Here is a 288358-nt window from a genome sequence, read left to right on the forward strand (position 1 = left end):
AGTAAATGACTGCTATAGAAACTAATCAGATGAGAGACCCCCCTTTTGACGACGACCATGGCAAACGAGGATTACGATCTAAGGACATGCACCTGGAATGTTTGGTCCTTTAATTGAGAAGGTGCCGCTGCCCAGCTGGTTGATGCCTTCATGAAAATAAAGCTTGATATCACCGCCGTCCAAGAAATACGATGGACAGGACAAGGGCTGAGGCGAGTAGGTCTTTATGGCATTTACTACAGTGGCCATATAGAGGAGCGCAAGTTGGTTGTGGGATTCATGGTGGGAGAGAGACTCCGTCGCCGAGTACTGTCATTCACTCCGGTGGATGAACGTCTAGCAACAATCCGAATAAAAGCGAAGTTCTTCAACATATCGCTGATTTGCGCTCCACTCCGACGGAAGAGAAGGACGATGTGACCAAATATACCTTCTATGAGCGCTTGGGGCGCACCTATGAGAGCTGCTCCCCCCCCCCGTCACGATGTCAAAATCGTGCTTGGCGACTTTAACGCCAGGGTGAGCAAAGAAGGTTTTTTTGGCACAACAGTCGATAAATTCAGCCTCCACGAGGAAACATCCACAAATGGGTTGAGGCTGATCGACTTTGACTTCTGGTCTCAGTAATTTCTAGTTAGAAGCTATGAAAAAACATAGCAACATATGACATTCAACAAGATTAAACTTAGCATACTGAAGTGCTTCCACTAAGGCTCCCTCTAGGAGTCCTCAAAGTTGATCATACAACGCAGGATCAGTGTACATAGGTTAAGGACTCGCGATTGAATAAAGCAAATTGTAATCTATACTTGACAATAATAAATTCAGATGCGCTGGTTAATGGACGTTTGGATAAAAATATTTACGAGCCAATAACGCCAATTAGCGAGTAGAGATACGACTGTCGCGCTATTGCCAATTTAGCCATCAATAAATAATCAAATGAAGCTGTTTATTCAATTATCGAAACAGCTGTATAAGCAAATTACGTCTTTTTGTGTACTTAGAGAGCTAGAAAGACAGGTTCGTTGTAATGAAAAGACCGTCGCATATCGAGGGCAAAGCGCCTTGTTCTCTCAAAACTTTGTTGAGGTGGCCAATATGAACTCCATCCGTTTTGCCTGGTTCGTAGAACCAAAATAACTTAGCAAAAGTTAGATAGTGAAAGAAAACCATTTAGAGGTTTCCAGCTTACCAGCAAGTAAAAAAAAGGACCACTTAGGTTCCTCTTTGGACCAAAAAGATCTCGCTATTCCACAGATGCTGGTTACTAACCAATGTTTACTGAGCGCAAACAAAGTCTACAGATCCACTGCTAGAATGTAAAACGACAACGAAACACACATCCAGACTGATGAGATTATGGTAAGGATACTTTGTAGTTTCCATCGATTCGATCGTTTGGATTAGAAGCAAACCTTTATCAATGAAACAGTACATCTACTGCTACCTTAAGTGCAATCACTTCTGTTTTACAAAGAAAAATGCCGAGAGCCCTCAACAGAAAACTTCTTTGTTGAAGTATGAGAACAATTAAGAACAAACTTGACCCCCTAATTCACACCGCAAAGTGAGGTTAGAGCATGAAAAATGCATATTTCGGAATTTTTTTTAAGGTATAGACAAGGTTATCCGAAATTTTGGTTCAAACCAACCAACAATGAATCCTAAATTTTACATTGTAAGATCCGAGCGTAGAATTAATATAAATCCTACCTATTTCGTAGATGCATTTCTGACATTAATGAATAAATGATTTGAAAAATTTCAAGCTACATGCCGGAGCATACGATTTGAAAATAACTACGGTTACGTGCTTACACGGTATCGCTGCGGCATAACGCGGCATTAACGGTGAGCAGCGAGCGAAAGCACCGAAATAGCACAGGAAACTGGAACAGTGAAAAATGAACAAAACTGTTTGCATTACCAGTGCCGTTGCTTTTGTTTTTGTTGTGCACATATCCGAATTCAACGTGCTCGATGAAATCGAAAGACGCAGTGAAAAGCACTCGACCAAAAATTAAAAGTCGTGCCAGCGCCAAATGCGTGCGACCAGCAGCGACGATGGCGGCTGTGATGTCAGCGCGGCTCGATGACTTAGCGCGTGAGTGCTGCGTCATATCGGCAGGGTGTCTATCTACAAGCAGAACGAAGCCAACAAAATGGCTATCCAGCCAGTCGGTCTGGCAGCAAAGCGGCCGCGTTTATATGTACAAAATTTCGCCGCTGGGCTACGCGTGAGTTTGTGTGACAAGCCAAAGCCGGCGCTGATGACTTCGCGGTCGTGCGTTGAATTGCTATGGCAGTCATGTGTGCTGGGGCAGTAGGAGAGGGTGGAGCAGTGAGGCAGGGCGGTATGACTTGCTTGGGAGCTTGACACAACAGAGCTTTGCCCCGTTGACTGGTTGGCTGGCTGTTTGACAACTCATTCCGTCGTTAATGCACTGGCATGCCGATAAAACGTGTTCGATGGCCAAAAATTCCATAAAATTGCCGAAAAATTCTAAATGGCACATTTCCCATTGCCAACGAGCACGAGGGCAATAACAACAACAACACCGGCATATCTCTTTTGGCATGCAGCACACACTCACTGCAGTGGCAGTAGGTGGCGACGGCATTCGGCTTGAGGACAATGGCAATCATGCTTGACTCATCATTGTGATGCCTGGGTGGCTGGCTCTGCTGGCTGATTGCTGGCTGCCTGTCGGAAAGCTCGGGCGCGGTGAAGTGTGCGATTCAATGATGCGCGCACAAATTTTGTTATTGGGGCTCGCTGTTGTTGTTGATTTGCATACGCGCTGCCGAAAAATCCGAGCCCCAATACACACTCCAGCACTCACATAGCAGCAGCCGTCCCAGCATCGCGCGCGCGCTCGTCTCAATCGAATCAGAGCAGGCGAGTATTAAGATGTGTCGCCGTCACCGTTAATGTTGACACAAAAGCCAAGTCAGTGGATGGGATCTTTCCTTTGACATGATTGCTGTGTCTAAGTAGCGACTGCTGCCCGGCAAAGGCCTAGCAGTTGTGTTGACAGCGCGGGTTCAGAGAGCGCGCTTAAAAGAGAATTGAATATTTGCCACGGTTCGGCAGCGGTGACCAGCTAATACTTAGGTGAAAGACTTTTGCTTTTTGACTCGTGCTCATTTAACGGTGCCTCAATTTGCACGGCATCACGGACGGACGATGTGTCGTCGTTGGCTTAGCGCACATCGATGCTATCTGGTCGGCGCGGTCGGTACTGCAGGCGGCGGAGTAGCGACTATGCGGCGCTGCTCGCAACCAAATACAATATGCGTTCGTTTTTTATTCTTTTCGCTTGTTTTTTTTTGGAGGAGGGTCGCGCACGCAAAGTGAAAATCGATTTTGGTTGCGCCTTCTAAATCGGTATCGTGTTGCGTGTGCTTGTGTGCGTCCATCTAGTGATATGTTGTTTTGTTTAGTTGTTGTTTTGACATTTCCTCGGGCGGTGGGGGTTAAATGTGCTAAAATGTCCTCCATCCATGCTCGGCTGGTTAAGGCAGGAGGGTTGGTAGTTCGTGGTATAAGAGCAGAGAAATTGAGAGCATATTTGGGAAAATGTTGAAGCATGCGCAATTTTGGATAGGCTTAGCAACTTGTAGCATACACTGAGAAAACGCTAGTAAAGTAAAATATTTCTGAGACAGCAGTTTGTGGCCTAATACGACCAAAATGGCTGTGGGAGGTCGGTGATGAAAGAATTTCGTTTTCGGCTAATGATTTTTCTGTAATTCTTCGGCAAATGTAAACGCCGGCAATCACTTTTCTGGATAGTACTTGCTTTCTTGGGCGCAGTCAACTGTTTCGACTGATCCTTGATCTCGGGTGTCACGATACGACGAACAAATTCTATCGAAACGCTTCAACAGCGTCAATAATTATTGTGAAGTTACCTCACCGTTGCCCAGTACTTCATGTGCGTTATGATTCTTGCGTTCTTTTGAGACGCCTACTGTTACAGTTATTCACGCCTTTACAATCGGCCGTCTGCCAATATCAACTTTTTCTCGTACTTTAATACAAATCTTTATTATCACCCTTCAAATTGGATTATGTGCCAATACGAGCATGCCAACGCTCAATCCAAATTTACATATACTTGTTAAAAGCCTTGGATGGAATGGTCCTTACTGCCTTCAGCGAATTTTTATTTAATCGGTTTCGGTTCATTTTTTGAGCGCCATTCGCGAGATTGTTGGACCGTTCCGGATTTTTTTGACAAACCCGCATCTCCTCACCAGTAAAGTTGCTTTTGGTAAATATAGAGCCCTCAGCTATGTTATCAAGCTCGCTTTTGTGATCCCTATTCCTCGCTGTTTTTGCAAAAGATTCAGGTCTTTTTTTTTGTTGTGTTCATCCATAAGAGATATTGAGATCCTCTATTGATGGTATAGTCGCTAATTGTAGTTGAATGGACGACTTGCTTGGGTGAACTTATCTATGATTTTATTGTCCCTTATATTATCCCTTTTTTCGTGATAAATTTTATGCAAGCTTTTTAATCACACGGTCTCGAAAATATTACAGGACGGTTGTTGGTCCACAGGGTCCAGAAATTAATAGGACTGATTTTTTTTCGCCGCAACTGTACATCGGAGCGTGCGCTGGATTCGGTAGAGGGCGTTCCCAGCTAACGTACGATCAGCACCTGGAGAGTCTGGACAAACATTTTCGAGCGGCGTGTTTCTGTGAGTGGTGCAAGTCGAAAATGTTGTGTTCGTTAGAGCAGAGGTACGCAATTAAAATTAAAATTAATTAAAAAATTAAAATCAGAGACGTTTGATATGATCAAGCAGGCTTACCCAGATGCTGCTTTAGTCATAGATCTTTGAGTATGATCCCGAGACAAACAAGCAATCTTCCGAGTGGCACGCGCCGGCGTCTCCTCGCCCAAAAAAGGGAAGAGTGAGCAAATTCAAAGTGAACGATGCTCATTGCCTTTTTTGAGATCAAAGGAATCGTCCACCATTAATTTGTTCCTCCTGAACAAACCGTCCACGCCAAGTTTTACGTGGAAGTTCTCAAGAGACTCAAACGAAGGGCCAATCGGGTCCGACAAGACATCGAAATCGATTGGAAGTTGCACCACGACAAGGCTCTGGCTCACACCGCTTTTCTTGGGAATAGCTACCTAACCAGGGCCGGCATCCCAACGCTTTCGCACCGGCTATTTTGAAAGTTTTTAAAGAATTGTAACGATTGGTTAAAAAAATTTTCTTAAATCGACTCAGTCCTACTACTTCTGGACAAACCCTGCAGATCACATCTTATTGGCATCGTATGCGAGCCGTATGGTATGACACATGTGGAAAGTGCAGAGCTGTAGGCATGAGAGAGACGCTGGAACATCTCCTCTGCTTATGTTCGGTCTTATCTAGAACTCGGCTTGAATATCCAGAAGTTTCACAGTTTAAGGGACTGGAGGATGTATCAGAATAAGAAATCTAGTCTCTATTAAACTTTGCAAAAACCGTTGACGTATTGCACGATGTTCAACTCGTATTAAAAATAAATCTCCAACTGGCGTTATAAAAGACCTGCAGCTCTATGTATGGCGAGAAAGCCAGCCAGTGTGATCTATCCTAACCTAAAAAAATATCGTTCACGATATTTGAAATATCATCTGATTGCTAAAGGCAATTGGAAATACAAAAACTCTCTCTGAAAGTGAATTAAATCTCATGGGATTTTTTTATCTAATTTTTCGAACTGCGGTGGATGCCAAGCGTCGGCTGCTATTAAATAATTTATTTCAGATTTTGTCAAATCGGTAGTTTGAAGGTACGATATATGCAATCGGTCTGCCTTTTTAGAGGCTAGTGAGGAGTTTCAATGTATAGAAATGTTCTGAATATTGGAAGTTGAAGAGTTCAAATGCACATATTCTCCAAAATAAAGCAAAAAGTTTCGCAATAAGTAGGCAAGTTAAGTTATCCATAGATTGGTTATGGAGAGTATATTTTCTTTTGAAATTGTTAAATGATTGCAAAATTTCATCAAACTTCGACAATTTGAATTAGTAAAACTGACTGAAAAATAGTTCCTGAATTTTTCCAACTGACCACTTTTTACGATTTATTGACTATTTGAAAAAGTGCTCTCACCACTTTCGAAGAGTTGGCACCCGTGCTCCTCATTTGCGCGCTCACACTCATGCCGCATGCGTCGCACAGCTAACCGAGATTCGTTTGAACCACCAAAACGGCGACTTGACAAAAGAATTCCGTACATTCCAATAGGGACAAGTCCATGCAGTCAGTTTACATTCGGACGCGGCGGTGGCTAAAAGTGTTGCAAATTGTCAAGCGGATGAAAAAGGACTTTGCTTTCAATAAAATAGCAGCACATAGCAGAGCATAGTAGAGCATAGCAGAGACCAACTAAGTGCTCAGTGTATACATACATACATATGTACATTGCGTATGCGTGCTTGTGTGCGTGTGTTTTAAAGTGTTAGTAATTTAAAACAATAACAACAAGCTAATAGCGAAGAAGGCAGTTCAAATACACAGTTATACACATAAATACTGTTATATAGTTGCACATACATATATACAAACATATACGCAGACACAAATGAAATTTAGTTTTTACAACTATTTACCGTTACTGTAACTGTGACTGCACAAATGCGTTTGCGAATGCGGGTGGAGAGCCAAAATTCCAAGATGAGCAACATTTTCGCTCGTCCCTTGCGCACGCATTCACAGCAGATGCAGTGACAGTTGTGTGAGTTGTATACTTACATGTGTGTGTGCGTGTGTGTATGTTTGGTAGTGTATATGTGTGTATATGTTGCTGTACTTTTGCTGCCTTGCCTTCGCAGACAATAACAAATGCGAATGAAAAATTTCAAAGCAAAATTTTACGGCAAATATATCACTCGTGAGCGTTGTACTTGCACGCAACAACAATAAAAACAAAATAAAATAAATTATCGTTTAATCAAATTACGAATTCTTGCAGTGTAAACTCGTAATTTGCGTGCAACAAAGGAAACGGAAATTGCAAACGTAAATTACACAGGTCATTAAAGCGTTTTTCAGCGAACGAACGAACGACGGCAAAGCAAACGCAGAAAAATAGCGAAAACACACATTACACGAATATAAACAAAAAAAAAGCATATAAAAGCAAGCGAAAAATAATCGAAACAATAAAAGTCTTGAGTGCAACTGTTACGTCTAATACGCTTTACGTATCGTTGTTGTTGTTATTGTGAAAAGTTGCAAACTAGAAAAAAAGCAGAAAAATGAGGTGTTTACTTTTGATTGCCAGCATTTGTCTGGTGTTGATGTCATCCGGTCTGAGTGGCGCTGATGCCAAGAAGAAGAAATACGTTGGCGAAAATGGCGGCGATTTCGAGTTTATCGATGAGGTAAGTGCGGAATGAAGGCGAAAACGAAGTGTGAGATGGAGGAAAGGACGAAAGAAAGCAAGAAAAAAATAAATTTCTAACACAGAGGTTGGATACAATGGCATTGAGGCAGCAATAGTAACAGATATAAGCAGTAAAAGTTACAAACACATAACAAATATATATAAGTATATATAATACATAGCTAAACAACACATATACAACATGCAAATGACAACTAATTAGCGCGACAGCAAGTTACAAACGTTGGCAACGCTTCGTACTGCGTGTGCTACACTGCGTATGAGTAACCTGAACTGCCTTTGCTTTGACAAGCCAATCAATACACATATAAACAGACTGAAATACGCAAAGCACACATTTCCAAGCGACAAATGAAGCCAAACTGCATTAACGTGCGGTCACTTCTCGCTCTGCCACATTTACCGTTACCACACATTCGTCGTGTGCCACCCACATACCTGCCACCCACTTTCTTATACACCTTTGTGTGGTAGCGCCAATGTATTGTTTTTCTTATTAGCATTTTTCTTGGATCCGTTTTTTTTCTCGTTTTTTTTTTTCAATTTCCTTTTTCACCTTTACGCTTCACTAGGCGCCTTTTGTCTGTGTCTGCTTTTGCCAATTACTCGCCCAAATCCGATTTGTTGTCGGCGTCGTGTGTGGTGTGTGTTATTGCGGTGCGTTGTTGCTTTTGTTGTTACTATTGTGGCATTAAGCGCGCTCTGCTAATTCACACCCATTGCTCATCTACGGCATCAACAACACAGTTTTGTAACAACAAACAAACGTGTCTTTGTGTTTTTAGGGTGTGGACACATGCCGTTAAAGGGTGTTTGATTTGTTGGGAGTATATAATTTGAGTTTTTATGATACAATCATTTCGAGCATTTTTCAATAAGCTGACAGTATAAGAAAATACTTTCGTATTAATTTGAAATGCATATTATTTCATCATATTGTATTTTTAGAGGGGCAGACGAACGATGAGACCACTCCAATTTGCAAGGACTTTTTGTTCTATGATAGAGATCCTTTCTCTAAATTACTATATTTAGCTTGAGTTTTCTTATACATAACTCATAATGCGACTTAATATTCTCTCCCCGATCTACACACTTCGGTTTTGTAAAATGTGTCATTTGGTAACAAAAATGTCAGTCGATCATATGTATTTACAACCGTAATTCCAATGACTCGAAAATAAGTTTAAAATTCATTGGTGAAAACCCTATGTTAAGGCCACTTGAACTGAAACTTTGTTGGTAAGGTTTCATTATTCGAAATTCTGGGCAGATCTTTTCTTGATAGTAATGCGACTTTTGTCCAAAGTAGGTAAACGATTTTCGAACTTCTATTTGATTTAATACCGTATATTTCGATCAACAAGTTAACAAAATTAACTAATGGTATATGCGAAATATTCTTTAGTTTAATGCCAAATATGTGTGAAATCGGTTCTTGAATTACCCCAGCTCCCAAACATGTACCATACAAAATATGATGATTTTTATATAATATTATTCGCCATTTCCGTAAAAATAACTATATGATTTTTTTCTCAAAATATTTTATCTGTTATTATAAATTTTTTTGGGAAAGCTAATTTCTCTCAAATTTTAAAAATATCGATTATTTTTAATTCGATTTCGATTAATCGCCATTTACATTTTTAAAAATATTGACTCATTATCTTTTTCTAATTTCGCTTTTTGATTATACTCTTTTTCGATAAATATAAATATGATATTTTTTCTCAAAATATTTTATCTCTCTTTCTTGTAAATTTTTAAGTATAAATTAATTTTTCCAATTTTAAAAATATCGATAATTTTTATTCGATTTCGATTATTCTAATTTCCACAAAAATTGCGCTGTTGTTTTTCTTAGAATATATTCTATTTACGCTTTCTTAAGATATTACCTTACTATCTTTTTCCAATTTCCAATTTCGATTTTTGATTATTTTTCATTCCATAAATATTATTATGATTTTTTTTCAAAATATTTTATCTTTTGCTAGAAATATTTATGTAAAAATTAATTTTTCTAATTTAAAAATATCGATAATTTTTAATTCGATTTCGATTATTCGACATTTCGATTAAAATAACGATTTTTTTGGTTAAACTATTATAATTTTTATACTAAAATTAAGGAAAAAATTAAGATTTAATCATCTATTTATCGATAAGTTTTAGTAGTATTGATTAATTTTATTTTCATTAAAAATGTACTTTTACATTATAGTGCCTCACATAATTCTTACGTAAAACTTCACGTTTCTTAATTTAAGAATATCGATTATTTTTTATTCGATTTCGTTTATTCGTCATTTCGATAAAAAACGGTGTTTTAGATTAGTTAGACTATTCTAATTTTTATACAAAATTTTAGAAAAAGTTAAGATTTAATTATAATATATCGATAAGTTTTAGTAATATCGATTAATTTTATTTTCATTCAAAATTTACTTTTACATTATAGCAATACCTAAAATGTTTATGTAAAACTTAATGTTTCTTAATTTAAAAATATCGATTATTTTTTTAATTCGATATCGTTTATACGCCATTTCGGTAAAGATAACAATTTTTTGGTTAGAAAATTGTAATTTTTATACAACATTTTAAGAAAAGATTTAATTATATATTTTAATTAAGATAAGTTTTAGTAATATCGATTAATTTTATTTCAAACAAGTAAGGAAGGGCTAAGTTCGGGTGTCACCGAACATTTTATACTCTCGCATGGTAAAGTGATAATCGAGTTTTCATTATACGTCATTTACAAATTTTTCAAATACCGTATTTTTGTAAAGTTTTATTCCGCTATCATCATTGGTTCCTAATGTACTATATATTATACAGAGAAGGCATCAGATGGTATTCAAAATAGCGTTATATTGGAAGAAGGCGTGGTTGTGAACCGATTTCACCCATATTTCGTACATGTCATAAGGGTGTTAAGAATATATTATATACCGAATTTCATTGAAATCGGTCTAGTAGTTCCTGAGATATGGTTTTTGGTCCATAAGTGGGCGAGGCCACGCCCATTTTCAATTTTTAAAAAAATCCTGGATGCAGGTTCCTTCTGCAATTTCTTCCGTAAAATTTTGTGTTTCTGACGTTTTTTGTTAGTCCGTTAACGCACTTTTAGTGATTTTCAACATAACCTTTGTATGAGAGGTGGGCGTGGTTATTATCCGATTTCTTCCATTTTTGAACTGTATATGGAAATGCCTGAAGAAAACGACTCTGTAGAGTTTGGTTGACATAGCTATAGTAGTTTCTGAGATACGTACAAAAAACTTAGTAGGGGCGGGGCCACGCCCACTTTTCCAAAAAATTACGTCCAAATATGCCCCTCCCTAATGCGATCCTTTGTGCCAAATTTCACTTTAATATCTTTATTTGTGGCTTAGTTATGATACTTTATAGGTTTTCGGTTTCCGCCATTTTGTGGGCGTGGCAGTTGGCCGATTTTGCCCATCTTCGAACTTAACCTTCTTATGGAGCCAAGGAATACGTGTACCAAGTTTCATCATGATATCTCAATTTTTACTCAAGTTACAGCTTGCACGGACGGACGGACAGACGGACGGACGGACAGACAGACATCCGGATTTCGACTCTACTCGTCGCCCTGATCACTTTGGTATACATAACCCTATATCTGACTCTTTTAGTTTTAGGACTTACAAACAACCGTTATGTGAACAAAACTATAATACTCTCTTTGGCAACTTTGTTGCGAGAGTATAAAAATGTTATATTGTAATAATACTTTTATTTTGGGTAGTTTCCAAGTGCTATGTATAATGTATAGGTGAATAACATATTTATGCCCGAGTTTGCCACGAAGTTTGTAAAGCCCATAGAGAAGCGTGGAAGACCTTATATGGTATAATATATATGAGGACATACAAATGGTCAAAGTGACTACTTGAGTTTATTTAACCAATCTCTGAGCAATTTCTTCGGATCGAATATCCATACAACTGCCATACAAACTAACTGATCAAAATCAGATTCTTACAAGTATATAAAAACTTTTTAATTGTGAAGGGTTCTATAGCTTTGGTATAACCCAAGTTAATATTTTTTCTTGTTTTAGATCAAATCTGGTAATTTCTATTTTGACAATTGTTATCGCTAATTGCCTTATACTTTTGGAATACAAATAATTTATTTGTTTAGTTATTCACTTCTTGATTCATTGCCTGAAACTGGTTCCGAAATTCACGGAAAAATGTCATTAATAAAAAACTTTCTAACAAAATTCCCCTAAAAGCACATACTCTATATCCATACATACATATGCTTCCAATATATATGTATATATATAAATTTTTTGTTTTTTGTATTCGTGGAACGACGTGTCTATCTCGTGTTGCAGCTACTTTTGGCTGAGCGCTTGGTCAACGGTCACTTAGTTCGGCCAGGTGTCGATTGCTTTAATGCGGGCATTAGAGTGGCTTTTGCTAGAGCTATCTGCAATCATACACATACACACCAACACATACACAAACAAACATACATACAGGCTCTAAGATAAGTAGACAGCACGTCAGTGACCATTGTGTGGGGAAAACAACAAACTTTCTCAAGTCAGACACTAATGATAAAGTTGTTGCTGTTGGTTATGCTCAGCTAGAAGTATTCCACGTAGCTATTTTGTGTATATGTGCGTGTGCACAAGCAGCATTCCACTTCATTCACACTTTAATTTGAACACAGGTACTTACAAGTGGCGCATTATATTCCACCCCGAGCACTGGTCTGCTCAAAAGTTTTCTGGGCGCGCAAGCAGTTCTCCAGCAGTTAGGTTAGCGAATAGCCAGGAGTCATACACCCACAAATACATCTCCGCTTACACAGGTTAAGCGGCTTGAGTGTGGACGTTAAGTTCTTCAGCGCCACACAACGGAAATCGACAAACGCAAAAAATCAATAGCATTCGGTTGCTTTGCAGATATACACACACATAGTCACATACATATATACATCCACATATTAACGCACACATATTCACATACATTTATTAACACACACATGCTCACATGTGTAAGCTGTGTGAAATCAGTTTCACTGGCGTTGCTGGCATGACTGTTGTCAGCTATCCAATTGAGTAAGCAGTCTGTGCACGTGGCACTCGAAGAAGAAAGGGATATATTTGTGGAAGTAGGCGGTAGTGGTGTAGTGTGAAAATAGTTAAGGGATGGCTGTGGAGAATGACGGATTAAGAAAGTAGCTGTGGACGCACACATTTATCTAAGCTAAGCGGCTAAGAATCATCAACGCTCGCCTTGATTCCATTGCAGATACTTTTGCTGTTATATGTATGGCTGATTTTGTGCTGATATTAGTTATTGTTGTTTTTGTTGTTGTTGCTGGTTTCTTGTTAAGTAATGCTGGTAAATGCGTTAGTGGTTTGTCGATTCCATTGTTTTAGAAGAAGTTGAAAAGTACCCAAGTTTCTAAATGGTTACAGAAATGAAAACCTATATAATCTATATAATATCTATGTTAATATGTGTGTAATTGTATATAGATAGAAATGTAGAATAACATACACTGCTTCTGTCTATTATAAGAAAAAAATAAATAAAAATTATTAATTAGGTGCTAATAAGTTAAAAGACTAGTTATAAGTATATATGAAGTCATAGACTTATAATTTCCCATTAGTGCCACTATAATGAATTTAGTTATTTACGTTTAAAAAACAATCAGTCAATTGAAATTTGCGTTTTCAACCAACAGACAGAAATGACATACACAATGTGATTTTCGCTGTAAAAAGCAGGAGCAGTGCAAATCAGAACTGTTCTTGTTACTTAAATACATCACGGCAAAGCTCTCCAACCATAAAATTATTTTTAAAATGCTTGCCTTTTCATCATATTGAAACATTTTTCCATATTAAGTATTAACTGTTATTAAGATGAAGCTTTTAAACTTAGAATAACAAAATATTTCAATACTGTTGCCTACCTTTAGGCGTCAAGTTGAAAATTTAGTTTAAGAGCAAGTAATTATTGTTAATGGAAATATTATGTTAGAAATTGAAGTAATAAATAGCTTTTATAAGTATTTTGTTATCGACAATTTTTTTGTTATAAATTCTATATATTATTCGTTAAAATGGTAATAAAATTTTGCAACGAACTTTAGTTGACTTTGGCTTTAATTTTTCACTTTTCATAATCGTCAAAGTAGGCTTAATTTATATAAATATTACTCATTTAAACAAAAATTAGACGCAATTCTGCGACTTTGAGGCAATAAAAATGATATATTGCCTACTAGCAGGCGCTTAATTCACATTTTTTAAATTTTCCTGAGTTTTCTGCATCTTATAGGTTTAATATCTCATAAACAACTTAAGCTATCTCTCCACAAACCTTGTCCTGCAGCTCTTTATGCTGCAATGTTAAAATAAATGAAATCGGTCATTTACGACGCGCTTTTTCATTTCAGTATTGTATATCTACGCCTGACAACCTCCTATTTTTGATTGATTTAACGAACTTACAATAAAAAATAAAGGTAATAATAAAGTTTCCAAGACAAATTTAGCAAAAAATGTTGGATTTATGGCCTACTCCACTATAGAATTTTCAAAATTTCAGATTTTTTTCGCTTAAACTTCCACGTAGGTTGCCTTTTTTTTTATTTCTGGATTAGAGAACAAAAACAAATTTTAATTAAGGAAAATCGCTTTATTTTTTCAAAATATTCTCCATTGAGAGATATATATTTTTGCATGCGTTTGGAGCAATTTTCGAAACACTTTCGCCACTCTAATTGAGCTATCTCCAAAACAAGAGTTCTAATTGCATTAAGCGCCTCTACGCACGGTAATAAAAAGACATTAATCGGTACCAAGTCAAGACTATTTACACGGTGGATGACTCATCAAATTGATGCTTTGAGTACTCGAAAATGCAGTTGTTTCAGTCGAAGTGGGAGAGTTGGCATTGTCATGGTGCAGAGTGATCTGTCATCGGCAATTGGTTTTCCTGATTTCTTAATAGGCAACTGACAAACATATGGTTGTGCATCATTCAGAATTTTTTGTTTCGCATTAAATTCAGTCTTTCCAAATAAAAAAACGTTTCGAAACAGAACTATCGTAATTTTTAACATTTTTCTCGACAAATCGGCACAACTTTTTTTGAGAAACAAATTGTGTGGGTTTCATCTTGAAACACCCTTATGTCAGGATTGAATTGCTCTTACCACTAATGCTAATTTTTGCATCTATCTCACGTTATGTCCCACTAACATCTAACAATTTTAGTTTCATTATTCTCGCGATTTCATATTTTGACGTGTTTCGAAACAGTCTACCACCACGATTGAATTTTTCGATAAACATTTTTATCTCATCGCCAAAAACTGGATTAAGTTCTCGATGCATTACTGAGTCAATCCACGAAATTGTAAAAAATAATAGCTGCAAAATGTTGGCGGTTTACTTCTATTTGTTGGCCGGAGATGCATATTTCAAGTTACTGTAAGCAACACAAATAGCGCTCGTACTATGTCAAAACTTTCTGAGTATATATAATATGAAAAATGTCAGACTTTACGATAAAGTTGTGAGTTGTCAGATTGCAACACTAGGTTTGTCAAATCTCGAAATATAAAGGCAACCTACGTATAACTCTCTAAACAGAGTCGAAAAATCACCCAAACTCAAGACTATATTCCATTAGAATGGTGAACAAGTCAGTATAATGTCTACGAGACTTGATCATATATTTATATATGTATTTTGTAAGATCACGCATCACTCATCCGTCAGGAGTTTAATATAGAATAATTTAATTCAAATCAAACCAAAAATGAGCTAGTATAAACACATATTTAGTAGCATTCAAATAGAAACGGGAAATATGAATAGCACCACAATCATCATAAGTTAGGTTAGGTGAAAAATTGTTACAGTTGCAGCATCAATTTACATTCCTTGCAATTAAGCACAATTCTCAAATTATGGTTTACTTAAACCCCCCTTGCAGATGCATCACAGTTCCCCTCCGTTCGTAAATAGCTTCTCAATTTTCATTTTAACTTTTTCATAAATCGCACTTTTAGTCGTCTCGCCATAACGAAGATGTTCGTTTAACTGGAAACGATTTTCATTTTTCTTTTCCTGCACATTTCTATATTTTTTCATGTTGTTTACCTTTGTTGCCGTTCCCATTTCTTTGTGTAATTATGCTCTGCGAATGCTTGGCCTCAACTAAATTGCTATATGCAATCAGGGGTGCTTTTAGTATGCGGATGCATGTGTGTGTGCGTGTACGCCTACAAACCGCATATAAATTCTCTTTACTTCGACCATCGACCAAACCTAACAAATGCTTTTGTAACCGTCACCCTCCACTAAATATTCTCTAATAGAATTTACAGTGTTCATGTGTGCATTTAGTAGCTACCCGCTAGGAAATTTTTGAGTGTAGAAAAAAATTGATTTAAGAGAAATACTATATACTATATATGCTGAGTATTAGTGAGGGTAGAAAAAGAAAAAAATTCAAGTTTGTGAAAATTTTAAAATTTTTTTTCGATAATTTATGGAACATACGAAAATTTAATTTATATCAGAGTTCCGAGAAAGCTGCCTTGAAAATGTTATAAAAAAGTCCTCAGCCGAGAATTAACGAATTTTCGTGTCTTTTTGCGAGTTCTTAAAGGTACTCTAGGACGAAATAATGTTCATTCTTTGAGATATAATAGAATCGAGTGAAATATACAACATTCCGCCTTCGTGGCCTTGGATTCAAAGTCGTGTTTTTATGTGATAGGATTTTTTTCTATTCTGGCCAACAGTGTGGAAACTAGCAATATTATGAGTCTTGAAAAAACAATTATAATTGTGACACAAATATTTGTTGAACTATATGCATTTAGACAGCATTTTAAGGGGTTTCAAGAAATGTAGCAGCTTACAATATGAATAAACTGGTTCAAGGATTGCTGTCTAATTGTTTTAAGAACCATTCCATATATGTTTGGATCGTATTAGATTAAAGCTTAAATTATTAAAAATTCTAATGGAACTCCATAGATCTGTCCGCCACTGTTGACTGTTTGAGAGATATCGATATGAAAATTTGCACACACCCTTTTTTCTTTACAAAGCTTTTTATTTGTCGGAAGCAGCGATATCGGACCTCTATAGGATTTAACTGCCGTTCAAACTGAACAATCTAAGCCAAAAAACTCTTTGCGTCGAGAATATTTTTATTTGACTAGATAGCTTCACGATCTATGACATGAATTATTGTCTAAACTAAATCTACGTTCACCGAATGTAATATTCAGAATGAGCCCTTATAGCATATAGTTGCTATACAAACTTACCTATACCTTCATTAACTTAAATGAAGTTCTTGTATGGAGCAGACACTAGATTAGTATTAGGACTGTGATTTAGGTTCACTTATCTTTTATAGACCTCGATTTAAAGAGTTTGATCGATTTCACTGCTAATTTAAAATTTTGTGCAGAACAATTTTGGTTCATTTCAATACCAGTTTCCCAACTGGGTGTTTTGCTCCACTAAACCGCATGCTCACCTATATACATACATACATAAGTAAGCAAGTTAGCAACGTGGTGTGCATGTGCAAGTGTATGCGTGATTGCTTGCGTGCGCTTGTTCTCATTTCCTTTGTTTGTCATACAATTAAGAAGTGAATGTATTGCCTTTTGTGTTCATATCAGCCAACTAAAAATTTGCAATGAAATCGAAGAATATCGTCGGAGAATTAGTAATATGACTATCAACACACACACACACACACAAACGTATGGGCACATAAAAACATACATACATACATATTCAAAAACCGTTATTAAGCACAGGAGAGTGGACTTTGGTATTTGCAGTTGTGTTGACCACTACTTAAATATACATACATACATACTTACGTACAATCGTCGGTTGGGAGTACTGCTAGTATGCGAAATTCGTTTGGCTCGGTCGAAATGAAGCCATTGAATGATATGAAAAATGTTTACCAATTTTCAGCAATGGTATTTTTCGATGAATATGTTATGTTTGCGAAGACACACACACACACATATGTATATATTGCTAGTATATGGTTATGTATAATATTTTGCAGTAGCTTTCCGATTTTAATTTTTTGTGTGTATTTAGCCAAGTAATTTCATTTTGAATTCAGCTCACAAGGCACAGTTGATTATATGCTTTTTTTTTTTACCCGAAACTGTTATATTTGGTAGTTTAAGAAAATTGCATACCTTTAGATTTCTATCTCATAGGTACATACACTCCGAGAGAGTATTTATCATATTTTTATAAATTATAGAAATGAATTTAATGCGTGTCTTCGAATAATTAAACTTAGTTTCGAATAGGTTCTTCAGTCGTCTAATCATTAGAGAAAGCACCATAAAGTCAGGTCGATTAAGCTTTCGTATATAACAGAGTTTCTCAATTGCTATTCGCTTCTCTATAATACTCTCTCTCTCTCTCACGAATATTATTGCATTCGATTGTTGCACGATCATATGAGGTAGGCGATAGGATGGCGATAGCGGCTGATTTTTCCTATTTCTATGACTGAATCCCGGTATATTAATTTTTTAATAGAAAGAATAATACTAAAATGTTTCCTTGGCGTGATCCTAATAGTACCAAGAACACTTTTACTTCCTCGCTAGTTTGATTTAGTATTTCTTTCGAATATTTCAAAAGTTTCCTAAAACGTAACTCTTAAACGGGTCCTGAGACGCTAGTAGCATTTTCCTTCTCACGAAAAACTTTCAGGGAGAGTAATACCTGAGTCAATTTTCGGAAATTATACAAGCTTATTTATCTAGTAAATTATAATTTCATTAATCGCAAAGACTTTGTCGAGTATCTTTTCGTTATGGTGCTGTCTTAGCCTCTGATATCATATATGAATGAGTCGATCATCGACTAATTAGTGTTAGCTGCATCGAAAAAGGCTTCTCTGATGATAGATAGACATATAGATATAGATATAGATATAGTTATAGATATAGATAGATATAGATATAGATATAGATATATAGATATTGATATAGATATATACATAAATATAGACATAAGAGCGGGTTGATATACTGCGAGGATAATAAACGTAAAAATCGCGTATACAGGAAATATTCGGTGGATCACTCTGAACAACTTTGCTCAAGAGACTACGATTCAAAACTGCTTTTTTTTACGGCGGAGCTTTACGGGGGTCATAAAAATTTGTTCGTCAGTTTTGAAATATTCGAATACAATTTAATATGTAGGTGCATTTTGATATTCCAATGATAATTTGTGGAATCGGTTAGATCGGACAACTAAAAATCGCTAGCTCGAAACCGGTTTCAGACAGCTCTTAGGCAGAATTGTTCTGAATGATCCAACGAAGATTTCCTGCATATGCGGTTTTATAGGTAAATATATAGTAGATATAGATATAGATATAAATATAGAGAGATATAGATATGTATCGGCGCAAAAATTGTTATCCAACTTTCAGGTAGAAAAGTGGTAGTCAGTGTTGTAAAATAGCTCATGATCGTCTTAGAAATGAACGGTTTTTCTATGACTAATAGATTTGCTGTCATTATACCTTTTTGAATACCATTTATTTATATTTTATTTGACGTTTGGCTTCAACAAAACAGACGGCCACAAGCAGTTACTTTTACAGCGTAAAAGCCTGTCGCCTTTAGTAGTTTCTGAAGCAGAATCATTCTGGGAGGGTTACAGAAGTGCTAACTTCAGTTTAGCTACAAACAATCGGATGATTTTACAACGCATTCTGACTAGACTATTGATGTCATACTGACCTAGACAAAGGTCGCTATCAAGTCATCAACTATTAACTAATCAAGTAGATTTGTCAAAATATGTGTGTAGGAAAATCAATCATACAGTCAAGGCTTTGTCGACAATATGCACCACCGTTGGACTTCAACTCGTCTGTTGCTTCTTCGCATTAACTATTCCTTTGAAAGCATTAACTTCCCGCTTTCTCAGTGCTCTGCATAGGCAATCCGTATGCGTTTCTTTGCAAATTCCATTGAAGAAAATCAAATTTACTTAGTCCAAGTGGAGGTCTCATTTCTTATTCGGGGAATTGCATAACGTCTTTAGGCTGATGGCAACACGCGAAACAGACGATGCTTGCGTGTGTGTGTGTGACCCACTACGGATACGGTTATACAACTATGTACATATGGAAATGTATAACAGCAGTTGTAGTCAGCAGAATATAAATCTGATTTTCGCATACTTCTCGAAGTTCGAACATCCTGCACACTTCCGACACACATCCACTCGTCCGTTCAGCCATTTCATGTTTCTTCGCTATGTGCTCGCATGTCTTTTGGCGTAGCTTAAGGTATTTACGTTTTTGCTACTTTGCCAATAAAAGGCTCATAAACTAAGCGAAGGGGAGGTGAAAAAGAGGCAAATCGAAGCCGAAATGAAATATGAAAGGAATAATGGCAATAATGGCAAGCGCATGCGACTGCTGAGCAAAGGCACTTGTATGTCTGTACACACATACACATACAGAGCACTCACACACACGCAAACAACTGTGCGAGCGTAAAAGATCGAATCTGTGTTGCTGATTTGCTGCATTTTACGACAAATTTCGATAATACAAAACCGGTGCATGTAAATGTGCAGCATTACGCCACTTATGGCGCTCTTAAATACGCACACAAACACATATATGTACAACATACCGGACACGCAAATGCGCATTCATACATTATGCACATACAATTCTGCGTCTGCGTCTGTATGCGTGCGGAACATTATCCGTAAGTGCGTCTACTTTTATTGCATTTGAGCGGATCTGGGATTGTGGCGCATCTCCTTTGCTGCTTCAAAGTGCCTCTTCGCTATGATATGCATAATTCGAATGCAGAAGCTTGGTGTATCTGCACAGAAATGACCCGGTAGGAAAAATTTGGGACTTGTGGTTTTGGAATTTAAAGTTCTGAAACTGGATGGGATAAGGCAAAAACCAGATAATCATTTCCATTTAATAAGTCCTACAACTCATAATTTAGTGCTCCGCCATAGTTCAACAGGGTCTGGTAAAGAATTTTCGAATAATCTCAAAGTTTTTATTTCTAGAACTTCAGTACGATTTAAATCAATATGGAATGTGGAAATGCAAATGACTGCTGGCAACTCTGATTAAAATATTTTTTTTTGAGTTTGTTTAAATATATTTAACTAATACAATTGTGTGGTATAATTTATATTTATTTATGAATTCAAGGGATTTTTACTTCACAAAGAGTTGGTAACCCTGTCAAACATTTTTTCTGCTTCGGTATTCTCCAAGCGCTTTCAGTTTGGCACTCATGTTGTAGTATGGAAATAATGTACATATGTATATACAATAAATCATTGGCAAAATTTCTTTATTTTTAAGTAGATGGCAACCCTGATAATTTATAATTTTTTTTAATATATATGTATTTCTATAATAATATTTATAAATATATGTAAGTGAAAGTAATTTTACAGATAGGTGGCAACTATTTCAAAAATCTCGTTCAGCCTAGATGTTTCAGTGCTGTACGCATATTGTGTTATTTGATGAAAAACAACAGATGTACTGGTAAATTTTCCTTATTTAAAAAGCTGGCAACCCTTTTTAAAACTTTTTTTGTTTAATTGTTATTTAAAAAAATTTCTCTAATATCATTGAATTCGTATCTTATTATAAAGTAAAGTGAATTTTGTTTAGTAGATAGGTGGCAACTCTTTCAAAACCCATTTCGGTCCAAGTAACCCATATATCCTCAGTTTTTTATCCATTTTGTGGTATTTTTTGCAAAACATAATAGATATACTTTTAAAATTTCTGTTTTGTAAGAAGCTGGCAACCCTATTTAAATTTTTTTTGGTTGAACTGTTTTGTAATATATTCCTCAAATATCATCTATTTTACATCTTTGATTTATTTATAAAGTGAAGTGATTTTTATTTCATACACAGGTGGCAACTATTCCAAAAAGCTTTATCAGCTAAGGTTTCTCAAATATCGTCAGTTTCGTATAATTACTGTGGTATTTCATGCAAAAATGTATATATGTATATAAGGTAGAAATTTCTTAATTTTCAAGAAACTGGCAACCCTGTTTGAAAAATTTGGTGGTTTAATTGTAATGTAATTTCTCAAATAGCATTCATTTATAAACTGAAGTGATTTTTGTATTGTACAGTACTGGTAAAATAATAATAAATAATTTTCAAGAAATTGGCAACCCTGTTTAAAAAATTTATTTGTTTTATTGTTACACGTCATTTAATATCTTTGATTTATTTATAAGGTCAAGTGATTTTACTTATTCTATACAGGTGGCAACTATTTGAAAAAAATGTCATTCTAAATCGTTTAAATATCTTCAGTTTTGTATGCATATTGTGTAAAACACAGGAGATATACCGGTAAAAAATTTTTATTTTTAAAAATCTGGCAACCCTGTTTTTGGTTTAAGTGCTATTTTATATATTTTTCTAATATCATCAACTTCATAATTAAGTTTTATTTAGGCACAGTTATGAATTTTATATTCAATACAGGTGGCAACACCATCATGAAAGTAAAAATTTCATAGAAGACTAGTTTAGATACGCAAATTGCATCAAATCGAGTGCTATTTTTCATTTTATTTATTTTTCACAACCCATAAAACAAAATAATAAAGTACTATTTCATTTAACCTGACCGTTTTGCGTGATTTACTGCCTGCAAATTGCGGCATTATTTTCCCTAATGGGCACTTGCACCTACCCGCCGTCACCAACATATTTCATCGGCGCGTATTCCCGTATTATGCCCGCATATTCGATGCCCGTCCGCGCATGTCTTCGTACGCTCGCATGCATTCATTTTCCAATTTTTCGGTGAAAAGTGCAGAATAATGCGCGAAAAGTGGTTTTCAGGCACTTCTTTCTCAGCGCCGCCGAAACATATTTACGAATTTTGCACGCTACACAGCGCCTTAGCGCCACCTCGACTCCAAGCACTTCAAGTAGAACTTCAAAGTGCGCGGGGGGAGCGGAGTATGTGCGGCGAAATAAAAGAAAAGCTGAGCGAAATAAAATATGCATAGTTACGCAATGCTGCGCGAATGGACGACAGAAAAGTAAGCAAACAAGTGTATGCCAAAGTGTGTGTGCAGTGTAAGTGTGTGTGTGGCTGTGTGTCCACACATATAGTACTTGTAAATGGCACTTTCGTGGAATTTTAATATTTCGTCTGCACTCGAGTATTACAATGCAGCGCACGTAAGCGTGTAAGAAGTGGGCATAACTTTTATGATCTACACAGATATATATATATATATATGTATGTATGTATATAGTATATTCTCGTATTTACTTGTATATTTAACGGTTCATATTTCGACTAATTTTTCTTGCACACTACAAAGTCGTTAAAGTACTTTTACTTTATGGCAATGGTGAATGCTTTTGACTCGAAAGTGAGGAAGAGTAATGAATTGCACAAAAATGGCGAATTGGATGAAGAGCGCAAGAAATAAAAAAATAATACAAGAAAGAGTGTGAAAAACGTTATCTCCGCAGCATTGCAGCTATAATACCCTTCACAAATAAAATAGTTTCGAGAAAAGTTGATTTTGAACGGTGATTTTGTATGACAGCTATGTGCTATAGTAGTCCGATCTGCACAATTTCTTTAGATATTATACCATTGCCTTGGCCAATAACTCATGATGAAGATATCTCGTCAATTAAAATAGTTTTCCATAGAAGATTGGATTTTGATCGATTTATATGACAGCTATATGCTATAAAGGTCTGGTATTGACGGTTACAATAAATAAACAGCTTCTTGGTGAAAAAAGGCTATGTGCAAAATTTCGTGTTGATATCTCAAAAACTGAGGCTAGCTCCTTGCGTATATGCAGATAATACAGATGGCCAGACGAACAGCTTATCATGCTGTTCATTTATATACGTATACATATATATATTTTTTTTTTTAATTATAAATTTTTTTAAATCCCGTCACGAAATTTCCTTGGATATACATATGTACCTTAAAAAAAATTCCCTGAAAATTTTAGCCCTTAATATTAACATTAAGAACTGAACCAAGGCATGTAAAAATTTTTCATAGAAAATACTCCTCTGTGCGTTGAAAACTTTGTTCCGTACTAAATATACCCTGTTCGGGGTAAAATAAAAACAAGAAAAAAAACAGGGACAGCGAAATCATAAAATATGTGGCAAGCGAAAAAGTGATGGGCAAGCAATAAATGTGCGGCGCTGCTGCTGCTGCCACCGAGTTGGCGGAAGGCAAACGACGTAATTTCTCATTTCCTTAACATTCGTGCTGCCCCTGTCACTGTTTCTCACTGTTTCTTCCGTCGCCACTGCGGAAGCGCCGCATTATTAGCACTTTTTCCTCCAGTGCTTCAGCGCGTAGCATGCTTTTAGGAGTTTGAAGGCATTGCAAACCGAAAAAAGCACGAAGTGCGCAACATTTAAAGACGTTTGTCGGATGTGGTCCAAAGGAAGCGCCAACCAAGCTGTAAGTTTTCGCTTAATTTCTTTAATTTTGGTTTGATGAAAAGTTTAGATGCACGTTGCCTTGCCACCAGTTTTTTCTGTGCACTCTTAAAAGCCGCCATTTAAATGCCATTTGCGCTGACGCGCTGGTGTGTGTGTTCGTGCGCTGCATGACAGCCGCAAGTGGGTAGCGAATTTTTTTTTGAATTTTTAATAACATTCGTTAAAAGCATACTTTCAGGCACTTAACGCTTTGCACATCAAACGTTTGCTAGTTTGAAATCAAATGAAATTCTACACGCATTGCTGAGTGCCGCTTGTGACTTGCATTTGCGTTTTCAGCGCAGAAATGGAGCGCGAACATACATATCTATATACATATACATACAGATATATATATAAATGTATGTATATATATGTGTTTATATTGAAATACATACAAACATACATATGGTAAGTGCAACCAAGTGTTATATTAATTTTCGCAGAGCCTTGATCTTTTGCAGGCGGCATTTTTGTCTAGTGTCGGTTCGTTTGACGCAAGTTTCACGATTTTCATATTATTTGCATGTATGTGTGCAACACTGTGTAAGCGTATGTTTGATTTTAAGTCTTTAGAAAATTCACGTGTTGAGTTTCGAAGATTGAAACTAATAAAATTTCAAGTACTATTTAATAAATGTCTCAAATATAACTTAAGATATCTGCTTCAAATTCAAAAGAGTATTGTTTTTCGAATATGTGGCAACTATTTCAGTATAGATTTCTGGAATACCTGCTGTTTCATATCCAAATTATAGCATTTGATCTAAATATGTCTACGCTGTTCAAAAAATGCCGTTTTGAAAAAAACATTGGGTAGTCGAAAAAGTCTTTTCGTATTTTGTCGATAGATGTCGTTGCGGTCATTTATCTTTAGTGCTACCAATCACATTGTACCCCACCATATAGTGTTGGGAAGGTGAGATTTTAAGCTACATTTAACCAAAAAAAATTAAATTCCGGGAAGTTGAAAATGGTTACAGCTGTTCAAAAATTAGTGAAAATAATGAAGAAATTCGCTATATTTTGAAATTTTTGTATAATAAAGTGAAAAATGCCACGCAAGCCACCAGCGAAATATATGAAGTTTACGGAGACGATGCTGTATCAGTTCGTGTAGCACAACAATGGTTAGCTCGCTTCTGTTCTGGAAATTTCGAATTTTAGAGAAGAGAGCGCCAGTTGAAAATTCGGCGATACAGTAGTCAAGATTGTAAGTGATAAAATCACAAGCAATCTAAGTAATTCACAAATGTTTAACGGCAAGCCTGCTTCAAATGTCACTGGTTAAGAGAACTTTTCCCAGTAAGCTTGCCTTCATAACTGTGTTCTCAAATCAAAACTAATACTTGTATAATAAATAATCTTTCGAGAGATAACAAGAGCGAAGTCCGACACTCTTAACTACATGAAGCTGCAACGAAAAATTTTACATTTTTAATGAATGATAGAATTTGTACGGGGTAACAAACAAGAGATAGATTATTTCAGAACAAAAACACCAAACTCTTTCACAAACAAATATCTAAGTCATGGCAGTCTAAGAGACCTAGTCTAGGAAAAAAATTTAACGCATATTATGCATTTCTGTTCCAAATCTCAATATATTCTCCAAGTTGCGTGCGTATTGGAAGTAGATAAGGACGGATTTGAAAGAGCATTGCCTCATGGAAGGAGGCCTATGTTCGCAATATTTTGTTCATACACTTTTCAAATATTTCAATCACAAAGAGCTTTTAAAAAAACTACACAGGTGTAATTGTAAGCAATTGTTTTGCCATCCTAACTTTTGATGTGACATTCAATGATCCAAGAATATAGTTATATAAACGCCCGCGGACTTCATAAAAAGCCTTCCAGGCATACAAAGTAATATTATAAAATAAGAAATTCTGACTTTATTACATGTACCCATGTAATATTCTTTAAGTTTGGAGACATATAGTGTATATGTACATATGTGTGTTTATGTACATACCCACTATATACCGATTTGGGTGTTTATAGCGGGCACTTAAAATAATTTTCGTTCGTGTGTGCACAATACTTTTACGACACCGCGCAGTAACTTATAATACAACAACTGAAAGGAAGAAACAAAAAGCGACAAAAACTACAAACGTAAACGTAAATTCAAGAAATTACGTTTCCGTCAGCAGCATCCAGCGGAAATTTTATGTTTTCGCTACGCTAACCGCTGTTTATATGATTTGTCTCGTAAACCAGTGTACCTACGGATTTGTATATGTATGTGTGTGTGTGTGTATTCCAACATCCGTAGGCAAGTGTATGTGTTTGCCATCTGTCGCTATGACCAACAAGAACAACAAAAGCGTTGTTGCAACCTGAATTCGCGCAGCCAGAACGCCGTCAGCCGCCTCAAGCCCCCGTTTGCGGGCACCCGCACGCGCTTGACTCGCTGAGTTGCATTCTTTTGCAGTTAGCGCCGAAAAATTACCACAAAGTGAAAAACTTTTCTGACAAACTCGCAATTTCGTGCGTTGTTTTTTTTTTTTTTTGCTGTTTGCCCTTTCGCCTTTTTGCGCTAAACTCTTTCCGGTTTGCCTTATACTATACACACACACACATCTCAATTTCATTTTGTTTTCTTGGCATAATTTTTGTTTCTTGGAAATCCTCCTGATGAATCGCTTTTGGCAACACGTACGTGCTTACCTGAGATACCAGCTTACCTCACCTCTAATTCCCGCTCACATGCATACATACAAATACAACTATAGAAGAAGCACACAGGCAGTAATTCGCCTCGTCTTCAAGCTGTTCATTTGCCAAAACATATTTTGGGGCGCTGAAGCGTGTATACCCGTTGTTGTTGTGCTTGTTGTTATTGTTGTTGAAGTGATGAGTTATGTGAAACATAAGATTTTAGTTGTAGAAAGAAGAGATAATGTGGACGTTGAAGCTGCTGGAATAAAGTTAGTAAAGACTGTAACGCTGACTGTCAGTGTGAGTATGAGACTGTGGCTACAGAATGCCAAGTAGCTGCGAAACGTTAGTTGAATTCATAACCATAGTTCCTACACCACTCAAATTTCTCCGACAATGAGCAGAAAATTTGGGCGTTGTAACGCTATTGTGGTCTGAAGTTGGAAAATGGAAAGGTCTTTTATTATGCAGAACTCAAAATTAAATAAAATTGTCAAACACATTGCAGTTGTAAATGGTTTTGAACTAAGAACAGTGGTAAGAAAGAATATACTGGTATCAGATAACCATATATGTACATACTTAAGTCAGGTCATTTCAGGTTAGGTTAGGTATGAAAGTTGACTTCCGCTCGGGACTATACATTTGAAGTATTTAATTAAAATGAAATACCGAAAAACTTTTACCCATGAGTTAAACTCGCAACGAAGGATATTCAGTTCATTTCTCATATGCTTAGACGGTCAATTCCAGCTTGAAGGTTTTCCCATGGCCTTAATAGTCTCGTGAATGCGTAACAGTTAAGAAGTGAGTACTGAAGTGGGTCTACTTTCATTTAGGGCCATCTTTCGTATAGTTTCCACAGTTGGCGTTCCAACAATGGCCTACCCCAACGTCAATTCAGTCGTGCAACCATTCATCTGTAAACCACAACATGTAACTCTAACCCGTTGCTAGGCTTATGATAAAGTGATTCCTTTCCTTGCAAGTTTATATGCTTAGCATACTACATCGACCGAAAAGACATAATGAAAGCCAAGGCCTGACTACTTACCTGAAGCCAATAGAAAGTGTTCAGTGGCTCGCTATGCTGGGCATAACGGGAGCTCTAAGAACCACTTCAAAGGCGGTTCTTGAATTTGCGGTAAACCTACGAACTTTTCGGTGAAAGCTGCATGATTTTCGGCGGGAGGACTATTGGCTACAGGAGAATTTACATACAAATATAGAACCTTCTGGCATTTGCAATTGGGGAAGAAGATTTGGAGTAAACTTATGTTGGTACAAAGGTATGGTATTTGCGCGCAACTCATTCAACATTTATACAAATAGCTCGAAAATGGAGGACGGAGTTGGTGCAGAGATATACTGTCTGCAGTATATTTTCAAGCAGAGGTCGTCCACATGGGAACAGCTTAGCAGTAACCAAGGATCGCATATCGGAAGCAAGTGTCTAGGAAAGCAGGACAGCAATGGAGAATGTCGCCAGAGCCAAGCGACTTCACATCTATTGAGTGCCAGGTCACAAAAGCATTGAAGGCAATTAGATATGGGACAAGATTGGCAAGAGTGGCGAACGGCTGTCAGCTGAAAACGTGATCAACAATGGAGCCTATGCATTATCTTTCCAACGATCTGGACAGGAGCATGGCAAAGTAAGCGAAACAATGGAGTATAACTTGTGCACTTGTCCCGCATTGGTAAGGCTACGCTTTAAGCGTTTGGGAGCTCCACTCTTTGAGACACTGAAAGAGGTATCATTAGTGAGGCCACAGAGTCTTTTCTAACTCGCGTCAAGCGGTCTTTGCTTACCGATTAGTATGCACTTTATGTATGACATAATGGAAATCGATTTTATATTTCGCTTTCCGACCAATCGAGGGCCCCCACATATATCTAATGTAATTAATGAATACATTTTCTTTTCAATTCAATCACTTTATTTTATTTTGAAGGAAAGTGTCACGAAGTAAGGCTAGAAGAAATCCATTAGAAACGCTAAAGCGCCGCCTCAGACATTAGTGAAAATGCTTAAGTCTCACACCCGCCAATTTCATTGGCTTCTTTCAAAACAAATCGGCAAACGTCAGCAACAAAAACAAGTCTTTGAAAAATCACCACAACGAAAGAGAGGGAAGAAGAAACACACAGAGCAATATTAGAATTGAGTTAAATAGGAACCACCACACAATTGCGGCAATGCCACAAAACCCCAACCATCCAAAACAAACAATAGCGGCTAGCAGCAGCGCCAACTAAGTGTATATGTGATATAATGGAACCACAGCCAACTGACGCCGCCAATATGTCAACGCATTTCAGTGGACCAAGTGAGGAGCGTAGCGCGTGCGGTGACACTAATAATGCCACAAATATTTTGGCCAACTTGATATTTATGTCCGTCATTAATTACGAAAAATGGTCGGAGTGTGAATGGACGTGGACTCACACATATATATTTGAATATAGCCGCTGAAAGCTCAACTGATGGATGCTTTTTCGTGCATTCCTTTTTTTGGCAGCCGAAAATAAATGAACTATTAGTGGTGAATGCATGAATTATATCAAAGCCATAAATGCACACACACACACATACACACAGGCGCCACACATACCCACATACACACAAAAGCACACACAATCTGTATACTAACTGCTTTGCCGCAAGCAAAACTATTTCAAAAGCAATCAGTCACTTGTGCACTCACTTAGCCACATACACACTAACACACGCATAGACACACACATACATGTCGACGCACACACACATACTGTTAACCCACCACATTTTGACCGCTTATTGCTGCTATCCCTTCCATTTCCGTGCTGACCAGTTCATTTCACTCACAAGCGTCATGCAGTCATGCAGTCAGGCAGTCATTCAATCGGTCAGTTCATCAGTCAGTCATTTTGTTTTTGGTTTGTCAACTTGTCCAAATGAACATTTTCCATTGCTTCATTTTCAATTACGTACAATAAATACTCGCAGTCTGTTGGAGCTTTTGTATGGTATAGATATATATATGTATGTATGTATATGTGAATACCCTGTAGGAAATTTTGTGTTAGCTTAGATTCTAGTTCAGTCAATTATGTCAAATTAGTACTAGGCTATGGAAAAAACAGTGTAGGGGCAAAATCGAAAATTGGACCTTTTTACGTAGAAATAAAGGGTGTATTTTCAGACTTGCGGTTTTATAGAAGAAACAAAAGGCAATTAATTTAATGTTATGTCCAAGCATTTAGCTTGAATATAAAGATAAACATTTGTCAGTATGTGTCAAAAGTGATTTTGGGCAAATAATTGTCGCTTTTTGCAGCAATTGGTGCCGTAAGTCCGCAATAACGCGCAGAATATTCTCTTCTAAGGAATCACTTATTTGCGTGCTTCACATAAACCCGCCGAAATTAGTCCAGCTGCGATCTTGGAGACCACGCCACAGGTCCACGACGCGAAATTTGCGCCCATCAAAAGTTTCCTTCAATAAATTGATTGTTTCGTTGGCTGTGTGGCATATAGCGTCGTCTTGTTGGAACCAAAGGTCGTCCCCATCACGAAAAATGTATTAATCATGACTTTATTGCGTTCGCCTTTGACTGTACGATTATGGCCGGTTTGGAAGAAATTTTACACATTAGACACACAGTGACTTTTTGAGAGCGTAATGGCGTCTCAACAATGGCTTATGGATTATCATCACTCCAAATGCGACAATTTGGTTCATTAAGGCACTCATTCAACCAAAAATCAGCTTCATCGTTGAACATAATTTTCTTGTGGAAATCGGTTCGGTAGCCATCTTGTTTTGGACCTATTAACCGGACATGCGACGTCTTTCATGGTCGCTCGGTTTCAAGCTTTCACGAGTTGGATTTTGAAGTACAAGATTCTACCGTAAAATTTTCCAGAAAGTTGTGTGCGATTTCGGATGGACTCTTTCGAGCTTTCTTCGATATTCAACTCCACAGCGACAATAACGTCTTTGGCGCGTACCGAACGGCGTCCCTGAAGTTGAGCAATGTCCACTAGAGAAACGTGGTGCGAAACCGATCCACTGTTACTTGAATGACCGACTCTGCTGGTCGAATTACCGACTCGACTGATTATGGCACGCAGCGCGCGATGCTTTGCTCAAACCAAATAGCAAATTAAACTAAGTATAAATCAAGTAACAATCAGAAAGAACAACTCCGAAAAAACATTTCCCGTTATAACATATATATGTATAATAAGAGGTTGAGAGGACAAGTATATTCACTTAGACGGGGTTTGTAATCTCGACCATTATGACAAGCTAAAGAATATGGGGAAAAAGCTTTGTAATACTTTAAAGTGTTTTGCTAAGCAGTTGGATTTATCTCCTCTAAGAGATACAGAATAAAAAGAAAAACAAGAGAACTTTGGAGGATCTGGAACTATATTGACCGTTTTTGATAGAGTTGCAAAAGAAAATATACGTCGACAGTATTAAAATCTATGGCTATGATACTTCAAATTAATATGCTATTATTGTTGTTATAGAATCAGAAGTGAACAGCCTTTAACCTATTTATTGATGACAAACTGGATCATCTTCGACTATGATTGTTGATAGAGAGGTAATACAATGTTCGCCATAACCTCAAATATATTCGCTGCATCGTATTCGACAATTATAACTGCTCTTTTGCACCCTCGTACTATGCTCGGTTATACCAGCTGCATTTCCCCGTGGGGAATTTCAGTATTTGCATCTCGGTGTGTCGGCTTGCAGACATACATAAATGCAAATACTCATAGCTTCGAGGCAAATATGACATGCGTCTGTGACAGCATTCCATCCCTTCGTATTTGCTTTCAGCTGCGGGCATGCATACTTCGTTGGTATTCGTTTTCGTTTTTAGAATTATGCTTTCGTTGTTGATTACATTGGGTTATGTCGTGTCTGGATTTTGTGCGCTTCAATTGCGAAAAGTGTAACTGTTATTTACGACAACTTTCATTTGAACATTCGCAAGTCGCATGTTCATTTGTTTACATTGAAAATGACCGGTATATACCGTTATGTGCAGAGCAACTGAATTGAAATAACTGCCCAGTGAAAAATGAAGTTCGACAATATTGGCATTATTAAGAAGCCCATTTCGGGGACCTAACTGAAATTTAGATCCATATAAACATAATGAGGGACGAGCAAGGGTTTACATGCATATGTGGATTTACGTAATAAGTAACAACTAGCAGTAAAGTAATGTCATAAGTATTTACATTGTCGAGGCTCAATTGATCTTCATTCCATGGTGGATATATTCGTAATTACTTGGGTGGGAACCTTTTGAGAGAAAGTTCGACAGAAGTTGATTTATTTTCTTGGTGTTACTCTTTTGATTTGAAATTTTATAGTTCATGGTTCTATCTATCTTCTTGTTCTCCAGCTGGTAATAACAAGCTTAGCGCGTAAACAGGCGTTAAAACTGTGAGGTCTTTCGCCTTCTGGTTAATACAAAGTCGCTCTCCATAAATGGGGAGATAATGGTTCATGGAAAATGAAATCTAGACTCAAAGTTCAGCAACACTTTAAGTATACGCTGTTCTTATACTCTCTTTACATGCGGTTCGGATATTAGCAGCCGATGTGGAGAAAGACGGAAATTGCTCTGACCGTGCAATTCACTTGAATTACCGCTTCCTCTTACAGATCCACGAAAAAATAAGCACTTAAATGCCGACAATTTGACCAACAAAATTCGAAGCAAAAGTTCGGAAAAAGTTTGCAGCCTCTTGTCCGCCTCGGTGGGTTTGTTTCACATTTCGCTGTATTTTTTCTGTCCATTTGCTTGTGTTGTTTTACTAATCAGCATTCTTAGAATGACTAACATGCCACACTGTTGTCGCTACCAATGTTACAATAACAATCTCTGTTATCCTTGTTGTTGTTGTGTTGCTGGTGCTGCAAGCATTTGTTTGGTTTGTAAGCGAAGCGATTTTGCAAATCTACTTTCTTTCGACATATTTGCATGCCATCATAACGTCGACAACACGCCCACTCACTTACAAACATACACACTTATAAGCATATGTATGTGTGTGCAGATGAAAGCTGAATATTTACAAATACATATTCAGGCTGTGTGTTGCACTGCGTTGCCTGCAGCATAGAAGTCTGCTCATTTGTTCATAACATTTTTGCATGCTGCCAACAAGTAGAGGGGTCTACAGTTGGGATGGCTAGATGTTGTTTGGTGCAGAGACACTACCCTTTGTACTTCAGCGCACCTTTAAATCGAATATCAGAGTGTGGATCGACCAAAGATCTTTCTCTTTCGGCCGCAACTCAAAGCTTCAGATAGGTGTGTCTCTATAAATACACTATGGAAAAGATTAACGAGTTTTACTAGTATCTGTAGAATAATATACTTCTGTCATTATTGGTGAGTTGGAATGAACTAGATTTTTTTACGGCTAAGGACTGTCAACTTGGTAAAACCAATAAATCAGTCCCATCAATGATTTCCCAGGTTTTTTATTGTCCGCAACCAAATATTCGAAAACTGAAGGAATAAGGCGAAGATGAATTTGTCATTAATGAGTAAGTGGTGTGAGAATAGTGTAAGGAAGGAACAAACAATCCGACGACTTCAAAACAGTACGCTTATTTTATCTACGACCGAACTCACATCTTTGAAGCAGAAAACATAAGGAGAAACTTATTTGAGCCACTAGTCTGAAAACTACTAACCTTCCATATCCAAATGTAAGAAAACGAAGTAAGATATCGATCTGAAATTTTGCACCCGTACTTCTCTCCCTGTAAGGTTTCACATATGTGTTGTTGTTGTATCGGTTATCTCGGTTATCGGTCCCCGTTAGGATGATAAGGTTCAGATAAGTTGTCAGCGAGATCATCCAACGATAGGCTTAGGAAACGTGCTGTTTCGACGGGGTCGGACCTTAGGGAGAGGGGTGTCAGATGTGTAGGGTTAACTGAGCATGCAAAGAGGTGGCTAGTGTCATGCGGGGACTCATTGCACGCTGGACATATTTTTACTATGTCGGGTCGATTCTGGATAGGTAGGGGTGTAACCGGCTACAGTATCCAGCACGAAACTTCGCAAGGGTCACTCGTGATTCTCGCGGCAACTCGAGTTCTTCGTGTGCAATCGGTGGTAGTTTAATTCTAAGTACTCGATTCACTGAGAGGGAATCGGTGAAGGCTCCACTGTGAATGGCGGTCAGTGCATGTCTGAAGTTTGTTGCGTCCGAAGTCTGGTCGGGGTATTGTTTTATGTCATCGATGCAGTTGAGGAAGGAACTATTGATGCTCCTGGGAGGCGGTTCCGCTACAAGCAGATGACTGCAGGGATGATTTCTACGAAAGCACCTCAGCAGAAACTACTTGGAGAGAAGTTCACTGTGCTACTTAACTGCGAGCATGCGGACCTCACTGTGCAGAAGTTCAATGGGAGACATAAGTAGGCATCCCGTTGTGGTCCGAGTTGTAAAATTCCCACAACAGCCGGTTCTACGTTACCAGAATTGACCCGGATTTAATCCGGCCAAGGGCTGTACTTTTAGAGATCTAACCTAATCGCCGATATCGGATCACCATAAAATATAGTTGTCGTACAAAGTGATCGATCAAGCTCTTGTCCTTATATGGTAATCTGTTTTGCTTTGCCAGGTATCTTCTCGAAATTCTACGCAGATATTTATTTAAGACAGGGCTACAAGCTCTGAAACAGCTATAGCATACGCCTGCTATACAAACTGATCCATCAAAAGCTCTTTTTATGCCCTTTCTGCTATAAAAAGTGCACTTTTGAAGTGTAGTCGAAAATAACGATATTTCTTGTTTCCTCATCATTACAATTAGAGCTAAAGCTCAGCCTGATACCCTTCTTGAAGCACCCTTTATCCTATATTCGTGTACGTAGAACATTTCGAGACGCCTCATAATGGCACGCTAACGCTTCATTGGCGTCAGCGTTGTCATTGCCGTTGTTTGTCTGTGCCAGTTGCATGTTGATTTATTTGTATATCAGTTCATTTGTTTGTTTTAGACAGTTCTCGTATTTGTTGTTACTGTTGATTTTTATTTCATTTTTGCTTACATGACATTAAACAGCAAAGGCAGTCAGCTAAAGACAAATGGTCTGCATGCAAGTTTTTGCTAAACAAACAAGGCGGCATAACTATGTATTATACATATATATATATATGTATATGTATGTGTTAGTGTCTCTGAAAATGTGTTTATGTATGTGTGTAGACACGGCGGTGTTTTAGAAAATCATAAAAAGTCGCCATTTCTATACAAATACATATGTTTATATACTTTTAGGCGCACAAATCTACTTACACAGCTACACACACACACACACACACTAATTTGTGTGTTATTGTAACTACAACTGCCTCTGCATTCATTCACTTAATTAAGGCTACAATTTTTTCGACATCCTCGTCATTTTCCGGTTGTCATTTGACAAAGTCACCACTGTGACATCAAATGATTGCCATCAAGCGCTACCCTGTACCCTCTCCTCCCTATCGCTGGCAGCAAACTCAGCACTTGCTGTATAGAGTTCTGCCTGAAAGTTGCCTTTTGTATTTGTCTGCTGTTTGCATTAAACTTTTTTCATTGTTTTTTTCTCAGTTTTTGTGTTATTTTTCAATTTTATTTTTTATTTTTCATCCTTTTTCGCTCACAAAACTAAGCATGGTATATTTATAAAACAGGCATCATTATTTTGCTCTGGCAGCGCCATCAAACCCAGTCCCACACTCGTATCAATGTCTGTTTTTAACTTTTAGTGGCATTATGTGAGAGTGTGTGTGTGTGTGAGTGTCTCCCGGCGGCTGCAATCAATATGTCAACTGTTTCACAAAAGTAAAACAGAAAAATAACGAAAATAGTAAAATAAAATTTAAGAGTGAATACAAATTTCAACAGAAGTCCTGCCTTTGCTTCACTTTTCAATTGACTCATTACACTGCTCATGCACACACCCATACACACGCACACTTTTATATACTGTCACAATGTTGTTAATTAATTTTCATTGCCACTTAATTAGTTTGCTCATTAGTTTCGCAATTCGCTGCCACTTGAGTCTCATTGCGTTTCTCATTAATGCCGCGACTTTCTAATTACTGACGCAAATCCTTCTGAACTCGTATATAACACACACTCACCACCAGCATACTGCGTAATTTACCGTTTGTAGTACTAAAAAGGCAATAACAGTTTAGCAATTCTATTTGGCAAATGTTTAAGTTAATGTGATTAAAAATGGCGGCCGTGAGTGGAGAGTGACGTTGGGTAGGAGTACCACTGGTCTCACACCGTCAAGTGGTTACAGGTATATCCACTTGCAAGGCAGAAAAAACGCCTTTTTTTCGAAATTTATTTTGAGGAGACATTTTTTTAATAAACAGATGAAAATAAAAAATATGCTTAGAAATTAATGTACTTTAATAATCGATCAATCATTTTGAGATCGCCTAGCCAAACTCTAGTCCCTACGAAAAAATGTGTTAGAGGGTGAGAGAGATCTTTAAGCTTAAAATTTATTCTAGCAATAGATGAATACAGGTATGATAGAAGGACTAGTATAAATATATAGATCTTTAAAAAACTGACGGCTTCCGGAAAACTCGTTCCTTTTATCAAATGTACACTTCAGAGCGGTTTAAGAAACATAAATTGTTATTAAACATTGTATTCCCTCCATAACTATATACTATACTATAGTATACAATGACTCACAAAATTGATCAACGCGGACCAAATCGATGATAGAAAACTCATAAAGGTGTTGATATTTTTAATTTTTTTATTTTGTTATAAAGGTTAATACTCAGACTTCGTTGGTAGAAACAAGAACTCTTTTCACAAATATAAAAGCTTCCTTAATAGAACTTGATTTCGATTGTTCAGTTTATATGGCAACTATATGCTATAGTGGAGAGATATCGGCCGTTTCGGTAAGATAAGTATGGGTGCTGGATTTCAGATGAATATCTCAAAAAATGTAAAACTAGATCGTATATATTCAGACAGACACGGACATAGCCCTGTTCAGGGTATAAAAAGTGGTTACAATAAAGTGGTTAATTCTCGTCAGAATCAATTAGTTATTCAATATTGTGATGAGCCTGCGGCAAAGCACTGCCCGAATGAGAGCGTGATACATATCCAGCAGTTAACACTGCATAAGAAATACATATGCAGTTTTTATCCAAACAACGATCTGCCTGGAATATAAATGGAATTAATTTCCCAATAATTAAGAAGTAATTGTGCTTGAAACTAAATCACACAAGTTTTAATGTTGTTAAACTGAGAGATACCCTTATGTACTGTGTAAAATTTAAACTGAAAACATGAAATGTGAAACTTTTTCAATTCATGCGTAAACAAGATTAAAATAAAGCTATTATAAATAAGTAAGGAAGAGCTAAGTTCGGGTGCAACCGAACGTTTCATACTTTTGCAACTTGCACGAATCAAAGCTAGGGAAATACCTTAAGGGGGTATTCTAGTCTAGAAATGCAATTCAACGGCATTTTTTAAAGTCCAATAAAAAAAAACTAAGAACATTTTTATGATCCAATTTTTTATCAGATATTTACTGATATTTTAAGAATACAAAAAAATAAAAAAAAATAAAAGTTTTATGATAATTTGATTAATTGAGGCGTGGGGGCGATTCCAACACTTTGGGTGATCTGAAAAAAAAAAATTTTTAATCAGTACAAATGCCGCTATCGTCTGAACTAGGATAAATAAAAAAAAAATTTCAGTAAATGGCGACTATTTGAATTTTTTGCCCGTTTTTTGGCAAAGATCAAAATTTTTTAAAAATATTAAAAATCAAAATTTTTTAATAATCCAATTTCCAACTATAGAGAGATATATAAAGAAGGTCCACACCAAATTTCAAGTTAATCGGTTCATTAGAACTTGAGAAATCATGTCAGAAGTGTTGAAAATAGTAGTTTCGAGAAAAACGCGATTAAAGATTTGAGTCTAACTCAGCCGGTTTGCACGCTGCATCACTAAAATAGCTATAAGTCGGTAAATAATAGGAATTTTAAAAATTCCTTTGGGGAATATATTCTTAAAGGTCCAGTCTTTAAGAATATGCAAAAAAAAAATCGATTTTTTCAAAGTTCTAGACTAGAATACCCCCTTAAAGTGCAAAACGTCAACCAGAGGATCGGAATCTATGCAAAAGAATATATGCATATACTCTATATAACTCATACACTGACGACATATTCGGCATAATGGTTGTTAGAAAAACGGAAATCACTATAATATATATATTATGTAGTATAATTGGGAATTGGAATACCATCGACCCGATTTTATATATTTTTTCCAATACCACATATCATTAGCGTGACACATACAAAAAAATTTGTTTCTGGGTTTAATAAAATACCTCATATACATACATCAATCATACAAGATGCGTTCCAAAGTAAACAGGACTTAAAAAAAACAGAACAAATGGTTTTTTAGGCAAAATCTTTTTATTTGATTCAAAATAGTCTCCTTCTGCTTTAATACAGTTTTTGCATGGTCGAAAAGCATGCCGAACGAGTGTTTTAGCTCGTTGGCCGGTATGGCCGCCAGTATGCCGGTGCAAGCCTTTTGAATGCCCTCTACGTCTGCATAACGCTTTCCTTTCATGGGCAAATGCATTTTTTCGAAAAGGAAGAAGTCGCACGGTGCCATATCAGGTGAATACGGGGAGTGGTTAATGGTTAAAATGTAATTTTTGGTCAAATAATCGGTCACAAGCGTCGATCGATGAGACGACGCATTATCGTGCAACAAACGCCAACTTTCATCTTCGCGGTAAACGGGCCAAACACGTCGAATACGGCGCACCAAACGCTTCAAACTCCAAGGTAGAATACCGCATTAACGTTTTGGCTGAGTGGAACAAATTCTTTGTTGACATTACCCTTGGAATCATAAAAACAAATCAGCATTGTCTTCAATTTTGACTTTTCCATGCGCGATTTTTTGAGTTTCGGCTCGTTAGGTGCCTTCCATTTAGCACTCTGGCGTTTCGTTTCGGCATCATATTGGAAACACCACGTTTCGTCACCAGTCACAATATTGTAAAGGAGTTTTTGTCCTTTTTGACCTCTTTAATGATGTCCTTCGAATGTTGGATTCTGAGCAATTTTTGGTCGTCAGTCAATTTGTGCGAAATAAACTGTGCAATACCTTTCGTAATCCCAAATGTTCGGTCAAAATGCGATAAATCGATGTTTTGGAGACGTCCAATTCCATTTCCATGAATTTCAATAATGATTTCGGCTGATTTTTGATGAATTCACGCACAGTTTCTATGAAATTTCCGGTGATCACGGATTTTGATTGGCCCACATGTTATTCGTCATTTATGTCCTCACGACCACTTTGAAAACGTTGAATCCACTCGTGCACTCTGCTACGGGATAGGCAATCATCGCCATAAGCTTGTTTCATCAATTGAAACGTTTCGGTAAAAGTTTTACCAATTTTAAAACAAAATTTAATGTTGGCTCTGTGTTCGAAGCTCATTTTCGCACCGATAACACAAACATACTGACACTTAAAACGCAATAACTTCACTTCCAATCAATGAAATATCATGAAATTTTCACTGGGAAGTCGATAAAGATAGCAAATTCTATAGCACTAGTCGACATACATATAGATGGCACCACCAGGGTGCGCTAGATTCCAAAATTCCTGTTTACTTTGGAATACACCTTGTATATAACCCGATATCTATCTCGATTACTTTTAGTTGTATGCATACAACCGTTAGTCGAACAAAACTATTATACTCCGTAGCAACATGTTGCAACAGAATAAATATATATAATACCTATCGAGATATATGTGATTGCACTTGCGTACATTTCACAAATGAGCAAATCAAAAGAAAAAAGTGAGAAAAAACACTTTTCTGCCGTACCAAATTTCATGCATCGCCAATTTTTGTAGCAATCAGAGTAAAAAAATAATATTTTCTGAAATAACAAACTTTCAACTTGCAGCCGAACATACCGTTAACATATACCCATTAATACATACGTGTTTACCGTAATACAAGAAAAGTTTTCGAACTTGCTGAAAAGTATGCGTCACTGCACACATACGCAAACAATAAAAGCTAAACTCATGTATTCATACATATAAACACATGTACGTATGTATATTTGCTACATATGTATGTAAGTATGTGTGTGAATGTGTAGCCTTTTGCAAGTGCACGTTCGCTGCAATCATTTTAGGCGAAAGGACTCATTAAATTATAAAAGTCTGCTTGCCTCTGCCAACAAGTGCAAGTGTGTGCGTTTAGAGGTGTAGAGGTGTGTGTGTGCGTCGGAAACTTCATGCACTCGTTCGTATTATTAGTTAGCTGCGAAACATACCATACATACATACATATATGCGTGCATGACTATATTTGCATTAAATTGTTGCCACGGGCATGTATGTTTGACAACCATAGACCAACTTGTTTTCGAAAAACAACTTTGGTTAGTTGCGGTTAAAGCTTTTAGAGTATTCAAAGTATGCTGAAATGTCGAAAATATATGGTAGAATTTCGTTAACGCCGCATATAATGGGCCTATAAAAAAAGGAATCTACGAATGTTGTTGGTATGTTAGAGTATGAGGATTCCCTTACACCGCAAGGACTTTCGTTTTCCTCAAATATTAGTGGTATTTACGGTACTTTTTTTGAGAAAAATTCAGCCTTATCGGGACGAGCAAGAACGTGTTCCATACCCAAAATATTCACCAATATCATTCGAATGGACTTAGTTTAGATTTCGACCTCTTCAGCCATCTGTCTCATCCTTGCTTGACGATCATCAAGCGTCATATCCTGCACTTTTTTAATATTTTCATCAGTTGAAGAGGCCGTCTAGAACGAGGCATGTCTTCAACGATCTCGCGACCGTCTTTGAAGGCTTTGCACCACACATGGGGCCGGACTGGCCAATTTTAAACTATGCGCGCGAACCGAAGAGATGCTGATACTTAATAGCACAATTCGTATTCCACACTAAGGATACATCTCGGAACCCCTCCTAATCAGTATTATCTCACTATTTTGGATCTGCTAAACAATATGCTTCAGTAGCCCAAAATTCTGTTATTTGTGGCTTTGGGTAAAGGCCGTCGCTAAGCATAACACCGCAGGTTCACCTGAGCATATTGGCTTACGTAATTTACTCTCTATTCGCAATTCTAGCTTCACTGCTTCTTTGTTGATCGGTTATGGCTCTTGGAGTACCAGAGCTCTCGTCTTTTCTATAGTATACCACACTTGATTTTCCAGTATTTAAGGCAATATGTTACTAGTGATTGGTGTTATTTGGCCTGTTACTTCCGTCTCCAGATTAAGCCGCTCTTTTGTAATTTCGGGCAGTGAAAAAAGATATACTCTCTTTTTCGCTACTATAAAAATAAACGGAACACGTCACTCCATCGTCATGACAGTACTTATGCTGGTACTCTCAAAAACATCTGTACCTTGTTGGAAACTGCGTTACGTAAAAGTCTGTTTAGCCGTGTTTTCGTTGCTCCCCAGTGGCCTCGGTATGGACTGGTCATATTTACAGCAGTACCTTACAAGGTGAATAACACCGACTAGGAAGCCACTCATTTTGAGTCCGTCCCGCCTGGGTTTTTGTAGTACGCACAACTATTTCTTATTGAAGAACTTTAATCGGTTTAGTTGGCTTTCAACCACTTTCTCCATTCCTGCCGTTTTTCGTCGGGGGTTGCGTATTCGTTATAACTTTTTTCGCAACTAACCTGTTACAATAGGCCGTTCGGCTATCCGCGACCTGCGTACGCCCCACATTAACTTAAAGCTCAACTGAAAATCTTGATCCCACTGGATCCAAGACCAACTGATCCCTATGCGTCAATTATGTGTGCATCCCAGCTATATGTTTACGACGCGAAAAGTGTATTTGGCATCAGAGAAATAGCGGAGTACCTCAACGTCTCTTTTGGATTGACTCAACACATTTAGCTAATGTTTTGGGTATCAACCTATCAATGTGAGATTCGTACCAAAAGACTTGAATCTTATACAAAAAGACGACGAGTAGAGGTCGCAACATAGAAGCTTGACAGCGGAGCTGAGGACCCTACGTTGATCAAAAGCACCTTCATAAGGACGAGACGTGGTTTTAAGAATATGACGTTGAAACTGACCGTTCATCAAAGCATCTTCAGAAGGATTCTAACAATCAGGGCACAAAAATGAGTCGAAACCGCGAAAACCAAAATTTGTTGAAAGCAATTGATGATTTCGATTATTTAAAGCTGATGACATTTATCTTTAAATAGCTATGTTGTAGACTCAAGGCCAAAGTGAATAAAAATGAACTAATAACTGACGTTGATGATTAATTACTTCGATGTTTATTGTGAAGAATATATATCGTGCACTGATCAATTTGTTTTTAGTTTGTTTCTAGGCGTTTACATTTTAACAAATGGATAGTGATTTGTATTGATTAATGATTGCGTCCAAGGTGTGTGACTATGCTAAGTATGAATCATCCCTTTAATAATAAATTAACAATGAGCCTAATAGTAGACTCCAAATTTCATTATTACACGTGTGTGTTTACTAAGCCAAATAACAGGTATCTTTTCAAGAAAAAAAAACAGGTTTGAAGCTTTTAGTACGCAATAGAGCAAAGGCGGATGCAAGGGGGGTGAGAGACGATAGGTTGGGGTTCTTTTTTGATGAAGGTGTGGAACTCCGGAGAGTAAAAAAGTTCGAACCGATGATTCCACCAGATAAAAAACCACAACAAACTGTCAATTTAGGTGAACAGAATGGTTGCTCATGACTAATTTGTGTATTTTTTTCGCAGCAGAATCGACAGTTTTGTTTATTTACCGCACCACTCAGATGAAAGTGAACCTAATAGGAGAAGCTGATTTTCTTAAAAAAATCGTTGTCGTTTTCAAGTTATTCCAAGGCAAAATCTGCAAATTTGCGACGTTTACGGATGTCCAATGACTTCAGTTCTTCAGTGAGAACAATTCTAGACAGATGTAAGCCCGAATTCTTTCTCAAAGTCAACCAGGTTGTGGTTTGAGACAGTCCCAATTCTTGAGACGTCTTGGAATCGACAAATTGCTATCTTCAGCAACACTTGCCGGAGCAACAACAACATTTTCATTACTTCGAGCGATTCTTTGTCTTATTGGCACTTGAACATTATGTAAAGAAATTGCTCACTTCGAACATCAAGCACAACCGTGAACCCGAAGAAGTTTCTGCGCCATTTGGTGACTGTTAATGAAGCATGGATCCACTGGTATACGCCAAAAAAAAAACAGTCGAAACGGCAAACTTCACCCGGCAAACCTGCCACGAAGAAGGCGAAGACTGTTCTATCGATCGGAATGGTGATATCCAACCTTTTCTGGGGCTCACAAGGAGTGATCTGAAATACATCCACTACTTGGCGAAGAGAGAAACGGTCAAAGGACTCTGCCTAATTATTGGAAATTGGTCGAACTAGGCTACGAACTGCTGCCATATTCACAATATCCACTAGATTCGGCACCTTATAAATTTCGAGCCAACTGACGAGAGTTACAAAGAATACAATATTAAAAACAGTGAAATTAAATATTCGTTAATTTAGTTTTAATGCAATAGTTGAAGAAAATTTCCCGTTAATTGGCACTTAGATTTTAGCATTCGGTGTATTTTTATTAATTTTCCATAAACAATCAACCTCGAATATAATTTGCCGAACTTAAAACAACTTTGCTTTAGATATCAAGCAACGTGACTGTCATAATTTAGGAAGTCTTACGCATTATGCTAAAATAAGAACTTCTCGGAAGTAAAATAGCAAAAGGAATAATTAAAATAGAAAACTCGAACTAACAACACAAGCCGAGCGAAGTTGGCATGATACCGAAAATCCGCTTTTAAACACACACTCACATACATACATATGTATATGCAAGCAATGCAAATAAATATTTGTAAGTGTATGAGTATAAACAGTTACGCTTAACGAGCAGAATTATTGGCGCTGAAAAATTTCCATAACAAAAATGATGCGTCAGAAGTTGTGGCGACACAGAAGACGCGTGTCTCGAGGAATAAGAGGAAGCAGCAGAGAGGGCTTACAAGTTACAAAACATGAGTATGCAGATTTAATAAGCACACAACTACATGCGTACAAGTGTGTAGGTAGACATAAATTGGCAAAATCAGTGGCTGAGTTGTATGACTGCCAGCGAAATAGACACGGCGGACGACATGCACTGGGGTTGGAAGCAAGCAAAAAAAAAAAAATGATTTCGAGTATTTGAACCATGTTTTTGTAAGCACAAATAATTCCTGTACAAAAAATTATTTTCAAACACCAAAAGAAATGACGAAAAATGAAATTTCAAGCGTAGAAAAAACTTCAAAGCTGTGCCTTGCGTAAGAGTAATTAAGTTAAACAGAGGAAATTGCCTAGAATGCTGACAAATTAACTCGCATACATACGGATATGTATAAATGCATATGCATATGTATGTAATTATGCGTGCTTATACGCATAAGCGCTTAGATTAGTCGCCTAAAGAAGCTCACTTTGTAAATCAACAACAGTAATTTGGGTATTAAAAATAGATTTTCCATGCACACGCACACACTCACATATACCTATATATATATATATACTTTGACACGTTTACATATATACCGTTATGACACTAACATAAACACACATAGTTGCTATTTGACGATATTCACTCGTTTTACGCATTTTGCTGGCAATCGCATTAACATACAAAATATTGCGTATACGCAGTGTAGTCATTATTGCTAATACCAAACATAAAAGTGATGGATAAAGTAGCGTTTTGGGGTGACTGTGGCAATGTAAGTAACAACATAGGCAAACAGTGCATGGATTTGTGCTAAAAAATATTTTTTTTTGTTGTTGGGTGAATATGTATCAAAAAAGAGGTATATGGATATGACATAAGTACTATAATGCTAAATGTGAACTATGCATACAAAGTCGAAAAAGATGAAGTAGTTTACAACATTTTTAGTAAGTTATCGATAAATAAGATTTTCAAAATATTAAACTCGTATGGCAGCACCAGTAAGAGTTGGAAAACTGTGTATATAAATTCAATTTACTCCAATCAGTTGGTAGCAATAATATGTGTTGTAGATATAGGAAAAACACTCGAAAATTTCTTGTTAATAAAATATTTAATATACTGTGATGATCGGTGATTCATTTTGAAAAATTTTAGATTTCCTTGATCCTGAAATCGATTTCTTAAAAAGATTATTCGGGGTAAGGAATATTTTGCTGCTCAAAATTATCTCAAATCCAAAAAAATCGAGGAGTCAAAAGTTATCGACATAATTATCAAAAATCTTATGTGTTAGATCGCTACCTGGCAAATATGTAGTTAACTAGGTCGCGTAAAAGGTTCAAGTCCGGCGCGATTTAAGCTTTTTGGAGCATCGTTTCTCAGCGACTCTGAAAGCAGCGTTTTGGGAAAAACGTGTTAAAAGTTTTGAGAGACGATTACACTAAGTTAGTTTTACAGGTACGCTCAAGTCTTTTAAACTATTTGTGGATAAACATCAAGTTTTAAGATGGAGTTCTCCCTCCTCTTCTATGGATCCAGGTCGTTAAGGACCTGCTTAAGAAACTTGAGGATCGTGGCTGCCGGGTGATTATCTATGCAGTCGATGTAGCACCACTGGTCAAAGGAAAGTTCCTGAGTATCGTGTACGAGTTGATGCAAGAGTAGCTCAGCGCAGGAAAAAAGTGTACGGTCGGAAGTGGTCTGGCCATCAACCCAAATGAAACTAAAATGCTTTTATTTATTAGAAGATACAAAATCCAGGAAGCACAGCTGCCGCGGAGGCATCCGTCTGCAACCGGTGGATACAGTGAAATATCTAGGGCTCACCATCGATGGGAAGCTTTCATGGAAGCCGAGTATCGAGAGAGAGAGCAAAAAAGACAAAAACGCATCGATTGCCTTAAACTGCTGTAGAGGAGGTCTTGGCAAAAGGTAGCGTCTTTCATTGATAGTGGTTCTTTGGTTCTACGACACCATAGTCAAGCCCATTATGTTCTATGGAGATTTAATATGGTGGAAGGCTCTAGAAAAACCAAACTTACAAAGAAACTCGAGAGCTTTCAACAGGTGGCACTCGTCAGCATGTGTGGTGTGCTAAGGTCACTTCAACCATGGCACTTAACGCCATTTTGAACATGATGTCGGTAAACATCATCGGAAAGTATATGGCTCTGAAAGTTGCTATCAGACCCAGAGAGTTTGAGTCACTAAATGAACATGTGTCTGAACACTCGGAAATCCACACATGCTTTGTCTTTATACCGGATCACTTGGATCATGGAGTTGCCAAATCGAGCTCTGGCTCCCCTTTTCTGAGCATCTACCGGCGAGGGAGTTGTGAGTGGTAAGAAATCGTTACAGGAGTGCTCCTCTCCTCTGAGCTTCTTTACGGATGTGTTAAAGCTTGGGAAGGTTGGTTGAGAGGTTTGCTGTCTAGAGCTCTCTATCAACTCCATCTTAAGACTTCTTGATTATTCCAAAGTTTTCCAAGCCGAGTTTGCAGCTATTAAGGTAGCAGTAAATTTACTTCTTCGGAATGTAGCCATCTTCAGAGAAGTGACTATCCACTCAGATAGCGGCGGTACTAGCCTTGAACTCATTAACAGTGCAAGTAGTGCCTAACCTCGTAATCAGTAGCAGCGAGTATCTTTATGATAATATTGATATAGGTGCCAGGTCACAGCAGAACCGCAGGCAATCGTAAAGCTGATGAGTTGGCAAGGAAGGGCTAGCCTGGAGTTGTAGGTGTTTAACAGGTCATTGCCCTATTGGCGCCCATGCTGTAAGGTTGGGAATCTTACTAGACGCCATCTACAGAAGCTGTATGAAAGAAGACGAAGTGGGAAGATCTCACCACGTCTTTCCTTTATTGTTTTTTTGCGTTTGGGAGTTCAAGGCTTAAGCACTTGGGAGCGCAGATCTTCAAACATTCCACCGAACTGACGGGAATTTCCTGTGCAAATTGTATTGATCAAACTAAAAACCAATCTTAAAACTAAGCCATGGACAATAGCGCCACCTATTGAGTGGTTAAGCGATTGTATTTCTAGCGAAGTATTTTCCTAAGACAAATATGGGATAAAATTATAAAGTTGTGGAGCCTATTGAGTAAATTTCTGTTAATAGATTATAGTTCAAAGATTTTAAACCAAGTCCAGATAGTAACTTTTTTTAATAAAATCGTGACCTCGGCACCACTAACAATCGAAATCGTTTTGTATTTATTTATAACTTTTAAAAAATACAAAAAGAAATTTTTTTAGTAACTGAATCGCAAATTTAGACTTTATGCTCTACAATAACATATATAAGCACTTAATATCGGATATGTGCGATCTCTCCAAAATATTTTGGCAATAAAATCAGCACTCAAAGCCGAGTTTTGAAAATTTTCCAACAAAGTTCTATAAATGTATTTTGCAACAGAAGGTATAAAGGAGGAATCATATAAAATAATGCCGCACCAACAACAAGGCAAAGGATAACGGCGACATAATGGCTGTTGCCTTCAAAACAGAAAGGAAAAACTAAATAAGGAGGCAATAACAAAGCGAAATGAGTACAAATGTACGTGGGGCAATAAAAAGTCTGTTAAACATACTCATGCCGTTAAGGAGAGCGGCACGTAAAACAGCATTTTTGGCAGCTACAACGTAAAAATTACGACCCGTCCGGAGATATGGGTTAACCCTTATTTTCGAGTTTGCGGTTGGCACATAAAGAAACCTCTCGCTGTAATTTCGGATAGTTTTGTCGTGGTGTGTTAATATGTTTATGCAAGTGGCTGTGCCCTTATTACGACATAAAATATTAAATGCAAACACACGAATATTACATACAAACCTTTCATTATTTCTCGTACATGAAGGCGCATAAGGTTGTGTTTGGCTGTATTTGTGAGCACATATTTAAGTGCTTATATGAGCAGTCAGCTGTAATAAAGTTCGTCAGCGCAACGCTGTTGTTGCTATTGTTATTGTCAGTGATTTTTTTTTTCATTTCAAATGCTTGTTGTTGTTGGTGGCTTTCTTGGTGAGCGTTTTACGCTGCTGACAGAATTGAATACAAATTATGCAATTATGGTGAAAATCTCTGTGAAAAATTATGCGCCAGCTGGGAGTCGGGCTGCGTTAAGCCCAAGGGCTCATTAAAATGAGAAAGAAATAAGGCGACAGCGAGTAATAGAGCACCAGAGCGGGAGTTTGAGGTATGTATATGGCAGGCTGCAGTACAGAAAGTTGCCCGCGGAAGTCGCTGTGAAAGTGGAAATTCTCATTAACCTGGCGGTGCAATTTTGACACTTTTCATGTAATTGTATAAAATATTATTTAAATACACGTAGAAGCGTTTAAGAGTCAGCATCCACTGGAGGGCGCGTAATATTTTCGAAATTTTTTGCTGAAGAGTTTGTCGTTAAGAAAAAAAAATTAACTGGAGGGCAAGTATTGCTCATTTTACTTGTCGAGAGAGAACTTCGCTAATTGTAAGAAGTCTATTTTGCGATTCCTTTATAAATAAATGGATTTCTTCAAAATGAAACATTACTTAAAATAAGTCTGAAGCAGAGAGAATCTAAAGACTGCTTTATGAATTGACGAAAATAGTAGAAAAGGTATTCAAGAAGTCTTTGAATTCTATATTTGTTATTAGCAAACCATACTCCTCTTCATTTCATGTATTTCTTTAATTTAATCTATTCACAAATTGTCTTTTATGACTAATTGACTAAATTAAGGAATTGTGTATTACGACTAATTAACAAAATAAAGGAAATATCTACTACGACAAATTGACTCAATTAGGAAATATCTATTATGACTAATTCATTAAATTAAAGAAATATCTACTACGACCAATTGACTCAATTAAGAAAATATCTATTACGACTAATTAATTAAATTAAACAATTGTATATTATGACTAATTAACTAAATTAAGGAAACATTTACTATGACAAATTGACTAAAGTAAAAAAATACCTATAATGACTAATTGACTAAATTAAGGAATTGCATATTACGACTAATTAACAAAATTAAGAAAATATCTACTACGACAAATTGACTTAATTAAGAAAATATCTATTATGACTAATTCATTAAATTAAGGAATTTTTTATTATGACTAATTAACAAAATTAAACAGATGTTTACTATTATTAATTAACTAAATTAAGAAAATATCTACTACGACTCCATTAAGGAAATATCAACTACGCCTAATCGACTCAATTAAGAAAATATCTATTAAGACTAATTAATTAAATTAAATAATTGTATATTATGACTAATTAACTAAATTAAGAAAACATTTATTATGACAAATTGACAAAAGTAAAATAATATCTATAATGACTAATTGACTAAATTAAGGGAAGGTTAATTAATAATATTTTTCTGATAGTTAAATGATCAAATCAAGATACGGAGGAATATGTTATAAGAAATATCATACTAAATAGTAGATACCAAATAAAAGGAATCAAAGTATTCGAACCGAACATTTTGGAGCAGCTCCAAATTTAGATCATTTTAGTCTTCGACAGGTGTCAGATCTTGGTTTAAACTTCACGGCATTAATTAACTATGACTTAACTATATAAATGAATAGTTCAGACTGAGTTGACAACTTCCACAAGACTACCTAAACTCGATAGTGTCGGCATTCATAATTTTTTCAAAATTTCATTGCTTTTTTGTTAGAGAAAACTTTGATGGGAAAGGGTCTAGGACCATGAACTAGAAACTAGAACTGGCTATGATATAAGTGCTTGAACATTTTTTAAGCTCAACATTGATACACTAATGAAAATCTAAGGAAATCTATTAAAAGTTCTCTTCATCTTAGTCTTACCACTTGCTGTAGGAACATAATGGACTATCAAATTCACAGAGTCGATTTTTAGAAAAGATTTATAACAATCTTCATTAATATCAATGTATTCAAATTAACTTTATATCGGTTGATTTTTTAAGAGCTTGATAACTTTTTTTTAAAAAAAACGCATAAAATTTGCAAAATCTCATCGGTTCTTTATTTGAAACGTTAGATTGGTTCATGACATTTACTTTTTGAAGATAATTTCATTTAAATGTTGACCGCGGCTGCGTGAGCCATTCCATTCCATTCGGAAAGTCCAATTTTGGGCAATTTTTTCGAGCATTTCGGCCGGAACATAAATAGTTGACTGGCTTATTTCTGTAAGACTTGACGTAGCCCACAAAAAATAGTCTATTTTTCCATTTCTTGAGATGAATTGTTCTCCATAAAAATGGCCATAGAATCGCGAGCTGTGTGGCATGTAGCGCCATCTTGTTGAAACCACATGTCAACCAAGTTCAGTTCTTCCATTTTTGGCAACAAAAAGTTTGTTAGCATCTTGGTTGACATGTGGTTTCAACAAGATGGCGCTACATGCCACACAGCTCGCGATTCTATGGCCATTTTGAAAAACTAGAACAATTCATCTCAAGAAATGGACCCGTAAGTTCACCAATCATGCGATTTAACGCCTTTATATTTTTTGTGGGGCTACGTCAAGTCTAAAGTCTACAAAATAAGCCAGCAACTATTCCAGCTTTGGAAGACAACATTTCCGAAAAATTCGGGCTATTCCGAAATGCTCGAAAAAGTTGCCCAAAATTGGACTTTCCGAATGGACCACCTAAGACGCAGCCGCGGTCAACATTTAAATGAAATTATCTTCAAAAAGTAAATGTCATGAACCAATCTAACGTTTCAAATAAAGAACCGATGAGATTTTGCAAATTTTATGCGTTTTTTTTTTAAAAAAAGTTATCAAGCTCTTAAAAAATCACCCGATAGTAGCATTATAATGAAATAAGCGAAGCTGTGACCTCAAGCAAGTAGTCAGCTAACTATTGTAGATGTCTGCGGCTACAGCCAAAATAGTGGAGCTATTCATGTTATACGCAACTTATAAACAGTGAGTTGCTGCAGCTCTAGTATAAAGCGTGACTTAATAGTGGGATTTTCAAAACCGATATCCTGTAAGCCAATTAATATGCCTTCGTAATCACTTTCGCAAAAATTGATATTTTTTTCTTTCCTTCATTATTTTCATTTCTTTACCTTCATTATTTTTTTCTTTTTCTTCACAAAGTGAACATTGTGTCGACCTAGTATAAACATATTTTTGTTTTCTCATCCAAAAAACGGTGCCAGCTTTCACATCAGCTATCAATAATGCTTTATTCAGCTTCATTAATAACACAATCTGATTAATAAAGTTAATTAATTTTTTTAATGTTTCTTAAACCCACCCATTTTCTACATTGTTCTGTCATTTATTCTTCTATCTACTTTTCTACATTATTCTTCTCTCTACTTTCGGCACTCTGCGTCACCTCCGTGTATTTGTATGAATGCTCTAACTGTCTCTCCGAGGTAAAAACGAATTTCAAGCAAACCTAAACTCAGTAAACCGTTAGTTCAACATTTGACGGCGTTGTGGCTTTCTGGGTTTAACGAATACGCTCCCCGAATCCGATAAGCTCTTTCTATAAGTAATTATAATACTCATAAGCAGCCGAACATAATAATCCTTGGTTGGTCATTATTTCGTAATGCGTTTTTCTATAGATGCGTATACGCATTAATAACACCAACAAATTATCATATAGCCATATCGATAATACCGTTATATAGATAATAACATTTCTGCTACCTTTTATGCCACACAAATTCACCTGTGTGCGTGTGTGTGCAAGATTATTTATATAGTTATGCGCCAATTTAGACGGCTTGTGTGTGTGTTGGTGAACTCATTAAGGCTTTAGCTGTCTATTTGACTTTGCAACGCTATTAATTCCTAATAACAAAGTCGGCTTATGCGGTCACAACATGCCATTTGCACATTTTCGCATATTCCGGCATTAAAAACATGAAATGGCCAAACTTTCCAAATGCGATTACGGAGCGTGAACGTGGCCAACAAATGGCATGCATACATAGTACATATGTACATGCATACTAAAGGTGAATTTTTGTATAAAAAGTGAGTGTGTGCAATAAATATATAATGCTTATGAGTATTTATGTGCGGGTATGCAACGGTAAGAGATTTTTAGATAGTCTACTCACAAAAACTTAGTTATGCATATAAATATTTAATGCCAGTACATGTACATATGTACAAAAATATATAGCAATCGACGAAATTAGTATTTTTGTGCGATAAAAAGAGCGCATAAGATGCTAGAAGCAACAACAATTAGGGATTACATCATTATTAGCTAACTAAAAGAGCTCCATGGGATTGGTGTGTTTATGGTGTTTATTAACTAAATATATGTGTGCACACACACATATATATTTGACACCGTGCTGCTTCATTCTATACAAGAGCGCACCTTTGTTCACTGCGTAATTTTGAATCACACGCGCCGTTGGACAATGGCAGGAACTTAATGCTACTGAAGTGGCTATAATACACATACATATAGACATGCGTATATACAAACTTATGTATATATATGTAAGTATACATATGTATATGCCTACATGCATACATTTACAAATGAACTGGCAAGAGAGATGCTTTGCCTGAGCCCCTTCGCTTGGCACTCTGCGCTTCAGTCAATTTGATTCGTTAATCATACGCCATGGGTGGTCGGTCGCGCTCTGCTTCACAGTCGCTTGTGGTTTTATTAAGTTCGTTCTAAAGTCAAGCCACCAATATGAGAGCTCTTAATATGAAACTAATCATTGTTTGGTGCTTAGAATTGGCGCACATAAATAAAAATATAAGATTTTTCAGAAAATTTCGCAGATTTCGTAGTTTTAACAAAAGGTGAACCTAGTGTGATAGTCTAAAAAGAAAACGATTTGTATTAATAGAAAAAAATACAGTATAAAATATTTAATTTTACGTTTATTTTTTTAAACAAGTTTGATAAAAATTTTAATTTTTACATTAATTCTTAATTTTAATTTGTACATACAAATTTTTGATGAAAAAATTAAGAATTTTTCGCGTTACTCACACTCTCCGATAGTCGGAAATGTAGCATCAAATACTGACATTATTAGTACCTCAGTAGAATAGGTAGCTTTATTTAATCTTATCCTAATTAAATCACTAGTCATTGAACCCAGACGAGTGTTAGAAGCTACCCTTTAGCCTGTTGCGCTAACTTGCTAACCCGCTTCTTTTTCAGACGAAGTCAAATCAAAAAATGAGTACTTTTGAACAGCCGCCCTTCGACTTGCTTTTTTTTTATCTCGTCGAACTAAATTGGACTTCGCTTCGCTTTTTCTATATTATTAATTTCTTTAGCTTATTTTCTTGAACAGTTAAACAAAGAAAAATCTTAAAAATGTTAGAACTGAGAGTTGGTCTACCTGAAAGTAATCGCCAGAACTGTACAAAATATATATGTATATTTTCGGTATAAAATTGCCCTGAAATCGTGCAAAAAGCGATCAAAACTCTTTCTACAGCAATTCATTATAAAATTATAAGATTATCCGAACCAAGTTCCCGAAGCTTCTGGCGAGCCACTATATACATGTTATTGCCCTTCGTTGTGCTAGGCGAATTCTTCGCAAAATTCTTCGCAAAGAGCGATGATGTTCTGTATGTGGTAAGCTTCAACTCGTATTAATAATGAACCTCCATCTGGCATTACAAAGGATCTGCAGGTATATGTAAGCCGTGACAGCTAGCCAGTGTAATCTAACCTAACCTAACCTTTTTTCTACGCGCAATAGTTCATCTGCCTTCTTGATAGTAGGATTACAGGCTGACTACCTTTCAAGCAATCGTATTAGATGATAAATGTCGGAACCAGTATTGGTTAAAGATGCGTTTATGATATCTATTAGCCTCCTTTAAGAGAGCTTAGAATTCTCTACATACATGCTTATTATAATAGTGACCCACTGAGATCGCTCCACTGCTTCGTTTGACTCGCAACTAAACGGAACAGTGCCTCATGAATGTTCATGTTTACATTCCCATCATTTACAAAATATTTATAATCCCAAACCGCCGAATATTGCGAGTATGATTCAGCTTATAGAAGACAAATCGTTTTTCACAATTATGCTTGTTTGTATGAATTGATGTGTGCATGTATGTGCGCATGTGTGTGCCTGTGTGCACATCGTTACCCGTTTACACTTCAACGCAGACCTTTTCGTGCAATAAATAATTCGCTAAATTGCCATGTGTAAAGATGATAAATTACATACTTAGGGGCGCATAGCGACAACCGCACACATACGCACACACATATGTATACGAGTGTAAGTGCACCTTCATATTAAAGTTTTATGCGTACAAATGTCGACATCTTAGGAGCTAAGTGTGCCCATTATACAATACATTAGGTTTCTGTGTGGCTTTCAGGCCACCTTTAGATTAATGAATCATCTTATAAGAGAATTCATACAATTTGAATAGTATATATACATGCCTATATATACATACTTGTATGTATACGCACGTTTGGGGATGATTTGCAGAAATATTTTTTTATGTATTACAAAGAGGCTCTATAAATTTCTTATATAATTACAAAATAAATTTTGAGTTAATATTAATGTATGAAGTGGAAATGAAATATATTATATGTATGTATGTACAATTGTACATATATGTATGTAAGTATAATATAAATATATTGTATAAGATTTGCTCCTAATTTGATAGCGTTTGCATATAAAAAAACCAACAGATGGCACTGGATTCAAATCCAAATCAAAATATTAGATCCATAGTTATATTTGTGAGCTTTTTTTTTGAAGATTTGACCTTTTGTTTATCATCATCATCTGAAGCTGTAACATTTTCCCATCTTTCTGGCAATTTTTGGATTCTATTCCAAAAGAATTTCACCGGTTTGGCGAGCAAGAATGAATGAATCCAATATTTTGATACTTTTTGTTTTGATTTAAACCATAAGCCTTCTACATCGGCCGAAATAGATGACAGTCAAAGGTGGCTTAAAGGGCTGTAAGATGGGTGAGGCAAAACCTTCCAGCTACTATGTTCCATATAGTTTTTAACCGGTCTTGGAACTTAAGGCCGATCATTGTCTATTCGAAAAATTATTATTTTGTGTATATTCACTAATTTCGGTAATTTTTCAGCTTTGTCTCTAGCTTTGGGTAGCGTTCCTCATTAATGGTTTCATTCGGTTTTAGAAGCTCACAATACAGCATGCCTTTCAAATACCACGAAACATAGCAGGGTCATGGATATTCTGCTTTGTCGTTGATTTGATATTTTGTTTTTAGGGTTGTTGTAGTGAATCCGATGTAAAAGCGACTTTGTTTTGTAGTATTCAAGCTGCATTTCTGATATGCAAAATCGTCTATCAAAGTCTCTTCAGTTTTTATAGATCGCTATTCATTTCCATTTTGAAAGTATTCGGTTGTCTTTAAACATTTTGAAATTACTACTTGAGTAACTGCCAAAAATTCAGCGAGCTTTTCTTGTGTTTGGAATAATCTTATGAGATTAAGGGGGTACTCTCATGTGAACGCATACATTTTACCACTTTTTAGAAAATTTTTTTTTATGCAACAACAAAATTCAATCATTTTAATTTTTTAATATATTTTTATTTGTATTTTGAAATGTACAAAAAAAAAATTGTTTTCGTTTTTTACATTTTTAATATTTTTTTTTTAATCAAAGTAGTCCCCAAAAAAAAAAGTAGTTCACTGGTCATGGTGATAGCGGCTGTTCATGTTGTCTAAAATAAAAAAATCGAATGGATTATTATTCAGTAGTTCTGCGGCTATCGTCCCTACCAAATATAATCAATTTCATTAAAAAAAAAATGTCGAACTTCAAAAAAAAAAGTCACGAAAATCTTGCTTTTTTTCGTTAAAAATCGTTTAAAAAAATATGAAAATATTTTCGAAAATAAACAATTCTGGTAGGGACGATAACTATAAATGAGTAGAAGAACATGTGTAAATTTTAAAGCAATCGGTTGAATCTTTTTTGTTTTTAGGACCATGATAGTTTCAGAAAATGATGATTCGAGAAAAATGCGTTTAAGACAGTAAGACAAGTAGACAGTCGCTTACGACACGTCGGCGACTGTGAGCTGTAATTTATCAAACACTATGAATTTCGGTCTGAATTATTCACAGCATGTTTTCAATAGATTTTACTGTCAAAACATTAAAAAAAATCGATTTTTCGAAGTGATTACATGAGAATACCCCCTTAATGCTTCTAGTTCCTCATCTTCTAAATGTTTGGGCCGAACGGGACGTTCCCTCAGCTAGACCTAACAAGCTTATCCCAAAATACAATACCTCTCCGCAAAAACGCTTATTCAGGTAGAGATTTCTAAAAAAAGTTTTTGAGTGAAAAATTAAATGATACACAAGTATTCTGAAAAAAATTCTTTCTTCTTGGCAAACCTTACAAATACAGGTGTAGACTCAATATATATCGGGTGATTTTTTTGAGGTTAGGATTTTCATGCATTAGTATTTGACAGATCACGTGGGATTTCAGACATGGTGTCAAAGAGAAAGATGCTCAGTATGCTTTGACATTTCATCATGAATAGACTTACTAACGAGCAACGCTTGCAAATCATTGAATTTTATTACCAAAATCAGTGTTCGGTTCGAAATGTGTTTCGCGCTTTTTTATCGACAAATTTTGTTCAGCGATGAGGCTCATTTCTGGTTGAATGGCTACGTAAATAAGCAAAATTGCCGCATTTGGGGTGAAGAGCAACCAGAAGCCGTTCAAGAACTGCCCATGCATCCCGAAAAATGCACTGTTTGGTGTGGTTTGTACGCTGGTGGAATCATTGGACCGTATTTTTTCAAAGATGCTGTTGGACGCAACGTTACGGTGAATGGCGATCGCTATCGTTCGATGCTAACAAACTTTTTGTTGCCAAAAATGGAAGAACTGAACTTGGTTGACATGTGGTTTCAACAAGATGGCGCTACATGCCACACAGCTCGCGATTCTATGGCCATTTTGAGGGAAAACTTCGGAGAACAATTCATCTCAAGAAATGGACCCGTAAGTTGGCCACCAAGATCATGCGATTTAACGCCTTTAGACTATTTTTTGTGGGGCTACGTCAAGTCTAAAGTCTACAGAAATAAGCCAGCAACTATTCCAGCTTTGGAAGACAACATTTCCGAAGAAATTCGGGCTATTCCGGCCGAAATGCTCGAAAAAGTTGCCCAAAATTGACTTTCCGAATGGACCACCTAAGACGCAGCCGCGGTCAACATTTAAATGAAATTATCTTCAAAAAGTAAATGTCATGAACCAATCTAACGTTTCAAATAAAGAACCGATGAGATTTTGCAAATTTTATGCGTTTTTTTTAAAAAAAAAAGTTATCAAGCTCTTAAAAAATCACCCGATAAAAAGCTGATACAACATATTTTCGGGAGATGTATTTTAAGGATAAATCAATAACAAAGAAATTTAACGTACTAATAGATTCTACCTCATTAGAATAGTTATTCTATTGCTCTATATAGCATATGAGCTAGCTATGAGATAGGACTCTGGACATATTATTTTATTCTCAATATTACATATTTAATAAAATCCTCATTCAGACATATGTTTTTAAAAATATTGTTTGTGTTAAATAACAAAATAATATAAAAATATAATCAAACTGCCGCAAATGCTCTTTCATGTTCCTCTATTTAATGAACAAGGTATAAGTGGAACTCTTGTTTACCTGTATGTTCACCTAACCTCACTTAAAGTTACATACAATTTAACAATTACTACAAAACTAATATCAATAATAATAACATATATATATTTATATTCTTGTTTTTTCAGGTAAGAAAAATTTTCTAGAACTAACTAAAATAAACTAATAATGGGTAAGCATCACTAATATGATCGAAATTATGATTTTCTTGAAATAAAATATTTTTATACTGAAAACCTTAAAATGAGAAGGTACTTAAAAACGATACCCCAAATTTGGATCCAACAGGCAGAGCTCAAGCTCGGTCCAAATACCTTTCGAAGATGTGAGCTTTATACAAAGCTTTTATTGTAATCATCAAATAAACTTAACAAAACAAAATGGGCTGGGTAAGTCTCACATGAAATATTTTTCCGCAGCCAACTCTCTTTTATAAATAAATTTTTACAACACGAGTATAATATAAACTCTCTCTAAATTTATGACTATTTTTGGCATAAATTTCTAAAATCATTCATCACTTTAATCCACTCTCTGCTTAGTTGATACGATTTTAGAATAGAATGCAGAGTATTTAGCCATAAAGTGAAAGAATATAGACACATTTATATTTATATATATATATATATACTTGTATATATATATATATATATCTATATCCTCTGACGTTTCCTTCTTGGTGTTACAAACTTCGTGCAAACATAATATGTTCTTTGTGGGCATAAAAACAAAATAAGTAACATCATAAAGTTCCAAACGAAATGGTAAGGCTTATCGGAACACTCTGCAAAAATCCTTCATCCGAAATAGGCCAGAAAACTTCGTTTACAAATATGTAATCGAACGAATACCACTTCTTACATATGTATGAACCATTGGTAACAAACTAGGATCAGTTTTGGTCTTTTGCGTTACCAGTTGGAGTTTAGTTACTAGGTTCATGAGGGGATCCCAAACCCAACAAACTCTGTGGCCTCACTATCGTTACCTTTTTCTGTGTATCATACCGTGCGGACTCCATATGTTTACAGCGTAGTCTTGCCAATGCGGGACAATTGCATAATAGATGACCATTGTTTCCTTGGTGCATTTCCTGCAGTCTTCCCGATCTGACAGACCCATTCTGCAGGCGTGTGTCATAACCAAAAAATGACCAGTTAGTATTCCTCATGCTTAGAACATTAGCATGAAAATCTTTTTTATGCATTAGAAGGTAACGTCTTAACGTCGACTCATCAGTTGTTGTCATCGTCCAAGCCTCTGCACCATATAGCAGGACGTGGATCATGAGTGACTTATAGAGTTTGGTCTTTGTTCGTCGAGAGAGGACTTTACTTCTCAATTGTCTACCCAGTCCGAAGTAGCACCTGACCTAATTTACTTTCTTACGTTTGATTTCGAGGCTGACATTGTTGTTGCTGTTAATACTGGTTCCAAGATAAATGAAATCATCTACGACTTCAAAATTATGACTGTCAACAGTAACGTGGGAGCCAAGTTGCAAGTGTGACGACTGTTTGTTTAATGACAGGAGATATTTCGCTTGCCATCGTTCCCTACCTAGATCCATTTGCTTCGCTTACTTATCCAGTCTAGAGAAAGTAGAACTAACGGCGTGGATGTTGAGGCCAATGATGTCAATAACATCAGCGCACGCCAGAAGTTGTACACTCTTGTGGAAGATTGTACCTTCTGTATTCAGCACTGCAGTTTAAATAATTTTCCCCAGCAGTAAATATAAAAAGTCGCACTATAGATAGTCACCTTGTTTGAAACCTCTTTTGATATCTAGCGGCTCGGAGAGGTCCTTACCCATCCTGACGCATTTTTTGGTACTGATTAGTGTGAGTTTACACAGCCGTTTTAGTTTTGCGGTGATACCAAATTTAGACATATTGGCATAAAGGCAGCCCCTTTTCGTGCTGTCAAAAGCAGCTTTGAAATCGACGAAGAGGTAGTGTGTGTCGATCATCTTTTCACGTGTCTTTTGCAAGATTTCGCGCATGGTGAATATCTGTTCAGTTGTTGATTTTCCAAGCCTGAAGTCACACTGATAAGGTTCAATCAGTTTGTTGACGAAGGGAAGGGAAAGATTGATCACACAGTAGAACCTTAAATGCGATGTTGAGGAGGCTTATCCCACGATAGTTGTCTTTTATGGATTGGACAGAGCACTCTTAAATTGCAATGGAGCTGTGTAGTTAACATTTGTTCTTACACCTCAGATTAACTTAATCTGACGGATAGCTCGGTAATATACAGATTAATATATGTCTACATAAGCATTACTTTATAGTATGCTGAATTTCCTACAGGGTAGCTTATAATATACAGATAATGTACTTTTACATATAGTTTTACTTACTTCGAGATGAACATATGTATGAATGTATGTACATGTATGCATGTATGCAAATGAGTATTTACCACAAACCATTTCTTTGCATTTTATGAGCAGATTAAGTGAGCTCAGCTTTTAATTACGGAATTTACGCTTAGACATGTTGCATTGAATTTAATTAGAATTTTCAGTTTGGCACATATGTATGTGTTCCGTTATATAAAGCACAGTACATTACAGGCATGGCTTATCGCATATACAATTATATAAACATATACACACACATAAAATGTGCAAATAGCATAAAAGGTTCATATACTAAATGTTTAGATGTATGTATGCTTGGTTGTATGTATATATGTGAACATATTAGACAATTTTTAATCGCAGTCAAGCTTAGCTCGAAACATATGTCGCAATATGCACTCGAGCAATATATAGACTTATATACATATATAGATGTGTATGTATAGATACCTACATGTGTATGTGTGTTGATATTTGCATATCACAATAAAGTCAATGTCGTGGCGTTTGTCGTCTCAAGCACATCTGCCTTTAATTTCCTTGATTCTAATACACACAAACACACACATACAGCCTTACATAAAGACCCAGCGCTTAGCAGAAGTGATCCTTTAAGCCACTGGAACGCACGCACTTACAAGCAAACACATACACACACATATCTGCAATCACGTTTGACACACACACACACAAAGTATACGTATTTTTTGTATATATGTATGTGTGCGTTTAACATCCTTTTGGTATTCGACGCTGCAAAGCCTTAGCGCCAGCTTTTATGTAGCTGAGGAAAGAAATATTCACTTTGTGATTGTAAAAATAATTCTTAGTGCATATTTCACGTAGTTTTTGTCTCTAAATTCTCTTGTTTATTTGTTCGTTTGTAGCTTTGACAAATGACTTTCGAAAATTGATTTGCTTCTGCCCTAGTAACTGCATAACCGTAATCTGAGTTACGCATATGACCTAGTCGATGAGATATCTGCTCAAAATCCTTTTTCATATTCTTATTTTGATATTTACTTTCGTACTTTTGCTGCAGGTGAACTTTCATTGGCAGCTCTTTGGTAAAATTTGTTTTTGTAAAAGTGAATTTTTTTTCATAAATATAATTTTTTGATTTCGTTGCAAGAAATTTCAGAATGTTTTGTTGTTACTTTCCAAGTAGAAAGTTCTCAATGGTGGAAAATTTCTATTTAAGGTCGTCCAATAGAATTCATGTTATTTTTGTGGTTGTTGATGTTGTTATTCTTGTTGTTGTTGTAACGTGTACCCAGACCATGTTTGGAGGAAAGTAACATGTTAGCTGTCAAAGTAAAGCCCAAGAAACGAGCCGTTTCGATTGGTTCCTACCAAAGGGCGAAAGGGGTTAAGTGAGTTGGCCTTGCGTGGCATGCAAAGTGGTGATTAGTATCGTGTGGGGACTCATTGCATTCAGTTCATAAGTTGGATGTGTCAGGATCTACATATCCAAAATAGACGATGACAAATGTAACTAGAATTCTGCTTATTCGACGCAGTAATATCTCATACGTTTTAGGTTTTTAGCTTTAGTCATTGGTTCGTTTTGAGAATGTAGTACTTATTCAAAACATTAATTTTTTAATACTTCTCTGAAGCATAAGGCATCTACAAGATAGCGCCATCTCAAATGACTGAGAGCTGTGGTCTGGGCGCCGCCTCAGATGCTTTGGAATCGACTAATTCTGCAGTGCCAACTCTCTCCATATTCATTTAGTACGGACGCAATTTCTGCTTCTGTGCATATTCCAGTCAAGGGACATCCTCGTTATGCTATTAGGAGTCTCCAGCAGCGTATGGCCTATCCAGCCCCAATTCCAGTGCTTCATTTGCTTCAGTACGGGTTCCTCTTTCATAAAACTCCATAGTGTTTGATTGCTTGTTGTTTGGGATCAGAATATTCTGCAGATGAATCGCAGGCACTAATTAATGAATGATTTGAGTCTCTTAGGGATGGAGTTCGAGCTAGCAATGATTCGCTTTATTTACTTATCCATTTCGGACAAACTGAAGGCTTCATTCAGAAAAAGTTTCCTTAGCTAAAAAATCTATTTGTTATAATGTTCTTCTGATGATTCATTCTTCAGCTAACATATTGTTCTTAAAGACTACATAGTATTGCTGTTGACTTTCTTGCTTGATCCAAGGTACATCACATTATTTACATTAACCAACATTTCCGTAGAAGCTCAGATCTGGATTCGCTGACTGATTATTTGTTGTTACATAGATGATGTTTCGAATATTTCGACAATAATTTGTTGTTGGCGTTCCTCTTCGTACCAGCTCGTCTTTCGACCTTTCCAAAAATCAAAAGTTTCGCTTGAAGCGTACATAAGAAGTTTAAATGCCGTCCCACAGTTCTCTTACACCGAATTGCTGATGACTGCTCTGAGAGTAGGAAGGCAAGTCTAGCAAAAAATCGTTCGGCTGTCTGTTGTGATTGCAGCTTCTTGACGTCGAATCTTCCTTGTGTTTGTTGTCTTGCGTTTTTTGTTGCACAGAGGCGTGTGCGTATATTCGCTGTAACTAGATAGTGGTCCCAGTCAATACTAAGAGCTCGGAGCATACGCACATCTAAAAAACAGAGGACGTGCCTTTCGTTTTTTATGACATGATCGATTTTGTTAGTGGCTTTTCGATCGGAGACAGCCAGTTAGCTTGATGAATTTTTTTATGATGGATTGTAGTTAACTATAGTTAACCATATTTCGATCCGCGGCGAATTCGATCAGCCTCAATCCATTTGGAGATGTTTCCTCAACGACGCTGAATTTGCCGACCGTTGTGCCAAAGATACCTTCTATGGCATCTAAGGCAGCTCTCATAGGTGCGCTACAAGCACTTTCCCGATGAATGCCAGGACTCGGTGACGGAGTCTCTCTCCCACCTCGAATCCCACACCGAATTTTCGCTCCTTTACATGGTCACTGTAGTAAATGCCCCAAGGACCTACTCGCCTCAGTTCTTGTCCCTTACATCGCATTAATTGGACGACGCTGATGTTAGTCTTTACTTTCACGTGGACGTTAACCAGCTGGGCAGCAGTATCTTCCCAATTAAGGTACCGGATAATCCAGGTGCATGCCCTTAAATCGTAATCCTTAACACGTTTGCAGAGATCGTCATCAAAAGGGGGAACTCTCATCCGAGTCTGTTTTCTTCTTTTCATTGGTATTGTTTTTTACTTGGCAGAGGATACTTGATCTAAGACGAGAAGTCATGAGCTGTTTGAGCCATGTGTAAGAGAATCGTTTCGGGTTACTCCCAAGTGAAAGTGAATGGCGCTCAGAGAACTTTAATCACTTGCATGAACTTCTACACATGACTCCATCCTCCAGGACAATCTTTAACAATTTCAGATATTCAAAGGGAAATATAGAAATAATAGCTAACACAGCTTCCTTTCTAAGTCAAGCCACAAAATACTAAAGTAAAGCAAAATCGAAAGTAAACGTTTTCAAAGCGATTTTTAATGCAGCAAACGAAGTGCTTTTTCTCAATACACTCACACTGAAATAAATAATCATATACACGATATAGTATGCAAGTATATTTTCCACTTAACTAATGCAAATTGTGCGCAACCTTGATGTTGATTTTAATTGCAATGCGCTGCGTTGTTCAATGAAAATTGCAGAGTCGTGTCAGAGATTTAATTCCATGCAAATCACACAAGCGTGAATACTCACATGCAACATTTCATCCCTATGTACACTCGTATGTCTTATATACATTATGTATATGCATATACAAGTAAAAAGGAGAATAAGCAATTCACACACGCCAAAAATATATTAAATACTGAATTGCGAGTAAGGACTAAATGGCTTGAAGGCCAAATTAATTATATACCGAGGCTCACAATCGGCATGTAATTATTTAGCTTATCTAAACGATGAATGAATGTATCTTTAGTGGGACCTAAACAATTTGTCTCTTTTTATTAGGCTTCATGGGCCGTCAGCTCTTTAAATGTTTGGTAGTTACAATCTTGCTGTCCAATCTGGTCAAAACAACTAACTATCAGCCAGGTTCACAGAATTATAATGCTGTCTGCAGCCGAGATCAAGACAGCCAAATCAGAAAACCGGTCAAAAAAGTTAGCAGCACGCTATTCGAGAACCTAGCGAAGTGACTGGTATTGATATTAATCGACTTAATAAGTTTGTGGTTAGCTCAAAATGGCTTCCTCGATATATTAAATGATGCACTTTAAGGAGTTTTTGGGTAACGCAAAGGAAAAATATTCGTCCATGTGAGTTCCATTGATTTTGCATCATCCCTACGGCTAAACCTAACCTGCCATAACTATCCTGCTTTCGTAGAAGAACGAATCGATCTAATAGTTCAAAACGAAAGAGTAAAGACCAGGGATGCTTTCTAACTACAAATCATTTGCTCGGAACTAACGGGATAGTCATCATTCATTCACTGTTGGCTGACATTGCTCGCATTCCTTTGGCTATAGCAAGCATTGATTTGTTCTTATTTCAGTAGAGATATAGTTTTGAGTGCACGGATTTTTATAATGCTGAGAACTACGGAGTTAAAGGTTTTGGTTACCACTGTCTTTCAAGACCTTGCGATTCCCTTATATTAATTAGTTGGTATTTTCCAAATAGAGTTCCTATTATCTCTTTCGCTCATTGAAATTGTATACATAACTGCCGAAGTCTCAAAACTTGACTAAAGCGATAAAGTGAAGCTGATTTCGGTTTCAAGGCACTGTTAAATAAGAAACACAGTTTTATTCTAGCTCTACAAGTATTTAATAATAGTTACGATATTCAAACGAATTTTAGGAATGTGCATACATATGTATTGACATCAATAAAAGATCTTTATTTTCCTTCATCATGTGATAAGGAACTTCACGATTGCTCTATACGAAGGGCTGTGTCAAGCAACTAACCTTTTAAGAAGCGAAATGGGATGAAACGGTTCGAAAAATCGTATTTAGTAATTTTGTATCATAAATTGCCGGTTAAAATTTTGAAAAATATGTTTCCAAAATTTTTAATGAAATTTCCATTTCTTTCTATTGTTATAAGTCACTAGTCTTTGAAAAGTTTTCAAACAGTTGTTTTGAAAATTGGCCACGGAGAAAAGTCTTTCTATTTTTAATTTTTGTAGGGCATTTAGTTTAATTTCGAAAATAGGTATTTAGTATGTGTATATGCCAAACTTGTTTTAATGTTGGGTATTCGAAAAAGTCTTTTCGTATTTCTAACCAACCTTCAACTTATTTTGTTTTTTGTCGAACACTTTTTGCTAGAGACATTATTCCATCAGTGTAAAACTTTTTTGTTTTCTCGGTGAAAAACTACGACAAGTAATTTTCACAGGCCTTTCTTGAAACCAATTTTACTCCATTAAAGAAGATCGAAACAAATGGTAGTCCAATGGTGCAAGATCAGGGCTAGATGGTGGATGCATCAAAACTTCCCAGCAACGCTCTCCCAGTTTTCGCCGAGTCATCAAAGATGTGTGTGGTCTAACGTTGTCCTGATGGAAGACGAAGCCCTTTCTGTTGATTAGTTCTGGCCGTTTTTTCGATTGCTTGCTTCAATCACATCAGTTGTTGACAGTAAAATGTAAAATCAATCGTTCGATTAGGCTGGAGCAGCTCATAGTGGATAATTACTTTCCAATTCCACCAAACACTCAGCATACCCTTTCGAAGCGTCAACCTTGGCTTTGCGACCATTTGTTGAGCTTCATCATAATTGGAACATGATCTTTCAGGCACATTATTGTCGTATTTGATGCACTTTTTATCTCCTGTTACCATTCGCTTCAGAAATGGTTCGATTCCATTTCGTTTCAGCAAAGAGTCGCAGTTGTTAATTCGGTCCATTACATTTTTCACAGACAATTCATGTGGTACCCAAACATCGAGCTTCTTTTTGTAGCCAGCCTTTTTTTAAAACCGTTTGATGATGAATGTTAAGTTCCTTTTCCTTAGCGATGTCATGGCTGCTTGTGTGACAGTCGTGGTCAATCTTTTCCATAATTCTCTCGACTCTTTCAACGATAGGTCGACCAGAGCGAGGTGCATCTTTCACAACGAAATTTTGATACAGCATCGTCTCCGTAAATTTCGCAAATTTCTTTGGTGGCTTGCGTGGCATTCTTCCCTTTTCTATACAAACATTTTAAAATATAGCGAATTTCTTAATTATTTTCACTCATTTTCGCACAGTTGTAATCATTTTTCTACTTCCCCGAATTTAATTAAATTTTTGTGGTTAAATTAAGTTTGAAATCTAAGCTTTCCAATTCTATATCGTATGATACAATGTAATTGGTAGCACTGGAGATATATAACTGCAACGACATCTATTGACTAAATACGAAAAGACTTTTTCGACTACCCAATATTTTTAGTATAATATATTTTGAGAGCATACATACTTTTTATATTTTAAGAAGCTCGTTATATATCGAGACATTTTTTAAGTGTTAATATTCCTTTTATTAACCATAGTTTATGTATTTTCTTCGTGTAGTCCAAATTTCTCTAAAAATTTGAAAATTAATTATGGATCAGCCTAATATGTATGATATGTTGAAGCTTCAGCGTCATTACTATTATATATGCACTACAAATTATTTATGTCGCACGTTGCATTAGCCTTGAATGAAAGTGTTGGTGAAAAATAAGCAACCACATGCAACTCTGCGTATGCTTGATAAAACTCAAGCACAAGCACAAAAGCTAAAGTTTAGTTGCGACTATGCATTCATACATACGTGCATTGGTGTATATACCCACATCCATTTATTTATACATATGTATGTATATGTTTATATCATATGTTGTAAAAGTGTTAATAAATAATCACGTGTAAGTCCATTACTCCATATTCATTACTCCTACAACGTTTCTATAAACATTTTTCGTCATGCCTGGCCTCATATTGCAGAAATATGCTGCCATATTTTCCAGTCAATTTGTAAATCTATGAACCGAACATGGCAACTCACACTTACACACACACACACATACAAAATATGTACAAAGAATTTGACATTCAAGCAGCTCGAAACATGTGAGTGTGTGTGTGCACGATTGTTTAACAGCTTGATTTATGTACTCAGCAATTTTATAGAAATTTTATCGTGTAAAGTACATAAATACAATGTATGTATGCAAACATAACAAATATGTATGTATATGTGTTTACGTATATACACGTGCGTCGCTTAAACGCTGCTTTATTTGGCTTAGTGGGTGTAATGCATTCACGAGGAGCTTAAGAAGTCCGCAACCAACGTGTTTATAAAGCGGGACATTTAAGTGTGTGTGTGTGTATGTGTGTGTGTGTGTGTGTGTGCGAGCTTATGTTCCATTATGTCACATTTTAATAACACTTCACAAGCTGATTCTGTGTCGGATTCCAAATAGCGTGAACGCACGTGAAACCTTTAGGCTTCACGCTGAACACAAATTATTGCTAAATATGTACATATATACATACATACATATGTATGTATGTATATTTTTGCATTCATGTAACCCAATGAATAAAACACCAGAAAAACGTTAACTTCGATGGCGCTATAATACCCTTAACAAATAAAAAAGTTTCCATACAAGAGCTTGATTTTGATCGTACTATTTGTATGCCAGCTATATGCTATAGTAATCTGATCTGAATAATTTGTTTGGAGATTGTACTGTTGTGTATTAAAAACAGCTCCTTGGGGAGCAGATCGGTATAGTAAAAACTTCGGAAGGTCGCGGATACGAACGCGATGTAATTGACTATGCTCGCCACGCTGAACAATTAAATACAAATTTTATACTTCATGGCAATCTTAATATACCCTGTTCATTATAAAAAAATGGGATCATAACCTCATTTTTATCACGAATAGTTTTAGGTGCTCGTTGTACACAAAACTGCGAGAATCTAAACGAAACATGTAAGGAAGGACTTCGGACAATCAAACATTTTATACTCTTGCAATTTGCACGAATCAAAGACAGGGTAATAACTTAAGGGGCTATACTAGTGTGACACTTTCAAAAACATTTTTTGTTATTTACTTTTTCGATAGCTTATATTTCCATAAATATCCTGTGAAATCGGGAAGATCGTATCTTGAATAGCTTTCGGATGGCAGCGTTCTAAAGAGCGACCGCTCGGACGTGCAATCATATGTACATATATAAGTGAAACTTTAAACGCGTTTTTCTCGAAACGACATTTTTCAAAATTGCTGGCGTCATAACTCAACGAGAAACTAACCGAGCGACTTCAAATTAAAACAGAGTATTTTTGAATACATTTACTATACAACGACCTACGATCTTTTTTATTGGTTGAAAATTGTAAATTTGGCATTAAAAAACGACCATTTTCTACCTAAAAAAATTTTTGATATTTTCCAAAGACCGTAGGTTGTATAGAAAATATCTTTCGGTTTAATAAACTTCTCAAATTTTTTTGTTTCAGCTACTCATTCGACCGGAATCACGCAGAAGTGGGGGCACTTTTTTTTGCACCTCCGAAGACAGCCCAAAACTCCGTTATTTTTCAACTTTTTTGTAAAAAAAAACGTCTTAAAATATAGCTGAAAATATAGCTTATTACGGTCAAAGAAGTTCGAAATATTCAATCGCATACTTTCTCTTAAAAAAATCACGAAAATCGCCTAATACATACATTATGACAAAAAACCCGCCAACGATTTTTCCAGTCCTCACTTTAGGTATGGCCTTCAACTCCATCAGCGAATTTTGTTTTATCAACGCAATTCACTGAAAAGAAGTTCCAGTCCAATGACTGTTTACTTGTTTGCATGTCAAAATGTTCGCTCGATAAAACATGTCGAAAAAGACTTGTTTACGGTACCCTATTGAAAAAAATTCAGCTTTATCGAAACGGATCGAGCAAGAATGTGTTTCGTACGCAAGTTATCCAGCAAAATCATTCGAGCGGACTCACGACAGATGTCAAGCTCTCTTGCCATCTCTCTCACACTTGCTGGACGATTTTCAAGTTTTCAGTTTTAGAGGTCGATCCGGTCGTACAGAACGAGGCATGTCTTCAACGATCTATGATCTTTAACACGGCTTGCGTTTTTAATAAAACTGCGAAAATACATTTCCTTCAAATATCATTTACCCGAAGAATTTGGTTACACTTTCTGGCTGCTTTTTTGTCACAATGTATATTCGGTAAGGAACTCTGAACTTTGCGGCTTATAAATTTCAAACTTGTTTTCGCATAGTTTTCCACATTAAGTTAATAGTACCAAGGCTTTGCTCGATGGGCTCGAGTTTATGTTTTCATAAGCAAAAACACATTAATTTCGTCCTCTCCGAACCTATAATAACCTTTTTCGTTGAACTTCTTATAGAATTGGGTTTCCTTTTGGGTGTCATAAACTTAATACTGGGTTTGTCCGGAAAGTAATAGGACTGATTTTCTTCCGGGGCCGCTGTACTTCAGAGCGTGCGCGCACCAACTGGATCCGGTAGAGGTCGTTCATAGCTAACGAACGAGTGACTGGTCAGTTGCCTCCATGCACCTGGAGAGTCAGAACAAACATTTTCGCCCGACGTGTTTCTGTGAATGGTGCAAGCCGAAAATGCAGCGTTCTTTAGAGCAGAGGTACGCGATTCAATTCTGTGTGAAACTCGGTAAATTTGCAACAGAGACGTTTGATATGATAAGCCTGCTTACCCAGATGTTGTTTTAACAAGAAGTGGTGTGAATCGGTGGCACCAGGCCTTTTTGGATGGCCGGGAAGAGATCGCTGATGAAGACCGGAAGAATGAGCAAATCCAAAGTGAAAACAATGCTTATTTGCATCGGCATCGTCCACCATAAATTTGATCCTCCTGGACTAACCGTCAATGCTTTACGTGGAAGTTTTCAAGAGACTCAAATGAAGGGTCAATTGGGTCCGACAAGACATCGCAGCCGATTGGAAGTTGCACCACGACAACGCTCCGGCTCATACCGCCTTTCTTGTGAACAGCTCCCTATCCAAGGCCGCTGTCACAACGCTTTCGCATCCGCCCTACAGCCCAGATGTGGCCACCGCAGACTTTTTTGTTTTCGTGCTTGAAAAGGCCGATGAAAGCCAAGCATTTTGAGACAACAGAAGGGATCCAAGCAGCATGTACCTCGGCTCTCAAGGCTATTCCGGAGAATGCCTTCCGTGACGCCTTCAATGCTTGGAAATCGCGCTGGCAGCGCTGCATCGGCGCAAAAGGAGCCAATTTTGAAAGGTTTTAAGGAATTGTAACGATTGGTTTAATAAATTTTTTTAAATCGACTCAGTCCTATTATTTTCCGGACGAACCCTATATATAACCGATTACGTGAACAAAACTGTAATACTCTATGGCAACTGGTATAAAAAGTTTATTTACATTGAATCATTTTTTAAGGATAAAAAATAAAACTCAAAAATTAAAGTCAACGAGGGAAATAACGGACACCCTAAAATACATATACAACTACAAGTATAAGATAGGTTATACAAGAGTAAGCAGTTGAATGATTGTATGTGCTGCTGAAAACTAAATTCTTTTCACTACTAGGAAGATTAAGTCGGAAAAAGGATGCTAAAAAGTAGTGTGAAATCCGTGAAACCATACGCGCTTAGTAAAGGCGCGTGGAGGCAACTTATGTACTAAACATATGCTATATACATATACAAACATACATATATGTAGAACTAATACATATACATAAATTACGGATGTAAGGTATGCGATTAAGAATTTTTGTCTCTTTGCTTGAGGCTGCGGTTGAAGTTGATCGCGCAAATGGTTAAGTGTGTGTCTGTGTGTGTGTGTGTGTGAGTGAGAGAGAGGATGGTAAGTGCCGGCAATACAATTTTGTTTGTTTACTTATGAAAGTCATTAAAAGTTCATTAACAATGTAAGCTAAGATTTGAATGTGTTGCGTTGTCTTTAAGTTTTCTAAAGTGCGCCAAGAGCAGAACACACATACACAAATAGCACTCACATATACACTCACAGAATATGTATACCAAACAATCAAGCTTATACTAGAGAGAATTCAAAGTCTGTCACTTTCTCACTTCATAAGTGTCTGCAAGGCGCTTTATAAATGTTGCTATTAATGCTTCTGGTTGCCTACTGGCTGTTGCTTGGACTTGGACCTTCGTAAATACTCGGTTGTAGGTGCATGTAGGCAGCAGTGTTTAGTATAAGTTTGTACTGTTAACCAGCCAAAGACCAGTAGCAATAGTACAGAAGTACCAGCATGTCTTATACTGCACAAAAAAGTAACAACAACAATTGAGTTTACATAATACACAAGTAGCTTAAGTAGTTAGAACAACAAGTGTCAACAGCAACAAATGCAATGACACATCAACAAGTCACCATCATGGCCGTCAAGTGGAATCGCTTTGAATTTACTGTGACAGGCCGAATTTCTATTTACAATCTTCATCTTTCTCTCTCTCTCTCTCTCTGTTTCTCTGTTATTATGTTTAAATTGAATTTAATTATTTAGTTTAACGAATTACGAAGCTTTCGCAAATTCTAAGAGATGCTCAAGTGACAGCTACTTGAGTTTGCTGTTGAGTTGTTTTTCTTTGTACTTATGCGAAGGCGGCTTGATAAGTCAGACAGTTTTGTGTAGAATACTGCTAGCCGCTCTTTATTCTCTCTTACAGATCGGCTGTCAGTTCTAGGAAATTTTACTTATTGCTTGACGACCATTGTAATAAAAGGGCTTCAATAATTTCGTTCATATTTTTGTATTAAAATTTCGAAATCAAAAATTTCAATGAAGTAGTTTTGGGAATCTTTTACGGCAAATGGTAGGAAGGATCTTCAAAGTTTTCGATAAAATATACAGAAAGTTACTGATTAACCGGTACTACTACTAAATTCCTACTGGTAGATTAGGTTAGGTTAACAGGTCAATCCTAACAAGGCCATCTCACTAGGACAGCTTAGAACTGCGGTCCGTTGTGGTTTCTTAAACTGTCATATAATTGATATATTAGATCATATGACCCTTATAAATCGACAACGTCAAAAAGCAAGAGCTGGAGCCTATTATAAATTCATTGAGACGGTTAATATGAGTTGCGGCTATGTCTTCTGTTTCACCGAAGCTAAGACTGCCGAGATGTTTCAACCTCAGTCTTGCAAAGGTTAATTGGAACTAAAATCAAGCCAACTTTGTATACGCTGTTCTGATGTGAACCGTATTCCAGTGAGGGCGTTCTGCATAGATCGGAAGTAATGATAGTTGGAAGAGGCAAGATCTAAGGTCGGTGAGACAACACTTCCCTTCACTTTGATGAGTTGTTGTGGATAACGTTCCCCATTTATGGTTTTACATGATTTTAGCGCCTCATAATACAACACTCTCCTTTGATCCCACCAAATACAGAAAATTACCTTGGCGTCATGGACCCTCGGTATTGCTCTTGATTTGGCTGGTTGGTCACGTTTCACATATGAGTTTGGCGTTTACGATTATGGTAATGGATTTATGATTTATCAGCAGTCATAATTCCATGCAAAAGCGATCCCTTTTCAGCGTTCAGGCAGCATTTCTGACTTGCAAAATCGTTTTTTTAACGTCTCTTGGCTTCAATTCGTGTGGCACCCGATTTATATGCTTCTAAATGTAATCGGCTGAATTTAACCGTTTTGAAATGGTTGCTAGAGTGATTCTCAAAGAAACTACGAGCTGTCAAACCGCACGAATATATGGCGTCTACCAACGGGGATGTTAAAATTTGTAGTTGAGTCTCTCTCCAACGACAACCTGGAGAATTTTACATTTGGATATGACTACGCATTCATAGAAGACTGTGCTGGCACAAGAACCGAAGCCGACGGACCATTTGAATCGCCATAGCTTTGCTGCTTGGGCACTGGAAATGATGAAAACTAATAACGATTTTCATCGAAAAATCATCTTCTCAGATGAGGTGCATCTTTGGCTATTTGGTCGACACTTTGCTCAAGTCATAAGTTGTATGGACTTAGCACAGAAAGCTTTTTGAACAAATTTACCTGTTTCATTTCATTTTGACATCACGTCGTTCTTGTTGTTAGACCCTGTGGTGGGGACACTGTTTTGGGTCTATACCCATATAAAATTATTGAGCAAGACTCGAACTATCCATAACGTCAAAGCAATTAATAATTTATACATGCAAGACAATCACCTAAGTGCATATTATATAAATATATGCTTATATAATTAGAATATATTTGCTAGCCAAAATAACAATGCACATTTATGCAGCCATTAGTATGCATACTTTTAGCGCTAAGTGTCTTGTGTGCGGCACAAAGTGGCCTAAATTCATGGAAATATGCGCAAATATGCACAAATATTCATGAAAATGCATAGAATTAGCAGCTACGAAGGAGTTTATGAATCTACATATATGTATATGCAGTTTGTACTCAAGCATGAATGGGGTGATTAAGAGAATGTGTAGTAATGACTTGCTGGGCATACCAAATGCATTTCAACACTTACTCACTTATTTGTCAAATATAAATTTGAAATTATTACATTTGGAATGCAAGCAATTTCTGGCTGAATGCCAATAATAAGCGAAAAACAACAACAAACACAAATACAAATGCGAATTCAGAGCACATTGTTGCAAGTGTGGCAGGGCAAATTCACCTTTGCGACAATAGTTAGTGTTGCTGATCACAATCACAATGGCCGACACATTTGCATTTGCAATTACCAATACAAATACAAATCGGACAAATGACAGTGACAATAAAGCGCATGCCAAATTCACACGCGTTCGCATGTAATTGTAATTGTAAGGTTGTTTGCGCAATTTTTGTCGAATATACTCCTTGTTGGAGTCTATAAATATATACATATGTATATACATTAGGGTGTCTGATATTTTCCAAGTGGATAAGTTTTTTTTTTTACATATGCCACCTGAGGTACAAGATTGTGGCCTAAAAAGGGTTCAACGTAAACCAGCTTTTTATGTGGGATTTATTATGGGACATCAAATTGTGATCTTTTGCAATAAAGTTTTTTGAAATAATTATATTATAATACAAAATTTTCCTAACATTCCTATCAAAGTATTTTGCAGTTAAAGTTATGCATCATATGCGCACTGTTCTTATAGTACACCTTGACGTATGAGCATCAAATGTATCATACATATGTGCTGTATTCATATAATACACCATGCCGTATGAGCAACAAAGCAGGTGTACCATAAATGAATTTTATGAATCATCAGACAATGTGTTGTATAATTTTAACTGCGTATAACTTTTAAATGAAATTTTTTATGAAAAAGAAAAACGAAAAAACATTATAGCTGTTTTTGTATAGAGCGAAATTTTTTTCAATATTTCTTTATTTATTGAAGCTCAAGCAAGTGTTTGAGCTGTTTGGTGACAACCTTATACTAAAAAAAACTTACAGATCTTAAAGGGGTTGGATCTCCGAAAATACAGACATTGGGCGGATAAAATCCGGAAAAATTCCGGTAACGTAGAACCGTCTGTTGTGGGAATTGTGCGCTGTTTGCTGATATGTTGCTCTTTAGTAGACAGGCATATCTCTTCTTTTTAGGCGTGATTGATCACAGAAATGTACTGAAGCATTAGCCAATGGGTTTGATTGATCTCGAGTGATCATTTTGCTGTCCGCTACTTCTTTCTTTACCACAGGAGTGCCGAGATCTTTATGGATATTTTATAGTATTAATCAATAATGGTTGCACAGCTCGTACCTCACAGTTGAATACCATACATCCAAATCGGCTTTGTAGCCGCATTATATTAAAACACTTTGTTGTTTGGGCTAAGCTTGGAGTTTTTATGTAAAATCCAATTTATTAGTTATTCATTGCGCAATTAGGTTGAAATACCTTTTCTAGGTGATTTGCCAAACAATTAGCCTTTTCCTAGTCACTTCCAGCCCAATTTCCACCCAAGTCCCATTTAGACATGTTGGAGTTGATTGGTGGCTTCCACATAAGGACTTAATATTGATCTTAGGCGATTGTAGCGTTGCCTTAGGCAATAATCCATGCCAAATTGCTTGAAAATATTTCGTCAAATGGAAAAGTTCGAAGTCTCCAAAAGCTGAGTATATGCAGACTGACAAACGGACAGATGGGCATGGCTAAATCGACACATTTTATATGGTCTCCAACGTTTCCTTCTAGGTATTACAAACAACGTGGCAACCTTAATAAAGTGTACAGTGAAATCAATTTGGGAAATAACGCATACCCTAATAAACATCGACATACTTACATTTATGTGTGTGTGTGTGTGTTTTATCGAAAAGGCACTTTGTTGTTGTACTTCTTGTGCATGCCAGCGCTGGCATGCGAGACAATAAATTTATGTCAAAATGCACTAACTTGCTCACAAGCTGACATACATATATAGCTAACTATAAACACACAAAGACATGTCGCCATGCTTGTATATATATATCCGCTTAACGGTATTTGCGCTCTAAAAAATGAATTCTGTATTAGTTAGTGCATTTTTGCCATATTTCATTTCAATGGCATGCGCTAATATGCGAACGCCTGCGCTGACATACACACACACACGCTTACGCTAAGAGAGGACATCAACACACACATTACATAGCGCTGAAAAGTATGTAACAGCAATCCTGTTCAAATATTTATAGGATTCGTGCTGATATTTTGCGCATTTGCCTTGTTAATAAAGCTTCTTCTGCTTGCCGGAGCAGAGTTTGTTGGCAAATCATTGAAAATGCACTTTCAGTTGGCGCAAATGGTAAGCTCATATTCTATTTACAGCTAGCTAGCTAGCTATTTGCATGCAGTGACCCTGCAGGAGCATTGCGCTGGTGAAAAATATGCAGCTAGAAATGGGGTTATATAAATAAATGACGCTTAATCCTTTTGCTAAGGATTTTTCCATCATCCTCTTCCTTTTAGGGTTGTCACCTATTAACTACTTTTTGGTGAATTTTTCCTACAGAGAAAAATATCTCCAGTTAAAAAGCCATCTAAGGTGTAACGACTTAAAATCGTTCGAGAAAATTTTTTTTATAAGTTTCAGGAATTGAACCAATGAATCTGCAAAATATTAGTCTTTCATTCTTTCTAGAAACTTTTAGGCGAAGTTTTTCTCCAGCTGAAAATAATTTTAGAAAAAACACTACCTTCCAAGGGACGACTTAATATCGTTAAAAAAAATTATTTTTATAAGTTTCGAGTATTTAACCTATCAATTGGCGAAAGCGACCTTGAGAACAAAAATAATCGATAAAATTTTGTTTAGCACCGACTCTGCTAAATATGTGCTCTACATTCTATTCTTTCTCCATTTATTGGGTTACCACCTTCAAGATACTTTGGGGCGATTTTTTTTACAATTCAAAAATAACTTCGGATAACTGACGATGGAAGACTTAAGGGGTTACATGGATTCCTCGGGTAAAAAACAGAATTTTTTCAACATTTTTTTCTTATATAAACATTGAAATATTTTATTAGAATTTTTTATTGCTACAAACATACACTATTAACAAGGAAATTGTGAAATTTTTGGAAAAAAGTGAAAATTTTGCAACATTTTTTTTCGAAAAAATAATTATTCGTCCAACTTTAAGAATTACATCTCAAAGAACTGCGTAAAATTTCATGAAGATCGTTGTAGTGGCTCTCGCGAAATTTTGCCAACCGGTTTCAAAAACACAGTTTCGAGAAAAACATGTTTAAAGACGGCGCACTCAGCCTAGTTAGCCCCGAGTGCACAAGTTCTCAAAGCTGTAGCTCCGAAACTATTTCGCAGATCAACTTGAAAATTTAGGACAATATTTTAAGGGTTTTATAGAATTAAATAAGACAATAAAAAAAAAACGATTTTTTTGAAACCCGTCATATGAAAATAGAAGTAGCGGAATGTTTTTCAAGTTCAGCTTCCTAGTAAAAAAAGTTAACAGCTAATCCCGCAGGGGCTTATAGCGCCTACAAGTTCCTACATTATTCTACTCAGATAAATTTGAAAGTGAACTTCGAATTTGCTAAAGTCATTGATTAGTGTTGAAGTACTAAATAGTAAATTGAATTTATCCTTTCTAATTTGCCATTTGTTCTGTGCGGGTGTGTCTGTGCTTGGCGGCTCTGACAAGTAATCTGCAGCTGGTTTGCTGAATTACATTTAAATATTTGGCAGTGACAACACTGAAAGCGAAAAGCATGAAAAGAGAATTTGTAATTTGCGCTTCGACAGTGTTTGAAAAGACACCTCGTTGACGAAAGAGTTGCTCGAAGTGACATTAATGTAGTTGTAATTACATTGCATTATATTTGAATTTGTTAGATTAAGGTTATTAGTACATGCCTAAACAAAAATAATATAAATATTTAGTAAACGATCGAAGGAGAAATCATGGTAGCTTGGGCCTGTACTGTATTTCAAAGGCAGATAAGTTTGCCTGAAATGTATTACAGCAGTCCAGTAGCTTAAAGGTAAGCTTGATAGTGAGCTCGTTACAGAAGCATCAAAGCTCACTTAACTTCTTCTCCAGCGACTTCTAACCAACCACATATTCCTAGTCGATTTGTGGTTGGAGAAACAGTCATGTGATCTATATTACATTATCTTAGTAAGAGATTTAGTAAGTTCTTTTTACACTTTTGGTTGTTTGGCTACCAATACGTGGGTACGAAAAAAATGTGTGAATCTTATTGATAATTGGTATGTAAGCCAACGAAATAAAGTAAGAGTAGTAAGAAATATAGAAAACGAAAATAGAAAAGTAACCGACTTTGAATGCAGGTACCAACCTTTCAGTAGATAAGACTAATAATAAAGGGTGATCCATTTCAAGGTTCCCTACTTTTTTAAAGAAAAAACACAGAAACTTCAATTTAATGAGAAATGCTTATTCTTATTCGAAGGAACATTCTTTGGCATTTATTTTTTGAAGATTGAATGTTCACCGCGGCTACGTCTCAGATGGTTCACTCGCTGAGTGCAATTTTCGATGACTCGTTCGAGCATTTCGGCTAATAACTGGCGAATGACACGACTGATGTTTTGCTCCAAGGCTTGAATCGAAACGAAGTGTGATATCACATGACATTGGTGGCCAATCGACTGGTGCAAAATACGAAATTATCTGCCCACCGAAGTGTACTCTCAATAAATTTATTGATTGATGCGATGTGTGGGAAGTGCCGTCGTCTTGTTGAATAAAATGTCACCGAGATCACAAGCTTCACTTCCAGGCATAAAATAATCGGTGATGATTCCATTGGGCCACAAACCACACCAAACCGTTATTTTGGGCTTCATCGCTGAACAAAATTTGGCTCAAAAACGTCGGATCTTCTTGGAACTTTTCAAGAGTCCATAGAGCGAAGGCTATTGAAAGAAGTACCTCTACTTGGATCATCTGTGAAAAAGGTGTATTCCATATTAGCTCCCTTCGTTCTTATATACTTATGTATATACAGCTTTGAGCCGACAAGATAAATATTGTATGAATAAATAATTATATGCATACAAATATATTATCCAATCGTCAAATGAAAGCGAAAGAATACTAACTTTACGCTGTTCTGCCTTAAAGCGGAAAATAAAGTTTTCACCTACGGCCGCTTTGGCATACAGCAGCAATCCAAGCGGCATATCCGCTCACATTCAATGCCAGCAGCCAAAACAAGGAAGCATTTAAAAAGGAAGCAAGCGAGGAAAGCAATAAAAACAGACACTCACTCAGCTATGCAGCGAATATAAAATTTTAAATGTTTTCCTCACGCCGGTGTAAATGCCATACACACACACATACATACAAACACATACAAGCTCACAACTACATAGGCAAATATCCTTGCAAATATACAAAGAGCTTTAGTTTTATGTTTATCTTTCGTTTTTCTCATTATTGTTTCTCTGCTCATCTTCCTTATGCTACCAACACAAACACACACACACACACTTCCTCAGTTACACCTACGCCACCAGTTGTTTTCGCGAATGCTGGAAAATTCCTTGTCTCAAAATCAGCAAAACAAATGAAAATGACGCAGTCAACAATGCCGTCAATGTCGGACCGGCTTAGGGCAGCCGCAGGGCACCAACAAGGCAATCTTCTCGTCGCGGCAAAAGCACAGTTGAGATGACTACAAAGCTGCAAACAAATATTACCGTTACAAAGAAAATAGCAGAGTGAGCGTGGAGATCTGACGGTGACGGTGAGACGACCAAAGCTGACACCTTGGCGCAGGGCGCTACCGCAGGAGGTTTGTTAAGACATTCCACCAGTTCCCTGTTTACACGTAAATGCCTGTCAAGTGTTTTTGATTTATGTCCATCAAGGATAAGGTTTGAAATCACTTTTTTCTGTTGCCTCTGCAGCTTAGGCAACGTGTTAACTATCAGCCCGAACGTAAGTGAACCTATGAGACAATATCGCATTTGGGTGGCACTGCTAAGCTCTTAGATCTTAGATTGGATCCTTGTAGTGATTTTGTTTGTTTCCTTTTTGAGAATATCTATGAAATGTTTGGCAACTGATATCAATATCATACGAAACACAGTGACCAAACTCGAAAATTTTGGTGTTCGCCAACTCGTTGTCTTCTTGGTAAGAGTTACTATAAATTTTTAAGGTTACCACATTTCGTTCAATTAAATGAAAAGGGACACGATGAGTCAATCTGTGATAAAGTTGATATTGATCTGATAGGCCAGCTAACCACAAAATCAAATATATTCCATTAGAAAATTTGTTGGAGAAAAAATGTACCGCAGACTCAATATCGTATCAAAGTCAGCTATGACGACATGAACTGAAGTGTTCAGGCATTTGATTATACTGAAAGGCGGGCAATGTCTCGAATGCCGCTTGGCTGTTGTAGAATTTCGGTGCCTTATTGACTCTTCTTTTGTCGCACTGACCTTCCTTATAAGTCCTAAGTTTTGCTTTTCACAAGCCCTATCGATGCCCAGTATTTCGGTTCCGAAGATAATCGAGGCCGATAAATATATCGAGAAAAGAATGCACAGACAATCTTAAGGGGAGAAATAAGGTTAAGACAGAATTTTCTTATTTCATGAATTTTTTTTCGAATTCAGTTTCGAATAGCTTCTAAATCTAGCGTAATCTCTGTATCGGATATCCTTCGCCTTTTTCTTCTTCTTAGACTTCAAGTGAATATTCGCTAGAAAGAAAATTTAGCGGTGATGCAGAGATACAGAAGATCGCATGTCCTTAAAGCTTCCCTCAGATCAATTTTTTTTAATCAATTCCTGTACTGAATGTATGATAGCCTCCAAAAGGGTTAAGCTGCTTCCGACCTTCTTATTTCTTAGGAAGCTTAACTCATTTGATTACGTTAGACAATGCTATTTTGTAAGTTCTAGTTATTAACAGGCCCTAACCTAATTGGATTTGAAAAAAAAGTAGAAGTGTGGTCGTAGTAGGCCCTCATCATCGTTTTCTAATACGCTTCGAAACAATTCCGATGGTTTACGTTAGATGTGCGAAAACATCCGAAAATTTCAGCAATGTAAACAAAAACAAAAAGCAAAACAATCAAACAACAAACGCCAAACCACCAAATACACAATCCACGCAGCGATCATTAAAGCTTCTACAGCTCTCAGCGTCTTCGCCAGAACGGAATTTAGAAAATTGAAAAATAGAAAATTTGTGAAACTTTTAATCTGTGAAACTCAAACCGGTTTCCTTGGAAACAACTAAATCCAAAGCAGAAAATACTTTGAAGAACTTTGTCACCGCACCAAGGAGCCCTCGTTAACGGGCCCGGCAACTTTTGCTTGTCTTCAAGCGATAGCTCAAACGCAAACAGCAAACGCCAAAGTGCTGAACATTTCGGCGGCCGGAAGTCTACGGTGGCGACCATTTTATCTTAACGCTCCAAAAATATATACAACGTTTAATACATACAATACGAGTATATGTATATACATATATATACATTTGTGTGTGTGTAACTAAATAGCTGTGTAGCTTTGTCCGCAGGCGAAACTTGCTTTGTTGCCAAGACACAGTGACTCATCGCCGTTGGTGGTGACCAAGCAAGCAACCGCACACAGCGAAAAAAAAACAACAACCATGGGTGCAAAATCGCGATGCTGGCAATGCGGAAGGAATTGTCGGCGCCAGCTACAAATAATATAACGTTTACGTAAATACTTTTGTCTGTGTGTATACTAAAAATACATAGCAACAGCATTGGCTGCGCTGGGAAATCATTGGCTGTTTTGCGTGAAGGGGTTTTAGACGAGGACAGCTTGATAATTGTGTGGCTTCTTTGGGTATGCGAATTTAGAGAAAACTTTGTGAGTCTTCACTGCCATCAATACATAGCTATGAATCACCTTTTCCAAGTCTGTGGGGCCTATATAAAGTGAACTGACCAGGTTGAAGCTACAACTTCCGAAAGTTTGTAGGTGATTTCATAATTTCTTATGTGTTACTGGCGCATACGACTTTAATATTTAATTTGAATTGAGTTCTTTTTTAATAGTTTATTTAGTTTATTCCACGATTTAGCTTGGGTGTTCCGAACCAGAGCTTGTCGACAAACTGCACAAGCATCTTCTCGCAGTGAGTGACCTATTCATATCTATTTTCACAATTTGATGTAATTTGTCATAGGTTTCTAGTAGCATTTTTTGTAGAAGTAGTAATTGCTGATGACATTAAGCCACCACATCTTGAGCATATGCCGTTGGTATCTGATAGCAAAGCTTTGAATTTGTCCGATAAGATGGTCGGTGAGAGACAAAGTTTCACAACCGTGGAGCAGTACAGAGACAACATCAGATTTAAATAATCTGTTTTTCATGTTGGAAAGATACTAGCGTTGAGTTCCAGCACCGTTTTCCGCGGATATTATACTGCCCAGGTAGGTGAGGTCCTCGACATGATCAGTTCTTTTGCCCTGTAATATAAAATGATCGTTGCTCTTAGTGTTCATTCCCATTAATTTTGTTTTGTCGATGCGCAGATGATTACGTTTGTTTGAATATGCTTCAAAGGTTCAGGTTCTTCAAAATGTTCGGTGAAGTTCCAATAGTTTCCTTTTTGCTTACCATCTATGCAGTATTCAACGAAAACAAGTTGAAGAGTCAACTGCTATTCCTTTATTGCTTGTTGATGGCTCTCATCGACCACCTTGCATAGTGAGAACCGTATGCTCCCAGCTTTCTAAGCAGTTTCTGCTGCGATTCTTTCGCAGAAATCATCTCTGCATCACCTGCTTGTAGCGGAACCGCCTCCTAGGAGCATCAAGAGATCCTTCCTCAACTACGTCGACGACATAAAAAGATACGCCGATCAGACTTCGGACGCAACAAACTTCAGCCATGCACTGACTGCCATGCGCAGAGGAACCATTAACTCCTTCACAAACATCCTCTCAGTGAACTTCAGACATCCACCGATTGCCATTCACAGGGGAGCCATTAACAGCTTCACCAACTCCTCTCAGTGAATGGCGTACTTAGAGCCAAACCATTACAGACGTAGAGCTCAAGTTGCCTCCAGAATTGAGGGCGACCCTTCGTACTGGATACTGTAAAAGGTTAAACTTCTACTTATCTAGAATTGACCCTGATATATCAAACATATGTGCAGCGTGTATCGAGTCCCCGCATGAAACTAACCACCTCTTCGCATGCCCTGTTAACTCTACACATCTGACACTCTTCTCCCTATGTTTTAACGCCTCCGAAACAGTACGTTTCCTGGCCCTACCGTTGGATGACGTCGATGACAACTTATCTAATCCTTACCATCTCAACGGGGATTAGGCAATAGCAACAACAACAACAAAAACCACTACTATAGCATATAGCTGTCATACAAGCTGAAGAATCGGTTTCAAATTGTTGTATAGAAAACTCTTTTATTTGAGGAGATATCTTCACGCAATTTGGCACAGATTATTAACTGAGACTATATGAATGCAATATCCGAAGATCAATTGTTCAGATAGAATAACTATAGCTTATAGCTTCCATACAAACTGACGTATAAATCAAGTTTTTGTATGGAAAATTTGTGAAGGGTAAGGGAAGGGGATGGCTTCGGAGCAACCGGAGCTATCGATTTCATGATTTCTGAATTCAATTATGATTTCAGCCTAGGAGTAAGCGAAAATGAGTGAGTTAGTGTGTTCAAAAAGTATCGCGACAGTTTGCTGACAGTTTTCTTCGATTGCAGGGGCGTGGTGCATCATGAGTTCTTGCCACAGGGAAGAACGGTCAATAAGGAATATTACCTGCAAGTTATGCGCAATTTGCGCTAAGCAATCCGCCAGAAACGCCCGGATTTGTGGAAGAACAAAAATTGGCTTTTGCACCACGATAACGCCCCTGCTCACACATCGTTGCTTGAGCGCGACTTTTTGGCCAAAAACAACACACTAATGATGCCGCAGCCACCGTATTCCCCAGATCTGGCCCCCTGTGACTTTTGCTTGTTCCCTAAACTGAAGAGGCCCATGAAAGGACGACGTTACGCTTCTCTTGACGAGATAAAGACGGCATCGAAGGAGGAGCTGAAGAAGATAAAAAAAAATGATTTTTTGAAGTGCTTCGAAGATTGGAAAAACCGTTGGCACAAGTGTATAATATCTCATGGGGATTACTTTGAACGGGACAAAATAGATATTCATGAAGAAATAAATAATTTTTGAAAAAACACAAAATTCGCGATACTTTTTGAACACACCTCGTAAGAGACATTTCCCAGCAAGGTCCATATATTCTTATTATAATAATTCCAGCTGGATTTTAGAGGCTTGGGGAACATAGGTCTTAATTATAGCATTTAAGAGACTCATATACAATACACTAAGTAAAAAAACCCATGTTTTTTAGGAAGTATTCTAAATCTACAAAATAAAAAATTAAAAATTTCAAATACATTTTTTGTTCCAGAAAATCAGTTTTATCCAAACACGCTCGTTATATAGAAAAATCGCTTTAATTTTGTTATTGCTATTGTGGCATTTCCACTAAAATAAGTGACGGCAGTAGATTGCGCTTGGAAATATTTATCAGCGACATTTTGACTGGCAATGAACGCCGCTGCGACGCTGCGCTGAGGCTGTGGCGCTGCTTTTCTTTGCAATTTTCCAATTTTTACTTTTGTATTTTTAAGCTGCGCTTCGTCTGTGCGCTGCCTCAGCTGTTTCAGTGCTCGTGCAAATAGGCGTATTTGTTATTGTTATTGTGTCAGTTGGCGTTTGCTGTTTGCATTACATTTTGCTGTTGCGTTTTTATTGTTGTATTTGCTCTTGAAGTGGCGCCGCTCGCTGTATCCGTGCATCTGTGTGTTTGTGACTGTGTGTCTGCGCTGAGTTGAGTTTTGTCAATTTGACGCATTCACATTTCTTTTTCATTCTTTTATGGCATTCTCTTTTTCCGTTTCTTAGCTGCAGCCCCTCGTCGTTCGCCCCTCCGCTGGCACAAACCACACTCGTAATTGCCAACTTTTTACTTTCACACCACTTTTGTTTGTTTTTTTGTTGTTGTTTTTTGTTTCCTTGTTTCACCGCACTTGCTATTGTTGTTTGCCTTTGTTTAAATAATTCAACAAAATATGTTGCGTTTTGATTGCTGCTTGCCTTTTTCGCGTATGTGTTTCCAATATGTGTGTATATGGATGCGTGTATGTTTGTGTGTGTGTTTTTGGTGTGTTCGCAGTGGCATTGCTGTTGAATTTTTCACATGCTCGTGAGCGTTTTTCTGCCTTTACGCTACAAACAATTGAAACTAAATTGCATGCGCGTGTAGCAATTCGAAAGTGGCAAAAAAGGGGCAAAAACAACTACAAAAACAGAAATAGGCACAAAAAGCGCCTGCTGATTTCTTGCTATTTCCTCTTCGCTGCTTTTTCAAATAAATTTAAAATTTTCACTTGTGCGCACCGATATTTTTTGATTTTTTTCAACCAAATTGCGGCGCATATACATACATATATGCCTGTTTTTGTGTGTGTTGGTGCGCGTGTGTGCTTTTGTATTTTTGCAGTTTAACCTTGCCGCTTTCTAGTTCATAATTTATAGCACACTTTCAGGCGCGCTCGCACTACAGTCGCAATTAAGTTGGCCGTTTTTTCGCGGCTTCCACATTCTACCTTTTCCCACCTCCAGCCTTGCAAGCCAACTAAAGCAATAACAATAACAACATTTTCTTTTTATTTAGCCGACATCTAAAACTAAACTATTTCGCGTTGCGCTTGTAATTGGCGATAATTTGCATGCGAAGCGCCCCGACAAAGTGGCCTTGTGTTGTTATTTCGGATTTTGTTGCGCGCAAGGACGAACGAGTATACGTTAAATTGTTGGCAATATGCACTAGGCCCCCAGTGAGTTTAAAATTTCGTTATAAACCGGTGAAAATTGTTTAAGTTTTTGAACAATTGGCCAATTTGCTATTGCAAGTGACAAGGTGACCCTGAATTGGTTTGGAATTAGACATAATAATTAAAATTCATTTGAAGATACTTACATAAAGCAACGTAAAACAGTTATATCATGATATGTTTTAACAACTTTTATGCCCCAATACACTTGTGTTAATGTTTTAAACAATCCTCGAAACAGTTGTTAAAGTCAATTTCCGCAAAAGCCTTCAATGCGCGTAGCGGTTCACGTTTAATGTCTTCAATTGACTCGAAACGGTTTTCCCGGAGCGGTCGTTTGAGTTTGCTGAATAGCCAAAAGTCAGAGCGAGGTAAATCAGGCGAATAATTGTTGAAAATTTTTCGAAAAACTCACGAAGGGCCTGTATCGAATGCCGTAAGCATTATCGAGGTGCAAAAACCAAGTGTTTTTGGCTCATAATTCCGGCCTCTTCTTACGAATTGCTTCGCGCAAACGACGCTTAACATTCAAAAAGTATTCCTTGTTCACAGCATGGCCAGTCGGAAGGAATTTTGAGTCCACCACACTTCGATAATTGAAGAAAACTGCCAATATAACCTTGATTTTTGACCTGTTTGATGTGTTTTTTCGGCTTCGGCTCACCTTTGCTAAGATATTTGACCGATTGAACATCTATTTTCGGGTCGTAAGCATAGATCCAGGATTCATCGCCAGTAATAATACATTATATGACATCCTGGCATACGGAAAGCATTGTTTCACAGCCGTTAACGCGACGCTGTTTTTCGAAAAAATTTAGTGATTTTGGAAGCAATCGTGCTTTCACCTTTCTTAGGCCCAAATGATTTCTCAAAATTTCAAAAACATTTTTCGCGATAAACAATTATAACCGAAAGCCTTTTCCATCATTCAGAACGTTTCGGCACGAGTAATTTGATTGCGCATACAAAATTTAATGAAACCTCTTTGTTGAATAATTTCACTCAACGCAAAAATCGCCGAATTCACTATATGTTCTTCAGAAAGACAGTCTTATACTAAACACTAATGATTAGCGGGATGTGACATTTGGCACAGATGTCACTGACAGTCATACATACACAGAAAAAAATATTTCAAAGAATATGTTTTTGCGCAAAATTGAAATTAAAAAGTCTTACTATTTTTTGCCCACAGTATTATTTACAGACAACGGATGTACGAACCTGGCTAAACCAATTCAATTAATTACGCTGATCATTTATTTATATATACATACTTGTATATATTTTATAGGGTTTCCGACATTTACTTCAGGATATTACAAACAGCGTGGCAAACTTAAGACTCATTTTGAAAAATTTTAGATCCCCAAGATCCAGTAGCCGAACTCCAGGAAGACCTACAAATAACGGTTTCTGGAGTTGAGGAAGATTTTTATGCACAAATTTACGTCAATTTCATAAACCAAAAAGTTTTGTATTCCTATGAAGGTGAATACAGATAATAATCGAAGCACTAGATCATATTTTGATTTTTGACCAATTTTAGTTTAGTTTTTTGTGGAAAAATTTACAAATTAAACCCAGTCTACAAAAATTTAAATTTTCATCAAACGTCTTATGCTTTAGATCATTTTCTGACAAATATTTCTAAGAAATTGAAAATTTCAAGTCGGTCGGTCCAGTCGTTTTTGAGAAATTTTATGCACTGTTCTAAAAGTATCGTTGCGGAAAAAATGCCATGAAATTTTTGAGTTAACGACAGAAATACTCGTACACAGTTAAAAAACTTCAGAGACAAAATCATTAGCTATTGTTTTGCAAGTTATTTATAATGTAAAAAAGGTGTGTGCCTTGGATAATTGCTGCAATTTCATCATAAATGTAGGCAATGAAATATGTATATGGTGGAAAAGAGTTAGCGAATGCACAGCTTTGTAATTTTTCTGAATAGGAGATAGTACTTTAGTCATTAGATAACCTTTTATATTACGATAGTCAACTAAGACTCGTAAGTTTCTTGTTATTGTTTGCTTACTTTGTCTTCAACTGAATGAGTATTCAACCAAGATGAAGAATTGTTAAGATCGTCTTCAAATTTTTCCTCTATGTGTTTGTTTATTCAGATTTATTTTAGAAAAAGTAATATCAACTTTTCTTTGGCAACACTCCTAAGTAATGGGTACAAGAAAATGCAAAAGAAACATGCCTAGATCTGCTAATCCGTAACTTTTTATCCAACTCATTGCTTAGTCGTAGCAGAAAAGAGAATTTTTTGTTATAAATTCAGCAATTATGTGACGAACTTTGCGCATATGAAAAAAGAAAGACGCAGAAAAGCAGTTGATGGAGCGCAGTGAAGAAGCAACAAAGACGAGAGTGAAATATGAAAAAAAAATAAATAAAAAAATAAAACATTTAGAAATGCCAGTGCCGTAACTTTTGGATGCTTGCTAATAAAAACGTCGAAAATTTGGGTCAAACATAAGCAAAGATCGATATTTTGACGTGCATATGCTATTATTTTCAACCATTTCCATGTAACTTTGCACACATGCATAGTTTTGTGCGGATATGTTACGCAAGCTATTTCTTGAAACTTCTGCTATTAATAGTTTCGAAGCCAAAAAATGCAAAAACACCTCAACTACGAAAGAAACCAAAAAAAAAAAAAAAACAACAAAAAATAGCATGAGAGATATTTTGCCAATTTCTCAGGTCATAGTTTACCGATACGTTCGACTGCTTGGCATCTGTGCGCACGAGGGCGTGTAGATAAGTTGGTGGTTTTCGGCGTGGAAAATATTATTTGCAGCAATGGAGGTGTAAATTTATCGTTTGACTTTACAAAAATATAACTCTTAAATTCAATTGAAATCTTATACGAAGCCTAGAGTCATACTGGTGGGAATTGTGACGAAAGATTACAGCTATAAACAGTTGATTCTGGGCAATTGTGACGTCGAATATTGTTTACATTGTCAATCTGATTGACTTTGCGGATAGCCTGCATATCCTATTACTACCCGATTGAGTATCCGAAATTTTTTTTTGTAAGTATTGCAAGTAGTCAAAATATTTATTATAATAATATTATTGTAATACTACTGAAAAGGGAGCAATGGTAGGGAAAGTGATACAAGTATTATTGTTTTGTTCGCGCCTCGAGTCCTTCATAAAACAATTTCGATTACATTTTACTAAAATTTGGCGTTAACTTTGGAGAAAGATATACAAGGCTTATTATTCCCAAAAATGATTTTGGTAGTATTTTTCTTACCATATACTATACATACTATGTCGGTAAGACAAAAAAAAAATTCGGTTGTGAAAAAGTTCCTCTAAATGTCGCGAAAGTCTAAATAAAATCAATTTTATCCAATTTTAAAGATCCAATATTTTCGATAAAATTACTTCGATTTGGTTAAATTTGTCTAGCTACAATTTGTAAGCCTTTACCACGTTAAATAACTCTTTTAAAGCGAAAAAATTGTGGATATAGTAAAAAAAATTATCCAAAAAAGTGGTAATTCTTTATAAGCAGGTGCATGCGAAGTCTTTATGTAAGTTTTCGGGTATGAGCAATATGCTTTTAAGAATCACATTAACTGAAAATGACTATTAGGATGGGTCAAAAATTTCTTAAATTTTAAGTTTTTCGTTGAAAATGTCTTTAATAATTAAAATATTACTTTGGTTATAATTGAGTGTCCATGCCTTAAAGCTAACCTATAGTTATGGACGATTAGGCGCCTGCCAGGTCAATATGCATTACACTAGCGAATCTATACTGATGATATATGTATAGTCAAACGCCAGGAACATTTACCGCTCATATTAATAATCATATATTCGACAATTATGACAAGGCACACTAACATAAGAAAAAAGGTTAGCTTCGATCGCTCCAAACCTTTACACAAATTATGGCAAAGGTTCCTTACAACAACTTGATTCCGATGGTTCAGTTTGTATGGCAGTTATAAGCTGTACTAATCTGATATCAGCAGTCCCGACACATGAGATCGATATCTCAAAAGCTGAAGGACAATGACTTACTCAACAATTACTCAATAAATAAGAAAACTAATCGGACTTCAAAAATGTAATAATTTCTCGTACAGTTTAGCACAAAAAAGGTGTTTTGGAAATGATTTTAAAAGATTCTAACACCTAATAACAGAAAATCTAATTATTCCAAGCCTATAAGATACTATTTCTTCGATACTCTCGTATAGTTTTCCAACAAAATCATAACGTCATCAAGCTCAGCACATTGTTATTAGACAACTTTATAAACTTTTATTTCACCTTCACCCTCAGCGGGATTATCCATGTTCCCAAAGAACAACCCATACATAAGTAATTGAACTATATATTACTTCCACTAGCCTTTATTTCATATACAAAAAAAAAAAAAAATAATAGGTTCATTAAGAAAGTGATTAAGATCCTGGTAGAATAACAAAATTTACTCCCATAAACAAGTAAAAAACTTTCAGTGAAATATGCACCGATCTCCAAATTCACAGTTGTTTTAAAAGCTATAGATCAAAATTAACGTTAACGTAGCTATTAACGAAATAACACATTTTCTGAACTTTTGGAACACATAATGCCAATATTCATCTTCACGTCTACTCTAAAGTTTGGGAGCACTCCGAAATCACCGACTTATCTAACGGATATCTTAGAAAAGAATACTTTATGTGCTCCAAAAGTTCAAAAAGTGTGTCGCCGTGATATTTTCACAATGTATGTACGCATATACCGTTATTTGCATATATTGCGGTTATGTTGCTAGTAGAATAGCTCGTTTAAAAAAGCAGTGCAGCTTAAACGGACGAAAACAGCAAACTACAGTGACAAGAAAAGCATTTTTATAAATTTTTTCCATTTTTTTTTCATTCTATCAGCTACAAATATATTACTTCTGTTGTTACACCGCACCGCCGTCGAAGTCTCTCGACACCTCAGCTAATTTTTTCAGGCACATGTGCGCATCCATGCCGCGCTAGCTGCGAGCGCTTGCAAGCAGCTGCATTTCAAACTCACTTTTTTCTTTCTTCTTCGTTATGCTATACCCTTTGCATGGCGGAATTTCGTTATTTTTTCATATTTTTCGCTCTAATTTTATTTTCTTAAATTCTTTTCTGCGGTGGTTTTGCCGTTTTATGGCTTGCAACAGCTCGCTGTTTATTGGAATTGTTGTACTTTTTTACGCGCTTGTTGTTGTTATTGTACTACCCTAATTTTGCATTCTTGCGCAAAGCTAAGGTGCTTGCACACGATTTTCGTATGCACAAACATAAGTATGTGTGTATAACAATTATATGTAAGTGTGTGTATGTGCTTACATATACATATACGAGTTGGTGTGTGGGTGTTTCGGTTTTGGCGCACTTCTGGCTTCGTTTGTGCAAAAAAGTGTGTCAATGTGTGCGTATGCATTTTATTACGCTGTTTCCCATATCCGCAGTTCCTCTTTTTTACCGTTACATTCAGCTACATTTACTGTTTTTTCGCTCGACATATTACCGTGTGCTAATGTGTGTGTATGTGTATGTGTCTCGTATGTGTATTATCGCAATTTGTCAAGCTTAAAATTGCATTTGCAGACCCCCTTCCACTCTCCGCTTCCCACTCATCTGGCAGCGTTACAGCTGAGCTTCGCTCATGACAATTGCCTTGATTTTGCTCGCCTGGGTTCGCAGTATATCGGTGCCGCTACAAAGTTGCCAATTCGCCGCTCACATTTCAGTTGCAATTCGCAAAATAGTGGGCACAGCCAAGCGTGTCGTGTAATTTTTGCAGTGGGTGTAAGATTCTTTTCTCTACAAAATTTTTTTATTTAACAAAAAATTAAAAAATATATATATAGTCCAAAAGTTAGTAATACAATTATTGTTCTGCACGACGGATGTTCTCAAACGCCTCAATGCGACAAAATAGAAGTTCTTAATGACAGTCTGTCCCTCCAGAACAAATTCATGATGCATCACACCACGAATATGAAAAAAAAAAAACAATAAGCATCACCTTGATTTTTGAGCGGCTTTAGCCTGGTATATTTGGCTACGACTCGTATTTTTCTCCTTTCCGATGATTGTTTGCATTTCAAACTCATAAATCCATGTCTCATCGGCAGTCATAAAGTTCTCCATGAATGTGGGATCGGAAGTCGCACGATCAAGCATATCCAAAGAGACCTGTTGACGGTACTTTTATTTTGAAAGAAAATGCAACTTTATCGGAACGAGTCGAGCAAGAACGCATACACAAAATATCCACAAAAATTATTCGAACGGACTGGCGGAAGGTGTCGAGCTTTCTTATTGTTCACTTTGTTAATATTTTCATCAGTTGAAGAGGTCGTAGGTCGTCCAGAACGAGGCACGTCTTCAACGATCTCTTGACCGCCTTTGAAGGCTTTTTACTACTCGAAGGCTTTGTTGACCCTGTATTTGAAAAAACTGATTCAAATCAAGTCCAAGATCCAACAAAACCTAGAATACATAACCGTAATTTCAAGTGCAAAAATGATATTTGGTATCGTTGGCTGGACACGTTATAGCCATATTTCGCATCTTTTTAGACGAGAGTTGCCACACCTATAAAAACTATTTGCGACATGTTTCTAATATATTCATTGGCGTAGATTCGAATACTGTAAAGTGAGAGATTGAGATGGAATTAATTCCATTTTTTTCAATTTTCATAAAACATATAAATGACAAATTAATATTACGCACCAAATTAGGTTAAAATTGGTCGAGTAGAGAGTTGAGTTTTCATCTAAAATTGTCTAATTTTCAAAGCGATTCACATGATTTCACCCATTTTCCCACTGTACCATAATATGCCAGAAAGAAATGCTTCATAAACTTTAGTTGGTTCACTAAACCCATTACACACATACATACATTTAAATTTTCTGTTCGTAAGTTTCGTTCGCATAATTTGCGGTTCGGTTAATTTTCGTTGTCGCATCTAGTTGCGTTTCGCCGCATTTTGTGCATTGCTATTCTTCGACTTTCTTTTTGTTACTGTCAAAACTTAATTGGCAAGGGATTAAAAATGGTGCGTATTTTCATGTTAAGGCAGTTTATGTAGATAGTGTATGGAATGTTTTGAAGATAGGACGCTATTTTTTAAAACTAGTCATGTTGTATACAACTTGGACTAAAGGAGAGGGCAGAACTCATTTCATTGTGCTGGCCGTTTAGGCTGAACTTTTGATGTACTCGAAATGTATGTTGGTGCATTGGTGGTTCCAGGTCTCTTGGACAACTTTTCCAATATTAAATTATTTGTAGAAACATTAGCCATTAATAGATACCCTGGAAGCATTGTTCTTTTATGCAGCAAAAGGAAAGCTAAAAGAAATTGTATATCCACTTAAATTACTGAACCAATAGAAAAGCTGGCATGGCATGAAAAATCAGAAATTCAATCCAGTGTGGAGTCGTAATGCTGCCGGGTGCCGGACCCAAAGTACAACAGAGGTTTTACATGGGCCTCGAACCCAACCAAGGTGGAAAAGATGTCCCTTCCACCTAGACCAACTGGAACCAAAAAAATAGGTGCAAACTGCATTTATAATTTGGGGTGCTGATCAACGTATTGTATTGATCTATGTGCATCTTGAAAGCACCGTGAGGTTAGGCCGTCGTCGGCAGGTACTCACGTAAATCACAGCGACTTTAGTCAACAGTGATGTGGGAGCCAAATCGCGAATGCGACGACTGTTTGTTTGATGACATTAGATATTTCGTCTCGGCCTCGTTCACTACTGGACGCATTTGCTTCGCTTCTTTGTCCAATCTGGAGAAAGCAATAATGATGTCATCGGTGGACGCCTGCAGTGGTACCCTCTAGTAGAAGATTGTACCTTCTGCAGCTCGCATTATTTTCTCCAGCAGAAGATCGAAGAAGCCTCACGATAGGAAGTCGCCTTGCCTGAAACCTCGTTTGGTAACGAACGTCTCGGAAAGGTCCTTCGCGATCCCGACGGAGCTTTCGGTATCGCTCAAAGTCATTAGACATAGCGGCATTAAGGCGGCTTCTTTTCGTGCTGTCAAAAACAGATATGAGATCGACGAAGAAGTGGTGTATGTTGATCCTTTTTTCACGGATCTTTTCCAAGATTTAGTGCAGGTGAATATTTGGTCCGCCCAAACCACATAACTCTAAAAACATAAAAAATTCTTGCTTACAAGCAGGTGTTTAGACCAGTTTGGATATATGGGCGGTTCCAAAATCAAAATTTTAAAATGCACCATCAATGCGCTCGGATCTCGGAAATGACTCAGTTGCCACATCAATCAACAAAAAAGCAAAGTGACATGGCAATGAAATAAAAAAAGTTGTTGATTTTCCAGGCAAGAAGCCACAACCAAATTGGTTGAGTGAAAATTTATTTTCGAAATCCGATTTATTTCATTTCAAATTTCATTCATTTGTTGCTAAAAGCTCTCAATATATCCTCTCTCTCTTGTTTTTTATTGAAAAATAATAAACATGAAAACTCTATGGAATAATTTTGGCCAAAAATTGAGGTCAGGTCGAAAAACAAGTGAATACCAATTTTTGTTCGAGGACCCTTTTTCAAAGGAGTTTTTTTTTGTTTAAAAAAATAAAATTTCACGTCCCAAATTAAATTCATTTTTGGAGCTTTTTCCTGCAAATAACAATTTTTATTTTCCAATATGATTTTCATATATTCAGTTTATAAAGTCTTGACACTTTTATTTTATCTTTCTAAACTCTTCTGTATACAATGAATACATTCATACTTGTTGACCAGAATGTGTGGACGTCATCGCTTAGAGAAAGAGCATGAATACTTTTCTGCCACTTTCAAAAATCCTAAAAATATTCTCAACTCAGCATGAAATATCACCTTCGCTTATACAGCTTGCCGACTATTGACTGTTGTTGTATTGCAAAAATATAGTTTATTAAAAGTTTTTGAAGCGCTCAGGCAGGAATAACATGAATGATGAATTCACTGCTGTCAAAATGGATGCAGCGAGCGGAGAACGGCTGGGAACGAATATTTATTGCAAAAAAAGGAGAATGCTGGAGAAAAAGTTTTTAAATATGTACAAGTATTTTGAATAAAATAAATTGATTTTGCCGAAAAAACAATTTGTTCTGTTTTTTTTTTTTAAGTTCTGTTTACTTTGGAACGCACCTTGTAAAAAATAGTTTTGAAATATTTACATTTATTTAAATATTGAATAAAAAATTATTATAAATTGCGTAAAACAGGTCTCAAAATTTTCAAAAATGTCTGCGAGCAAAAAGCAGCCTTGTACATATAAGTATAGTATGTAGCCAATGCAACCATGTGAGAGAGCGTTCAAAATTTCGCTGCGAGGCTGCCATGAAAATGCAATTAGTTTAATCAGTGTACGCAAATGCTGAATTCCTTCACATGAGTGCGTACGAAGAGTAAAAAAGGATATACAGAAAAATATTTAATATTGCAAGAGCTGCAAAACGCATATTTTTGCATTTATAAATATTTATTTAACGAACAAAAGCGGCATTCACATATGTAAAAGCGTATATATATATACACTGGCGGTCATGAAAACCGCATCATCTCAAAATATTATTAATTTTTGAAATTTGTTAGATTTAAACAAAAAAAGGACTATTGTGTATTAAATATTAGCAACATTTTATTTAATATAAAGGCAGAGGAGTAAGAAACTTGGACTTTAATTATATATTCCAAAGTTTTTTGACTAAAAATATTATATATATAAAAGGAAAATCCAATAAGCTACGAATAGACCGGTAATGGTCCTATGCGATACCATGTGGAATTCAGTTGCTAGGTCCAAGAGGAGTAGTCATCCTCTAGTATGCCTGCGCTTGCCGAGAATTTCAACATGTGTATATTTCAGTGTAAAATACCGTGAGGATCCCAGATGCTTAAAGCGTAATCTTGCCAATGCGAGACAAGTGCACAAGAGATGCTGTATTGTTTCCCTGGCGCCCTGCTCTAAATATTTCCTGCAGTCTCCTCGATCAGTCAGCCCCATTCTACGGGCATGTGCGGCTACCATACCAGTGACCAGTTAGTATTCCGTTCATATTCCTACAGTCTCTTCTATCGAGTGCCAATAGGAATTTTGTGTACTTCCGATTTACCGTTTTCCATATGATTTTGTGGCCTGGCGCCCAATAGAAGGGAAGTTGCTTATTTTTGGCAACACTTTCCACTGCTACCCTTCTACCTATGATAGTTTTGACTCTGGAATTGCCTGCAGGTGCATTAGAGGCCAGCTCCACTGCTGCGCAATAGCAAAAACCTCAACTGCTGCATTGGGCTGGCAACTTAAAAGGTCGTCTTATGCCTAACTCCGGATAGTACATTCCCGCACCAACTCTAGAGTCCATTGCTCCAAGTGTACCTTGAAGTAGCTAAATGGTCTATGGCAGTTTAGAACAATTGTGTTCCTGGATGCCACTGAGCGGGCCAAGTCAGCTGCCTTTTCGTATTCTTTTATTTCTATGGGAATGGGTACCCAAATGATTTTTACCGAGTTTCTCACTGAGAGTTTAGTTATTGCTTCCTTGTATAGCCTAATATAGTGAAACTTAGTGTATGCAAATTGCCGGTTAGATATTCACTAGAAGATTAATGGAGGTTTCAGCAAGAAAGACTGAATTGCAGTCCTTTAGTTTTAGGCTTCTTCCTGTGTAAGGGTACCCAAATGATTTTTTTGCTACATTAGAAGCCAACGTAATGGGTATTCTTCTTTTCCTTATTGGCGTAGACACCGCTTACGCGGTTATACCCGAGTTTACGACAGCGCGCCAGTCGTCCTTCCATTTCTTTGTTTGGCGCAAATTGGAAATTCCAAGTGTAGCCAAGTCCTAATCCTAGCACCTGGTCTTTTCAAAGGGTGGAGGTCTTCCTCTTACTTCCCAACTGCCTACTCAGTTCGAACTGTTGGCAATAATTATTCTATGTTGGATTTCGTTGTTGTTGGTGTTAATGCTGCTTCCAAGCAGCTCGAAATGTTTTCTCCAGCAGTAGATTGAAGAAGTCGAACGACAGAGAGTCATGGGTTTTACTACATTAAAATTGCAATCCGTATACCAACATACATAAATCACAGCCACTTTAGGCTGGAACTAGTTGAATAACTATTGAACTCTAAAAGGTCTGCGATGGTGTTTCAGTTTAAGCCGTCCTCAATTGGCATATCAATTTTTATGAGCAGAGCTTTTGTTCAAGAAATAGCTACAAAGTTTCGTTCGAAATGGAAAATCTTTTCCTAATAGTTGTAGCTTTTATACCTTGACTCCAGCAATTAAGCGTGAAGCACTTATGCGCGGTTTGCTAGAACTCGAAAAGCTTTTAAACTAGTAAAAAGTAAAAGTAGTAATTCATCCAGAATTTAAGTGAACGCTCCTAACAACAATTGTTTAATGCCACTACAAGAGAGTTGCCGAGAGAATTACGCTTGTAAATATCAACGAAAAAGTACTTTACAGAATTTTACACACACAAAAACAAAGAAATGCAGTTGTGTATGTGAGTGCAGTAGTAAACACACACATGCAGTAATGGAAGTATCGAAGTAATTGCTGGAAAAAGAGGCTTAAATCATTTTTGGCAGCAAGAAAAGTATGCAATAAATCAAAGTGTGCACTTAAAAGCATGTTGCCTTACATTCATGCATATATGTATGCATGTGTGTGTGTGTGTGTGAGTACTTGTGCATTCTTATGTTTTGCACAAAATACCTGAAATTGCAAAAGTGGTTTTCATAAAAACTTTTGCTGAGGTAATGATTGAAGGAGCACACACATGTATGTGCATATGTGTGCGTCAGGTTCAGCAATAAAATAATTGTAAAGTTGAAAATTTTGATCCATTGGCTGCGGAAGCAAAATAATATCTGATATAATTTGGTCGTACCTGAAACTAATGAATTTTCTGTAGCAATTTTTAATATCGGTTTTTACATGTAATAACTTTCAAAAGTTCGGAATTTATTTTCGAGTAATTTTTATAAAACTGTACACTTTCAAATTTATATATTCAAAATCAATCAATTGAAAACGAACAGAAAAAGTTGATTTTTTTTTGCTGCATTTTGCTTTACTTATTGCTAGCTTCTCAGGCAGTATAATGAACATTTCCGGCCGAATGTTTGCCTTGAGGTCTTCAATGGCCTTTGGGTTACGCGTTTCCACAGTTTTTGTTGCAAAAACTGAAACACAAGACCTATATCATTGTAAAGCCGCCCTTATTCGATGCGTTGTTTAGATAGTAGATTTCTCAAGCACAAAATATGTAAGCATATATTTCCTGCTACATTTCTATTACATGTTAGCGAGGTAAGGAAGTAATACATTTACGAGGTGTGTTCAAGAACAATGGGAATTGACATTTTTTTAGAAGAAAGTAGTTCAGTCCTATTTATAAAAGTTGTCGCCTTCGTAATAACTCCCATTCGATAATTTGCTCTCATATCAGCACTTCCTCCAATCGTCCAAACACTTCTAAAACACAATGCTTGGAATAGCCTTTAGCTCTTTCAACGATCATTCATCTATCTTATAAAACAACGGCCCTTTAAGGCTCTCTTTATTTTTGGTTTTGGAAATAGAAAAAAGTCACACGGAGCCCTGGCCAGCGAATATGGAGGCCGAGGCATGGTTCCAGTAATGTTTTCGCCCAAGAATGAGTGAATAAGCAACGAAGTGTAAGCTAGTGTATTTTCGAAAATTCTCAAGCTCATCAAAACAAGTCTAATCTACGAAGATGTCAAATGTACGCATGTACGAAGATGTCAAATTTGAATTTTAAAAGTCCCGTTATTTTGCCTTCTACATCAAACGCATACAACATCAGAGGTTTTTTAATTCTTGAAACTTAGCGACTTACTTGCTAACTATTATATAACTGAACATTGATAAAAGAAAAAAAAAATACTGATCTGTAGAAAATTAGCCATTAAGTGAAATTGCTCACGAAAATGATGTAGTTAATTCTTCAATTGAACTCAATATTTAATTTTTACTAAGGATTAATTAAAGATTATTTCAACTTTTCCACACCCTAGTTCATATATGTCTTGATTAGGCCCAAAAATGTACTGAAGAACTTTTTGTCTGCTTTGGACAAGTATAAGGCTAGTATTTTTCTAACTGAGTCTTTTTATTAGACTCCATGCATGTGATTGTGCATAGTTATATGTAATTACTTAAAGAACGCGTCAGGAAGGGTTAAGTTCAGGTGCAACCGAACATTTTATATTCTTGCAACTGGAAGGAATCAATGCCAGCGAAATACCTTAAAGTGTAAAATGCCAACCGGAGGATCGGAATCCATTAAATTTTATATTTAAATTATACTATATATAACTGGTAATAGTTATATGGGTGTAGATAAAGTATTCGACGCAGTACCCGCCGGGGGAAGCAGAGGAAGAGGAAGACCTCCACTCCGTTGGAAGGACCAAGTGGAGAAGGACCTGGCTTCACTTGGAATATCCAATTGGCGCCACGTAACGAAAAGAAGAAACGACTGGCGCGCTGTTGTTAACTCGGCTATAATCGCGTAAGCGGTGTCTACGCCAATTAAGAAGAAGAAGATAAAGTTTTGGCCCAATTTTATCCCATTTAAGCACAACGATATACTGTGTTCTGTAGTTTTCATTGAGGTAACTCACATATTGGCTGATATATGCGGTACAAAGTCACCTCGAATTTCGAAAATCTTTATATTAGGTATATGGAGGCTCTGGGAAGTATTGACCTGATTCAACCCATTGTTGATAGTGGGATCCACATATTCGGTGCTTAGGAGCTTGAACAGTTTTGGTCGGATTTGGAAAATTTTTGGCCGTCAGCTGGCATACTTTATAGGAATTATTAGTGCAATATTTTATACCGTTTTAATAATTACTTCTTGATTTGTGTACTGGAAAGTAAAAGAACCAAGTTCCAATTTTCTTTCCCTGTTTTATAGAAATATGAAAAGTATGCTACGTACTAAATTTAGTCGAAATCGATCAGTCGGGTCCCGAGTTATGCGATTTCACCAAAATGAGGCCGGTACGACGCATTAGCTTCTATAGAGCCTTCTCATACCATCACAGAGGTTGATAAAAGAAATCAAGATTAACTTAATGAGAAAACTATTGGTTGTTACTGTCTAGAAATGTTTGACAAAGGGCGGTAAGGCTTATAGCAATGCTACGCTGCTGTAATTAGCATTCTTCTGAGCTTTTACAAATCAAAAATCTCTCTCCCGTTTGCTTTCTGGCATAAATAATCAAGGGTTTCGAACAACGGAAGCAACAATAAGCAAGTAATGTATTTCCCAGCATCTAAACGTTAATTTAACCCAGAATATATAGTATTAATATGTTTAAAATAGTCAAGATAATAATACTATTCAAGGCAGTAAAAACCTTAAAGTTTTTCGAAAGTTAACGACGATCTCCAATACTTCTAAAATCTATAACCGTTTTGTTTCTCTCAACATAAAAATCGTCTCTCTATATTAATGATTATTCCTCTTATACTTGTATGAGTGTTATAGTAAAAGTATACAAGGTTTGTCCGGAAAATAATAGGACAGATTGATAGGAACCGAAAATTCAGCGTTCGCTAGAGCAGAGGTACGCGATTAAATTCTGTGTGAAACTCGGTAAATCTGCGACACAGACGTTTGATATGATCAAGCAGGCTTACCCAAATGTTGCTTTAGCAAGAAGTGGTATGTTTCGGTGGCACCAGGTCTTTTTGGAGGGCCGCGAAGAGGTCGCTGATGAATGAGCAAATCCAAAGTGAAAACGATGCTCATTGTCTTTTTTGACATCAAAGGCATCGTCCACCAGAATTTTTTCCTCTTGGACAAACCGTCAACGCCAAGTTTTACGTGGAAGTCGTCAAGAGATTCAAACGAAAGGACATTTGGGTCCGACAAGACATCGCAGCCGATTGGAAGTTGCACCACGACAACGCCTCGGCTCACACCGCCTTTCTTGTGAATAGCTACCTAACCAAGACCGGCATCCCAACGCTTCCGCACCCGCCCTACAGCCCAGATGTGGCCCCGCGGCCTTATTTTGTTTCCTGAAAAGGCGGATGAAAGGCAAGTATTTTGAGCTGACAGAGGGGATTCAAGCAGCTTGCACCTCGGCTCACAAGGCAGCGTGGCAGCGCTGCAACGACGCAGAAGGAGCCTATTTTGAAAGTTTTTAAAGAATTGTAACGATTGGTTCAATACATTTTTTGAAATCCACTCAATCCTATTCCTTTCCGGACAAACCCTGTATTTCTTAAAATTGCCAAGTAATTTGAGAACGAGAATCGAACACATATTAGAAAAGACACTTTTCTTTGAATGGACTTCTAGCTGCTATCATTTCGATAAACTTTGGCGAGTAGCGAGTTAAAAAATCTCGGATGTCAGTCAAACAGACTCGCTGAACGAACGGATATTGAATAGAGAGCTTTTTTCTCACTCTATTGAACTACTCATTCGGTTGAATGCATAACTTAAAGACTCCATGTAAGCTGTCGGCAATTGATCAAAGGCGCGATAATAGTGAACCAAACAAAGAAATGCTGACAAGTTGATGTTTCTTTTGCAAACCCATGCTTAAATTTCATTTTTTGCCCTAAAAAAGCAATCAAAAAAGTCACTTTAAAGTTAAAGTAACGCGTTAAATGGGCAGTATTCGTTGAGTACACCACTGCGTATGAGCAACACAAAATGTATAAATCGCTTGTATGAGTGCTGAGTCCATTTGATGTATTTTTAACTGCACACAAGTTGTAAAGCAATATTGTTTTGAAGCAAGTCACTCAGATTTTTGTTTTTAGAAATTATTAGGAAAAATTTTGTATTAGAATATCGGACTTTTAAAGTCGTAAAATAACTTGCTTAAGGCAACATGTGCTAGGCTTTCGTTCTATGACTAATGCACATATCTTTGTGAAAATTTGGGAGAACGTTCTCTACTACTTATACTTTTTGATGGAGCAATAAAAAAATTTTCGATTTTTTGACCGATCGCAGCGTATGTACATATACATATATGTATAACCCCTTAAGGCAACGATTTAAGCACGATTTAAATTGTCAAGTAAAGAGCTTTTTTACATTGGATCCTCTCTTTAGCGAAAAAACTAAGACCTCCGGGGGGTGCTGCAAAAAAAATTAAATTCTGAAGCAATATACATGCCAATACAGATATAAGTGAATTAAATGAAATACAAGTAAATTTGTACAAAGCTTTAATTCAGCACATCAAAAGTCAAAAATTGTATTTTATATGCAGGATTCAATAATAAAAAGTGGCAATAAAACCAACAGTGTCGTTTTCTATCACTTTTTTATCCACACTTATTTATTTATTCACTGCCAACCTTGAAAGCATTCGAGCAGTTACTATATAGATTAACACTAGAAATATAAACCTATATTCCAGTGCACTCTCATCCATTTGCCACTAACAAATCGAATTATTTGTCGGTGTAAGCCGATTAAGAAACCTGAAAATAACTCGTCAAATATGATTAATTAAGAAATATTCTTGGCAACCAGCTTTGCAACTTTTTACCTCCATGTATAATATAGAAAACGGCTTTATTCTGATAGCTCTACTGTATACTCTGCCAGCAAGTGTGAATGTGTGTGCATTTCACACAGGCTTGGCTCAGCCAACCCATCAGCCGCAACAAATGTCAACTGCATCCGGTTTCAGTGCACTTTTACAGGCACACAGGAAATTGCCTGCCATGCCATAGTCGGCACATGGTGCATTCCAACTTTCCTGCTCGACTGACTGCTTGTTTGCCTGCCTGTTATCTTGCCAACGTGACATGTGTGCATGTATGTAGCGGTGTATTGAAGTTATTCCGAATGGTTTTATAAATGCTGCCACATAAACGGCAAATGTGGATTTCTTGACTTCGAAGTACATTTTTCATGGACTTTTTAGACTAAGTAGTGCAAGTAAAAACGATTACTAAGTCTTAGAAAGGGAGCTCTTTGTGTTAAATAGAGGTCTGCATTACTAGCTTTTGAAAGTTTATTCTTTATAAAGATATAGTTTATAGAAAAAACTACAGATTTTCAGAAGTGCCTTTTTTTGAAAACCAAAATCACAATTTGAAGATTCAGTTAAAGAGCAGCCATCGCTTTTTTTTATAGCTCACGCTAACCAAATATACCTTTCTTCTTCGATAAGTTTGCAACAGCATCTCAATGCCAGATGGAGGTTCAGTTAGGTTAGGTTATGTTAATCTGGTAGGCCAATAAGCTACGCATAGATCAGTTTAGTCCTTTGCGATACCAGATGGAGTTCAGTTGCTATGTCCAAGAGGAGTAGTCATTCTTTATGGCGCCTGCGCTTGACGCGAATTTCAACAGACTCTGCGGCCTCACTATAGATACCTCCTCCAGTGTATCATACCGTAGGGGGAGTTTCAGTTCGAATCAGTCAGGATATCAACGCTTTTTCCGAACTTCAAGAGATATGTAATTTTGCTACTTCAGCTGGTCCCTTGAATTGCGTAGCTCCTAGATATTTAAAACAATTTCTAGATAAGGACAGAAGCATAGGATGTATTCTAGCGTCTTTCTCATGCCTACTTCCTTACACTTCCTGCCTGAATACACACGTATGCCCATCCGGGTCCCATGTGTTGCCAGTAGGTTGTGACTTGTCATTAGTTCCTTTCGAGATCATGTGAGTAAAAAGCACATGTATTTTTCTTCATGATGTTGTGGAACTTGCTGGTTCTTAAGGTATAATAATTTCACGCTAATCTTTCATTGTGTATCGTTTTTAGTGACTTACGTATTTCCTGTACTGGTTCGGTAATCTAACGGATGTCAATCTTGGCAATCTCAGCAGCTATTTTATTTCGTTTCCTAGAACGCCTTAGTGGCATGGAATCCAGTATATTCCCACAACTGCTATATCTAATGCCTCTCTGCTTTTGAGGACATTCACTAACGTAATGCAATTCGAGATTATTGCCTTAATTGCCACTTGACTATCGACGCATACATAATATATATTGCTGACCGCAAAGGCTTCAGCCTGGAAGATACTGCATATCTAGATTGAGAATTATATATGATGTTTTCATGTTGAGCATCTGCGGATCTGCGAGTACTATTGCCTACGCTGAAAATGTGTGAGTTCTTCCATACAGGAGCAATGGGATTTTTAGATTGAATATTTCTCAGATATCAAACCATTTTTCGATATGCCAAAATATGTTATATGTTTTAAGGATTCTGGTACTTTATCATATTTATAAAGATTCGGAACCCAAAACTTTTTTACCTGTGGTTTATATACTACGTAAGTGCTGTATACATATGTACTATATATCGTCTTTAGTGTGTCATGTGTGCCATTGTCTGCAGCGTTTGGCATATGCCATAAGTTCGACGTTTCATTTTTCGGTTAATGGCAAATGTCGAAATGTTTCCACTTTCAAATGATGCGATCACGCTCTCTTTCAAACACATGTATACCTTATATACCGGTTTCTTTCCACCTTCCGCTTTGTCTGCCTCATTTAATGAAAATCAATGGACCTGGTACTGGAAAACAAGTGTGAACGAAAGCAGCCGCTTACAGGCGATGCAAAATGCAAGAGTAACTGCTAATGAAAGTGGGCACTGCAGGCAAGACTTAAATGAGTGGAAGCTAAGTTACAATATATATACATAAATACACATATATAAGCGTATGGAAGGAGTATGAAAAGTTGGAAAAAGAGGCAGTGATTTATTGGCAATACGATAGTTGAATAGCACTTGAAGGCTCCATGGCGACAGGGGTAGAATTGGGCGTAGATGGTGAAAATGCAGTTTAGTGCTACATCCCAAAACTAAAACACGCTAGGCTCAAGCGTATGATATGGCTAAGAAACAAAAGAAAAATTATATCCGGTCCAGCTATACTTTGTGATCTTATGTGCTTTTGAATCGCTAGCAATTACGAACGAGTTTTATTACTTTTTATTTGAAGCGCAAGTTTTTGAGAATTTGCAATTTTATCTACGATTTCACTTAAATTCGGTTAGCACTAGTCAAGCATGAAAACATCACTGCCAGCCTCATTACTTGCAACAGGAAATTTTCGAAAATGGCACAAAGTCTCGCAATATCTTCTTTCAATCGTAATTTACTAGCAAGCCACTTCGTAAATGGCGAAGAAGTAAAACAAAATTGAGAGGCAATGCGCTGTACTAGATGATTGTAGACTTGTGTTAAAATAAAATACAGTGGGTCGTTTTCAATATGCAACATTCAAAAATTATTGTTCAAAATATTAATTTTGAATTCAAAATAAAGTAAAACATAATAACTTCATACTTAAGTGTAAAAAATAATAATAATCAAGAGTAATTTCACAGATAAAGGACTAAGAAAATGACTTCAACAGTATTTTTCGTTCTATAAGTTGTACTTCACTATTTTGATCTAGTTCTATATCTTTCTACTCGCCAACTGTTACTTTTTTGGTATACAAGTAGACATATATGGGTTGCCTCACGTGTAGAGCTATCCACAGGGTAACTCAATAGTAAGAAAATTTTTTTTCAGATTTCTTGGCATATAGGCGAGCGGTCAAGTAGCGCCTGAGAGCATTAAATGTTTTAACTAAACTCAGAGCTAATAAAATCGTTTTATTTCCGATTCCTGTAATAGACTAAACTTGGCGTTAAGTTGATTGGAAAGGTTTTCAGAACTATGCTTCAATCCACATATAAGCAAAATATATTCAGGTAAATGCTTAGCTTCTCAAAAAATACTTTCAACAACTAAATTTTGAAATTTCGACCTGTATCAAGTGTAAAATAAGATTATATAGAGACATCCAGTCCTATAAAGTTTACGGATTCACTAAACTAAAGGGTGATCCACTACGCGGTAACCTACTTAAAAACAAAAACACAAAAATTTCAAATTTCATGGGGAATGTTTATTATCATTCGAAAGAACATTCTTTGCTATTTATTTTTTGAAGATTATCTCTTTCGAATGTTGGTCGCGGCTACCACTCAGATGGTCCATCCATTGAGTCCAACTTTCGGAGCCAGAAAGAGGCCTCACGGCTGAACAAAATTTGGATCGAAAACATCTTCTTGGAACTTTTCAGGAGCCCAAAAGGCGAAGCGATGTCGGGCGGCTTCAGTTTTTGCACAAGTTGTACTAAGATTTCGACGTAAATTGCGCCAAGTCGCTTCCATACGTCAGTCCGAGTTGCTGCGAACGGCGCCGAATCGACTCTCCACGGTTTTTGTGTACACTCTGCTAAATTTTCTTTACTGCGTGCTGGACGTGGTCTATTCGATCGAATTTTTTCCAATTATGAATCAAATACCACTGCCAAAGATTCCTATCAATTCCAACCCGAATATCATGTAGTCAAAGATATCTTGATTCGGCCAACTTATAAATATTAGATGTCACATCAGCTCAAGTGTTCACCAAAGGATTAACTGCAGTACAGTATGCTTGTCAAGCCGATGCAACCCACTGTGCTTGATTGCAAGTAATTTGAACAATGCATGTCGACGTGTGCTGATTGGAAGTACAATATATTTTCCACCGAGTGACAGCGTTTAGGGCGTTACATGCATTCTCGAAGAATGTGCGTGAGTGAATATGCTTGTGTGTGTGTGTGTGTGTGTCACTTATGCTCAGTGTGTTAGTGAAGGCGGTGAAGTATCACTAATGCAGCTGTCAATGCATGTTGCATGCCACAACTGCCACAATTACAGGCATTTTGCAATCGGACGCACAACCACACGCAGGCGAGCACATGAATATAAATAACGGATTAAACAGTGCGCTGTGTATGTGTATGAGTGTGCATGGCGAACTTACAAAACAAAAAAATGTCAGAAAAATATGTGATCAGCGTCGTTGCACTCGCTGCGCAGCGCACTAAATGCGGCGCTTAGTGACGAAGGCAGCCGCTGCTTTGCTGCTCTCCGCCATGGGCCATCTAACTAGACTCCACCTAACCGGCTCATTTAGGATCAACATGCGGATTTGCGCCACAAATTTAACAAAAGTCAACGTTGCCGCTGCGTGGAAATGGCAAATCGCGGGACGGAATTGAGCTTTGCACATTTCGCATGCTCTGGCGGCAATGGTGGTCGGAAACCGCAAGACCCAACGGTACATCCTCTCCACTTCGTGATACATTAACATTGCAATTGCATCAACTGTGCGCACTCACTAATGGCTGTTGCCTAAATTAAGGCGCGCTGTGCACCAAATGTGCCCGTGTGAAGGGCTGAGGCCGGAGCTGAAGCCCAGGCCCAAGCTGCAGCCTGAGCCGAGGCCGTAGCTGTATCTGCAGCCAAACGTCAATTCGTCGTTGGCTTTGCAGCTTTGCGGATCACGTAGAATAGGCGGACACTTGCGGCTTTCAATCCACTTATCTATGTATGCATGCATGTGTGTATGTAGGCATATATGTGTGTCTGTGTGAGAGAGTTGATGGCCATTGCGTCGAAATGAATTTTCAAGTGTAATTGCGTGGGCGGTCGTGTCGAGTGTGCAATTACATTGAAGTGTAAGAGATTTGCCGACCGACCGAGCGACCCACCAACCCAACGGCGCATCTATCGACCTACCAACCGACAGAGCTGCCGACCCTCGGGGTGTGGAGCAGAGTTAGTTCGAAGTGCAGATGTCTGCTAACGGTGAAGTTAAGTGGTTGGGTCGTTTCGTTGAATTGTCGTATGGACGACTGCGTTGGATGGGTTGCCTTTGTTAGGCGCAACGCTCAACTTGATGTCGGTCCATGCGGTTGTGGCCAGCTGATTCGGTTTGAAGTGACGATAGGCTATTTTAGGGGTTATGTGGTAATGATGACGATTCAATTTGCATATAAGAAAATGTTTTAATTTCCGCGTAATTACTCAATCCCTCAACATTTTCATGAAAAGTTAGTCCTCTGTACTTCTGTTTATTGTAAATATTATAATTTCTGTTTCGAAAAGGTTTTATGTGTTATTTAGTTGTACCTTTCTCTTGGCAACTGTCAAGCATTCCATACTCAAAGATAATATGTACAGGTTTACTAATATATGATTTGTAGATTCTTACTTTGAGCATGTAGTTACACCTACATAGATAAGGCCTGTTCTAATATGGGTTAGATCGCTCCAAAGAACTAAATGAAACATAGAGTAAAAGTTTGCTAGCTTTGGATAGCGCGAAGAGTTACAAAAGATCTTCAGAAGTCATTTCCGTTAATCGACTATTTAATATCCGGCATCCAGCTGAAATGCAACTTCACATTCAACTGACAAAGTGTCATTTTTTTGGATTCGGGTTTTAACCGCAACCACCACGATACTCTCCACTGGAGCGAACTCCAAGTGCTCCAGCTCCCTGTGGTACCATAATTAAGTCTCCTGTCAGACCTCGTAGCCGAGACTCCTACCAGTTGAGCTTCCATACTGCTGAGGACTGGTGAGCAGGGGTTGGACCCCATACGCACATTCCACGCACACACCATTCACCCAAGAAGCTAACCCTAATTCCCATTTAAACGCCATCGTCGCTTAAACAATTCACGCGTAAACGACCCCAACTGTTCGGCATTCTGACTAGTGGAGATCACAACGCTAACATCTAAACACACACTCAAGCCTCTTCTTAATCTGAATGCAACAGCACGCTGTATAACAATCAGGTCAAAAGGGGAGACATCTAGCAAAACCTGCATAGCATCATACAAACCTGTAAGGAGATGAATTTTTGGCACCACAAGACTGTCGTATCTGCTTCCCACCTTACAGCGGTTCCATAAGTGGCACAAGTCACGATATATGGTGCGAACAGCACGACGTCAGAGACCCCAATCACTCCGCAAAATGAACCGTACTTTGCCTACCGAATTTTTTAGAGAACGTCCTCAAAACACTGGTTAAATAAGTTTCTTAATATACAACATCCGATATGTTTCCTTGGCAGCAGACATCCCCCTTTTTACTGAATATTTCATAGAACTTTCATAATTTAATTGTTTTCAAAAGGCCAAAGATTTCGGAGTTGATATTATTTTTTGAGAGCGGACGTTTGAAATGATCGAATACCTTAGGTATGGCTCAAGATTCTGTTATCAATCTGTTTGTCTGCATCAACTTCTGTCAGGTTAACCAGTTTTCTAAAAGTACCAGATCCAAGCCGTTCCAATATTTGTCTGACGAAAGCTGGATAGTTCTGGAGATAGTGTTTACCTCATGGTATATATACCTTCTCGATAGTGTTAAACACCCTATAACAATAGTAAAATGAACCTGAGAGCAAATGCGCAAGTACTGATTTTTGACTTATCAGCAGGGCATTTTGTAACATTTAAGAAACGTCGGAAATACTATAGGCAAAAATATTTAAGTGGTCAATGTGACGACCTGAGTCCATCTATCTATGTTTGTCTGTATGTACTCGAGTTTTTGGAGATATTGATCTGAAATTTTATAGGCGTAGGGTAGTATATACCAACTCAACGATCGGAATCAAATGCTTATATGGAAATGTTTTTCATCAGACAAGATCCTTTTACAAAATTTGGCAAGCTTATTACCTTAATTCCTTTTACTAAAAACTTGGAGAGACTGATGGACTGTTATACTATATAAAGACACGTATTCCGAGGGACTGCAACATGCTTATTATAAAGATAGGTCAGTGGATGCAACCCTACATACTATCGTGTCATGGATCTACTAGAGTTAAAGAATTCGCTGTTGGGGCCTTCCTTGATATTGAGGGAGATTTCAATAACGTCCTACCAGAAACAGTCGTAACTGCTCTGCACGGTCTTGGCATTGAAATCCTCATTTTCAGTCTTCTGTGCGACAGAGTGTTTGAAACGAAGAATGGAAAAAGCACGTGCTCGACGAAATGTGAGTCGCGATACACCACAAGGAGGAGTTCTCGTTAACGACCTGCTTAAAAAACTTGAGGATCGTGGCTGCCGGGCGACTGCCTATACAGACGATGTAGCACTTATGGTCAAAGGAAAGTTTCTGAGCACCGTGTACGTGTTGACGCAAGGGCATCTCAGCATCGTCGCAAATTGGGCAGTCGGAAGTAGTCTCGGCATCAACCCAAATAAAACCGAGATAGTTTTATTTACTAGAATATACAAGAGCCCGGTGGCACCGCTGCCGCAAATGGGAAACATCCGTCTGCGACCGGCTACAGTGAAATATCTAGGGCTCTCCCGGTATAGGAAGTTTTCATGGAAGGCGAATATAGCAGAAAGAGCAAAAACGGTATCGATACCTTATACTTCTATAGAGGAGCCATTGGCACATGTAGGGGTCTCTCACCGAAAGTGCTCCCTTGGCTCTATGACACCATTGTTAAGCCCAATATGTGCTATGGAGCCTTAATGTGATGGAGGGCTCTAGAAAATATCACATTTGCAAAGAATACTGTCCCGATAAAGCTGAATTTTTTCAAAAATAGTACCGTAAACAGGTCTTTGTGGACCCTCTTGACCTTGCGAATTTCGATCGCACATTCGTATGTGTGAGAACATTCGTCGAAAACGACCGGTATTCATCAGATTTGGATCTGTGTGATTTTTTCTTTTTCCCCACACTGAAATTGTGGCACCATGGAACCCGTTTTCAGTCGTTTGAAGAGTTGAAACAAAATACGCTGAAGGAGCTAAAGACCATCCGAAAAGCTGCTTATAAAAAATGTTTCGAAGACTGGAAAATCGTTGGCATAAATGTATATCATCTGGTGGGCATTACTTTGAAGTCGACAAAATAAATAATATTTTCGGTTTTATTTAAAATTTCCGGGTACTTTTTTGCCACAATGTATATATAATTGTTTTGAAAGTAAACCATTAAAGCTTTAAACAATTAATTTCAAACGAAATTGATATACCATTCTCCTTCACTCATCATTTTTGAAAATTTGAATTTATCGCGTTTTTATTGTTAACCACCCAGGTGTAGGATGCCTGCCAGTTGTACTGATGTGTGCGATCAATCACGTAATTATATTGTAAATATTTGATATTCTCGAACAATAACACTCGATGCGCTCATTTAACAACTTTTGTTGTTGTCATTTATTTGTTTTTGTTGTTATGTTGCAGTGTCATTTATTGGTTTTAATTTAATCAGCAATTAAGTTTTGATTATAACAAATTTATCTGCATAATAGCATAATAACAATTTTCCAGAAGATACAAACCGCATAACGGTAAATATGAAGGTATGTAGGTTCGACTGCACGTGCGTGAGCACAAACTTTGGTAGGTTTATTGGATGTGCAATGTTGTTAGGTATCTACAATATTTACATATATGTATACTCTGGTATATGTATATGCATGTGGACTTATTAAATTTGTCGGAAACCACAATAATTTGCAGTTCATAATATGTTGAACAAAACATTTAAAATTGATTTATATATACATATATATATTTATATATTTAATATGCATTACAAATACCTGTACACTTATTATACTAATATCGAAATTAGCTCTTTGATAAATTTGAAAATAATGATTTTATTGCGAAAAATGGAATAAGTTAATTTGGGAAAACTATTATTAGAATAATCAAATTTTGCTTTGTAAAAAATAATAATAGCAAAATTAGTAATAATAATAATAATTAATAATCATGTGCGGAAAAATACGTGAGACAGAAAGGAAGCCGAAAAGGGTCATAATTAAATATCGAAATTTTAGAAAATTATTTCATTTCTTACTTTAATGTTTCAATTGGTTAGTGATAACTAAAAGACGATACATAAAGGATACATTTTATTGACGTCTTCATAAAGCGCTTTACATTGGGGACGCGACAAAAATAGACCGATAGAGACAGCAAACAACGCCATATTTTTCTCTGCTCTTTTGAGATTTCTCTTCAGTAAGTTTTGCCATTTCATCATGAAAGGACGCGACAAAAATAGACCGATAGGGACAGCAAACAAAGCCGTATTTTTCCCTGCTCTTTTGAGATTTCTCTTCAGTAAGGTTTGCCATTTCATCATGAAAGGATATACGATTCAACAACGAGTCGAAATTATTAAAATTTACTACCGAAACTCGGAGTCAGTGGCCTCAACTTTAAGAGCGCTACGTCCAATTTTTGGCCGTCATAATCATCCTATCAGATCAACAATTGAGCGCCTAGTGGAAAAATTAGAGTCCACAAGCACAGCACAAAATGTTCGCGTGCCAGTGAGACAAAGCAGTGCCGTGGTGTCGAGAATATTGCTGCCGCTAGCACATCAATTGAGTTGAGAAGACCCAAATCAGTCTCTCACACGCCGTTCTCAAACGTAGGGCATCTCTGTGATGTCATTGTGGCGAACTTTGCGAAAAGATCTTGACCTACGTCCTTACAAGATTAAATTGACGCCAGTATTGAAGCTACTTGACCACCGTAATATTCGTATGTTCGTGAATGGGACTGAGCAACAACTTGAAAATGATCCGGATTTTCATCCAAATGAAGATGATTTTTCGATGAGATTCATTTCTGACTGAATGGCATCGTCAATAAGTAAAATATACGTTATTGGTCAGGCAGCTATCCACACGTACCCCATGAGTCATCATTGCATCACGAAAAGATTACGGTTTGGTGTGGTTTATGGCCGGCGGCGTCATTGGGCCGTACTCCTTCCGTGTCGATCAACACCGGCACTATACTGTGAATCGGAATCGCTACAATTAAATGATGACTGAATATTTTTGTACCGAATAGGATGATATGGACGTGGACAATATGTGGCTCAAAAAGGACGGCGCCAAAAGCCACACAGCGAATATCACAATCGAATTATTGAAAACCAAGTTTGGTGAACGTGTTATCTAAGGAAATGGCCTAGTCAATTAGCCGACTCGGTCGTGCGATTTGACGCCTTTAGACTTTTTCTTGTGAAGCCATGTCAAGTCTATGGTACGAATATCGAACCTAAAATTGCAGTAGTAACGGCCGATTTATGTTTGAAAACTGTCGAAAATTGTATTCAGCGTCTGGACTTCTGCAAGCTTGCCCGTGGTGGCCATGCAAACGAAATCGAGTTCCATACATAATGGCATCCTGTGTACTTTCACAGGAATAAAGAATTTCATTGATATCCCAAACCGTTTTTGTTTTATTTAAAAAACTTTTGCAGCGCTCATATTGAAAAATCCGTTAGAAATATTTAAAAAATACATACATATATTAATTTTTAAATTTTTTCTCAAATCAATTCGAAACCTTACTTAAAATGTCATGTTTTTACTTTTATAAAAAAAAAAAATAATTTACTGGCAAGACAAAACTTATTTAAAATTGAAAATATGTCATGCATCTAACTACACCTAACACCTTAATAATATAAAAAAAAATTAAACACGCGGCAACACCATTCCAAAACATTTTTAATTGCATCATTTTACCACTCATATCGATTCAACTACCGGTTAACTACCCAAGAGCGTTGCTATAGAATTTTTTTAAGTTTATAAGGGCACCTTAGAATCCAATTGACAATTTTAACCGAAACACTTGTGTAGGTGTAAATGAGCATGCCTTTCTAATGAACAGGTCTCATGAGTTCCACGGTGTGTGTTTTCGCAAGGAATCTTACTCAAAGCTGTTTAGTTTGATGTTATAGTTGCGCTAGGTAATTACTAGAGTTTGATTGCTGGTTGCTCTCATAAGTTTGATAAGTTTCAGATTCAACTATCGAAATCAACTGTCACAGAGCTGTCTCTCAACAACTTAAGTTGGTACAACAGACGAACAGAGAGACGGGCATGGTTAAATCGACTCAGCTTGCGGTCTCCAACGTTTTGTGCTGAAAATTATAAACTTCGTGACAAACTAGCTTCTGTTCAGGGTATAATGAAGTCAATGAATATACCCACAACCTGATTAATAATTAAAATAGTTAGCTTAGTTTACTTTAACTTATGCCACTTTAACATATAGCCACAAAAATAATTAATTGTTGTGCCTAAATTGAATGAAACACAAATTTAAAGAATTTGCATCTAAAAAAAATTTCAGACTAATATAAATGTAAATGCTTCAATTCATTCAAGCTAACTCAATATTAAAATATCAATCATGTACCGTTATTAATATATGTATGTATGGTATGCATTAATTACATTAAAACGCCTTTTGGTGAATTCACGGTGATTTCATCGAAAATTCGAAAATTAATTGGCTTCTCAATTGACAACTTTCAATTAAATTAAAGTAGGTCGAATTAAGTTTTTCACTCCGAGTTTATGTCAATTATGCGCACTGAACAACAGCAATTATCGCAAAGCTAACAGAATTCCAATATTTGACTTTTTCGATTGTTGTTTTTGTTTTTGCTACGATTGGCTTTTAATTGAGTTTGATGCTTTGTAAAGTGCAGTGACCCCTCCCTGCCTTTCTTCCAAACCGCTGCCGTTGACAAAATTTGAAATAACATTTAGTTAAGTAATGAAGCCGGTCATTTAATCAAAAACATTTGAATTTATTTTGTTGTTTGAGTTTCGGGTGGCATTTATAAAGCAAGTGCTTCAGCGTTTTACATCAGAAATATTAAAGGCTGGTGTATTCTTTGAAGCTAGTTACTAGTGGGGGGTCTCTCATCCGAGGCTGTTTACTTCCTTTCATTGTAGTGTTTTTTTTACGTGGCGGGTCCCAAATCCAGCACACAACCCTGAAGAGGGGGTATTACTTTAGCTCGCCGTAAAACGGATGTTCTCTGGCTACCCAGACTATATTTTGTCCAGGACCGGAAAACGTAAGCTGCTTGAGCCATAGGTAAAATAATCGTCTCTGTTCAAGTGAGTAGAGCTCAGAGAACTTTCCTCATTTGCGTGAGCTTCTTCAAATGGCAGAAACTTCAAATTTAGTATTTATCATCATTCGAAAGAACATTTTTGGCATTTTAAAGTATATTTAAAAAATATCTCTTTCGTACTTTATCCGCCGCTACGATCCGTTTAGTCCAATTTTCGATGACTCGTTCGAGGACTTCGACTGGTAACATGCATTACGACACGCGTTATGTTTTGCTCCACAGACTGAATCGAAGCGGGATTGTCCGCATTGGCTATTGACCATACATATCCACACATGATGTTTGGCGTTGCCTCAATATATCCATTAATTGATCCGATGGTGGATCGTATCAACAGTCATCAAAAAGTCGGTTATCATGGCGCGCTAACGGTCGCCATTGACGGTTACGTTTTCATCGGTATCATTTTTAAAAAAATAGGGACTGATGATTCTACCGGCCTACAAACCACACCAAACCGTTGTTTTTTTCTTGTATACATATCTATTGAGCCAGAAATGGGTCTCATTGCCGAACAAAGTTTGACTCGAAAACGTCGGATCTACTTAGAACTCTTCAAGAACCCTTAGAGCGAAGCGATATCGTTTGGGAAGTTCGAGCTGCTACAGTTCTTGCACAAGCTATATTTTGTACACTTTCAAGTCAAGATCTCGATGTAAAATGCTCCAAGTCGTTTCATACGTCAGTCCGAGTTGCTGCGAATGGCGTCGGAATAACTTTCCACAGTCTTCGTGTACACTCTCAGTGTTGGCTGCTATATTTTCTTCACTGCGTGCTGTGGACGTGGTCTATTCGGTCGAATACTATCCAACAATGAATGCAGGATCTGAAGTTGGGTGATGGTGTTGCGAACAGTTTGCTCAGTAGGCCGATTATGTTGACCATAAGTCTCAACTTAAGTGCGCACAACACATTCTTTAAAGAACGTGAATTTTCGTAATAAAGTTGAACGATTTGTAAACGTTGTTCAGGCGTAAGTCTTTCCATGATGAAATGCAAAACAATATTGAACAAAAATTACGTGACAGATTGACACGACTCTGCGACTTTGCAGCGAAATGGCTCGTGAAATTCACGACTTATTAAATTCCCTGAAAAATTATTTAAATAGAGATTCGTACTCATTTCTAGCTTGCAGCTTGTTATGAGGCAGACCTATTTTTCATGAAAGCACTCCAAAATGCCAGCGCCCCGTCATAGTTGATGTAAATTTGTATATACTCTTTCAATACCTAATTAGTATGTACTTGGCCTTATTCCTATCACATTTGAGCCACTTTTTGTTGGTTAGAAACCGACTCCAACTGTTCATAACAAAGAATATGTGCTTTAAGCCTTCCTTCAGTTGTTGACTACACTGCACAAGGCCAGCAATGCGGCCTGTCAATCCGATGAATATGTTTACTTTCTGAATCTTCCCGTAGTTATTTAGCAGAACTTCTCCATTTACCTCTAGAGGGCAACCTCACCAAAATGTGATTATTGAAATTTAACTATTGGAATACACAGTCTGATTTACTTATGTTTAGCTTATTCAGCATAACGCTATGTACAAATTCTTTCTGATCTCAACCCCCTAATTTCTTTATGCTGATAGCAGAACTGTTTGCTACTTTCCGAGTAACACGTCTATGGGCAGTTGATGTAGGAGCATATTAAGCGCCTCTGTCGGATATGACTTAATAGCCCCTGGTAAGCCCTGTGCAGGCTGCCCTTTGTATTCCATTTAATATTTTATACATATATATATGCATACATATAGTACATATATATATCCATAGTGCCACAAAAACTCTTAAAAGATCATTAAATTGTAATCAGCAAGCAATTATTTCAAATTACAACCAAAATACGAATAGTGTAGCACAAGAAATGTGTGATTGCCATTTACCATATGCGAGTAATAAATGTACAATACTCAACGCATACACGCCGTAAATATTATTTAAGAATATTTCCATATACATATGTACACTCTATATGCACAGCAATCACAGTAATCAATATTACTCATACGCCATGTAGGCCTTGCATACATATTTGCGACATCAAGTGAGTACTCGTGTTATCTTTGCATTAACGGTTTACTCGTGAAGTATGTGGAGTAATTTTCGGACTCATTGCCATGCCTAGCGAAGCAGTCATTAAAAAACAATGCATGCCAATATACATTATTTGATAAATGTATGTAACGGGTGATCCAAGTAGAAGTACTATTTTCAATAGTTTTTTTTTTGACAGATCACGCGTAAGTCTTGTCAAGCTGTCATGCTATTTTTGTTCAGTATGGTTTGGCATTTCATCATAGAAAGGCTTATGCCTGAATAATGTTTACAAATCGTTCAACTTCATTACGGAAATTCGCGCTCTGTAAAGATTGTGTTTTGCGCGCTTCGCTCAATCGGCCTACTGAGTATTCGCAACATCATCTCCCATATTGAGACCCAGCATTCATTATTGGATAGTATTAAACTGAATGAGTCACGTACAGCACGCAGTGAAGAGAAAATAGCAACCGTAGCTGAAAGTGTACACGAAGACCGTAGAGAATCGATTCGACGTCGTTCTCAGCAACTCGGACTGGCCTATAAAACGAATTGGCGCATTTTACGTGATGATCTTAAATTGAAATGGTACAAAATTCAGCTTGTGCAAGAACTGAAGCCGCTCGACCAGCCCATGTGACATCGCTTCGCTCTATGGTCGCTTGAAAAATTCGAAGTAGATACGACGTTTTCGAGCCAAATTTTGTTTAGCAATGAGACCCATTTCTAGCTCAATAGGAATGTAAACAAGCAAAATTGCTGCATTTGGGACGAAGAGTAACCTGAAAAGATTCAAGGACTGTCATTTTATCCAGAAAAAAATAACGGTTTGTAGGCCGGTAGAATTATAGGTCCCTATTTCTTCAAAAATGATTACGGTGAGAACGTAACCCTCAATGGGCGACCGTTATTGCACCATGGTAACCAATTTTTTGATGCCCGAGATTTAAGCTCATGATCTCAGCGATATTTGATTTCAACAAGACGGCGCCACTTCCTATACATCGCAGCAATCAATGGATCTATTGAGAGAACACTTTTGATCCGGTCGATTCGAAACCAAGATCGTGTGTTATCACAGTTAGACTTTTTTCTGTGGGGTGTATAATTCTAAAGTCTATGCGGACAATCCCGCTCGATTAGGCCTTAGAGCAAAACTTCACCAATATCATTTGGCAGTTACCAGTTGAAATTCTCGAATGAGTCATAGAAAATTGGACTCAGCGGATCTGAGACGTAGCCGCCGCCAACATTTGAAAGAGATAATCTTCAAAAAATAAATGCCTCAGAATATTTATTTATTTATTTATTTATTTATAATAATCTATATACAATCATCACGTTTTTTCTGAAGGTTCACTTAGTAGTTTTATGAGATCAATGTTGCCAGAGTTGTGGGCTGTTGGGTGAAGCATCGGACAGAGTGTGAGTAAGGGGTTGATAGAAGCGGTGCCTCAGAATTATCTTTCGAATGATAACAAACATTCCGAATTAAGTTTGAAGTTTCTGCATTTTTTCTTAAAAAACAAAAAATTGGTAACCTCGAAATGGATCACCCTTTATGTATATATAAATAATTAATTTAAACGCCACAGCATGCTGCTTCACAATTCGCCATTTTCTAGGATACAATTTAAAAATTTCTACGTTGCTTTTTTCTCGCTGGCGCATTAATACACTTGAATTCACATGTGTAATTGAATTTTTATTATATATTTACATTTTATGTGTCTGTATGAGCATATGTGTAACGGTGTGTTTTCTCTTTTACGCCTGTTTCTTGCAGATAAATAAAAACTCGCAAGTGCCCTCGAAGAGCAGCAATGGTGAACGCAAGCGCTGGATTCACGATCCTACAAGTGAGTATGACTGTAACACACACATATGTATGTATATATAAATGTGTTTTTAAATGCTACATAAATCTGCAAATAAATGTGTGCTGGTGGAAGCGTAAATTTCTCTATTTTTTTGGGCGCCGTTGCAAACACACACACGCTCGTACGGTCGTAAAGCCAGCAGGTGACCGCGATTTATTGCGTACGCCTTCATTTCATTCCCAAAGACATTAAGTGTCGGGCGGCTGAGCGCGGAAGAATCGCTTGAAAAATGCAGCTGATGTGCAGCTGAGGCATGTATGTGTTTGTGTAAATATAAAATATATGCGCGATTCATAAGCTCCATGGTGGATTAAAAAATGTTTAAGCGCTCTATTTGAGTGATGGTGACACATGTGTATGTACTTCTATATGCTTTTAATTAAATTAACACATGATACTATACGTTGCACTTGGAAAGTAAGAAATATCCTCCCTTTCACTTTTAATAACAATCTTTTTTTCTTTCTTCTCGATTGTCGCTTGGACCAAAGTTGTTTAAGTGGTTTCTATGCTCTTGCCAGTTAGCACCAATTGATGGTGATTATGATGGGGGGCAAGTTCATCTCGCTCACCGCTTATTTAACAGCAGGACATCATCGCATCGCAAGAACCCTTCGCCCCAATTGAAATTGTTTTAAGTTCAATGAAATAATTGAGAAAAGGCACTTAATTCAGCAAAGTTATGTGACTCTGTAGCTGGCGGTGCTACGAATTTTTCTAAAGTTACTTTTATCGAATGTTTGTCTCATTTTAAGTCTAATATTAAAGAGTCAGTTTAATCTTAGGCTATAACTTAAGGAAGTCAAAAGGTATGACTCTCACCATTTCAGCTTGCTGTTCTTTGGAATATTAGAACTTACGAGGTGTGTTAAGAAAATAATGGGAATTTTAAAATTTCGTAGAATGGAGAACCCACCGTCAACTAACTGATTGGACTTTATTAGTGTGGTTTTAGGCCTAGAAAATTAACAACTGAGTAGTTATTCACCATGCGCCAAAAAACTCGTGAAAAGAGGATCGACACACACCATCTCTTTATCGATTTCAATGCTGCTTTTGACAGCACGAAAAGGAGCTGTCTTTATGCCGCTGTCTGAATTTCGTATCCCCGCAAAGCTAATACGGCTGTGTAAACTGGCGTTGAGCAATACCAAAAGATTCCTCAGGATCGGGAAGGACCACTCCAAGCCGTTCGATACTAAACGAAGCTTCAGACAAGGTGATTAACAAAGGATAAAACTGGGATCCAAGGGTCACAAGGGGTCAGAAGGGTGGTTCTCAAATGAATTTTTGTTGAAAAAAAGAAATAAACTCTATAAACAAATATTTTCTTATTATACCCTGAACAATTTTCCTTGAAGATTCTAACAACCAGAAGGACCCTACAAAATTTATATAACGGTTGTTCTAAGTAGCGTTAATCTTTTCAATGGGCTTTTTTGACAGATCACGCATGAATGGTGTCAAGCTGTCATAACATTTTTGTTCAGCATTGTTTAGTATTTCATCATGGAAAGACTTACGCCTGAACAAGGTTTACAAATCGTTCAACTTTATTACGAAAATTCACGTTCTGTAAGGAATATGTTTCGCGCGCTTCACTCAACTTATGGTCAACATAATCGGCCTACTGAGCAAACTGTTTGCAACACCATCACCCATCTTGAGACCCAGCATTCATTATTGTATAATATTCGACCCAATAGACTACGTCCAACACGCAGTAAAAAAAATATAGCAGCCGTAGATGAGACTGTACACTAAGACCGTTGAGAGTTGATTCGGCGCCGTTCGCAGCAACTCGGACTGACTTCTAAATCTTAAATTAAAAGCATACAAAATACAGCCTGTGCAAGAACTGAAACCGCTCGACCTTCCCAAGCGATCCCGCTTCGATTAGGCCTTAGAGCAAAGCACCACGCGTGTCATTCCTCAGTTACCGGTCAAAATGCTCGAAGTGTTCACCGAAAATTGGACTCAACGGATGGAACATCTGAGACGTAGCCGCAACTACCATTTTTTTTGTTTAATATATATTTATTTGCAATCTATTAATTGACAATCAGCAAATTTTTTAAATACATTAATAGTGACAGGATTGACTGTTCTCCATTGAGACTAATCAATACATTCTTAAATTATTTTATTTGCTTACTTAAAATCTATCTATATGGAAGATTCAAAATGTGAGTTCGTTTTAAGCGTCTAACATCCATACTGTTGTCTAGTAAATTTATTGCCAATAAGTTTTCATGATTAGACAATCTATCTAAATACTATCGACAAGATTTGCTGATTTCGTCTTTAACAAAAAGTATATTTAAGTCTTTGTGGATTTCGAAGTTGCTTACATACCAAGGAGCACTTACTCAAAAACTACTATATTAAAAGTCAAAACTATAACTCATTTAAAATTTTTGTATAATATTATTTCACACAAAATGTGCCCCTTAAGAAAAATTTCATTAAAAACTTGAACTTCGACAGTTTTCACTTCTTTACTAGTTGAGGAGTTTAATTAGGCTATAGAGCAGAAGTCTGACGTAGAAATATCCATTTAAATTTGAATTTTTTGTGTTTTGTTGTTATCCTTTTCAACCCAAATATCTGCTCATTTGTCAAATCCTCTGACATCGGTCCACTATATCATATTGTTGTCATATAAACTGATCGATACATATCAGATCCTGTTTCCGCAGAAATTTCTAAGGTCGGACAACCATTGCATATACATAGCTGCCATATAACTAACTGGCCAAAATCAAGATAAAGAATTTTTTTCCATTTTATAGTATAAAACTGTGTAGGTAGTATATTTTCATTGCAACGGAAGTTAACGACATTTCTTATTTAAGCTCAAATCAGTTTTAAAGTTGAACTTTTGCGCATTCGAACCACCCTGTACTAAATACCACAGCCAACAGCACAGCTAGGTAAGGGACTATTTGCTTTTAATTTGTAAGAGGCGGGAAAATGAAATTACTAAAGTTATTTGCCGTTAAAGTCAGAAAAGGTCGTCGGCTGGCAACGGTTGCACAGGTGATATGACTGCGAGATAATGTAATAAAAACCGCTCATTATAAGGAATTAACATCATTTGTACAGCTCTGCTGGAAATATAGCTTATGCGCACGCACACATTTATATTTATGTCTGTATGTATGGCTGTGTGTTTTGTATAACTGCTTATTCACTGTTTGTAATTATTTAACCTTTTTGTTTGCATTTCACCCACTCGACAGGTGACCTCTGCCGGCCGTTAAATTGCAAGAAGCGTGAAATCTGTCTGCTGGAGGATGAGTACAGCGCTGTGTGTGTGTCGAAGCGTGACTTACACAAGAACCGGTAAGTGGAGAGTTACTTGAAAAGAGTGATAAAACGTAAAAATATAATAATAAAATGTAAAAATAAAATAAATTTGAGTTAAAAAAACTTAAAAAGTATTTCTGAAAGTTTGAAAAACTAGAAGGTCAGAAGTGAAACTTCTTTGGGTGTGTAGTTTATATCCATTTTGTGTTAATAGTTTATTTAATAAAACAATATTATCACATGGTTTTTTTTTTTTAATATGCCAACCCTCCATAAAAATATGTGTTGCTGTAAAAGTGCTTAAACCTATTCAGAATTTATACACATATTGTAATGCTTTTTATTTTATCAAATAAAAAGTAATACTTTAAATTTCTCAAACAACTAGCAAACATTCCTAGAAATGTGAACAATTACTGTAGTTATACCCTAAATATGTACAGATGACTATCCATCTGTGAACTCGTCCCTCAGGTTTTGAGATATCGCTCTGAAATTTTGCAAATGTCTTTAACTCCACAGAAAGCTGCTCTCTGGTCAGAACTATCAACTATCGGATCACGAAAGCTGTCATACAAACTAAACGATCAGATACAAGTTCTTGTATCCGAAAGTTTTTTCTTCCACAAGACACCTCACCACCACCACTTGGCATATATTTATTATAATCCAAAGCCGCGATATAATTTTTGAACATATTTAATGGGGAATGTTTATTATCGTTCGAAAGAACATTTTTTGACATTTATTTTTTGAAGGCTATTTATTTCAAATGTTGGCCGCAGCTACGTCTAAGATGGTCCATCCGTTGAGTTCAATTTTCGATGACTCGTTCGAGCATTTCCACTGGTAACTGGCGAATGACACATCTGATGCTTTGCTCCAAGGCCAGAATCGAAGTGGGATTGTCCGCGATCTTGAGGACGAAGGGTTCTCTCAATAAATCCTTCAATTCATGCGACTAAATAAGATCACGAGCTTCAATTTCAGCCATCAAATAGTCGATTATCATGGCGCGAATAACGGTCACCATTGACGGTTACGTTCTCACCCGCATAATTTTTGAAGAAATATGGACTGATGATTCCACCGGCTCACAAACCACACCAAACCGTTGGTTTTTCTGGATGAAATGGCAGTTCTTGAATCCTTCCAAGATGCTCATCGTCTCAAATGCCTAATTGTTTACATAACCACTGAGCAAGAAATTGTCCTCATCGCTGAACAAAATTTAGTTCGAAATGTCGGATCTACTTGGAACTTTTCAAGAGCCTATAGAAAACTGTTTTTGTACGCTTTCAATGCAAGATGTCGACGTAAAATGCGGAAAGTCGTTCCATACCTCAGTCCGAGTTGCTGCGAACGGCGCCGAATCGACTCCCCACGGCCTTCGTACACTCTGGGCTACGTCTGCTTTGGTAAATTTTCTTCACTGCGTACTAAACGTGATCTATGTATTAGGTCGAATATTATCCAATAGTGAATGCTGGGTGTTAAGATTTTACGCGTAAGTCTTTCGATGATGAAATGCTAAACAATACTGAACAAAAATAACATGACAGCTTGATACGACTCATGCGTAAGCTGTCAAACAAAAGCTACGTATATTCGAAAGAGTATTTCTACTTGGATCACCCGTTAGCTGTCACGTATGCTATACAAATGCAACTGTTAAGGGTAGTATTGTTGCTAAGGTGCAGCCTCTAAACTCCATTTGTTCAATTTTATTAAATAAAAAATTTTATAAGTGGCAACACTGGTCAAAAATAATAATCTGGTAAAGATTTCTGTTGTTTTAAAAATATATGGACTTTCTAAAATTTTTATAATTTTTTTAATTTAATATTTTTAATTGTTATTGTTAATATGGCAACTCTATTTCTATTAACTTTATTGTAACATCCTCTTTACCTTTTTAGTTCATAGCCATATTACTGTGTTTTCGTTACATTTAAATTTCTGAAATTGATTTATTCGAAAAGGTGGCAACATTTCCATTATTTGAACTGTAACCGCTTTTATCAGTGTTGGCTCTCTTTCGAATGTTTCGTTTATGTACAAATTTTTCAATATCACATTGGCACCCAAATGGAAGGCATTATTTTGCTTTGAACTACATATGTACATGTATGTATGTGGGTACTGTACCGAGAAATTTTCAGAATATTTAATCAGAAGGTGGCAACCTTCCTTTTAGCTTTAATTTTTCTTCTGCCTCCTCTGTTCTGCTCCTTGACTTTGCGCAATTAATTTTTCATTTTATATAAGTTTTCAGTATACATATTTCAAACAGGTGGCAACTTTTCAACTGTCTTTTTTTTTTTTTTTTGTAACATGCGAGTATCCAAGCAAACTCAAAATAATAATGATACCAACCATAAAATAGTAGCTCTGTACATAATACAAGCGTGACGCAATTTCGTTGCGTAACACATTTTCGTTGCAGACAAATGTTTATCTATCTCACCTAATGAAGTTTCACTTCCTAAAGCAAAAACTTTAGCGCATTAGCACGAAAGAGCACTTACCCATACACCTACAAGATTACATTAAAAATGTATTTTTTGTTGTTGTACTACTTTGAAGTTTCCACAAATTATCCCGCCCACAAATCCGCTTACCAACCTGGCCTATCATTTTAAAATCCCAATTGGCCTATTCTCTGTTATAAAATTAAGTGCAGCATTCAACCCTTCAGAATTCCCCTTCAAAAATCATCCTGCACTCGGGCTACACGAGTGGCTCTCACACAAAAAAGTTTAATTATGCCTTAGCTCACCTTTATCACCTTTTATTTGTAAGTATGTATTGCAACAATTCACCAACGCCATTAAGCTCCCACTTCCGCACATCCTTCTCATATGACAGTCACAATCTCCCTTTCTCTTACACATCCACACACACACACATACATACATAGCGCTCACGTAGCAAACTCTCCTGCACAGCCGTTGAACTAATTATTTTTGTCTGTCTTATCTTTTCGTCACCGATCCTGTAGTGATGAAATAATCACGAAAGCCAAGTACTTGGAGGAGGAGGCGGCTAAGCGGCGCGCCAATAAGGACAACGCCAACAACAACAACATCAATATTAACAACAACAGCGAGAATGACAATGATGATGAGGATGCGAAGAATTTCAGCTCGGACGAGGAGTCCCGTGAGGATGATGTCTTCTATGAGAACAACAACACTGCCGGCGATAAGGATGACGAAGAGGATGAAGAGTGAGTCAAAAGCTTGAAATAATGAAATTAGTCGATATTATCTCTAAATGACTGGGCCTGGTTTGTGGCATCAAAAATGTTTGATTTTTCACATTTCATTAATTAACGGTAATTTCGAATGCACGAATGGTGGCACGCTGGCTGAGCAGTTGCTTGTTTGGTTGATTTCATGCAGCACACGGTTTGGGGCGCCTGAAAGCATGCTACGAATATGATATGGTTGAAAATGTGTGTGTGTATGTGCGAATGACTGGCACGTGGCTGTCGCACATGCTTTGGTGTGTGCTTGAAATCGTTGCAGTTTGTTGTTTTTGTATGCTCAATATGTGCACATGTGTGCGTGTAAATGTAAATATGCCCGAATATGTCACCGCACGCATCACTCCACGTCCGATTTCATTAACCAGTCTGTATGCTTTTTCAAGCTTGTTTACAAAAGCGTGCATGTGCATGTGTGTGTGCGTGTGTGTTTGTGCTTAAAAGTGCCGTGGCATGGTGTGTTTATTTATTTGTCCGGTTTTCAGTTTTGTTTTTTTGTTGTCTCACTGTGTACAGCTCTGTGATGTGCTCTATGCCATTGAGTCGCAAAAGATTAAACGACTTTCAAAATAGGTCACTTATGCCCTGTCGCAAAGTTTGTTGTACAGCACAAACGGTCTTTCCGCGGTGCGAACAATCGAAAGAAAAAAGATTTGCAAACAACTGTGGCACTATTGTAGGTGGTTGGCGATTTAAATCTCATTTTGTTGAAGGGCTTTGTAAGGAAAGTGGAGAAAACAAAAAAAAGCAGCTATAATTCGCCTCGTGAAAACAGTGACTTTTCGTTTGATATAATTTTTTGTTGCAAAAATTTAGTTTCCAAATTCATAACATATACATACATAACTTTTTCGTTTATAATTTTTCCCAAAATCATATTAAATGATATATTGTGATACATACATATATTTTCATTTTTAAAAGGTCGATACTCGTTTTTAAGAAAATCTTTTAAATTGACTGAAATATTATCTCGCTTTAAAGTTAAATATTTATCACAGTGTTAGAAAATCCGATCTGGAGAAACTCCTAGTTTGGTTGAAGATTGATTTTAATATACACAATAATTGAGTATTTGGCATAACTTTGTTTTCGATACGGAACTTAAACAAAAAATCTTGTAGAAGTGTCTAGGAAAATATTCTGTATCACGAACACAAGTTCACGAATATGGCGTCGAAAATGACCAATAATTTGGCGAATGGAGGCTTATAACCAGTACGTGCGCGCATTTCGATTAGCCGAATGTATTTTTTTTTAATTTCTACCACTTAAAGTACAAACAAAAAAATAAACCTTTTACAACTAATTCAATATATATTTTATTATTAAACAAAACAAAGATTTTCGAATTTCATTGTGTTTTTGCTAATATAATAGTGATATTACGTAAAACAGGTGCGAATTTCGTTTAGCCCAATGTTTCAATAATAATAAATAGAGACAAAATTAAAAAAGTTAATAAATAATAATATTTTATTTTGCCTCCATTACATTTTATTAAATCGAAAATGCGATTTGTCATACTTTCTATTAGTTTTTTTAAGATATCTTCGTGTATTTTTTCCCAGCTGTCCTTAATTGCCCTTTTCAGTTCTAAAACACTGCTAAATTGGCGACCATTTTTGTAAACGTCTCTTGCCAGAATACCCCAAAGGTTCTCGATGGGATTTAGGTCTGGACTGCGTGCAGGCCATTTCATCAATTCTATATTTTTGTCTCCAAACCAGTGAATAGAATGTCGCGAGACGTGGATAGCTACGTTATCCTGTTGAAAAATTGGTTCTTCTTGATGACAGTCCTCCAGAAATGAGATTAATTCTGATTCCAACATGTCCGTGTAGATTTCGCTATTCATTTTTGTTGGAATTCTGGCAAGAGCATATTCTGGATCTTCAATAATAAGAGAAAACTGCCCAAATCATAACACTTCCACCACCAAAGTTCCTGCTCATCCTTGGTTCCTCCTTTCCTTTTAAATCATGCCAAAAGTAACTTAATCCATCACGACCGTCGGGATTGAATTTTTTCTCGTCGGAAAAAATTACATTTTTCCATTCACTTGACAAGTAGGGTCCCTTCGGCATGGCTTTAAAGGGTATACAAAAAACAAAACGTAATAACTTAAATGAACCCAATAAATCTATGCAGTGTCAGTTGTAATATTGTTTCTAAAAAAATACAAATTACCTCTTTATTTCTTTGTAAAATGATTTTTACCACCTTTTCGGCTAAACGAAATGCGCACTGAAATTGACACTGATTACCTCTTTCCAATAAAAATTTTTCAAGTATGATATAGTAGACTAATAACATTGAAAAAATAAATGGTTACGAAAGCAAAATGCAAAATATTCGCAGAAAGCATAAAGTACCGTAGCAATTTTCAGAATAACGTTAAATAATAGGAACAATTAGCCATTCGGCTAAACGAAATGCGCTCACGTATATTTGGATTAAGCGTTGGAATGTTTGTATTGGTTCAGTAGCCTATTTTAAAGGCGATAATTAAGATTTGCATTATAATGAGTAAAAATATATATTTTTTTTTTTGCAGTCTCTCAGTTCCCTTTAACCTTGTACGAAAATTGAATATATTGTGAAAAAGTACTCTGATATTTTAATAAAACGCAAAGTATTTAATTACTCATCAATCTATTTTTTGTTGTCTTCAAAGTAATCCCCACCAGATGTAATACACTTATTCTAACGGTTTTTTCAATACTCGAAACACTTTTCATAAGCACTTTTTGGGATGGCCTTCAGCTCCATCAGCGAATTTTGTTTTATCTCTTCGATTGACTGAAAACGAGTTCTACGGAGCGTCAATTTCAGTTTGGTGAACAAGAAAAAATCATACAGACCCAAATCTGCTGAATACGGCGGTTGATCAATGGTATTCATTGCATTTTTGGCTATAAATTCGATCACATTCGTACAGTTTTTGAAAAAGAAATCAGTTTTATCGGGACGAGTCGAGCGAAAACACGTTTCATACCCAAAATTTCTACCAAAATCATTCGCACGAACTCGCAAGAGATGTTGAGCACTCTTGCCATCTCTCCAAAACTTGCCTGAAAGATTTTCAAGCACCATATCCTTCACTTTGTTAATATATTCATCAGTTGAAGAAGTCAAAGGTCCAGAACGTGGCATGTCTTCAACGATCTCTCGACCTTGAAGGCTTTTTACCACTCGTAGGATTGTGCTTTTGTTAAAACTCAATTACCGTAAGCTTTTCCAAGATTCACAATGATTCCACAAACGAAATTTGGTTGGAAATACAAAAATTTTAGTCAAATTTATTATTCGATATTTTTATCGCAACTCCTCAGATACGCCTCAGATAGTCAATCCCTTACCAATCTAGAAAAAAAATCGACAAATCGGTTTTCGCCGAAATTTAAATTTAAAAGTCTTACTATTTCTTGCCCACAGTAGTATAAGCATACTTTTCATAAACGCTTTAAAATATCGATAAAAATAGCGAGTATTTTTTAATACATAACCACATAAATATTCTATATACGCGGTCTCATTAATAGCTGACCGCCTGCATATGCAACTAAATGCAAATAATAGTTTACAATGAAGCAAAGCACATGGCATTTTAAATGAAATATAACGGTTGCCAATACACATATGTAACTACCTATGTACATATGGATGAGTTTCCACTAGTATGCGTGTAAAAAACGCAATTACTTGTCGCTTAGTATGCACGTGTATGTACATAGGTATGTACATATGTATATTGGCACAGAACTTTTTATATAAAAGCGTAAGTGTGTATTTTATTGGCCAGTTGGCGTTATATTTTTGTTTACAGTTTTAAGTTTAATATTAAAGTTGGCGGCATATAAAAAATGTATATACACATGCATACACAAGCACACATATAAGATTTATATATGTATATAGTCCCCCTTGTTTTGACAATAAGCACCATGTCCACTGGAAATACCTGCAATGCCGTCATCCTCCCAAAGGCAACGTCATCGCATTGTTTCGACAGTTTTTTCCCCACTTCGACATCAATGCCAGCGCAACAATAACAATAAAATGAGGCAACCATGGCAATAATCGACATAAAATTGCTATACAAATGTTTATGCGGTAGATATGTAACATATTAGGGAGGTTCTTATCTGATATTTGAGAATACGTAGTTAAGCGTTCTTCTTTAAATGAACTTTGGCATACAAGTTTTTGTTACAAAAACAAAAAGGAACAGAAATATGAGAGAGAATATAAATTTTTGTCCTACAGTCTTTGCTTCGAACGGAAAGGGGCTGACACATCGAGATGACTGCAGAAAATGTCAAAAGCAAGACGTCAGAGAAACCCTGGAGCATCTCTTGTGCACTTGCCCCGTACTTGCAAGACAACGTTTCAAGCATTCATGAGTTCTTGCTCACTCTGGAAGAGTAGTAGTGAGGCCGTAGAACCTATTGAAATTCATCTCAATCGCAGACATTCTGAAGGATGACTACTTCTCTTGAACTATGTAACTCCACTTCATTAAAATTTAAGGTGAATTTCAATAGGTTCCACGGCCTCACTATTGGCACCTCTGGCATCGCTAAGGACCATTAACTGGTCATTGCGCGGCTCACAAGCCTACCAGATTAACATAACCTAAAAGTACGATTTTTTAGCCAATACTTTGACCTGAAGATACTACGAAACCTTTTTCAAGAACTGATACATTTAGATAGTGTTGAAACAGCAGAGATTCAGGTTGTTAAAGGTAAGCAGAAAATGTTATCCAACCACACTTGAGGGGTGCTGTCGAGATATAAAAGTTTATCGTAATATAGAGTAATTTTCAAAATATCAATGACTGTATAATGAAAGACATATATTCTGGAGGGAAAAATGCTAGATAGCCTTGAAGTTTTAACTCAGAAAATATACTAACTTTAAACATACAGGTCACTTTTTCTGATTGCGAAATATAATATAAAGGGTGATTCTTTTCTAGATTTTCTAATTTTTTAAGAAACAACACAGAAACTTCAAATTTGATGGAAAATGTTTATTATCATTCGAAAGAATATTCTTTGACATTTATTTTTTGAATATTTTCGCTTTCAAATGTTGGCTGCGGCTACGCCTCAGATGGTCCATCCGTTGAGTCCAATTTTCGATGACTCATTCCAGATTTCTACTGGTAACTGGAGAGTGAAACGCGTGCTGGTTTGTTCCAAGGCCTGAATTGAAGCGGGATTGTCCGCATAAGCTTTAGACTTTACATATTGACCGTCGAAAAACGTAAAATTCTCTCACCGAATTGTTCTCTTAATAAATAAATTGAGGTTGCTCTTCGTCCCGAATGTGGCAATTTTGCTTGTTTAAATACCCATTGAGCAAGAAATGGGCCTCACCATTGAACAAAATTTGGCTTGAAAACGTCGGATTTTCTTGGAACTTTTCAAGCGCCCATAAGGTCCATTGAGCGAAGTGATGTCGCTTCGGAAGGTCGAGCATCTTCACTTCTTGCACAAGCTGTATTTTTCAATTTAAAATCTCGACGAAAAATGCACTAAGTGGTAAGCCCATTGTGTGCACCATAAGCTGAGTGAAGCGCGCGAAACACATTCTTTACAGAAATAAGTTGAACGATTTCTAAACTTTGTTCAGACATAATACATTCCATGGCGAAATGCCAAACAATACTGAACAAAAATAACATGAGAGCTTGATACGACTCATGCGTGATTTGTCAAAAATAAAAAAAAATATTGAAAAAAGTACCTCTATTGGACCGTTATATACATATATATGTATGTGATAACAGGGAATATCAACAGTTCTCTTTGCATCTTCTTCCTTGTTGACCACCGCGATTTAGTGATAATCCAGAATCTGTGTTCAGAGCCCCAACTAAAAACAAGTTTTCTTAACAGCGCGGGACTCTAGGCAGGTAATATTAATTTATCGAAGGTACTACTGTTATGAAAGAACTTTTCATAAACTCTATTAGCAATTCAGGGTTGGACCAATATGTTGGACAACATCAAATCGCTCATCGCCAATGCAAGAAGAAACTCGATGAAAGCAATATCAATCACTGCACTTTTTTTTTAACAGTAGTGCGTCGAGTGTTCGTGGTGTTCTAAACTTTCATACTTGTTTTTACTTCAATATTGTATAATATGCTGAGTTACCATAAGCTGCTATATGCAGTAAGTAGCTTACATCACTTCTATTGATGACTTTAAATTACCTCGATTTATTTGGTTGCAAATTCAAAGATACAGATCAAATAAATTGTTGCCAATACAATGAAGGACGAGGCTAACGGATTTTCGCTGTATTTATTTACGTAATAGTTTTCGGTTTTAAAAGTCGCCTACAAGCGTTGAATATTTGTTTCAGGCGCGTAAGTTTGTTTAAGGGCCGAGAGGTAGATGTTATGTGTAGACTTGCTTGCGTGTTTGCTTTCGTTAATTTTGTCTTCCTTTTAGGAAAAAATAAACACGTGCTGCATTCATTGTTTTGCAATATTGGCTAGTAAGTAAGAACATAGATGGTATGTGTCTGTATATAGTATGTCTTGCTGCGACACGCTCTCTCGAACTTTATCGTCTGACCTAAACCCAAATAGCGAACTAACACGCGATTACAATGCTGACCTCTTGTGCTTCAGTTTGAGGCTCCTGCTGTCACGTCAATAACAAAAGCAAAACAAAAGTAAGTCAAGAAGGGCTTAGTCGGGGTGCACGAAATGTTTTCAGAGTCTAGCAATTTACAAAGATCAAAGTTGGGGGATAGGTATTATGGGCTAATGCAAATATTGACCTAATAAATATTGACCGTATTTATTATACAGGAAACTTGTCATAAGAGGGGTCTCTCCGAATTCCAATTACATACTTACATCTCACACATTGACCTATAGTTTCGAAAAAAAATCATCCATAGGCACTGTGGTCCAAATATGCGATATCTAGAAGGAGATATGCGATCCGATTTCGATAATTTGTAGACGTTAGTTGTTCTTCCTTGAGATCACTACTCGTACGACTGTAAATAGAAATTAAATAATGAGATGGAATTTGAAAATACGGTATATGGGCAGCAGGCGTGGTTGTAGGCCGATTTCCTCCAATTTAACACCACAAACAACCGATAGGTGAACAAAACTATTGTACGTTGTAGCAACATGTTGCCACAATATAAAAGCAACAAAAATGCACATCGACCAATATACATATAACCACAGATATATGTCCGGTGAAAAATGGAAACTGAGGCATGTTTAAATTTTTCGAAAACAAAATTTTATGTACTCTTCTTATTTTCGTTTGCTCCTCGCCCATCCTTTGCTATTCGCACGTCCTTTCGGCATTTAAGCGTTTTTATTGAGTTCAATTTTTGTAAGTGTGCTTTGCGAAAAATTTATGGCTCATCACCGCAGCGAGTCGGTTTGAGTGCTTTTACTTTTTTATTGCTATTGTTGTGGTTATTGTTGTTCACTTTGCTACTTCTTTAACTGTTTTCGCCCCGCTTTCGTAACCAACAAACCGGCAAAGTGTGTTAAGGACAAACCGAAACGATTGCACACTTAATTCCACGAACGGAAGTCGAGCGATTTTCAACTAAATTATCCTTGAAATGAGCTTATACGGCATTATTATTGTTGTTGTTTTAGTTATACTTTCCCTCTCCTAAGAAAACTCGTTAAAAAACAACGAATGCGAAAAGTTTTATTTGCGTTATAATCGAGTAAGTGGCGCTTAAGAAGCGACCTAGCGACACACTAACTTTTATACAGGCTTTCACGCACACACGCACACATGTATCGGTACCCGCACAGCCGGCAACGGCCAACCATGTGAGCTTTACACTTTTTACTTACTATAAATATAAGCTCATCTGTGGCTGTATTGGACAAACAAGTTAACTGCAGGCTGTAGCAACACTTACGGCAGCATTTCAGCGCAAGCGTTCTGGAAGTATTCGTATAATAATTTATGGTTTTTAAAGTTTGCGAATTTAATTACGAACTCTTTGATAGCCGCTAATAAAGCTCTAGTAATGATAATAACGATAATTGGCGCTGATTTAATTGCTTGAATGTCGAGTGATGCTGCGCTAAATATATTGAACTTTCAGAAGGCACTACTGATTCGATAAAATAAAAGATTTATGCACTAAATTCTCGTAACTCGAAAAAAGAGAGTTTGCAGTTGTCTACTAAGGCGACTTTCGACCATAAAAACGTTCTCTACCACAATATTTTCCGACGCGCCACAATTAATTTATTTTCAAAAAAAATTTTGATAAGGTATTAATAATACAAAATATTTTTTATTGCTATTATGCGAAACAGTAACATAAATACATATAAAAATGTTGCCTACAATTAGGCGCATAATGAAATTTAATGTATATTTAGCAAAGTCTCACACCTAATGCATAAAAAGTAAGAACGTAAAGTTGCTTAATAGGAAAAGTTTGTACTCGATGAGATGGATAGATACCACATAAGTTATCGCAAACGAATTCAATAGACGGTATTTCCATCCGCGAATCGTTGCTGAATTGCAACAAAATCGGTACATTTCGGACGGAGATGCTTACTGGTCTCAAAAAGTTGATCACACTTACGTCAGCAAAAATGGTCGTGGCCGAATCGCGGTGATCCGGCGCAAACAGTGGCGAAACCAGAAATAATGCTTAGCAAGATTTTGTAGAAATTGGCAGGAAATCATTTACTATGAGCTGCTCCGCTACGGCCCAACTCGCAATTCTGAAGTTGACAGCTTTGTTCAATGAGAGAGGAATTGTGTTCCATCAAAATAACGCCAGATCACGCACATCGATTGTAACTCGCCAGAAACTGCGAAAACTTATTTGAGAAGTTCTAATGCATCTACTCTGTAGTCCGCACCTGGTACTCGTATCAAGTGTTTGTTATCTCTTCCTATCTATAGCGAATGATTTTGCTAGTAAAAAATTTAGATCAAAAGAAGCTCGTGAAAATCGACTGACCATGTTTTTTGCCAATAAGCACGAGGATTTATGAGAACGGATTTTGAATATACCGTAAAAATAGAATCGACGAAAGGAACTGATCAGTGGATATTTGACTTAAATTGGATCATTCTCTGCTAAATAAAACCTTCAATTTAGTGGTAATAGTAGGGAGATAAGTTCATGAAAGACCACATCTCGTAAGGAGGGAAAAGGCTTCCCAAAAAATATAAATCGTTTGGAAAGAGCTAAGAACGTGTGATCTGCGTTGTCTTTTATCGCGTCGTTATATAGGCATTACGGTTCTTCGACTTTACCCATTCTATGAAGGTACTCTCTGAAATATCCGTGTTCGGATAGTAGCTGTGTTGTAAAGAAGTCGATTTCTTCAAACTTTCAACTTGTTCATAAGTTTAAATCTCTTATAAATCTGGCCGTCTATCAGCCGTGACTGCCATTCTCCCATCTTCATTGCCATGTGAGTATCGTGTCTTTCCTTATTCGGTCAATAGCGCTCTTGTTATTTTCATCTGTTTTCTTTAACACCTACAGCTTTTTTCTTTCATGCGCTGGAAAGTCAATGGGGTCATTACCACTTATGGCTAATACTGCATCACCTGGTACAGTTCGGTAAGCTGCTGCAACTCTGAGTCGGTTTTTCTTTTTTAGCCATCTGCCCAAAACTCTACTCTATATAGTAAGACGCTGGTGGTTGTTGACATTAAGAGCTTTCTCTTTTCTTCTGTGAGTCCTCGAATGTTGACCATTAATCTGCTAAGATAGGAGGAGATGTGCACTAGCTTTTCTGTGGAATGCTGGATTGTTTATATAGCTTATAGTTTTTTGTGTCGTTAGAATATTCTTAGTACATGTTCGTCAGCAGTAGTAGCTCTGTTTTTTTCGTTGAGTCAAGCCATGTTTGCGTGCGAATCATGACCATATTTAGCTTTCTACGGGCTTCCTCTGTGTAGCGGAGTATGTATGTATATAGATCCAATGCCAGTACACAAGATGATATCGATGAAAGCGGAACAAGGTTGTCCCTAATATTAGTACGAAACCTCACTGCGTCAGAATATATGCCCTTAAGTTTTGTCAAATTTTACTTAAACAATCAATAAGTGAATGAAACACTGGAGATCATTTAATCAATTTAGAGAGTTAAGTATTATTATGGAATTTCTCCCATAACCTGTATCTCGTTGTTGTCTCATCCAAAAATATATATGTATGTATAAAGATCAATCGCCAGTAAGTAGAGCATGATGAAACGTTTAAGTTTTGTTGGAGGTAATGATAATCTTTCGGAAATACATATACTGTTGAACTTCTCGGATGATGTAAGGGTGATAAATTCAGAAGACTGTTTTTGGATGTACTAAAAGTCGTTCTAAACTTCAAACTTATAGCGAAATGATTTTCAGGTGATCTAAAGGAGTTTTAAAACAGTAGGTTAGATTAGTCTGGTAAGAAAATGAGCCACGCATAGACCAGTTTTGGTCCTTTGCGACACCGATCATTTTGGATGCCTGCGCTTGACGCGAATTTCATACCTTTTTCTGTGTATCATACCGTGGGGACCCCATAAGCTTACAGAGTAGTCTTGCCAATGTGGGACATGTGCACAAGGGATGCTCCATTGTTTCCCTGTTGCCTTGCTCTAGACTTTGAAACTGTAAACTCGTCAAAAATATTTTTCGAACACTGACTAGCAAGAGTATGTGATTTTGTTAGAAACATGTTACGAGTTGCCTTGTATACGAGATTTATTTACTTTGCTTTATGAGCTCTTCACTCGTTGATATCAACGATCCCCTGTAAATATTAGAACTGTCACACTTGTCACCCGCATTCGTCCGTCCGCACCACATTGTTGCTCTGGTGACATTTTTCGTGATGAAAGTGAAGTCTACGAGCATGCACTCGTGCACACAGCGAATACAAAATAAGCAAACAAACAAACAAAACGAAATTCGTAATGCAGCAACACTTGAAACAAAACCAACGAACACAATGGCGAAACAAAGGATAATCAGAGAGAAAGTGAATAGCACCGAATGGCGAACAAATGACTGTGCCAAAGAATGCACAGCCGCAGTAATAACAACATTTTACATGTTTATGTGTGTGTGTGTGTGTGCGTGAGTGTGCTTCTGTGTGATTCGGACACGAGGGCAAGTGCGAATGACGCAAGTGCTGAACCACAAAAGTTGCAAACATTTCAAATGCTCGCAACAAAGTAGACATGTGTGGGTAGTTACGCATGTGTGTATGTGGGTGTATGTGTGTGCCTGTGTGTATGCAACACTTTTGGCTTCTGTGAAGTGAACTATGCTTTGCTCTGGTGTGGCTGGTAAACTGTAGCTTTTAAACTATTCACGAGTGGTATTTACGTTGCTTTTTGACATGACGAAAATAAAAGTGAAAGCGAAATTGAAAAGGAAACCATGAAATTTATATGGAAATCCACAAGCATAAAAGTTAATATTCTGTAGCATGCGCACCGTTATTTCAAGTGCATAATCACACACACACTATTATAAACTGAAGAATTTAGTTTATAAATAATTAGCGTTTCAGAGTATGTTTCGTATATTTCAAAGTATTCTTAATGGAATTTATTTTCGTTGAATTATTGTAATTAAAATGAACGAAAATCTATATTTTCCCAATCAGTAGGGTTAAAATTTTAATATGAGTCAAATTTGAGAAATAAAAAATTAAAAAGTGATTTTAAAACATGTTTGAAAGACGCCTAAAACCTGTGTGGCCATGGCGTATGAGTGACAGTTCATTATTCCATTTAGCTTACGATTAAGCAGTTGGATAATCGATCCACAGCTCACATATTTGTTTTGATGAAATCATTTTAAAACAATGATTTTACAGTTTCAGACTGGTCGAAACTTTTCTCAAAAATATTTTCTATTTTTCTATCTTCTTCTCTATTGGCGTAAACACGCTAACGCGGTTATAGCTGAAGATTTCAAGTGTAGCCAGGTCCTTTTCCAACTGGTGTTTCCAAAGGAGTGGAGGCCTTTCCTCTGCTTCCCCCGGTGGGTACTGCGTTGAATACTGTTAGAGCTGGAGTTTTTTCATTCATGCGGACGACATGATCAAGCCAGCGTAGCCGCTGTCACTTAATTCGCTGAATGATGTCAATGTCGTCGTATATCTCGTACATCTTATCGTGCCATCGACAGCGGTATTCGCCGTTGTCAATGCGCAAAGGATCATAAATCTTCCGCAGAACTTTTGTCTCGAAAACTCGTAACGCCGACTCAACAGCTGTTGTCATCGTCCATGCCTCTGCACCGTTTAACAGGACGGGGATGCTGGGTGACTTATTGAGTTTGGTCTTTGTTTGCTCAATTTGTTTGAGAGAGAATTTTTTTGCTCAATTGCCTCCTAAATGAGCAAGAAGTAGCACCTGTTGCCAACAGTTATTCTGCTTTGGATTTCGAGGCTGGCGTTGTTGTTGGTGTTAATGCTGGTTCCAAGATAGACGAAGTTATCTACGACTTCGAAGTTATGACTGTCAACAGTGACGTGGGAGCCAAGTCGCGAGTGCGACGACTGCTTGTTTTTTGACAGGAAATATTTGCTTTGATTCCTTGTCCAGTCTGGAGAATGCAAAACTAAGGGCGCAGTTGTTGAGGCCAATAATATCGATGGCCTCGGCGTACGCCAGCAGTTGTATACTTTTGTAATAGATTGCACCTCTTCGAATTAGCTCTGCAGCTCGAATTATTTTCTCCAGTCGTAGATTGAAGAAGTCGCACGATAGGGAGCCGCCTTGTCTGAAACCACGTTTGGTATCGAACGGCTGGGAGAGGTCCTTTGCGGGGATACCAAGTTCAGACATAGCTGCAGAGAGTCTATTCCTTTGCGCGCTGTCGAAGGTGGCTTTAAAAGCGACGAAGAGTTCGTGGGTGTCGATCTTCCTTTCACGAGTCTTTTCCAAGATTTGGCATATGTTGAAAATGTGATCGATAGTAGATTTTCCTGACCTAAAGGCACGCTGATAAGGTCCAATCAGTTTGTTGACGATGGGCTTCAGTCTTTCACACATTATACTTGAGAAGACCTTATATGCGATATTAAGGGGGCTTATTCCACGGCGCAAAACCTCGCTAAGCGAGTATTACATAGCTTTATAGCCGCTTGTTTTAAAACTGTCGCCCGCTTGGACAGACGATGCTATTAGAATTCAAGGAACCCTTAAATCGAATATGTTGGAGTGGCTGCGTTGAAACTTGCTCTGTTTTAGTCATGACAATAGGCTTCACACGGGTTGGCTACCACGTCTTACGCAAGGGTTACGCACGTTTTCAGGGTGTGCGGCAAGGACGCCAGAAAAGAAATTGGGTATAGTTCTACAACTGTAACTGCTTACCCAGAAGCATAGCTATGCCCCAATATACCTCAAATCATTATCATCTTTACCACATATTTAATAGGCGTATTACTAAACGTGCTTCACTAAGTTTTTATAGCAATTATATCTCGAATAGCACATTCGCTGAAAAGTATTATTATATTCCAATGAAAGCAAAGTTTTATTATTCTATTTTGTAACCACTAAACAAAACCCAAAAAGGCGGCGGAAGCACAAACTGTTAACACTGATTCCGCACACAAAACAATTGTTCCACTGGAACTTATTCGGACCAAATTTTAATTTTCTTTTCTGACTTTTTTGTTTCCTTTTTGTCTTTTTGTAATCTCAGTTATCTTTCGCATAGTTTACACAAGTTTTTGCCGCTCCCTTCGATAAGCCAAACTCCGGCTTTTGCTCGAACTCGATGTCAACACGGTGTGTGCCGTTATCACAAATTGTGTTATTGAGCGCACAATTGAAACTTTTGTTGTTTGCCAAAGGTTTATCCTTTGTTCGGCGAACGTACCACCCCCCCACAGACCCTAAAAGCTATTTGTTTGCTCATGCTGTTTGTTGTTGCTAACAGGCATTCACATATTTTCGCATAACGAATTGAAAACACCAAAATTCAATAATGGAAACTCAATATTACACTCCCATAACTTTTTCATTTATTTATTGGTTTAGTGCTGCACAGGAATTTTCGTTAGATTTTGTTGTAAACACCGCATACTGGTGCATATCGTCTACATGTAGAGCTTTTTCACTTTGCTTTCCATTTGACTGCTCCGCGTGGCGGCACCCTTTCTAAGGGTGGCGTTGAATTCCCAATACCCTCAAGTATTATCGCTCAAAGTTTTTCTTGATTTTTGACAGTTGACAGCTTTGCTTTCGTCACTTCCTTTGTTCCTGTGTTCGCGTGCTCCTTCCACGCATTGGCTATCACTCTCTCTCCCTCTCTTCCTGACATTTCCGTGAAATTTACCTATAACATTTTCGTAATCATTCTTTTACTGTCCATGTTTATGCTTTGACAAAAGTGTGTGTTGTTGTGTGAAAGTTAATTGGTTGTTGCTGTCAGCTGTCAACTGTCAACTGCTTGAACTTGAGTTTCATGCATTCCAACTTGTTACCAAATCTTCCATAACATGAAAATTTTATCCATATTGATTTTTGCTTAGATTAATTTTGACATTCGAACGCTCAATCGCGGCGTAGGATTATATCAGCCTAAAAGTTGTTTACGAAAGGAACATCAATCGAAGGACAGCTTGCTAAATAAGTGAAATCCTTATCTTTCTCCGACGATTACAAAGCCTCCATTTATTCAGCGAATTGAACATGTGTTCTCCTTAAATTTAAGTAAGTTTCAGATGTCGAGTTCATTAGCCCTTCTTACCCTCCTTACAATTTGAATTTTTCTATACTGCCTACAGACTTCTGTATAAACTTTTCGGAATCGCTTTGTCAAAACAAGAAATTATTCTAAATGTATTTGTCATGTTTTCTTATTTTCCTCAAAACTGACACCGACAGTAAGTATGTACTTATACTAACCTATGATAGTTGAACCAATCCGTCACAGGTCACGGTTTGATAATTTATGTGCAATTTTGCAACTTTTGATTAGAATTATCAGTAATGTAATAATGGGTTTTTCAATAAGAGCACTCCATACGTTTTTATACCCTGAACAGGGTATATTAAGTTTGTCACGATGTTTGTAACACACAGAAAGAAGCGTCGGAGACCCTATAAAGTATATATGTATATACATAAATGATCAGTATGTTGAGCTGAGTCGGTTTAACCATGTCCGTCTGTCTGTCTGTCCGTAGTCCGTCCGTCCGTCTAGTCCCTCAGTTTTTAAGATATCCTTTTGAAAATTTGCAAACGTCATTTTCTCTTCAAGAAGAGAAACTGAACGATCGGAATCAAGTTCTTGTATGGAAAACTTTCACATTTGACAATGTATCTTCACCAAATTTGGTATGGATTATTTTCTAAGGCAACAATGTAATCTCCGAAGAAATTGTTCAGATCGGATTACTATAGCATATAGCTTCCATACAAACTGAACACTTAGTTACTAAAAGAAATGCACCTGTGAAGGTTATATTAGCTTCGGTGCAGCCCAAGTTAACTTTTTTTTCTCGTTTTTAAATAAAACAGTAACAGTTTTGGATATCAATGAAATTCTTTATTCCTGTGAAAGTACACAGGATGCCACTATGTATGGAACTCGATTTCTTTTGCATGGCCACCACGGGCACGCTTGCAAAAGTCCAGATGCTGAACCCAATTTTCGACTGTTTTCAGGCATAAAACGGCCGATACCAAGTCAATCAATCTTCGCTGGCTTGTTGGCATAGACCATAGACTTGACGTAGCTCCACAGAAAATAGTCTAACGGCGTCAAATCGCACGACCGAGGCGGCCATTTCGTTAGATAACACGTTCACTAAACTAGGTTTTCAGTAAATCGATTGTAACATTCGCTGTGTGACTTGTGGCGCCGTCCTGCTGGAACCACATATTGTCCAAGTTCATATCGTCGAATTAGAGTCAAAAATATTCGGTTATCATTTAATGGTAGGTTTTCCCATTCACAGTAACATTTCGGTCTTGATTATCACGGAAGAAGTATGACCCAATGACGCTGCCGGCACATAAACCGCACCAAACCGTAATTTTTTCGGAATGCAATGATGACTCATGGAGAACGTATGTATTGTGCCTGACCAATAACGCATATTTTACTTATTGACGAAGCCATTCAGTCAGAAATGGGCCTCATCGAAAAATCATCTTCATTTGGATGAAAGTCCGGATCATTTTCAAGTTGTTGCTCAGCCCCATTCACGAACATACGACGATTCTGGTGAGCAAGCGGCTGCAGTTTTTGCGTCAATTTGATCTTATAAGGATGCAGGCCAAGATCTTTTCACAGAATTCGCCACAATGACGTCGCAGAGATGCCCAACCCTTGAGAGACTGATTTGGGTCTTCCTCAATTGATGCGCTAGCGGCAGCAATATTCTCAACACTACGCGCACTTCTTTGTCTCACTGGCACGGGAATATTTTTTACTGTGCCTGTGGATTCAAATTTTTTCACTAGACGCTTAATTGTTGATCTGACAAGGCGATTATGAGGACCATTAATTGGACGTAGCGCTCTTAAAGTTGAGGCTAATGACTGCGAGTTTCGGTCCTAAGTTTTGGTGATTTCGACTCGTTGTTGGTTGGTATATCTTTTCATGATGAAATGGCAACCCTAAATGAAGAGAAATGTCAAAAGAGCGGAAAAAAATATGGCGTCGTTTGCTGTCCCTCTCGGTCTGCTTTTGTAGCCGGCGATGCCAGAAAATAACTATTAGATTCAGATATGAAATGTCAGACAAAACTGAACAAAAATAACATGACAGCTTTACACGACTCACGCGTGATTTCGAAAAAAAGGCTATTGAAAAAAGTACCTCTACTTGGATCAACCTTTGATAATTTTTACTTGGTTTGAGGATTCCAGATAGTATCATCCAGGTAAATCTTACTCATTGCCAGAAAACTTTTTCTCGGAGGTATGCCTGGAGAACTGATCAAGGAATCCAGAATTTTAAAAAAAGAAGAAGCGACTATTAAATTACATTAAATTTATAAATGTGCATTATTTTTATTTATTTTTTGAATAATTTGTTTTGTTTTTTTTTTTTCAAATAAAAATTATGAAAAAATGTCATTTTTTTCTGACTCACAACGAGATATAATCCCTTAAAGAATGTGTATAAATATTAAAAAAATAAGAAAGAAAATCTTGAGTCAACGAAAAGAGGAGTCTGTTAAAGAAAACTTATATATTAAACATCATATGTATGTATGTATGTGTATGGTACGAATGTATATCTGTAAACAATGATGTGACTACAAATGTACGAAGAAGTGAGCGTTTGTCCACACAAGAATAACAAAACGCCTTATACACTAAGAGTATATACATATATATATGTGTATGTGTAAACGAACGAGTATGTTAGTATTTTTGTATGAGTGTGAGAAATATTTAAAATACTCGCACGCTGGCAGCTGACTCCTGCCAACTCTGCCTGTCAGCCAACCAGCCAGAGAGCCCAGCCCAGCCAGCGGACTATAATTTGCATAAGAAATTAATTTTCCACTACTTCACTCACTCACACACAAACACACACACATACACATACATCCATACACAAGAATACTTATGCGCCACAGCAATTTGCCGCACTCAACTTGCAACTGTTCAATAACGTTGGCTCCTCTCCGCCATACATCTCTCTTCTTTATCTACTTTCATGCTACCGCTTGGCTGACTGCTGCGTGCCGGCTATGTGCTACTATGCGGCCACCGAATGCGCCGTTGCATCCTTGCTGTCATCCATCCACTAACAATTTTTGCTATTGCAACAATGCTTTGGACGACCATGCGCCTGCCCGCCCGCGCATCTCTGGCTGCCGCGTGCTTCGTCCAGCAATTGCAAGCCCTGCCCGGTGGCAAAGCCGACTTTCTTATGCGGCGCCGACAACCGTACATACTCATCGCTATGCAGATTGGATTACCACAACTGCATACATTCCACAACCATAAGGATAGCGTGCAAGGGATTCTGTCCATGCAAGGGTAAGTACAGCTACCACTACAGCAGATAACCGTTATTCTTGATATACATATGTATAAAATAAAAATTAAGTGAGTACATAAAATCCCCAAAAAAAAAAATAAATAAAACGTAACATCGGTCGAACCGAAGCTGTAATACCCTTTACAAATAAAAAGGTTTCCTCACCAGAACTCGAGTTTGATCATTCAGTTTGTATAGCGGATATATGCTATAGTGATTCGAACTTAATAATTTTTCAGAGATTGCATCGATGCCTTAAATAATAACGTGTGCAAAATTTCTAATCTCCAAAACGCGTATACACAGACGGACGGACAGACAGACTAAATCGACTCAGCTCGTCATGCGGATCATTTACATATATAATTTCCAAGGTCTAGAACGTTTCTTCTAGCAACTTCGTGTCAAACTGTACACACTCTGTTCAGGGTATAAAAACACAAAAAGAAGGCATTTTGTGGACCGATAAGTTATAGGAGAGTGCTCAGTGAGTGCAGCACTTGAAATCTGAAAGCAAAGATGAGAAAACGAAAAAGCATCCTTCTTTGACCACCACACACACACACACACGCGAACACACCCATGCGAAAGTAAATATATTGCATCCATTAAGTTATTGTTTGGCTGTCTACTAAAGGGCAAACTCACATCAGAAAAAAAATTTATTTTGCTCTCCATTTTTTCACTCCAAAATGCTTTCGTTAAATTAAGTTGTCTTCATATTCTAGCAAAGTAAATATGCCAACCGACAAGCGTTGACAGTAAATTGCACAAACAAAAACGCACAAGCAATTTGGGTTCAGTAATATTAGAATAACAAAGGAAAGGGTACAATGAGAAATGTGGAGACTTGAAATAACAAAATGACCAACAGTGCATCACAAAAATACGCAATCTAAAGTAATTTATTAAATTTTCTACAGAACAGAACAAAGAAGACTGCGTAGTTATTATCACGTGCTAAAGTAAAAGCACTTTCCGATAGCATCCAAATAAGACTTTGTTCATAATTTTAAAAAGTTAATTTATTCTTCAAAATTTATGTGGTTTCACTCAAAGTAATACCCCTTATCCCAATGCACTTACGACAACGTTTTTTCCAATTCTCAAAACAGTTGTCAAAGTCAATTTTCAGAATAGCTTTCAATTTGAGTAGTGATTCACGTTTAATGACTCAAAACGGTTTCCAGAAGTCACACGGAGCTAGATCAGGCGAAAATGTTGCTGTGCCACGATATTGGTTGAAAATTTGGCGAAAAGCTCAACATAATCAATGCAGTATGTGATGGTACATTATCGTGGTTCAAAAACCAAGAGTTGTCGGTCCATAATTCCAGCTACTTTTTACGAATAGCTACGCGCAATTGACGCATAATACTCAAAGGTTGGAAGGAATTCGTTGAGCACCACACCTCGACAATCGAAGACAATAGTCAACATAGCTATGATTTTTGACTTGCTTTGACATTGTATTTTCAGCTTCGGCTCACCTTCGCCACAATATTCGATATTCGGTCGATTGATCGTCTGTTTCCGGGTCGTAAGCATAGATCCAAGACCTATCGCTAGTAATAATATGTTTCTTGTCACGCTGGTAGTCGGAAAGCATTGTTTCACAGACGTCAACGCGACTGTGCTTTTCGAAAAAATTTTTAGAACCAATCGAGCTTCCACTTTTCTTAGACCCAAATGATGTTTCACAATCATTTTCGGTGGTCCTTCCGATATTTCAACGGTGCCTGGCTGTTAATTGTAGATCTCTGACTGTTAATCACCGATTCTCAAAAACCAATTTCTTTATTTTATTGACGTGTTGATCATCAATTGTTGTTGATGGCTGTTCTGTTTCGTCGTCAACACTTTCCCAACGCTTTTTGAATAATTTGGTTTGGCGAAAGATAAGGTGATGATAGATTTAGGCCATATATCCATGTATATTTTGGTTATGTAGTAGCTGCTATTATTACATCACTCCTATTGTGAGAATCAGTTAATTATTATCTAAAGAAACCTAACTTACTCTCAACGAGACAATCCATTTGAAGTCTCCTCTTCTTCGGACTGACGAACGCGTAATTTGCTGTAGATGAATCATTTTAGTCATAATTAAAACTGCCGCTTCGCTGACTGTTGCCCATTCAACAATAGAAAGATACAAATATGCCTTTCAAGCTTTTCATCGTTAAACTACCGCCGAGTAAAATTTTTAGCTTCTCCCTTATACTTAAATATCGAGAGCATTAAAAGAATACATGTTAAGAGTCTTCTACCCACTCTGTACAGGTCGGATAGTTCGGACTAACGTGAAGACAAAGTTTGAATAGGTAAGCAGCACCCTTGTCAACTTAGTATTTGAGTCAGTTAGAAATACAGGTCCTCATGTTGTGTGTCTATCCATATATGAATGTCTGATATAAGAGTATGGGTCTACCTTTCTTAGGTTCTCCAGCAGTGCTGGCAACATGGCTTTGTTAGCTGGTATAATCACGCGAGTAATTCTCCCTGAATGTCAATGGGAGGCATACTGCCTATTACTTCAGCAGCATCAATGGTATGGTTCGACAAGCGCTGATAGCTAGTATTGCTGAGAGTCTATGCAGTACGTTTATAGATCTAGAATACAGCATAACATATGACTAATGCTTGTATCCATATTTTGCTATTAAACGTAGTTGACTGGAGCGTACGCCGCCTCTATTTGTCATCATTCTTCATAAAGCGTTTTGAGTATTATTTGCTTTACCTAATGTGTAGTCTATTTGTTCCTTGAATTTTAGCTTCAAGTCAAATATTACTTCCAGATACTTTAATTGGGAAAGCTGTTAGTAAGTAATCTTACAATCCACGATCATGACTGGCTTTACCATAGGTTTTTTCTAACTCATGCACATCAAGTTAAATTTTAGTATCAATGCGATCGTTAAGTCGTTACCACGAAAGAAAGGTCTGGTCAAAGAAAGTTAAAGCAGAGAAAATAATCTTTTGAAGACTTGTTGAGATTAATAGAGAAAACAGAATCCTTTACCCAAGGTATGAACTCACTTAAAAGCGATATGCTATAATCGGGACTCCAGTTAACCATCGAACACTCGAGAATTATAAAAACGTTACGAAATTCTAACGGCAGACGACAAAGTAGAGAATAAAAGGAGCTCTGAGAGAGCATTTACGTAATTTTTTTTTCAAATTTTCATTATTTAAAAACTAGTATTCGTTTACGGAATGCTCAAAAAGTCGACAATGCATATATTCAAGTAGGTAATCTGGATAAAGTACCCTTCGGTATTCTTAATCATCCACTCTTCAATCCAAGCTACGGAAGTAATTATTTATTTCCTCATATGAAAAGGAAAATTAGAGAAAAAATTCAGGTGATGCCGGCATGATTTCATTACATACAAATACTACAATCTTGACATAGGCTTCTACAATATAATCCACCGATTCTTGTTATAATAATTTAATCTGAAACTCCAATACTTACTCAGTCGAAGAATACAAATATGGGTCTTAAACAACAAGAGACATACTTTCAAATTATTCTGAGCAATACATATATAGTATCTTTTATTTTCATTAATACTTCAAGTTTTTTTTTAGGAATCCAGATAAGCCCCTTCTTGCCGTTAAAACTTCAACCATGCTCCCACGCTAGTCCAAACTTATAGCCTCTTCATTTCCTCCCTGCAAAATCCCAGTCAAACGTGAAATGCACGTTTTTCAAAGACTAAAATATAGTTTCAAACATTATGCCCTAATATGTATGTATCCACTGGTAATCGCGCACTACTTAGTATCAATTTTAATGCGATTGGCGCGCCAACCGCATGACAGCCTTTCCTGCCTGTATCCTGTATCCTGCATGCCATATCCTGACATTTCATTGGCTTCGCAGCATTTCTGCACTTACTACAATTTATTTTCCATTCAATTACTTTATGTAAATTCCGTTCGGCATTTTGCGTGCATTCCTTTGAGCGGTTGTCGCAGCCAGCTCGGCAGCGCCGCATTTGCATGTGATTTTCGCTGTCGCCATTTTACGCTTCGCCTTCGCACAGTTGCGGTTGCACAAAATTTTTATTCCATTAATTAGTTTAATTATATTTAAGCCGATAAGTTTATGGGAAGCATTAATTCACTAAAAAGTGTGGTAATCTGATTAAATGGCAGCCTTTTTTCTACGCAATTTCTATTTATGAAACACCTGAGTTGAATAAAGTGCAGGTGAACTTTTAAATAGTATTAAGTACTATTAATGGATTATTGTTGAATTTGTATGAACGACATACACATACGTATATACCAGCAAGAACATGTGATATTTGGCGGAGCTCCTACTACAATTTTCCTATATATTGGGGTGATTTGCCGCTAAACTATAAGAAACAAGTAAAAAAAGGCAAAGTTCGGATTTATCCGAAAATTTTATACTCTGCAACTTAAAAAATCAAAGACCAAGAAGTTCCTTCAAGAAGTTTTGGATCATGTTTTATCTATTTCTATATTTTAACTATTAACATGCCATGAGCTAAAAAAAGTTCCGTGGTTTTCATTAAGGTACCTCACATACAATCGCTAATGATATGGAGTAAATTTAGCTAGATGTTCGAAGACTCTGATATTAGTTATACGTATAGGGTCTAGGTCAAGTTTTCGCCCAATTTTATCAATTTTAGGCAAAGCTACACTGTTATGAGTAAAACCCGCTAGCTCATTGTCATTGAGATAACTCATACCGATATATGCGTTATAAAATCAACTGAAAGTTCAAAATTGACCCGACTTAACCCATTTTTAATATACAGAGATACTATTGCCTGGAAAGGATTTTCTCTGATATTTTCGGTCCAAAGTCAACTATAGATACTGTAATCCACATTTTCGGTGATTGGGGGTTGAACAGTTTTGGTTGGGCATGGACAGCTTTTGGTGGCATACTTTAAGGGAATTATTAGAACAAAGTGTTATATCCTTAAATCAATTGCTTCTTGAGTAGTGTACTGGAAAGTAAAGGGATCAAATGGATTTTAAAATTGTGCTATCTGAGAAGTAGGCATGGTTGAAGTTCGATTTCGCTATTTTCGCAGAATGTCATGTAACAAATTTAGTCGAAATCGGTCGGTCGGTCCACGAGATTTCTGACTTTACCGAAAAGTGGGCGGGCCAACACCCATTGTTCAATTTTGACACCGGCACTTATAAAGTTATCTAATACCATCTCAATGCTAAAATTGAATGCTCCAGGAGTTTTTGGTCATTGGTTTATAGCGCTTTTAGTAGTTTTAACGGTATTGTTTATGATTCGATTCCATTAATTTCCACACTTACCTTAAGTTTATATTGTTATTTTATCTACACATTACATTAAACCTACTAGAGGGTAGCCCACTTTTTAAAATCCACTTTTTTTCCTTTTCTTTTTTTAAATTTAATTGCATTTTGTAGGCATGATCTATGGAACATACATATGTACCAAGTTTCATTACAATGTCTCAATTTTCATTTAAGTTGCTTCTTGCACGGACGGACGAACGAACAGACAGACAGTCACTCGAATTTCAACTCGTCTCATCATCATGCCCATATATATAGATATAGATATAAGTATATGATAGTCAGAAAGGGTAAGGTGTGGGCTATCAGACTGGTAAGGTAAGGTAAAACTTCTCAGCCTCTGGTTTCAAAGCATTTTGAACCGCCCTCGCATCATGCGGCCGAACGTTGTCATGATGGAAAAGTATTTACTCTTGCCCAGTCGTAAATCACGGGTGTTTTTCGGAAATCCCTCGCTACAACTTGATGAGTTGTTGAAGCTGACGTTCCCTATTAATAGCTTCTTCGGTTTCAGAAGCTCCTAATACTGCACGCTGTTACATCCATTTTTCAGTACCAGTCAGAATACGATGCACAAACGGCATCTTTTTTCAGAATTCAATTAGCATTTCTGATATGCGAACTCGTCGTTGAGCGTTGTTGGACTTCAATTTATATAGCGCCCCATTTCCTTTGTTTTTGATGTACGCCTCTGCTTTTAAAGCTCTAAAATGTCTGGTTGAGGAACTTCCAATTACGCTGCGATCTTTTCTTATGTTTGGCAACAATCTTCATCGGCTGATATCTCCAGTTCCTCATCTTCAAATTTGTTTAGTCACTCAGGACGTTCTTCGTTTTCAGAGTCAAAATTTTCTCTTTTAAATCGTCAAAACTGCTTTTGCGTTTTTGCTTAGCATGTTTACTAAAAACTTCCACCGAAATACGATGACATTCGTCTGACGTTTTCTTCATATTAAAGTAATGAAAAGTGGGTAATGAAAAATAGCGTCCAGCGAGGACATAATTGCTGTTTAAGCTTCAAATGAATGGCATATAAGTACATATTGGAAAGGACGCTAAGGTTATAAGCTTTCCAACACATACTCAGAATATTGGTGTTATAATGGAATAATAATATTGTCAAGCCATCTTTTGGCAAACCGCGCGAATATAGCTATGGACCAATACTACTTATTCGGGTTTGATCCAGTTACAGATGTTCCACTTTTCTGAGAACTATGAACTATGAAGTGGGCGCTAGTATTGTTGGAACTGCTTTCAATGCTCAGTAGTCCTTCAGCGCTCCCTTCTATATCTAGTACCTGTTTCTTGAAGGTGTTAACAAAGCTAAGCTTAAAGGAAACACTCCCGTAAACAGACCGCCCATTTCGAAACTCTCTTTGGAAATTGGAGCAAGGCTCAGCTTGCGTACATAACTAATCCATTCTATAGGAAAGCATAAGTTGAAACAATTAAAGCTTAAGAAAGAATATAGTCAAAGCCTTCATTGAAGGACTTTATCTCTAACTAAGTATATATATTATTTCTTGCCTTTGCTTACCTTTACTCCTTTTTTCTGAAATTAGAACCGGCTGCGATTTTGCGATAGCGTAAAAATAACCAATTAGTCTGGCATTATAAGGAAAATTATACGTAATTCGTTTAAGTAAAGGGTTAAGCGTGAACTTCTACTCAAGTGAGGAAAGTTCTCTGAGCGCCATTCACTTAGGAGTCTCAGGACTTCCGTTCTTAGATCAAGCATCCTCTGGGTAACCAATAAACATCCGTTTGAAGGCGAGCTAAAGTGAGAAGGCGAAACATCCTTCCCCAGGGTTGTGTGCTCGGTTTGGGACCAGCCACATAAAAAAAGAAACACCCCCATGAAAAGAAGAAAACAGCCAGCTGTTGCAAACTCAGCTATTTATAACCTCGTAAGCGGTGTCTACGGCAATAAAGAAGAAGAAGAACGTGCCTTTAAATTCTTTTCATACCTTTTTACCCATCGCGTAGACGGAGACATTCATATGTTCCAAAGCTATTTAAGAGCTTTCAAGGTTCTCTCACAGTACACGACTTCGATTGCAAGATCTTCAAATTTTGGCTCGAGTGGCGCAAGTAGCTTGAAATTGCTTACGCAATTCTCTAATAATCTTCACATAATATTTTCTTCGACTATACCAACTCAGATACTTTTATGGTATCGAAATTATTAGTTTCAGTATCCGTTTGGTATATAGCCCTGCTTGCTTGTTCGAATTGCCACTCTCCAAGTTCTGCCGAATATTGGACAGATCATTACTACTTTCAACATTTCTAATTACCATCAAATAAGCGTCTATGTCTGGTGTCTCTTCACACATTACACTTTTCCTAACCTCAAATTAGTTCAATCAAGACGAATTGCGATCTTGGTTTAAAATTCACATTGGTATTAAAGAATAGATATTAATTACGAGACTGCAGGTGTTTCCCATATGAACAAGTAATTGGTAAGCTAAACGCCCTTATAAATGTAATTATGCAGATAACAGCCATGTACTTAAAACTAAAATAATTACTACAAATAAGTATACAATAATTCAGGAACGAACGACTAAAATCACTATGACAGCACCAGCCAAAAACAACACTCGTGACTTTATACCTAAAACTAGCAAATACACATTTGTACATATAAATAAACGAGTACATACATAATTATATTTATATGAAATATATAGCACCATATCAGATTAAATACAAACAAAAGCATTTACAATAAATACATTAACGGTAAGTTGTCCTCGTAAGTCGGAAAACAAACAGCAAGGCGAAGGCGATACCAGTAAGCTGCTTACTGAAATCCCGTTTATATTGTGGCACATTAAAGGACAATGATTAAAAATGTAAACAAACAATTCAAGGGTATTAAAAATAACGGTTTGGAAAACATATCTACCGCACACCTCATAGCTTCGAGACAGACATTTAAAATTAATGAGCAGTTTTATTAAAGTAGAAAGTATTTAGTCAACATTAAACAGCATTCTCATATACATATATTGTTGAACAGACAGGTACTAAATATGATTGAAATTACTATATTTTGAGAATACAATACTTGACTATCAATACTTATCCATCGATAACTGGTGCTATTGAAACTAATCCCTTTTACCCAACCTTACGGTGGAATAGGCACGTGGAACTAACACTGTCCAAAGCCACCAAGGCACTCATGATATGCAGATGCCTAGCCGGCAGATCCGAGGCGGCAAGTCAGGTATCATCAGATAGTTGCATACCACGACGGCAAGGCCTTTTGTCACTTATGAAGCGGTTGTTTGAGCATCTAAGGCAACGCGGTCTTCGGTAGGCCTTCAACTATCGAAGCTGCAAAGGCTCGTCTGGGTGTGCGCTTCAAGGGCTATGCGCACTTGCCCAACCGCAGCACTTGAAGTCAAACTGGAGCTCACATAGGTAGCAAAACATACCGTGCTGCTCATGGCAGCAGAGGGTTTTGGAAAAGTTTGTGATAATGTCATCTCAACAAATGAAGGCCAAAAGACGGCTTTACGAAGATGACAAACATTACAAAAAAGTTTGGGGTTGCTCTCGGCAGTAAGGCGGAGTGGAGTGATTCCGCGTTCGGCCAACTTCAGATGGGCAGCACTATCCAATGATACACTGACGGCTGGAAAACACCGGAAGTCATTAGACCAGGCTTTGCGGGACCGCATACGTTTTCCGAGCATCTGTAAAGCAACCGTGTACACTTGATCTGAGTGCCAGCGCAAAAAGAGGTAGTCGGAAATAAGCTGGCGACGAATTATCCCGTTCTGTGGCAAAGTCTAGTATACTGGTTACAGAACCGTGCAATACGGTGGGATAAAGCCAATAAGTTTTCGCATTAGCACCATTTCATTGCCCTAGCACTTCGTAGGACTTGAAATTGCTATTCCGGCATCAAGAAGATTTACAGTCGTAGCCTCCCAAACAAAAACTACCCCTCTTCCTCAATATTCCTGGCATAAAAATTAATTATGGGTTATAAAAGAATGCTTCTTCCGGTCACATAGGATGGTCAAAATTAAAGGGGAAACCTCCGCATTCCTCGGTAATATTAAATTTCCTCGAAAAAAGAGTCATAATATTAAAAAACACAAATATGCGGTAGGTGATTGGAAATATCGACATGAAGATGCATCTTTTCGAACGGAATATCCTCGTTGATGCTCAAATAACTGGCCAAAAGCGAGCATCTTTCAAAACCACTCCATCTATCCCTCGATACTCTTATCACACCGAAAATCATGTTTAGTCTAAATGTATTCCGCCACAATGAGCATCTTAGTTTAGTTAAGTAATTAGGGTGATATTCGTGAAGTCACGACCGATTCCACTAGAAACGCCATTCCATTGTGATGCCTAGGATAGATCAAATAAACCCTCGATTGTCGACAAATCGCTTTAAGCTTGTCAGAAAATTTGTTGAGGCGCCCAATATCAATTCCAGAAATATAAAATCGGCCGTTTCGTAGAACGCATGACTACAGAGTTGCTTCAATCTTAGTCATGCGGAAGTTGAACAATGAAGGAGAAAATGTCCGGTGGATTTCACTTTACATTCTTCCATGCAGTTTTGACAAAATCTCAAAAACCTTAGCATGACTACCTATAGGACTGTGTCCATTTAGTACTTCTATCATTACAGTGAGATGTAACTCGCTAAGAGCATGTAATTCAAAGCAATGAACAAAGAAATCACGAGCACAATTTGCTTCCTCAGTAAAAATGTGTGATGCTTCAAGTTGTTAGTCCAGAAAATTGTAAAAGAGTATAAACTCTTTAAAGCTTCACTAATTTCAGAAGTTAAGAGAGTCCGACGGACGTATTTCTACAGGAATTCGCTATTAGTTATATCCGTTTAATTGTACTCAACAAGGAATACGATTATCGCTACCAATATTTACCGTTCCACTGTACAGAAACTCTAATAGATTATTGATACGAACTTTCGAGTCATGTTGCTAATGATCCTTATACATAACCTCTATTTCAAATTATCTACTATATACTACTACTACTAATTAAGTATATATTTTCAATATTCTTTTTTTTTCAGAAAATACGGATGGCAAACGTTTACAGCGTCTCAGTGAGCGTCAAAGTGCTTTTAATGCCAAATATAAGAAGACCATAGAGCAACAACAGCAGCAGCAGCAACAACAGCAAAAGCAACAAATGCAACAACAATTAATGTACAAGGATAACAGTAATAGCAACAACATTATGGGCAACTCCAACGATAATTTGGACAACACTTTGAACAGCAACAATTTTAATGCTATTATGGACGTAAGTAGCATAGATGATACGAGTACATTAGCATTACATACAGTAGCTCACAGCTTATTTCGTCCAACTGCTAAATAAAATTGTTGAACTTTATAGAGAAAGTACTAGCCATGGTATCAAAGAAATTTAAACCCGAAATTTTTGCTACACATTTGTAAATTCAAATTCGTTATAAACATCTAAAAAAAAATTAGCTTCGCATAATAAATGCGACGAAAAAGTATTTCTGCGAAAATAAGAGCTCACAGCTTATTTCATCCTGTTATTTTTAATATAATAGTAATTCTGCGTGAAAACATACATTAATACATATCATTCTTTGTGCTATATAGAAGTGTCTTTCCTATCCCTAATCACGCATCAAAAACCAAAAAAAAAATATATTTTCAAAGATGAATCCCCATTTTGAGCTTCCCTAACTTTTTAAAGAAAAAACACACAAACTTCAAATTTTAAGGGAAGTGCTTATTATCATTTGAAAGAACATTCTTTGGCATTTATTTTTTGAAGCTTATATTTCTAAAATGTTGGCTGCGGGTACGTCTCAGATGGTCCATCTGTTGAGTTCAATTTTTGATGACTCGTTCGCGCATTTCGACTGGTAACTGGCGAATGACACGCGCGATCGAAGCAGGATTATACGCATAGACTTTACATATTCCCACAGAAAAAGGTCTAGCGGTGTGATCTTGGTGGTCAATCGACCGACCCAAAGCATGAAATTATCTGCCCACCGAAGTGTTTTCCTAATAAATACATAGATTGATGCGATGTGTGGGAAATGGCGTCGTTTTGTTACGATCTCACCGGCATCATTTTTGAAGAAATACTTTCCGATGATTCCCACAAACCACACCAAACCGTTATTTTTTCTGAATGAAATGACAGCTCTTGAATCTCTTCAGATTGCTCTTCGCTCCAAATGAGGCAATTATGCCTTTTAACATACAAATTGAGTCAGAAATGGTGCTCATCGCTGAACAAAATTTCGCCCGAAAACGTTACAATTTTTTTTCAACTTTTCAAGTTCTCGCATAAGTTGAATTTTGTACGCTTTCAATTTAAGAGCTCGACGTAAAATGAGACAAGTCATTCTATACGTCAGTCCGAGTTGCTGCGAACGGCGCAGAACCGGCTACGGCTGCTTTAATTTCTGCCCTGCATGCTGGACGTGATCTATGGTATTAGGATATCATCAGCCAAAAGTTTAAGTTTACAGTTGCACGAAATAAGCTGCGAACCACTGTATATTGTATTTAGCACGAAGAGTACTGCGTAGCAAAAATATGGAAAGGTGTAATGAGCTGAAAATGCGTTAATATTTGAGTTGTGGCTTTGGTTAAAAATAATACTTAATTATTTAAAAATTCTCTTTATAACCGGTTCTAACAAATTATGGGCATTTATGAAATTTCTTTTTGGTTTTATAAGTGATTTCGTTGCACCATCTCATTTGGTATATTCCCAAGTCAAAATGACGATCTGAATTAGATAATAAATTTCCCCATATATTTCCCATTTCAACCAACTTAGACCTTTGTTAAGATTCCGAACATAGAGTACCAGCCATTACTATTAAATTTTTGTATAGAAAAGCTGTGGGGGGACAAAAAGTTGAAAATGTTTTGCAAATGTGCGTTTCTGTTGAATTCCTTCCACTTCCTATACTAATCTTCCATACTAATATGTAAATTTAGCTGCCTCAGGCTCAACTCCGATAATGATGAGCTCGTAAGATGTGAGCAAGATTATGTTGACACTTCTGTACCACGTAGAATAAATTTTCAAAGATTACTTGAATTGTAGCGGAAATAATCTGTATTTTCTAGCACACATGTCCGAGATTTATCAAATTGTTGTTGACAACTTCAATTTTAAGGGTTAAGAGCACTCCAGTATCTGTAATTTAGTCTATCCACAGTGTGCGAATTTTACTATTTTTGTTGAATATTATCTTGTAATTCATCATGGAAAGCCTTACGTCTCAACAAGGTTTACAAATCGTTCAACTTTACTACGAAAATTCACCTTCTGTAAAGAACATGTTTCGCGCGCTTCACTCAACTTATAATCGACATAATCGGCCTACTAAACGAACTATTCGCAACACCATCAAACATCTTGAGACCCAGCACCCATTATTGGATAATATTCGACCGAATAGAACACGTCCAGCACGAAGTGAAGAAAATATAGCGACCGCAGCAAAGACTGTATACGAAGACCGTAGAGAGTCGATTCGGCGCCTTTCGGCGCATTTTCCGTCGAAATCTTAAATTGAAAGCGTACAGAAAACAACCTTCCCAAGCGACATCACTTCGCTTGCGCTCTTGGAAAGTTCACGTTTTCGAGCCAAATTTTGTTCAACGATGAGGCATATTTCTTACGTAATGGCTATGTAAACAAGCAAAATTACAGTATTTGAGACGAAGAGCAACCTGAAGAGATTCTAGAGCTACCATTTCATCCAGAAAATACAACGGTTTGGTGTGGTTTGTGATGATGCCGGTGAGAACGTAACCGTCCGTTATCGCGCCATGACAAGCGACTATTTGATACCTGGAATTTAAGCTCATGACATTTGGTTTTAACAAGACGGCTCAATTTCCACACATCGCTTGAATTGAAGGAATTATTGAAAAAACCCTTCGTTGAGATGCAAATTTCTCTATTTGCGCCGGTCAATTGGCCACCAAGATCGTGAGATATCACACCGTTAGACTCTTTCCTGTGGGTATAAGTAAAATGCAAAGTCTATGCGGACAATCCCACTTCGATTCTGGCCTTGGAGCAAAGCATCGACGTATCGTTCGCCAGTTACCAGCCGAAATGCTCGAACGAGTCATCAAAATTTAAAGCAATGGATGGGCCAACATTTGAAAGGGACAGTCTTCAAAAAAGAATTGCCAAATTGCCTATTAGATTTTAAGTTTCTATGTTTTTTTCTTTAAAAAAGTAGGGAACTTAGAATTGGTTCAGCCTTTACAGCAATTCACCTCTGAAGGGTATTATGTTACAGCTTCGGTGCAGCTGAAGTTAAGAGTTTTTCTTGTTTTTAATTATCTAACATTCCAACGTTTACTCAACCATCACACTTGAATGCTTACTATTGCTCAGCAGTTCACCACACACGTACATATGTATAAGTATGTCCTCATTTTCACGATACACCAGAGACCACACGTTGTTTCTAACTCGGTTTTAGAGCCAAAATAAAAATTCGAATGGCACCAAAGTCAATAAGTCTCAAATTGGTACCTTTTGTGGAATTCCCTGAATAAACGTAAATAACGAACGTAAATTTTATTTCAATTCTTGCTATGGTTCCTTTTTTTTGTACCTTCGTTTCTTCATTGTTCTAACATGAATTGTGCTTTCTTTTCTATTTCTTTCATTTCGCTTACACGCTGCCGCACCGTTGCACCGCCCGCTCGCTTATATCCACCACACTTCATTGCCATCGCTGCTACCGTTACGTCGTTAACGGTTCTACGACACCGGCGACGCACATCGTTTGCTTTGTTGTTGTTGCTTTTATGCTTACTCATGCGAATGGCCGATTTCAAATTCTTGACACCTGATCACGTCGCACCGCTCGCCCTACACGCAACTGCATATTCCGTTTTTTTGCACCGGTTATTGTGGTTCCGTTATGTATGGTTTGGTCATCGTTGTCACTATTGTCACCACACGTGGGTGGTGTCGGGTAAATAGGATAAGGACGATAACAATCGCCATTACAATCACATAAATTCGCAATTCACATTCACACCGGAGGAAATCAAATACGATAACAAACATTATAAGTATCTCAAGTACACCGCCTACAAGAAGGTAAGTGATAAGTGATAAGTGATAAGGCATATCCTGCTGATATGGAATGTGAAATATCTAGTTAAGCTCATATACTCAGCATACCTGAAATTATGATAAAATTTATGTATAAGCAAGTAGAAACATAGCACAGCCCTTAGGGTCTCCGCACGAAATTTATATTGACAAATGAAACATAAAAGATATGAATTCAAGACCGATTCTGCAAGGCGGTGATGCAGAAGTGAAATGTCGAATGTCGTCGGATGAGGTTGGTTACTATTGTAAAGAATTTAAATTCTAGAACCCTCCCAAACTGTATCCAGAGATGATATCGCCTCTCCCAACTAATACAATGTAAGAAGTCCTATAGTGGGATTACGGTATACGACCTTTAGATATCCGAAAGAACTGTTAACAACCAGAAGTTGGCACTTCTAAAGTGTAATCCTTATCTAAGCTTGTCTTAACTTATAAAACTATTATGTGGATCAAACACCATAATAAAATCTATCAAATGAGGAGAAACCAACGGTCTTTTACATGGTAATTTAACCACGAACCATATTTTTCCCTGTGAGGCAAGCGTTATAAAATATTGAGCTTTAGAATACTATGATATATTCATTAGGGTGTCCGTTATTTCCCAGACTCAAAAATAAATAACGGACACCCTTATATTCATGTTCTCTTCGTTGATCAGATCGAAGTAACCACAAGTCCCTGTGACTTATCCATTAAGTTCTAATATATTATTACTCTGAACAATAATTTTAGTCGGTCGCTTAATTTGGAGCCAGTCGTTAAAAAATCAAGTCATTAACCTCTTCTTTTTTTCAATGCACCAGTCTTAAAACTTTCTCTTAGTCGCCGTACCATTTCGAACAATCTCAAAAACTCTTCCCTTATTCGAATACCTCTGAGCCCTCTTATAGGTTTCGGGAACGCCCACTTAGTGTTCAGAGCCTAACATGAAACTATACATAAATTGCTGCGGTGAGATATCTAACTATCTTCTCCGCAGTTCACTTGAAATAGTTGCCGAAAAAGGCTCTGAGATAACTGTAAGCCGCGTTCAGCGGGACGACGTTTTTTTTTTTAATCTAAATAGCTGTCGCTTGATATCTTTCAAGTAGCAACTTCTAAAGGTGTTAACATTAGTCCCTCCTCTGAGACTATAACACCAAAGTGAAGCTTAAGATTGGTCGCAAGAGATGCCTTAAGTAAGACCTGCTGCTCCCTGGTTGTAGGGATCCTACTAAGTCATTGTCCTGTTGGTGCGCGTGGTGTAAAGTTAAGAATCTTACCGGACATCAGCTACAGTAGCTGTATGGAAGAGGACGACGTGGAGTAAACATCTCAATACTTCCTCCGCCCTCGGTTCGAAGATGAACGCTTAAATACTCAGAAACACACACTTTCAAATATACCACCGAAGTGGTGGGAATAGAAATTAAACGTGTGAGCAAGTTTTTATTGGCCAAAAGGCGATTTGTTGACTTATAAGCTCGAAACAGGAGTTCATAGATATACCACCGAACTAGTGGGAAGGAGTACACAGATATTCCACCGAACTGATGGGAATAGACATTAAACGCGGACATAAGGAGCTTTGCTGACTTTTAAGCTCCAAACAGGAGTTCACAAACTCATATATATGAGTATATAAACATATAGTAAACTAAGTGCGTTCTTTGGATGAGCTATCAAATCTATCCAAGCCTAACTTGTCCAAAAGGATCAAGCTTATTTTTGTATTAATTAGTTTGTCTTTACTTGACCCATTTTAATTAAAACTTAATTTTATATAATAATTTTCACATGTTCTGATTAAATGCGCACAATTTCGCGTAAACTATTTTTCCTACAGGGAACCTGCCTTCAGCCCGAAATCTATATTTACTGCCAAGTATGCCATTTGGTCTGTAATAACACCTCCTTCCATACACCTACATACTACATGGTTCTAGCATTTGAATCATGGAATTTATGGAATTCTCGTTTCCATGCAACTCACAACCGCTATGTATGTTGTTGTGGATACAAAGTCTTCACTCCCTCAAGAGCTGACTTGCATTGTAGTGTAAAACACGAAAGTGATTATATGAGTACAATAGAAGTGCTCGCAATGGAAATAAGCACGTAAATATGAATTTAGTAGGAGTAGCTTTAATAGCAATAAAAGAACTTGAACTAAATTCCCGCCACTTTTATCTACCCCGTCTACATTCCCCATCACTTTGTCTCTATTGTATTCGCCATGACAATAACGTCTGCGTAGACAAGTATTTTCATAAGTACCATAGTATATATACGCATGTATATATGTATGGCGTGAATGGCATGAAGAGGGAGCCACATAATTCTACTGACAAGTTGTCATTACCATACGCTCATTTTGATATCCTTTGAATGACTTGCCATTGTTGGTGGGGAAAAATTAATTTGACCACAATATTCGCATTATTGAATTTATACAGTGTTTCTGCATACTTGGCATTTCGGCGTTTCTCTTGAATTTGTGGTTACATTCTTAATTAAATAACTAGGAGCTGAAATTTCGGCGAGCCACATGTGCAAGTGAGTGGGAGGGTAGACAGCATTACAAAATTTACAATTAAGTTCAATCACAAATCGCCTGACCTACTAAACCAATTTTAACGAAATTCCGTAGGTAACATAATTCTGACATTTCCTTTCGAGCCAAACCCACACCTACTTGCCATATAATACAATTATAACTTCCATACGATTTATGGTACACAAATCAAGCTACGATGAACATTTCGTAAAAAAAAGTCCGGACATATAATTCCTCTAAGATTGGTCATTTCCTGACTAAAAACTGTTCTGTTCAAGCCCCCAGATACCGAGTATTTGAACCTCAGTGCGTATGATTAACTTTTTGACGAGGATATCGGTCAGTCTGTGAGATATATTATTGAAATTCAAAGAGAATCTTTGCTGATAGTATCTATGTATAATGATATAATGTACAGGCATACTGGATGTCAAAAATGGTTTGAATAGGTTCAATACCTTCCTAAGGCTCATATACCTAATATATAAATTTTCGCAGCATATATCGGCCTATAAGTGAGTTATCTTAATGAAACTCAGAGAAGATATTGCTAAATTGCAACCGTTCTAATAAAAAGTGTATTTTCGTGCCTAAAATGGATAAAATCGGGGGAAAACTTGCTCTAATTCACATATAACTGTTATTCAGGATTTTGAATATGTGAAATACCTTAATAAAATTCAGAAAGCATATTCTTCTATTATCCAAATTTAATTCTAAAAAATAGATAATATCGGGTTAATACTACTCCTACCTTCCTTAAACCTAATATAAGATTTTCAAACTTCCGGCTGACATTATAACGCATAATCGGTCATTATATAAGATATCATAGCAAGCATAACTGAACTTTTAATATCACTGTATAGATATACCGTAGTTTAACGCCAAAAAAAGTGAAATTGATCCAAGAATTACTTCAACGTTTTGCCGAAGAAGTCGATCAGTGTGCTTGAAATATGTTCTCGAGTATACCTGACTAATGTCAAAGGATAATGCAACAAGACCAGGCTTTTCTCTTCCTCCAACATACCCCGTATTGAAAGCTCCGACTTTCCAGCTGACTTTAAACCATTTCTTCTTCTTCTTTATTGGCGTACACACCGCTTACACGTTTATAGACGAGTATACAACATACATCTGTTTTTACTGTTTTTGCTTGGCGCCAATAGTCGCTGTCTCTTAATTTGCTGAACTATGTCAATGTCGTCGTATATCTCGTACAGCTCATCGTTCCATCGACTGCGGTATTTGCCGTTGCCAATGCGCAAAGGACCGTAAATCTTCCGCAAAACCTTTCTCTCAAAAACTCGCAACGCCGACTCATCAGATGTCGCCATCGTCCAAGCCTCTGCATCATGTAGCAGGACGGGGATGATGAGTTACTTATAGAGTTCGGGCTTTGTTCGTCGAGAGAGGACTTTACTTCTCAATTGGCTCCTCAGCCCAAGCTAGCACCTGTTACCAAGGATCTTTCTGCGTTGGATTTCGAGGCTAACGTTGTAGTTGGTATTAATGATGCTTCCAAGATAGATGAAATTATCTACGACTTCAAAGTTATGACGGTCAACGAAGTGCTTCTTCCCGATCCTGACGGAGCTTTTAATTACTGAACGTCAGTTTACTCATCCTTATAAGTTTTGCGGGGATGTGTAAATTAAAAAAAAAAAAAATTAAGTGAAAAGTTTTTTTAAGAATTATAAAATTATATTAATTGTTTAACTGAATATGAATAGAGTTGGTCCAAACCTTGGTCTAAAACTCATATTCCTGCTATATACAATTTCTATTCAACGGTTGACATTTTCTCAGAGCTTAACACTCTCCCCCACTAAAACCACAGCGACCATATTTACAAACTGGATGAAAGAGTAAAGACTTGGCCATAATATTGCAGTCGATGGCGTTCAAATTCCCACGGTTAATAACCCTAAGATTTTAGGTTTGACACTCGACAGCTTGTGCTCCTTCACGACCGCGATTATTGCCAAAGTACAGAGCCGCAACAAAATCCTCAAGTCGCTAGCCGGCAGCACATAGGGAAAGGACAAAAGATCTTGCTGGCAACTTCTAAGGCAATCGTCATTAACTACGTCGCACCAATATGGTCGCCCGAATGCAGTGAAACGCAGACGAGGAAGCTCCAGACTTGTCAGAACACTGCACTCCGAACAACGACCGGATGTCTCTTGATGTCTCTCATTGAACACCTACTCCCCGTTAAGGAGCATAATGAACTCCTATCTTTGCATGCTCTGCTAACCCTACTCTTCTGACACCTTTCTTCTTTTGATCCAATCTCGTCAAAACAGCACGTTTGAGCCTAACGTTGTATGACGTCCACGACAACTTATCTAACCCTTACCATCCTAACGGGGATTAGATACCCGTTACAACAACAACATATATAAGTATCACCCACATTTTGGCTTGCTTCGGCTTTTATGCTTTCAGGCCTTTAACAAAATCATTAATTGTCTTTCGCTACCTATTTCACACAAAAATAGTTTTTAGTTCTGAACAGAATGGAAAAGTCCATCGTTTACTTCACGCTATCCATCAAAAAGTCTATTCGTCGAAGTTACAGCTATTTTGATTGTCGAAAATATGCTCATTGGAATTACCATTTCTTTTTATCTCGCAACAAAGTTAAAAGAGAATATTATAGTTTTGTTCACATAACGGATGTTTCTAAGTCCTAAAACTAAAAGAGTCAGATATAGGGTTATGTATACCAAAGTGATCAGGGCGACGAGTAGAGTTGAAATCCATATGTCTGTCTGTCCGTCCGTCTGTCCGTCCGTGCAACTGTAACAACATATCATGATGATACTTGGTACACGTATTCCTTGGCTCCATAAGAAGGTTAAGTTCGAAGATGGGCAAAATCGGCCTACCCACGCCCACAAAATGGCGGAAACCGAAAACATAAAGTGTCATAACTTTAAATAAAGATATTAAAGTGAAATTTGGCCAAAGGATTTAACAAAATCATATTATAGCTATGTTAACCAAACTCTACAGAGTCGTTTTCTTCAGGTATTTCCATATACAGTTCAAAAATGGAAGAAATCGGATAATAACCACGCCCACCTCCCATACAAAGGTTATGTTCAAAATCACAAAAGTGCGTTAACCGACTAACAAAAAACGTTTAACACTTAATTTTACGGAAGAACAAAGAAAGAAAAGTCCATGAAATTCGGTATATAATATTTTCAACACGACTAAATCCATTCAAAAAGTCTATCAGATGCCTCGTTCAACTTAAAGCTAATTGAAAAATATGTTAATCCACGGATAATGAAATCATTGGAATTACCACCCGATTAGCCCTTCTTTTTGTTACTACTAAATGTAACCGATTGTAGTTTCAAACTCCCTCTCTCTTTCTCTCTCCCTTTAACTAAACTAACTAACTAACCCACTCTGAACTAAATAATGCTTTAGCACTAGAAGTAAACATTTTTGAACTAAATTTAAGCATAATTCTTTGAATATATTTCCTGAGTGGTAGCTTATCTTCAGACAATCAATTTTGTTAATGACCGCAAATTATTAAACTTGAGTCGATAAAAAAATCAATAGCTTTATGGTGGTTTATGAATGTATGAATATATTTTGAAAAAAAAACTAACTACAAACATTAAGTGCAGTCATAGAAAATACAACAAAAACTTATGTAATTGGGTAAAATACATTAAATGTGATATAAATCGCTCGCTCTTCTCATTGCAGGACAACCAATACCCCGAGGACAAGCACAAAATCCGTGGTTATAATGAGGTGGTCGAGAAACCACAAAAGTACAACAAGAATAGCATGAACAATGGTGAGTAATGGGAAGGGAACACATACACACACACACAGAATACACACCTACAACACTCAATCACAAGCAATCAATGCGGCAATTTGCATAATTTCTCGCATTAAATGTGACCTTTTCAACTCGCAACACACACACATGTCCACCTAATGGGCGTACACATTAAATATTCACACACACACACACTTGCACACACTCGGAACAGTCAACAAACTTAATCACTTAATCTCATCCCCTCTCGACATACGGCCGCACAGGTTTCCTACCCTCCAAATCGCCCGAATGCAAACCACAACAATTGACCGCCATCGGCAATCGCCTGCTTGACTGGTTCTCCGTTATAATGGCCGACAGCAAGAAACGGCGACAACATAGCCAAAAATCCAAGGCGCACTTCCCACCCGCCTGCAAGACCGAGGCCAAATGGATGTTCGGCCATTTGGATTTGAACAACGACGGCTATTTGTCGCTGCAGGAAATGTACGACTTGGAGCATGATCAGAATGAGCGTTGCATTAAGCCGTTCATCGATACGTGCGATTTGGATCAGGATAATTCGATTAATACGCGCGAATGGTGCCGCTGCTTCGAGAAGACCGATCGCCCATGCGCCGCGGTACGACGAAGAATCGCTGGCGATTTTGCAGGTGAGATAGGTACAGGTGGACTTTTATTTCTTTTAAATGATTTATTTATTTCGATTCTTCGTTGTTGTTTTTTTAACTGCTACACAAAAGTACAAATGTAAAGAGCGAAATGAAACGAAACGAAACGAAACGAAAATAAGCATTAAGGATTTACTAAGAACTAAATTAAATTAGAAATACACACACACTCAACGTTTTTTTAGCTCAAATTCTATTTCAATAACTGTAATGAAGCTTTCGACATTTTTGCACTTTGCATCGCACTATGGAGCTTTCACTTACATACATACCAGAGCTTTCACATATTTAAGAGCTTTCAAGTTTTAGCAGCTTTTCCATTTATTATGCTTAATACAATATAATCAAATTGCATTACATTTTAATGATTACTTGTTAATTACATACTTTCAAAATATACGCGTATAAAATACTTGAACTTTTCTTAGTTACATACATACATATATTTTTACTTTTTTAATATTATATACTATATTTTTTATAGCTTTGGTTCTTCAATTAACTTATAATATATATTTTTATCCGCTTGTGCTTTACATTATATATATAAGGAAATTGTTAAACAAAACTCGTCTAAAAAAGCTTCCTAACTTTAATATGTAAATTTCAATTACTCGTTAATGCTTCCATCGGCATTTGCCGCCACGTTGCTATCGCTCTTCCACGTTTGTCACAAAAAGGCGCCTATGCACCCGATTGCGATATCCAGGGTTTCTACAAACCCACCCAATGTCATAATTCTGTCGGCGTTTGCTGGTGTGTGGATAAACATGGAGTCGAATTCGCCAACACACGTACTCGTGGCAAGCCCAATTGTGGTAAGTTTTTACACAAGTTCATTCTTTTACAAATTTTTAGAGCATATTACAACAATCAAGTTCACAAACGTGTAAGTTTTGTAGCTATATGAACGAAGGCAGTGTGTTAGATGAGCTTTTTTATAAGCCCGTTCCCAATAGATCGTTGCAAACTAACGTCAATAAATAATACAGATTATATAGTAGAATAGAGTATAGAAACCAAACATTGATGATATAGACTTTAGAGGTGCGTACTACTACTGGAGACTAATTCCCGTTTCCAACCAATAACAAAGTGTTGTTTTCTAATGGAAGTATTTGAGCTACGTCTAGCAAAGTGCAATAACAATGCCGGCAATGTGGCTCATTAAGCTGCTCTAGATTGTTATTTCAAGGCTTGCTTTAATAGACGCTAGAGAAACACCAGCAAGACAGGGCATACCAGGTTAGGCTTGATACTGGAAAGACAAAAGACTTCAAGTTTTAGGAAAGAAAGAACGGAACTACATTGTAGGAGCCATCAGAGAACATTTACCGCTATAATCGCAGATCAGAAACTTTCCAATGGAAAAACCGCAGAAGGCACTGTATGTCCGCAAGATGATAAAAGGCTGGAGCATTACTTTTGTGTATCCCTATCCTACGGCCGCTCGAACTATGGTTTCCGATGTTCAAACTTGCAATAAATCAGGAAGTTAGTGTGAAAGAAATTCAGATATTTCATCAAATTCACTGAGTTACTGTGACTTGGTTAGTTTTCACAATTCGTCTGATGAGGATTTAAGTTGATTATTGCGGTCAGGCAGCACTGCACCTATATGTCTAACTAACAAACAATTGCGTCTAGCTCAACGACATTTGATTTGGAACTCCCTTTTAGGAACTTTTCAGAAACTAAATCACCATTAATTTATATGACTAAAGGGTCGCAATAAGAACTCTTTGTGATATACATAGATGTCAAGTTCTATCACTTATGATTTCTTTAGATCTTGATTTACTCATTTTACTTGACAATCTGAAGCAGAGTTTGAACGAAAACTTGCACCAAAAATGACAAGAAGGAATGAACTTTTAGCCCTAACACTGATTCTTAACCTCAGCTCAGTATGAGCTCGTCAAAGCGAAGTACGAGCAACTAGCAGATCATAAGTTCAACATACCATAATGAAACCAAAACTCTGTACGGTTAGAGCTCAGACAGTCGATTACACATAGCATGAATGGATCAGATTTTCATATGTCTAGGGACTGTCGTTTCGACAGCATTCGTCGGAAGGCTTGGGTTTGAAGACCTATTTCGAGCTTAAAAATCTCTTTCAATTAGAGAGTATAAAGAAGAAAAAAAGTAGATTTTTAAAGAAGACAACTGTTAGAAAAACTTTACTTCTTCAAATTTCGTACTCTATCGATACTGTAATTCGAACCGCATATTTATCAAGCCGACATAGTCCATGTAAATATTTTGATTTTGACCGCCAATGACGTCGTTTGCAAGATTATATGCACAGTTTGATTGGCTTGCAAGCGAGCGCTGTTCAAAAGCACGAACTTAATTACTTCACTAATATGCCAATAACAACTAGTGCGGCAAAGGAACCCAATGAGGACACTAGGCCTTTAAATATACATACTACATTTTTGCTGATTACGTACTTGCGGCTTGAATTAGAAGTTCTGGCAGTCGAGTTGAGCTGAGTTGTGGCTCTTACTCGATGCCTATGCAAGACTAATTGACTTGCAAGGGCCTGCTTGCCGGCTGTCCGCTGCCTAGTAAGGTATTAATTAGTAGACTTATGGTTTTGAAGGTCAATACCGTTACATGCAGTTAATAACCCTACGAAGTGCGTGTGATTTGTGTTTCGGAAATTCGTTTATATAAAAGCTCTGTGGGTTGCCTTTTAGCCTCGTATTACAAGGGACGTATTAGTGGAATACGATGTATGTTAATATATAAGACATTGGTCGACATTAGACATTGTGGCAAAACAGCACACGAAAATTGTAATTAAATTCTCGGTATAAATGATACTTCAAAGAAATATGATGGTGATACAGTTTTATCAAAAACACAAGCCTCCTTCTGGATGACTTTCGACATCTTCAACTGATAAAAATATTAAAAAAGTAAAGCATATGTTTTTGAAAAATCGTCATTGTTAGAGATATGGCAGGAGAGTTTGACATCTCTTGCGAGTCCGTTCGAATGATTTTAATGGATATCTTGGGTATTCTTGTTCGACTCGTCCCGATAAAGTTGATTTTTTTTTCAAAAAGAGTACCGTAAACAGATCTCTTTGGAAATGCTTGATCGTGCGAATTCCGATCTCAAATTTATGGAGAGCATTATAACTGCCGATGAGACATGAGTTTATGTTTGATATGCAAGCAAGTCAACAATCATCGAAATAGAGTTAGAAATATGAGCCGAACCAAAAAGCAACACGCCAATGCCGCTCAAACATCAAGGTGATGCTCATTGTTTTTTTTTCGATATTCGTGGTTTGGTGCATCATGAATATGTTCCGGAAGAACAGATGGCCAACAAAGAGTGCTATTTGGCCGTATTGAGGTGTTTGCGTAAGAACATTCTTCAAAAACGGCCAAAGTTGTGAAAGAATACGATTGTGACCGTATTTAAGACTAACAAGTAAGGAAGAACTAAGTTCGGGGCAACCGAACATTTTAATTCTTGCAACTTGTAAGAATCAAGTTATAAGAGGGCTAAGAGAAGTATTGATCCGAATCAACCCATTTTTAATACAAAGAATTACTATTTTCGGGAAAGGATTTACTCTGAAAATCAATTGTATAACTCAAACATTGACCGATATTTTTGGTCAACAGTCAAGTCTAGATACAGTGGTCCATATATTCGGTACCTAGGGGCTTGAATAGTTTTGGTTGGATTTGGACAATTTTTATTCAAAACGTGGCTTACTTTGAAGGAATTATTAGTACAAAATTGTATACCGTTATATTAATTACTTCTTGATTTGTGCAATGGAAAGTGAAAGAATAAAATGGAATTTAAAATTACGTTATTTGGAAAATAGGCGTGGTTGTAGTCCGATTTCGCACTTGTGCATAGGAATATCAAAGGAATGCCACGTACTTAATTTAGTCGAAATTGGTCGGTCGTGTCCCGTGATATGTGATTTCACCAAAAAGTGGGCGGTACCATGCCCATCGTCCAATTGTTACACCGGCTCCCCATAAAGCTCTTTCATACCATCTCGGAGGTAAAATTTAATGTCTCTGGCGTAGTTATTGGGGGTTATCCTCCGATTTCATCCACTTTCACACTGTCGGTAGGAATTCTTATAATATTCGCGCTAAGGGAATTTGATTGTTGTAGTTTTAGTTGTTTAGGAGATATGTGCATTAAACTTATTAGAGAGCGGGATTAAAACATTCCTGCTCCAAGAGTATTTGACGCAATACACGCCGGGCGAAGCAAAGGAAGAGAAAAACCTCCACTCTGTTGGAAAGACCAGGTGGAGAAGGACCTGACTACACTTGGTATCTCCAATTGGCGCCAAACAGCGGAGAGGAACTGGTGCAATGTTGCAAACTCGGCTGGTCTACGCCAATTAAGAAGAAGAAGACTTGCTGAGCCAATTTAGATTTACCCGTTTGTCTGCCTGTATATACGCGAACCAGTCCCAAGCATACTGTTCTATCCAAGGAGCAGCTCGTTTGTCGGAAACACCGATATCGGACTACTGTAACTTATAGCTGCCATATAAACTCAACGATCATGATCCAGTTCTTATATGAAAAAAATATATATATATTTATTTGTGAAAGGTATTATAGCTTCGGTGCGCCAAAGTTTTCCTTGTTAAGTCTACCTTCCTGCTTAGAGTTATTAGTTTAACATTCCAAAAGGATTTTGTAGCCATTTTAGCTTAACTTTTTGTACTCCAAAAGGTCAATCAACTCGTGCTTTGATCTATTGACATTCGTAAACTTAGGGTACAAAGTAGATAAACAGACAGTGTTTGTATGTATGCAGGTGTCTCCATCTGTGATGTAAAAATGTATATGTATGAAGTGAACTTAAAGTTTTTCATCCCAAAGCGGCCTAACTGTGCGATTCAATGACCTTTTGGAAATTAGAAAAATAAAGTTTCCGATTACCAATATATGTATCTTTAGTGCAAACATCTACATCTATTTATACACATATACATATGTATAGTTATGTCCACCTGCTCATCAATAAGAGTGAAATAGACATTCGTACATAGCATTATTCCACTCCATTGGGAAAATCGAATTGAACTTTTAAGCCAATCAAATCTGTCAAGCTGACTAACAAATGAGCCAGCACAACTTTTCAGCTCTCGTCATTTCTCTTTCATTACATTTTCACTACACTTTTCCATTTATTTCACTTTTTTTCTACATTTCATACATTTCTTCTATTTTACTCTATTCTAACAGAGTCCGTTGTGAATAACGCCTCATCACTCACCTCCGACGATGAGGACGAGGAGACCGACGACGACGACAGTGCGGAAGGAAGTGCCGATCAAATGTTGGTATTCTAAATGAAATGAAACGAAATGAAACTAAGTGGCAGAGTTTGAAAACGCTGAACACGAAGGAGGTGCGGGAGAGGATGGTGTGTAACGGAAACTTACTTGAAGAGACAGCCGGTGATGGATGCAGTGCAGTGCGTTAGGGAAGAAGTAAGAAGCAGAAAAAGGATATCTCAAACTTATGATTTTTATTTGAAGCATTACATAAGTAAAAATATATATATAGACATAAATATATAAGAACAATGCTGTTTAAGCAGGTAACAAGTGTTGGCGCAAATTGCAGCAGAAATCTTTATAAAACACAAGCGTAAAAGCGGCGAAAGCGGCGAAAGCGCTGCAGTCGAGGTGAAAATTGGCGAATATGTGCGCAATGAAAAATTAATTTTGTATGTAAATTAATTTTTATAAATAAATAAAATATATATACATACATACCAAATATATGTATGCATGAAAGAAAGTATTAAGAATTATTGTAAAATTATTACAAAAACAATAGTAACAATTAGCGTATTCATTTCCATTAAACGCTCTTCATTTCCTGCATGCGCTCACAGCTAATTGCACAGGGTTGCATTGCACTCACACCGTGTACGCCGCACGCAATTGCATAGTACAGTAATGTAATAATATTAGTAACTAATGGGAAATAGTAAGATTGGCAGCGAGAGCGAGACGCTGCAGAATTTTAAAGCTTATGCAAATTTGCGAAAAAATTAAGTGAAAAGAGGAAGAAGAGCAAAATAAAATTAAATTAAAAGTAATGGTAAAGTGGAGCTGCATAGAAAATGTATTGTGTGTTGTTTTTGTAAAGAAAAAAGTAAAGTAAAAAAAGCTTTGGAGTAGTAAGCGCTTACACAAGCATACAGCGAAACATACACAGATACATACGGAGACATACACACTCACCTAGAAAACATGTTACACACACACATGCATACATGCATAGCTCTAACTCATACGAAATAGCAACATAATGGCAGTAAACACAAGCGAAAAATAACAAAAAGCAAAAAAACGAAAAGCCAACAACAAAAACAAAACTTAACAAAAGCAAACAAAGCTACAACAACACCAACAAAAGTGAAACATCTAACTCCCACACAAGCAATACGCGTAATCCGTTTAATTTTCTTGGTTGAATTCTCATGCCGTCGTTAGCTTATAAAGTGTAGCCAATTAGAAGAAAGCTAAATATAAAATAAATTAAATTTAAAGAAAGTAAAATAAAAAACATAAAGAAATTTATAAAACGTCAAAGTTTAAGAGCAAATTAGCGCCTAAGCTGTTGGTCAACTCATACTCGACACAGATGATCATTTTTAAACTTACATACATACATATTACTTACATATCGTCACCTAAAATGCAAAACAACGTATCATCAAAAAAATCGAAATTGAATGGAATTTTTTATTGCTTACGATTCACTACATCATTTTACATACATATATGTATGTAACATAAAATTTTCAGCTTTCGCGGTCAGAAGTAACCAATTCATAACCAATACATAACCAATATATAACCCATATATAACCATTTTATAACCAAAACTTAAATTTTGTTGTCATATATGTCTGTGGTTTCTATCATATCATTTTTCCTCTGCCTGTGAACTTATAAAAAGTGATGTTACGTTATTTTGCATTTTATGTGACGATATACTATATATACATACATACATACACATGAATTTACTTCGCATTTATTTTTCACATTTCACTCAAATTTTGTTCTTCTACATACTCCGTTAGACAAACTTATGTATCGTACACGCTAAAATTCCGCCCAATAAATTTTGTGATAAGTTTTCAAAATAAAAAAAAATTAATAATAATAAACAAAACAACAACCACAACTAAAGCAAATATGTATGCATTTAAGAAAACGCGAGAAAGGTGAAAAAAAAACACGCCAGCAAGTAAAACATAATTTGAAACGCCACACACACACACACACACACTAATACCAAAACACTGCAAGTTCGTTTAAACAGAGCTTAAGTTGCAACTTAAAAGCAAAACAGGACTCTATAAAAAGATATTAACTAAACTAAACTAAAAACGGCGCGCAGAAATGCAGCAGCAAATAGAAAAAATAAAATAGAAAGAAGAAGAGCAGAAAGCAGAGAGCGCTGCCAGCTGCTTTGCAAAGTTTAGATGAAAGCATAATAACTAAGTGACAGTAACAAATTGATAAATAAAAGAGTAATTAATGTGAAACTGCTACCTACCTTATAAACTGGAAAGAGTTGCCAACATAGTTGTATTTAATGAAACCAATGATAAGCTTATTGAGTGTACGAGTAACGTTGATAAAATATGTGTAGTGCAAGTCGGAGAAAAATGTCGCGCTGAGAAGAAAGAAAATAAATATATAATATAACACATAAATAATAATACCAATTTTACATAATATTTTAATTTTTCAATTATTTAGTTTAATACAAATCGCTTAACTTGTGCGCAATGCAATTATGAGCTTTCACACGAGCTTTCGTTTGAGTTTTCAGGCATTGCAAATACCTTCCGTTCAGATAAAGTACTTCAGTAATAAAAACCCGTTATTATTTCAGCTGCCTTAGCAGGTGTCAATTGTGCGAAAATTCATGTAAGCTTTCATCAGAGACTGAAAGCTTTTAAAAAATGTTTTCTATAAAAATATTGCATACCAAAAAAATGTATTTAAATAACATTACAATACACTTTAATTCATAAGTCTAAAGAGCAGAATATTTAAAGCTTTCATGCAAGCTTTCACAAATTGTGACCAAATAAATGCATAAAATTTAATTTTCACAAAATTGCAAGTTAATAATCGTAAAAAGTGACTTTTAAACTTTATTTCCATAAATCCAATGAAGAGTTTGACATTAAATGGCACACTTTGTGTAACAGCCTAAGAAAAGATGAGTTTTGGAAATTAGAAATAATTGTTTCAAAATCCTGAGGCTATATTACTACATATTTTCAGACTGCACAGTAAAATTTTTGAAGAAAAATATGTAAATATATTTTGAATTAGACGCGATCTCCAACGGCGTTAACAAAAATGTTGTAATGATGCTGGCCTGCTTTGTGGATGAAACCGAAAAACCCATCTCTTTTAAGCTTTCATTGGAGCCTTCATTGGATGAAATTTAAAAAATGCGGTTTTGAGCGTTGAAGCTTTTTATATAATCACTGAAAATATAAAACATGTTTACATGACATGACATCAATTTTATTTTAGTACAATTTAGTACATATTTCAAATTTTTGGTAATATTCGAAGGATATAGATTAGAACCTTTCCATACTTTTTCAGTATTGTAAAGCAGCTTGCGCTTACGTGATCTAGTTTGAGCTTTCATCAAAAGTAGTGTTCATAAATGTCAACAAAACCTTAGCTTTCACAAACTTTCACTATAGTTTAAAATTTTAGTGAAACTGATTTTCCATTCAACTAAAAAGATTACAAAATTAAAAGCTTTGGTAGCAAAAGTTTTTAGAACTTCGAAGAAATTGATAAATATTGATAATTTTAAAAAATATGGTTGAACTTTCATTGCATATTGATAATTTAAATAATATGGTTGAGCTTTCATTGTAGTTGATTCGAAAAAAAATTCAAAACGCAATTTATTTAAATTAAAAAAAAAACTATAAAAAATGCAATGAAAGATTTTAAAGAATGAAAATAAATTTCGTTGGAGCTTTCACAAAAGCTTTCGCCATTTAATTAAAAATATTACAACTTTTTCTATGCGATTATGTGGGACTCATATTTTTTGAGGTGTATATTGTATGGCGCGCGTCACTCGTAAATTCGTTCGTTATCAATAGTAAACCATAGTAACACCTTTGAATAAAAATTAATTACATGCGATTTTTTTATTGCTTGACACACATTTTTGTTGCAGCTAAGGAAATCTTCAATGCTTTTTCATTAATAAATACACTTTTTGTGCAATATTTTCTTTATAATTGAAAGAAATAAAAAGTCTATGCAACAAGGCACACCGTTAAAGTTTACAAAAACTATGCTGTAAGTAGTAAAAACTATAAATATACATATTTACATATATATATATGAAAATATATGTATGTTTGTGATGCAAGTTATGAGATTGAAGCGCTTAATAAGAGGAAAAAGATTTAGAAAAAGCCAAGCAAACGAATTAAATGAGGAATGCGAAAAATGGCGGTAAAAAATAGTAAGAAATACAACAACAAAACACAGCAAAGCGTATTGTGCAAAAATCAGATATTATTGCAACACAATTGGCGGCAATTAAGCGACTAATAGAGAAAAGATTACAAATAAAAAACGCGAAACACGAAGCAGATGAAACTGATGATCAATACAATTAAGTAAACATAAAATTAAAAGAAAAATAGCGACAAGCACACTAGAACAAAGCGGTGTGTGAAACCTTCAATTATAAGCATTTTTAGCCAATAATAATTACCGTAATTGCTACTTTGATAAAATTCGAGAGAAAATTGAGAATTAAATGAAAAATCACTTAGAAAATATTTGCTGGAAATGAAAAAATAAAATAAAAACGTATAAGAAGCAAAGCAAAAGAAAATTTAAGTAAATAAGCAAATAAAACATATTTACATGTAATTTCTGTGCACTCATGAGTACTATATGAAGTTACAGATTTACTATATATGGGTATATACATATATACTATGTAACTTAAAAATGCTTTTTTGACTTGTTGCATAAGCGCATTGAGTTAAAATCAATTATTATAAGCGGAAACAATGCGCGGCAGCAGCTAAAAAAATAATGTATATGAGACAAGTGTATTTGTATTTAGTTGGAAATTGTAAAAAACAGGACAACAACAACAATTTAAAATAGACAATTTTGCGTATTCTTTGTTGCAGGCGGAAATTGGCTACAGAACAAATTGAATTACTGCAAATTCAATATAAAAGCACTGGTATTTAGGCGGTAAATATGCAGAAAAAAAAACAAAATTTACACATACAGTGTGTAACGAAACTGTTCATTTTTATTTTTTTATTACATTATTAAGCATTTGATTAATTTTTATTATAATTGTAGAGGCGTGTGGATTTTGGGCTCCATGCGAGAAATACTTAATTTAACAATTTTGAATTTTTGAACTCTTTTTTTTATTGAAAAGGGAAGTATTGATTGTATTTTACATTTTTTGCAGAAATATTTTTAAAATTATATTTTCATCATCAAACGTGTATCGAAAATTTTTAATTCAACTAATTCAAAAAATCCATTTAATTTAATTAAGTGTTCATCGCAAATGTTTGATTTAATTAAATAAAAATAATTAATTTAATTTAAAAATAATTAATTTAATTTAAATTAGTTAAAATTTGCGATGAACACTACACGAACAAAACAAAAACAACTTTATGATTAAAATTTTTAATTTAATAAATTAATAATAATTAATGTAATTATGTAATTAAAAATTAAAAAATTTAATTTTATTAATTAATAATAATTAATGTAATTAATTAAAAAATAAAAAAAAAATTAATTGTATGCTCAGCACTCTCCATTTTTTTGTGAAAAAGTTTATGAACTTAACGAAAAGTATCACTTTTTTAACTCTTTAGAAGCATTTTATGAAGGGTTTCAAGGGTTAAGCATTTTATAATTAAATATTCACATAAAAAAAATTCAATATTCTCTTTCTTCAAATATAAATTATTTATTTTTAACAAGAATTTTATGATACCGTTAGGAGTTTTTTAATTAAAATTTTATGATACTGTTGGCTGCATGTTTTGGAACCACGGATTTCACCAAAGGGCCACAATGTTTAGTAAATCTCATTATTTGTAGATAAATGTTTCATGCGAAGCTACTGAGATTTAAGAGAATAGGTCTTTTCTTGACGAAAGCTATCGCAGATAATTGCTTGTCTTTGAAGTAGGAACTTGTCAGAACTTTTTCATACCACCCAGCCATTATTTTCCAACAAAAATAAACTATTTCCCCACACGTAAGTATGGGGACTGAACTTAGAACTTCGTGTTTTGGTGAAATTTTTAATTTTTTTCTTTGAGTCTGAAAAATAATACTTTATATTTTTATTTTTATGGAGATATTTGATCCTTAATCTTTACCATACCTTAATTTTTGACGAACTTTAAAAAAATGCGCTTAAAAAGCTATCGGTGAAAATATTCGAAGAGATTCGAGTTGCTCTAATTCGGAGAAAACATTTGAAAGACTCACAGATCTGCTTTAACCCCTCCAATCTTTATCAAAAACAATTTTTGACGCACTTTGGTAGAAGAAGGAAGGAAGCATAAACCGATTACTGAAAAAATATTCACTTAAGCTTTTATCTGAGACTGAGGTACTGTGCTTCGAACTGCACTGATTCGGAGAAAATTTTTCGCGAAAATATTCAGAGAGCTCCTTTAACCCCTTCAACCTTTATAAGAACAAAATTTTGACGAACTTTGAAAAATGGGGTTAAAAAGCTTTCGACGAAAATATGTGGTGAGATTAGCGTTGCATTAATTTGGCGTGAATGATTGAAATTTTCATGTGAAACTTGACCTTAAGTAAAAAAAATTTAAAACTTTAAAATTTATAACTTTAAAATTTGTTTCCTAAAAAATAAAACTTTAAAATTTGTTAATTAGTCCAAAAATAATAAAAATATAACATCAACAATATCAATTCAATATTTAAAAATTTTTATTATTTTTAAAATGAAACGAACAGTTTTGACCCACACTGTACGTGCAATGCGGTTATTCATATGTGCAAAGTCATGAGAAAAAGTGTTAGCAAATAATAAACGAATGTCATAAATAACAAAAGCCACATACATTAGTATTAAAACAGAAAAGAAAATGTTTGTAAAAATGAGAAATAAAACAAAAAAAATATAAAATAAAACGATCCTATATAAATTGCAGCTAAGTACTTGAGCGCTTGTGTCTACAAACGCAAATGCTTGACAGTATATACATATACATACATACAGACATACATATGTATGTGTATACAAGTTTATGAATTTATGTAGCAAAAAATAATTTCTCGACCCATTTGTATGCACGCATTGATTGCTCACTTCGAAAATACACATTTGCATTGAAAATGAGAAAATGAAATTTTGTTGAAATATCTTCGTTACCGCCATAAATTGAATTAAAAACTGGCCTACACTCATTACCAACAGCATGCAAACACACACATACACACATGTAGGTGAAATATTTATTTGAAAATTTTCACATTTAAAATCATTTCCGTAAAGATGCAAGCATTAACCGCATTAATAACAACTAACAGACATACTCGTATTTACATAGATGAGAATCGGGCACAGTGTGCGCCACAAATATGCTTACATATTTACTATATACATACATATAATATGAACAAACATACAAACATAATTCTGGTCAACTTAAGCCTTTGTACGTACATAGATATTTGTATGTATATAAATGCACTATATATATATATATAAACAGTTGTATGTACCATATACATACACAACCACATACACGCATATGTATGTAGAATTGCATTATGTACATTGTGGTGCGCTATGATATTTGCAGTTATCAAATAAGTTGTTTTTATGATATGTTTTATTTATTGATCAAATTCAAATTAATAAAAATCATTTAATGCTAAAAACAAAAACAACAAACAATTTACTTATTTGCATAAATACTTTGATTTGCGGCGCAACGGCTGCCACAACAACATGTAAGTACGCCACATTTGTATTTTATCAATCAATATTTTGCCACTTGATGCGTTTACAATTCATGCATTTATTATACATTTAATGCCATTATCTTTGGAGAGTGGCACAGAGAGAGTATGAGCGGGTTGTTGAGCGCTTGTTGAACCTGCCACTTGAATATTTCCTTATTTCCTATAAAAATATACGATGAGCATGTATGTATGTAAGGATGTTGGTATAACTACAAGTTTGAGCAAAAAGTAGTAAGACTTTGTTCATAGTTTTAAAATTCTTAGTTTAATCTTCAAAATCTATGTCATATCGAAGTAATCCGCCTTGATCGCAAAACACTTGTGCCAACGTTTTTTCTAATCCTCAAAGCAGTTAAAGTCAATTTAAGGAAAAGCTTTCAATGCTCTTAGCGATTTACATTTAATGTCTTGAATTGACTTAAAACGGTTTTCTCGGAGCAGTCGTTTGAGTTTGCTGAATAGTCAGAAGTCACACGAAGCTAAATCAGGCGAAAATGATGAATGCTGCACGCTATTGGTTAGAAATTTGGCGATAAGTTCACGAAGAATCAATGCAGTAAGCGACAGTGCATTATCATGATGCAAAACCTAACCGGAATTATAAGCCGATAATTATACGAGTAATTCCGGCCTCTCTTTACGAACTAAAGCATAACACTCAAATAGTATTCCTTTTTGACAGTTGGGCGGGTCGAAAAGAACTCGAAGTACACCACACCTCGATAATCATAGAAAACTAAATTTTTGACTTGCTCTGACGTAGTTTTTCGGCTTCCTTTGCCACGATATTCGGCCGATTGATCACCTGTTTCCGGGTCGTAAGCATAGATCCAAGACTCATCGCCAGTAATAATACGTTCCAAGAGATCCTGATAGCCAGAAAGCATTATTACACAGATGTTAATGCGACGCTGTTTTTTGGAAAAATTGAGTGATTTTGGAACCAATCGTGCTTTCACTTTTCTTAGGCTCAAATAATCTTTCAAATCAAATGGGTTTCACTGATCCTTCCGAATATCCAACGATGCCAGTAAGATCTCTGACTGTTACTCGTCGATTCTCAAGCACCAATTCTTTTATTTTATTGATATATTGAGTTGATTTTTATGGCAGTCCTGGACGTGGTTCCGTTCTCCGAAGGTCTTTTCCAACATTCTGAATGATTCAGCATCAGAAATTTAATGAAAACTCTTTGTTGAATAATTCAACTCATCGTAAAAATCGCCGAATGTACTTTATGTACTTCAGTAAGACAAGCGTATACTAAACACTAATGATTATTTTGATTAGAAATTTGACATAGAAGTCACTGACAGTCATACAACCAAAAAAAAAATATTTCGACGAATAAGTTTTCGCGCGAAATTTAAATGAAAAAGTCCTACTATTTTTGCTCAATGTAGTAAAGGGAGGTCCATTAGAGCTACCTTTATCAATAGTATTCAAATTTTCATTTCATCATAGAAAGACTTACGCCTGAACAACGTTTACAAATCGTTCAACTTTATTACGATAATTGACGTTCTGTGAAGAATGTGTTTCGCGCCCTTTGCTCAACTGTTAGTCAACATAATCGGCCATTTTGAAAGCCAGTATTCATTATTGGATAATATTCGACCGAATGGACCACGTCCAACAGTGAAGAAAATATAGCAACTGAGTGTGTACACGAAGACCCTGGCGAGACGATTCGGTGCCGTTCGCAGCAACTCGCACTGACGTATGGAACGACTTGGTGCATTTTACGACGAGAAGCAGACATCGACCTTCCCAAGCAACATCGCTTCGCTCTATAAAGTTCCAAGAAGATCCAACGTTGTTGCGTCAAATTATGTTCAGCGATGAGGTCTTGAAGAGCTGCCATTTCATCCAGAAAAAAATAATGTTGTGGTTTGTGGGCAGGTGGTATCATCGGTTCACATTTCTTCAAAAATGATACCGTTGAAAACGTAACCGTAATAACCGCCTATTTGATTCCTGAAATTGAAGCTCGTTTCAAATTTTCATTCGGTTACAAAAAACACTTCGGTGAGCAGAAAATTTCACGTTTTGGGTCGGTCGATTGGCCACTAAGATCGTGTGATATCACACCGTTAGACTTTTTCCTGTGAGGATATGTAAAGTCTAAAGTCTATGCTAATAATCCCGCTTAGATTCAGGCCATGGAGCAAAACATCACGCGTGTCATTCGCTAGTTACAGATTGGATAATATTTTCGGTAAAAAGTCCGACATAAGCACCTGTGATGCTTATTCAATATAAGATGCCTTGAAAAGTTATTAACCCGATTTCGACAATACTTACCGACAAAAGTATGCATAATAGCATATTTTTGAAAGTAAGGGTGTCGTGGCATCATCTGGAGTTGATTGTTTGGTTTTTAAAGAAAGTACTATGGACCGATGTGTTAATGATAACATATTGACACACAATTTGAAAGCAACTATGAATAGTTTGTGTATTGGAAAGCATTGGTTTTTTCAATAAGACGACGGTCCAAAGCGCACGAAGCACGTTCCTCGAGAATGGCTTCTATATAATGCCTCCAGAAAATAAATTCACCTTCACAGTCACGAGATAAAATCCGATTTAAAATATTTGGGACATTCTGGAGAAGAAAATTCGGAAATATGATATGTGATTGGGCCGAAATGTCTCCCGATATAACTAAAAAATGCTGAGTTCAATGCCTCGACGTTTACATGCAGAGTTTAATGCCCAAGGTGGACCAACTAAATAAAAAAAAAATAATAAGTTTTGTGGAAACTAGTTATTTTTATGTTTTGGCTTATTTGTTTTTTTTTATTGCAAAGCAACTCTTCACAAATTTCTTAAATATAGACATAAAGCCTTTCTTAATTCTCGTAACAGATCGAAAACTCGAAGGGTAAATGTAGCTAGACTCCTTGACTGTATGTGCACATTACACTAGAATTTACTGTTAACTTTGACGTAGTAGTGCTCACATGTAATTAAAAGAAAACACAGAAAAAGAAATACAACTGATAAAGGAAAAGGCGATAAAGCATTTGCAGGAGCAGGACGGGCCGAGGAGAGTGAGTTGTTCTCTTGTGAGTTGACATTTTTGTAAATTCGGACACAATCGTAGCTCGTTGCGAAGATGCGTTATCATCGTGTAAAATCCATGAATTGTTCTTCCACAATTCCGGCGATTTCGGCGGATATTCTCACGCAAATGCCTTAATACGGCTAAATAGAACTCCTTGTTGACCGTCTGTTCCTGCGGTATAAATTCATGATACACCAAAACACCAATATGAGAAAAAATAAGCACCTCCTTGTTTTTTGATGGCTTTGGCGTGGTTTTTTGGTTTCAGCTTGTTCTTTTACCTCCGTTCCGATGATTGTCGACTTCATCGGCAGTTATAATGCTCTCCAAGAATATAGGATCGGAATACTCATGATCAAGCGTGACAAACGAGACCAGTTTACGGTACACTTTTGAAAAAAGAAAAAAACAATTTTATCGGGAGTCGAGCCAGAACTCGTTTCATACCTAAAATATCCAACATAATAGGTTGTCAAAAAAGTCTTGCGGTATTTTCGCTAACTGGCGCTGAAAGCGCGTAGTTCTAGTATTATTCGTCGCATCGGGTCATGCTATACCTTTTTGGAAAGCTCATTTCACGCGCTAACACGTGTTTGATTGATTGTCGTTTCTTTTAAGTCGTTCGTGAGTTATAGCGTCGCAAACATGGAGCAAAATAAAGAGAAAATACGGCATATTTTACAGTACTACTACGATAAAGGCAAAAATGCATCTCAAGCCGCCAATAAAATTTTTGCAGTTTATGGACCCGATACAGTTTCCATTTCCACCGCACAACGATGGTTTCAACGTTTTCGTTCTGGTGTAGGGGAGGTCGAAAATGCGCCACGCTCCGGAAGGCCTGTCGTCGAAAATTGCGAAAAAATCGCTGAATTGGTCGAAAGAGATCGGCATAGTAGCAGCCGTAACATCGGTCAAGAGCTGGGCATGAGTCATCAAAAATTAATTTCAATTTCAATAAAAAAAAAAAAATTCAGTAAAAATATCGCAAGACTTTTTTGACAACCCATTATAAAATCATTCGAACGGACTCGCAAGAGATGTGAAGCTTTCTTGCCATCTTCCTGACACTTGCCTGACGATTCTCAGTCACCTCATTCTTCACTTTTTTAATATTTTCATCAGTTGAAGAGGAAGATCATTCAGAACGAGGCATGTCTTCAACGACGTGTCGACCGACCTTGTACCACTCATATTCTTGTGTTTTTAATAAAACTGAATCACAGTAAGCCTTTTCCAACATTCGCAATGAAATTTGACGCACATTTTTTGTTCAATATTTTTATTCATTGTAAAAATCGACTCAATGAAAGGACGGAAACGACATTCCAAACAGTAACATCTTTTCATGGGTTCCCAATAGATTTTTTATTCTATAGAAAATAGATTCTATTCTTACCATGTTTTGGGCGACTGTATCGAGTTTATCAAGATAAAAAGGCATACACAAATATATTTACCAACTTATTCGAGCATTTGCAAAAGAATTGTTCATCAAGGGTGTCGTTTGAATTTCATTATATAACTCGCACAAAGCATAAAAGCCGCAACAACACAGTCATAATGGACGCAATCGTAATAAAAACATTATTAGCACGAAACTTCCTTCACGTTACCACAGAGAAAAACATGCTTAATGCAATTATAAAGGACGAAAGTAAAAACAAGAAAAAACGTTAACTTCCGCTGCACCGAAGCTATAACACCCTTCACAGGTTCATTTCTAGTAGCATGTAAGGGTGTAAAAATATTCTTATTTCGATTTTGATCGTGCCGTTTGTATGGCAGCTTTATGCTATAGTCGTCCGATCTGAAAAATTTGTTCGGCGATTTTACCGTTAGTTTGATAATAGTCATTGTCGAATTTCGTGCAGAATGTTTGTAATGCAGCAATACCCTATAGCGGTCCGATATCGGCGGTTCTGACAAATGAGCTGCTTCTTGGAAGGAAAAGAAGAGAGACTGGTTCGCATTTACCATATACAGACGAAGAGACAGAAGAACATGGCTAAAACTCAGCTCGTCATACTGATCATTTACAGCATTCATATATACACTTTATAGCGTTCGTATATCGCCGAAAATTCCTTCGGGTGTCAACAACTTCGTGGCAAACTTAATGTACCCTGTTCAGGGCATAATAATATAAAAATCGCCACAAAACGCACCGCGCAAAAATAAAAATACGCAATTTAACCGGAAGGCAACCGCAGGCATCGCAGCCAGCGTAAAGCGGCAGGCGGTCAAAGGAGGAATGTGTCCGAAAGGCACGAAAATTATGTTGTAAAATGTCTATATTAAATGTGCGGCGTGCCACCGCAAAATGCCACAGAATGAGTGGCACTTTCGTAGACAATTTTAATGTAATTGTTTAATTATTATGGCGTGTCATTAGCATACAAACATATAAATTATAATAACTACAAAGCTTTTTCTCAATTTAGCACTTTTTGTTTGCATTCGACCCAGTTGTTGTTGCTTTTACGCATAAGTGAGTGTGTTTCTGTTATAAACGCTGTCAATTGACATTTGCCGATTTTATGCTTTTGACCCATATACATACAAACATATGTACATAGATCACGATTACTTAGCACTTATGCTGTGGCTTAATTTATAAATATAATCAGCAATAAGAGTTGTTAGTGGTTATAGCACATAAGTGGATTTAACCGGGGAGTAATGTCTACCATTCTTCAATTCAACAAGTAAGTAAGGGCTAAGTTCGGGTGTCACCGAACATTTTATACTCTCGCATGATAAAGTGATAATCGAGAATTCATTATTCGTCATTTACATATTTTTCAAATACCGTATTTTTGTAAAGTTTTATTCCGCTATCATCATTGGTTCCTAATAAAGTATATATTATAAAGAGAAAGCATCAGATGGAATTTCAAAATTTATAAAAAAGCCTGTGTGCAGCTTCCTGTAAACCGATTTCATCCATTTCTTCCGTAAAATTTAAGTGTTTCTGACGTTATTTGTTAGTCGGTTAACGCACTTTTAGTGATTTTCAAAATAACCTTTGTATGGGAGGTGGGCGTGGTTAGTATCCGATTTCTTCCATTTTTGAACTGTATATGGAAATGCCTGAAGGAAACCACTCTGTAGAGTTTGGTTGACATAACTGTAGTAGTTTCCGAGATATGTTTTCAAAAAACTTAGTAGGGGGGTGGGCGTGGTTATTATCCCATTTCTTCCAAAAAATTACGTCCAACTAAGAAAAACGACCTCCTAATGCGATCCTTTGTGCCAAATTTCACTTTAATATCTTTATTTATGGCTTAGTTGTGACACTTTATAGGTTTTCGGTTTTCGCCATTTTGTGGACGTGGCAGTTGGCCGATTTTGCCCATCTTCGAACTTAACCTTCTTAAGGAGCCAAGGAATACGAGTACCAAGTTTCATCATGATATCTCATTTTTTACTCAAGTTACAGCTTGCACGGACGGACAGACGGACGGACGGACAGACAGACATCGGATTTCGACTCTACTCGTCGCCCTGATCACTTTGGTATATATAACCCTATATCTGACTCTTTTAGTTTTAGGACTTACAAACAACCGTTATGTGAACAAAACTATAATACTCTCCTTAGCAAATTTGTTGCGAGAGTATAAAAATAGTGGTTACTTACTCACCAGAATTTTTCTAGCGGGATGGGATAGATACGCGAAAGATGCGTAAGTAGGAAGACATGGGTATTGCTCAAAAATTCTACGAAACGATTCGACAAAACAGAAGGTTTCAAGACTAGGAACCCTAAAATGCGTGAGTAGGAAGACAATGGGTATTGCTTCTAAATGCTGAATAGCTGTGAAAGCTAACACCAGAAAACGATTCCAATCGATGCGACGGAGTAACGTTCATTGAAGGTTTCAAGTGATTACCCGTATTGTAAGAACCCAAATCGGCAAGGTCCGATGGATTGAAGCTATTCCATTTCTTTGTAGAATAGGTCGACCGATGCCCACGAGGAAATACTGTATAAGGAATAAGGAAGCAATTGAGTTGAGAGAGCAGGACAAAATTCTTCTAAATGCTGAATAGGCTGTAAAGCATACACCAGGTTTTAGATGCCCACGAAGAACCACGATTATCTAATAGATGTCGACGCGTGAAGCGCCCCAAAGTGTAAGTGCATGCACAACCATGAAGAAACCAAGGTTAGACACAGTACATTAATCGGTTCGGGTGAAAACCAAAGGAAACACCCTAGCCACCTTGGTGGGGTTCGAGGCCCATCTAAAACCTCTGCCGTACTCTGGGTCCGGCACCCGGCAGCAGTGCGACCCCACATTGGACGAAGGAATTCTTAAGAACCCGACTGTATGATTTTTGTTATCCCTTTAGATTTTAGAATTTGTTATACAATCGAAACCCATTTAAGAATATGACATCATTTCGAGCTATTTTTTATAGCACTTATCCGTTTTAGACCTTGTTGACATTTAACATCAGACCTGTATTTGTCAGACAAAGTGCATTTGGCTTTTAGTCGCCTCTTACGACAGGCATGCCTTGCCGGGGGCATATTCGGTTTCCCCCCCTACCCAAAGGGGGTCCCCCCTACCCGCAGGGGGAACGTCACTGTTGACAGTCATAACTTTCAAGTCGTAGATAATTTCGTTTATCTTGGAACCAGCATTAACACCAACAACAACGTCAGCCTCGAAATCCAACGCAGAATATCTCTTGCCAACAGGTGCTACTTCGGACTAAGTAGGTAATTGAGAAGTAAGTCCTCTCTCGACGAACAAAAACAAAAGTCTATAAGTCACTTATTATTCCCGTCCTGCTATATGGTACAGAGGCATGGACGATGACAACATCTGATGAGACAACCTTACGAATTTTCGAGAGAAATGTTCTGTGGAAGATTTATGGTTCTTTGTGTATTGGCAACGGCGAATACCGCAATCGATTGAACAATGAATTGTACACTGGCTAGGTCATGTCCTCCGAATGGATGAAAACACTCCAGCTCTGAGAATATTGGACACAGTACCAGCCAGGGGAAGCAGAAAAATGGGAAGAGCTCCACTCCATTGAAAAGACCGATTGGAGAAGGGATTGATGTATCTCTTTGTACATGCTTGATCGTGCGAATTTTGATCTCACAGTAATGGAGAGCATTATAACTGCCGATGAGCTTTATGAGTTTGACATGCAAACAAGTCAACCATCATTAGAATGGAGGGGAAAAAACGAGTTGAAACCCAAAAAAAAAAACCGAAACCACTCAAAAATCAAGACGATGCTCATTGTTTCTTTGCCGATATTTGTGGTTTGGTGCATCATGAATTTATGCCGGAGGAGCAGACGGTCAATAAGGAGTTCTATTTGACTGTATTGAAACGTTTGTGAGAGAACATCTGTCGAAAATGGACGGAATTGTAGAAGAACAATGCATCTATTTTACAAGAAGTTTTTAGTCGATCGATTAGATAAAACAAAATTCGCTGAAGGAGCTGAAGGCCATCCCAAGAAGTGCTTATGAAAAGTGTTTCGAGGACTGGAAAAATCGTTGGCATAAGTGTATTACATCTGATGGAGATTACTTTGAAGGCGACAAATTAAATATTTTGCGTTTTATTTACAATAACCGGGTACTTTTTTATCACATTGTTTAGCTGAGATACAAACTGAGCGATCAAAATCAAGTTCTTGTATGGACTTTCTTATTTGTGAAGGGTATTATAGATTCGGTCCAACCGAAGTCAGCATTTTCCCATACTTTTAGTTACAAAAGTCTACAACATATTGGCCGGAAGTTGTCAAACGCAAAGCACATCGATCCGTCTCAACCAGAAGACCCTGTATATGAAATACTTCATGTAAAGTGATTGGTTAAAAATAAATAGAACGCGACGATTACCTCAGTGCCTTACTTTAAATGCTAAGAGAGCCTTGTATTGTTGAGACAAATGTCAGAGTAAATATTTATTACTATATATAGTATACATATCTAGTATGTAGGTATGTATGTAGCAATTTTATCTTTGGGTCATTAAAAAGTATTTAAAACATTACGAGCAATAAACTTCGTACGCGACTTAAAAATGCTATGTACAAGTACATATATGCTATATTTATACATACACATAAGTAGGGAATATACGTGAACTTACTGCTATTTCAATACATACATACATATGTACACACATATGTTATATGCCAAGTTAAAGCAATTTTATTATTGTAAACAGTAACCTGACATCTTTTTAGTGTCGCACTTAAACGCACCGTCAAACGCACAAAAAAAAACAAAAACATTACTGCGCTTTAACATAACAACAACACAGCTGCGAATGATTTGCATAATATACATATGTATGTGTGTGTGTCTGTGTACGAGTCACTATGGCAGCACGTTGTTGGTGGCAGTCAGCTACTGTGCGCCAGGTGGTCGCCGACATACATATATATAAATATGGACATATATGTAAATATATATGTACATGTATATGCCTACATATACATATATACGTAGTTGTATGCTTCCCGTCGCATCGGATATTGATAACAATGTGGCAAGCTGAGCTTGTAACGCATGAACGCATCAAATGCTCGTATGTATTTATGTACGCATGTACATATGTATGGCAATTGCAATAAAAATCGCAACACTGAAGGCAGTAACGCTTAGAGCAACAACAACAAAATTCCACGCTAACATTACCACCACTTAGTACTGCTAACAACAGTCATCACTAACATTACTAGACATTGATGATTGTTTATACATCTGTGTGTACATACATGTATGTATGTATATACACGGCTATGAGCACGCAATGGCAACAATAACATGTGTAACGCAAAACCGCAACTTCAACTTAAACCGCAACCTTACCCGTGTACAGGTGCTTGAGGTGGTCGCACGTCCATGCGTTCGTGTTTAATGGAGTTGCCGTTGCCTCGTGCTGCACAGTGGGATATTTTAATAAAGGTCGTGAGAAAAAGTTGAGACAATTGCGACTCGAAACGAAGTGTTCTAAGGGAACTAGAAGCAAAATAGAACATTAACTTCGATTAAATCGAAACTATAATACCCCTTACAAATACAAAAGTTGTCCTTACAAGGGCTTCGGTTTAAGTGTTCAGTTTGTATAACAGCTAAAGGGTGATCCATTTCGAGATTCCCTGCTTTGTTAAATAAAAATGGTCATTCCGTTAGGTCCAATTATCGATGCTTCGTTCGGACATTTCGACTGGTAACTGGCGAATGATACGAGTGACGTTTTCCTCCAAGGCCTGAATCGAAGCGGGATTGTCCGCATAGACTTTAAACTTTACGCATCCCCACAGGAAAGAGTCTAACGGTGTGATATTACACGATCTCGGTGGCCAATTGACGGCCACCGAAGAATTTTCTCAATAAATCCATTGATTGATGCGATGCGTAGGAAGTGGCGACGTCTTGTAGAAACCGAATGGCGTTGAAATCACGAGCTTCAATTTCGTGTATCAAATAATCGGTTATGATGTCGCGAAACCGGTCGTCCTTAACGGTTACGTTCTCTGCAGCATCATTTTTGAAGAAATGTGGACCGATGATTTCACCGTCCCATAATCCACACCAAACTGTTGTTATTTTTCTGGATAAAAAGACAGCTCTTGAATCTGTTCAGGTTGCTCTTTGTCCCAAATGCGGCAATTTTGCTTGTTTGATAAAATTTGGCTCGAAAACGTCGGATCTTCTTGGAGAGCATAAGATAAGAAGGTCGAGTGGCTTCAGTTCTCGCACTGTATTTTGTACGCTTTCTATTTTATGATCTCGACGTAAAATGAGCCAAGTCATAAGTCCTTCCATACGTTGCTGCGAACGGCGCCAAGCCGACTCCCCATGGTCTTCCTTCTAGGTATATCACAAACTTTCTGGCCAACTTCATAAACTCTGTTCAGGATATAAAAAAACTATAAAACGTTTAGTACACCTGATAGTTAACGATGGTTCTGACAAAATCAAAATCTTGCAAAGGCTCTGGATGTCTGATGTGAAGATTTTATGAAACGCTTTTAAGTACGATCAAAACTGGGAAAAAACTGTTTTATAAACTAATAATCTCTCTAGGCAGATACTTAAACCCTTGTCCAACTGATAGAAGTCACTCTGTTGAACGCCCATTGAGCTATAAAAATAACTAAGTCCCCAATACACACATACTGCATTTCATAATTTAGAAAATTGCTTCTTTATGCTATATCTTGCAACTAGCGGTCAATCTGCAATCTGTCCTGCGACATAGGTTACGTTATATCTCTTAGGTATAGATCACGAGACAGTCAGTACATAAGAAGCCTATTATAAGTCGGTTAAGGCTGTTTATTTTTTTCAAACCAATTTGTTTGGTTTATAGAAGGTATGCATTTGCATTTACTTTAGTCTAGTGAAATTGTTTCGAGATGTTTTCTACTCACATTTTTAAGACGACTTTAGCATTTATCACAGCTTTTAAATTGTATGTAGGCCGTTTATAACCGCTACAATAGGTCTGACTTCTGGTCTTGGCCAGTAGGACTTTGCAAACTATCAATAACAGAGTTCGAAAAGTCCGGCGGTCAATTACTTGGCAGTAACAGAACAGAGGAGCTCCGACTTATATCCAGTCGCACGATACTAGAAGAACGTGCCCTTCTTTGTAAGCTCCTCGGCTTTACAATTTTCATTGATTTCTTTACCTTAATGCTGGTGAGTTCTTAAGTCCGAACCCTGCCACAAGTGTCAGTCATTCTATTTCTGCTGTAATTTTTTATAGATTGAGAATTTTAAATGAATGTTTTCAGAAAACAACGGTATTTCTGACGTTTTGTAGAGATAGCGAAGTTTTCTCCAGCCCCATCTTAACAATTTTAGAACAAAAGTTTTGTGCTGTAAGGCTGACGCTGAGATCAATCATGACTTCAAGATGCACAGCTGGTTGTTTATCTCCTCCAATTCAAATCAACGAATATGTTATTGATTTTCTAATTCACCATAAGACTGTAAGCTTGAAATTAGGTAAATAGACCTAAATTTTAACCGCATTCGTTCCACTGTGCCGCCACATACTCGTATGCTTACAACTGAGAGATGTCAAACGTTTAGTGCCAAGCTAAATTATGCCATTAGATATCACACGACCAAACGCATACGCTCTTCGCCAGCATTGAAAGAGCACAGGGCAAGAAGGGATCATAAGCAGTTCAACTCTGACTCCGAACTGCATTCAGGCTGCCAATTATGTACATTGTTGTAAAGCGTACTCTGGCAACCGGCACTCGCTGCTCGCTGACAACTGACAATTGACTGTTGACTGCTGCCTTTTTGGCATTTATAATTAGGCGGCTGCTGCTGCGGTAAACAAAAACCTTCCTGCGAAATTGCGGTTTACGCTGAGTCAGTTTCGACATTTTTCGCTCCGGCTTGCTTTCAACAAAATATTGCGCATTTGTCGGCTCGCATAATGAAGCGGCGGAAGTATGCATACATTTGGCACCTGCCAGTTGTCGCATGCGATTTTCCGCTAATTCAAACTCCCTCTTTACCCCTGTATGGCTTAGCATACGCCTACTTTTAGCGCCCGGCTACGCTTGCGTGTGGTTTATGGGCGGTTGTCGGTTGTCAAGTGCAACTGATCAGCGCGTCCTTCACCACACTTGCCCCTGCTCAACCTGTACTCACCGTTTGCCAGCGTACTCCCTACTCCATCAGTTCGCGAACTTCCCGGTGAACTACTTATTGTGTGTGTTTTTTTTTCTTTGTTGGTGTTGTTGATGCGCTCTTCACATTTACATATTATTCGTTTTTATGGTTCAAGGTGAAATGCTAAACTTTTGTGGACGCACGACAGGCGGTCGTTCAGAGTTTGTATTTGTATACAACAACAAAATATTTGTAATTATTTGTATACCCTGAACAGGGTATATTTAGCTCACCATGGTGTTTATAACACCCAGATATAAAAGATTTGGCCCTGTCCATCTGCCTTCTGTATATACGCAGCGTAGTCATTTAGTGTTTGAGATATCGACCTGAAATTTCGACATCGATCTGCATCGTTGATTTTTAAGCTACTTTTGACAGCTTTATGCTCTATGTCTGAATTTGGTATCCCCGAAAAACTAATACGGCTGTGTAAACTAACGTCGAACAATACCAACAGCTCCGTCAGGATCGCGTGGGAGCTCTCCGAGCCGTTCGATACCAAACAATATTTCAGACAAGGCGACTCCCTATCGTGCGACCTCTTCAATCTACTACTGGAAAAATAATTCGAGCTGCAAAGCTGAATAGAGAGAGTACAATCTTCTACAAGAGTGGCCATAACAACCGGACAAAGAAGCGAAACAAATGGGTCTCTTAGTGAACAAGGGCAAGACGAGATATCTCCTGTCATCATACAAACAGTCGTCGCATTCGCGACTTGGCTTCTACCTTACTGTTGACAGTCATAACTTCGAAGTCGTAGATTATTTTATCTATCTTGGAACCAGCATTAACACCAACAACAACATCAGTTTTCGATAGAAAGGTTCTGCCGAAAATTTATGGTCATTTTCGTATTGGCAAGGGTGAAAACCGCAGTCGATGGAAAGATGAGCTGTACGAGATAAATTACGAGGTCAACAAAGAAAACATCCACTCTGTTGAAAAGACCAGGTGGAGAAGGACCTGACTACACTTGAAATCATCAATTGGCGCCAAACAGCGAGAGGAAAGAACGGCTATAACCGCGTAAGCCGTGGTCACGCCAAGAAAGAAGAAGAAGAACATATGAAATTTTGCAATTTTTTTTCTTTTCTCCACAATAGCATGCTCTTTGCCGAAACCGTCAATATTGGATCTCTATCGGATATAGATGTTATATCGATCATTAATCGATCAAACTCAAGTTCTTAAAAGGTACACTTTTTTATTTGACAAACTATTTTCACGAAATTCGGCACAGATTATTGCGAAAAGCAGCGCCAAATCCTGCGAATAAATTGTTCAGATCGGACCACTGTAGCGTACAGCTGACGGAGTCAAGTGCTTGCCTGGAAATATTTATCACTTGACGAGGCATATAGCTGTCATGCAAACCTCTAATGCTATAAACGCACTTGTGAAGGGTATTATTAGCTTCAATGCAGCCGAAGTTAACGTTTTTTCTTGTTTCTTTTGGTTCCGAGTAATTTCCATTTCGCCCAATATACTTTTGCTTTTGCTTGCCAGTTTCCATATAAACCAATTTGTTTCGGTGCTCCATTCGGCAATAACTATTCGTTTATTTGTATGTGCGTTCGCGGTGACTCGTTCGCACATTTCAAGTGAACTTCAGTTATTGTTATTGTTATTATTATTATTGTGGCAGCTTTGTTTTAACGTTGTACTTTAATATTTGTTATTACAACATAGTTGGCTTATTGTTGTTGTCCATCCGTACTTTGACAGTCACGCTAAAAGTAATTACGTCATTTGGACCCTTTTTGTTTCATGTTTCAGTCGTCACCAACTTCGAGTATTAAGTTCTAACAAAGCATGGCTGGATGGATCGCCTATTTTATGAACTTACAGTGAATAAAATTTAGCATAAATTGTTGCTGTTTTTTCTTTTCACACATATGTAGATTCTCGGTCCATATGTATTGTTGTATGATATTTAAATGAATTGGAACTGATTCATATGTAAATTCAGGAAAGTGATTAATTTCAGATAATTAATCATAATTTTTGGAAAGAGTTAGGTTCTCTACGAAAAAAGTAAAGGCCATCATAATTGTTATTATAAAAAATATTAAATCATGATTTGAACTTGAATTTACTCAATATAAAACAATACCTGTGAATAACCTTGAGGGCGATTATTTATACTATATATATTCGAGTTTTGGTTCCATCCCTGTAATTACCATATGATATACAAGTATAAGTCGTAAAAGGCTGCCATTATAAATATTAGTATTCTTGTGGTAACTGTTCTCTTACCAATGAACTCACTGACCTTAAAGTTGTAATAGAAAATATATATGCTGTAGCAGAAATGCTGGAAAGGGGAATACATTTTGTAGTTGTATAATACTAGGTCATTAGCTGCAAGAGCACTAATAATATGTGTTTAGGATTCCCAAAAAAATTGAGCAGGTGATGAAATGAAACATCTAACATCCCTTAAGCTGAAGTATTACAAACTAACCAATGCGAGACTGAAATCCAATAGAAATGGATTCTTTGGATGAATTAAAATTAACACAAAATGTACACTCGCGGAACACATTTGAGTCAATCGCCTCATTGTCGTTTCAAATAATATTGTATATCTTGTCCCTCGAGTTAGATTTATTTAGATGCCTAATGACTTTTTTAGATGTCTTTCAGAAAGCACCGACAACATTTTCGACAGAAGAAAAAGATATCACACATCGTATATACATATGTACACAGATGTATGTAAGTATACATATGTAGACAAAAATGAGAATAAAAGATTATAATACTAATATTTTCTTGATAAATTTTTAGTATGATACAATTTCAGAAGTGTTAGAAAAGGACTTTAGAAACTTAGTGTTTATGGTAAAAAGTTCTGAAGTCTCACTTAAAAGCAAAACATTATTTCTTCCAATATAATGCGTATATATTTCCCTGCTCACTCTATTATCAATTAATTTACAGCATTGCAAACTAATCGGAAATCAAAATGATACATTAAGTCACAGGGTGATGCATTTTGAGATTCCCTATTTATTGAAATAATAACACAGAAACTTCAATTTCATTGGGGAATATTTATTATCATTCGAAAGAATATTCTGTGTCATTTATTTTTTGAAAATTATCTCTTTCAAATGGTCTATGGTTGAGTCCAATTTTCGAAGATTCGTTCGGAAAAAGTTTACGGTGAGATATCACACGATCTTGTTGACCAATCGACCGGCCCAAAACGTGTAATTATCTGTTCGCCAAAGTGTTCTGTCAATAATTCCATTGACTGATGCGATGTGTGGGAAGTGGGGCCGTCTTAATGGAACAAAGTGTCACCGAGATCACGAACTGCACTTTCTGGCATAAACTCGGTTATCATGGCGCGAAAACAGTCGCCGTTGACGGCTATGTTCTCACCGACGTCATTTTTGAAGAAATTCCACCGGCCTACAAACCACACCAAATTGTTGTTTTTTCTGGATGATATGGCAGCTCTTGAATCACTTCAGGCTACTCCTCGTCCCAAATGTGCCAGGGTTTTCGTGTAGACTCTCAGCTACGGCTGCTACATTTTCTTCACTGCGTGCTGGGCGAGGTCTACTTAGTCAAATATTATCCAATAATGAATGCTGGATCTCAAAAAGGTTAATGGTATTACGAAGAGTACTCTCAGTAGGACGATTTAGTTGACTATAAATTGTGCGAAGCGCGCGAAACACATTCTTTACAGAACGTGAATTTTCGTAATCAAGTTCAACAATTTGTAAACGTTGTTCAGGCTTAAGGCTTTCCATGATGAAATACCAAATAATACTGAACAAAAATAACATGAAGTGTAACACAATTACATATGTTTGGGTTAGAAGATATGCTGGCAACACTTGATTGTTAGAACTCTATTATTTTTTCAATTCACTACTAATGTCCTTAATGACCAATATGAATTTTAAAATACATTTACAAATCTTGTCTTTAGAGATGTTTTTACTGACAAATGTACCTGTAACTTTAAATCGGTGGACTGGATATCTTATATATTCTAAAATATGATTAGAAGCATACTTTACAGAGTTAACGGACTATTACGAAAAACAATTTTTAAATATTTCCATCAATCTTATAGCTTCTTATAGTATGTATCGGATAATACCCTTAGCTATTAGCTAAATTTGGATTGGCAAGCTAAAAAGGTCTCCTGATGCCTCACTCGTTAATAGTGGTGGTGTGCCGGTTCACTATCACATTCCACATTTTCAACGGTAAGATACCGATTTTGGTTATTTTAAGGTTCCATCTCAATCTAACTTAGGCTTTTTTATAGAAAAACATTGCAGAGACAATGGATCTGATAGTTATAGAGGACAAAGTGAAGTATCTACTGCCGTCAATGCATCTCTGCAGACTTTGATATTATTTATTACTATAACTTGAAAGTTTGGTTAAGTTTTTGTCGTTTTTGAAAATACTAATCTTTTAAAAAGTACGAGAGATCCTTACGGTAATTGATAATCATAATCTCGCATGCCCTTTATCGAATCCAACATTTATTATTGAAAAAATTTCTATTATTTCAATCGGCGAACCTTTTAATGTCAATGTTTATACCTTGAACAGGGTATATTAAATTTTTCCCGAAGTTTGTAACACAACATTTTCTTCCGGCGCGACTGTACTTCGGAGCTGCATCGACGCATAAGGAGCCTATCTTGAAAGTTTTTAAATAATTGTAAAGATTGGTTCAATAATTGTTTTTTTAAACAAGACAAACCACAAACCTGTTCGTCTGTACATCCGTAAATGCAAACTAGTCCCTCAATTTTTGAACTATCTATCTGAAATTTTGAATACGCCATTTTCCTCTCAAGTAGTTGCTCATTTGTCGGAACTCCAGATATCGTAACACTAAAGCATATAGCTGTTATACTATACAAACAACTATCAAAAGCATGTCCTTGTATGGAAAACTTTTTTATTTGACAAAGTTAACGAAATTGGGCGTGAATTATTGCCTAAAGTAACGGTACAATCTCCGATGAAATTTTTCAGATCGGATCACTATAGCTAAAGCTGTGATACAAACTGACCAATCGAAATCAAGTTGTGTTAATTTGGAGGAATGCTGCTGGGTTGATAGTCCATGGCCGGATAAAAATCCCTATCCATACAGATTACGTAGAACTGGCTATCTTGTGAAAGTTTGGTAACTGCTATAGAATATTTTCGAAAAGTATTCATTAACAAGGTTAGACTTAAGAATTTCATTGTCGAACACTATTTTGGAACCCATGTTACTTTTTTATCGCAAAATATTTTGTTTCGGGAAAAAACAAATAAATCATTTTCCACTTTTATACTCTTGTAACATGTTGCTACAGAGTAAAATAGTTTTGTTCACCTAGCGGTTGTATGTATCACTTAAAACTTATCGTGTTAGATATAGGGTTATATGTATTATATATAAATGATCAGAATTATGAGACGAGTTGAAGGGGGCCGTCGCCCCGGGCGCAACGTCTTGGGGGCGGCAAAACGATCTTCGCTGTTTTTTAAAACTCCAATTCGGGCAAAAATTTCTGCAAATTGTGTCAAAAGTGTACAAGATAATGGGTTTTCTCTACGGCTTTTAATAAGATGTCTTGTAAATTTGCTATCAATTTCCTCAAAAACCGTATTGTGAGAATTTTGGAACTTTAGAATTTGCGTGGCTTCTAGTTCCTTAATTTTATATACTTAATATCGAAGATATTTTGTAAAATTTCACTTTTGTTCGAACCACCTCATGAAACTTGTAGGTAGGTAGATAAAGGGGGCGGCAGAACATCCTTGGCCCCGGGCGCCCGAAGTTATAGCTACGCCACAGGCTCCGTGGAACCCGTTTTCTGCCAATCGAAGAGATAAGACAAGATTCGCTGAACAAACTAAAGGCTATGCCAAAAAGTGCTTATGGAAAGTGTTTCGAGTACTGGAAAAAATCATTGGCATAAGTCTATTACATCTGATGGGGATTACTTTGAAGGCGACAAAATAAATATTGTTGAATAATTAAATATTTCACGTCTTATTTACAATTTCCGGGTACTTTTTTGTCATTCCCATATAACATATAATTATTTCCGTTACTCTAACAAACCGTACCTGTTTAATATAAAATTTGCTAGCAGCTGAAGGGCTTCCCCTGGCTTTGATTCTGGCAATTTGTATGGGTACAAAATATTCGTTTACACCCGAACTTAGCCCTTCCTTACTTGTTTAAATATGGTAGTCCCTACTAGAACATAACTACTAATAATCAATTTTTCGTTTAACGATAGTAGCAAATAAGCGTAAAGTCACAAACCACAAATTATTTTACCAATAATATTTGTTTCAAGCGCCTGATTTTCGAATTTCGTGATGTTTTTGCATTAAAAACAGAAGCCAAATTAGCTTTACATTTGAGGTCATCACTTTAATTTGCCAAACAGCGAGCGCTCACATGCATGAATGAGTGTTTTTATTGTTTTCAGGTGTGTGTGTACGTGCGTCGCGTGCATTTCGTAAGGTGTAAACAATTTTTCGGGTGGCGCATTGTTATTTGTAATGCAAGCCGTTAAGTTGGAAATGTTTAACCTTGTGCAAAAAATGCAAACGAAATGCCTAAACAAATTACGCGCCCAACGCCAAGCGCCTAGCGCCTGGGCCATGCCATGCTGTGCTATGTTATGTTATGCTTTGCTATGCGCAGTGCATATGTTATATTTACCGTAATATATGCATAGCTGTTGCATATATTAAAGCCAAGTCAATGGAATAACTAAACACTTACATATATGCGTATGTATTAGAAATCTAACTATGCCTGTATGTGTGTGTGTGTGTTGCTGTGCTGTCGGAATGTGTTGAGTATTTGAGTAATGCACAATCCATAAAATTGCAATTGAGCGGCAATGGTGCGAGAAATGTCGAATTTGAATGATAACAAAATCAATAAATAAACACGGTGAAATATACACACAAACTTATTTGCAAGTATGTAAATATGTAAATGGGAATCAAGTGCAAAGCGGGCGTGAAAAGTATGCAAACAAATAAAAACAAAAGAAAAGCGTTAAAGAAAATAGTATATTTTGTATCTTCATATATATATGTATAAACATACATGCATACATATGTACATAATAAATTATTCATGTTGTATGCATTCACAAATTTATGTATGAATGAGCACATACATACATACACATACACATGTCATATGCATGCTGTGCGTGGTATCGGTTACAATTCGAGTTAGCATGGCGTGCAACATATTTATATACATACATACATATGCACATATTTTTTACAATGCAAATACATATATTTATAAAATAGCAAACATCAAATGATAGACTGCCGGAGAGCTTGTCATGAAATGCCCGTGAAAAGTGACATATTGGCAATTATAGAACAACGGACCAGGTGGTAGAAGAGTAAAATCGGCATGTAGGCCAAATGTTGATTATTTGAATTTTGAAAGAAAGTAAAACAAAAAAATCGTTAACTTCGGCTGCACCGAAGCTAATATACCCTTCACAGGTGTATTTCTTTTAGTAACTATGTGTCCAGTTTGTATGGAAGCTATATGTAATAGTTAACCGATCTATACAATTTCTTCGGAGTTTATGCTATTACCTTAAACAGTAATGCATGTCAAATTTCGTGAAGATACCACGTCAAATGCGAAAGTTTTCCATACAAGCCATTGATTTGATCGTTCGGTTTGTATTGCAGCTATATGCTATAGTGAGTCGATCTAAACAATTTCTTCCCATATTACATTATTTCTATAAGAAATAACTCATACCAAATTTCGTGAAGATATATCGTCAAATGAGGAGGTTTCCCATCTGATCTGAACAATTTCTTCGGAGATTACATTGTTGTCTTAAAAAATAATTTATACAAAATTTCGTGAATATATCTTGTCAAATGTGAAAGTTTTCCATACAAGAACTTGATTCCGATTGTTCAGTTTTTATGGCAGCTATATGTTATAGTGGTCCGATATCGGCCGTTCCGACAAATGAGCAGCTTCTTGAAGAGAAAATGACGTTTACAAAATTGCAAAACGATATCTTAAAAATTGAGAGACTAGTTCGTATATATGCAGACAGACGGACATGGCTAAATGGACTCAGCTCAACATACTGATCATTTATATATATATATACTTTATAGGGTCTCCAGCGCTTCCTTCTGGGTGTTACAAACTTCGTGATAAACTTAATATACCCTGTTCAGGGTATAAATATTACTTATATTATATTGTAAAATTTTTGTAAGAAATTTTTTAAGGTTCTATAAAATATATATGTTCTACTTTATTAGTGCAACATTCTAACGTTTATTTAAGAAAAACATGAACAATAGTGTTATTCAAAATCTTGGCCATCTGAAGCTATAAAATTTTCTTATTAGGTTTGACTCTTTAACCAGGTTTCAGAGTTAAATTTTTCAACAAAACACTAATTTGCACCCACATCCCGACGGAAGAGAGAGAGACGATATGATCAAAGGTGCCTTTTATGAGCGGCTAGAGAGCGTTACTGCCACGATGTAAAAATTATGCTTGGCGACTTTAACGCCAGGGTGGGCAAGAAAGGTATCTTTGGCGCAGTCGGTGAATTAAGCCTCCGTGATGAAACACTCCCAAATGGGTTGAGGCTGATCAGCTTTGTAGGGGACCGAGATATGGTGGGCTGTAGTACTAGATTTCAGCACAAAAATATTCATCAAGCTACTTGACTGTCTCCGGATCGAAAAGCTCGTAACCAAATCGATCATGTTGTGATAGATGGACGACACGTCTGCAGTGTCCTTGAGTATCGCAGCCAAAAAGCGAAAACAAGAAACGACTGGCGCGTTGTTGTAAACTCGACTACAACCGCGTAAGCGGTGTCTACGCCAGTTACAATCAAATGCAAAAACAATATCTGTTTGCAGCGCCCAAGCAAGATTTCTGGCATTCAAAATAGTCTTTCAACTTGTACTGGCTTCAATTTCCATGGCACCCAATATCCCGAAAATCTTGGAAGCTTTTCCTATTTGTCAACTAAGTAACTTCATGGCGTAATGCTTCCAGCCCCTTATCACCAAACTTTTTTTGGCCGTTCTTCGTTTTAGCCAAAATCAACACTTTTAAATAGTGCAAACCACTTTAGGGACGTTTACTGAGCCAGAACATGTTCATCATATAAGATGACTTTCGACTGATATTTTCCTCATTTTAAAGTAATGAAGAATATGCCGAAACCTACAAATCCTAAACTTGCACTGAAGGCCTTCCCAGCCGAGGCTTATAACATGCGTATCGAAAATTAGATTAGAAAGAAATTTGTACAGAAAATGTGGTGAAATGTGTGTTTTTTATTACAAAAATTCAGAGAAAGAAGGTGGCCACACAATTGTAATATATACATATATGAATGATGATATAAAATTTAATACTTAAATTTTCATACAAAAATGATTTCGATTTCAAATGCATTTGGGATATTTTTCGGTTCTGTTCATTATTTTGTAAATATGTAGGTATTACACAACTCTATACCTCAATACCAAAAATGTACATACAAATAACGCTACGTAAGGTTGTGCAAATTTTTACATACATGTATATATAGTACATATGTACATAACAAAAGACATACATGTAATTTTCCTTGAATTTTCTTTTTAATGTGATTAAATCACTGAACCGTGTAATACTTGTACGTATGTATTTGTAAACGTAGCAACACATGTTGTCGCACCCCCTTGATTATTATCAGCAAATGTGTCATCACATATCAACATCATTGAACAGCAAACAAAACATGTGGCAAGTAACGACGATACTAATGCTTTGTGCATACAAATATGGTTTTGTTTTTGTAAATGCGATCAAACGATCTGAGTAGTACGCTTGTAAATACAGTTATATGTGTATGTGTATGAAAACATAGACGCTATGAGCGACATCGTCGCAATTGAATAAATACTCACAATGCAGCGTTGACAACGATCGCTACCGCATTTGTCGCATGCCACATTCCGGTGGCACCACATAGCAGTAGTAATAAAATAGAAACCGAAACTTCCGAGCAAAAAATCAACAAATTACAAAATATTTATGCAAATAGCATATAAAACCATTACGTAACCGAAATCAGTTATGCTCTTTATAACCTTTTCTTAGTAAGATGAAATGAAATCTGTCTAGTCTATCAACCTAATTTTGCTGGGAAAAACGGTTGAGAAGCGCATATCCAAATATATATTTGCATAAAAAGCTTTTCATGAACTCATTTCATTTTCGAACAATACTCCTGGGGAGCAGCAAGTAGGAGGAACTTATAAAGACTTCTTAAGGGCGTTCAAAAGTAAATCAAAAATCTAGGATATATACGAACTTGCTTCTCCTCGATGTTGTGCAACCCATTGAACATAAATTTGACTCCTCACAAGTCAATTTCGTGGAAGATCTAACATTTTATTGAAATTCTCTTCATAATAGCCGAGTTTGCAACAGCGCTCAAGTCGTTCTTTATTTTCGCTGTTTTTTGCAGGCAATTGGAGATGCCAAGTGTATCCAGGTCCTTCTGCACCTGGTCTTTTTCAGCCCCGCCACTTTATTGTTCTTCGGACGTCTGCTCCATCGTCATCAATTGGGGAATTGAGTTCACCACCTCCTTGTGTCCTGCTTTCATTGCTATTGAGTAGCCTGGAGAAATGTTCCCTCCGTAATTTTAGTATGCTCGGGGCATCAGTTACTAGATAACCTTTGGAGCTTCTACAATAGTATGCTCCGAGCTTGAAAGCTTTTGTTAGTCGTCGCATCTTTTCGTAGAATTTTCAAGTATTACCCCTATCGGCCAGCTTGTCAAGCTCTTCGTACTCACGCATGTCGGCCTCTCTCTTTTTTGCTGGCAAATGCATCTCGTTTCCCTCTTTAACTCATTTAACTCATGGTATCTATCCCATCCTGCACGTGTTGTGATCGCTTGTAACATTTCGATTTAGGCAGCCTGTTTTCTTTCCACTGCTACACGGCACTCTTCATCGTACCAGCTGTTCTTTTGTCTTTTTCCGAAAACCAATGGTTTCGCTTGCAGCTGTACGTAAGGAGTTCAAAATGACGTCCCACAATTCCCTTATACAGAGTTGCTGACGAGTGCTCTCAGAGGGTAGGAGTGCAAGTCGCGTAGAAAATTGTTCGACTGTCTGTTGTGATTGCAGCTTTTCTACGTCGAACCTTTCTTGTGTTTGTTGACGTACGTTTTTTGCTGCACCGAGGCTGGTGCGTATCTTTGCTTCAACAAGATAGTAGTGGTCCGAGTCAATGCTAGAACCTCGAGCCTACGCACGTCTAAGCGCTGAAGACGTGTCTTCCGTCTATCAGAACATAATCGATCTGGTTGGTGGCTTTTCGATCCGGAGACAGCCAGGTAGCTTGATGAATTTTTCTACATATGCTGGAAACTAGTACTACAGATAACAATATTTCGGGCCCCGGCGAAGTCGGTCAGCCTCAACGCATTTGGGAACGTTTCACGAAGGCTGAGTTTACCGAAGTTTTTGCCTAAGATACCTTTTTTGCCCATCCTGGCATTAAAGTCGGCAAGCACAATTTTGGCATCGTGGTGGAGGTAGCTATCATAAGTACGCTCTAAGCGCTCATATAGGACATCTTTGGTCACATCGTTCTTCTTTTCCAACAGGGTGTGGGCGCAAATCAGCGATATGTCAAAGAACTTCGCTTTCATGCGAATTGTGGCTAAATGTTCATCCATCAGGGTGAATGCCAGTACGCGCCGACAGAGTCTCTCTCCCACCACGAATCCCACACCGAACTTGCATTCCTTTTGTGTAGGGAATGTTTCGCCTTCTCACTTTAGCTCGTCTTCAAACGGATGTTCTTAGGCTATCCAGAGGATACTTGGTCTAAGACCGGAAATCGTGAGCTGCTTGAGCCATATGTAAAAGAATCGTGTCTGGCCACTCCCAAGTGAATGGCGCTCAGAGAACTTTTCTCACTTGCGTGAATGTCTATACATGGCTCCATCCTCTAATATTTTACATTACATATAATTTGTACCTCAGTTTAATAACTCTGAGATTAGTGCAAAACAATTAATTTTTTTAACGAAATCGTTTTCAATTGATTTCTAGCAGTAAATTGGTATTTTCTATGACTGGAAATTTAAAATGGCTAACAAGTAACTGACTATTTTGTAGTTTCATTCCTCTGGTGCAATTTTTCTCCAACCTAACCTACCGTTCTATTCAGTTCAAAGGTAATAGCTGATCTCCCTCAGCAATTTTATTTCACACCACTGTACGCTAACTCGCATGCAATTCTCAGGTAATCAATTAAAAAGCGCATATAAATGCGAATAGCTCATGTAATGCCCTTTAGAATCGCTAGAAGCTAGTACTGCCCTTTTACTACCCCCGCCGTACCCTTCCACGCTAGCATTAAGCGACTTGGCATGAGCGTGAAATTCGCAAGGCAACATGAGAAGTACACAAATACAAAAAATATATGTGTCGCTGTGTGCGTTTTTAGTTGCAAATATGTTAAAAATGTGTTTAGCTTAAACTAACTGCACTCATATACCTTAGACTCTAATCATTTGACGAGCGAGTTAATTGACACAACTGGATGCTGAGCTCAGCTAGTTAACAGGGCTCGAGTATCCCATAACAATTAGAATTTGCACACCTAGGTTCAATTTCCCCACTGGAGAGGAGTGAGTACTCATACGCCAGAGAGCACGCCCAGCGAGACCGCATGATCAAGCCGCTGTCCGCTGTATGCCACTCAAAGGCTTGCCCACCCACACCCCCTCACAGGTAGGTAAACAAAATAAATTTATTTTTAACGCAAATACCCACATACACACATATACATATATACACACACATACACATGCTTTTCTTTAAATGTTGTTAGCGCCGTTAAAAGTGAGCGCGATTTGCGGCCAACGAAAGTGAGGGCACGCTGAGCGTTTGGCTCCAAGCTTGTGCGTGTGTCTGTTTGCTGGCTAAGCTGAGTGTTGGGCGCGAGTATTTGATTTGAATTGAATTGTCAACTTGAAAAATTGTGTTTTTGTATTTACAATTTTATTTGCGAGTCAAAAGCGCAACGTTTAACAAGCTTAACTGGCGCGGCGCGCGTTCGTCGCGATAAAGTTTATGTAATTGAAAATTGTAAAAGTTTAGCTGCAAAGTTTTTATGAAATCCAAAGAATGCAAATGCGATAGTTAAAAGCGAAATGATAACTAATTACTATTGCATAATTATCAATATTTAATTGGTGCCGAAGTGAGTTAATTAAGAAAAGTGCGCGAGCAACGGCCAAGAATTGTGTTAAAAGTTTGCGAAAAGTTATAAAACTGCTGCGATATAAAAAAGATATTGAAACAAAAAAAATGTTAAATATTTTGACAAATAAATGTTATTTCATAGAAAATCGCTGGATTTGATTTCAGTATGAAAGTATAGTGCAATAATTATTACTTAGTTAAATTGTGTATGAGTCCCTTGAAACTTGCATAAAATTAATGAAAGACAAGTAAGAAAGAGCTAAGTTCAAATATAACCGAACATTTCACACATTTTATACTTTTGAAACTTGCAAGGACTAAAGCTTGGGAAGTACCTAGAAGTACATAAGACTTGTTAGTTATATGGGTTCGAGGACGAGTTTTCGTTGAATCTGAAAAACAACAAAAATAATAAAGAAATGATATCTAGTAGTCTAAAAAGTCTTTTCGTAGTTCTAATCAAACTTCAACTTATTTTTTTTTATTTTTACAGTAATAAATAAATAAACAAATAAGTACCATTTTGATCTACCACTTTTTGTCATTTTTTCGCTATAGACATTATTCCATCAGAGTAAAACTTTCATTAGTGTAAATCGAAATTTCGAAATTACCAGAACGGAAGCGACTGAACCATTGTTGTGCTACACGAACTGATACAGCATCGTCTCCATAAACTTCACAAATTTCATTGGTGGCTCGTGTGGCATTCTTCCCTTTTGTTTATACAAACATTTCAAAATATAGCGAATTTCTCATTATTTTCACTCATTTTTGAGCACCTGTAACCATTTTCAACTCCCCGAACTTAATTTTTTTTTGGTTAAATGAAGCTTAAAATCTCACCTTTCCAACACTAAACGGTATGACACAATGGGATTGGCAGCACTGGAGATATACAAACGACTACAACGACATCTATTAACAAAATACGAAAAGACTTTTTCGACTACCAATATAATACAAATATACATATGTATATAAATTAATTATTATAATGCATAAGGGAGGGAGAGAGCCCGGTTGTACCAAGCATCTGCCTACACGCATACAAAGCTTTGCCCACTCTTTCTTCGACGTTGTGCTTCCACAACAGTTTGCTGTTCAAGACTACGCCAATGTACTTGGTACGGTCCTTGAGAGAGAGTTGTATCCCATTTATAGACGAGAACCTCAATAGAGGAACTTTGTGCTTTCTTTTAAACACCAGCAGATCCGTTTTCTCCGGGTTCAACCCCGGACCCGCTTGCGATGACTAGTTTTGAACTGTGTTGAGAGTGGTGGTCATAATACTGCTAATGGTCTGTATACACCTTCCTGTTATTAAGATGGTAATGTGGCCACTATCTTAGGGGCCCTGCCTTCAAAGTTCCTTAACAGTTTATTCACGACTAATGGTCATAGAAGCGGAGATAGCACTCCACCTTGGAGAATACCTGTACAAACTTCCTTGGTCATTTTAGCGTCATTCCGTTCTGCTCTTATCCATCTAAAGGCCAAACGGCTTCTGATCCAACGTTGTATAGCAGGACCAATACGTATTGACTGGATACTGTTCAGAATAGATTCCGTATTCCTTATATTCAAGAGCACTTTCGATATTAAATACCAGTGTAGGAACTTTGCTGAGGACAAGTAGCTCAGTAGATATCTTGCGTTCTACTTTAGGTAAAAAATATCTCGCAATCGCACATTAACCGGTCTTCGATCAGCGACTGCCAGGCGCACGCATGGTCCATCGGTCCTGTGCTAAAACGCAAAACGCCAATGGTGATCCAACACGGTCCCATTCCGTTGTGAACAGGGCAAGCGTGTATCTCTGGCTAGGTCTTCGACTTTGCAGTTGCCAACAATACCATTGCGACCAGGCACCCAAACGACTCTGATTCACTAGCTTTGAACGCGCAAATATTTCCCCTCTGCTGTCGCAGTGAATGCTCGTCTCCCTGAAAGAGGCTGAACATTACAGCAATACGTCTACCGCCTCTGTCTGATAAAGGCTACAGTGATCCGATAGCCTAAAGCTAATATTGACGGAATGTTCTCTATAGAAAATTCCCCTCCAACCTTCCCTCCTAGCTTCGAACCATCCGTGAAAAATCTCTCTACAGAGCTTTTTAGCTACCGTCACACGTTTCCTCACAAGGCCTTTAGAGTTCGCTGGAGATCCCAAGACTCCCATGAACTTAGCAGAGGTTCCTCTATTAGTGCTGTCGATTTCGCTATGCACTTCCGCTCTACCTTTGTTTTCTCTTGGTAGATTTCATCTCCCAAACCGATCTCCTAAGACCGTTCAGTTTAACCGAGGTCGGTTTCGATCAGCTTTCTCTCCGTCCTTATTTAATTTATTTTATATGTTACTATTCATATTTATTGTGTCCCCACTTACAGCCAGGGTTTTAACGGGTATGAACCCATAAAGCAATTTTCAGGGTGTTAATACCTTTTTTTATTCTTTAAACCCAAATACCATATTGAAAAATCAAAAAAAAAAATTTAAGTCCGATATACCAACATCATCTTTAATACTCTAGAGCAGTGGTTGGGTATTCAAACGATTATACAGGTCCACGAAAAGAAATGGTGAGGAGTTCATTTCGCCACACTTGCTATATTATTTGTTTTTGGGGTCGCTAAACAAGTATCCGAAGTCCGCTTTAGCCGATCATCACGTCATAATTTTTTCTAACCTCAAAACACATGGTGTATTTTTAGTGGCAAGCCCAACTTTTAAAACTTTTTAATTATTGACGAATTTGCTTGGAACTTGTTACTCGAAGTTTTCAAAGTCGCTGATTACGAATCTGACCTTTGTTTTTGAAATTCAAAATGGTGAATACAAGATGGCGAGCGAAAAATTAAAAATTTATCGTTGGTTTTCGGGATCGCTGTTTACTAATTTGATACCAGATTTTCTAAATTAATATCAAATATATGGTCAAGACGTCTTTTATTTTTCAACGACGTGGCAGGCTTCTGTTCAATTTAGGGTGCTTGCTTAAAAGTGAGTCCCCTTGAATCTCACTATTTTTAGGTTACTTTTGAAAATTTATAAATAAAAATTTATGTGTTTAACTCAGTGCTAATAAATAATAAAAACATAATTTAGTGATTCTCTATTGCTCTGCACTGTCTCAGAAATGAATAAACTATATAAAATAATAAAATTTCATATTAAATTGAAATAAATTTCTGCAAAATTTATATGCAGAATATGAATTTCCATAATTTTTTCCAAACTAATACATATGTTTTTCCCTCCATAAATCAATCAGAATTTTCAATATCAGTTAAAATAATAGTGTAACTCGATTACAATATGCATGCATACATAATTGAATAACGGCATATTTATTCAATTCTCAAGGGTATATAATCATAGGATTTTAGCTAAAAGCTAATTGCTTGTTGAATTTATTTAAAGTGCTTGTGAAATCATGGTAAATTCGAAACGCCGCAAACACCGAGAAAATTTTATGAGGCACACAGTAGTGTAAACATTTAGATACATATACCTATGTAAATTGTTGTATATAATATATGTATATGAAGGTATATATATAGATGTATTGTTGCAAATTGAATATTTGTAATTTATATGACAACAAAACAACAACAACAAAAGCTCACTAAATGTGCCAACAAAATTCGGTTGCATGCAGCATCGACACACGTGCAAACAAACATACATATATATGTACATATATATACATATGTATGTAAATGATATATATATTGAGTAAAATTAATCTACAATGTTACATATTTACACACGTGACTGCCACTTTACGAATCAAAAGTGCTAATTGTGCCGAATTCGCAAATACAAATCTACTTATGTACATATATATACATATTTAAATGAAAACGTATAAATATAAACAGTTAACCCACTAAATGTTGTTTGTGCGCCATTTTGCAAATACAATTGTTACCATAAATTCCATTGTCAAACTAAAATTATTGCAAACGTGTGTGTATGTGTGCGTAAGTTTTATCAAATTGTGAATTTTCACACACTCACTTACATATATTTGTATGTGTGTGTGTGTGTGTAGGCTTTTATTGTGCTCTGTGTTTGCAAATCATTATTGCTATCATCGTTTAGTTTTGAATGCCGCCTACATCGGTGCAACAGTTAATCAATAAGTGTTCAGTGTTCAAATTGAAAGCAGAAATTCATGCACGCGCACACATATACATACAAAGCCACAGTGCAACATAGTATTTGTGCTGCACAAACGAGCGTAAGCACCAAAATGCCAAAGTCATCGACGCCACCAGCCGCTCAGCTGCATCTGTCCACATTGTCACAGCGACAGCCTTTCAAACGCCTACTCGCCACAGTGTTGCTGCTTTGCTGCCTGCAATTGTTGCACATCAACTGCCGTAAGTTTTATTTGATTTTAGACGAAATTTTCGGTAATTATGCTTTTGGTTGACCATTTATTTAATAATGTCATGTTATCAGTCAAATACGGACTGGCATTTGCAATCGAGCACAAAATTATTTATAATAAAATGACAACCGAACTTGCTAATGACATTGCTACATAAATATGTGCTCGAGAGAAGAAGAAAACACTTAGTTTGGTGTTGAAATTTGTCGTTGGGGTTCAGTGCTCGTTATTAGAAATATTGTTGACCGACAATACTATTTTTGACAACTGCTTACCCTATGCTTAAAACTTAATATTTATTATCGATTGATTTGAAAAAATTTCCCTATTTCCTCTTTTTTAAGTTCATGTGAAATTTGATCTCCATATGTCAATTAGTGTGTGTTGGCCAACTGCTTGTTTACGACGTGAAAAGTATTTCTGACGATTTTTACCATGGAAAAAGATTAACAACGAATTTGATAAAAATTCTGTTTTTCCGTTCGAAAGTAAGCAGGACTTTCTTCTTCTCAATTGGCGTAGACACCGCTAACGCGATTATAGCCGAGTTAACAAAGGCGCGCCAGTCGTTTCTTCTTTTCGCTACTTGGCGCCAATCGTGGATATTCCAAGCGTAGCCAGGTCCTTCTCCACTTGGTCCTTCCAACGGAGTGGAGGTCTCCCTCTTCCTCTGCTTCCCCCGGCGGCTACTGCCTCGAATACTTTCAGAGCTGGAGTGTTTTCATTCAATCGGACAACATGACCTAGCCAGCGTAGCCGCTGTCTTTTAATTCGCTGAACTATGTCAATGTCGTCATATATCTCGTACAGCTCATCGTTCCATCGAATGCGATATTCGCCGTGGCCAACGCGCAAAGGACCATAAATCTTTCGCAGAACTTTTCTCTCGAAAACTCGCAACGTCGACTCATCATAAACAGGACTTTTCAAAAAAAAGTTTTTTTTCGGCAAAATCAATTTATTTTATTCAAAATAGTCTCCTTCTGCTTCAACACAGCTTTCTGTACGGTCCAAAAGCATGTAGAACGAGTGTTTTAGCTCGTTGGCCGGTATGGCCGCTAGTATGCCGGTGCAAGCCTTTTGAATGGCCACGAGCAAATGCATTTTTTCGAAAAGGAAGAAGTCGCACGGTGCCATATCAGGTGAATACGGGGATTGGTTAATGGTTAAAATGTTATTTTTGGTCAAATAATCGGTCACAAGCGTCGATCGATGAGACGGCGCATTATCGTGCAACAAACGCCAACTTTCATCTTCGCGATATTCGCGCCGAACACGGCGCACCAAACGCTTCGAAACTACAAGGTAGAATACCCCATTGACGTTTTGGCTGGGTGGAACAAATTCTTTGTGGACAATACTCTGGGAATCATAAAAACAAATCAGCATTGTCTTCAATTTTGACTTCTTCACGCGCGATTTTTTGGGTTTCGGCTCGTCCGGTGCCTTCCATTTAGCACTCTGGCGTTTTGTTTCGGGATCATATTGGAAACACCACGTTTCGTCACCAGTCGCAATTTTGTAAAGGAAGTTTTTGTCCTTTTTGACCTCTTTAATGATGTCCTTCGAATGTTGGATTCTGAGCAATTTTTGGTCGTCCAGTCAATTTGTGCGGAACAAACCGTGCACACATCTTTCGCAAGCCCAAATGTTCGGTCAAAATGCGATAAATCGATGTTTTGGAGACGTTCAAATCCTTTTCCATGAATTTCAATGATGATTTCGGCAGATTTTTGATGAATTCGCGCACAGTTTCGATGGAATTTCCGGTGATCAAAGATTTTGATTGGCCCACATGTTGATCGTCCTTTATGCCTCATGACCACTTTGACAACGTTGAAACCACTCGTGCACTCTGCTACGGGATAGGCAATCATCGCCATAAACTTGTTTCATCAATTGAATCGTTTTTGTAAAAGTTGTACCAATTTTAAAAGAAAATTTAATGTTGGCTCTTTGTTCGAAGCTCATTTTCGCACCGATAACACAAACATACATACATGAAATGTCACGGAACAATCGATAAAGATAGCAGCTTGTAACGCGCCAGTCGATATATAGTGGGATCCACCAAAAGGCGCTCGATTCAAAAAGTCATGGCTACAAAATCGTTGCAATTGTTGCAGTAGCCTTTTCGGGAGTATCTTTTGTCTAATGAATAATGCTTTGTGTATGAAGCGTGTCAATGCTAGACTCATACTATAAGACCTACCACTCGAGTAGAGCCCGATAAAGAGATGCTTGGTCTTGCTGAGAACCTTATGGTATTTATCACACGCTTCATTACATTAGGTCGATACTGTTCAATAATCCAACGAACGGCCTTGCAAAAATTATCCGACACCAAAAACAAAAAAACGAAGATGTCGCTCCTTGGAGAGTCGATTCGACGCCGTTCGCAGCAACTCCTACTAACGTATGGAACGACATGGTGCATTTTACGTCAAGATCTTAAATTGAAAGCGTACAAAATACAGCTTGTGGACGTACAAAAACCGCTCGACCTTCCCAAGCGAGATCGCTTCGCTCTATGACCTCTTTAAAAGTTCCGAGAAGATCCAACGTTTTCGAGTCAAATTTTGTTCAGGGATTAGACCCATTTCTGGCTCAATGGGTATGTAAACAAGCAAAATTGCTGCATTTGGGACGAAGAGCAACCTGAACAAATTCAAAAGCTGCCATTTTATCTAGAAAAAAAACAACTGTTTGGTGTGGTTTGTGGGCTGTTGAATTTATCGGTCCATATTTCTTAAAAAAATGCCATTGAGAACGTCACCGTCAATGGCGACCGTTACCGTACCATGATAATGACTATTTGATTCCTGCAATCGAAAATCGTTTTCTCGGCGACATTTAGTTTTAACAGGACGGAGCCACTTCCAACACATCGCTTCAATCTGTGGAGATATGTAAAGTCCAAGCAAAACATCAGGCGCGACATTCATCAGTTACAAGTCGAAATGCTCGAATGAATCATCGAAAATTTGACTCAACGGATTTACCTATTACATTTGATGTGTTTGGGTTGTTTTCTTTAAAAATAAGTTTGCCGGGGTGAATAGTAAGACTACTTGTGAAATGTATCAAACCACTAAAGCATATACAAGTAGGTGCCACACAAACTGAGCGGTCGGAAGAAGTGCTTGTATGAAAAATGTTTCCATTTGAGGAAATATCTTCACGAAATTTGCCACGGTTTATTGTCCAAGGTAATGGTGGAATCTCCGCAAAAAATGTCCAGATCAAGTCAATATAACATATGCTGTAAAGACCGATTAAAGTTCTTTTAATGAATATTTTGTATATGTGAAGGGTATTACAGCTTCGGTGCAACAGATGTTAACACTTTCTCTTGTTTTGTGTAATTACGGCCTCCTTTATAGCTAATATTCTATTCAACCCAAAATACTCGCGAGAAAATTTTCAGAAGTAAATATAAACTTATTCCATTTTTCCATTTGGTAGCCTGCAGTAATATCTTTGAAAAATTTAGTGGAAACGAATTAACTTTCTATATTCTCTCATAGTTTATAGAAAAACATTATTACTTCATAAAATGATTCAATGAGAGTTCAGGGCACTAGACTTGGCATCAATCATTTTTTTTATTTTCTGTCTAAAGTTTAAATGGAACTCGGGCATACACACATAGATACATATAAACTACACTTGCTCAATTAAAGCGAAATGTATTTTTAACTGCTTAGTAGATGTTAGCTCTACAATACACATCTAAGTACGATTACATAGAGCTACAAATAGAATTTGTAGGCACAAAAAACATATCTTCATTTAGATATTCTCTTGCTCTTATCTAATTCTCTCCAACTAATTTATTTGCATGCAAACTTCACACAATAAAATTGCTTTATTTTAACAACAAAAAGATTTTAAACTTTGTACTCATATTCCATGAGTAAGCACGGAGCATTCTATACGTACGCTGTGACTTCAATGCAAGGCCAGAGAAATAAATAATGATTTGAAATAAAAAGTGTGTTAAAACCGTTTTCTAAATGAAGAAAGATTTAATAGCACGGTATAAAGAAAATTGTTCCGCTTTTTTAGAGTTTAAAGTTGACTAATTGAAATTATTAAAACTGAAAAGAGAAAGACAGTGCGTATGAGTGATCTAAATTCCTGCACCGCATATACATATAATATGTAACGTATGTACTATAGAGTACAGTTAGTATATAGAGTACAGTTAGAGGGTATAAGAAAACTTACAAGTTAAAATTTTTTCAAAGTTTTAAAATTGATTGGAATTTCTTTTGCAATGTTTAAAGAAAAACAGGAAGGAAGGAAGTAAATTTTCTTTAGGCAACAAAGGGGAAAAATATATGTATATTCCAACACACTCTCAATAACAGTCACACTATAATAATAAACCGACTAAAATAAATTTTTTTGTGATTTTGTATTTTTCAATTCTTTGTTGACACTTTCAATTAATTTCTTTTTAAAATTACTCCTACGGACTACACTTTTTTCTGTCCATAAATCTTCCGCAGAATCTTTCTCTCGAAAAATCGTAACGCTGACTCATCAGATTGTCATCGTCCATGTCTCTGCACCATATAACAGGACAGGGATGATGAGTTTGGTCTTTGCTCGTCGAGAGAGGACTTTATTTCTCAATTGCCTACTCAGTCTGAAGTAGCACCTGTTGACAAGAGTTGTTCTACGAGAAAGGTCGAATGGATGACAGCTAATAAACAAAGAAACATATTATTTCAAGCTTAAAGGTACTATTTAGCGAACTTCGATTCGGCTAATATGAAGTAGTCTAGTTATCGAAACGAATGTGCCTTGGTCATAACATAAACTTTTTTGTGAGGAATCGTACATCTTATATTCCCACTATCAATGTGTTTACTACTAAATTGTAATCCCTTTCGACGTTCTCTCTACTACAAATTTAATGAAGAATGTTTATTATCATTCGAAAGAATTAAAGATTGTCTCTTTCAAATGCCCGCGGCTACATCGCAGACAGTCCATCCATTGAGTCCAATTTTCAATGCATCGGTCGAGCATTTCTACTGGTAACTGGTGAATAACAAGAGTGCTGTTTTGCTCCAAGGCCTGAATGCAAAATTCTTACGAAGTGATATCACACGATCTTGATGGCTATCGACCGGCTCAAAACGTGAAATTATCTGTTCACCGAAGTGTTCTCTCAATAAATCCATTGATTGATGCAATGTGTGGGAAATGGCGCCGTCTTTTTGAAACCAAATGACGACGAGATCGGGAGCTTCATTTTCAAGCATCAAAGAGTCGGTTATCATAGTACAATAACGGTCGCCATTGATCTTCTTGGAATTTTCCATAGATTCCATAGAGTGAAATGATGTCGCTTGGGAGGGTCGAGCGGTTTCAGTTCTTCCACAGGCTGTATTTTGTACGCTTTCAATTTAAGATCTCGACGTAAAATGCGCCATGCCATACGTCAGTCCGAGTTGCTGCGAATGGCGCCGAATCGAGTCTCCACGGTCTTCGTGTACACTCTCAGCTACGTCTGGTATATCTTCGTCACTAAATGCTGGACATGGCCTATTCGGTCGAATATCATCCAATAATGAATGCTGGGTCTCAAGGTGGGTGAGGATGTTGCGAATAGTATGCTCAATACGCCGATTATGTTGAGCATAAGTTGAGCGAAGCGCGCTTTTGTACAGTGAGTTTTTATAATAAAGTAGAATTGTTTGAAAGCGTTGTTCAGTTGTAAGTCTTTCGAAAATTCCAAACAATACTGAACAAAAATAACAAATAGCTTGACACAACTCACACGTGATCTGTCAAAAAATTCCTAATGACTACTCTAATAATATTATTTGTCAACTTCTTTGCTACTTTTCTGCAATAAACTCAAACTTTTATTTAACCATTTAATAACTGTTGTTGTTACAAAGAAATTCGCTTTAACAACACTTCCTATGTCTCTTTTCAGATGCCCTACTACTCAAGTGTCCACTTTATCAAATGCGCCTACAGAAAATTGTTGGCTTCCGGCCGCCACTGGAATATCTAACCGAACAAAACCTCATCTACGCGCCGACGTATAATTTCAAGGATCGCAATCGCCACAGACGCGAAAGTTACAGCGTTGTAGGTGCGACAGATGGTCAAAGTCACGAACTGGCGATAGCCTGCGAAACCGCGAGCGCCATTTGTTGGCGTTTATGTAATGAGGACAGCGATTGTATTGCCTATGTCCATCTGCTGGACACGAACCAATGCTATGGCTATACGTACTTTGACCGTCAGCCACGCTACCAAGCGATTGCCAATGAACTGCCGTTGGTGGCGGATGCTGAAGCGATTTTCTATGAGAAAACCTGTTTGAAGGGTGAGTGACAAATGACAGAACAAAAAAAAAACGAATTGAAGCTAATTTCATTTATTAACTTGGAAATTGTTGAACCGCCATTTGCATGTGCTTGGCTGTGTTTCTGCTTGCCGTTTCCTTTGTCTCGTGCAGTGCCCGAGGTGTGCAAACAACGCAAATGGACGCTGACAAAAATTCCCGGTACGAGTCTGGTGTTTCAGGGAAAGAAGACAATAGCAACGCTGGTCACGCGACGTGAATGCGCCGAAAGTTGTCTCTTTGAAAGCGAATTCAAGTGTTTGTCCGCATCATTTGCGCCATCCTACCGTAATAATCGTGAGAGGTGAGTCATTGTGAGGATGATACATACATATGTGTGCGTTTGTTCGGATGGTGTACGTGGGTAGTTTTATAAATCTACGAAATTTTTAATAAAATTACAAAATAAATTCCACTTCTTCGGGCAATATTCTTGTATTTGCTTTCATATATTAGTTTCAGTGGAGACCTCTTCATACAAATCGAATATTAAACTAAAAAAATGTATTCCTAATTTTATTTCGTTGATTGAAAATTTATTTCTGAAATATCGAATCTATTTTGAAATCAAAGGAGTGTAACTTGAATACGTCAACATATCTTCAAGAGAGAACATCCACTTTTAGTACTCATTTGCTCTGAAAGAATCTATCAGTTAAACAATGTGACTCCAATTCGTTTAAAATTTGAGCCCAGAGAAATCCACTTGATTCCCGTTATATTCGATTGTGGAAATCTGTGCCCCCGACAGGTATTTTTTCCGATTTATCGGTTTACTTGAGGTTTGGTTCAATCCAAGGTGTTTTATGCTATTACAACAACAGGAACATTGACAGCAACTATCGTGCTCTCAAACTCCACGAACATTCTCTCGATGTTATGGGTGTTATCCGCTGATACTTCTGCTACTGGCGCCACTAAAACCAAACCAGAAATCGAGAATTTAATTACGCAAAATACGAGTATTTTCCCATTCAAATGAATATCTTCTGAAGAGCAAGCATAAGCTCTTCAATAATTCTATGATTTATCAAACACAGCCCTTATATGTTTATATAACTTTTAAATTTTACTAAGCACATACATTCAAGGGTGGTGGGGTGTGTTAAATTCCAGCGAAACCGACACAATACGGAAAGAAATTCCAAATGCGAGTTCTATGGCTTTATCGGCTATATTGTCAACGCTGAAAATGGAAAAAGATGCGCCGCATTGTTGTTGTTTGTCAGGTATGAGCTCATTGCAATCGCAATTAGTTAGCTCTTTTTAGCGGTTATTTAATACTGCTAGCATTTGTATATGCGATGTGAATTCGATGCAGTAGCTCATTTCAGCCCGCTATTTGCCTGCGCGCATATGTTTCGCTAGGCTTCACTGATTTTATTTCAATAATTATTATTTGCGAATATTTGCTCATCCTCAATACAAATGTGATTTGCATTTTACTATTTGTAAATTGATAAATTATTTCATTATAGGCAAGGTCGAGGCTATTTATGTACTTGGCCGATATGTATATTAGGGTGGGAGAAAAATAATTATTTCTTTTTCGTTTGGTACTCTTAAATGTGTTCACAGATACCTCCATGAGATACTCCAGGTATGAGCTCTTAATTGTAACGGGAAGGTTCTTCTGTTTTCTATTTGTTCTTATCATCAGATAGCTAAATGCACTTCAGGGTATTTGAAAATATATCTCGATTCATAGCTTTTATGGGAAATTATGTGCTCTTCAAAAAATATTTATGACGATTTTTTGTAAACAAATTTGAATATTTTCAGTCAATTATATATATATTTTTTTATGAATTTTATGAGACATTAACGAGATATTTTTTTCAAATAGTTGGTATCTCGCTTCCAATTCTCTATTAAAAAAAATAGAAAGCTGTAAGCCTTCCCGTACATAGTTTTCAGAGTACCAAACGAAAAAAAAACGATTTTACACACCTTAGTGCATACACTAAACACATATTAATTTGTGACATCTATTCGATATACGTATGCTAATTTGACGAAATCGCACGTTTTACGAATTGCCACGGCCACTTTTTTTCGCTCGACCACCTCCCAACGCCCACACAGATTCACGAAAACCTTTTTACGTGAGCAGTCAAGTGATAGCTCGCCGATAAAATATTTTACTTTTCACTACGTAATTTTTATGGAATGTAGTAGTACGAGCTTCCCTCCCTTTTCGGTGGAATCAGCGAATTAGCAATCAAAGTATAGTATAAGCGATGGATACAAATCTAGTGAGTTAATTCATAGCACTGAGGACGTTTTAGCCGGACATCAAACCTAAAATTAACATGCAGCTTGCACACAACTTACAAAGAATCATTACAGTATGCGAGGCTGCATTATCGTCGTAGGAAAACCAACAGTGGTCGGTTCATAATTCCGGCCTCTTTTTACGAATAGCTTCTTGCAAACGACACATAACACTCAAATAGTATTTCTTGTTTATAGTTGGCCGGTCGGAGGGAATTTGGAGTGGTGTGGTGCACTCAATAATCGAAGAAAACTGTCAACATAGCCCCTGCTTTGACGTAGTTTTATTGACTTCGCTCACCTTTGCCACGATAATCCTCCGATAAACGTCTGATTCCGGGTCGAAAGCATAGATTGAAATCTAGGTAGTCGGAAAGCATTGTTTCACAGACGTTAACGCGACGCTGTCTTTCGATTCGTGATTTCCTCTTTTTTAGGCCCAAATGATCTTTCAAAATGGTTTTCACTGATTCTTCCGATATTCCAACGAAGCCAATAAGATCTCTGACTGTTAATCGTCGATTCACAAGCACCAAATCCTTTATTCTATTGGACGTGTTGATCATCAATTGATGTTAATGGCCGTCCTGGACGTGGTCCATCGTAAACGCGTTCTCGACCCTTTTTGAATAATTTGTATTCATCAAAAACACTTGCTCGCGACAAACAATTATCGCCGAACCAATTTTCCAAAATTCTGAACGTTTCGGCACCAGAAATTTGATTCCACACACAAAAATTAATGGAACAGCTTTTGCTGAATAATCTCACTCATCGTAAAAAAACGCCGAATGCACTTTAGGTACTTCAGAAAATAATGATTGATTGAAATGATGAATGATTATTTTGATATGACTTTTGGCGCAGAGGTCACTGACAGTCATATGAACCTAAAAAAAAGTTTTCGACAAAGAGGTCTTCGCGCGAAATTTTAAATTAAAAAGTCTTACTATTTTTTGCACAATTTTTACTATCATTTGCGGTTTTAGCAACCCAAAATTGACCAGAAAGAGCCTCTAACATCACAGTCAAAAAATGACTGTAAACTAGTGTAATGAAATGATATTGAGAAATGCTTTCGAACTGGCCGTATTTGGCCGAATAAAATCCGAATCCGTTCCGAATCAATAAGTTTAAGTTTAAACTTCGAATACACATTTCACTTTAATAATGGGCAGAAAATTCTACAATTTACAGCAACTACAACAGTAATACATCCGGTCTCGTATGAACTGCCAAAAATATTTATAACTGATGAATAAAAATGTTAACCCACAATAAGGTTTTCACTCGGAACTCGAAGCCAAATCAAACCATTTGGCCAGAAAACTTTAATCGATCTCATGAAAGTAAAATTTTGACTAATTTCAAACTTCAATCCACGATTTCTTCATTAAGATGGTGATAATCTTTGTTTACAATGATACGAAATTCTCAGAATGTATGGTATTTTTTTGCTATTTAACTATTGTTCGTAACCATACTCGGTACTTCCGTTATAAAAACAAATGGAAAGAATGTGTTTTTCCAAGAATCAAATGATAACAAGTAGACTTAGATAACTTGAAGGAACCTTCCTTAAACTACATGTCTGGATTTAATTATTTTCGAAATAATTTCTTAATTTAAAGTATCAGTCATCGAACTCGTGAACACCACACACCAACTTGAAGCTAAGATAGCACTAAAGTTGAAATCAAGAGTTTTAAGGCAAGCCAACACCAATTAATTTAGGCCTCTATTTACACAAGCCGTAATTAAAATTCGACATTTGTGAAGAGCGCTAACTATTTGTTTAATTTCATTAATTGTTATTATATTTTAGCATGCTACGAGTAGACTCTAATCTGCTTTAATTGTTGCTTAATAGGTCTATTATGTTGCCTATTTTACTTCCGTTGTCAATTAGAATTTTGAGCCTCAAATTTGGGTAAATTGCTGGTCAATAGAGGCTTGCAATGTGTCAGGAAAGCATTCTAAAGACATTTACTAAACTGAAGCTATGTCTACTACTTCCTGTTTTAGAGCACATGCAACGAATGAGTAAGCCTTAGTATAATCATACTTATTTCAAGCTCGAGATTAAGAAAAAATAGTGAAACATAGTTCATATGTCAATATGGGATTATGATATGGAGGTATTGGGCTTAAGGTAAACACTGGAAATTTTATTAAGATTTTGCTACTTATCCTTATAATTTACCAATTTCAATATTTGGGGAGAGTTTCCCCAAAAAACCTAAAAGCTATACATTATTAACATCTTAACTGATACTCCGCGAAGAAAAGGACTTTGAGTTACAAGTACAAAATTATATATTATTGAGCAGTAAAGTCCTCTCTCGACGAACAAAGACAAAACTCTATAAGTCACTCATTATTCCCGTCCTGCTATATGGTGCAGAGGCATGAACGATGACAACAGCTGATGAGTTGGCGTTACGAGTTTTCAAGGAAAAGATTCTGGGGGAGATTTATGGTCCTTTGCGAAATTATGACACAACAGCTACGCTGTCTAGGTCATGTAGCGCGAATGAATAAAAACACGCCAGTTCTGAGAGTATTTGGCGCAGTACCCGTAGGGGGAAGCAGAGGAAGAGGAAGACCTCCACTCCGTTGGAACGATCAGGTGAAGAAGAACCTGGCTACACTCGTAATCTCTAATTGGCACCAAACAGCGAAAAGGAAGTACACTTCCTGTTCTAAACTCGGATATAACCGCGTAAATGGTGTCTACCCCAATAAACAAGAACGAGAAGAAGAAAAACTTTAAAATTTAGTAAGAGGACAATCCCTGAACATCATAAACATTCACGAAAGTTATAGTTTTTGTAGGTTATGTTAGTCGTTAATAGAGTTCTGGCGATATAAGTTAAGTTATCTTAAAAGATTAATCCAAAAACGGAACCCACTTGGACAGCGTCCTACCATTGGGATACTTAACTTCAATACTCTTAAGTATTGATCGAAAGACCCCCCAACAATAGACAAAGCACTTTGAACCTGCTACAAATTTGTTGAGGCGACTGATATCAGTTACGGCATTTCGCCAAGTTCACCGAAAATATAACTGCCGAGTTGTTTAATGCTCATTCATGCAAAAGTTCGACACGAGGAGAAAGTTCCTGGACATTTCCAACTCATCTTCCTCCATACAACTTTAACAGCTAGATTCCAAGCAAATTTTCAGCCTTACCGCATACACGCCTTTTGGGCAATAAACAGTATGGACGCCTACAATTGTGGCAAGATAAATCTTATTGAGAGCGTGTAGTTCAGTGGATCTCCTGCCACTGGCGATCTTGAACAAATAAAGCTAGTTATCATATTTTAATAAAAATGTGTGTGACATGGATCGGATCGAATTAGGAAATTGAAAGTTATTACCACTTTCCCCCGCATTTCAGGGACCTTATTTTTTAATATCTTACAATCCATAAGACCAGCTCTAGGAGCTATAACACAACTCACACCAAAAATGTAAACATAAAAAAGGCTTCGCATAAATAAGGCTTATCATTAAAAAAAAACACAGAACTATTTGTTAAACAACATAATCCCAACACTGGTGCACACATACATACTTACATACACACAAACATTTCTATACTTTTTATTGCACAGATGCCACAAATCATGTTAACCGCAATTACTATTTTTATGTTTCTAATTTTTTTATTTAAACAGATTCAGCCAACATGTGCCACCCGAGCAACATGCGAGTAACAATCAACAACTACAACAACAGCAGCACCAACAACAAACGCAACAGAATACATTGGGCCGTTGCATACTGAGCGATAAAGATAAAATGATACAACCCGATGCCTTCCGGGCTGCGCCCTACGATGAAGAATACATGGAAAATCAATGTTACGAACGACCGATCGAGAACGATAGCTGTTCATACGAATTGTATGCGAACAGTAGCTTCATTTATGCGGAAGCAAAGTATTTGGGTTTAACCCAAAAAGAGGTGTGTGTTATTTTGTTAAGCGAGGTATTAATTGATTTCGAAAAAAATCAAACACAAAAACATTGGAAATTAGTTGTAAAAAGTGGAGAAACTCGTGCAGTGATTCGTGCATGATGCAATCGTTTGGAAATTGATTGGAAAGTCAGTGTAAATTAATTTTTATATACATACTTACATATGTATGCTCATTTATGTACAGATATATCATGTTATAACATGACGTTCTAGTTAGAGGCACTAATATGATATAAAATATTTGAAAAATATTCCATCTATGCTTGATAATTAATATGGATGGGTATGTTGCTAAAAAAATAAGTACAATTAAAATACATAATTACTAGTATTATTCTGATATGGCAACACCGAATCTAAATGCCAAAAAGTTTACAACAATAAATACAGAAATGTTAAGGCCTCGCTTTAAGACTTTACTGTATATCATATCCATTCTTTAACTTAAACCACCGGTACTAGAATCTCAAGGCCCCGAAAAGTCAAGTTTGATAGAGAATTATATATGTCCACCAAAATAATCTGGGCGAAACGAATTGATTTCCGTTACTTATGTCATACTGAAGTACTCAATTCATATATCGAAATTATTGGTATAAAACACCCGATTTATTTAGGAATTCTTCAAAAAAAATGTGCGAGGACAAACAAGTATTTCTCTTCCAACCTTTAGGTACAAGATGTTGTATACAGTACAATAGTTTTGTTTGAGGTAGATATGGGTTTGCATACATATATATAAATGATCTGGATGACGAGACGAGTTGAAATCCGGGTGACTGTGTCCGTCCGTGCAAGCTGTAACGTGGCCCCGCACTCGAAGAGGTTTAATGCACATAACTCCTAAACTATTCAAGCTATGATACCGAAATTTGCTCAGTAGAAATCTCTTATGTACCCCTACCGGCGCTGCATGGATAGCATGGGAGCCATTGTAACGGATGATTCAAGTAGCGGTACTTTTTTCAATAGCCTTCTTTTGACAAATCACGCGTGCGTCATGTTATATTTGTTCAGTATTGTTTGCCACTTCATCATGGAAATACTTACAAGACTTCCGCGTAGACAATGTGTACAAATCGTTCAATTTTATTACGAAAATTCACGTTCTTTGAAGACTTTGTTTCGCGCGCTTCGCTCAACTTATGGTCAACATAATCGGCCTACTGAGCGCAGTATTCGCAACCCAGCATTAATTATTGGATAGTATTCGACCGAATAGAAAATATAGAAGTCGTGGCTAAGAGTGTACACGAAGTTGTCTCTCCGTGGATAGACGATTCAACGCCGTTCGCAGCACTCGAACTGACGTATGGAACGACTTGGTGCATTTTACATCGAGATCTTAAATTGAAAGCTTACAAAATATAGCTTTTGCAAGAACTGAAGCCGTTCGATCTTCCAAACTCAATTCCGACCCATTTCTGGCTCAATGTGTATGTAAAGAAGCAAAATTGCCGCATTTGGGACGAAGAGCAACCTGAAGATATTCAAGAGCTGTCATTTTATTCAGAAAATACAACGGTTTGGTGTGGTTTATGGGCCGTTGGTTTCTTTAAAAATGATGCCAGTGCGAACGAAACCGGCAATGGTGACCGTTGTCGCACCATGATAACCGACTATTTGATGCCTGAAATTGAAGCTCGTGATCTCGGTGACATATGCTTTTAACAAGAAGAGGCCACTTTCTGCACATCGCATTAATCAATGGATTTATTGAGAGAACATTTCGGTGATCAGATAATTGCATGTTTTGAACCGGTCGATTAGCCAACAATATCGTGTGATATCACACCATTAGATTGTTTCCTGTGGGCAAATGTGAAGTCTAAAGTCTACGCGGACAATGCCGCTTCGATTCCGGCCTTGGTGCAAAACATCACGCGCGTCATTCGGCAGTTACCATACTTAGCCCTTCCTTACTTGTTGTAGTATCATTTTGTAGTACAATTTGCTACAAAATAGACTTCAGTCCCTGCGAGATTTTTCCCAGAGACCTCTCTCTTGATATTTGATAACAAAAAAATAATTGGAAAATGGCTTTAAGGTCACTTTAGTTGATTTTTGACAATGTGCTTGTGTCGATTATGTGCGCGGACAACACCACATTTGCGTAGAGTTTGCACATGCCGAAATATTTATGAACGGTATGTCCGAATGCGACCCTTTTATACCTTCAGAGCTATCTTGAACAACTTCATTTCCGGTGATCAAATATAGTTCAACAAGGAACTTAACAGAAGAATTGTCTTTTTATCATTTTTCTTCGAAATGCCAAGGCCCACTAATCTTAACTGTATAGATGTGAGTTTTGCAGGTTAGATCTAACTGCAAATAGATGAAATTCCAGCGAAGCATACTGATAGAAATAATACAATTTCTTAGACTGATGTTTCTCTATGCATTAACTGTATCTAGACATGGTCAGGTTGACTTATAAAAATAGTGTTTCTTTTTCATTAGCGTTATTATAAGCTTTCTAATAAATATTGTAAACTTGGAAACTCTAAAGGGTGCTGGCTTTACATTTAGGCTACGATCAAAATTACCTCCACCATAACGTGGTCCTACCTAAATTTTAAGTGAGATAACTCTGGGACCATCCTTGTATAATTCCTTCCCTTTATTGAAAATTTAAAGAAACGTACAAAAAAAATTAAAACTTTAAAATTCCTCAAATTTGATTCAATTTTGAAAAATACGAACATTTGTGCTTTTTCTTTTAAGTGCCAAGCATACTGTTCGCATGAGACGAAATTCTACTGCCAGGGTGTGTCATTCTACTTTGAACACGATCTAAGCAATTCGGAATGTCTGTTGCACTCCGAGGACATAATTTCCATGGGACCGCGCAGCTTGAAGTTGCGTGAGAAATCTGTCTATATGCGTCGCGTCAAGTGCTTGGATGGTAACTAATACAAATATAAATCTAAAATACACATATAAATGTCTGTAATAACTAAACACCCCAACCGATTCCCTTCTCCTCCCCACACAGTGCAGGTGTTGTGCACACAAGACGAAATGGCCATCAAGTATACGCCGAAAGATTGGTTTCACGGCAAAATGTATGTGAGTATGCATTCGGATCACTGCATGGCACAGGGCAACGGCACCAGAAGCACCGTGCTCCGCCTGCCGATCGGTACCGAGGTTAAAGAGAATCGCTGCGGCATATTGCGTGCCTACGAAGTCACCAAAGCATATCAGAGGTAAATAAGCGTGTACCCATATTCGCTTCATTCGCAATCATCGAAGCAAAGTAATAATTTGTCATATTTCGCATCGTCTGTTATTCTTTCTTTCCAAATAACCAATTACTACCAATTACTCTTGGCTACTTACTGTATATTGCAGAATCTTTATATCCGCTCTGGTGGTAATTCAAAATAATCCGAACGTGCAAACACAAGGCGACCGTCTCATTAAAGTCGGTTGCATAATGAGTAACTCGACGATGCGGCAAGAAGGTACTAATGAGGATGGCAATGATGAGGATGAGGTTGAGGGCGAAGATGTACCGAATGCCATAGCATTGGAGTCATCGCTGGAGTTTTCACAACAGTAAGTGGAAATTGGGTAGATAGAAGCTTAGCTCTGTGCTTTTTGAATGCATACACTCCAGCAAAATATTTATTACAAATGAAGAAATTAGTGCAGTTAGTGTGTGAAATGAGCCTTGCCTATAAAATTCCGTCCGCGCAACCATTTTTCACTTCATAAGTTGCCGCCATTACGAAATACCCAGCACTTTCGTCGAAGAATTCTTCCTATAACTCTGATACCAGTGAACGGTACCAAATCAAACTTAGAGAATCGGAAAATTTGCATCTATTCTCACGACGGATTCTAGCCAGCGCAGACGCTACTTGTATATTAGACCGATTACTTACGTCGGTGTTATGCGAAGCGAAATTATTTCCGGGAGGTATAGCTTAAACAGGTTCAGAAAGGTTATCAATGTCCCAAGAGATAAAATAGGCAGTGTCTTACACTTCACTGTCTTTCTTTCAAAGTCTAAAAAAATCCGTAAATGTTGACCAAGTACATTTAAAACAGATTTTAACTTGATTTTACTTCCCAATTGACCACTTAGTCCAAAGTACCACCTTTTTAACTGTAACTTGGCATCTTATCAAGGCTGATGTGGCAAAATGTGGACAGGGCTACAAGGTTTACACAAAACTCACTCGATCCTAACAATGCCTATACTTTATCCCGTCCACCTTTTCTAGAAAATAAATGTGCCCAAAAAATTTACAGTTTCTGAAAGCCAAGTGCCTAAATAATTTTACACTTTCCGCTTATATTGAAGTTCCTAGACAAGGGAACATAGAAGGGAGCGGATGAATTGGTATGGAATAGGAAATCTCTTAAAGCATTTGGGGCTTAACCACTCGTATGTCCACATGTCACGAAAGGAATTTAGCAATAAAAAGAGTTCCGAAAAGTTAAATGTAAAGAAAAATTCTGAGTTTAGTTGTTGAAGCGGTTCCTCCGGTTTCCGTTGGGGTGGTAAAGTTCAAGTTGATTGTCATCGAAATTATCTAACGGTAGGTACAGAAAACGTGGTGTTTCGACGGCGTTGGATCACAGAGTGAGGACTGTTAGACGATTGGGGTTCGCTAGACATACAAAAAGGTGGTTAGAGTCATGTGGCGGCTCATTATAAACTGGAAATACATTTGGTATGCAGGGGTCTATTCTGGATAAGTAGAGGTTTAACCTGCTACAGTATCCAGAACGAAGTTGGCCAAGTGTCACCCTAGGTACTCTGGGCAACGCGAGCTTATACATCTACTATGGGTAGTGGTTTAAGTCCAAGTACATTCACTGAGAAGGAGACGCTGAAGATGTTGATGGCTCCACTGTGAATGGCGATCAGTACATGTCTAGTTTGCTGCGTACGTAACGTGCTCAGCGTAGTGTTCGAAGTCATAGACGTAATCAAGGAAAGACCTATTGATGCACCTAGGAGGCAACCCCACTTTAAACAGGAACTGTAAGATAGATTTGGAGTAAAACACGGTGGCCAAACGATAGTTCTGCTGACAATTTTCAAGTCAAATCGTTTCAAACTAACATATATTATTACAGGATACTAGACTTTAATAAGAATACACGCGTCAGAGAGAATAGTCGTTCCCAATCTATCTTAAACATAGTATTTATTATATTCGGATATCTCAAGGTTTGGGTTTTTCGTTCAAGTACCTGTAAAATTCCTAATAATATCATACTTCCAATTGTGTTGTCTAATTTAAGTAAGAAGAATACAAGGAATTATAGATTTTCAAAATCTTGAATAAGCCGACGATAGAAAATAAAATCTATAATACAAATTTTTAAACCTTAAAATGAGTTTGACTTTTTGTATCATTACAGCACGCTGCCAAATGAGGGTGCACTGCTCTTCAATAGCACCGACGTGCCACTGCTGCCGAAGGTAACGCTACAAATTGTCGATATCTCACATCAACACGAAACGAACGACGTGCAAATCGGGCAAAATCTAGAACTACAAATCACTGCTGAATACTCACCACACCAGCAACAGTTAGTCAACTATGCACTGCCGCCATTGCCCGATTTTCGCGCAACTTCGTTGATCGCCAAAACGCAGGATAATCAAAATTTCGTAAAACTGATCGATGAACGCGGTTGCCCCGTCGATGTAACGGTATTTCCGGCGCTAGAGCGTGTACGCACCACCACACAAAATAAGCTACGTGCACGCTTTCATGCTTTCAAGTTTGCCGGCTCCTCATTGGTGAATTTCGACGTAAAAATACGCTTTTGTATGCAACGTTGTCCGGAGGATAATTGCTATCGCTATGGTAGCACCAATGACAGTGAAAATGTTAGCAACGCATCGAATAATCGTGTGAGACGTCGTCGACGTCAGGTGCAAGCGCGAACGCCGCCACAAGCACAGGAACCACTGCCGCCACTCTCCACACGCTTCAAAGTACAAAATCCCGTCTACGTCTCGACAGTGATGGATGTGGCTGAGGATCAGCTTGAGCAGATGAATTTAACACGTGATTTAAATGCGAAAAATATGTCCATGCAGGATTTGGGCGTACTACCATTGAACTTTAATTTGCACGTGCGTGGCCCCGATCAGGTCAACAGCAACAGCTTTATTTATGGCGAGCGAGGCATCTTGCTGATTGCGGGCATTGGTGTGTACGCACTAAAATTAATTTACCACATTTTGTAGTTAAATTGTTTTTACTTTTCTTTTAATTTTATTCAGATCACATGCAATTGGATAATTTTTGCTTGAATCAGAGTCTTCTCATAGCGTTATTGATATTCTGGTTAATCTTCCAAGTCGCGCTAATGTTCAGCTGTTGCTATGTCATACAGAAGTACAAACGTTTGGCGATGATGGACGAGGAACACCGCAAGATCAAAGAGAGTCTAGACTACCTTGAAAGTCGGCGCGTGCACTGGGCGGATCAAGGCGGTTACACACTTTGATTGCGAATACACTTAAATTAACGTATTTTGTATTTCATTGTAAATAAACTTGATTGTAATATTTAAGTCCAAAGCTTAACTTTCTGTAATGGCGAAAAAATTAGTTACAATATTATATCATAAAAATTATTAATTAAAATTACCGAAGGACCAGAACACCTGCTAATCGACTGCACAGCAGTCTGTAGACGCAGGCTTAAGGCTCTTGGATCCATGTTTCCAAATAGGGATCACATCGCTTCGCTAGCACCCAGCAGAATATTGGACTTTATCAATATGCTGGGGCAATGTGAGTCTTTGTGACTTAAGAGTGGGCGCAATAGACCTAAGGTCGCGGGGCAATCCTCGTGTAATAGTCAATCAACCGAAGGACACTTAGTTATGCCTTGAACAGGGTATATTAAGTATGCCACAATGCTTAAAACTCCCAGAAAGAAACGTCGGCGGAGGTCCGTGAAATAGTAATTCAGTTCTTTTAGCTAAACATCTGAAATTTTGCGGACGTATTCACCACAGAAGCTGTTCATTTGTAGAAACCGTCGATATCGGATCACTATAACATATAGCTGCCACAAAAAATTATGTCCTTGTACTATAAAACTTTTTTATTCGACAAGATACCTTCACGAAATTTGGCAGTGATTATTATTATTATGTTGTTGTCCTCAGGTAGTTTGGGCGGATAAAAATTTTGTTGTTGCTGTTGTTTTTGCATATAACATATAGCTATCATACAAACTGCGCGTTTAAAAACAAGTGCTTGTATGGAATCTTTTGTATTTGTGAAGGATATTATAACTTCAATGCAAACGATGCTAAAATTTTTTGTTTTGTTGTTTTTCTTTAAAAAATTTACCTCTATGCATATTTCTTGCAGCACACAAATTGTTCGAACCCAGCAATTTTAGGTTATGTGATAATTTTATTATATGAATATTTTGTATCAACAGCCAATAGGAAACTAAAATCCAGACTTAACGAGTCCCATACTTAATATTAGAAAATTCCAGTATTCAAGCTTTAAAGACTAGCCTCTACAAATATAGTTTGTGTGTATTAATAAATATAGTATTATATACTTAGTAGACCATATATAGCAACCGTTTAGCCACCGCATATTTCCCCTTTTTAGTTTTTATGTATTTAAAGGAGTACTTATTTTAATTAAAATTAATTCATGTTTTGTATTATAAGTATATATTACGACTGTGTATGTTTGTACGCAGAAAAATCTCAATTTACTTAATTATTCTGGATACACAACTGTTTGTAAGTTGCGCTTTTAAGCGATCGGCGCATCGGTATCCAAGTGGTAGCTGCGAACCGGCGAGAACCACAGCGGTGGATACTTTGACTGCGTCAATTCAAACTGTGACGAAGTCTCCACTTTATTACGCGTTTGCACCACGGAATAGTGCACCCATAGTAGACGTGCATATTTGCGCTTTGTCGTATTTGTTATACGAAATTCAATACAATATTTTGTACAATTTGGCTCATCGTTGAATATAGCCATGCTACCGCGACGATGACGCGCATATTGATGGTGGTTACTATGTGACGGTTGTTGTTGTTTCTTTAGCATAATAGTTATAGAGTCACCGTAGAGACGATAATGGCCACAGAGCACTTCCGGGCGCAATTGATTCACATTCTTTAGCTTATTCACACCCTGTGCTGGCTCATCGGCACTGGTCATCATGAGCACACGTCCATCCCCTAAAAATCGTACATAGCGATAATATTCAACCAGCTGCACCGGACGGTAGTACTGATCCTGGAAGCTGTTCTCGCCCATACGCAAATAGGTTGTCTTGCTTATGTAGCAGCCATTAAAGATAACACGCTCACGCATGATGAACATTTGACGCCACGAAGTGTACACAATGGGGGTTGTGTCTGTAGTCTCTGTTAGGTGTTCAGCTGACCGGCTAACTGGTTCACCCAAGGAACCAAGATTAACACCCCACACTCTGTTTAAAATATGAGGTTACTATTTTGTCATAGATTTTTAATTTCATGGCTTACTTGGCACACGCTAAACGCCACAGCTCCTCATCGCGCGCACACAAATACAGTCCCTTGCAGACAGTAGCGCATTGCTCCAGCGAATGCATATCCAACTGCGCCGATACAACCCAACGTAAGATGTACAACAATATTTCCGGCGGTAATTCAGAAATATGTGTTTCCGTACTAATTACACTCGGATCACGGCTGCTCTGTAGTAAACTTCCACCGGCACCCGCCAAGTCCAATTGAAACTTCTCATATAAATCTTCAATAATCTCTTCATTATCTGCTATTTCATCTGCATTTTCTTTTGCTTGCACAGATTCTAACAAACGAATACCGTCTGCATTATTACCGCTCGAAGCGGCTGTCGACTTTTTCTTCTGTAGTTCATAGTATTTGAATTCAATGTCCGGTACGATTTGCACAGCTTTTCGGTATAGTGGCACAGCATCATAAACCTTGCCTCGCTGTTCTAGCTCCACGGCACTGCGGAATAGATTTTCTGCCAGCTTATGCTGATCAACATCGGTGACATTATTGGTCAACTGTTGCTTTTGCTCTACGGTTCTGTTCGATGTTACAGTTTCACTCTGACCCTTCAGCTCACGTTGCCAATTGTCACGAAACTCTTCCAGCTCTACGCGTATGTCGGTAGTAAATGTATGTAATGGTGAATCCATGTCATTCATTTCTGCTGTCGGTTGCGATACAGTTGACGGTTGTCGGCTCACATTATCCTCTTCTCCACCAAGTAAAGGTACCGGTTTCGACATGATTATTTCTACACTAATAAGCAAAAACACTCATTGAAAATAAATAACATGTGCATTGTATATGTTTTACATATGTACCTTATCTGTGCGCGCTAAGAAGAAGAGACTATCGGCTTACGCACCGCTGATTAGGTTGTGAAATTATGCGGGTACCAATATAAATTTAACTTTTTTTTGCACACTGTTTTGTATTAATGTTTTGCTTAATACTTTTATTTTTGCTAAATATTAGATTATGGCGTTCGAACTGCTCGAACAGAAGTTGCGCTTGCAATTTAGGCGTGTTCGGCTAGTTCACGGTCGCTGTATCGTATGATGAAGGGTCGCGAATATTGTTGGCACACTGCGGACACCAGGAGGCGGCGGCACTTCAACTTAAATTGTAAAATTTCGCACGCAGCGGCGGCTACGATAGCTGACACGTTGGAGAACTTGGCGGTGAAGAGATATAGAACCGGCGACACTTTAGGCGTAATCACAAAGCAATTGGCCATTATAGGCTTCGGGCAATCAATGTCAAGGTTAAAAGATACACAACACTTCACTTTCAAAAATAGCCGACTTTCTTCAAAGCTAAATTCTCAAATATTTTTCTTAGGCACCAAAATTTTTGTTTGGCTATTTAAGAACGATGCACTGTAGTTTCTTAAATGTTTAAAAGACGTTTATATATTATATTAAGCAAAACTTTAGTTATTAAATATTTTTTGTCAGAAGTTCGGTTCTTTTCACCTGCGCTTTCCAAATGCGCATTAACAATTTTCACTATTAAGTAGGTATAGGTACATGCATGTACTCGGCTTCTTGTGTCCTTGACTCCTTAAGGATTCCCACACTTTACAATTGTTGCACTTGTGTTTTATAAGCGGTAAACTGTTCTCCGGTTATCGCTGAATCCATCGTATAAAATTTTATTACACTCTTTTCCGGAATTCGATTACATCAAAATGGCTATTTACGGTGTGATCAAAACAAAACAACAAATATATTGACGTCGACAACTTTGCTAACAGCTGACAGCGCTGATTGTTGCGCGAAAAGTTGACAGTGACTACACTTTCGGGGAAATTAAAAAAATGTTTAACATTTCGTTCAAATTTAAAGATCTCCTCATATATATGGACAAATTTTGTTGTCCATAAGAAATCCGATTAAGCTTTCTTCTCAATTTAAATTAAAACAAGAAATAAAAAGTCCTAATGAAATTCAGAACACAATTCAATAAAACAATAAATATTTGTTTTAAACAAAACATAAATATAGGCGAATGTCCTATTGGTACGGCTCTCAAAGTGTGCAAATCACGGTAACCCTATTTGTTTCTTTTGTTCCTCTGTTGTGGATTTGTATTTCTACCCGGCGCTCCGAATTCGCATAAAATTGCACTTCGCAATGGCAACCGAGCCAGAACCGTCAACTTCCAAAAAAGTTAGTGAAATACTCCAAGCTTCGATCATTGTAAAATGGGGTGGCAAAGAATATCCAATTACAGATTTAACCGATCAGGATACTGTGGCTGTGCTGCGCCATGAAATCTTCAAACTCACACAGGTGAGACCGGAGCGGCAAAAATTGATAAATCTCAAGTATAAAGGTAGGTTAAACACCGTCATGTCCGTTATGCATTATGCATCAAAAATATGACATACATATAACGGTTTGTAATTATTATATGCAGAAAACAAAGTGGCGCCTGATGATACTAAAATTTGTGACTTGGAGTTGAAACCCAACTTCAAATTAATGATGGTAGGCTCGACTGAGGCAGCTATAGAGATTGCATGTCAACTGCCTGATGATATTGCCGAGGTGATAGATGATTTTGATGTAGCCGAAGAAGAGGACTTGGTAGAGAAATCGCCCGTTTACTTGGCGAAAGTACAACGACGCGTTAGAGAATATAAAATAACTGAGCTTAACCCGCCAAGGGAAGGGAAGCGTTTGCTTGTACTTGATATTGATTACACCTTATTCGATCATCGATCTCCCGCCGAAAATGCTTCGGAGCTAATGCGACCATATTTACATGAATTTTTGGAATCTAGTTACGAAAATTATGATATTGTTATATGGTCGGCAACTGGTATGCGTTGGATTGAGGAAAAAATGAAATTGCTAGGTGTAAGCAACAATCCTAATTACAAAATAATGTTCTACTTGGACTCTACTGCCATGATTTCAGTATATACGATTGAACGTGGTGTCGTAGATGTGAAACCGCTCGGTTTAATTTGGGGGCAATATCCGCAATATAGTGCCAAAAATACCATCATGTTCGATGATATACAACGTAACTTTCTAATGAATCCTCGTTCAGGTTTACGTGTACGACCCTTCCGCCAGGCACACATAAGTCGACATACTGACAAAGAACTTGTCAAGCTTTCGAAGTACCTGCGCGATATTGCAAATGATTGCGACGACTTTACTAAACTAAATCATCGCAAATGGCAGCATTACGATCATCGTAGACACCGATAATAAAAGGCAAAACAAAAATGAAATGAATTGCAGCAGTTTTTTAAAGCCCAAATGTACGTTACTACATAAAATGGATGTTTGATTGATGCTAAGCTCTTTCGCTCAGCACAGCTAAGCGATATTTGAAATAAAATTTCCGGCGTTTTTACACATCTGCTTAGCAACGAAGTTTTTACTTTTCATTTACACACAGCTAATTTTAATTAATTAAGATATAACTGGCATAATGCATTTAAATTCCTTTTGTGATTTTCTTAATGAGCTCGGTAAACTACAAACTGCTAGTTATTAAATAAATTTATAAAATATGTATATGTATATGGTAAACGTAATATATGTATGTAAGTATATGTAAACGTCAGTTTTTTGTGCAAACGGTTGTAAAATTTTAATATAGTAATAATATAAAAAGAAATGAGAAATACAAATTTAAAACAGCTAACACAAATAAGAAAAGCTTTTTTAGTTGCTAATGGAAATATAATTATAAAATAAAGTCAATGTTTCATAAATAATAAGTTGTTTTGTGTTTGTGGTATATTAAGTTTGCTATAAGGCCAAAGAAATATATATACATACATATATAAATGATCAGCACGATGAGCTGAGTCGATTTAGACATGTTCGCTTTTTGTATCTACGCGAATTAGTTCTTAAGTTTTTGAAATCTCGATCTTAAATTGTCCACACGTTCTTTTCTCCCCAATCGTTCGTGAAAACCCCCGATATCGGACCATTATAGCATATAACTGTTATAAGAAAAAATAAGATGAATAGATGAGGATCGCACCGCGACCTAAGATCTATTGAGCCCTCTTCTAAGTCACAACGACCCACATAGCCCCAGCAAATTGATAAATTCCAATATACTGCTAAGTGCTAGTGAGGCGATGTGATCTCTATTTGGAAACATGAATCTAAGGGCCTTTGTTCTGCGTCTGCAGACTGCTATGCAGTCAACTAACAGGTGTTTTGGAGTTGAATAAAGCTGCCTTACGAACTAAACGACCCAACTCAAGTTCTTGTATGGAAATTTTTTTATTGGACGCCCGGAGAAGTAGTGGCCCGGAAGAATTACGCCTTGTGCACGATCCCTTAGCATCACTAGAAATTTAAATTTAAACTAAACTGTACAAAAAATCCATTCGTTTTCAGTTTCTCGTCTTTTATTACCACTTCATTACATAGTCTTCGAGCATTACGTTCTAAATTTATTTATTAGTTTAGCTTTTTGAAAATTATTATAATCTTTTGCTTTAAAACTAATATAATAAGATTGTCATAAAAAACAACAACTATAAATAATAAAACTATGTAAATTCATAAATTAACTATACAACAATAAATAAATGCATAAATAGTATACAATTTATGTACCTTACAAATGAAATACTCTTAAATACATTGCTTTAAAGTTTGGATTAACTTCCCGAAATTGCTTTGTGTTTGCAAACACTTTTTAATGAAAAGAAACGGTTTTAAATGTGTAAGAGTAGGAGACATAAAAAATATTAATTCGAAAGTCGTTAGTTTTATTTGATTTGAAATAGATTATTAAAATTGACAAGCTTCGCTTTGTTCCTAAAACTAACTCGCTGAGAGAAACCTATTATCTAATCATTTCTGAAAGTACTGTTACTTTATGCTTAAATTTATGCTACAATGATCTTTACTCAAATGTCTGATGGTTATAATTTAAAACTTTCAACTGGTAAATAAGCTTTTGGTTTGCTCATATTTTTCTTTTGCTATTTTAAAAGGTCCTGCGTTCGTTGTAGCAACGTGGACTAATATACATAGTATTTATATATATTGTATACTAGACTAAATGTATGCATGTAGAGGGTGTTTATAAGATTTTTAATTGAAGTAGTTTCACTTTGTAAACGCATCTAGGTACATACTTTCGTAATTTAACGTTTCAATAGTTTCATTGTAATATGTCGTCCGACCTAAATACGGGTACTTTAGTTAGTTTAATTGTAAGCTAAACCTAAGGAATTCACAAATAAAATCAAGCATTCCGCTAGTTATTAGGATCCACAATGAGCTATTCAAGAGTCTTCACGATTTGACTTCGACGCAAACTTATTGTTCGGCTTGTACGATAACACGCTCGTAGCGCATTTTGTCTGGTGTATCCCAACAGCATTTTAGGCAAGTAAACACCAAAACATTGCCGTATTCTATGGGTGCCGGTTCGCTGTTTTGCGCCAAACGCAACTTTGGTATGAGTGTAGACAGAATTTGGATCTCACATATGGTTTCGCCATTGCAGTTGACGCACTTTGGTATTGGTTCAGATAATGGGCCCATCAAGAGGGGTAGTGTATCACGTGAGTATCTAAAAAATTCAAAATATTAAAAAAAATGTTAATTCAACACTAATAAGTTGAGTACCTTATGATTTGTCCTGGGTTTTCCTGTATAACACTAACGAATTGATGGAAAATTATATCACCATGTGCTGGTAAAGCTTTCTCATAGGCCTCTTGATCATCACCGGCAGCGGCAACACCACCACCAATCGCGCCAGCGCCATTCGGAGAATGTGCCGCCTCGTCCTGCCGCTTATACTCCTGGTATAATTCACGTATATGATCCGCTGATAGCGCGCCACAATAGTTTTCATATTCACCACGTTTATGGCGCTGCTCCATATCCACTGCGATAAAAAATGGTTTTATAGTGACATCGGAAATTTTGGCGAGTGGACCAAGCGCCGCAGGTGTTGCAGTGTGCTTCAAAAGTGCAATCAAGTCACGTTCAGGCTTTACAGGTGTCTCCACCAGCACTACATCCGTTTCAGCGCCCTCGATTTCGGCGCAGATGGTAGCAGTAGCGCCGCCAAAGCCCATCATCGCACCGCCTTCCACAGCAGCTGCGGCTGCCGCATTGCCAGCCGCACAATTGGCATTTGGATCCTCAACAGCATTTTGTGGCGATTGCATATCTAGCTGACCAAAGCCATAAACAAGTTCGTTATCCATTGAGTTGCTCTCATCGTCATCCTCATCCTCATCAGCATCACTATTTCCCGAGTCGGTTACACGTGGTAGATGCACAGAACGTGTGGGCGAGTTATCATTCTTGCCAACCACATTACCGTTTTCCTCATTCTGATGTTGTAATTCATCAGCACCTGTATCCATACGCTCAATACCACTGTCTGCCACTATGCAACTCTCTTCCACAGTTTCACCCCAGTCATCGGCACCGCTGCACCATGCAATTTTTTGCGGCTGCATTGCATTTGCCGCTTGTTTATAACTCTTCTTTTTCTTTCCACCACCTCCACCGGCTGTCAGAGGTGGAGGCACTGCATTTATTAATTCTGCCTCACTTGGTGTGTCCAAATGCTGCGTACGAATGCACAGCCAACTCTTACAATCTTGAGAACAAGCCGGATTCAAACATGCAAACACATACAGAGTGCGATGAAATTTGGACTGCTCCAAGGGTGCATAAAGTTGTACGATCAGTGGACGTGCTGTGCCACAGAGCGGACACGAAGGCACTTTTATCTCACCAGTGGGCCAATCCTTTATGAAAGAGATGAAAAGTTTATAAGTATATTGGTAATAAAGAAAAATCAATTTTAATTAACTCTTCAATAGATGCGTCAGCATTGCGCATCATGTCGCATCACAGCGGAGCCTGCGGCGACAGAACGGAAGTCGCAGTGCAAGTGATATAAATCTGTCACTTTATGCTCATGTTTTGTATTAATTTAACAAATTTGTTTAATATAATAGGAGCGAAGTTTACCATATTAGTGTTATACTCACAGGTGTTCCTCCGATTTTGTTCACTGTGCTATTTAAAATGGATCCATGTTTGCTGGTAATTTCCTCATCCTCAAAGCCAAGGTAGACAGTACTTTTGTTTTTCGCCATTTTTTCACTTATCTCTAGTAGCTTGCGATATTATACTTCACTTAAATTTATAACTGAGCCTTGTAAATGATATTGCATTAAGTCTCTGGATGTTTAGGGGTAAAGGATACGTGTTTAATTGGTAGGATTAATGATATTGAGTTGCTTGTTTTCAGTTTTTGCAGCAAATGCAGGCGAGAAAAACACGAGTGGATAAATCGACAATGTGATCCTAAAAGTATGCCAGTATTCAGTAGTATATTCGATATGTAAGTGCGTAAACTGGCAGTGCTCACTGCACGTTGTGATTATTCACTCTTAGTAATCGATTAACATTATTTTAATTTTAAACGACAGTTATATACTTACTTATTAATTAATAGCTTTACTTGCAGTAATGAGAATTATTAGTTTCTTAAACTAAAAGATTTTTTAATTTTTCTTCAAAATTCGTATGAGTTCCAAATTATTTTACATACCAAATTACACTAAGTGGAATGGCAATCACCCGTTACTCTCAGTGTAATGTAGTATGCAATGAACACAGGCATTGACTGCTGAATGACATTTCCAATTTGACAAATTTCTTATTGTGAGTGTGTGTGTTGTGCACGTCAAAAAATTATCAGTTTGTGCTTACACATCAAATGGCAGTCGCGTAAATAAATAACAATTTTAGAAAATTTAATGTGAGTAAAAGTTAAGAAAACATATCGAAAAGTGTGTGTTAACCATTGAAGTTCAGTTTCCCATTGTACCATGTGCGCCACGTTAAAAGTATAAGCAAAAATAAGGCATATCAAAGCGTGCAACAGTAATATAAACACTTGTCTCGCTGGCCGACGCGAGACCCGCCCAGTTTCCAATCGATGATTTTTGCACTTGCAGTTGTTGCATACAATGAGCACAGCATCAATGCTTGCATCATCGCATTAATGTTTTCATTTGCATTCTAAATTCGTTGCAGTGTAAATTACTTTGCAAAATGACGGAAAAGATCACATTGGCCGATGCGCTATCCAATGTGGAAGTACTCGACGAGCTGTCGCTGCCCGATGAGCAGCCCTGTATTGAGGCGCAACCTTGTTCAATCATCTATAAAGCCAATTTTGACACGAACTTTGAAGATCGCAATGGATTTGTAACGGGTATAGCAAAATATATTGAGGAAGCGACAACTCATGCTAATCTTGTGAGTAACATATATACATATGCACATATAATTGTACTCAAAAATAAAATATTAATGTATTTATTTGCAGAACGTTCTGCTTGAGGAGGGACAGAAACATGCTGTTATGCTTTATACTTGGCGCTGCTGCTCGCGTGCCATACCTCAACCGAAATCCAATGAGCAACCCAATCGTGTGGAAATTTATGAAAAAACGGTCGAGGTACTGGCACCGGAAGTAAACAAATTACTCAATTTCATGTACTTCCAAGTGAGTAAATAAACAAAGTACCTTACACTGTAATAGTTAAATAATTCCAAAATATTTTGCAGCGTAAAGCTATTGAAGCATTTTCAGGCGAGGTGAAACGTCTGTGTCATACAGAAAAGCGTAAGGATTTCGTATCAGAAGCTTATCTCTTAACATTGGGCAAATTTATCAACATGTTTGCTGTCTTGGACGAATTGAAAAATATGAAATCGAGCGTGAAAAATGACTACAGTACATATCGACGTGCGGCCCAATTTCTCAAAGTGATGTCCGATTCACACACGCTGCAGGAGTCACAAAATTTGTCCATGTTTCTTGCCACGCAAAATAAAATACGGGACACCGTTAAAGATACACTCGAAAAAATTATTGGCTACGAAGATCTGCTCTCGGATGTGGTAAACATTTGTGTGCACATGTTTGAAACCAAAATGTATTTGACGCCCGAAGAAAAACACATGCTCGTAAAAGTAATGGGCTTCGGACTCTTTCTCATGGATAGCGATGGTTGTAATATAAATAAATTGGATCAAAAGAAAAAAATACGCTTGGACCGCATAGATCGAATTTTCAAAAATTTGGAAGTTGTACCATTATTTGGTGATATGCAAATTGCACCCTTTAATTACATCAAACGTAGCAAACATTACGATTCGAGCAAATGGCCCTTGTCCAGTTCGAATGCAATTAGTCCACAAGCCGATTTGATGGTGCACTTGCCGCAAATACGTGAAGATCACGTTAAATACATCTCTGAATTGGCACGCTACACGAACGAAGTCACTACGACAGTGAAAGAAAATCCCACAGATGCCGAAAATCGTGCCACATCTGATTTGGCGCTGCGTGGACTGCAATTGCTCTCTGAGTGGACCAGTGTTGTAACGGAATTGTACTCGTGGAAGCTCTTGCATCCAACAGATCATCATCAGAATAAAGAATGTCCCGTAGAGGCTGAGGAATATGAACGTGCAACACGCTACAATTATACTTCGGAAGAGAAATTCGCTCTTATCGAAGTAATTGCAATGATCAAGGGCTTACAGGTAGTCGCATATAGCATTCTTAACCCCCAATTAATATACTAGCTATCATAATTTTTGCAAATATTTCAGGTTCTGATGGCACGCATCGAGACGGTGCTGTGCGAGGCGATACGTCGCAATATATACGCGGAGCTGCAGGACTTTGTGCAGCTCACGCTTCGTGAACCACTGCGTAAATCGGTGAAGAACAAAAAGGATTTGATACGCAGTATTATAATGTCAGTGCGCGAGACCGCTGCCGATTGGCAGAAAGGCCATGAGCCCTCGGACGACCCAGCTGCGAAGGGTAAGAAGGATCCGGATGGCGGTTTTCGCGTGCAAGTGCCACGCTTGAATGTCGGTCCATCATCGACGCAGCTGTATATGGTGCGTACTATGCTGGAGTCGCTAATCGCCGATAAAAGCGGTGGCAAACGTACATTGCGTAAAGATATTGATGGCAATTGCCTCATGCAAATCGATACGTTTCACAAAACCTCATTCTATTGGAGTTATCTGCTTAACTTCAGCGACACGCTACAAAAATGCTGCGATCTTTCACAATTGTGGTATCGTGAGTTCTACTTGGAAATGACAATGGGTCGTAAAGTGAACAAGTGCATGGTGAAGCATCAACACAATGAGGAATGCAAAGATCTAATCACTATGGAGAAGCGTATACAATTCCCGATTGAGATGTCTATGCCATGGATATTAACCGATCACATATTGCAAACGAAGGAGCCATCGATGATGGAGTGCGTGTTGTTGTGGTAGAAACAAGTAGCATATTTATTATATTACAATTTATTTGCAGATTCGTTCTATACCCATTGGATTTGTACAATGATTCGGCACATTATGCCTTAACCGTGTTTCGCAAGCAATTTCTGTATGACGAAGTAGAGGCCGAGGTCAATTTGTGCTTTGATCAATTCGTTTATAAGTTGAGCGAACAGATTTTCGCACACTACAAGCAATTGGCCGGCAGGTATGTGCACGGCGTAAAGGAATTGAAAGTATTATTATTATTTTTTTTATTCTAGCATCTTTCTGGACAAACGTTTTCGCTTGGAGTGCGAGGTGCTCGGCTTTAATTTTCATTCGTATCCGCGTAATAACCGCTATGAAACGCTGCTGAAGCAACGGCATGTGCAATTGTTAGGTTAGTAGACGCAATATAGATACAATAGTGGTCAGATAAATGTTATCAGCAGCTAAAGTTATGGTGAACTTATAGGTTGCCACGAATTTTTCGTATGGCTAATGGGGATTAAAAAAAAAAAACAATTAAATTTTAATTCCACTTACCAGATTGATGAAGATAAAAAAAAAGTAAAAAAGTTCCTCATTCATTTTAAAATATAAGATTTTTAATTTTTAAGAGATTAAATTTTTCAATAGTATTTTTTTAGTAAAAACTTCCTTTTTTTATTTTTTTTTATTTCATATTTTTTTTTTTTTTTTTTTTTTTTTTAATAATTTTTTTTTTATTTTTTTTTTATTTTTTTTAATAATTTTTTTTTTAATAATAATTTTTTTTTTAATAATTTTTTTTTTAATTTTTTTTTTAATAATTTTTTTTTAATAAATTTTATGTTTTTTTTAATAAAAATTTATTTGTTGTTTTATAAAAATTATTATTTTTTATAAATTTTTTTATTTATTTTATTTATTTATTTTTTTTAATTTTTTTTTTGTTTTTTAATAAAAATTAATTTTTAATGCATAATTTTTTAAAAAGAAACACGCATCCTGGTAGCACTACATCTTTTTTTGTTGTAACTCTATTACAAAGTATTCCTTATAAAAAATATGAATTATTGATTTTCAGAAAAAGTGTTTATTTTGTAGCTAAAATCAGCATTACGCATTCTAATTTAATTTACTTTTATGATTTTTTTTATTTATTTCATTTGATCTTTTTAATGTTATTAATTTTTATGTATTTTTTTAATTCAAAATAATTTTCCTTTAATATAAATTAAATCTTTCTTATATTATTTTAATTTAATTTTTTATTTATTTAATTTTTTTAAACTTAATTTTCCTTTTAAACGCTTACATACATACATATGTACATATATATTATTATTATTTTTAATTGTTTTCTGTAATTAAAATTAATTTTCATTTATTTTAATCTACCTTTTTTTAATTCGTTATAATTAATATTTTTTTTTATTTTTGGTTGTTTTTTGTAATTAAATTCAAACTCCATTTGTTTTAATTTATCCTTCTTTATTTAATTTAATATTTTTTATTTAATACTTTTTATATAATGTTTTTTATTTATTTTTTTTTAACTTAATTAATTTTTAAATGAATTTATTTTTATTTTTATATGTACATATATTATTTAATTTTTAATACTCTTTTTACTTTTTAATTAAATTTTAAAGTAATAATTATTATTTTTTATTCATATTTTAAAAAATTTAATAACTTAACTTTTTAAAATAAGTTTTTATTTAATTTTTATTTTTTTAATTAAAGTTTTATTTTTTTTAATAATTTTTAGTATTTTTAATTATATTTTTTATTTTATAATAATTATTTTTTTTTTATTTAATTATTATTATTTTTTTTATTTAGTTTTTTCAGTTATAATTGTTTTTGTATTATTGTTTGTTTTTTTTACTTTTTTTAAATTTCATTCATTATTTGTTATTTTTTTCCTTCATTATTTAGTTATTTATTTTTTTTCCAATATAATAATATATCTATGTATGTATGTATATCAATTTATTGATATCTCTTGTCTCTAGGTCGTTCCATTGACTTGAATAAGCTCATAAATCAGCGCATCAATGCAAATATGCACAAAAGTGTTGAATTGGCGATCTGTCGATTTGAAGGCAATGATATAACGGGGATTGTGGTGAGTAATTTTGCGCGTCATGCCTTAGCGAAATTTATTCTAATAATATAAATGATATTTTTAAATGATTTTTTTCTTTGTAATGCATAGGAACTCGAGGGCCTTTTGGAGGCTAACCGCATTTGCCACAAATTGCTCAGCAAGCACTTGGCGCTGGATAATTTCGATGCTATGGTGAAGGAGGCAAACCACAACGTCTTGGCACCTTATGGGCGTATCACTTTGCATGTGTTCGTGGAATTGAATTATGACTTTTTGGTTAACTACTGTTACAATGCGGCCACCAATCGGTAGGTTGTCTACTAAACTTTTACTTTTAAATATTAAATTTTTATTTAATTATAATTAAAAGCGCAATTACCTAGTACTACATTTTTCTACATTTTCATTTAAATTTTTATTTTATTTTTTTTTTTTTTTTATTGTAATGTTTATTTTTTTAACCTTTCTTTTTTATTTTTTTTATTGTTTTATTATTATTTTTTTATATTTATTAATCTTTTTTATTTATTTTATATTTATATTTTTTTAATTTTTTATTTATGTTATGTTTTTTTAATCTTTATTTATTTATAGTTTAATTTTTAAATATTTTTATTATTTTTTAATTTTAAATATAATAGTTTTCTTAATTTTTAAATTTTTTTTTCTTTTTAAATTTTTAAATATATTTTTTTAAATTTTTAAATATTATTTTTTTATTTTTTTATTATTTAACATTTTTTTATTTTTTTTATAATTTTAATTACATATAAATAGTTAATTAATTAATTAAATATTTTTTTTTTATTTTTTAAATTTTTTTTTATTTTGTAATTTTTCAAAAATAGTTTTATTTTTTTTTAATTTTTAATTATTTTTAATTTGCCTTTTTTTATTTTTTTTTTTAATTTTTTTTAATTTTTTTTTTATTTTTTTTTTTATTTTATTTATATTTTTATTTTTATTAATATTTTTTTTATTAATATTTTTTTTATTAATATTTTTTTATTTTTGTATTCTTCTTCTTATATTTTTCTATTTTTTAATATTATTTTCCAATATATACTAATAATATTTTCTCTCTGTACTCAGCTTCGTACGTAGCAAAGTCAACTTGGCCTCCTCACAGCCCATACAACGCGAGAAGCCACCGCAAATGGCACACTTCTATCTGTGGGGCTCCAAGCAGTTGAATGCCGCCTATTCGACGCAATATGGTCAGTACACCGGCTTCATCGGTGCGCCACACTTCCACGCCATGTGTCGGTTGCTCGGCTATCAGGGCATCGCCGTCGTTATTGACATCATACTAAAAGATATCGTGAAGCTGCAAATACAGGGCACGCTGCTGCAATTCACCAAAACCCTAATGGGCGCTATGCCGAAGTCGTGCAAATTGCCGCGCTGCGAGTATGGCTCGCCGGGCGTACTCAGCTACTACCAGGCGCATCTGACCGATATCGTGCAGTATCCCGAAACTAAGACCGATCTTTTCCAGTCCTTCCGCGAGCTGGGCAATTGCATTATATTCTGCTTGCTCATCGAGCAGGCGCTCTCGCAGGAAGAAGTGTGTGATCTGCTGCATGCGGCACTCTTCCAGAATATATTCCCGCGTCCGTTCTGCAAAGGTATTTATTGCTTAAAGCTTCAATATTTTTTATGCATTTTCAATTTTGTGAAACTCTCCGCGCAGAAAATGAAAAGCCCGAGGCCAAGCAGAAACGTTTCGAGGCGCAATTCGCAAACCTGCAGATCGTGTCGAATGTGGAGAAAATTGGCAATGCAAAAGTGAGTGTTTGTTTAATTTTATTATTTTTTTAATTATCTATTCATTATTATGCCATGCCTCCAGCAAGCGATGATCGCGCGTGAAGGCGATTTATTAACACGCGAACGCCTCTGCTGTGGCCTGAGCATTTTCGAGGTAATACTGAACCGCATCAAAAGCTATTTGGACGATCCCGTTTGGAGCGGGCCACCGCCGGCTAACGGCATCATACACGTTGACGAATGCTCGGAATTCCATCGTTTATGGTCGGCACTGCAGTTTGTCTACTGCATACCGGTACGCGGCACTGAGTACACCATCGAGGAGCTCTTCGGCGAGGGCTTAAATTGGGCCGGCTGCGCCATGATCGTATTGCTGGGTCAACAGCGACGTTTTGAGGCTTTAGATTTTTGCTATCACATTCTGCGCGTACAACGCGTCGACGGCAAGGACGAAGACGTCAAGGGCATTGTAAGTGCAAAGGAAATTTAATTTTGTTTTTATTAAAGGAAATTTGCTTTTGTAGAAACTGAAACGTATGGTCGATCGCATTCGCCGCTTTCAAGTATTAAACTCACAAATATTTGCTATACTCAATAAATATCTGAAGGGTGGCGACGGCGAGGGCTCGAACGTGGAGCACGTGCGCTGTTTTCCGCCGCCGCAGCATCCGACGATGATTTCATCGCACTACCAAGATCCGAACAAACTGCGTCAGAGCATGACGAACAATTGAGCGAATACACCACTCTAATTATTAACCTCTATCTATAACTATTATTAATTATTAACATATTATTATTATTAATATTATAAACTATTGTAACGGTATGCTAGGTACACATACATATAAGCATAAACTTTAATGAATTTATAAATATTTCGTATATATTAGTTAAGCAGTAGGCATTTCGTTCACAAACACACACAAAGTTCATTATAATATACAATATGCAAGAAACGAATACTTGGAATACACAAACAATGAAAAATTCTCTCAAATTCAAACAAAATATTTATTTATACAAACATTACGCTAGTATTATCATATAAATATAACAAATTTATATACGATTGATTGGTTATTGTATGCTAGGCGAAGTGGCGGGGCGTGAGTTGATAAGTAGGCCAAAGATTACACAACAAAAACAAAAACAAAACGGGCAAACAAAAAGAAAATGTTTTTGGCTTTAAATAGCAAACCATGTTTACAACAATTACAATAATAACCAATTATTTACACACACATTATTATGTAGTACCGTTATGGCGCAAAAAGATATCAACAAAAAAGTTCAAAAATGTTTTTCAGTAATTTCGCTTGTATGGAATTGTTTAAGCTGCAGTCTGAGAGCTAAATGATAATTAAATAACATAATGTTAAGCAAGGAAAGTACGCGTGCGCATAACAATTGCATTTACGTCAAATTAATAAATGACAGAGTAGGCAAAACATTATTCCAAATATTTAAAAAATGCTGATAAATAAACGTTTTACACATTTTCTAACGAAACGAAGGTGTTTTGTGTGCGATTAGGCGGGTTTTGTATTTAACCGTGTTTTTTAATAAAAAACAAACCGGCCAATATAGACTTTCAAGGTTATTTACAAGGTGCTAGCTGAGTTGGTGACTATGTTTAAAACATGACGAGAAAAAACATGCAAAAACTTCTCAACATTCCGATAACGGTGGTTCCGAGCTGCCGAGTAATCGCTAACATGCTCAAGTACATAGAGCGACTCAAATTCAAATGTTAGGGATTACCCACAGTATACTCCCAAGGCGATACAGTGGCGAAATCAAAGGACGCTCTTATCGTATCTACTCAAGCGTGGTACTTCAGCCGAGGTATATCATTACTAAGATAATCGAAGCCAATTTATAAAAGGAGCTCACTCTTAGTACTAAATCCATTCATATATACGGAAGATCTACTTCGTGCGAATGGTCGGCTTGCCAATTCAAAGAGTTTGTAGAAATTGGATCAGCTATTCTTAATGCTTAAAAATTCACCTCCCTCCCTTTCCTTTTCCCGACGACAGATCACGGTAAATTACTTTTTCCCTTTTGTTACTTTGACTTTCGTTTCCGTTGGGCTTCATCCTTTTCTTTCTTTTCCTGTCATTTTCAAAGGCTTCTGCATTAGTCTACTTCTAGTATTAAAGCATTTGAATTTGTAAGTTATCATACACACATGCGAACGGACGTACGTACGGACAGTGACAACACTGACTTTAAAAAGACAACGAGTAGCGATAAAGAATGACGAATACGGAAGACTATGGAAAAAAAACGTAGTGAGCCGACACGCTAACAAGCACTGAACAGGTGAAATGTCGAACTTTTTTAAAATAAACTTTAATGTTAATAAATTAAAACTTAATAAATGAAACAGGCACTCACAAATTGTGGCCTCAGACCGGAGAAATTGTGAATAAAATTTTAAAGTGTGCTTTGCTGCTTTTTACAACAATTAATCGTCCGCTGTATTAGTCAGCGTCGGCAAACACACAAACAAATTTAGACTGTCGGAAAAATAGCGTTGCTAACAACAAGCGTCATCAAACACTCAGGCGTAGTTAACGAAACAACATTTTGAAATTAACGGCGATAAAGCGATAATTCTTGTGAAATAAAAATCCAACGGAGGAGTGTTAGCAACGCATTCAAGTAGTCGCAAGCACAAAATACGAGAACAAAAGACGATAATGTGGAGGTGAAACCCCAATTGCTAAACGAGTGGGGGAAACGAAAGAAGTAAAGTGCGAGTGAAGCGAGGAAGTAATTACATACTAGTAAAGCAGCGAATTGAAGTTAGAACAATAGAAACCGATATTTTACATCGACTGGCAATTTGAAACTAACAAAAGTTGTATACGTTGAACGAGGAAAGCAGAAAACTATAAGATCGACATATTTTTTTTTATTAATTACTTTTGACATTTCTACTAGTTTGTTCCGAACTATTTTTTGTTACTGTAAAACTTTTTGAATGGTCCCTAACTATTGTTAAAGATACATTCATATTTATAAGTGAATATTTTGAATTATAACAGTGCATTGCGAGAACGGACAGATAAGCTTCGCTGGTGTTGTGAAACTGCTGTAAAACTTTCATATATGTATATGTGTATAAAGTCAATATGAATGTGGAACCAGAAGGTTTTGAATTCGCTAAAATGAGTAATGTTCAACACGAGGTGGAAGAAAGAGAAATCGAGTTACTAGATGAGTTTCAGGAGATATGTTCGAGGGCAGGGGAAAATACCGATAACGTAGTTATTAAAGAATTGATAAATAGTTATAAACCTCAATGTATTGAAAAATTTCCATATGAAATGAAGATCGTTTTAAGCGATGAAGTACCAATATTCCAAAGTCCACGAACACTGTCTTTAGAAGACAGAAATTTCGTAAACCAGCAGGTGGAAAATTGGCTAGAAGCTGACATTATACAGCCAAGTTTTTCAAATTATGCATCTCCAGTTGTTATAGCAAAACGATCAAAACGGTTATGTTGCGACTACAGGTTGTTAAACAAGAAAATCGTTCAGGATAACTTTCCCGTGATCACGATGTGGGACAGTTTCGACATGTTGCTGAAAGCAAAAATTTTTACAAAATTGGTCTTGGAAGATGGAGAATGTCATGTGCCTATAGCTGAAGATTCGAGAAAATATACAGCATTCGTTACTCAAGATGGACATTACGAATTTAAATACGTACCATTCGGTATACGTAACTCACGAGATGTATTTTCTAGATTTTTAAATTATGTTTTCGGAGACCTTATAAAAGACAAAACGATTGGTATACATATCACCGACATCATTATTCCAACCAAAGACATCGATGAAGGGATAATGAAACTGAGACAAGTTTTAGAATTAGCATCGCGATACGGTGTGCGTATCAAATGGGAAAAGTGTGAATTTTTACAGCTAAAAATTAAAATTTTTGGATATGAATGGTATTGAAAAAACAGTCAGACACTGAGCAGTTTAAATATCGAACTTTTGTTAAAATAAAATATCGAACTTTTTTTAAATAAACTTTAAACGTAAAATTAATAAAATAAAACTTGATAAATAAAATACAAGCCCACATAAATATAAAAGCAAAGATCCGGTCCAAACGGGGTTAGATCGCCGAAAAAACAGCCCTTGGCCGGATAAAATCCGGGTCAATTCCAGTGCGTAGAACCGGCTGACGTGAGAATTGAAAGATAGCGCAGCTTCGTTCTGTATACTGTAGCTAGTTAAACTCCTACGTGTCCAGAATAGACCCCGACGTATCCAATATATGCCCTGCATGCAATGAGTCGCCGCATGACACTGGCCACCTCTTTGCATACGCTGCCAACCCCACTCATCTAACACCCCTTTCCCTTTGGTCCGATCCCGTCGAAACACCGCGTTTCCTGCGCCTCCCGCTAGATGACGACGACGACAACCTGGATAATCCTTACCATCTTAACGGGGACTGATAACCGTTAAAACAACAACAACAACAATAAAAGCAAAGATCCTCTATGCTTTCAGAAATGGTTATGTTAATTGATCAATGGATCTATCGCCAGCGTGAGAAGTCTGATAATATTTCCATGAAATCTTTCTTTTATACCATAGTTGTAACAGGCTTTAGGCCTTACTACATGAGTTCGGTTACATAGTCCCGAATGTCGTTGGAACCCTCCATTCTTCTTAGTTGACAGTCACGCCATCATTTAATTTTTAATAAGTTATACATACGAATATAACGAAAAGTGGATCAGTTTTAAGAAATTGTGGACTTTTGATGTAGAGATGTTGTTTTAAGACAGATTACATCATTTCAACTTCACTGTTTCTACTGAAAATCTACATCAGCCTCCGGCTGCTCAGATTACTCAGGTTACGTAAAAGTGCACACAAGAAAACAGTACAGAAAAATTGCATTTCGGAATTTAAAAACGTCTGTTATAATTAAGAGGTCCGAGGTTCTCAAAATATGACAAACATGTATTTTTACAAAGTCCATTACTCATTTATCATTATGTTGAAGAAAAGAATGAATGATGAGAGCATTTGGTGTTACTCGCCGAAGGATCTAGTGGATTATTGGTAAAAAATTTGTCGTACATTTCTTTGGTTTGTATTAACAGTTAGCGGACTTCTGATTTGGGTTCGGAATTTGAAGTCGGAATTCATGAATGACCTGTTTTGAAGCGTCGAGTAGACGATTATGGAATGGCTGGTTGAAAAGAAAGGCGCTGGAGCTCTAGATCGCAGGCTGAGGCAGTTGGCTTTCAATAGGCGCATTGTGCTTCAGAGCTGCCGTAGGTGCTGAGAAATTGTAATGGATTTTCCCAGCTGAGATTCTCCGTCCTTTGGTTGACTTTATAACACTTACCAAGTGAGGTCAATAATTTACATTAATCGCCGCATTAGCGCAGTTCCCACTTCACTTCCCTCGACAGTTCTTACCACAAAGACCCAAAATCCAACAGAATTCGTAAAAACGTTTGGTATTATGGAATTGTCAAAAAGTGGTATGAGGAATTCGATCAAAACATAACACAAATTTCACACTGTGCATCGCTGATAAATGCTCGTAAATGCTACAACTGCACTTCCTCAACCAGCAAGCGTTATCAGACTGCTTATGAGCTCATATTATTGCATTGTTGTTGTAGAGTTTAGTGCTGCTTATCAGAAAAATATAGCAGCCGGAGCCATGACGCACTAACCTTGACTTTCATAAATTCAGTGTTAAGTGTGGCGTCGCCGCGTGGAAAACCGAACAGCTGACGAAGTGACGTTGATTGACACGAATCAAATTGATTTTGATAAAAAGTGATTAACGATTTGTATATTTGTTTATTTATTAAACTAAGGCTACAACTACACGTAGTAAATTTTGTAACTGTCTATACAAGCATGTGTATATGGTATGTATGTGTACGGACTAACCTATGGAATTTGAAGCGACTCAAAGTTACTCGGTATTCTTAACTTATAGCATTGATACTACTGAACTGTGTTCTTGACTCGATTCTAAGCATGCACCGAAACACTCTCCGTCGATGGAACACACTGTCCGCCATTACTGTGTCCATTTGTTGTCTTTTGTTTCGTGCGGTAGTGATACATGACATCGAAGTTGTCCAGATAATTGCGCGGCAGTCGATAGTTGATAGCGTCAGCGGCCAGATAGCAGGCGCCATATGCCATACTCTTTGTTATGGTGACCAATTTCAGATTGAACGGCACGTCATGCTTGCTCATTTCATGCTCGAAACCGTCCTTCAACAAATGCCAGCTATGCCATACGGAGCCCACACACACCACGCTCAGGTCACCAGTTTTGACTAGCTCATCTTGTACTTTGGGCGTCAATGCGGCTATGCTGCGCGCTACACACGCGCCGGAATCGTTGAATAGGGATTTGGCGAGCTCGTCATCTTGATCGGCTGCGTGTGCGATTTGCTTGCAGAGGCTCGCAAAGAAGGGCTTATCGAAGTTGGCATAGCAGTGTGGCAGTAGGTCGAAGCGTGTGTCGACATTGAAGTGTTGCTTGATAACTTCCCAGAGGCGTTCGATGGGGTAAGGTGATTTTCTCAGATTGTCCATGTCGTCGAAAACAATTTTCATGGCTCGATGTGCGATGTAGAAGGCTAGCAAAGGGGGAAAATGAAGGAAATTAATATTTAAAGATGGAATAGAGAAAGCAGGCTTGAAGTAATGAATGATGTGACAGAGATAGCCGTGATTAAAAGGGTTAAACCATTCCGTAGAAAATTAGATTTTTGTAATCGAAACAGATCCGAATTTATATGCTGTGAAAATGTTACCCTACAGCTGTCTGACTAAAAAAAGAAATTAATATAATATAATTGAATGTTCTGCATTATTGTTATAAACGAGCCCCACACATTTTGACAGAAGGCTTTACATTCGGACCACATGTTTCTCCGATATCAACCAAAGCCAGCTTGAAGGGATGTTATTCGATAATTGTATGGTTTTACAAGCTTTTTGAAGATTCTTTCGATTTTATAACGACGTCCAAGACCTTCTTTGATCCGAGATATATGAGAAAAAATTATGTATGTCAGACCTGCTCTCTTTTAACTGCCTATGAAAATCTAACAGCATTCAAATATCAGGAATTTCTTTAAAGTCGAAGTAATATTACTTTATGCTAATACTAGATATTTCGTCTGTTGAATAGGAGAAATCTGACCTACGAGTTGCCCCCTATACTCTTAGCTCAGGTTCCATGAGACATGCGCTGTCTTCAATTACTGGATCAGTCCCTTCTGAGCGAATTAGATTTGTAGGGATTCGGTTAGGTTTGGTTAGGTTAGGTTAGGTTAGGTTAGATGGCTGATCAAAGATCGCACGTGGACTATACGTAGTCCTTTGTGATGTCATAGAAAATAGAACTCCCGTGTTCGGACTTACAGATCGGCAAAACGTAGGGATTCTTTAATAAGAATAACTTGATCCAAATAAAAATCTTATTGTCGACACATTTTATAAGAACTTTGTTCATTTGGTCGATGGCTTAGACTGGGCATAAAGTCATCAAAGTCTTAAGAAGTTCTCAAAACCGACTTTTTTTGTCAAACTCCTCAGTTATGCAATTTCCTAAAATATCATAGTATTTCTATCCTAGGTATCAGCTTAGCATTGAGAAATGTATGAAAATTTCTTGACAACAAAGATGAGGCAAAGTTCATGTTGTTGTAAAGTTTTAAGGCACTTAGAATAACATTCTGTACTCACCACTGCCCTCATCGCCCATAAAATGTCCCCAGCCACCGCAAGTATATGTGCTGCCATCTGGATTACGTAACAGAGCATTCGAACCTGTCCCGCTAATCACGACCATACCACCAATCGGTGAGGCGGTGAAAACACTGCCCATGGTGTCGCTACAAACTACATAACTCTCCGCAATACCAGGGAAACTTTTGAACATCTCCTTCTTAAGGTCTTCATTTGTGGCTTCCTGTTGGAAAAAGAAAAAAGGCCAAATTATTTTGGCTATCAGGAAAAATTTAACTGTGATCAAGTTCAAGCATTATTTCATTCATAAACTCCGTATTACAAATGAGCAACTACGCTGATGACGCACGCTTGAGATAACCTTGAAAACGATGAATTGAATATATTCGCTTTTTTTGCTAATCACACGATATTAAATGCAAACAAACGAGATTAAGCGGATCGCCAAATCAGAAATGCTAATTTATTCATAACTGTATTTTATGCCGCTCACCTGTTCGCAGCCGCTGAGACTCAAACCCAAACTGGTTAGACGCACCTCGGGCGCAATACAAGCTTCTTCTTTGGCGCGCTCCACCATATCGGCTATTCTGCGCGCTACTTCCGGTATTCCGACCATCCAATGGTTCGTGCCGAGACCGGAGGTTAGCGCAAGCGATTTCCCACTCTCATCGCAGATTACCAGACGTGAATGTGTGGCACCACTGTAATGAAATGAGCATAAAATTGTTGGAAAATGTGCGGAAACTCAACATAAAATTTTGAAAATTAAACTATTAATAGATATTACTGAATTTATTTTTATTGAAATTATTAAGTGGTCTCTAATACCAGTATACTTTTACGTCCTCCCATTCAACCATTTTTTAAAAACTGTGAAGCAGATGAACTAACCTCAGCACGCACCAACTTACTTAGATCTCGAAAAAGGGGGTGTTTACATGCCTCTGGTCACTATTTAATAGACGAATGCGTCTCGGTGAAGTCCATCCCTGACTTGCGCAACAAGAAGGTAAACGTGGCATGAATGAAAAAGGGGTCGCACATATCGACTATTAAAATTCAAAAAGGATGGTGTAAGAATTCCAGTCGGGGGTGCAAATAGATCGCTGTCTAATTGGCGGGCCTTGTCAAGACTTAGAAGAAGAGGAGACAGTAAAACATTCTATGCAAATGCAGGGCTCTATACAGAAAAAGAATTGCAACTGCCGGTCGGAAGTTTTTGGATGACGTTTAAGAGGTTGCAAATATAAAAGTACATGTACTGATGAACTATATCAGAAGCACGGGGTGGTTCAGAGAGGGAACAATAGAGTGAGGGAATATTAGTCCTTACTTGAACGCGAAGTGATTTTGATTGCAGAGCCGATTCGGCGCCTTCGCAGCAACTCGCACTGACGTATGGAACGATAAAATACAGCTTGTGCTCGACCTTCCCATGCGACATCGCTTCGCGCTCTTGAAGGTTTTGAAAAGTTCCTAGAAGATGCGACGTTTTCGAGCCAAATTTTATTCAGCGATGTGGCCCATTTCTGACTCAATTTGGGACGAAGAGCAACCTGAATAAATTCAAGAGCTAATAATTTTTCAAATTTGGGTCCAAGTTGAGGAAATGATTTTGTTCCCATAGTTAAACTTCAGCTTCGAACCGCTTAGCGCTTACCGCATCGACGTCCCACTGGTTTACTAGTGGAATTAATTACAGTCCGGAGAAGGGATATGGACTACTTTACACTTTCTTGTTCTCCTAACCTTCAGTTGCCTTTCCCTACTCTCATCTTTACATTTCTTCGCAACAGTTTTGCAACCTTCAGTAAAGTCTCTTATATTTTGGTATAGTTTTTGAATGTCCGATAAAGTGTATCGAGGAATTATTGGTTTAAGTATTGTGTACAGCTAATTCACCACTCCAGACCACAATCTCGTCACGTAGTCACGTCTGTAACGTCACGTTTACATGAGTGCCAGCTTTGTTACTCGCTAAAAACGTGTTTGCTAAGCTGAATTAAAGTAAAAATATTCCACTTCACAGACAGATAAAACCTCTTAGCTTATCATGTCTGGCAGTTATCTTAAATCCCTCCATTCATTTGTGTCCTTAAACATTCCATTTATGAATATATTTATACTCTTGCAACATGTTGACACAAAGTATAATAGTTTTGTTCATCTAACGGTTGTATGAATCGCATAAAACTAATCGAGACAGATGTAAGGCGTAATCGAACCACTGCCACGCCCACAAAACGCTATTTTATCGAAGTACCATAACTAAACTATAAAGAACTAAAATTTGGCACGACGAAAACCATTAACTAGCGGCACCTTTGGTTTGAAAAATTTTTAAAAAGTGACCCCCGCCCCCAATAACTTTAATGCATATATGAACTCGTATCTTCCAAACCAATAAAGCTATATCACCCAAATTTTTACAATACAAATTTTGTCAACCTTTCTTACGACAGTATGAAAAGCGCAATCAGACTACAACTCTCTCTATAACGGTTTTCTTAAAAACAACTAAAAGTGCGATAAATCAATAAATAAATGCATCAGACACATTAAATTTTAACCTTGAGTTGGTACGAGAAGGCTTTATAGGCGTCGATACCAAAATTTGACAATGGGCGCGGCACCGATCACTTTGTGGTAAAATCACATATCTCGGGACCTGCTCGACCGATTTCGACCAAATTTGGTACATAACATTCTTCTGAGATTTTTATGTTACAGTGCCAAAACGGGGGTAATCTGATTACAGACACATTTACTTTCCGTAGAACACAATATGAAATTCTATGTAAAACTGATTCTTTCACATTCCCGGATACAAATAAAGCACCAATTAAAATAAAGAGATAAATCTTTGAATGAATAATGGCTTCGTAGTGTGAAATCTTATGACCATAACTTTTCCAAATCGAACCGAAACTGTTCAAGCTCCTAGGTACCGAATATGTGAACCTATAGTTGGCTTTAGATCAAAAATAAAGCGTGTTTAATTCACAACGGTCTATATTTGTGAATAAAATGAATAAAATTGGGCGAAAACATGACCCAGCCTCCATATAACTAATATCAAGATCGGGCTGACTTTACTCCACATAGATTGGTGATCGTATGTGAGGTACCTTAAAGAAACACAGAGAAAATTTTATGTATGTTCAAGATTTCGTCGAACAATGAAGTGGAACGCTTTCGCTACATTTTCTAATATTGGCAACATCAGAATGTATTTAGCCGACTATGATCCTTGCAAGTTGCAGGGGTAGAAAATGTTCGGTTACACCCGAATTTAGTCTTTCCTCACTTGTTGTAATATAGGTATAAATATGCGAGGTAATCAGAATAAAACGGGTAAAATTTAAAGCCAACAAATGTAAGCTCTTAAACAAAAAAAAAAGTTTTGAAAAACCATTAACAGTTTTTTTATGAGAGCACCTCAAAAAAAAAAAAAAGAGGCGAATGCTTCCCCTTCTACCCTACTATCAACAATATGGGCACTGTATTGCGATAGCTACTGTTATGTATGTAAGTAACTAGTTGCTTTTTGATAATTATCTTATTCACATGAGGGGCCTGCCCAAACATTTTAATTGAACTCTAATTGAAAAAAAGGCGAACTGTGTTGTTGCCGAGTAAAATCTTTGCCTTTGCCAATTAAGAGGCCGGTCAAGCTAATGGCTTCTTTCATGTATGTACATATATTAATATGTATATATGTATGTGGGCGCATGTAAGTCTAAAATGTGTGCATTTATGGTTATATATATTTATTAACTGCTTGTAGGTTTATTTTTATGCAAATGTTTGTAATTGTCAATTATTGTAAGTGTCTAGTGTTGAGAGTGTCTATAAAAAGAACAATGAATCTAAATAAGTGTTTCAGTGTGTATGTACATACATATTATATATGCGCGTATGTAGATGCTGGAGTGCTTGTGAATGAGCGTGTAACTCGTGCGGTTAATTGAATTGATGAAATATTATAGATGAATATGTCCTCCAATGAAAGTACAAGTGTACAACAGTGTTTACATTCATGCATAAATGCTGTAGATATGTATTAAAACATATGTAGTTATTGGTCGATTTTTTAATTGAAAGAATTCCGTATCAATCAACATTAATTGTGACGTACGCGGCAAATGCTTTAATTGAGCAACCAAAAAAGGTTAACGCGTACAATTTCACTCACTTAAATAATGTTGCTTTGTTATTTTTATAATTTTTTTAACCATAAATTTAAATTTGAGTTTTGAAAATTGCGTTGAAATTAAGTGAAAATTAAATAAAGTGAAAACTTAATTTTTTTTTTTTAATACATATATAGTACACCACAAATGTGTTATTACCAATATTATTTATACTTCCGGAAATTATGGCTGGCTTTTAACCGAAAATATCGTTTAATCTGTGATATGTGTTTAAATACAGAAATAATCTTTTCCCGATAATATGTCCTTATATCAAAAATGAATAAAATCTGGCCAATAATTCCATTAGCCCCCATTCTCAAATATAAAGGTTTTCACTTTATAACGGGTGATCAAAGTCAAGGTACTTTTTCAATTTTTTTTTTGGATTAGGCGTGAGTTAAGCTGTCATGATATTTTTGTTCAGTATCCGACCAACATTTACAAATCGTTCTACTTTATTTGCGAAAATTCACGTTCTATAAAGAATTTGTTTCGCGCGCTTCGCTCAACTTATGGCCAACATAATCGGCTTAGTGAGTGTATTATTTACAATACCATCACCCATCTGTAGAGCAATCATTATTGTATGATATTCGACCGAATACACCGAATAGTGAAAAAGACGTAGCTGAGAATGTACACGGAGACCGGTGAGAGTCGGCTCTGCGCCGTTCGCAGCAACTCGGGCTGACGTATAGAACAACCTGGTGCATTTTAATTAAATTAAAGGCATACAAAATACAGCTTGTGTAAGAATTGAAGCCACTCGACCTTCTCAAGTGACATCGCTCCGCTCTATGGGCTCCAAAGTTCCAAGAAGATCTGACGTTTTCGAGCCAAATTTTGTTCAGCGATTTGAGCTTCTACATGAGTATGTAAACAAGCAAAATTGCCGTATTTGCGACAAAGAGCAACCTGAAGAGATTCAACAGTTGTCATTTCATCCAGAAAAATCAACGGTTAGGTGTGGTTTGTGGGTAGGTGGAATCATTGGACCATATTTCTTCAAAAATGATGTCGATGATAACCGACTATTTAATACCTAAAGCTCGTGACTTCGGCGACATTTGGTTTTAACAAAACGGCGCCACTTCCCACAAATCGCATCACTCAATGGATTTATTGAGATAAAATTTCGGTGAGCAGATGATTTCACGTTTTGGGCCAGTCGATTGGCCTTTTCCTTTGAGGATTTGTAAAGTCTAAAGTTTATGCGGACAATCCCGCTTCCATTCAGGCCTTGGAGCAAAACATCATGCGTGTCATTCGCTAGTTACCAGTCGAAATGCTCGAACGAGTTATCGAGAGTTGAACTCAACGGATGAACCATCTGAGACGTAGCCGTGGCCAAACAGAGATAATCTTCAGAAAAAAAACGCCAAAGAATGCTCTTTCGAATGATAATAAACACTCCCCATTAAATTTGTGTTTTGGTTGAAATCGGGTCAACCCTACCTATAATATATCTAATATAAGAATTTCCATCTTTCCACCTTTCCACCTTACATTACAATGTTTATGTCGAGCAATATGTGTTAAGGGTTTTTTTAGATATGTGGTTTTCAAGAAGAAGTAAAACATAATTAAATGTTATGGCCAAGAAGTTATCTTTATTATAAAGATAAGGGTTTGCCATCAAGTTTCAAAAATGATTATGAAAAAAACCGCCGCTCGGATAAATTCAGCAATAATGCGTCGAATATTCTCTCCGATTGCGTCAATACCTCGCAAAAAATACTAGTGCAGCGATGTTGAATAACACGATCTGGGAGATAACGTAGAATAATTCTCACACCTTTTGGTTTTTCATTTTCTTTTGATGGTTTCATTGGCTTTGAAACCGATCTGTGGTTGCACGAATTGGGTTGTTGCTGTTGTAGCGGCAGAAAGCATTCCTGAAGTAATTTCGACGAATGGTGCCGACTTGACAGTCCTTGCCCGGATTTAAATTCGGGTCAGTTCCGATTACTTAGATCCGATTGTCGTGGCAACGGTACGAATTATGGACTCTGCTGGGCGATTATGGCGTCCGAATATTGAATCCATCCCGCGATGCCGGAACCGCAAAACACCCGTTATTTTCAAGAAATTAACTAAACCTGTTTCCTTAAATATAATGTGACTTTATCGCTGAATATGAATAAAATGGACCATATCCTTAACATATTGATTTACGATTCTCTTGTTTTTTCTCACATACCAATGTATTAAACTTAATCCCTTTTATGAAATTTATATCACATATATGATATTTCCCTGCCATTTTTTTATTTCCTTATCATATTTTATTGCGCTTTACTTTCTATTTTTGCATAAATAAAAGCTTTATGACGCATTTGCCAGAATACAGCTATGTTTTGTGGCAATAACGTTCAAATGTCCACTTGCCTTAAATTGAAATCCCACTCAGAACCCATTTAAGCTCCACAGCTATATAATTTAAGTGCATTTTTGTTGTAATCTATTATAATATACTTCGACTGCGACGATTCACTTAGTATATACAATAGAAGGTAAATGCAATAAACAACAAGTTCAACAATGGTTCAAAGCTGTAGTACAGTTAGTGATAAGAGATAGTAACTGACATTGCTGCGAGATACAGTAGTACTATAGTATTATATACCCATTGATGTCTCCTATCGAACATCTGCACAGTGAGACCCGTATGTTCCCATTTAAAAAGCATAAAAACTTCTCTCCAAGCAGTTTCTTCTGTCGTGTTTTCGTAGACAGTAGTACTATAGTATTATATACCCATTGATGTCTCCTATCGAACATCTGCACAGTGAGACCCGTATGTTCCCATTTAAAAAGTATAAAAACTTCTCTCCAAGCAGTTTCTTCTGTGGTGTTTTCGTAGAAATCATCCCTGCAGTCACCAGCTTGCTGCGGAACCCCCTCCTAGGAACATCAAAAGGTCCTATCGACAATACGCCAACCAAACTTCGGAGGCACCTAACTTCAGACAGGCACTGACCACCTTTCATAGTAGAGCCATAAACACCTTCCCCAACTTCCAATCAGTTAATGGCCTACTTGGAGTCAAACATTGCAGACGGCGAGCTCGACTTGCCAGTGACACTTGGGAGTGACCCTTGTGCAGCTTCGTTGTGAATACTGTTGCAGATTAAACTGTTACTTATTCAGAATCGACCCCGACATATCAAACATATGTCCAGCATGCAACGAGTCCCCGCATGACTCTAACCACCACTTTGCATTCCCAGCTAACCCTACACATATGACACCCCTCTCTCCATGATCCGACCGCGTACATATACACATGCAAAATTATATAGTGAATCGATAAAAAAAAACTCAATTTCTAATTTTTTAACGATACGTTGTTCTTCATTTTATACACATAACGATATTTAGCTGATGAAATAAGTACATAAATATGTACACACATAATATTAATTTCCTACACATTTTTGTTATCTAGTTAACTGAAGGCTGTTTTTATACGAACCACTTGTTTCGATAAAACACCAACATCAATAATTGCTGTTATTGCTGTCAATTATTGTCTCAAATAATTATTATAATCGAGTGACAAATACAATATGAATCGATCGCTATGATATCATAAGCGATATTCGCAAATATTTACATACACATGCATACAAAGGAAAGGTTTGGTATCGTTGAGAATTGCACAAAAAGAGTTTTGAGTGAAAAACTGTTAGGTAGGTGAACTATTTCTTCTATTTACATACATACATATATGTATATCATGTATTCAATATTTTTTTTTTATTATTTTTACACTTTTATTATGTTTTGAGGGAAATTTTTTACTTATCGCCTGTATATTTTTATACTATTGCAAAATTTTTATTACAAGGCCACGGTGTACTCTCTGAACAATAATTTCAAATTAATATTAGTGAAGGGTAATATAGCTTCAGTGTAACCGCAGTTAAAGTTTTTTCTTGTTTTTAATCATGTTTTGAACATATTCACAAATTTTCAACTTGTAAATTTATGTAACTTTACTCTAAAACAAAAATTAAAAAGGTTAAATTTAACATTTGATTATGTTTGGTAGGGTTTTCTATATTTAATTTGAAATCTCATATATGTAATCCGTTCAAAATAGCCTTTCACGATCACATACATTTCCCACGAGCCGAAAATTAGTGAAAATGTTTAAGATATGATTTAAGATAACATACTAAAAGTCCTAATCGTGCCAATTAGCAAAAGAGAAATATTCCAGGATTCAATTTGTAATAAATTTATGTAACTTCATTTTTGTATTTTGTCTAATTTGACTAGGCTTAGGGTCGTTAAAAAAGGTTCTTTACCGAAAGATTGTTTTTGGTTATATTAACCAGAACTTAACTGACAGCTGGCTGCTAATCAATCAAAAACACCACTTAATGCTCAATATATACATACATAAATATATAATTATTTTATTTCAAATCGTTTATACTCACCCTTCAACTCCACCAAAATATTTCATTTTTGTCCAAAAATTTTTTATTAGCAATTCACAAATTTCCAAATATCAAGACTCCACGTTCAACAACTACCGAAGAAACGAAAAAAAACTGTTTAGTAATAAAATTGCAGTAATTTCATACAGATCCCACTAAAAATATTTCGTTATTGTTTCTATATTTTTGAAGTCGGTATAAATGTGTAGAAATTATTGGGTTTCACAAAAGACAATAACAAAATACAAACCATACATTTATTTTATTCTTTATTCATGTTCGTACTTGTAATTTGAGCAGTTAAAAGTATCGCTTTTGCAAGAATGGCATTACATTAGTCACTAACAAATAAAAAACACCTTTCAAAATATGTAAAACCAAAAAAGTGTATGATTTGCACTGTGCATGCGATCAACTGGTGGTTGCAACCAAATATTCACGATTATTGAAACCAACTTACGCGGCAAAATTTTTGGGCATTTTTGTTTATTAAAAAATTTGTTTATTGCAAGAAATATGCCATTACACTTATAAAGCCCGTGTACTCTTACGAAAAACACTCTAGTATTATTGACCTACTAAAAACACTTATGTATGTATGTCTCCTTCGCTTTCAACTAATTTTGCAATCTTTTTCTATAAGTAACCATGTTTTTTCTTATTGTCGACTTGAACTTTCGCTCTTAATTGAAAAGCGAAGGTCAGCGAACTGTGCGTACATACCACATATACATACATTTGTAATAGTTTACATATGTACGTACGTGCACTAGTGCCATTTCAATGTGCCACTGCCATTCACCTATTGCTTTGGGCCATGCAGACAAGCCGATTGGCTGCGGAAAAATGGCGGTTAGCGAGTTGGCAATTCGTTGCAATCTAAGCGCAATTGATTTCCTGAAGCTTTGACATGCTGAATGTTCAACACTTTTAAATCTAAACCTTTATTTGTTTATCTTTTATACCATATGTATAAAGCAGGCATTTTTGACCAACTTTATTTACAAATACTCCTATTTCTAGTGATTTTAAATAATTGGTTAGAAAAGTTGTTGAATTTTTGTTCTTCACTGCAACTTCGTTGTTTCAAAATTAAAACTGACAAATATTTTGCACTTATATTCGTTGCTGCTCTATTTCCTTAACATTTTCTTTTGTTTTGTTACACCTTTCGCGCAACGAGAAGGTGCTACTAGCATTTGTTAAATTGTTTGTAACACAGCTTTGTTTGGTCTTTGCACTGCACATTGCCACGTCAATTAGTTATTGCACTTTTATTTTGTTGTTTACATATACATAAATAAGCATACAACTTTTAATTCATAAAAACTTTTCTAGTCACTTCTGCAAAGTATCTGAACAGCATTGCACTTTATATGCATGCAACAACAAATGTGAAAACACAAGTAGAATGGGCAAAGAATGTAGAAAATATTTTCAATACCTAGTGAAGGTATGTCCCCTTTGGGTATGTAGATATGTGCCGTCAACGTCAAAGCGAACAGCTGCTCAGCAAAAACTTGTTTAATTTCGACTTGACAAGTGCGCCAACACCACCCTTCCGTACGCGTTGAAGTGAATGCACGAAATGATGGAGTCCGATTCGAATGCTGAAAATCGGTCGATGCATGCATGTACAGAATTAACAAGAAAGCATAAAGAGCAAAACAGTGCTCAGCGATATTCGGCGACGTAAAAAGCTAAGCGCTCACAAAACAAATACGAATTGCAAAAATTATGCGAACGCTCGCAATAATCCCGGCGGTATCGTGGTTAACACGACGTTTGTGCTACCAACGTTACTGACGGCTATATTAGCGCTGCTGATAAGCGTGCACGTTTGATAAGATACCTAATAAGAAGTGGCAGGTGTGATGGAAGATTAGAAAGTGAATGGCGCAGTTAATGTTACTTATAATTTCTTTGACTGTTGTTGTTGTTTTACTAGAATTCAAAGTAGATAATAATTAATTGAAAGTGTACTGATTGTAATTACCTCATTTTTATACCCTGCACTGGGTGTATTAAGTTTTCTATGATGTTTATAACCAAAAGGAAACGAAACGGAGACATTTTTAAATATATGTATATATATACAGTGAAATTCCCCAGTACGAACAGTCCTCATAATCGGACAGCTCCAATAACTGGACAAATTTTAGGAACATAACGTTCCCATTAATATTTTCATGCAAAACCCTATAACCGGACATGAGAACGTTCCAATGTCTGGACACTACTTTGGTATTATTTCGTTCAAATTATCTCTGATACATGAAAAAGAAACGGAACACGGTAAACAATACTAACGTTGCATATACAAGTTTACATTGATCTCACCAATACATAGAAGCTATTACTTTTGATTTCGTATATAAAACTTAATAAAAAGTATAAACTAAAAATATCAAATATTACCACAGGATGCCTACTTACAGGTGTAGCGTTCAGTTCAGTCGTTATAAATGTTTGATTTGCAATAAGAGAATATAAGTAAAAAGGAAACTAAATCATAAGTGGAGAACTCAGAAGCGTCAGAGAAGCTTTTTGTGCGATGAGAGAGAATATATATATATATAAGGTATATATGTATATGAGCGTTGGTATTTATATTTTATTTGTATCTCTGGTATGCCGAATAATCACTTTTGTTTTGATTATACCTTCTGCAAGTTTAGTTTTTGCTTCTTTTATGAAGGCTGTACATGTATGTATGTATGTTTCCTATCTATGTTAGTAAACAAAGCATGTCTTAATACATCATTATGTATATACATACATACACTGATATGTATTGGTATAATATAAGAGGTTTACTCACATAGACAATATTAGAAAAGATAGACCGCATTTGGATTAAACTTTGCATTTCTACTGATGCTAAGTCGAAACTGATCTGAAAAATCGTTATAGTAATTGCCTTGACGGAAATGAGACATTTTGTTGTTATCAAATAACCCTAAAATCATGCTAGAGTTTATATACATACATATACATATGTATGTAGTTTCGAAGGTAGAAAATTTCAATGTGAAAATAACTATATATTTACAGATATAGTACATTTTAAAATTCGTTAAGACATTAATTATTAAACTTGCTAAAATAATTTATTACGTTAATCAAATAAAATATCAAAAACGAAAACCAGTATTTTGGCCAGTACAAATTCCCGCTGTGGCACAACACTGTAACTATTCTGAATGCCACACTAATTGGCAAGAAGAAGAAGAACAGCAAAAGTTCTTACGTTTTATTATTTATTTTCTGCGTCAAATAATAGCAATTTAGATAGTAAAATAAATCAACAAGTACATACAGTTTAATTGAAATGGATATTCAAAAGTATACATTGCAGTCAATACGACAAGATTTGATTGATAACAATCTGCAGGTCAAAGCAATAATACAGGTATGATTGGTCAAAGTACGTTTGTATTGAATTTGTTAACAAGTATGTTTTTAAGGATATATTAACATATCGTGGGAGTATTCACGAATTGGAAGCGTTAAATGAAGCTGGCCGTGCTAAATTGGCGGCCTTGCGTAAAAGTATACAACACCTCGATGACTGGGCGCGAGATACTGGCGATGCCGAGTTGTGCAAGGAAGTGGACTCGCACAGAGATCAGTTTTCCAAAACATTGCAAGCATTTCGTAAAGCGAATATTTCGACACGCATAGAAATTGAAAAGGCTAATCGAGAGGAGCTAATGGCTATAACGGGTGAAAGTGATTTACGGCAAAGAACAACTGGTGCGGGTTCACGCCATAATCGTGGTAGCTTAGTATCACAGGAGAACAATGTAACAGAGAAAATGCTTGCCATATCACGACACCTGTCTGAAACAACCCAAAAAAGCGCTATTACATTGGAAAACTTGGTGGCGTCATCGCAAAATGTAGAAGCGACACGTGATGAACTGCAAAACACAGCCGGTTCGATTTCGCAGTCTGGAAAGCTTTTAAAGAAATATGGACGTCGTGAGTGTACAGATAAGATGTTGCTTTTCTTTGCGTTTGCATTTTTTCTAGCTTGTGTGCTTTATATTGTGCAAAAACGTTTGTTTTAGACGTGAGAAATGATTGGTAGCCCCGATGGCAATTTACAAAATGCATGCGAACTATTTGTTTAGGGAAATTACATTTAAGGCAATGTATAGTAAAGGTTATACTCGTAATTTAGACAGTGCGAAGGTATTCTAAAGGGATGAGAATTTAACTTAGTAATTTAATATAATTTATATACTCTTTACGCATATATGTATATGTTACTATATTAAACAAATGCAGAATATGACGTATGCAGCAGTTGTACACATTTACGCTTACTTTAGCTAATTTTAACTAGTTCTTACTGTAGCCATATTTAAAACTTACGCGATTTTTTTATTATTCTTTTGTCACTATTTGTTTAAAAATTTTGTGAGAATTTAAAATTTAATATGTAAAATATTACAAAATGCCAATAGATTTATACAGAAAACAAATGCACATAAAAAGCAAAACACAATTCAGTAATAAAGTAAAACAACTAAAAGTATGATTATAAAAAATATTCCGCATATATCCAAACATAAGAAATAATTAAAAAAAAAATAAAAGATCTTGTTAATCTGTAATGTACACGCTAAACTTACTGTTTTTGATAAATTTATTAATAACTACAGATTCATAAATTATGATATTATCTGTAATGGTTAGAATGATGCAAATTCTAGTCCTCAGTTCCTTAATTACAGGACTTAAGCAGCTTTTGTCACCACAGACAAATGACCGCACGACAGTCGGGTTCACGTACACGGAACTGTCCCGGTTTTTTATCTGGCCAAGGACTTTCAACTCGGCAGAATTCTGCCGCTACAACAACAACCGCATTGACCGAACTGCGTGTAAGCAAGCAATTAGGTGCCCATCACGAGTGCCTCAGGTTCTTCTATAATATTTCAATATTATCCCAATTAAACTTACGCCCTTTTTCACAATCATGACTGATGAATTAAATTTTCGCACATGATTGTGAATGTTTACTAGTCATAGTAAGAAGAAGCATACTGTCAAATGCTGTTTTGTTTACATCTGTTGCGGCTTTTTAGAAACAACTAAAAACAGCAATATTTTGAAATAATTAGCCATATCCGAATTTTTTGTAAAAAAGTAACACAAATAGGCAAAAAATGGGACAATCTAATATGTCTTTAGAGGATTTGAAAGCATACTTCAAAACACATGGAAAAATTCGAGAGCAAAAGGCGCACACATCGAAGGTAATGCATATAATAACATCTCTAAACAATTTCAATATGACTTATAATTTTTGAAAATTTTAATTCCCATAATTGTTTGTTTTATCAATCAAGGTACATTCTGTTGGCTGGAGTTGTGATGGCAGACGTTTGGCTTCTGGTTCCTTTGATAAAACGGTGGCCGTGTATACGCTTGAACGTGATCGTGTGGTATGTGTGTACTTGAATATATTGTATATATGAAAAATAAATTTATAATATTTAATATTTTTATGTAGAGTAAAGAGAATACCTACCGTGGTCATACCGGTTCCGTGGATCAGCTTTGCTGGCATGCAACAAATGCAGACTTGCTCAGCACGGCTAGTGGTGATAAGACTGTGCGAATTTGGGACATACGCGCTGGCAAATGCTCCACCGTCACGAATACAAAAGGTGAAAATATAAATATCACATGGTCACCTGATGGCAAAACTATAGCAGTTGGTAATAAAGAAGACCTGGTGACATTCATTGATACGCGCACCAATAAAATACGCGCTGAGGAACAGTTTAACTTTGAGGTACGACGCTGCAATTACTTTGTTACTTCTGATTTGTTTAGTAATTAATGCATTGCGCTTGCAGGTGAATGAAATTGCATGGAATAATACAAGTGATTTGTTTTTCTTGACCAACGGTATGGGTTGTGTGCACATCTTAAGCTATCCGAGTCTAGAATTGCAGCACGTGCTGAAGGCACATCCTGCTACTTGTATTTGCATCGAATTTGATCCCACTGGTAATATTTCAATTTAAAAAACTAAGGTTAGAAATGCAATACATTTATTTCTTTTCTGACAGGTAAATATTTCGCTACCGGTTCAGCAGATGCGCTCGTCTCACTATGGGATGCAAACGAGCTAGCTTGTTTGCGTGTGCTATCACGCCTAGATTGGCCGGTACGCACGATTTCCTTTAGTCACGATGGTAAACTGTTGGCATCGGCTAGCGAGGATTTGCTCATCGATATTGCGCATACGGAGACAGGCGAGAAAGTGGCTGATGTCACAGTCGATGCAGCAACTTTTACAGTAGCCTGGCATCCTAAGCAATATTTACTCGCTTATGCGTGCGATGATAAAGACGGTAACGACCGAAGGCGTGAAGCGGGTAACCTCAAAGTTTTTGGGTTTTCGGAGTAATTGAAATTATGAAAATGCATTGAAATAAATACTAATTTGTGAATTAGCAAATAAATACAGTTTACAGTTACAATTTAAATCACATTGTCGTCTTAACAGTTTAATTGAAATTTGCCGTTTTCAATTAAAAAATCGGCTTGTATTAAACCCGTTATAATTAAACGCACACTTTCATTTCAGTTGACTAATAACAGTGCTTGTGCTCAATTTACGCCCACTTTAAATAGGCGGAGTCGAAGTTAAAACTCAATCGTCTCATTACGAGCGTTTAACACGCAAACAACCAATTTGTGTTCAATTGTTGGTAATGAGGTTATGTGCGACGTGTGTGTGGACATTAGGGTGTCCTGTTATTTTCAAGTTATTTCTTATTTTTGCAAATGCTGCTGAAGTTTCAGATTGTGTCCCAAAATTTATATGTACATACCAAAAAGATTTGTTTACATTCTGTATTGCTCATACGCCATGGTGTACTATATGATCAGTACATTTGACACATAACTTTATGCCGGTATTCTGTTTGTCACGATTGTCTCATGTCTCTAAATGCATTATAATATAACTTATAAAAAAATATTGTTATTAATAAAATCATCAAGACATTTTTTCAAGTGCGAAAATTTTTGTATTAGAGTATCAAAGTTGTAGATTTAGTATTTGCTTTGGAGATAAAAAATTTAACACAAAAGAACAAGAAATGCCTTGATTCGACACGTTTTAAATTGAAAATAAAGCGCTTGCTTACGTCGAATACTTACATACATATGTTTAGTGCAATAACTCAAGCTTCAATTTGTGAAATAACTGTCACCCTTATGAATATACATACATACATATATATAAATATAAAGAAGTATATGTACTTATGTATATTCGAATACACGTTGGTGCATCGAAAATCAAAGCAGTTGTAACGTGATTTTTTGGTTTTAAGTTTTAAAGCATATTTAAGGAAGTTTAATTGTAAAAACTTGCCGTAATTGAACTGTAACTAGTACACTTTCTATCTGATTTAGGGTGAAAAGTGGAAAATATGCTAGTTCCAATTTGAAATATTTACCCATTTTACCTTTTCTGGTTATATAGATATGTACATACGTATGTGTGCATGGATATGTATGTGTACTTCCCAGTGAAATTACATGATTTTCAAATTGTTTAGACTGTTTAGTTATAGACTATTTTAACTTTTCTATTACAACTTTTTGCGTCCATTCCACATATCAGATTGTCAAACTTTCAATTGTTCCTTGGCCAGAGTGAAACTTAAATTGGAAGTGGTATTGGAAAATAATAGTTTTTTTAGTTGGTCTGTATATGTTTGCATATGCACTCTTACGGTTTATATATAACATACAAACTTCCTCGGGAACATTGCTATGTATATATGTAATTCCAACCTGCTTACCGCTCTGCCAACCAACATCGATCGCAGTCGTATAGAGAACTTCGACTGCAGCGCCGAGTCTGCATTGCGACTGTTCCACTGAAGTGGTTGGCTGCTGTCATCAGTATCAATGTTCAGGTTAGTTATTTTATGTTTGTACAACCCTAGATGACATCGCTTTGAAATTGCTTTGCGCAACTTTTTTAAGCTTTGAGTACTGCATGGTTGTTTTTGTTGTTGGTTAGTAGCGAAATTCGTGTTGACAAGCTCACTATTGCTAAGTGGAAAGTTTAAGTAAGAAGACATGATGGCATGTTAAACGATGGACAAGAACATGAATGCTTGTATATTACGGCTACTTGACCACATTTTCAAAGCTCAGTTTTTTTCTATTACAACTTCTTTCTGCTTCAATAAAAATATATTGTTTGCGGTTTGGGCGTCTGCAGCGCAACCTAAATTGTGAAGCAACGTGTAATGTGCTGATTTCCTCAACGGTTCTTGTTGGCATCAATAAATTCATATTTTGATGCGACTTCAAGTGAGATTAACCGGCTGTGGGATCCTCATAACACTAAATCATCTAAAAACTTTAATATTTAGGTTCGTTGACCAGTTGGTTATTAGCCTATTAAGGCGAAGGCAATGAAATAAAACTCGTTTACATTACTTTTATTTGAAAAATTACAAAAATGGAGTTTCTAAACTAGGTTAGTCCTCTGAAAACCACATTCTATTAATACAATTGACAACTCGAGGGGTTCTATCCACTTGTGATCACAAGTATCGAATGTTCATATACATATGTACATATTTGAGAACATTCACCTAGTTTGAAATTGATTCCGGAAATAGTTTCGCAGATATAAGCGAATTTGTAAGAATTATTAAACTTAGTGTAATCGGCTCCAAAAATTTTAAACTCGAAACCATGTTTTCAGAGTCGGTGAGCAAAATTTCTCGAAAACGGCTGGACCGATGGGTTGAAATTTCACACGACCCTCCTTGATATATTTGTCAGGTAATGAAAACTCCAAATGGATTGAGGCTGATCGATTTCGCCGGAGCTTGAAATATGGTTCTTCGCGAAGCTGCGATCACAACAGACAGCCGAACGATTTTCTACTGGACTTGCACTCCTGCTCTCTGTGAGCACTAATCAGCAACTCGGTATAAAGGAACAGTGGGACGGCATTTCAAGCTCCTTACGTACAACTACAAACGAAACCATTGGTTTTCGGAAAACAATGTTACAATCGATCACAACACGTGCGGGATGGGATAGATACCGATAGTTGAAGAGGTAAGCGAGACGCAATTGCAGATAAAAAAAAGAGAGAAGCCGAAATGCGTGAGTACGAAGAGCTTGACAAGCTGGCCGATAGGGGTAATGCTCGAAAATGCTACGAAAGGAGGTGACGACTAACAAAAGGTTTCAAGACCGGAGCATACTCTTGTAAAACCATTGATCTAGTGCTCAGAGCACTTCTCCAAACCTGCTGAATGGCAGTGAAAGCTAAACACCAGGAGATGATGAACTCGATTCCCCAATCGATGACGATAGAGCGCACGTTGCATTGCTCGACCATGAAGATGTTCGAATAGCAATTACCCGTCTGAAGAACAATAAAGCGGTGGGGCCGAATTATTGGCAGCCGAGCTATTCAAATACGCCGACGAAGAACTTATAAGAAACATGCGTCAATCCACAAAAAGGGTGACCCCACATTTTGCGCCAACTACTACGGGATAAGCCACCTTACCATCGCATATAAAGTTCTATCGAGCGCACTGTGTAAAAGATTAAGGCTGCTTTGGATAGGCATGAAGCTGCCTTTATGCCGCCATATTTGAATTTGGTATTTTAGAAAAACTTATACGGCCGCATAAACTGACGTTGAGCAATACCAAAAGCTCCGTCAGGATCGGGAAAGATCTCTCCGAACCGTTCGCTACCAAACGAAGTTTCAGACAAGACAACACCCTATCATGCGACTTCGATTGCGATTATATTGATATCCTGGAGAAAATAATTCGAACTGCAGAGCTGAACAGAGCAGGTATAATTTGCTGGCACATTTGCTGGTCGATATCATTGGCCTCAATAACCGCGCCGTAAATTCTGCTTTCTCCAGACTGGATAAGGAAGCAAAGCAATTGGGTCTGGTAGTGAACGTGGGAAAAACGAAATGTCTCCTGTCATCAAACAAACAGTCGCCGCACTCGCGACTTGGCTCCCAGGTCACTGTTGACAGTCATAACTTCGAATTCGTAGATAATTTCGTCTATATTGGAACCAGTATTAATAGCAGCAACAATGTCAGCCTCGAAATCCAACACAGAATAGCTCTTGCCAACAGGTGCTACTTCGGACTGCATAGGCAATTGAGAATAAAGGCTTCTCTCGACAAACAAAGGCCAAACTCTATAAGTTCCTCGTTATTTCCTTATTCCTGTTTTATGGTGCAGAGGCATGCACGCTGACAACATCTGATGAGTCGGCGTTACGAGTGTTCGAGAAAACCGTTCTGCGGAAAATTTATGGTCATTTGTGCATTGGCAGCAACTAATATCGCATTCGATGGAACGATGAGCTGTAGGAGATATACAACGACACTGATATAGTTCAGCGAATTAGGCTGGCTAGGTCGTGTTGTCCAAATGAATGTGAACACTCCAGCTCTGAGAGTATTCGGTGTGTAACCGACGGTGGAATCAGTCAGGAAGACCAGGTGGAGAAGAGCCTGGCTACACTTGGAATCTCCAGTTGCTGGCAAACAGTGAAAAGAAAAACGACTGGCGCGCTATTGTGAACACGCTATAACCACGTAAGGGAGCCATGACTAAAGTTGTTCGTCGCCAAAACTCAAAGTTGTCTGAAAGAAGGCAAAATGGAATAATATTTACTTTGCGGCTGTCACCAGACTAAAGAATGAAATATCGCATTTCTACTATAGTCAATTATTGCCCATCTGAAGTTATAACATTTTTCTCTCTTTTTTCATTTTTTGAATTCATTAACGCTTCTTGTAACATGAGGACAAACACTGTCATGATAAAAAATTATTTCCTCATGTTCAGTCGCAATTTCCGAACATTTTTAATCGCTTGTTTCAATTTGATGATTTGTTGTCGTCAGAGTTTTACGTTACTGGTTTCAACCGGTTTTGGAAGCTTATAATACAAGACGTCCTTCTACTGCCACCAAATACGAAACATTAACTTGGCGTCATGAATATGAAGCTTTGGCGTTGATTTGAGTGGTTGGCCAGGTTTTGCATATGATTTTTTTGCATTTAGGGTTATGGTGAAATATCCATTTTTCATCCTCAACCTTTTCATTCTTTTAAATATATCCCCCTGCTTTTAAACTCCTCATTTTCAAACTGTTTTGTCCGCCCAGGACATTATCGTCTTGCATGCCAAAATCACCGCTTTTAACTAGACTATATTAACCATAAACGTTCACCTAAATATGTTGAGTTTTGGCTGAGACTAACTCCATATTAAAATAATGAAGAAGAACTCTGCCGAAAAACATTTTTTCAAGCAGAAAGTTTGACATATTGAGTAAAAAAAAGACCTTTTTTGCCTTCGTTTAATTACACTAAGAAGCAATAAATAAGGAAAAGGAGAGCATTAGGAAAGAGGAACAATGAAAACCAGCTGAGGTGGCAAGATCCTCTTTAGTTGGGTTTTCGACTTAAACGAGAGCTATGCGGTCGAATCCAGAAACAATCTGCCGAAATTTTTTACATTAAGTCTTGGTTGTTGCGGCCCAACTGCAAAAAAAAAAATAATAATAATAAGCACTTTATTCAGTGGGTCTGACAAGAATTTGTTCACAACTCAGCTAATATAAAAGCCAAACAAATCCGCCCTGACGAAGACTAAATAACAATTCCACCCTACGAACCTTCATAATGTGTAAAGTCACAAAACTTCTAACTTTAGAAATAAATTTCACTTTGATTTACAAACTGAGTGAAATTTCCGGAAAAACGATACTAATTTCAGAGAAAAATGGCGGCATACTTAGCTGCTCGCAACGTAAGGACTTCCATGTTCACACACCCGCACAAGATTACCAAAGCACTAGAGAGAGTCGAACTCTTTACATTGGCAATAAATATGATAAAAGTTGTTAAGTTGTGGCAGCAAAAGTTCCACTATACAAAATTTACTGTCATTGATGTTGTTGCAGCTTAAACATTACGCCGTGCATTTGTGCGAAGACTTGTTTATTTCGCCATTGCCAAACTTGCACGCGCACTATCGCTGTTCCTTTAATGTCTTGTGGCGGGCGCCCAGCTGAGGGAGGTTTTTGACAGGCGAGGCGCGCTTTTAGGCGAAAGACCACGCCAAGCAGACACTATCTCCTTTAGGTAGCTACCACTATCAGCCAGCCGAATGGACAGCCTGCAAGCATGCCAGTTTACCAAAAACACAACAACAACAGCAAGAGCAAAACCAACGAAACAAGTGCGGAGCAGTGGGCCTGTCAGCGAGACAAACATGCAGCCTCTGAGGCATACAGCCAGTCAGTCCATACACCGGCTGCGAGTGAGCCAACTATGCTCGGTACAATGACGCGAACGCGAGGTTGCATGTCGCCGTCATCCAGCGTGCAGCGAAAGTATTTGTGGGTGTGGCGGGCGCCTTGTCATTCACCGGCACAAAGATAGCACTGCTGGAATGTAGCAACAAGCAAAACATGAAAAAAGTTGCAGAAAGTTGTTGAAATTGCATGGCATCTAGTGGTTCCCATTGCCTTAGTGTCATTGTTAGCCAGGCGCAGGGATGTGTTGCACGCGCCGTTTGTTGAGTTGGTTGAGTACACCGTGGCTGTTATTGTCAAGTTTGATTCATGCTTGTAAGTGTGTATGTGTGTGTGTGTGTGTCTTCGTAGAATATCTTTTACTTTGTGTGCTCAAATTCAAGTTGATGCATCCATTTGGTTTCGTTTTGCAACGTGCATAAACACAATAAAAGAGGCAAAAAAAGTGATAACCAACGAGAAAGTGAAGTGAGCAGAAGGCATAAATTTGGTGGCTTGCATAGAACTTGTACACCGTTCAAAAAAATATACGAGAACAACTTGAGAGTCTGTGGCTTTTGGTGCAAGGAGCATTGTAGAGTCTATAAAAACTATATATACATGATCAGCGTGTCGAGCTAGATCTGTATATACTCGAATTAGTCGCACAGTTTATGAGATATCAACATAAAATATTACACTCGTCCTTCCCTCCTCAAGGTTTGTTGAAACCATGGACATTGGATCTCTATAGCACATACCTGCCATATGAACTGACCTACCAAAAACAAGTTCTTGCATGAAAAATTTCTTTATTTGAAGAGACATCTTCACAAAGTTTTGGATGGAATGGAATTGAACAAATTTTTCAGATCGTACCCCTATAGCATATACCTGTAGTATATATACTTGTATATATATATAAATAAATCAGAGCTATACGGTATTTCTAACAAGCCCCTAAAGATCGCGATTAAATACAAGTGCCTAAGAGAGGGCATATTTCCAAAAATTTGGAAGATGCAACGTTTGGTTCTAACACAAAAACCACCAGGAGAGATAAACTCGTTACGACCACTGTGTATGCTAGACACGGTGGGAAAAATACTAAACCGAATCATAAGTGTACGACTGGAGCAATATCTCGAAGAAGAACTACCGGGACTGGTCGATAACCAATATGGATCCCCGTAGACACAGGTCAGCAATTGATGTAATTAAGAAACTTACTAATGTCTCAAATAAAGCAATAGAAAGAACTAGATGGATAGCCAGCTTCAAAGAGTACTGTGCGGTAGTCATGTTTGATGTTAAGAATGGCTATTGGCCCCATATAATGAGAGATCTTCAACTAAAGTAAACACCGCTCTATTTGCTGAAGATCATCTCCAATTAACTGTCGGACAGGGTACTTCTATATGACACAGACGAAGTACCACAAAGCTATATAGTGACGGCCGGAGTTCCACAAGGATCAGTCCTGGGCCCACTTTTGTGGAACATCTTATTAGATGGAATGCTGCGCCTCCATTACCCAAGCAGGTACAAATAATTGGATACGCGGATGGCAATGCAGTGACCGTGGTAGCGAAAGAAATTAATCAATAATCCGACTAAGTCAATCATGGTTGCACATGCCTACGGAACTGTATCACATCAGGCGGCTGGAGTCTTAGCAGGTCTCATGCCACCAGACATACATAATGGCCATGGAAATTAAGCGAGTAACGAACGAAGAAGAGAGGAAGCAGGAAAGAGAAAGGATCCTAAACGAAAAAACAGACTTATTAGAAGCGTACAAGCATGGGGAAACTGTTTTCTATCTTACGTAGTTTTTAATAGGACATGGTTGTTATAGAGAATATCGCTACAAATATGGACACGATTACGAAACAAACTGCTCCTTCTGCATCAGCAGCGCAGAAAATGCTTTTTTCTTTTCCTGCACAAAGTACGAGAGATTTGAAGGAGGGAACCTAAAGGATCGAGTGACGACGGAGAATACCGTGATCCAACCAAAGGTGGTCTGAGACAGAGTGAGAGTTTAGGCAGCTAGAGCTATGTAAGAGCTAAGGAGGAAAGAGTGGCAACGCAGCAAAAACAGAAGGACTAACCGGACATGACTGAAGAGCTGAAGGAACGGCAGTTCCGTGGGCCGAATACAAGCAATTACGACGGAGGTCAGGGTTTAGTACGTAGGCATACTGTGCCGTAAGTTCTGCTTGGGCGTGGTCCCAAAGGTGTTGTATTTTTAGCGGCCAATACGAATCGTACATATTGTCTGGAAGAATGTCGGTATCTTCGAAGATTACCCCTATGAATAAAAATATATATTTAAATGATCAGGGTGACGAGCCGAGTTGAAATCTGGATGACTGTCTGTACGTCCGTCAGCCCGTGCAAAAGATAATAATGACAGATAAAAACTGGGATTTCTTGATGAAGCTTGTTTATTATGTTCCTTGGCACCCAGGGAAGGTCGGTGTTGTAAATGCGCGTAATCGGACCACTGCTATGTCCACAAAACACCATTAAACGAAAACTTATGAAGTGTTATAACTAAGCACTAAATTAAAATACAAAACTGTAATTTGACCAAACGTGCTAAGAAAGAGTCTTTTTGGCATTTTATCTTTTTGCAACGTGACACCAATTTGAAATTCCAAGCGAAGCTAGGTCCTTCTCCACCGTTCTTTCCGACGGATTGAAGGTTTTCCTCTTCTTCTGCTTCCCTCGGCATGTTTTGCGTCGAAGAATTTCAGAGCTGAAGTGTTTTCGTCCATTCGTAGCTGCTGTCTCTTAATTCGCTGAACTACAGGTATGTCAATGACGTCGTATATCTCATACAGCGTATCGTTCCATAGAATGCGATATTCGCCGTGGCCAACGCGCAAAGGACCATAAATATTTCGCAACACCTTTCTCTCACTCGTAACGTCGACTCATCAGATGTTGTCATCGTCCATGCCTCTGTACCATATAGCAGGACGGGAATAATGAGTGACTTATAGAGTTTGGTGTTTGTTCAACGAGAGAGGACTTTATTTTAAAAAGTTCTGTTACACCCGAACTTAGACCTTTCTTATTCGCTTTTTTTTTCAATCAACAATAGCTTCATCTGATTCTGAAATGACTGTCAATTCTAATGAACAACCGAACATTATCAGCGACTTTGTTACCACATAACCATTATTGATAAAGAAAATAATACCAACACCAGTTCCTCGATATAGAGGGTTTATTAGGTCCATTAATTTAGCAATCACCTTTACAATATTCGGATTGTCTTCAAAGAGTTTACCTGAAACGGAGGAAGTTGTATAAAAATTCTGCTTCATTCCTGTAAAGCACATTTTAGAACTGGTTCCAAATACCAGAATATTAGCAACATTAGAAAAACCATCTGCGGTTGTTGAGGCCACAGATTTTTTTAGGTTAAAAATGTGTTTTCCGACAATTCTTATAAGAGTACTTTGAAGGATTGTTTGAAAATGTTCAATAGATCAACAATCGAGTGTAGCATTGGCGGCAGTAGATTGCTAGTTAGTGGATTGTGTTTCAAAATCAAGTAAATCTCTCTTGATATTATAGTGAACATATATATATCATAGATTATACTGATTATACTGCAAGAAGCAAATTGATTTGGCGACAAAATTGTATTTAATGTTTTATTGGAAAACTTTCCAACTTATCTAACCACCCCTGTATGAACTGTAAGTACGGCGAATTGTGAAATTTTTTCTACAAAAGTTTCGTGTTCGTGATCATACTTCATTTTTTATGTCTCACATTTTTCTGCTATTCTTTACATATTCTTGTTGCAATTGAGTTATTAGGAGCCAAAACTCAAAACGACGAAAATCGCTACAAAAATTTTACAGTTAGTACAAGCTTGCAAATTATGCCTTGTGGAACTAAAAGCTGAACTTTCATGCAAAGTTTAAATGTGGAAGAAGGTTTTCATAATTTTCTTCCTAAAAGGTCTTTTGTCGCTTGTGGAAATCACTCGTTATATCTGTGCATTGAGATTTAATAAATATACAGAAGTTCCTTATTACATCAGAATCTTGTTTGTAGTCAATAATGTCATCTTTAGTAGAGCTTATAGAATATATAATCATATATGTAAATATGTTTCTGCCACTTTACTGTAACAAAATTTTTCCGATTTCAATTCAATTTAATACCTCAAAAGCATATAAGGAATAATCAAATAGCGGAAACCGAGCTGAATATTTAATGGCTGGAGACAAAAAATTGGAAGTTTCGTTTGAACAGCAAAGAGATCAGAAGGAATTATTTTGTATTAAAAAGAAGTTAAATGCCTCCAACTTTATAAAGTAATAGTAAGGCTTTTCGCATAAAAGTATCTGAAAAAGAGCCGGACAATCGAGACATACCTCGAAGATGATGATTCAAAAGCATCTGAAAGGGTTTTAAGTAGAGCTCTACGTATTCAACTAACCGTATAGGGCATTTTTCGAATACTAATATTCGGTTTGCAGTATCCGGATAGTCGTAAGTTGTTGACTATTCGATTAATTGCTCATTTTGACTGTCCGGATAACAGTTCACTGTCTACTTTTCGAATGTAAGCGTTCAACTTCTACAAATTTTTTCCAGGTATATAAGTTTATCGATAACGATGGAATAAATGTTTCATTGTCTGACAATGATGAAGTTCGAATAGCAATTACCCGCCTTCAGAACAACAAAACGGCAGGGGCCGATGGATTACCGGCCTAGCTATTCAAATGCGGCGGCAAAGAACTGATAGGGTACAAACGTTAGTTTCTTTATAAGATATGGTCGGATAAAAGTATGTCTGACGATTGGACGATAACAACCGAGGACACCAGACAAGGTGACTCCCTATCGTGCGACTTCATCAATCTACTCCTGGATAAAATAATTCGATCTGAAGATATGAATAGAGAAGATACAATATTCTATAAAAGTACACAGCTGCTGGCGTACGCCGATGATATTGATATCATCGGCCTCAAAACCCGCGCCGTTACTTCTGCTTTCTCCAGAGTGGATAAGAAAGCAAAGCAAATGGGTCTGGTAGTGAACAAGGGCAAAACGAAATATCATCTGTCATCAAACAAACAGTTGTCGCTCTCGCGACTTGGCTAACGCAAGAGTGTTGACAGTCATAATTTTGAAGTCGTAGATAATTTCGTCTATCTTGAAACCAACATTATCACCAACAACAACATCAATCTCGAAATCCAACGCAGAATAACTCTTGCCAACAAGTGCTACTTTGGACTAAGTAGGCAATTGAGAAGTTCGTCCCTCGACGTACGAAGACCAAACTCTACAAGTCACTCATCATCCACGTCCTGCTATATGGTGCAGAGGTATATACGATGACAACATCCGATAAGTCGGCGTTACGAGTTTTCGAGAGAAAGGTTTATATCCTTTGCGCATTGACAACGGCGAATACCGCAGTCGATGGATGGATTTACTGCACGAGATATACGGCGACATTGACATATTTCAACGAATCAGAAGACAGTGACTACGCTGGCTAGGTCATGTTGTCCGGATGGAAGTGAGCATTCCACTACCAGTCGGGGAGGCAGAGATAGAGGAAGACCTCCACCCCGTTGGAAAGAAAAAGTAGAATTTTTATTTCGATGATTGCAATAGTTAGTGAATTGGAAGCAAACTGTGGTATAAGTCGCAATCCACAATTAAAATTATTGTAATTTTTTCTCAAAGTGCAGTTATATACTTGAGTTGTAAAAATAACATCTCGAAAATATTGACATTTTGCTTAAATCTATTATTTTACTCAAACGAAACTCCATGCACCAAACTGCTCCGACATCCATGCACACAAAGAAACTCTCTTTCTCTCTTCTTGGTATCATTCGGATACTCTAGGAATATTTTGCAGTCAATTAGCACAATGTCTGTCTTGCGGTAAAGTTGTATCCCTTGTTTTTGTTGCTTTTATACATAATGTTGTGTTGCATTGTTGTAATTGCTGCATTGTGGTTTGTGTTTGAAAGCTTAAATGCTTGTTGTCATGTTGCCCTGTTATTGCTTCTCGTTGTAGTTGCATTGCGGTTGTGGCCAATTATGTAGATTTTCTCTCTATTCCGGAGTTCATATGTTCGCAGCTAAATTGTGCAGTTTCGGCTTTTAACGAATTTATTTTGAATTTTATATTTATTTATAATAAAAAATGTTTATTTTAATTTGTTTATTTATTATTTATTTACCATCCTTTATTGCCATCGGTCCCGTTTCAGAACATGGATTAGTATCGGCAAGATGAAGCAACCTTAGTTGATTACGAAATTATCACGCGATTCAATTCCTGTCGAAGTTAAAATGTAAGTAAGAATTAATTTTTCACGCTGCTTTCTTAGTCCAAAAAAATATTAGAAGACCACACCTACTAAATTTTACCACCAAGATGGTATGAGAGGGCTTTATAGGAGCCGGTGTGAAAATTGGACGATGTGCGTAGCACCAGATATCGCGGGACCCAACTGACCGATTTCGACCAAACTGAGTACGTGGCATACTTCTCATATTCCTATGTCTCAGTGCGAAACTGCGTGCGTACTTCCCATATAGCACAATTTTAAAAGCCATTGTTTCTTTCATCTTCGCCCTCAAGAAGTAATTATAATAACGAAATAAAATTTCGCCCTAATAATCCCTTTAAAGTATGCCACCTAATCACTAAAAGTTACCCAAATCCAGGCAAAACTGTTCAAGCCCCTAGGTAACGAATATGTGGACTCCAATATCGATAGTTAACTTTAGACCGAAAATATCGCTCAATGCGGGAAATATATAATTGAATTTTCGAGAAAATCCTTTCCAGACAATAGTAATTTTGTGCATCAAAAATAAAATAAGTATTCCCTGAGCCTACTTATACCCAATATACAGATTTTCGAACTTCCAGGCAACTTTATGCTCAATGAATGTTACAAAGCATGTTTTACTCATAACAATATATCTTTGTGCCTAAAATAGATACAATTGTGCGAAAACTTGACATAGCTTGCATATAACTATTATTAGGATTTTCGAGCTTTCGGCTGACTGGCTCCATATGGTTGGTAATTGTATATGGGGTACCTAAAAGAAACGTTTTACACCTTAAGGTATTTTCCTGGCTTTGATTCTTGCAAGTTGCAAGAGTATAAAATGTTCGGTTGCACCGAAGCTTAGCTTTCTTACTTGTTGTATCTACATTTTCATTCAACCGAACTGAAAAATTCGCTTTGATTCAAATATACTATAAATATGGATATGTCAGAACAGAGTTTTGCCATAGATCAAAACGTAAAGGTTTAGCAAAAGGCGAGAGGAGTTCTTCTCATAATTTAAGAAATGAATTTCCTATAAAAGGTCTTCAATAATGTAATAGGACTTTAAACCCTTGTTCAGGTTTTCCTATTAATTAATTGTTGAAACCTCTGCTGAAATTCCTATCAACTATAAGCAAGCGGCGGCTTGTAGGAAAAAGTCTCATCCAAGACTCAACTAACGATTGGATAGTTCCCACAAAAATAATGAAAGTAGATTAAATATGACAGCAGCGTGTTCGGCAGCTTTATCTGAAGATTTTGATCAAAGAAAAAATGGACAACACACTTGCTTGAAAGTTTGTGTTTACCATTTTGAGGAGTCTATTTTATCAGCGAAAACTTGCTCTTGCGAATCGCGCATTCACCTAATGATGATAACAATAATAGCAGAGGAATCAAAATCTCCGATAGATCGACTCAACACATTTTGGTCAATGTTTTGGGTATGAATGCTCGACTCGTCTTGAAGTAGAGGTTACTAAAGAGGCTACGTACATGCGGACCGTACATTCATCAAACGCATCATTACAGGTGACGAGTCATGGCTTTATGAATATGACGTCGAAAGTGTTCAACAAACTAGCGAATAGCGTGCAAACACAGGCCGAAACCGCCGAAATCTCGTCAAAGTCGAAAACAAATAAAAGTGATGCTCATAATTTTCTAAGAATCCCTTGGTATGGTTCACTATAAACTCGTTCCACCGTGTTCTTCTTCTTTACAGACGTAGACACTGCTTACGCGGTTATAGCCGAGTTAACAGCAGCATGCCAGTGGTTTCTTCTTTTAGCAATGTGGCGCCAATTGGAGATTCCAAGCGAAGTCAGGTCCTTCTCTACCTGGTCTTTCCTACGGAGCAGAGGTATTCCTCTTCCGCTGGTTTCCCCGCCGGGTACTGCGTTGTATACTTTCAGAGCTGTAGTGTTTCGTCCATTCGGACGACATGAACAAGACGGCATAGCCGCAGTCTTTTCATTTTTCGATTCGCTGGGTTAAACGGTTAAAATATATATTTGTTCAAACGGCGCTCTATCATTTCAATATCAGTTCGATTGTGTGAAGCTTCAGAGTTACCGTTCAGAGATACCAATAACTTGAGAATGTTTGGATGCATTGTCATGACAGTATTCTACTTATTTAAGTGCTCTACAATAAGGATAGAGATTTTAGTTTGTAAAGTGAACTCATCAAATGACAAACATTTTTAAGCTCATACCGTAAGGCAATTAGCTGAAGGATTAAATATTTTGTGGTTTACAACCAACCGTTATATGACAAAACTATGACGTACGCATCCTTTCCCGACAATTCAGTAACCAAAACATGAATGAATCCTACGAAGGCAGAAGTAGCCATTGAAGCAAACAACTGTATTTTTAGAAACTTCCAGAAAAGTGTTATAGGCCAGAAATAACAAAATTAGGACAACTAGACTGAACTTTTTGAGCTGAGCGGATACTATTTATGTCACTGGCCGCTCAAACTCTCGGTTTTAAAATACACTCGCATATGCGTCGATTTGAAGAAGGACATGATGTGTGCCAATATTATCTTTTAATATCTACGAGTATTTAAGTTAATTAAGAAAACATCAAACAAAAGGATTAGCTTAGGTAACCAACTACATTTCTATTTAATCCGTAAAAGAAATGTTTTTCTACCATAATACGTGATGGCAGCAAAAGTACCAAAGTAAATTATAGTGTAAAAAGGATACGGATGTGCTATCCGCTCATCCAAGTTCAAAAACCAACAACACTTGAGGAAAACACATAGACATATCTTTATGTCATGAGTGTATGACCACATGAATGTAAACAGGAGCGTACGCACATGCATTTTTTGCTATGTCCCTAAATGTTGTCTCCCAAAGAATTCTGCAAAAACCAAAATAACAGTAAACAGTCCTGGAACTACCTCAATCTATGTTGAGATAAACACTTGCGCTGCAAACAAACAGTAGCAGTGAGAGCTGCACGAAAGAGAGCGGTAAACAAATTCAGCACATCACAGAAAATTAGTGAGTAAACTGAGAGCGCGCGCTGAGAGTAAAGAAAAGCTGGGCAAAAGGACTCTGTGCAGTGCGTAGAAAATATAGCAGAGGCTCATATTTGGTTATTGATAGTTTATATTTTTATCGCATGCGATATGTGGCCTTTGCACCTTTTTACTGCTTCATATAGCCGTAATTTAATGAATATTTATAAGAAGAAAGAAAGCAGCCAATCGGTTTGAGCAGTTTGGCTGATTATTATGCGTTTTTTGCTTATGCGCTTCCCATGCAGTGTTGACCCATTTTTTCGTGAGAATACGCTGTTAATTATAAATTATTGCGTACAAAGGTGGGGGAAACTAGTAATTGAATTACTTCATTGAATTCAATCACGTTTTCTTTTTAATTCGCTGCCATTTTTAATAATTTTTTTTTTTTGGTGTATGAGGTGTGGGTTCTTCGAATTTCAATATTTGATTTAAGCTACGTTAACTACGAAGAAGGCATTAATTAATTTTTACAAATGATATAAAATAAATTTTAATAGTATATATGGTATATAAATACAGTATACATAAACGGATTACTTAGCTTATGCAATGATTCAGATTTTCTTACATAATTTCATAAATTTTTCGAGAATAAAAATCAACTTATGTTACTTTCAATAAAATATAATATATGGTAGCGGATTTCTCAATAAATCGCCTACCTTGTAACTCACTCTTGAGTTCGTTCACTGGATTGTTCAATAAAAGTCCTACTTTAATGACTAGACATCTTTATTTCTTATTCCAAAAACTAAACGCTTCACTAATTCTTATGCGGATTATCAACTTCTTATTTATATCTAATTTGCTTTTGTCACGGTAGCACTCTCACTAGAACACAAATCGGGAGCTCTTATATACTAGATCATTAACAAAACTTCGCCACTTGAACATTCTGGCGACTACGAATTTCGCTGTCTAGTTAATACTGGCAACTTATCATCGAATTTATTTTATTTTAATATCAGTTTTTATCACACTGCCTTCCACCTAAGTCCGAACGTCCAAATTAGACATATTGGCAGTACGAAAAACATTACACGAAACATTTATGTCTCTCATCTCGTTTTCGAGTATGCTGTTAACTTCCTTAGCCGTTCTTTTCTTATTGGAGTTAATTTCATCCCTTTTCCGGATACCCAGTTTCCACAATATCTCCTGAATTAAAGCTGTTTCGACACTCCTTTCTTGGTCACAACGTAATTTCATTGGTACACTATATTTCGTCACCCACTTGTTGATGAATACTTCCACTACTGGCTCAGCCTCTTGATTAGGAATTGGGTATACTTGTGGTAATTCGCTGAAATCTTCCTTGACTATCAAAACATGTCTGTTTCCTAATTTATTGGTGAGAGATGAAACCATAACTCCTCATTTATTAAACGCATCATTAAGATCCTTATCGACCGAGACTTTTTAGTTACAATTAACTCGAAAAATTTGGCAAACCTCTCCGTAGCCGATTTACGACAAACATCTCAATAGCACCTGAACTTTAATTTCTCTAAGGTTGTCGTGATTCGCAAGTACTCTCCATTTGAAACGTTGTGCAGCTCGCTTGGAACTTCAGGACTTCTAACCTTCGGAACGATCAAAAATGTTCGGGAACTTTGCTCATCTTAGAATTTCCATACTCGATGCAAACAGCCACACACAAACTTTAAACTGCTCTGCTCTGCTCAATATGCTTTTGTGAATCGGCTTTCTGCAGCTATTTCTCCACTCGTCGTACATCTTTATTTCATGCATTACACCTTTCAAATCTGGATCTTCTTGCAAAGACTCATCCACTTCATTTATTTTGCTACATCGACTCTGAGGACTCTTGTACTGGTACACATGCTTCTTATTCCTCCGATTGTAAAGACTCTTGTACTCGCATACACGCTTTCTGCTCTTCCAACTGTGAAGACACTTGTACTGGTGTACAACTTCTTGCTCTTCTTATTGTGAAGACACCTCTAACCAAAACTATGTCTGCTGAACAATCCTTCAGACCTTCTTCTATCTCTAGCGGAGATCTGAACGTATTATTGCGTTAGGTTTCGAAATCCAGGTGCTTTTTTGGACTGAGTAGACAAATTAGAAGTAAAGTTCTCTGTCGAAGGACAGAGACCAAACTCTATAAGTCACTCATTATTCCCGTTTTGCTATATGAAGCAAAGTCATGTAAGATGACAACATCTGATGAGTCGAGGTTACGAGTTTTCAAGAGAAAAGTTCTGCGGAAGATTTATGGTCCTTTCGCTTAGGTAACAGCGAATAGCTCATTCGCTGTACGAGTTATATAGCGGCTACGCTTTCTAGGTCATGTCGTTCGAATGGATGAAAAGAATCCAGGTTTGAGAGTATTGGTGAATCAGAGGAAAAGGAAGACCTCTACTCCGTTGGAAAGACCAGATGGAGAAGGACTTGCCTACACTTGGAATCTCTAATTGGCGCCAAACAGCGAAAAGGAAGAACGACTTGTGCGCTGTTGTAAACTCGGCTATAACCACATAAGCGGTGGATTACTTCATTTCCAATATGTACGGGGATATATTTTTGTTAGTGAAGTTTATATGGATAGACTTCAACTTCAACCAGAACGTAGGTGTTGGCTTAACTCCAAGTACGATATTCACTGGGAAGAAATCGGTGAAGATGATAATACTCCACTCTGTATGACAATCTGAAGTTTCTTTGCGTCCGTAATCTGTTCTACGTACTGTTCAATATCGTGGTCGCAGTAAGGCAAATACTTTCAGGCTTCTGCGGAAGCATCCCAGCAAAAGTACCTTGGAGAGGAGTGGATTGTGTACCTTAACTGGAAGCGTGCAGACTTCACTTGTAGGTGCTCAACAGAAAACAGCAAGATCCTTAATAGTCCGGAGTGCAGTACGCTGATAAGTCAAAAGCTCCCACGTCTGTGTTTCACTTCATCCAAGGACCATAACTGTGCAGCATAGTCAATGACCAGCAGCACGATATCCTTGTATGTTTCCAGCTACTTTTCTTTGTCCTTTTCCCACAAACTGCCGGCTTTACGTTACTGTACGTTGACAATAATCCCGGTGATATTAAGATCCAGTCTGTACTCTTCATTCAGTTTGTGAATATAGTAATGTGGATTCAGAGGAGAAAGTGTCAGGCTACTAGCAGAGAAGATCGATGAGGTAGCTGTTTACCTTCAAACACATGGCATCAATTCCATTAGCTAATGTCAATAAAATCTGCGAATGAGGTGATGGAAATTCCCTCTGGTGGTTGCAGGATGTTCAAAATATACAAGAGAGAACTCCTCCCTGTATCTTTACGAGTAGTGTTTTCGAAGGGATTACTGTGAAATGTTTACTTTATGAAGTTGAGATTTCGAGTTTAGACTCCACACAAATCCGAAGGTCCATTATGAATTCGTTTAAAGAGGGCAACCTCAAAAATTAATTAATAAACCTGCAGACACAATTCCTCAAAACAACACCAAACTGCACTGCTAAGCACTGAAAGATTACTGCCTATCTTTAATCCTGTTTACTTTGCACACCACTCAAATTAAAGACGCATCTTCGACACATTTTAAATTGCATTCAATATCGAGGAACGAGCAGGGGTGGGCGGAAGATATGCAACAAATCTAAAATTTGCATATGCGACGGAATTCAATGCTATTACTTTTATGCTTCTTCTCCTTCTTCGTCTTCTTCTTCTTCATCCACCAGCAACCACTTTAGGATTTTGCTTGTCTCAGAATTAAATCAAGTGAATAAGCAAAGTAGGAACAAATGCAAAGAGGATATAAAAGTTGGAAAAGTTCTCTTGAGCAGAAGTGTATTCAAAGCAGCTGCATCACATCGAATAGCAACAAACCGTTTTCAGTCGTATAACAATTACAACAGCAACAACAACCACAACATGCGCTATAGAAGTTGGTTGGCCTTTTATACGGTTGCCAAATAAATTCGCCATTTTTCGGGTGAAACTTTTTTTTTTGCTGTTACTGTTGCTGTTGTTTTTATTGCGGTAGTCACAAAAAGTGCCTCTTTGTTTAACTATTCCATTTCATTTCTTCCTCCCAACCCCTCCCCCCTTACTCACTGCATACAATTTCATTTCATTACATTTTAGTTTTGCTTTCTTTGCTTGTGACTTTGAATTCATGGAGGCGAAACCATTAATTGTGACAATGTAAACAATGAGAACTTTTTGACAGCATTAGACTGTTTGTGTGTGTGTGTGGAGGCAGGTCGTGGTGGTTATAGTGGTGACGATGAGATTTTGCAAAATATTGGTCATGCCAGAGGAGAGAGGACATTTATAGAGCTGTTGCGGTTTTCTACTGGATGCCTGAGCTTAAAGCTGCTGGTGGAAATAATAATTTAAAGACATAACGACAGTCTTTCAAATTATGTGCTATATAGGAAAGTATCAATTAGGTATTTCTTAAAAAAAATTGTTTTATTGTAATTTAATTTAAAAAATTCCAGACCACTCCAGGAACTTTTTAGGCAGTGGAAGTATTTTTGGGCGCTGTCTCCAAACAAGACCGACCACTGCGCGCTGATGGGTGAAAAATAAAGATCTTTAGTGATTTGAGTTACAACTAAACATAGTGCTCGGCCAAAATAAAAATACTTAAGCCCTGATATTTTTAAAAGTACAGGCAGAAAAAAGACCGATACTTTAATTCGGAAGTATTTCGGCAAGTTAAGGGGATATTATGGTCTAGAAGCATGAATTTCTGGTAATTTTTAAAGTGTCGTAAAAAAAGGCAATTATTATTTTTACTATCCATTTTTTATTAGTTATTTGTTAATTTTAGAAGAGTACAGAAAAAAATTAAAAACTAAAAAAAGGAAAAAAATTCAAAAATTATGAGCTGACGAAGTGGGGGGTCTCTAAAAATTTCCACGTGACCATACCCATGATTTCAACCCTCCTAGTTATCTGAAACCAAAAAAAAAATATTATTAATCTAGAATAATGTCGCAATGGCCGGTAATACGGAAAAGTGGGAAAAAATTTTTTTCACAAAATGGCGACTGCCTGAAAAAAAAGTGTTTTTGGATCACTTTTTCTGACTATTTCGAATTTTTTTAAAATAATAAAAATAAAAATTTTAAGATGGGGCTAGTTTCAACCATAGAAAAGCCTATAAAGAAGACTCTATACAAATTTCAAGTAAATCGGTAAAGTAGAACCTGAGAAATCGTGAGTATCGTTCCGAAAAAATCAGTTTTGAGAAAAGCGTTTAAAATTTCGCGCAAAGTCTTTTGTTCGATTAGTTCCGGCCGAACCAGTTTGGATGCCGGGTCAGAAAAATGCCTATATCTCCAAAAATAATTTGAATTTTGAAAAATCCTCTTGTACACATATTCTTGAATAGTTAAACTTTGAAAATATAAAAAAAAATTGATTTTTTTAAATTTCTAGACCAGAATACCCCCTTAAAGAGAAGTTAAAAATATGATAAAGAAAAACCTGAGATGACGAGCACTGCGAATTTATTACAACGACAAAGGAAAGGCGAGCTACGCGAAATCATTTTTGAGAAGCTGCGCGTAGAAGACATATGGAAGGAAGCGATCCCAGGAGGAGCTCAAAAAGGAACTCGCATCCAAAGAGATGGACGTAGGGTCAAGAGCGAATAGCCGAACTGCCAATAGAATAATAAACCTTCTAGAGCAAGTAATTGCAAAAAGATCGGAAAGAATTCGATATATTATTGAAGAGGCGAAAATAGAAATGAAATTAACATAAAAAAAAACAGAAGAAAAATTGGAACTACGCGTAGAAGACATTAGTTTTGAGGAGCAATACACACTTAACGATGATGATAATTGTGTGAACACCGAAATGTTTTCTTTCGTTATTGAAGGATATAAAAAAGATGCGGAAAAAGTGATGTTGAAGATGATGTAACATCGGAAGAGCACGACCCAATGGTAGCTGATAACAAAGTCGAGGAAAGCAGGAGAACAAAAAGTATCTTGGAGAGACAAATTAGGCGAAATTAAAAAGGACAAAACAGAAGAGGAGGTTCAAGCAAGCACCTCCGATGAACGAAAGTACAAACATTGTGGAAGTAACTAGACTTTTTGACAAAGATTTGAATCGAACGATTGCAACAACTACGGAAAGAGAAGACCTCAAGTGATGTTTTCAAAATGGTGCTTGTTGTAGACATGATAAACGTACGTCAACGGATGCAGTAATACTGAAACCAAAAGTCAAGGAAAAGAAACGGATGGGATGTCTGCATGTACAACAATCCGGCTCGAGTGCACCGTTGCTATCCTTGTCCCTATTGACAAAACGCTGGGACAGTCGATTTTCATAAGCTTCTCAAGTAGTAATCACATCAGACGGCCCAATTGTTGATTGTAAAGGTCCGATTCATGAAAGAGTTTGGTCGTAGCAAAGCAGCTCAAGTAGATTATTCAATTCCCCTAACAGCCATTTATTCATTTAAGTATAACACAACCGAAGTGTCTAACTGCATATCTTTCAAGTGATACGTAATGTCTACATGAAACTTTCTTAGAAAGTGATCCAAAAAAAGTGTTGAAGAGAAACGGTGAAATAAAAAGTGCAAAGTAAAACCAATTTTCATATCATCATGCTGAAAAACAAAATATGGAGAAAGCACAAAAAAAATGGGAACTATTCTCGAGAGATGTGCAAACGTGAGATGCCTTGAAAGTTATGTGGTCTGTCTGTCTGTATTTCAATTGCAGTTGGAAAATTCATCGTAACACAGCAACGTAATGAAATCACAATTTCCACTACGAATAAGGAGACAATTGAGAGAAACGCAGAAAAAAGATAAGTGACGAAGAAATGTCGAGTATTGAGTGCAAAAATAACTGGCAAATTAAAGCCGGTAAATGGGAAACTGCGAGGCAAAAAAATTGAACATTTTTAAAACAGAAATACAGTAGACAGAAATACTGAAAAGTTGATGCAGCACAGTGCCAGTGGCACAAACGCACTGTCAGATACAAAAATAAAAACGAAAACTACAAAAAAATAACCTGTTGCCATTTACACGCCAAT

At 36.9% G+C, this 288358-nt stretch overlaps 9 protein-coding genes and 1 long non-coding RNA gene across 19 annotated transcripts; 7 read left to right on the plus strand and 3 right to left on the minus strand.

Moving 5' to 3' along the window:
• Positions 1-6246: 6246 nt before the first annotated feature.
• On the plus strand, positions 6247-176120 carry LOC126751923 (proteoglycan Cow). 5 transcript variants are annotated; one of them, XM_050462381.1, is made up of 12 exons: positions 6248-6477; positions 6992-7403; positions 118002-118074; positions 121338-121440; positions 124406-124633; positions 142540-142688; positions 153107-153339; positions 157054-157173; positions 163472-163565; positions 163820-164218; positions 164908-165045; positions 169477-176120. In XM_050462381.1, exons 2-12 carry the CDS (start codon positions 7278-7280, stop codon positions 169581-169583), a joined length of 1770 nt encoding a protein of 589 aa, XP_050318338.1. In that variant the 5' UTR covers positions 6248-6477; positions 6992-7277; the 3' UTR covers positions 169584-176120. The 5 variants fall into 5 exon arrangements, with proteins under 5 accessions (XP_050318373.1, XP_050318338.1, XP_050318365.1 ...); XM_050462408.1 differs by having other exon boundaries at positions 163820-164209; XM_050462398.1 differs by having other exon boundaries at positions 6248-6463.
• A 27062-nt stretch (positions 176121-203182) lies between these two features.
• On the plus strand, positions 203183-226986 carry LOC126751761 (uncharacterized). Of its 5 annotated transcripts, none has more exons than XM_050462281.1 (10): positions 203183-203561; positions 207498-207778; positions 213746-214144; positions 214277-214466; positions 220124-220412; positions 223155-223335; positions 223426-223639; positions 223785-223991; positions 225813-226612; positions 226687-226986. In XM_050462281.1, the coding sequence occupies exons 2-10, from the start codon at positions 207571-207573 to the stop codon at positions 226911-226913; spliced, it is 2715 nt and encodes a 904-aa protein (XP_050318238.1). In that variant the 5' UTR covers positions 203183-203561; positions 207498-207570; the 3' UTR covers positions 226914-226986. The 5 variants fall into 5 exon arrangements, with proteins under 5 accessions (XP_050318238.1, XP_050318248.1, XP_050318229.1 ...); XM_050462291.1 differs by having other exon boundaries at positions 203183-203553; XM_050462272.1 differs by having other exon boundaries at positions 203183-203387.
• Positions 226987-227815: 829 nt separating this feature from the next.
• LOC126751975 (F-box only protein 9) lies at positions 227816-230710 on the minus strand. The gene is made up of 3 exons (XM_050462487.1): positions 229781-230710; positions 228942-229715; positions 227816-228886 (listed from the first exon to the last, which is right to left on the minus strand). The coding sequence occupies exons 2-3, from the start codon at positions 229700-229702 to the stop codon at positions 228196-228198; spliced, it is 1452 nt and encodes a 483-aa protein (XP_050318444.1). The 5' UTR covers positions 229703-229715; positions 229781-230710; the 3' UTR covers positions 227816-228195.
• Positions 230711-231045: 335 nt separating this feature from the next.
• Positions 231046-232351, plus strand: LOC126752052 (ubiquitin-like domain-containing CTD phosphatase 1). Its single transcript, XM_050462594.1, has 2 exons — positions 231046-231296; positions 231381-232351. The coding sequence occupies exons 1-2, from the start codon at positions 231095-231097 to the stop codon at positions 232181-232183; spliced, it is 1005 nt and encodes a 334-aa protein (XP_050318551.1). The 5' UTR covers positions 231046-231094; the 3' UTR covers positions 232184-232351.
• Positions 232352-233327: 976 nt separating this feature from the next.
• LOC126751972 (programmed cell death protein 2-like) lies at positions 233328-236309 on the minus strand. Its single transcript, XM_050462473.1, has 3 exons — positions 235972-236309; positions 234584-235725; positions 233328-234527 (listed from the first exon to the last, which is right to left on the minus strand). The coding sequence occupies exons 1-3, from the start codon at positions 236077-236079 to the stop codon at positions 234272-234274; spliced, it is 1506 nt and encodes a 501-aa protein (XP_050318430.1). The 5' UTR covers positions 236080-236309; the 3' UTR covers positions 233328-234271.
• A 353-nt stretch (positions 236310-236662) lies between these two features.
• Positions 236663-244670, plus strand: LOC126751750 (cytoplasmic FMR1-interacting protein). The gene is made up of 13 exons (XM_050462263.1): positions 236663-236747; positions 237026-237250; positions 237321-237500; positions 237563-238546; positions 238616-239283; positions 239343-239516; positions 239572-239690; positions 241294-241406; positions 241497-241696; positions 242481-243016; positions 243082-243176; positions 243241-243627; positions 243683-244670. Exons 2-13 carry the CDS (start codon positions 237044-237046, stop codon positions 243890-243892), a joined length of 3873 nt encoding a protein of 1290 aa, XP_050318220.1. The 5' UTR covers positions 236663-236747; positions 237026-237043; the 3' UTR covers positions 243893-244670.
• A 423-nt stretch (positions 244671-245093) lies between these two features.
• Positions 245094-247096, plus strand: LOC126752074 (uncharacterized). Its single transcript, XR_007665956.1, has 2 exons — positions 245094-245486; positions 245554-247096. It is a non-coding gene; the product is annotated as an uncharacterized LOC126752074 (long non-coding RNA).
• Positions 247097-248996: 1900 nt separating this feature from the next.
• On the minus strand, positions 248997-261185 carry LOC126751982 (N-acetyl-D-glucosamine kinase). 2 transcript variants are annotated; one of them, XM_050462500.1, is made up of 5 exons: positions 261022-261185; positions 259578-259669; positions 251424-251634; positions 250928-251153; positions 248997-249813 (listed from the first exon to the last, which is right to left on the minus strand). In XM_050462500.1, exons 2-5 carry the CDS (start codon positions 259601-259603, stop codon positions 249194-249196), a joined length of 1083 nt encoding a protein of 360 aa, XP_050318457.1. In that variant the 5' UTR covers positions 259604-259669; positions 261022-261185; the 3' UTR covers positions 248997-249193. The 2 variants fall into 2 exon arrangements, with proteins under 2 accessions (XP_050318457.1, XP_050318465.1); XM_050462508.1 differs by lacking the exon at positions 261022-261185 and adding an exon at positions 260342-260948.
• Positions 261186-262764: 1579 nt separating this feature from the next.
• On the plus strand, positions 262765-264212 carry LOC126752068 (vesicle transport protein SEC20). The gene is made up of 2 exons (XM_050462622.1): positions 262765-262989; positions 263045-264212. Exons 1-2 carry the CDS (start codon positions 262909-262911, stop codon positions 263648-263650), a joined length of 687 nt encoding a protein of 228 aa, XP_050318579.1. The 5' UTR covers positions 262765-262908; the 3' UTR covers positions 263651-264212.
• A 141-nt stretch (positions 264213-264353) lies between these two features.
• LOC126752059 (THO complex subunit 3) lies at positions 264354-266086 on the plus strand. Its single transcript, XM_050462607.1, has 5 exons — positions 264354-264844; positions 264938-265033; positions 265102-265386; positions 265451-265604; positions 265667-266086. The coding sequence occupies exons 1-5, from the start codon at positions 264755-264757 to the stop codon at positions 266005-266007; spliced, it is 966 nt and encodes a 321-aa protein (XP_050318564.1). The 5' UTR covers positions 264354-264754; the 3' UTR covers positions 266008-266086.
• The last annotated feature ends 22272 nt before the right edge of the window (positions 266087-288358 follow it).

This window comes from Bactrocera neohumeralis, chromosome 2 (assembly GCF_024586455.1).
Source record: "Bactrocera neohumeralis isolate Rockhampton chromosome 2, APGP_CSIRO_Bneo_wtdbg2-racon-allhic-juicebox.fasta_v2, whole genome shotgun sequence".
Classification (NCBI taxonomy): Eukaryota; Metazoa; Arthropoda; class Insecta; order Diptera; family Tephritidae; genus Bactrocera; species Bactrocera neohumeralis.

Bases quoted from the DNA above. Each gene is read 5' to 3' on its own strand.
- LOC126751923 (XM_050462381.1), top strand. From the start codon at position 7,278: ATGAGGTGTTTACTTTTGATTGCCAGCATTTGTCTGGTGTTGATGTCA. The intron at 7,404-118,001 runs GTAAGTGCGGAA...TGTTTCTTGCAG, and splicing joins ATTTCGAGTTTATCGATGAG to ATAAATAAAAACTCGCAAGT. The intron at 163,566-163,819 runs GTGAGTAATGGG...ACGGCCGCACAG, and splicing joins CAAGAATAGCATGAACAATG to GTTTCCTACCCTCCAAATCG.
- LOC126751761 (XM_050462281.1), top strand. From the start codon at position 207,571: ATGCACGCGCACACATATACATACAAAGCCACAGTGCAACATAGTATT. The intron at 214,145-214,276 runs GTGAGTGACAAA...TGTCTCGTGCAG, and splicing joins TGAGAAAACCTGTTTGAAGG to TGCCCGAGGTGTGCAAACAA. The intron at 214,467-220,123 runs GTGAGTCATTGT...TTATTTAAACAG, and splicing joins TACCGTAATAATCGTGAGAG to ATTCAGCCAACATGTGCCAC.
- LOC126751975 (XM_050462487.1), bottom strand. From the start codon at position 229,702: ATGTCGAAACCGGTACCTTTACTTGGTGGAGAAGAGGATAATGTGAGC. The intron at 228,887-228,941 runs GTAAGCCATGAA...TATTTTAAACAG, and splicing joins TGGCGTTTAGCGTGTGCCAA to AGTGTGGGGTGTTAATCTTG.
- LOC126752052 (XM_050462594.1), top strand. From the start codon at position 231,095: ATGGCAACCGAGCCAGAACCGTCAACTTCCAAAAAAGTTAGTGAAATA. The intron at 231,297-231,380 runs GTAGGTTAAACA...TATTATATGCAG, and splicing joins GATAAATCTCAAGTATAAAG to AAAACAAAGTGGCGCCTGAT.
- LOC126751972 (XM_050462473.1), bottom strand. From the start codon at position 236,079: ATGGCGAAAAACAAAAGTACTGTCTACCTTGGCTTTGAGGATGAGGAA. The intron at 235,726-235,971 runs GTGAGTATAACA...TCTTTCATAAAG, and splicing joins ACAAAATCGGAGGAACACCT to GATTGGCCCACTGGTGAGAT. The intron at 234,528-234,583 runs GTACTCAACTTA...TGAATTTTTTAG, and splicing joins AACCCAGGACAAATCATAAG to ATACTCACGTGATACACTAC.
- LOC126751750 (XM_050462263.1), top strand. From the start codon at position 237,044: ATGACGGAAAAGATCACATTGGCCGATGCGCTATCCAATGTGGAAGTA. The intron at 237,501-237,562 runs GTGAGTAAATAA...AATATTTTGCAG, and splicing joins TCAATTTCATGTACTTCCAA to CGTAAAGCTATTGAAGCATT. The intron at 239,517-239,571 runs GTATGTGCACGG...TTTTTATTCTAG, and splicing joins TACAAGCAATTGGCCGGCAG to CATCTTTCTGGACAAACGTT.
- LOC126751982 (XM_050462500.1), bottom strand. From the start codon at position 259,603: ATGAAATATTTTGGTGGAGTTGAAGG. The intron at 251,154-251,423 runs GTGAGCGGCATA...TTTTTCCAACAG, and splicing joins GTCTCAGCGGCTGCGAACAG to GAAGCCACAAATGAAGACCT. The intron at 249,814-250,927 runs GTGAGTACAGAA...CCCCTTTGCTAG, and splicing joins TATGGGCGATGAGGGCAGTG to CCTTCTACATCGCACATCGA.
- LOC126752068 (XM_050462622.1), top strand. From the start codon at position 262,909: ATGGATATTCAAAAGTATACATTGCAGTCAATACGACAAGATTTGATT. The intron at 262,990-263,044 runs GTATGATTGGTC...TATGTTTTTAAG, and splicing joins AGGTCAAAGCAATAATACAG to GATATATTAACATATCGTGG.
- LOC126752059 (XM_050462607.1), top strand. From the start codon at position 264,755: ATGGGACAATCTAATATGTCTTTAGAGGATTTGAAAGCATACTTCAAA. The intron at 264,845-264,937 runs GTAATGCATATA...TTATCAATCAAG, and splicing joins AAAAGGCGCACACATCGAAG to GTACATTCTGTTGGCTGGAG. The intron at 265,034-265,101 runs GTATGTGTGTAC...ATTTTTATGTAG, and splicing joins CGCTTGAACGTGATCGTGTG to AGTAAAGAGAATACCTACCG.